The 275,000-nt window shown below is 41.5% G+C and overlaps 15 protein-coding genes and 3 long non-coding RNA genes across 38 annotated transcripts in view; 10 read left to right on the top strand and 8 right to left on the bottom strand.

Moving 5' to 3' along the window:
- Positions 1 to 19,220, bottom strand: part of ift57 (intraflagellar transport 57 homolog (Chlamydomonas)) — a 27,375-nt gene extending 8,155 nt beyond the window's left edge. Inside the window, exons 1-7 of one of the 4 annotated variants that reach the window (XM_061920691.1) lie at positions 19,030 to 19,220; positions 18,725 to 18,895; positions 1,493 to 1,667; positions 1,242 to 1,360; positions 827 to 914; positions 693 to 761; positions 489 to 614 (exon numbers count right to left, since the gene is read on the bottom strand). In XM_061920691.1, the coding sequence (XP_061776675.1) occupies positions 489 to 614; positions 693 to 761; positions 827 to 914; positions 1,242 to 1,360; positions 1,493 to 1,667; positions 18,725 to 18,879 (732 nt within the window). In that variant the 5' untranslated portion in view covers positions 18,880 to 18,895; positions 19,030 to 19,220. Of the gene's footprint in view, positions 1 to 488; positions 615 to 692; positions 762 to 826; positions 915 to 1,241; positions 1,361 to 1,492; positions 1,668 to 4,640; positions 5,237 to 18,724; positions 18,896 to 19,029 lie in introns of those variants that run through there. The other 3 variants (XM_061920692.1, XM_061920694.1, XM_061920693.1) reach the window with 3 other exon arrangements.
- An 8,238-nt stretch (positions 19,221 to 27,458) lies between these two features.
- LOC133568960 (uncharacterized) lies at positions 27,459 to 30,066 on the top strand. The gene is made up of 5 exons (XR_009809713.1): positions 27,459 to 27,561; positions 27,712 to 28,647; positions 28,968 to 29,039; positions 29,098 to 29,148; positions 29,225 to 30,066. It is a non-coding gene; the product is annotated as an uncharacterized LOC133568960 (long non-coding RNA).
- Positions 30,067 to 36,137: 6,071 nt separating this feature from the next.
- si:ch211-106e7.2 (uncharacterized) lies at positions 36,138 to 72,024 on the top strand. 4 transcript variants are annotated; one of them, XM_061920687.1, is made up of 3 exons: positions 36,138 to 36,254; positions 39,489 to 39,687; positions 66,068 to 72,024. In XM_061920687.1, exon 3 carries the CDS (start codon positions 66,093 to 66,095, stop codon positions 70,029 to 70,031), a length of 3,939 nt encoding a protein of 1,312 aa, XP_061776671.1. In that variant the 5' UTR covers positions 36,138 to 36,254; positions 39,489 to 39,687; positions 66,068 to 66,092; the 3' UTR covers positions 70,032 to 72,024. The 4 variants fall into 4 exon arrangements, with proteins under 4 accessions (XP_061776671.1, XP_061776672.1, XP_061776674.1 ...); XM_061920688.1 differs by having other exon boundaries at positions 36,139 to 36,254; positions 39,594 to 39,687; XM_061920689.1 differs by having other exon boundaries at positions 36,190 to 36,254; positions 39,598 to 39,687.
- Positions 72,025 to 82,417: 10,393 nt separating this feature from the next.
- LOC133568629 (uncharacterized) lies at positions 82,418 to 91,772 on the top strand. The gene is made up of 3 exons (XM_061920686.1): positions 82,418 to 83,663; positions 83,752 to 83,904; positions 83,992 to 91,772. The coding sequence occupies exon 3, from the start codon at positions 86,279 to 86,281 to the stop codon at positions 88,049 to 88,051; it is 1,773 nt and encodes a 590-aa protein (XP_061776670.1). The 5' UTR covers positions 82,418 to 83,663; positions 83,752 to 83,904; positions 83,992 to 86,278; the 3' UTR covers positions 88,052 to 91,772.
- Positions 91,773 to 97,302: 5,530 nt separating this feature from the next.
- Positions 97,303 to 104,668, bottom strand: cavin4a (caveolae associated protein 4a). The gene is made up of 2 exons (XM_061920709.1): positions 104,162 to 104,668; positions 97,303 to 98,030 (listed from the first exon to the last, which is right to left on the bottom strand). Exons 1-2 carry the CDS (start codon positions 104,558 to 104,560, stop codon positions 97,455 to 97,457), a joined length of 975 nt encoding a protein of 324 aa, XP_061776693.1. The 5' UTR covers positions 104,561 to 104,668; the 3' UTR covers positions 97,303 to 97,454.
- Positions 104,669 to 107,412: 2,744 nt separating this feature from the next.
- tmeff1a (transmembrane protein with EGF-like and two follistatin-like domains 1a) lies at positions 107,413 to 126,955 on the bottom strand. Its single transcript, XM_061920708.1, has 10 exons — positions 126,627 to 126,955; positions 116,245 to 116,354; positions 116,041 to 116,170; positions 113,900 to 113,929; positions 113,729 to 113,825; positions 113,514 to 113,662; positions 113,367 to 113,426; positions 113,177 to 113,300; positions 109,079 to 109,240; positions 107,413 to 108,997 (listed from the first exon to the last, which is right to left on the bottom strand). The coding sequence occupies exons 1-10, from the start codon at positions 126,748 to 126,750 to the stop codon at positions 108,904 to 108,906; spliced, it is 1,080 nt and encodes a 359-aa protein (XP_061776692.1). The 5' UTR covers positions 126,751 to 126,955; the 3' UTR covers positions 107,413 to 108,903.
- A 3,565-nt stretch (positions 126,956 to 130,520) lies between these two features.
- On the bottom strand, positions 130,521 to 132,471 carry LOC133568646 (uncharacterized). Its single transcript, XR_009809644.1, has 4 exons — positions 131,545 to 132,471; positions 131,231 to 131,471; positions 131,096 to 131,154; positions 130,521 to 130,838 (listed from the first exon to the last, which is right to left on the bottom strand). It is a non-coding gene; the product is annotated as an uncharacterized LOC133568646 (long non-coding RNA).
- An 8,312-nt stretch (positions 132,472 to 140,783) lies between these two features.
- slc39a6 (solute carrier family 39 member 6) lies at positions 140,784 to 149,415 on the top strand. 4 transcript variants are annotated; one of them, XM_061920681.1, is made up of 11 exons: positions 140,784 to 140,928; positions 143,872 to 144,077; positions 144,142 to 144,628; positions 144,704 to 144,938; positions 145,005 to 145,174; positions 145,240 to 145,413; positions 145,472 to 145,544; positions 145,618 to 145,989; positions 146,066 to 146,146; positions 148,382 to 148,572; positions 148,748 to 149,415. In XM_061920681.1, exons 2-11 carry the CDS (start codon positions 143,890 to 143,892, stop codon positions 148,898 to 148,900), a joined length of 2,124 nt encoding a protein of 707 aa, XP_061776665.1. In that variant the 5' UTR covers positions 140,784 to 140,928; positions 143,872 to 143,889; the 3' UTR covers positions 148,901 to 149,415. The 4 variants fall into 4 exon arrangements, with proteins under 4 accessions (XP_061776665.1, XP_061776664.1, XP_061776663.1 ...); XM_061920680.1 differs by having other exon boundaries at positions 140,785 to 140,943; XM_061920679.1 differs by lacking the exon at positions 140,784 to 140,928 and adding an exon at positions 141,010 to 141,400.
- Positions 149,200 to 165,838, bottom strand: crfb16 (cytokine receptor family member B16). Of its 4 annotated transcripts, none has more exons than XM_061920684.1 (7): positions 165,603 to 165,837; positions 162,330 to 162,456; positions 159,253 to 159,443; positions 157,925 to 158,049; positions 157,712 to 157,859; positions 154,367 to 154,553; positions 149,200 to 149,775 (listed from the first exon to the last, which is right to left on the bottom strand). In XM_061920684.1, the coding sequence occupies exons 1-7, from the start codon at positions 165,673 to 165,675 to the stop codon at positions 149,745 to 149,747; spliced, it is 882 nt and encodes a 293-aa protein (XP_061776668.1). In that variant the 5' UTR covers positions 165,676 to 165,837; the 3' UTR covers positions 149,200 to 149,744. The 4 variants fall into 4 exon arrangements, 3 of the variants coding, with proteins under 3 accessions (XP_061776668.1, XP_061776667.1, XP_061776669.1); XM_061920683.1 differs by having other exon boundaries at positions 154,402 to 154,553; positions 165,603 to 165,830; XM_061920685.1 differs by having other exon boundaries at positions 149,635 to 149,775; positions 154,402 to 154,553; positions 157,939 to 158,049; positions 165,603 to 165,834.
- Positions 165,839 to 166,507: 669 nt separating this feature from the next.
- On the top strand, positions 166,508 to 174,493 carry cldn15la (claudin 15-like a). Its single transcript, XM_061920678.1, has 5 exons — positions 166,508 to 166,844; positions 172,492 to 172,656; positions 172,727 to 172,808; positions 172,880 to 172,993; positions 173,060 to 174,493. Exons 1-5 carry the CDS (start codon positions 166,628 to 166,630, stop codon positions 173,142 to 173,144), a joined length of 663 nt encoding a protein of 220 aa, XP_061776662.1. The 5' UTR covers positions 166,508 to 166,627; the 3' UTR covers positions 173,145 to 174,493.
- A 4,041-nt stretch (positions 174,494 to 178,534) lies between these two features.
- saga (S-antigen; retina and pineal gland (arrestin) a) lies at positions 178,535 to 181,517 on the top strand. 2 transcript variants are annotated; one of them, XM_061920675.1, is made up of 16 exons: positions 178,535 to 178,691; positions 178,769 to 178,929; positions 178,993 to 179,053; positions 179,131 to 179,175; positions 179,243 to 179,442; positions 179,517 to 179,576; positions 179,642 to 179,709; positions 179,795 to 179,930; positions 180,001 to 180,085; positions 180,180 to 180,252; positions 180,322 to 180,459; positions 180,522 to 180,599; positions 180,670 to 180,684; positions 180,782 to 180,834; positions 180,959 to 180,968; positions 181,136 to 181,517. In XM_061920675.1, exons 2-16 carry the CDS (start codon positions 178,882 to 178,884, stop codon positions 181,260 to 181,262), a joined length of 1,197 nt encoding a protein of 398 aa, XP_061776659.1. In that variant the 5' UTR covers positions 178,535 to 178,691; positions 178,769 to 178,881; the 3' UTR covers positions 181,263 to 181,517. The 2 variants fall into 2 exon arrangements, with proteins under 2 accessions (XP_061776659.1, XP_061776658.1); XM_061920674.1 differs by having other exon boundaries at positions 180,767 to 180,834.
- Positions 181,518 to 181,658: 141 nt separating this feature from the next.
- Positions 181,659 to 186,670, top strand: proca (protein C (inactivator of coagulation factors Va and VIIIa), a). 2 transcript variants are annotated; one of them, XM_061920672.1, is made up of 9 exons: positions 181,659 to 184,522; positions 184,643 to 184,720; positions 184,873 to 185,030; positions 185,152 to 185,176; positions 185,254 to 185,364; positions 185,429 to 185,569; positions 185,642 to 185,760; positions 185,844 to 185,961; positions 186,031 to 186,670. In XM_061920672.1, exons 2-9 carry the CDS (start codon positions 184,651 to 184,653, stop codon positions 186,606 to 186,608), a joined length of 1,320 nt encoding a protein of 439 aa, XP_061776656.1. In that variant the 5' UTR covers positions 181,659 to 184,522; positions 184,643 to 184,650; the 3' UTR covers positions 186,609 to 186,670. The 2 variants fall into 2 exon arrangements, with proteins under 2 accessions (XP_061776656.1, XP_061776657.1); XM_061920673.1 differs by having other exon boundaries at positions 181,659 to 184,569.
- dusp28 (dual specificity phosphatase 28) lies at positions 186,649 to 197,019 on the bottom strand. 2 transcript variants are annotated; one of them, XM_061920677.1, is made up of 4 exons: positions 196,835 to 197,019; positions 189,306 to 189,363; positions 186,909 to 187,271; positions 186,649 to 186,827 (listed from the first exon to the last, which is right to left on the bottom strand). In XM_061920677.1, the coding sequence occupies exons 3-4, from the start codon at positions 187,251 to 187,253 to the stop codon at positions 186,726 to 186,728; spliced, it is 447 nt and encodes a 148-aa protein (XP_061776661.1). In that variant the 5' UTR covers positions 187,254 to 187,271; positions 189,306 to 189,363; positions 196,835 to 197,019; the 3' UTR covers positions 186,649 to 186,725. The 2 variants fall into 2 exon arrangements, with proteins under 2 accessions (XP_061776661.1, XP_061776660.1); XM_061920676.1 differs by lacking the exon at positions 189,306 to 189,363 and having other exon boundaries at positions 196,835 to 197,018.
- A 1,344-nt stretch (positions 197,020 to 198,363) lies between these two features.
- vcpip1 (valosin containing protein (p97)/p47 complex interacting protein 1) lies at positions 198,364 to 204,073 on the bottom strand. The gene is made up of 3 exons (XM_061920671.1): positions 200,729 to 204,073; positions 200,389 to 200,475; positions 198,364 to 200,278 (listed from the first exon to the last, which is right to left on the bottom strand). The coding sequence occupies exons 1-3, from the start codon at positions 203,358 to 203,360 to the stop codon at positions 199,563 to 199,565; spliced, it is 3,435 nt and encodes a 1,144-aa protein (XP_061776655.1). The 5' UTR covers positions 203,361 to 204,073; the 3' UTR covers positions 198,364 to 199,562.
- A 4,072-nt stretch (positions 204,074 to 208,145) lies between these two features.
- LOC133568959 (transcriptional regulator Myc-1-like) lies at positions 208,146 to 209,223 on the top strand. Of its 2 annotated transcripts, none has more exons than XM_061921133.1 (2): positions 208,146 to 208,665; positions 208,736 to 209,223. In XM_061921133.1, the coding sequence occupies exons 1-2, from the start codon at positions 208,200 to 208,202 to the stop codon at positions 209,143 to 209,145; spliced, it is 876 nt and encodes a 291-aa protein (XP_061777117.1). In that variant the 5' UTR covers positions 208,146 to 208,199; the 3' UTR covers positions 209,146 to 209,223. The 2 variants fall into 2 exon arrangements, with proteins under 2 accessions (XP_061777117.1, XP_061777116.1); XM_061921132.1 differs by having other exon boundaries at positions 208,733 to 209,223.
- A 5,520-nt stretch (positions 209,224 to 214,743) lies between these two features.
- On the bottom strand, positions 214,744 to 219,969 carry LOC133568619 (CYFIP-related Rac1 interactor B-like). The gene is made up of 11 exons (XM_061920670.1): positions 219,815 to 219,969; positions 218,705 to 218,778; positions 218,515 to 218,636; positions 218,311 to 218,416; positions 218,094 to 218,230; positions 217,936 to 218,013; positions 217,658 to 217,774; positions 215,706 to 215,785; positions 215,502 to 215,628; positions 215,360 to 215,430; positions 214,744 to 215,280 (listed from the first exon to the last, which is right to left on the bottom strand). Exons 2-11 carry the CDS (start codon positions 218,775 to 218,777, stop codon positions 215,202 to 215,204), a joined length of 990 nt encoding a protein of 329 aa, XP_061776654.1. The 5' UTR covers position 218,778; positions 219,815 to 219,969; the 3' UTR covers positions 214,744 to 215,201.
- Positions 219,970 to 225,734: 5,765 nt separating this feature from the next.
- On the top strand, positions 225,735 to 237,271 carry phb2a (prohibitin 2a). 4 transcript variants are annotated; one of them, XM_061920667.1, is made up of 11 exons: positions 225,756 to 225,837; positions 228,377 to 228,527; positions 228,682 to 228,811; positions 229,902 to 229,986; positions 230,561 to 230,640; positions 230,714 to 230,898; positions 235,449 to 235,578; positions 235,680 to 235,783; positions 235,867 to 235,944; positions 236,825 to 236,904; positions 236,983 to 237,271. In XM_061920667.1, exons 2-11 carry the CDS (start codon positions 228,525 to 228,527, stop codon positions 236,996 to 236,998), a joined length of 891 nt encoding a protein of 296 aa, XP_061776651.1. In that variant the 5' UTR covers positions 225,756 to 225,837; positions 228,377 to 228,524; the 3' UTR covers positions 236,999 to 237,271. The 4 variants fall into 4 exon arrangements, with proteins under 4 accessions (XP_061776650.1, XP_061776651.1, XP_061776652.1 ...); XM_061920668.1 differs by having other exon boundaries at positions 228,377 to 228,549; XM_061920669.1 differs by having other exon boundaries at positions 228,377 to 228,549; positions 228,666 to 228,811.
- A 6,402-nt stretch (positions 237,272 to 243,673) lies between these two features.
- On the top strand, positions 243,674 to 264,071 carry LOC133568645 (uncharacterized). Of its 2 annotated transcripts, none has more exons than XR_009809642.1 (3): positions 243,674 to 244,565; positions 263,216 to 263,485; positions 263,587 to 264,071. It is a non-coding gene; the product is annotated as an uncharacterized LOC133568645 (long non-coding RNA). The 2 variants fall into 2 exon arrangements; XR_009809643.1 differs by lacking the exon at positions 243,674 to 244,565 and adding an exon at positions 259,179 to 260,471.
- The last annotated feature ends 10,929 nt before the right edge of the window (positions 264,072 to 275,000 follow it).

Here is a 275,000-nt window from a genome sequence, read left to right as displayed (position 1 = left end):
CATGATTCAAAACCCTCAGCAGCACATATGTAGTGTTGAAGTGACACTAAAAAGCAGACCTTAAGTCTTTAAGGATGCCACGTTGACCTAAGAAAATTTTAAATTCCCTGAACAGAAGTTTTCCAGAATCTTTTGAGAGAACATAGAGCTTGGAGACGGGCTTAAAAAATGAGACAAGACAGTGGGATGAAAGATTGTTTTTTTAAACCGTAGTTGCACTGTTGCATGATTTAATAGTAATTTGTGTTTAAAAAAAAAAAAAAATCCTGGGAAAAGTGAAAAGTTGTGTTCAAAATGTCCTGCATGCACTGAATGTTTTCATTTTGGATTTAAGCACTTGAAAAATGTCCCAAATGTGGAACAAAAATTGTCCATTTATTTTCAATGGGAATGTTGTTTTGGAAAATACAGTATGTCAATTGATCAATATTGAGCTAAACATTTCTATTGTTTGATTGGTTTGAATGATTGGAACGTTGGATTATTACCTTGTTGTCGGTTCTGATGGTGACTTTAAGCAGGGGCAGGACTCGTTCCACTTCCAGATTCCACTCGGCCGCGTCCACCGTGGACTGCAGGATGTTGTCGGGTTTAGCCAGCGCAGCGGCCGCTTCCTGTAGTACAATCAGAGGCAACATTGTTGACTGTGATTGCTCACAATACAAGCTGTCAGGCAGTTCGCGTGAGCTCACAGTGCGACTGCTCTGAAGGGTCAGTGCCTCCAAGTCCACCAGGTTGACCTCGTCTTCATCAGGCTCCTCCTGAGAAGACAAGACAAGGTAACATGACTGGATGGATGGAAGGCGCCTACAAGGAGACCACACACCATCATCTCCTCCACTTTGTTAAAAGTCAGCTCTGTGTCATCCTCCATCATCGACTCTTCTTCTCCGATTTCAGTCGGGTAGATTGGCCTGAAATGAACGACACAAAGCAGGCACGTCACATTCTGCCATGTGCATAAACACACACACACACACACAATAATCACATAATAAGCATTCATACATATGCACTTACACATTTCACACACGCACATACACAATCATATTTACATGTTTGTATTTGTTGTAATATGAAGTCACATGTCTTTCGGTATTGCCCTAGATTAGGGTTGCATGGAAGTCAACATGGGGTTTTATGGTCATAAGTCCTTCATTTTTGAAAGACAATAACTTAAGGGCCATAAATGCCACACACACACGCACGCACACGAAGGACATATAGACACATCATGGCACCTTTTAAAAGAGAAGCCCCGCCTCCTGAGGGCCTCATCAGCGAGTCTGTCCAACACAAAGCAGACGTGCTCGCCCGAACCCGACTTCAGTTTAGAGGGCGGGAAGTCCACCTTCAGCTCCTGCTGAGACACAAACCTGTCAGCACAATTGTACTTCCACCAAGCAGAAAAATTGAAAAGTAAAGGAATTAGCAAATGTGATGGGCCCACTTAGAAAATGTTACATCAATGACTTTAAAGAAGAGACTTTACAAAAGAACGCAGCTCTGCCAAGATGTTGGACACAATGGCGATGGGCTCGTCATCTTCTTGGGGTATGGCGAAGGACCTCCCACACGCGTTGATGAGCCAGGCCGCCATGATGGTGAACATGTAGAACTGCTCGCCAGGATTGGATGCCAAGTACCGACTGGACACAAAGTAATGTCTGCAGTGTGAGGGGGAGAGGGGTGAGGGGCAACATAAACAAATCAAGACATGATTTCTCTTTATTTTCTAATATTCTATTCTGATATTGCTAGCTTGCTCAATATAGAGTCATTTCTATGTACAGTATCTGTGTAAAGAAAAATATTATATAAAGCAATTCATTACAATTAATTGAGAGAGAAGTCCATTCTGCTTAGATGGAAAGTATTCCTCTATCAGTAACATCATAATTTGAAAACTTGATTTAGCTTTTTAAAACGTCTTCATCATCCCCAATTGGGCAGTTTGTTTATATTGGGTCTTGCATTCCTGGAAAAACTTGAGACTGTAAAATAGTGCAGTGTACTATTTTATAATTTTCTACATTTGTTTTACTTTTGAGTAACAAAGTAACATATTTTCTATGTTAATCTTGTTGAATTTGCATAGTTACTGACTCAGTATTTCAATAAAATTTTAACTCATCTTTAGTCATCTTAGATGCTTTTCAAACTGGCAGAATTGTGATATTAACCAAGATCAGATGATATGAAAGTAATTGTGACAGCCGTAGCCTCCAGCGCCAAAAGATTTTTACAAATTCACCCAAAAAAACTCTCAAATGTCATTCACTGCAGCGCCTTTAGCTTCAAGTTGCCGAGGCAATATCGCAAAATATCAGAATCAGATTTATTGGGCAAGTATGTTTACCACACAAATAATTCAACTTGGTAGATTATGCCTATTTCTTCAATACAAGAAACAAAGACAAATGCACCAACTATCATTTTCAATATCCCGTGATGAAACCAGTTTCTGTTGAGGGCAAAGGAGATGTTTTTTTGTTTCTTTCCAACCTAATGTCTTTTGGCTGTAGTTTCAACATCAGCACGATACTGATCTACCTGTTGTCAAATTGTTGTCAAAATCTAAGCGATCTAAGATCAACTGTTGATCCAAATTGTAAAATTCTACTGCATTCTTTGGTTGAGCATTGAGGGATCGGGTCAACTTTAACATAAAATAAGGTTTATTTAACAATGGTCACATACAGATAGTACAGTATTGGTCTCACTCCCGCAAAAGCATTTACCGGCCGGTATTAATTTCGTTGACTAATCATTTTTGTGGTTATCATTAACAAACTATTTTCCCTTCATGAAAATTAACTAAGCAAACCAAATGCACGTTGACTAAGACTATTACAAAAAGTCAATTAATAAAAAAAAGACAAAAATAAATCCAATCTTATTTAATTTCGTCTTGTAGAAGGGTAGGACATGTTAGGAAAATATCCAATCACAGCTCCTTAACAGTGTACATATGAAAGAGGGGCCGGGAGATAGTTACAAACAATAGCCAATAAGATGCTTTTCCTTGTGGTATTATCCATCCATCCATCCATTTTCTACCGCTTATTCCCTTTCGGGGTGGCGGGGGGCGCTGGCGCCTATCTCAGCTACAATCGGGCGGAAGGCGGGGTACACCCTGGACAAGTCGCCACCTCATCGCAGGGCCAACACAGATAGACAGACAACATTCACACACTAGGGCCAATTTAGTGTTGCCAATCAACCTATCCCCAGGTGCATGTCTTTGGATGTGGGAGGAAGCCGGAGTACCCGGAGGGAACCCGCGCATTCACGGGGAGAACATGCAAACTCCACACAGAAAGATCCCGAGCTCGGGATTGAACCCAGGACTGCAGGACCTTCGTATTGTGAGGCAGACGCACTAACCCCTCTACCACCGTGAAGCCCTGTGGTATTATGATTTTGTATTTTTTTTAATTATTATTACTTTAACATGCTTCAAAACATATTATGTAATCACCTGGGAGAACGTGACAAGGACAGATTTTGTTTTGATATTATGATGCCATCAGCAGGTGAGTCATTGTGACATTTATACAATTGTAAAGTAAAGCTAATTTTACCGTATTATTATTTATTTATTTTTTTTACAAAAAAAGGACAAGTATTTTTCTGTACCTCAAGGAATCCGTTATTGGATGGTAAATCTAAAGGCAAGATAACTCAATGTGGTCCAACACGCTTACTAGGGCTGCGAATCTTTGGGTGTCCCACGATTCGATTCAATATCGATTCTTGGGGTCACGATTCGATAATATATCGATTTTTTCGATTCAATGTGATTCTCAATTCAAAAACGATATTTTTCCGATTCAAAACGATTCTGTATTCATTCATTACATAGGATTTCAGCAGGATCTACTCCAGTCTGCTGACATGCTAGCAGAGTAGTAGTTTTTAAAAAAAAAAAAGCTTTTATAATTGTAAAGGATAATGTTTTATCAACTGATTGCAATAATGTACATTTGTTTTACCTAAAATAAAATATGACTTATTTTATATTTTTGAAAACTTTGGACACAGTGTGTTGTCAAGCTTATGAGATGCGATGCAAGTGTAAGCCACTGTTATACTATTGTTCTTTTTTAAAATTTTTTTATAAATGTCTACTGATAATGTAAATTAGGGATTTTTAATCACTGCTATGCTGAAATTATAACTAATATTGCTACTGTTGTTGATAATATTCATTTTTGTTTCGCTCCTTTTGGTTTGTTCTGTGTCGTGTTTGTGTCTCCTCAATTGCTCTGTTTATTAAAGTTCTGAGTGTTGCTGGGTCAGGTTTGGTTTTGGAATTGGATTGCATTGTTATGGTATTGCTGTGTAGTGGTTTGTTGGATTGATTAAAAAAAAAAAAAAATTGATTAAAAAAAATATTAGAATCGATTCTGAATCGCACAACGTATTCGAATCGATTTTTTCCCACACCCCTAACGCTTACTGTCACAAACATGCATCGATGCAGTACACCGGTGGCAACATGCAGGTAAAAGTCTTAATGTGCACAAGGGAAGTGCACAAAAAGCATAAGCAGGCTTGACATAAGCAAAGCAAGCAAATGAAAAGCAGTACAACTAACACCTTGCCGGTTTGCATTGACAAACATAAACAATAATAACCTTTGTCTGTCAATCCTCCAGCTGTCATTGCAGAGCTGGCAGGCATAATATAGCTCTCTGATTAGTGATCACAAGCAGGTGCGTCTCCTGATCGCTAATCAGAGGCATGCTGGGGTGTCAATTAATCAAACGAGTTCAAAACCCGAAAAGTGTCCCTAAAAGGGAAGGAATCGAAGCGAGCTTTCCAAAAAGAGAAAAAGTCTAGAAGTGTCCAAAAATGTAATTTGGAGGAAGCCAGATGGATCGCCCGGCCCGGCGATCACATCCAGCTTTCGGCTGCGCGGCAGAAGTGGGGAGGCCAAAAAGGAGAAGTGGTGGTGGCCGAGAGCCAAAGCCCGAGCGGCCAACGCCCTGCGTCCTCGGCTGGACAGAGCGAAAGTCTTGTTCCCCTTTTAACTTCGTCGCAGGGGGAGATCGGAAATGGAGAAAAGTCTCTTCTTTGTCGAATTGAGTTCTGTTTGGAGAGCTGGGAATGTTCTTTTCAGTCCAAGCAGTTCAGAGGTCTTTCCTGTTGTCCATTCGATGCAACGTTGAAGAACGAAATCCCGTATAATAGCGAATTCAACATTGCTATATACCTTCGGTTTCGGGGTGGTTACCCCGTTGCTATAGCATTGCTATGGAGATACAACACATGACATTATTCTCAACAATACATTGGTTGTTACACATGTGACCCTTGCACCAACTCTTAATTGGCTCAGTATACTTGTTGCTATCCTAAAACTGGCTGCATCCGGAGTTTTTCGGATTCTTGCCCAACATCCCGTTATTCCCCCACATCAGCACGCGCTGTGTCAAGTCAACCTCCGCTACCGCGTGATCTTTATGGCTCCAAAAACATGTTCCTCATCAGTGTCCTGTCATAACAAGTTCCTCCCTAATGTCCTGTTGATGAACCCATTACACTTGTGCTGGGAAGGTTTTAACTAACACAGATGGTTGTCTAGAGTAGCCTTCCACTCTGCCATACCTGAATGTTGGTCAAAGGTCACTTATCCTTTCACATGTTGATTTACACATTTGATCATTTATACACCATCACCTTTTGTGAGTACTATCACAGATATGGTTTACATAAGCGATTACATTCCTGGCCTTCATTATACACCAGTTATACACGGGGCCCTACGGTCCAGCCTTGCTTCAAACCCCTAAAGCGGGGAAATACGCGGGTAAATAGGTCCTCTAAAGGGGAGGTTTCTACTTATTTTGACAAAGGGAAACAGCACTCAGGGAGCATGTCAGGAAGTGGAACAGAAAGTAAGAGCGCTGGAAAGGAAACAACAGTGACGTCACGCCTTTTTGCAGACTCGGCAGGATTTTGAACTTCAGCAGCACTGAGAGCAGACTCGGCCAAACTACCTCTGGGTCACGTGTCAAACTTAAGGCCAGGGGCTAGATCTGACCCGCCACATCAATTTATTTGGCCTGTGAAAGCTTGGAAAATATATGCATCAATAAAGTACTTTATCTTTTCTTACTAAATGTATTCGTTCTTTTCGTTTTGACAGAAAAAAATACATTAACTGCATGCAGTTGCATATATTTTTATTCAATATTATCTAATAATGTAACACATATATTTTCATACATTACATTTTTGAAAATAAAATATACTCAAACTTGATTTATGTATGAATCTGTACTAATAATTTATTGCATGTTAATAATGTAATACATTTTTATGAATTCGGGTTGACAAATATATTATCATACATGACAAAATTGTTAAAATAAAATAAATATCTGTTTAACTACAATTTAAAAGCAAGTTATCTATTAAAGGTGCCATATGTAATACTGTGGCCAAAATGGTACTGCAATCACAGTCAAAATGCTGTTGTCCCCTCCCTCTCTCCCTGACTGAGGTTGCCAGATACGCAGCCAAATCCAGCTCGTTCGACTGGGCTACTCTAAGGAATTTCAAACTTCCACTACCTCTTACTAAGAGTTGAGGTGCTCGGACCATAATAGCTGAATAGACAAGCGTTTTGTCAATATCAAATCTCTAACCAATACATTTTACACAGAATTAGGCTATTTTCAGAAAGAAGCCTGCATACAATCAAATCCAATCCAGTCCACGTTATTTGTATGGAACATTTAAACAAAAATGTTTCCAAAGTGCTGGACAAAAACATTAAAAACAAGAATCAAATATTATCCTTAGCCACACCAATGACTGAATAAAAACAAAAACAAATATAAAACCAATTGATAGAAAAATTGTATGTAAATTAGCAAAACATTTTCCACTCTCTGAGTTTCCAGTGAACAGATGAGAGCTGTCTTTGTTGCACGGAGCAAGGTCTTGGAAGATTTCGCTGTGTACGTTGGAATGAGACAGGAGGGGTTGTTTATTGTCGTCAAGACCTGGCGAAGCTGAATCCAGGACGAGCTCAAGCCCAAAGCATCTTCTTTTGTCTTCAATGTGACCGAAAACAATGACTGTTTACATACTCCCCATTCCTGTTGAGACATGTGTTGTTGTGTAAACATTGAATATCTAAATAAAAAAGGAGACGTAGGGCTGGGCAATATATCGATATACGCGATATATCTCGGGTTTGTCTGTGCGATATAGAAAATGACTATATCGTAATATTAGAGTATACGTTCTCACGCAGTTGCTTTTATCTGCGGGCATTACACTACATGCTCTTCCCACTCCTTCTTGTTTCTCCTTCTCACAGACAGCGAGCGCATATTCTTACACACATCACATACTGTCACGTCATACGTCACATATGTTTACGCCCTCGCTCAGCCGAGAGGCAGCAGCGTGGCTAACGTTAGCTGTGATGCTAGCGAAGTGTTGCGAGGTATAATACAAGAGAAAGAAGGTGGGAATATGGCAACGAAGAAAGAATTAATTCCCAAGAAAAACAGCACGGGGTCCATCGTCTGGCAGTGGTTCGGCTTCAAGCGGGAATATGTCGAATAGACAACTGTAATTTGTCAAGTACGGGGCACAAGCGTTGCTACCTGAATTAGCATTACTGCTAATATGTAGCATCGTTTCAAAACTCAACTGCTAATAACTTTAATAAATACAGTTTTGGTCAATTGACTTGGTTGTGATTTCCTTCTATGCATGAAAGTTTAAAATGAGCATATACTAATGCAGTATGAAGAAGAATGTTTTAATGTAGAGTGACACATAGAATCATCATACTGCTGTGAGTATATACATCAAGTGTTCATTCGAGGCTAAGGCGAAATACCGAGATATATATCGTACATCACGATACGGCCTAAAAATATCACGATATTAAAAAAAGGCAATATCACCCAGCCCTAAGGAGACGTAAACCTTCTTCGTCAGGTTCAAACACTGATGACATCTATTGGACAAAACAAGAATCAAAGAAATCAAACAGCAAGGATTCAATTTAGCTCATGAGGAAAAACGTCGGTGCAGCAACTCCGTACAGTCTCCCACCACACTCTGACGAGGGATTTCCACGTATCCTATTTTATTTGGGCCTTTTCTGATTACATAGTTGCAGCTGTTTCTAAAGGGAGGAGGGTCGTAAACAGCTGTTGCACTCGGTCATAAATGGTTCAAAGAAAAGGTGCCACCAGCTGCGTCAGGTATGCTTCCTCTCCGCTTTGTAGATCTCGGGTCAGGACAAGGTTTTGCTGTGGCTGTCAATAGATCACAGAAACCCACACGTCTATGTCGCATCCCATCGCACACAGTGGAGTTTTACAAGCCTTTTGCTTGATAAGATGAAAGACAGCTTTTGTCTTCTCGCAGGGGACCTGCGTTATGTTATTGTTAGCAACATAACTCAAAATATTATGGGTGGATTTTGAATAAATGTTCAGGAAATGTTCACAAAAAAACTATTCCTATTATCTACTGTGATCTAATGTTTCGTGCATGCTTCCTCTTTACTACCCCTTACTCAAACTGCACTCACTAAGTTTTCGTTTCATATCAAATTTTGCGTGGACGTGATCTGCCCTGTTAAGACTGTTCTGTGCTACTAACAATAACAAACCCTGGGTAACACCAAAGGTTAAAGCTGTCCTTAACAAGAAGAAAGCTGCCTTTGGGAGTGGAGACAGGGAGGCAATGAGAGCAGCACAGCAGGAGGGGAGACAACGCGTGAGGGAGGCTAAGGACAGCTACAGGAAGAAGCTGGAGCAGAAGCTGCAGCAAAACAACATGAGGGAGGTCTGAGAAGGTGTGAAAACCATCACAGGCCACAAGACAAAGACCAGAGCTGTTGCGGTGGGGACATTAGTGAGGGCCAATGAGATGAATAACTTCTTCAACCGGTTCAACCAGCCCGTGTCCTCTCCACCCCCCACTCCCCATCACAGCCACCCCCTCTTCTGCTCCCCTCAACACACCTCCCCCCCAGCCATGGCAGCACCCCACTCCACCACCTTTACGCAGACATTAGTCATTTCTGCGGACCAGGTCAGAGGTCAACTGAGGAAGCTACAGCCAAGGAAAGCAGCAGGCCCAGACAAGCTGTGTCCCCGACTCCTGAAGACCTTTGCTGCAGAACTGGGTGAACCACTCCAGTGGATCTTCAACCTCAGCCTGCAGCTGGGGAGAGTGCCTACCCTCTAAAAGACGTCACGCATCGTTCCAGTTCGCAAAAAGAACTACCCCAGTGAGCTGAACGACTACAGACCAGTGGCGCTCACCTCTCATATAATGAAGACAATGCTCTTTCTCAGCCTCCTCAGGACACAGGTTCAACATGCCCAGGACAGCCTGCAGTTTGCGTACCAGGCAGGCGTTGGTGTGGAGGATGCTATCCTTTACCTGCTGCACCGAGCCCACTCACACCTGGATAAGGGAAATGGCACTGTGAGGATCCTGTTCCTGGACTTCTCGAGTGCCTTTGATACCATCCAGCCCCGCCTCCTTCAGGACAAGCTGGACAGAATGCAAGTGGACCCCTGCCTGGTTGCCTGGATTTCGAACTACCTCACCGACAGGCCACAGTACGTCACACTGAAGGACATCACATCTGACACTGTGATCAGCAGCATCGGAGCACCGCAAGGAACGGTGCTGGACCCTCTTCTCTTCACCCTGTACACTGCTGACTTCTGCTCCAACTCAGAGCTGGGTCACACCCAGAAGTACGCGGATGACACAGCCACGGTCGGGTGCATCAGGGACGGCAGAGAGGAGGAGTTTCGGAGGCTGTTAAGGGACTTTGCTGTCTGGTGCCACACGAACCTCTTGCAACTCAACCCGTCAAAGACCAAGGAGTTGGTCTTTGAGTTTGGGCGGTCGAGTCCACGGTCACAACCTATTGTGATCAAGGGAGATGAGGTACAGACCGTGGACTCATTGAAATACCTCGGGGTTTGGGTAGACAATAAGCTGGACTGAACTGTTAACACGGACCACCTGTACAAGAAAGGACAGAGCAGGCTGTACTTCCTCAGGAGGCTGCGCTCCTTCAACATTTGTAGAAAACTCTTGTGGATGTACTCTCAGTCTGTGGTTGCCAGTGTTGTGTTCTACATGGTAGAGTGCTGGGGGGCAGTACATCTAAGAAGGACAGCTCCAGACTGGAGAAACTGATCAGGCGGGCCTGTTCTACAATCGGAATGAAACTGGACTCACTCGTGACAGTGGCAGAGAAGAGGACTGTGGGAAAACTAGTGAGCATCCTGGACGATGCCAGTCACCCTCTGCATACATTTATCAGTAGCCAGAGGAGCCTGTTCAGTGCTAGACTGCTTCATCCCAAGGGCAGGACTAATAGACTCAAAAACTCCTGTCCCACACGCCATTAGACTGTACAACTCCTCTCTGGGGAGGGGAGTGGGGGGTACTAGGATGACAGGGGATACGTTTTCATAACATGGTCACTACTGCCTAGTTTCTATTGTTATATTCTTATTTTACTGTTATATTTTTATTCACATTGTTGCTTTTTATATTTATTATTATTTTAATATTTTTCTATTTTGTTTCCATATAAACCCCCATTATTTACTTTTTAAATTGATCTCAACTCTGTACACTACTGTTGGATTTTAAATTTTCCTGAAGGAACTCTCCTGAAGGAATCAATAAAGTACTATCTATCTATCTATTAGACAAAACCGAAATACAACGGTATCTACAATTCCGTTACACCCTTAGTAATGAATGAGCCTCCTCATGGTAATGTTTATATCACAATTTTATCCTAACACAAATAGAGGATGACTCTCAAAAAGTTTGAGCCAATGCTATCAGTGGATCAAAATATCAAGGGATGCTGAAATTAACATGATAGTGTGAGGAGGTTCTCCAAGCCAGGCACATCACACCCATGAGAAAAGGCCAGAAAACCAGAAGCAAGCAATGGTGGGGAGATGACAAAGGACCCCTGCGAATCAAAGCTTCCTCTGAATGAGTTGGGCAGAGAAGGAGCCAGTGGCCATTCTTAATCGTAAGGCCCTTTTCCACCGCATTAACTTTTTCAGGAACTTTCCCACATGCCATAATAAAGTTCCCCTTGTGTTTCTACCAAAAACTACCTGGGTAGATTAGTTATTCAAGAACTTTTCAGAGTTCCTCCGAGCTAGGTGGGACTTTTGCAAGCGACCAGAAACCGTTTCGGGGGCTGGTTGTGCTGTCGAACGCTGATTGGTTGAACACAGTTGTGGGCGTTTCCAAAACCCAAAACATATCTATCAAACATACGACCGCCATTTCAATATACGCGGCGACTTGTTTATTTGTTATTTTTTGTGTTTTTGTATTACAACAAACTTGGCAACGGTGAGAAAGAAGGATAAAAGGAGCTCTCAAAATGCAGTAACTTTTGTGGGGCATCATTGTACTGAAGAACGCTAATCAGTATAACTATTTTGGAATATTTTTACTCAGCCGTAGTCTTTAAATATTATGCAGTTTATTGTTGTTTATTAATTTTGACAAACTTAATTTTGTCACGCGCAGCTACGAGAAGGGGACAGACTATTTTGAACGTACCGTATTTCCCTGAATTGCTGCCGGGGCGCTAATTAATTTAAATCCTCTTCTCACTCCTGCGCTTACCAAAGGCATGCGGTAAAAGTAAGCATGCGCTAATAATTTTAAAACCTCTTCTCACTCCGGCACTTACCAAAGGTATGCGGTAAAAATTTGAGTGTGATGTAAGCTTGGACCTTAAATCCTACTGAATAGCTCTTAATCTTCTTCCCTTTATGCGACTTCAAATTACCAGTATTGAAATCAGCCTCCTCCATTTTGAAAGTTATGACAGTGGAAGTGTCACTCGTGACGTCACAAGTTTGACCAGGAGGTAACACTAAGCATGCGCTAATTATTTTGGTAAGCGAGTTTGACCCAGCAGTAATTTAAGGCAGGCGCATACTATATGCCCTGCGGCAATTCAAGGGAATACGGTATTTACGGAGGAGTATGAAGCCGGACTCAGGGTAAACCTCATCTGCTCATCTGTAGGTGACACTCCATTTGTGTAGTTATTAGCCTCAACCTGAGTGAACAGAATGCTAGTGTTAACAAGCTAACGCTAGTGTGTTTGTATTGTCGGCGTGAGATAATCCCTGGCCTTTACCATTAATATATTGTTATTTACAGCTGAAATGTACCAAAAGGAATCGCCTGGCCCTCATGTATTCTGTTGGATCCAATATGGATTTAACTTTCACAGTATCATTTTAGACCCGCTCGACATCCATTGCTTTCCTCCTCTCCAAGGTTCTCATAGTCATCATTGTCACCGACGTCCCACTGGGTGTGAGTTTTCCTTGCCCTTATGTGGGCCTACTGAGAATGTCGTAGTGGTTTGTGCAGCCCTTTGAGACACTAGTGATTTAGGGCTATATAAGTAAACATTGATTGATTGATTGATTGATGTATTCATCATTTACCGAAAGGATGACTTTTTGACTGTTAGATATTGCGAACAAAAGCCTGACTTATTATGAACATTTAGGCACGCTTTCTTTTTTAAATCATATTGTTTTGGATATGATTGCTTTGTATTTCATTTGCTTACATATTAGTAAAATAACTGTGAACTAATATTGTGTGTTTATTTACATGGTATCAGTATAGAAATACAGTAAACCACTCCTCCATACATCATCAGCCTGATTTGTATAAACTGCCCTGAACTGTGAAATGTGGTGAAAACACAAACCACACACTTCAAGTTCCTGAACTTTTTGTGGAAAAGGGCCTAATTACTCAACTTAATTCAAAACTATGTTAGGCCTCCAAAGCAGCAAAAAGATTGTGCTCCAAAAAGTGTTATAAGTCATAAATTATGTTTTTAAACTTTCAGTGGTTTATATTTTTTAACAGCTTCACACCTATCCATAAATATAAATTTGTAATATATTTGTAATGTTTTTTTTGTTTTATGCTCTTTTGTAAAAAAAAACAATTTTTTTACAATGGGAAAAATACAAAACATGCATAATTTCCAAAAGCTAGTTGCAAAGTGGAACACTTTAGATGATGTAATTAGTCTTTAATAGGTTGATAATTATTTTCAAAAACTCACACTAACCCACCGAAGTGACAAAAAATGGTCGCGCTCAAAAATGTGTTTTTTGGCAAAGCACTTCAAGCTATAAAAAAAAATGATGCAGTTTCAAAAACACCAAGAACACAATGAACTTCGACTTTGTCGAAGTGTTTTTTTAAAACCATTAAAGTTTAACCATTTGCTGTTTTGAATTCTCATGTTGGCAGTTCATTAAAAACGTTTGGAAAAGCAATCAAGTGTTTCTTGAAACCGCCGCATTGGTGAAATTTGCAAACTGCCACAGTACATTCCATCCAACCATCCATTTCCTACCACTTGTCCCTTTTTGGGCTCACAGGGAGCGCTGAAGCCTATCTCAGCTACAATCGGGCGGAAGGCGGGTACATCCTGGAGAAGTCGCACCTCATCGCAGGGCCAACACAGATAGACAGACAACATTCTCACTTACATTAACACACTAGGGCCAATTTAGTGTTGCCAATCAACCTATCCCCAGGTGCATGTCTTTGGCAGTGGGAGGAAGCCGGAGTACCTGGAGGGAACCCACGCAGTCACGGGGAAAACATGCGAACTCCACACAGAAAGATCCCGAGCCCGGGATTGAACCCAGGACCTTTGTATTGTGAGGCAAATGCACTACCCCCTCTCTCACCATGCTGCCCGCTACAACACATTCATGTATCCTCATTCAAATATTACAATTATAATATAAACCAGACAGTTATCAAAATGACACCATAGCCGAAATCAAGGTAACATAACTACAAACTTAACCAATATGAACATGGTAAACTTAAATATGAAATAAAATAGAACAGACACAACAAATGCAGAAACACACATTTTTACAGTGGAGTTCTGGGCACGCGCATCATGCATTCAACCAATTGCAAGCACTGCATGGAACTCTAACTCCAAAGATTATGGTCAAGTTTAAGTCTTTGCATCTTACCATTTCCTTATTTTATGAGTGGATAATTTACAATGAAATTAAGTATTGTGCGTCGATACTGCCACCAGCTGCTACCAACCACAACAGGAGCAGCTGATTGCTTGCACTTGCACTGATTGGAGTAGCAGCAGCAAATCCAGAGGGCGTTTAGTGTCAGCTGACATGTCATCTTTAAAGGATGTCATGTGTGATGTAGGTAACACTTGAATTGCTATTGAGACATCATTAAAAATGTGTTGCTATTTTTTAATTTTTTTTTTAGTTTGTTCTCCCCATGACTGTGTGTGTTCCCTCCAGGTACTCCGGCTTCCTCCCACTGCCAAAGACATGCATCTGGGGATAGGTTGATTGGCAACACTAAATTGACCCTAGTGTGTGAATGTGAGTGTGAATGTTGTCTGTCTATCTGTGTTGGCCCTTCGATGAGGTGGCGACTTGTCCAGGGTGTACCCGCCTTCCGCCCAATTGCAGCTGAGATGGGCTCCAGCACCCTCCGCGACCCCAAAAAATGGAAAAGCGGTAGGAAACGCATGGATGGATGTTGCGGGTTGCTCCTGATTAAACTTGTTCGCAGCCCGTTTGACGCCCATGGTCTAGAGTGTTTCCAAGGCGACGCAGAGCGGGTCACGGTACACCGAGACGGAGGGAGACCGCCCGGTTGGAGCGCGGACTCTGCACACCGCGAAAAATATGAGAAGCTACTTGAAAAACCATCACCCGGAAAATATATTTGAAGACAGCAAAGCTGGACATTCATTTTTGAGATATTTAAATAATTAAGTCACATTTTCAGATATTTGCTTGAAACAGTGAATGTTTATGCACAATTATTTCCACTTAAAAATACATGTTTGTAGTAATAGATATGATTAGAACATTTGAGCATTATGATAGTCTTTAATTACAGTAAGTGTGTTTATCCTAAACATTCTTGCCACTTCATTTTACACAATATATAATTTTTACCAAGTCTTTTTAGGGTGGGGAACAATTCCACAATAATATCGTACCTTGGCCTTAATTCTGTGATAAGATCGTTCTGGGAGATTTTGAAAGTGTTGCATCTCTAAATAGACAGCATCAAGAAAAGATCTTAAGATTGTGCTACGAACATGATGCTACTACCAAGAATGTCTTGGAGCGGATGTAGGTCCGATACAAAGAAAGACAAGTGGCAGAGAGTTGTTTAGAATACATTTTCTAACGGTGAATCATGGAAACAAAACTTTTGAATATCGCGAAGTTCATTCATAAGGCTCTATAAATTAATGGAAGGAGTTTTAAGTACGAAGGAAAAGACTGTTCCAGATGAAGGTTGCTATTGTTCTGGACTATCTTGCCAGTTGTGTAGAATACAGAGTTAATTGCGACTTGTCCAGGGTGTACCCCGCCTTCTGTTCAAATGCAGCTAAGATAGGCTAGAGCGCCCCCCACGAACCCGAAAGGGATAAGCAGTAGAAAATGGATGGATGGATGGACAGTTTGGAGTGCACAAATGCAGCTTGAAGAAATTTGTGTATGGATTATTATTTGTCTTGTATAATAACTGCTTCATTCTCTTCCACCTCATCCGTATTTTATTCCAAATTCCGAATCTCCATTTCTTGTTTTATCTCCCATCAATGCACTTCCAAATGTTCCCATCTTTTAATTTGTGAAGTAAGTACTTGCTTCCGGGTAATATATTCCTCGCGTTAAGACTAGCGAATTCACGATAAAAAAGGGTCCATTCTGGCGGTCACACACCCATTACAGAGATCTAGTTTTTCCAACCCGCATAATCATATTGTGTTAGTCAGACTTTTCAAATACTGAACCGGGTCGCATTAAGGTGCTTTCATGGGTTGTAGGATGCTTATTTAGAGCATAACTATTTGAGAAATCTGGCTAATTTAGTGCATGGACACATACTGACTGCTATGTTGTCAATTTATCAAACACTAGGACAATCCAGAATACTAAAGAAAAGTCAACACTGGACTAAGGGTGTTGAAACTTTTTCCAGTGAAGGCTGCATACATAAAATGAAAAGATGGGGAACACTTCAATACATTTTGTACATTAAAGATGCCCAAAGGAATCCAAAATATGTCAACATATGCCAAAGTATCAAACGTGTTAGCCTGGGGTGAAGCAAAGTAGTGTAATATCTATCAGTGTATCTCAGAATCTCTGCCAGGAGGTTATATATTGGCTGACAAATGTTTTCCAGTAAATTCGTTAGTCAGTTGACATTATTGAAAACACGCTAAAACAGTATCGGTCAAGATATATATATCTATATTTTATTCAGTAATTATTATTGTTAGTGTTATATTTAGTAGGTATTTTATATATTTTTTTTTCCTCAATGTGGCCCTAACCCGTTTTGATTGATTGATTGAGAATTTTATTAGTAGATTGCACATTACAGTACATCCATCCATTTTCTACCGTTTGTCCCGTCCGTTCAGGGTCGCTGGAGCCTATCTCATATTCCATATAATTGACCACTAAATGGTAACACACAAATAGGTTTTTCAAATGTTTAAGTCGGGGTCCACTTTAATCAATTCATGGTATAAATATATACTATCAGCGTAATACAGTCATCATCATTTTCCCATGAATTGATTAACATGGACCCCGACTTAAACAAGTTGAAAAAGTTATTCGGGTGTTACCATATAGTGGTCAATTGTACGGAATATGTACTGTATTGTGCAATCTACTAATAAAAGTTTCAATCAATCAATCAATCAATCAATCAATCACACAAGCTAATCATCAGAGTATATACATTGAATTATTTACATTATTTACAATCTGGGGGTGGGATGTGGAGGGTTTAGTTTTGGTTGATATCAGCACTTCAGTCATCAACAATTATATCATCTGAGAAATGGACATTGAAACAGTGTAGGTTTGACTTCGTAGTATATGTACAGCATGCAGTGAACAAAACATAATCTTTCATTTTATGAATGAAATAATCCGTATACCTCTCTGTTAGCATCTTCTTTGAAAGGATGTTGGATGTCATTAGAAAACCTTTTTAATCTCACTCTCCACGATCATGAGTATGCATAAATGACATGTGTCGGGAATAGCTCTAAAACAGGCCTCGGCAATTATTTTGACTCGGGGGACAAATTTAGAGAAAAAAATATGTCCTGAAGGGCGGTATATCTGATTTTTAGGAACACTAATACAAAACCTCACAATAATGTCTAATTAAATGCTAAAAAACGTTATGACAGACCGTCCTAAAAAATGGAATGGAATTTTACATTTTTCTACGAACGATAAAACATTGAATATTGACAACAAATGACCGCTAACCCCCTTTCGATCGACATATTTTACAATCAAGTGAAACGCAACAAAAATGCAACAAACTGTGAAATATGAACGCGAAATGTACAAAATAAACCCACCTAAAATCTGATACATCTGATGTTTGCTGAATTTCCGCCAGGGATCAATAAAGCACTTTATATTCTATTCTATATATCACTAAGCTTTAGAACTTTGTTGTGAAAATCTCCTTCCGCGCCTGTGAAAACGCTTCCTGACCACACTGTTTGGTGCCTCGTCTGAGCTGCTGTGACATAGGTCAGTGGTTCTCAACCTTTTTTCATTGAACTACCCCCTGTGAACATTTTTTTAATTCAAAGTACCCCCTAATCAGAGCAAAACATTTTTGGTTGAAAAAAAGAGATAAAAAAGTAAAATACAGCACTATGTCATCAGTTTCTGATTTATTAAATTGTATAACAGTGCAAAATATTGCTCATTTGTAGTGGTCTTTCTTGAACTATTTGGAAAAAAAGATATAAAAATAACTAAAAACTTGTTTAAAAATAAACAAGTGATTCATAGAAGTAATCATCAACTTAAAGTGCCCTCTGTGGGGATTGTAATAGAGATCATTCTGGATTCATGAACTTAATTCTAAACATTTCTTCACAAAAAAAGTAATCTTTAACATCAATATTTACGGAACATGTCCACAAAAAATCTAGCTGTCAACACTGACTATTGTATTGTTGTATTTTTTTCCCCCACAGTTTATGAACTGACATTCATATTTTGTGGAAGTATTATTCCATAAATATATTTATAAAGGATTTTTGAATTGTTGCTATTTTTAGAATATTTAAAAAAAATCTCACGTGCCCCTTGGCATACCTTCAAGTACCCCCAGGGGTACGCATACCCACATTTGAGAACCACTGATGTAGATGACCATAGTAACTAATTAGATGACCATAATAACTAATTAAATGACCATAGCAACTAATTAGATGACCGTAGTAACTAATTAGATGACCATAGCAACTAGTTAGATGACCATAGCAACTAATTAGATGACCATTGCAACTAATTAGATGACCATTGCAACTAATTAGATTACCATAGTAACTAATATATCATCCATAAGGGCAAATTCCAAGCATTGAAATACTTTGAATAGTTGAAGACTTACATTAGAAAACATCACTGCATATCATAATGGCAGCTACGCTTTCCATCTTAAAGATCTAAAAAAATGATTTAGGAATGTCCTATGGGCCTGATTGAAAAGCTCAACGGGCCACATGTGGCCCCCGGGCCTTACTTTGCCCAGGTCTGCTGTAAAACATTCTTCGTCTCACCTGGACAGAGTCTTCATGTTGTGTTTGGACAGAAGCTCCTCTTCGTAGTCTAACACTTTTAGTTTCTCCAGCAACGCCTCCATGAGCACAAACACGCGGTGAGGCGCTCCGGGGCCGCGTTCGTCCTCCTCCCCGCGGCGACTGTCTTCCGCCATGACAACTAAAGATGAACTTTGCAAAGGACAAGAGGGATGGAATGGATAAGCTAGCGTTAGTGCGGTGGCTAAGCTAACACTTTGTTTGTCGCCGTTGCCTGACAACGGCGAGCTAACTCGCTAGCTGAGATGTTAACATTAGCCGCTCACCTCTAGTCAATATGCGTCAGCGACGTGGATCTATTCTGCCCAAGTGGATGTCCATAGCATAAATTCATAAACAGAAACTAATAAGGAATTAAAAAAAAAAAAAAGATACTCGACTTATTGTTTTTTATTTATATCTGGCAAGACCCTGAAGCTTTTCTTCTACGGCTTTTACTCACTCTGTATGCTCTACTGCCACCTAGCTGCCTTGTTTGTAACTTCAACTTTTTTTTTTTGATTGATTGAAACTTTTATTAGTAGATTGCACAGTTCAGTACATATTCCGTACAATTGACCACTAAATAAGCGGTAGAAATGGATGGATGGATAGAAAGGAGATTAAAGACAATGCGTCCCAGCTACAACAGGGTTCTATTAACACTGATACGACTGTATATACGGCGGACACTGCCCTCCAAAATAGTTTCTCTCGTTTTGATGAAATAACATTAGAAGAATTGTTACAACGTGTAAATGGAATAAAACAAACAACATGTTTACTTGACCCACATCCTGGGAAAATTATCAAGAAGCTCTTTGTATTATTAGGTCCATCAGTGCTGAATATTATAAACTTATCACTTTCCTCGGGCACTGTTTACCTAGCATTCAAAAAAGCGGTTATTCATCCTCTCCTTAAAAGAGCTAACCTCGATCCTGACCTCATGGTAAACTACCGACCGGTGTCTCACCTTCCCTTTATTTCAAAAATCCTCGAAAAAATTGTTGCAGAGCAGCTAAATTAACACTTAGCGTCTAACAATCTATGTGAAACCTTTCAATCCGGTTTCAGGGCAAATCACTCTACGGAGACAGCCCTCGCAAAAATGACTAATGATCTATTGCTAACGATGATTCTGATGCGTCATCTATGTTGCTACTCCTCGATCTTAGCGCTGCTTTCGATACCGTCGATCATAATATTTTATTAGAGCGTATCAAAACATGAATTGGTATGTCAGACTTAGCCCTGTCTTGGTTTAACTCTTATCTTACTGATAGGATGCAGTGCGTCTCCCATAACAATGTTACCTCGGACTACGTTAAGGTAACGTGTGGAGTTCCCCAGGGTTCGGTCCTTGGCCCTGCACTCTTCAGCATCTACATGCTGCCACTAGGTGACATCATACGCAAATACGGTGTTAGCTTTCACTGTTATGCTGATGACACCCAACTCTACATGCCCCTAAAGCTGACCAACACGCGGGATTGTAGTCAGCTGGAGGCGTGTCTTAATGAAATTAAACAATGGATGTCCGCTAACTTTTTGCAACTCAACGCCAAAAAAACGCAAATGCTGATTATCGGTCCTGCGAGATACCGACCTCTATTTAATAATACAACTTTAACATTTGACAGCCAAACAATTAAACAAGGCGACTCGGTAAAGAATCTGGGTATTATCTTCGACCCAACTCTCTCTTTTGAGTCACACATTAAAAGCGTTACTAAAACGGCCTTCTTTGATCTCCGTAACATCGCTAAAATTCGCTCCATTTTGTCCACTAACGACGCTGAGATCATTATCCATGCGTTTGATACGTCTCGCCTCGATTACTGTAACGTATTATTTTCGGGTCTCTCCATGTGTAGCATTAAAAGATTACAGTTGGTACAAAATTCGGCTGCTAGACTTTTGACAAGAACAAGAAAGTTTGATCATATTACGCCTATACTGGCTCACCTGCACTGGCTTCCTGTGCACTTAAGATGTGACTTTAAGGTTTTACTACTTACGTATAAAATACTACACGGTCTAGCTCCAGCCTATCTTGCCGATTGTATTGTACCATATGTCCCGGCAAGAAATCTGCGTACAAAGTACTCCAGCTTATTAGTGATTCCCAGAGCCCAAAAAAAGTCTGCGGGCGATAGAGCGTTTTCCGTTCGGGCTCCTGTACTCTGAAATGCCCTCCCGGTAACAGTTTGAGATGCTACCTCAGTAGAAACATTTAAGTCTCACCTTAAAACTAATTTGTATACTCTAGCCTTTAAATAGACTCACTTTTTAGACCAGTTGATCTGCCGTTTCTTTTCTTTTTCTCCTCTTTTCCACTCTCCCTTGTGGAGAGGGTCCTGTCCGGTGGCCATGGATGAACTACTAGCTGTCCAGAGTCGGGACCCAGGATAGACCGCTTGCCTGTGTATCGGCTAGGGACATCTCTGCGCTGCTGATCCGCCTCCGCTTAAGATGGTTTCCTGTTGGTTCCACTATGGACGGGACTCTCGCTACTGTGTTGGATCCACTTTGGACTGGACTCTCACGGTTGTGTTGGATCCACTATGGATTTAACTTTCACAGTATCATGTTAGGCCCGCTCGACATCCATTGCTTTCAGTCCCCTACAGGGGGGCGTGGGGGTTGCCCACATATGCGGTCCTCTCCAAGGTTTCTCATAGTCATCATTGTCACCGACGTCCCACTGGGTGTGATTTTTCCTTCCCCTTATGTGGGCTCTGCCGAGGATGTCATTGTGGTTTGTGTTGTGGTTTGTGCAGCCCTTTGAGACACTAGTGATTTAGGGCTATATAAATAATCATTGGTTGATATATTGATTGAAAAGTGGACGAAACGGCAGGTTGTAAAGGATGCTAAAGACAGTGCCATCACGGCACGCCCTTAATATTATTACCTGGGTGAAAACCGTGAAAATGATTGCCCCGGGAGATTGTCGGGAGGGGCACTGATATTCGGGTGTTTCCCGGAAAGATTGCGAGAGTTGGCAAGACTGTTGATAGGGCAGGAAAGCCATTGAAAGAAGGTGGCAGGTATCAGAGAAGGAGTTTGTGTAGAGATATTCAGGGGAGATGTGAGGACAGGAGTAGTGGGGGGTGGGCCAGTTAGGGGTGCATTGCTAAATCTATTGAAAAACAAATTCAGCTCGTTGGCTTTGTCTACACCCCCATTCAGCAGTTTGGCTGTGTTGTTGAAGCCTGTGATGGCTTTCACGCCTTTCCACACATCACGAGTGTTGTTTTGCTGGAGTTTAGGCTCTAGCTTCCTCCTGTAGGCATCTTTCCCTTCTCTCAGCTGGACTTTAAGCTGCCACTGTATCCTCCTCAACTCGTCCCGGTCTCCGCATCTGAAGGCTAGCTTCTTTTTGTTCAGCAGCACTTTTAGCTGGCTGGTGATCCAGGGCTTGTTATTTGGGTAACAATTGACAGTTTTTGTAGGGATGATGGAGTCCTCACAGAAATGTATGTAATCTGTGACGCAGTCTGTGATGCTGCCAATATCTGTCCCGTGGGGCTTACAGAGTACTTTTCCAGTCTGTGGTCTCAAAGCAGTCCTGCAAGGCAATATGCCTCCTGGTTCCTCCTCCGCACTGATTTTGTTGAGATGGGCTGTCTCCTCACAGCAAGAACATAATGAGGTGTTAAAAGCACCAAATTGTGATCAGATCGTCCTTGGGGGGGCAGGGCAGTGGCTCTGTATGCATCTTTTGAATTAGCATACAATCCAGAGTTTTATTTTCCCGTGTTTCACAGTGCACATATTGATGGAAAGTGAGTAAAATAGAGACCAAAGAAACATGATTAAAGTCACCCGAAATGAGAATGAGGGCATCGGGATGTTTGGTCTGTTGCTTAGCAACAGCGGCATGAATGGTGTGAAAGCAACAGCTTTGTCAGCAGAAGGAGGGACATAAACTCCGATGAAGACAACAGAAGTAAACTCCCTTGGCAAATAATATGGTCGAATTCCAACAGCTAGAAGTTTAATGTCCGGCAAACAAACACACTCCTTAACAGTAATATGTCCAGGATTACACCACCTCTCGTTCACCAAGATGGCAATCCCGCCGCCTTTTTTCTTAACGCACAGGAGTGTGTTTCTATCCACCGGTGAGGTTGTGAAGCCGGGTAGAGACGCGCTGTGGTCCGGGAAGTCCGCGTGTAGCCAAGTCTCCGTAAAGCACATAACGCTGCACACGGGGTACTCCTTTTGAGTTCGGACGAGCCCGAACAATTCATCCATTTTGTTCGCCAGAGACCGCACGTTCTCCATGAGGACGGAGGGAATTGCCGGTCTAAACTTCCTTCTCCGCTCCCTCATTTTTGTGCCGGCATGTCGTCCCCTGCGCTTTTTCTGTAGTTCCGCGGGAAGATCCGGCCGCGTTCCCCATAGCGCTGGTAAGGAGAGCGCAAACAGCTCCTCGCGTGTGTAAGCAAAAGGCCTGCTGCTCCATTGATCAAAACCAAACACAAAAACGGCCCTAAAAGAAAAAGAAAAGTAGTGAAAACACACAAAAGCGCCCAAGAACCATAATATATTAATGCAGTATGAAGAAGAATGTTTTAATGTAGACACATAGAATCATCATACTGCTGTGATTATATGCATCAAATGTTCATTCAAGGCTAGGGCATATCGAGATATATACCGTGTATCGCGATATGGCCTAAAAATATCGAGATATTAAAAAAAGGCCATATCGCCCAGCCCTACACCATATACATGTAAGGAAAAAAATATATATATTTAAAACATGTCCAGAAACCGTACAAAACAATGCCAGGGGGTTTTAAACTCTATAAAGCAACTAAAATAGAATGCAAAATATTTATTTGTAACAAAGTGTAAAGCCATAGGCTCACACAGGTTCCGTAAATGATCCAAATTTGGAGCACAGCATCGTAGTTTTCACAGCATTTTGGTTGTTAGAGGTAGAAAGTGTTTTAAAGTCAAGTTCTAATTCTTTTTAAAAAAAAATAAATGACAGTTCAGGTATTGAGAAACTTACATTTATGAATATAAAACTTAGCCAAAAGTATAATGAGGTTGCAAAGATAAAATGAATTTTCGAAAAAATTTTGATAGTGTGTAAATCCAAATAGGACGACTTTAAAACAAAGCACAAATTTGTCATGAATATTGTCCAGGATGAAACGACAGATGCCCTGCCATAGTGATCGAGTGCTATCACAAGAGATAGTATACATAAGAGTACACCTTATGTCAAAATGTGATGGATGGGGGAGGGGTCAAGGGTCAAGGGGAGGGGGAAGGGGGGATGCGCATGAATATTAACGAGTATGACCTTATGTCAAAACATTTGATGATGAGGAGGGGTCAAAGGTCAAGGGGAGGCAGTAAGGGGAGTGCTCATGAATATTAATGAGTATGACCTTCTGTCAAATTTGATGGATGAGGAACTGATGAATATTAATGAGTATGACCTGTCAAAATTTGATGGATGAGGGGTTGATGAATATTAATGCATATGACATCGTGGGAACTGCGATGAGGGGCCGACTTATCCAGGTTGTACGCCACCTTCCGCCCGACTGTTGCTGAGATAGGCACCAGGGCCCCCGGCGATCCCAAAGGGAATAATCGGTAGAAAATGGATGGATGGGATGGACATCATGGGAAAAATGTGGATGGGGTTGTGGGTTACCAAAAGGGGGTGCACGGCGTAGTTGGTTATAACAAAGTAAACTTTATCCTCTTGGGGGTTGCTTACAGGACCCTTGTTAGAATCCTTATACGCTTTCGTGTATAAGGTAAAAGAATGACAAACTTACGAGTTCTCCGTAATTTGGGGGTTCTTTTTCCATTCAAAAAATACCCCGTTACAAACATTATACCACGAGTGAGGGTATGAAATCTCTGTAAAGGCCACCTCCCATGACCCTTCTAAATCTATATGTTGAGTCAAATCTATCACGTAATGGGAACTTTTGTTTTTTTTAAACACGTTGAAGCTGGCATTGGAGGGTAGAGTGAGGTAAAAACCCTCGTTGTAGGAATGATCCATGACGCTCGTTGGTCTTTTGTCCTCGAGACTGGGAGGCTCATCACGGTATCAGATTGTTTTTTACATCTGTAAGCTAAATGTAGTAGTACCTGTTTTGTGGCTTTCAAGCAGAGTGAGGCAGTGGGTGCAGCAAGAAGAAGATCATCAACGTACTGGACAAGAGTAGCTTCCGGTGGCAGCTCGCAATCAGTCAAAACATCCTTTAATACCTGATTAAATAGGCCAGGGGATAGAGCAAATCCCTGAGGAAGACGAGAATAGGTCAGTTCGACCCCTCGGTAGGTGAAGGCAAAAATGTTTCTACATTCTTCGGCTAGTGGTAGGCAGAAAAATGCATTAGCGAGGTCGATACAGGTGAACCTTTGGTGGCGAGGATCAAGATTAGTCAACGCAACGTAAGGGTTGGGAACTGGGATGGTTTGCGTGCATAATGCAGAGTTAATGGCCCTAAGATCATGAACCATGCGATATTTACCAGTGCCCTTCTTTTCAATGGGCCATATGGTAGTGTTCCATTCGGAGGATGTTTCTACCAACACCCCCTTTTCAAATAGACCTTTAATGGTATCTGCAATGCCGATTTCGGCGTCTTTTTTACTTGGGTATTGGGGAACCCACACTGGGTTGTTATTTTTCAGCTTGAAAGTAACTGGGGGTCAGTCGACTAGGCCAACATCCGTGGGCCCAGTGGACCATAGTGAGTCAGGCAGTGAATCTAACAACAATGCTGCTTCGGGGTGATCTGTTTTCTCTCGGCCATGGTGGCGGGAGATTTGAGCGTGTTCAAGGAGAGCGTGGTCAGTGCAAGAAACCTGTATTTTGTAGATTTGAGTTGCGGGTGAATACCACAACGAAGAGCCAACCCTCTGCCAATCAGTTTGCAGTTGTGCTGTTTTAACTATAGAAGCCAGCTATTTGGCTTGGTGCTCTGGATGTAAGGCTAAAGACACATGGGGGGAAGCCTCGTCACTCATCATGTACCACTGTAGTTGTTCTGGGGTGAGAGAAACTTCTGCCGCTACACCTATGGGAGCCACATAAATGTTATTAGTGGAAAGAGCCCAATTACTTCCCTCTATGTCCCGGCTAAACTGTTCCTCATACCACTGTGTATCCTCTCTATCATAAAACAATGTCATATGAGGAGGGTCAGGAGGGGCCACATAGGGGTGTATTTGGGAGATCCAGGGTTTCCAAGTCAGGTAAGCCAACAGGATTCCACCTTTATCACTAGTTTCACTGTGTAGGAGACCCCAGTAGATGTCAGCCGATCTGTCTGCAACTGGCTGAATCATGTATTGGCTTGAATGTGAAGACTCAATACTGGCGCAGGGTAGAGATGTTCCATCAGGGAATGAGAGTGTTAGTCCGTCAGGCGAGCAGAGAATAGTAGCCCCCAATCGAGTCAGGAGGTCTCTCCCAAGCAGGTTGGAATGTACCTCAGGAGAGTAGATGAAAGGATGCAACACAGTCTGATTGCCAAGCCTTGTTGTGAGAGGCTTGGTGTAAGGCAGCGTAGTAGGAACCCCAGAGAAACCCATGACTGTTATGACGTCTGATGTAAGCAGCTTCTTTTCCACAGTCTTGATAGTGGAGACGGTAGCACCGGTATCCACTAAGAAAGGCAGCAAGTCCTGATTTACTGTCACTGACAGCACCAGTTCTGCCGTAAGGTGCTGTTCAGGGCTTCTCTGTGGGGCGTGTCACTCAGTGTCTTGCCACAAGGGGAACTGTGGTGCGGGTCCTCTCCCTTGAGACTGAGGAGGGTGTGTTCCTCCCCGGTTCTGAACTCCTCCTCTCTGTGGAAACCCTCCTTGTGACTGAGCAGGGTTATATGGGCACTCCCTCACCCAATGGGAGGAGTCCCCACACAGGAAACAGCCTTGGTTTCCTCCTTGAGGCCTTCCCCTGGAAAACCCTCTCCTTCCTCCAACCCGTGGGCCTCCCCTTCCCCTATTTTGTCCTCCCCCTCTTCTGAAATGTGGCGTCCCAGACTCCTGAACGTTATCGCCGTCCCACTGCTGTACAGTTTGAGACATAACCTTGGCCTGATCTTTCTTGCCCTTCTTTTTGTCGTTTAAGTCATCTCTAGCTTTGGCTAGTTGTAACTTCAGTAATTGTGCCTGCAAATCTGCTTTGTCTTTCTCATCTTGTTGTGTTTTGTCTTGAGCCGTGGTAAGGTGATGAACGAGATGCTTCTCCCATGTACAAAGTTGACATCCTAACATGTCAGGGTTACTTTTCATGGCTGTTTGCACTGACTCAGGCACTCCACTCAGAACTGCTTGTCGGAACCACTCGACCTGTGACCCAGTGTTACCGGGGTACTGGCCGGTTTGATTGGTCCAGGCCTCTTTGGCTTCACATAAAAACTTCCTGGGGTTTTGTTTGGGGTCCCATCTAATTTTAGGCATAACGGCTGAATTAGGCAGTGGGAAATGACTACGCATTGCAGCACCAAGAGCAGTGCATAGTTGGGTGAATCTGACCTCATCGGACAGTGTTAGAGTTTTTGCGTCCGTCTCTACATCTCTAAGATTAGTCTGGGTCATGCACCGAGCAGCAACAGCACGGAAATCTCCCAATGCCAGAGTGTTAAGGTGTCTAATTTATTCATCCACAGCCCTCCTCCATCGGTTACTGGAGGTAATTTATATACCATTGCTTGCACATCACCAAAAGAGAATGGTTTATACCTGGCTACTTGTCCCTGAGCTGTGGGCACAAGTGGGTACGCAGATGCAACATGCCGGCCAGACCTCTGGTTATATGGGTGCGTATCTGCAGTAGGGTCTTCTGCTCTTTTCTTTCTTAATAAGTCAGCCACCGGAGCAATTAGCTCTCGGCGTTGTCGACGTTCTTCCCGCTGCCTGTCTAACACACCCATCGCTTCCTCTACTGTTCCTTCATTTTGTTCAAGCAGGCTTGTCGGGATGTGTCGGGAGCCGCGCTGCGCGCGTCATCTGGCGCACCTCTGACCGCGTGCATGTCACTCAAGCCGCGGCAGGCAGCTGCGCTCCATCTGTAATCAACGCAGCCGGCACTAAGGAAAGAGAGGAGTACAAGAACCCCCGCCACCAGTGATCCTTTGCCAAAACGTAGCAACTGTACCCTCCCTGTGTGCGTTCCCGAGCCACGCTGTGTGTCGTGTGCTTTTTGGATTCCCCTTGTCTTCCTCTGGCTTCCTGGTTTTTCGATCCCTTGCTCGTCCCCGGACAAACGACGACTCTCTCCTGCCTCTCGACCACGCTTCCGCCTTGGACTTCCCTACCTGCCTTGCCCGCGCCTGACAGCTCAGCTCCTCTCAACACGCACCTCCAACACTTGCGGTAAATAACACCTCCCGTTAAATTCCACACATAGTCTTGCACCCATTTCATCTTTGTTACATACACATCAGATTTGACATACACATATATATATATAATATAGTATAATATTATATAATAATATATAATATAGTTTTGTATAATATATCATATCAAATAATATATTATATAAATTATATTGAAATATTATTGTATAGATATATATTATATTATATATATATATACATACAGCATTAGATATATCCTTGTTAAAATAAAGACGCCCCAGGCTATAAGCTTTTCCCAGTCTCTGTGCCGTCTCCTTCTCCCTGAAACCTTCACAAAAGGAGGGTTCAGGTTGAGGTCAGTTTTTAAGGAAGCTTGAGAATGTCATCTGATCAGCATCTGACCAGCCATTTGACAGTTTAAATGTTTACGATCGTCGCACACCGAAGCTTGAGAATGTCATCTGACCAGCCATTTGACAGTTTAAATGTTAACGATCGTTTGAAACAACAACCAGACTTCCCGAAAACATCTTTAAACGATTGGTAGGAACTAATTAGGTTAAGGTTAACCATATATTTGACCCTGCTTCGATGTATTGATGGCTGGGAATGTTACGTGGGAAGACGTGGACACGCACACACGCACACACACGCGCTCACACACACACACACACACACACGCACACACACACACACACACACACACACACACACACACACACACACACACACACACACACACACACACACCATTACCTCTGCTTTACCACGTTATTAGACAATGGTTTAACTCCATTTAAGCATTTAAACGTTAAAAGCATTGCACGTGTACGACGTTGTAATACTTTTTTTTTTTTTACCAGCCGATGACGACGAAGTGAAAGACGAAGAACTTTGTTTGATCGATCTTACAAAGTTGGAAGATGATTATCGAGGTGTGTTTAAACCTTCGAATTATTTTATATTATGTGTATTCATTATTTTGTTTCATAGAGGAATTGCCTTAAGATCCTAACGCGATCGTTTTAACACAATCGCAGTCTGGTGAGTCAAATGATTCTCATTTTACAAGAAAAAAACATGCGGTATACAATACATACATACATATATTTATTTACAGATTTTCCGTTTACATCTCCGGCTCGCTGGTCTCCCTTAACGCTGGCGGGTCCGTCAACGGCCGTCGAAGAGAGTCGGCCATTCCAGGCAGAGGAGAAGGCTTGATTCCGCCAAAGACTCCAGACATCGAAACCTTGGTCCGGGACAATATCATCGAAAACAACGGCGAATGTCCGACATGCCCCTGCCGTAAGTGTTACCTGCTTTCTGTAAGCTTTTTAAGATTCTCCGCGGTTTTAAAGAACTCCTCTCACTCCTCTGTCTTCCGGTCAAATGAATTTCGCTCCTAAGGGGAATGAGCAGGGACTGATTCCGGAGGTGGGCGGTTGTTTCCGGCAAGCAACCTTCTGGTGTGCATTAGCGCCACCTACTGAAATGGAGTGTGGACCAAGATGGATCCCTACTCTATATTCTTTTATTCAACCCAATGTTTTTTAAATACGTGTATAATGCTTTATATCCTATGTGTTGTGAATTCCATCCTACTATATCTTCCAAGGAACCCAAAGAAATGCTACCACACCTCCCCCTTTATTTATTCTGTAGATTGCCTGAACTATTTCATAAACTAAATCTTGTCTTGTTTCTGATGCTATGTTTTTTTATGCTCATCAATGCACTGTTGGAGTGCGAGCACACAACTACTTTCCTTGCTTTGTTTTCCTCTATCCAGTTAACTGCCGCATAAATTGCTACCAATTCCCCCGTAAACACAGATAGTTTATCACTGATTATTTTATTTTTCAAATCGCAAAGGATTCAGCAACACAGATGTCCAAAATACTGTGTATTTATGCCATTAAAGCAGACGACTTTTAGCCGTAACTGGTGCTGAGCTAATATTTCCTGACAGTCAGTGACGTCATGCGTACGCGTCATCATTCCGCGACGTTTTCAACAAGAAACTCACGGAAAATTTTAAATTGCAATTTAGTAAACTAAAAAGGCCGTATTGGCATGCATTGCAATGTTAATATTTCATCATTGATATATAAACTATCAGACTGCGTGGTCGGTAGTAGTGGGTTTCAGTAGGCCTTTCAAGTTTGTCAAAGTTAAAACTGATGATGTGTTAAAGAAACTCAGCTCGCTGCAGCCAATCAGAGCCACAAGACATAATAATTTTCCCACCAGATTTCTTAAAGACGCAGCTGTCACGATTGCCCCAATGGTTGCTCATATCACCAACTTCTCTATCAATCAGTGTCATGTCCCACAATAATTCAAGCTCTCGAGAATATAACCTCAGTATAAAAAGGGAAACAAATCAGACCCCGGCAACTACCGCCCTGTTTCCATCCTTTGCTCCGTTTCAAAGGTTATAGAGAGGTTGATATATGAGCAAATAGATCATTATCTATCAAATCGCAAGCTCCTATTCGAATGTCAATCAGGATTCAGAAAATCACATTCCACCGATACATGTCGACTGTACCTAACTGACTAAATCAGGCGAGAGACAGAGATGGGCCAGTACTGTGGAATGGTTATGCTGGACCTTCAAAAGGCATTCGACACAGTTAACCACTCAATACTGTTAGACAAGTTGATGGCAGGCATCACGGTGGCACAGGTGTTAGTGCATGTGCCTCACAATACGAAGGTCCTGAGTAATCCTGTGTTCAATCCCGACCTTTCTGTGTGGAATTTGCATGTTCTCCCCGTGACTGTGTGGGTTCTCTCTGGGTACTGCGGCGTCCTCCCACCTCCAATGACATGCACCTGGGGATAGGTTGATTGGCGACACTAAATTTGAGTGTGAAAGTTGTCTGTTTATCTGTGTTGGCCCTGTGATGAGGTGGAGACTTGTCCAGGGTGTACGACACCTTTCGCCCGAATGCAGCTGAGTTAGGCTCCAGCACCCCCCACGACCTCGAAAGGGACAATCAGTAGAAATTGGTGGGATGGATGGAAGTTCATGGCAATCGGTTTTGACAGCGCAGCCACAAACTGGATGAAATCTTACCTTGAGAATAGAGAACAGGTGGTCGAGGTGAACGGATCACTGTCCTCTCCTTTCAAGGTGAGTGGTGGTGTCCCATATGGGACCATTCCGGGATCATTGTTATTCTTGAATAACGACATGAAATCAGCATGTAACAGCAATTTGTTCCTGTTCGTGGACGATTCTGCGATGCTGGCCTCGGACAGGAAGAGAGCGAGAGGCACACGCAAAAGACGTGGACGGCTGAAAAGCTACACGGAGGCGCGATCAGTGAGAGCGCGGACGGCTGAAAAGCAAACCGCAAAAGACTTTTCTTATTTGGAAAATAAAGAAGTCTACACATGCTCGCAAATGTCTGTGCCTGGTGGTCCTGGGAACCCGCACGACGGCATGAGACCGTCACAAGCAACAATTCAAAAATCCTTTATAAATATATTTATTGAATAATACTTCAACAAAATATGAATTTAAGTTCATAAACTGTGAAAAGAAATGCAACAATGCAATATTCAGTGTTGACAGCTAGATTTATTGTGGACATGTTCCACAAATATTGATTTGTGAAGAAATGTTTAGAATTAAGTTCATGCATCCAGATGAATCTCTAATACAATACCTAAAGAGGGCACTTTAAGTTGATGATTACTTCTATGTGTAGAAATCTTTATTTATAATTGAATCACTTGTTTATTTCTCAACAAGTTTTTAGTTATTTTTATATCTTTTTTTCCAAATAGTTCAAGAAAGACCACTGCAAATGAGCAATATTTTGCACTGTTATACATCCATCCTTCCATTTTCTACCGCTTATTCCCTTTGGGTCGCGGGGGACGCTGGTGCCTATCTCAGCTACAATCGGGCGGAAAGCAGTTTACACGATGGACAAGTCGCCACCTCAGGGCCAACACAGATAGACAGACAACATTCACACTCACATTCACACACTAGGGCCAATTTAGTGTTGCCAATCAACCTATCCCCAGGTGCATGTCTTTGGAGGTGGGAGGAAGCCGTAGTACCCGGAGGGAACCCACGCAGTCACGGGGAGAACATGCAAACTCCACACAGAAAGATCCCGAGCTCGGGATTGAACCCAGGACTACTCAGGACCTTCGTATTGTGAGGCAGACGCACTCTTCAACACAGACACCCCTCTTCAACCGTGCTGCCCCACTGTCATACAATTTAAAAAATCAGAAACTGATGACATAGTGCTATATTTTACTTCGGTATCTCTTTTTTTCAACCAAAAATGCTTTGCTCTGATTAGGGGTACTTGAATTAAAAAAATGTTCACAGGGGGTACATCACTGAAAAAAGGTTGAGAACCACTGGCCTAGTGGTTAGAGTGTCCGCCCTGAGATGGGAAAGTTTTGAGTTCAAACTGTATATTTTTCTTTTACTTTTTATTCATTGCTGTATACAGAAGTGTCTGGTTGCATCAGCTCTGCTCTTTTAAAGGCCTACTGAAACCCACTACTACCCACCACGCAGTCTGATAGTTTATATATCAATGATGAAATATCAACATTGCAACACATGCCAAAACGGCCGGTTTAGTTTACTAAATTGCAATTTTAAATTTCCCGTGAGGTATCCTGTTGAAAACGTCGCGGAATGATGACGAGTGCGTGTGACGTCTCGGGTTGTAGCGGACCTTTTTTTCCAGCCTGATCCAAGCTATAGGTCGTCTGCTTTAATCGCATAATTACACATTATTCTGGACATCTGTGTTGCTGAATCTTTTGCAATGTGTTTAATTAATAATGGAGAAGTCAAAGTAGAAAGATGGAGGTGGAAAGCGGTGCACTGCAGCTGCCTTTAGCAACACAAAACAGCCGGTGTTTCCTTGTTTAAAACTCCCGAAGGTGAAGCATTACTATGGAACAGAGCGGTCAAGCGAACATGGATCCCGACCACATGTCAACCGGCAGGTTTCGGTGAGATCAAAGGAACCATAACTGATTTAATGAGCCATTTGCAGTTTCACTGTCAAACTCGTTTGAACTTGCACTTGCATGGCTTAATCTTTGAGACAAGCATATGCTACTGGCAGGATCAACCAGCTGCGTGGCTTCGCTTTAGAGACACTGGCGGTCACCACACCCGTGGCCACACCCCTCCGACTTTCAGGTACTATATAATCTTACCTAAACACTAGTAACACAATAGGCAGATAAGGGATTTTCCAGAATTATCCTAGTAAATGTGTCTAATAGGGACGGCGTGGCGCAGTGGGAGAGTTGCCGTGCGCAACCCGAGGGTCCCTGGTTCAAATCCCACCTAGTACCAACCTCGTCACGTCCGTTGTGTCCTGAGCAAGACACTTCACCCTTGCTCCTGATGGGTGCTGGTTGGCGCCTTGCATGGCAGCTCCCTCCATCAGTGTGTGAATGTGTGTGTGAATGGGTAAATGTGGAAGTAGTGTCAAAGCGCTTTGAGTACCTTGAAGGTAGAAAAGCGCTATACAAGTACAACCCATTTATCATTTATTTAATAACATCTGAATCGCTCTCGCTGCCCTCGCCTTTTTTTTTTTTTTTTTTTTTCAAGTCCTTCACTTTTATTATCCTCATCCACGAATCTTTCATCCATCCATCCACCCATTTTCTACCACTTATTCCCTTTTTGGGGTCGCGGGGAGCGCTGGCGCCTATCTCAGCTACAATCTGGCGGAAGGCGGGGTACACCCTGGACAAGTCGCTACCTCATCTAAGGGGCCAACACAGATAGACAGACAACATTCTCACTCACATTCACACACTAGGGCCAATTTAGTGTTGCCAATCAACCTATCCCCAGGTGCATGTCTTTGGAGGTGGGAGGAAGCCGGAGTACCCGGAGGGAACCCACGCATTCATCCTCGCTCAAATTAATGGGGAAATTGAATCAATGGAAACAGCCTTTTGGCTTTTTGTGGCATCCATTTGCCTTTTTAAAGCAATACATAGATTAAATTCTTGAAGATGTCAATACACTTCTCAATCAATCAATCAATCAATCAATCAAAACCATGAATTTGACCATGAATTGATTAACGTGGACCCCGACTTAAACAAGTTCAAAAACTTATTCGAGCGTTACCATTTAGTGGTCAATTGTACGGAATATGTACTGTACTGTGAAATTTACTAATAAAAGTTTCTATCAATCAATCAATTTATTGAGCAATTACCATTGCAGTACGGTCTTGATCAGTTTGCGGGAAAAAATTGACGAAACCAAATTTGTCAACTGTCTTGAAGATAAATTTGTGCTCGATCGGGTCAAACGCTTTGTAGAAGTCCAAGAAAAGAAGGAAGCCTTTATCATTAGTCACTTTTTTTCTCATCTTCTCTCGAACTACGCTGAGGCTCTCTACAAAAAGGAACAGAGCCGCCACTGCTTCCTCAGGAGGCTAGGATCCTTCAACGTCCGTACAAAAATGTTGAAGATGTTCTACGAGTCGGTGGTGGCGGGCGCCTTCTTGTAAGCCATGGCCTGCTGGGGCAGCGGGCTGAGAGTGAGGGACCCAAACAGACTGGGCAAGCTGGTAGAGAAGGCCAGTAACGTGGTGGGAGTGGAGCTAAACTCTCTGGCGGTGGTGTCAGAGAGAAGAAGTCTAGCAAAACTCCTAGCCATTATGGACAACACCTCCCACCCACTACACTCGGACCTTGCGGAGAGAATGGGCACGTTCAGTGGGAGGCTCAGACTCCCAAAATGCAACACGGAACGACACAGGAGGTCCTTGATACCGATAGCCATCAGACTGTATAATGCATATGTCCTTGTTGACTGCACTTAAATGTAGAGTATATGTCAGTGGTTCTCAACCTTTTTTCAGTGATGTACCCCCGGTGAACACTTTTTTTAATTCAAGTACCCCCTAATCAGAGCAAAGCATTTTGGGTTGAAAAAAAGAGATAAAGAAGTAAAATACAGCACTATATAATCAGTTTCTGATTTATTAAATTGTATAACATTGTAAGATATTGCTCATTTGTAGTAGTCTTTCTAGAACTATTTGGAAAAAAAGAAATAAAAATAACTAAAAACTTGTTGAGAAATAAACAAGTGATTCAATTATAAATAAAGATTTCTACACATAGAAGTAATCATCAACTTAAAGTGCCCTCTTTGGGGATTTTTATAGACATCCATCTGGATTCATCAACTTTATTCTACACATTTCTTCACAAAAAAATAAATCCTTAACATCAATATTTATGGGACATGTCCACAAAAAAAATCTAGCTGTCAACACTGAATATTGCATCGTTGCATTTCTTTTCACAGTTTATGAACTTAAAGTCATATTTTCTTGAAGTATTATTCAATAAATATATTTATAAAGGATTTTTGAATTGTTGCTATTTTTAAAAAATCTCACTTACCCCTTGGAATGCCTTCAAGTACCCCGAGGGGTATGCGTACCCCCATTTGAGAACCACTGATATAGATTGGATTAGATAGTACTTTATTTATTCTTTCAGGAGAGTTCCTTCAGGAAAATTAAAATTTTCAGCACAATCCCATTCAAGATCAGACAAACATTACAGGGAGATAGAAGAGGATCGCTGACTGGTCTGCCGGCTTCCAGCGCCCCTTACAAAAAAGATGAGATACAGATAAACAAGTTGGGGGGAATGGGAGAAAACAATTGAAGATTAAAAAAAAATAAAAACATCTGTCTAAGCCTAGGCCCCTGGAGAGGGTTCCAGACTGAGGCCAAGGGAAAAAAAACAACAACAACTAGTACAAGAAGTGGCTAGTACAACCAGCCACTTCTACATACAGCTATGAATAAAAACTAAAAGAAACATATACACTGTTACAATATATTTATATTTTTCATATATTATATATATGTTATAAATTATTTATTATCATTATTGTCTAATGTGAGCGAACTGTGGTGCTGAATTTCCCCCAGGGATCAATAAAGTACTTTTTATTCTATTCTATTCTATTCTAACTAGCCCCTCCCAGTGACGTCACAATGAGTTTGGGGACGCGGTTTCATTTTTAGTTCCCTGTGCAAAGAAGACGCGTGCGGACGTGAGGACTTTTTCTCTTCTTGGCTTCTTGTGTTGCTGCTCCAAAGGTAAGAAACAAGTTTAATAAGATGAAACAAACACGGCATCAACTCGATTTGACTTCAACGCATATTTTCGGATGGCCATGAAGTAGTTTCACGCCATGAATTGATAAACGTGGACCCCGACTTAAACAAGTTGAAAAACTTACTCGGGTGTTACCATTTAGTGGTCAATTGTACGGAATATGTACTGTTCTGTGCAATCTACTAATAAAAGTTTTAATCAATCAAACAAAGCCGAACTAACGGTCAAGAGCAGGAAGGTTTAAAAAATGGACTCGAACACTGTCTTTTCTCACATGTAGCTGAAGTGCGTGCAAACAATAAGTTACGTCCATTGATCTCCATTGCTTAAAATTACAAGTAGACACAAATACAGAAGTTAAATAACCCGATACTCGACTTGCTGTGCTTTTTATATACAAGCCCCGTTTCCATATGAGTTGGGAAATTGTGTTAGATGTAAATATAAACGGAACACAATGATTTGCAAATCCTTTTCAACCCACATTCAGATGAATGCACTACAAAGACAAGATATTTAATGTTCAAACTCATAAACTTTATTTTTTTTGCAAATAATAATTCACTTAGAATTTCATTGCTGCAACACGTGCCAAAGTAGTTGGGAAAGGGCATGTTCACCTCTGTGTTACATCACTTTTTCTTTTAACAACATTCAATAAACGTTTGGGAACTGAGGAAACTAATTGTTGAAGCTTTGAAAGTGGAATACTTTCCCATTCTTGTTTTATGTAGCGCTTCAGTCGTTCAACAGTCCGGGGTCTCCCCTGTCATAATTTACGTTCCATGCTGCTCCACACATTTTCGATGGGAGACAGGTCTGGACTGCAGGCGGGCCAGGAAAGTACCCGCACTCTTTTAATACGAAGCCACGCTGTTGTAACACGTGGCTTGGCATTGTCTTGCTGAAATAAGCAGGGGCGTCCATGATAACGTTGCTTGGATGACAACATATGTTGCTCCAAAACCTGTATGGTCCTTTCAGCATTAATAGTGCCTTCACAGATGTGTAAGTTACCCATGCCATGGGCATTAATACACCCCCATACTATCACAGATGCTGGCTGTTGAACTTTGCGCCTATAACAATCCGAATGGTTATTTTCCTCTTTGTTCTGGAGGACACCACGTCCCCTGTTTCAAAATATAATTGGAAATGTGGACTCGTCAGACTACAGAACACTTTTCCACTTTGCATCAGTCCATTTTTGGTGAGCTCGGGCCCAGCGAAGCCGGCGCCGTTTCAGGGTGTTGTTGGTAAATGGGTTTGGCTTTGCATAGTAGAGTTTTAACTTGCACTTACAGATGTAGCGACCAACTGTAGTTATTGACGGTGGTTTTATGAAGTGTTCCTAACCTCATGTGGTGATATCCTTTATACACTGATGTCGGTTTTTGATGCAGTACTGCCTGAGGGATCAAAGGTCTGTAATATCATCGCTTACGTGCAGTGATTTCTCCAGATTCTCGGAACCTTTTGATGATTTTACGGACCGTAGATGGTAAAATCCCTAAATTCCTTGCAATAGCTCGTTGAGAAATGTTGTTTTAAAACTGTGCAACAATTTGCTTACAAATTGGTGACCCTCACCCATCCTTGTTTGGGAGTTACTTAGCATTTCATGGAAGCTGCTTCTATACCCAATCATGGCACCCACCTCTTCTCAATTAGCCTGCACACCTGTGGGATGTTCCATATGAGTGTTTGATCAGCATTCCTCAACTTTGTCAGTATTTATTGCCACCTTTCCTAACTTCTTTGTCACGTGTTGCTGGCATCAAATTCTAAAGTTAATGATTATTTGCACAAAAAAAAAGTTTATCAGTTTGAATATGTTGTCTTTGTAGCATATTTAACTGAATATGGGTTGAAAAGGATTTGCAAATCCTTGTATTCCGTTTATATTTACATCTAACACAATTTCCCAACTCATATGGAAACGGGGTTTGTAGCAAAAACTGTCCATTTCTCACTCAGCGATGCTCTATTGCTATCTTTCTGCCGTTTGCATAACTTCGCTGCACTATTCAATTATGTTTATATTGCTTTGCAACCTTCAAATTCATGTTCCATAAGTAAGAAAAAAAACATCTAAGTGTAGTGAATTGATTAATGTGGACCCTGACTTAAACAAGTTCAAAATCTTATTCGGGTGATAACTTTTAGTGGTCAATTGTACGGAATATGTACTGTACTGAGAAATCTACTAATAAAAGTTTCAATCAATCAACTTTTCCTGACAGGAAACTGTACTTTAAAGACTTATCAGGCTCTTCTTTCCTATGTCTTTTTTTTTTTCGTTTATTTAATTGATAACATTTATAAAAGTAAATTTTAATCATCTCTCCGCCCAAAATGTTTGAAATTGCTGCACTGTTTTATGTTTTTGTCATTTTAAATAATGTTCATTTTTGTATTTTTTTCGAAAAATGTTTGTTTAGTGTTGCCTTTGGACCAGATGTTCCTCCAAGGGAATTTAAGTTACTGGTCAATCCCAAGTTCTTTCTAATGACATATATGCTGAGTATGAGTGATGACCCCAACAGAATTGGTATTTTGCAATGTATTCAAAGCTTTGGAGGGACCAACATAAAAACTACACATTCAAATCGCGTCGCCAAGTTGATCCAACACAATTACGGAAGCGCCCTCTTCTTCAATATGCCCATAGCCCACACCCTTCGGAAGCAATACACAATTTCATTGTTCAGCTCAGGATGAGACAGGATGAGATAAAAAAAAAAAGGAGTACTTCTCCTCCCTTCATTCCCAAGCTCAAGGTAACTCACAGTGCACTATCGGACATGAGATTAAGAAAAAATAGAAAGAGTACAAATGGAAAACACTAGTTATTTCAAATATGACTATAGAAAGAAATAACTCTTAAATATGTATATATATATTTCTCCGTCAGTAGCCTCAGCTACAGTAAATTTCAAAGACAGACCCAATTATCATTATTGAAATCAGGGGGATACATTACCAATAAGTTGTATACAAAAAGAAGTTTAAATTTATAATAATGATAAGATAATACATCAGTTTAGCCTATCATATACTGCAGTTTTAATATGGCGATTCCTAACCACAGTGCTTTGGGGAAATCATCTAAAATGTAGGAACTGCCTAAGAACTTACTGGTAATGTATTTTATTGACTCAAAATGTTGTCTGTCTATCTGTGTTGGCTCTGTGATGAGGTTGTGACTTTTCCAGGGTCTACTCTGCCTTCCGCCCGAAAGGGACAAGCGGTAAAAAATGGATGGATGGAATATTTTTTTTATGCCCACATTTCTTCTCTTTCTCCTCCATTCTCGCCAGCCAGCGCCTCAAAGTGACGTCACACGGGATGGGGACACCGTTTCATTTTTTGTGACTTTAGAACTTTTTGTGGTCTTGTGCTGCTGCTTCAAAGGTAAGAAACAATTTAATAAGAATAATCAAACACGCCATCAACTAAATGATGTCTACAGTCATACAGTAACACGCAATTACACCTCTATTAAGCTTAAATACCATAGATTAGACTGACCATACGTTGTCTTTTCCCCGGACATGTCCTCTTTTGCGGGACTGTCCGGGGTGTCTGGGCGGGGTTCCTTAAATGCCTCTAATGTCCGGCGTTTTGTGTCAAGGTTGCGTGTATTTTCTATGTACGTACAGGGTTAAGAAGGGTTTTAAACAAAACAAATTGTGAAGGTGTGTGCACGCAGCAACATTCGTGAGGGAGGGGCAGAGACTGAGAGAGCGAAATGGTAAATTGATTGTCAATCAATGCATATTTGATCAACAGCCATACAGGTCACACTGAGGGTGGCTGTATTAACAACTTTAACACTGTTACATATATACGCCACTCTGTGAACCCACACCAAACAAGAATGACAAACACATTTTGGGAGTACATCCGCACCATAACACAACATAAACACAACAGAACAAACACCCAAAACCCCTTGCAACACTGACTCCTCTGGGATGCTACAATATGCACCACCCCTCCCCCCGCTACCCCCCACCACCAACTCAACCCCGATTACGTCACATTAAATACTCCACTTGGAAAAATATTTTGTGTGTTTGCCATACAAAAAACATAGTTTTGTTTGACAAAAAAGGGCGGAAAACAAACAAAAAAACAACATAAAAAGACCTCACCATTATCATCATTTCATGACCGAAGCAAAACACTTTTTACACTTTTTATGCTGAAATAAATACACCTAGGGGACGGCGTGGCACGGTTGGTAAAGTGGCCGTGCCAGCAACCTGGGGGTTCCTGGTTCGATCCCCACCTTCTACCAACCAAGTCATGTCCGTTGCGTCCTTGAGCAAGACACTTCACCCTTGCTCCTGATGGGTCGTGGTTAGGGCCTTGCATGGCAGCTCCCGCCATCAGTGTGTGAATGTGTGTGTGAATGGGTGAAAGTGGAAATAGTGTCAAAGCGCTTTGAGTACCTTGAAGGTAGAAAAGCGCTATACAAGTACAACCCATTTACCATTTACCTACAACTTATTAAATAAAAACATGGAAAAAATACCTGCAGCCGTAAAGTTTAGATCCATGAAGGAAAGAAGGAAGTGAATAAATGTTTATAACTGAAAATATATACACATATGCATACAAATTTGTCTTCTTTTTATATTATTTCTTTTAATGAGTTAAGTAACATTTATGACAACCTTTTTCCAAAACACAATATATAATGTCAGATAGAACAGGACAATACGTACGTTCATCATTTGTTTTCAAAACGCTTACAAAAAAGTGGGACCCCAAAAATTTACTTTGGGACCCCATTTCTATGACTTGATGTGGTCCATGGGACCCCATTTTGAAAATTCCTAGCGCCAGCACTGCTGTCAACAAAGGAGAAAAATGCTTTATTTAAATAAATATATTATTTATAAAGCAAGTTCAAGTATCATTGGCAAATTTTCACCTAGTCCCGGCCTTGACGTGCTGCCTGCCTTGGCACGCATATGAGTCCTCTTTTTGGGATTTCACAATATGGTCAGCCTACCATAGATCAAATATATTTACCCCATCAAAACTTACCTGACTGGATGAAGTACTTGGGCTCAAATACTGGTGTGGCCTCAATAGCCCTGCTGTAGTGTGAGCATGCTGGGAATTATCTGTGCACGTGATGGAAAAATGCACTGCAAATGTGATGGAGGAATGCACAGTGCAGGGTTGAAATTCTACTAAATTTGCATTAAATCAGGTTGTACTCGCAAATAATCATGCTGCAAGATCTAGCATGTTGCATTCAATGTTATTCCAGTTAATTCCTGTATATCAGCACATATTTTCGAATGATCATGAAGTTGTTTAAAGGGGAACATTATCACAATTTCAAAAGAGTTAAAACCAATAAAAATCAGTTCCCACTGGCTTATTTTATTTTTCAAAGTTTTTTCCAAAATTTTACCCATCATGGAATATCCCGAAAAAAGGATTTAAAGTGCCTGATTTTCGCTATCTGTAAATCCACCCGTCCATTTTCCTGTGACGTCACATAATGATGCCAATACAAACAAACATGGCGGATAGAACAGCAAGATATAGCGACATTAGCTCGGATTCAGACTCAGATTTCAGCGGCTTTAGCGATTTAACAGATTATGCATGTATTGAAACGGATGGTTGGAGTGTGGAGGCAGATAGCGAAAACGAAATTGAAGAAGAAACTGAAGCTATTGAGCGAATAGCTATTGAAGCTATTCAGCGATCGCCTTCTTACCAACGATTGCATCTTTTGACCACTGGAGCAGCTTAAATCCGTCGATTGGTAATTGTTTCTTTGGCATAAAATGTGGTTGGAGGGAAAGGCTGGATGCAAATATAGCTACAAATGTACATACAGCGAGCCTAAATAGCATGTTAACATCGATTAGCTGGCAGTCATGCCGTGACCAAATATGTCTGATTAGCAGAGGTGTGGACTCGAGTCACATGACTTGGACTCGAGTCATGAATTTGATGACTTTAGACTCGACTTGACAAAATGTAAAAATACTTGCAACTCGACTTAGACTTTAACATCAATAACTTGTGACTTGACTTGGACTTGAGCCTTTTGACTTGACATGACTTGCTACTTTCCCCAAAACCCAACGATTAAAAAGTTATTCAGGAGCGCTCCGTATTGTGTACAGAAGTGAATCAGCGTGTGTGCGATGACAGCCTGTGCGCTACCTGTCAGTACAACAGCCAATCAAATTACATCCATGTTGTTTTCGTTACACAGCATTCACCCAATCAAATTGCAGGAAAACCAACGGAGAAGAACTTTCAAACAACAGAAGAATAAGTGAAGAAAATTATGCCATAAAGTGTTTCGTTCGGGTATTAAAACTACGACTTGGTCAACAAAACAGGAATTGCCGTATGCAAAACATGCGGTTGGAAGATTACAGACGGAGACGCATCAATTTACAACTTCGTTCGACATTTGAAGTTGCACAAAGAAGGGTACGTTTCGAATGTAAGCTAACGTTTATTGGCTGAGTAACGTGACTTTTATTTGCTGTGTAGTTAAACCAGTGAGGCTGTAAACTCACTGTTAACGTTATAACCATAGACATCTTATAAGGGTACGCAGCATCGAGCGCTACTGCCTATTGCCGCAAACGAGATGCTGGGCCGCCATCTTGGAGTGGTGATCCGCTCCACTCAGTGCAATTCATTTGGTAGGAACAATGAACTGTCAGCGCATTTCATTCATATTACCTCACTGAATACCACTTATATTCACGCGCTTTTTTCTCATTCGTGTAACTATGATAAAGGACACATGTCTTGGCGTGTTCATAATTTGCTTAACAGAAATAGAATATTCTTATATGCTATAAGTGACCAGACGTCCAAGATCAAAACTGGGAATATAATCCCAGAGAAGGGGAAAAAACAGTCAGCTATTTTGAAGTTGAAGAAACAATATGATTAGGTTATATATACATGCGTATATCCTACATAAACAATGTATGAATACATTAGATATCTATATATTTTACGGACCTATAGACCAGAGGTTCTCAAATGGGGGTACTTGAAGGTATCCCAAGGGGTACATGATATTTTTTTAAATATTCTAAAAATAGCAACAATTCAAAATCCTTTATAAATATATTTATTGAAAAATACTCCAACAATATATGAAAGTAAATTCATAAAGTGTGAAAAGAAATGCAACAATGCAATATTCAGTGTTGACAGCTCGATTTTTTGTGGACATGTTCCATTAATATTGATGCTAAAGATTTATTTTTTGTAAAGAAATGTTTAGAATGAAGTTGATGAATCCAGATGGATCTCTATTACAATCCCCAAAGAGGGCACTTTAAGTTGATGATTACTTCTATGTGTAGAAATCTGTATTTATAATTGAATCACTTGTTTATTTTTCAACAAGTTTTTAGTTATATTTACATCTTTTTTTTTTCAAATAGTTCAAGAAAGACCACTACAATTGTGCAGTATTTTGCACTGTTATACAGTTTAATAAATCAGAAACTGATGACATAGTGCTGTATTTTACTTCTTTATCTCTTTTTTCAACCAACAATGCTTTGCTCTGATTAGGGGGTACTTGAATTAAAAACATGTTCACAGGGGGTAGGTACATCACTGAAAAAAGGTTGAGAACCACTGATATAGACTTTATCTCTGTTGCTGCAACAGCAGAGAGTTTATTCTGTCTGGACACTTTGTATTGATATTTTCTATTACATTCGTCCTTTAAATGATCATTTTTACAGTGATTGAACATATATAAACACCTGAAAGTCTTTATTTCAGCTAAAACCACCAATCTGTTTCGCTGGATTCAGAATAAAACTCAATTCTGTTTTACTCAACAAAGTTAGTATTTGAATATTGTTACTTGAAGACTTATCTGTGGTTACAATAAAATGAGAATGCATCATAATCAATGACGGCTGGTGAATTTGGTTTTAGGTGGGCCTGAAAGTTTGTAAACCAAATACCTGTAGGGGTTGTCATCCTCCCCCAGAAGATTTCTTTGTGATTTTCACATACAAATATTGTAGTTCTTTGCTCCTGCTTAACTCTGTGGTAATATTCTTTTCACAAAATACAACCAATAGTATGTTAATGTTAAATCTTACTTGTGAAAAGTAATCCTCCAATTCCTATTTTCAACAGTCCGCTCAATTGAGCAGGAAAACGCTGAATACCAGCCCAGCATCTTTGTTTTCTACCTGTCAACTGTCAGTTTAGGCTGCTTGCCGGCTCCTCATCACCACTTCAAGATGGCGGCCAAATTGCTTGCGTCACAGCAGCCAATTATGCGTCTACTTATAAGATGTCTATGGTTATAACGTCATTGCAAACACGGCAATCTGTTGCGTCCACTGCAGTTTGCTACCTTATTCATACTTTTTGTCAAGTGATATTTTTTTTAAGCAGGGTTGCATGAGATACCTACACATAACGTACGTTAGTGCATGTATCACACACAGTAACGTAACGTTAGACGGCGGTCAGCAGCACCGCATATTTTAGCCACCTACAAAAAGACAAACATAGTCAAATAAAGGTCAGTTAAAATGTATACTATATTAAGAATATGTGTACATATTCCATAGAGCCCTGACATCTAACAAGTACAGCACCGTTCATTGTTATGTTCATGTATTTGTTGTTTTTCATGTGTACGCACACATAAACACACATACAGTATGAGATGAGATCAATGAGATAAGGTAACAACATGATATAAACTGCTGTGGAACTAGTTACAATGCAATATTCCATGGAAATACAATGTTAACACTTTTGTACAAGTAAGTACAGTTGCACTTGTTTTTTCAAATGTGTTTATACTGTAAAGGAATGAGGTAAATGTTTAGAATAACTGGTTAATAGTGCTATTATGAAGTGCAATGTCATTACTGTTTTTTGAAATAATAAATACAGCGTTTTAAAAGCATACATAATCTGTGTACATATATTAGGCTGTGGTTAAAAAGACTTGAAATGACTCGAAACCCAAAATGCAGGACTTGGGACTTGACTTGAGACTTTCCAGTATTGACTTTGGACTTGACTCGGACTTGCCTGTATTGACTCGGGACTTGAGGTCAAAGACTTGAGACTTACTTGTGACTTGCAAAACAATGAGTTGGTCCCACCTCTGCTGATTAGCACATAAGTCAATAACATCAACAAAACTCACCTTTGTGATTTCGTTGACTTTATCGTTGGAAATGCATCTGTTTTGAGTGTCGCAGGATCTCCACACATTCTTGAAATGTTAGCATCGATCAGCATGCCGTGCTAATCGAAGCACACTCCACGTAAGACAACTTGAATCCATCCCTGATCGTGTTGTTAAACCCTCCAACAACACACCGACGAGGCATGATGTCTCCAAGGTACGGAAAACAGTTGAAAAAAACAGAAAATAACAGAGCTGATTTGACTTGTGTGTGTAATGTGTTTCAGAAAATGGTGGATTGCTTCCCATTGTGAATTCACGGGTGAAAGGTCATCGCTCCGACAGCGAACAATTGAAAGGCGTTTAAATCGCCAAATTCACCCTTTTAGAGTTCGGAAATCGGTTAAAAAAACATATGGTATTTTTTCTGCAACATCAAGGTATATATTGACGCTTACATAGGTCTGGTGATAATGTTCCCCTTTAACGCTTGTGTGCTAATGTGTTCTTGTTTTAGTCTTGTCGGCTTACATGCATGTCGTCAAACAAATAGACAAGCGCAATAAGGTTTTTAAAAATGGACACACACTATATTTCCAGTGCGTACATACGAATAAACAGTCAAAATGTGTGTTTTGCTAAAGTTCTTCTAGTTCTTTTGAATGATTCTCACTTTTATTTTTTACCAATGTCGACTTCATTTAGACTTGAAATGCTAGTTACCAAGTACATTTTAAAATGTACTTGGTAACGGTTTCTTCATTCTGTGCTATAGAATTAAGAAAATGTTTGGAGGAATCCTGTGGACTAGGGCTACCCAATTTTAAATTGTACTATTGGGCAGCAAATATCATCCAATTGTAAATGGGTTATACTTGTGTGCTAATGTGTACCTTCAAGGTACTCAAAGCGCTTTGACACTATTTCCACATTCACCCATTCACACACACATTCACACGCTGATGGCGGTAACTGCCATGCAAGGCCCTGACAACGGCCCATCAGGATTAAGGGTGAAGTGTCTTGCTCAACGTGACAAGGTTGGTAGGAGGTGAGGATCAAACTCTCCCAAATGTGCCACGCCGTCCCCTTGTTCCAATTGTCACATTGAAAATATGCCTGTAAGACTGATGAATGGAAAAGTTGTCATCCAACCCAATACCTATGTTGACCAAATGACGAACGCAGTTTTAAAAACTTATCTTAGAATATAGCTGCAGCACGGAAAATATTTCTCTTTACAGAATCCACTTTTATACCTCATTCAAAATTTGGCATTTTGTGAGTCCGCTTTTCTAGAACGACTTGTTTAGTACTTTTGATGTTTTACTCAAGAGATTGCAGTTGGTAATTAATACCTACAACACACTTTGAGACACCTACGACTACAGTCGTCCCTTGTTTACTGCTGTGAATCATTCCGGACATGACCGGGACTGATTATTTTCAACAAATTTAAATATTTTCAAAGCTACATTACAAACTTAACAACCTTGTGAATACAATTTTCAACATGAGAGCCCTATAGACATAAAATAAGAACCTTTAGTAGGCCTAAGCGACATGGCCTAAAAGTCAAATCTCCCGTGTTTTTCACCAAACAATATGTATCTGAAATTTTCTGATCAAGTAGTCAAACAAAATTGTAGTGATGAAGCTTAAGCATCTCAAAATGCACAGTTCACATTCATAGCTTGTGTGAAAGGAAAAGCGGGCAAAGATAAGTTAACTTGAAGTGAGAGATGTGTCATTATTTTATACAGTACAAGCAGGGGGAACATAGTAGGCTGCTCAATAGATTTGTACAGAAGACTGTATGCAGAGGTGTGTGAACTTTTGACACTGAACAAATGACTTAGCAGACGTTGCTTACTATTGTATGAACCTTTGACACTGAACAAATGACTTAGCAGATGTCGGGAACTTTGAACAACCTTCATAGACTAAAGCATTGTACAAACCCCGTTTCCATATGAGTTGGGAAATTGTGTTAGATGTAAATATAAACGGAATACAATGATTTTTAAATAATTTTCAGCCCATATTCAATTGAATGCACTACAAAGACAATATATTTGATGTTCAAACTCATAAACTAATTATTTTTTTGCAAACAATAATTAACTTAGAATTTCATGGCTGCAAATTGTGCCAAAGTAGTTGGGAAAGGGCATGTTCACCACTGTGTTACATCACCTTTTCTTTTAACAACACTCAATAAACGTTTGGGAACTGAGGAAACTAATTGTTGAAGCTTTGAAAGTGGAATTTTTTCCCATTCTTGTTTTATGTAGAGCTTCAGTCGTTCAACAGTTCGGCGTCTCCGCTGTTGTATTTTACGCTTCATAATGCGCCACATGCCCTGCGATGAGGTGGCGACTTGTCCATGGTGTACCCTGCCTTCTGCCCGATTGGAGCTGAAATAGGCGCCACCGCCCCCCGCGACCCTAAAAGGGAATAAGCGGTAGCAAATTGGATGGATAATGTGCCACACATTTTAGATGGGAGACAGGTCTGGACTGCAGGCGGGTCAAGAAAGTACCCGCACTCTTTTTTTTACGAAGCCACGCTGTTGTAACACGTGCTGAATGTGGCTTGGCATTGTCTTGCTGAAATAAGCAGGGACGTTCATGAAAAAGACGGAGCTTAGATGGCAGCATATGTTGTTCCAAAACCTGTATGTACCTTTCAGCATTAATGGTGCTTTCAAGGATGTGTAAGTTACCCATGCCTTGGGCACTAATGCACCCCCATACCATCACAGATGCTGGCTTTTGAACTTTGCGTCGATAACAGTCTGGATGGTTCGCTTCCCCTTTGGTCCGGATGACACAATGTCGAATATTTCCAAAAACATTTTGAAATGTGGACTCGTCAGGCCACAGAACACTTTTCCACTTTGCATCAGTCCATCTTAGATGATCTCGAGCCCAGCAAAGCCGGCGGCATTTCTGGATGTTGTTGATAAATTGCTTTCCCTTTGCATAGTTGAGCTTTAACTTGCACTTACAGATGTAACGACCAACTGTATTTAGTGACAGCGGTTTCCTGAAGTGTTCCTGAACCCATGTGGTGATATCCTTTAGAGATTGATGTCGGTTTTTGAAACCATGCCATCTGAGGGATCGAACGTCACGGTCATTCAATGTTGGTTTCCAGCCATGCCGCTTACGTGGAGGGATTTCTCCAGATTCTCTGAACCTTTTGATGTTGAAATCCCTAAATTTCTGGCAATTGCACTTTGAGAAACATTGTTCTTAAACTGTTTGACTATTTGCTCACGCAGTTGTGGACAAAGGAGTGTACCTCGCACCATCCTTTCTTGTGAAAGACTGATCATTTTTTGGGAAGCTGTTTTTATACCCAATCATGGCACCCACCTGTTCCCAATTAGCCTGCACACCTGTGGGATGTACCAAATAAGTGTTTGGTGAGCATTCTTAAACTTTATCAGTATTTATTGCCACCTTTCCCAACTTCTTTGTCACGTGTTGCTGGCATCAACAACATATTTGATTAGAACATCAAATATGTTGTCTTTGTAACATATTCAACTGAATATGGGTTGAAAAGGATTTGCAAATCATTGTCCATCCCATCCATTTTCTGCCGCTTATTCCCGTTCGGGGTCGCGGGGGGCGCTGGCGCCTATCTCAGCTACAATCGGGCGGAAGGCGGGGTACACCCTGGACAAGTCGCTACCTCATCGCAGGGCCAACACAGATAGACAGACAACATTCACACTCACATTCACACACTAGGGCCAATTTAGTGTTGCCAATCAACCTATCCCCAGGTGCACATCCAACACAATTTGCCAACTCATATGGAAACGGGTTTTGTACATTTGTACATGAAGTTCTCTCAAGGCTAAAGCATCATATGTTAGGTTTGATTCAAAGTAGCTAAGGGGCGGGGCTAAATGTAAATGGGGCGTGGTCAAGGGGAACACAGGGGGGTAGGGTTGCTGCTCATGAATATTAATGAGGTTGACCTTCTGTCAAAATTTGATGGATGAGGCCAACCCTCTGTTTGAGCTGGGGGTCAACTTTGTTGAATGGTGTATTGTTGGATATGATTGACATCATGGGAAAAATGTGGAAGGGGTTGTGGTGACGGGGGGTGGGGGGGGGGGTGTTACAAAGGAGGGGTTGTTCACAGGTTAGTCGGTATTTGGAACATGGATGGGGTATTGAACTTTACGATGGCAGAGGGGTTAGTGCGTCTGCCTCACAATACGAAGGTCCTGAGTAGTCCTGGGTTCAATCCCGGGCTCGGGATCTTTCTGTGTGGAGTTTGCATGTTCTCCCCATGATTGCGTGGGTTCCCTCCGGGTACTCCGGCTTCCTCCCACTTCCAAAGACATGCACCTGGGGATAGGTTGATTGGCAACATTAAATTGGTCCTAGTGTGTGAATGTGAGTGTGAATGTTGTCTGTCTATCTATGTTGGCCCTGCGATGAGGTGGCGACTTGTCCAGGGTGTACACCGCCTTCTGCCCGATTGTAGCTGAGATAGGCACCAACGCCCCTTGCGACCCCAAAGGGAATAAGCAGTATAAAATGGATGGATGGATGGAATGGGGCGGGGCCAAATGACATCTGTCCGACATCTGTCCTTTGAGCACCCAACACATACACGCACGCACGCATGTGTGTTACCATGAATTGATTAACGTGGACCCCGACTTAAACAAGTTGAAAAACTTATTCGGGTGTTACCATTTAGTGGTCAATTGTACGGAATATGTACTGTACTGTGCAATCTACTAATAAAAGTATCAATCAGTCAATCAATCAATGCACACACACACACACGGGGGTTACAAAGGAGGGGGTGTGCACGGGCTAGTCGTTATTTGGAACTTTATAAGTTTGAGAACGTCTGGAAGAGCATCTTCCATCAGATTTACAAACCCCGTTTCCGTATGAGTTGGGAAATTGCGTTAGATGTCAATATAAACGGAATATAATGATTTGCAAATCCTTTTCAACCCATATTCAGTTGAATGCACTACAAAGACAAGATATTTGATGTTCAAACACATAAACTTAATTTTTTTTGCAAGTAATAATTAACTTAGAATTTCTTGGCTGCAACACGTGCCAAAGTAGTTGGGAAAGGGCATGTTCACCACTGTGTTACATCACCTTTTCTTTTAAAAACACTCAATAAACGTTTTGGGAACTGAGGAAACTAATAGTTGAAGCTTTGAAAGTGGAATTTTTTCCCATTCTTGTTTTATGTAGAGCTTTAGTCGTTCAACAGTCCGGGGTCTCCGCTGTCGTATTTTATGCTTCATAATGCGCCACACATTTTCGATGGGAGACAGACAGGTCTGGACAACAGGTGGGCCAGGAAAGTACCCGCACTCTTTTACTACGAAACCACGCTGTTGTAATACGTGGCTTGGCATTGTCTTGCTGAAATAAGCAGGGGCATCCATGATAATGTTGCTTGGATGACAACATATGTTGCTCCAAAACCTGTTTGGACCAGAGCCTGTAAGTATATGTTTCTGTGTTGGTTCAAATAAATGTTACAGATTGAATATTGAACTCCCTCTGATCAAACGAACATAAAAGTGACCTGCATATCAAATACAAACCCCGTTTCCATATGAGTTGGGAAATTGTGTTAGATGTAAATATAAACGAAATACAATGATTTGGAAATTCTTTTCAATCCATATTCAGTTGAATGCACTACAAAGACAACATATTTGATGTTCAAACTCATAAACTTTTTTTTTTTTGCAAGTAATAATTAACTTAGAATTTCATGGCTGCAACATGTGCCAAAGTAGTTGGAAGGGGGCATGTTCACCACTGTGTTACATCAAATTTTCTTTTAAAAACACTCAAACGTTTGGGAACTGAGGAAACTAATTGTTGAAGCTTTGAAAGTGGAATCCTTTCCCAGTCTTGTTTTATGTAGAGCTTCAGTCGTTCAACAGTCCGGGGTCTCCGCTGTCGTATTTTACGCTTCATAATGCGCCACACATTTTCCATGGGAGACAGGTCTGGACTGCAGGCGGACCAGGAAAGTACCCGCACTCTTTTACTACGAAGCCACGCTGTTGTAACACTTGTCTTGCTGAGATAAGCAGGGGCGTCCATGATAACGTTGCTTGGATGACAACATATGTTGCTCCAAAACCTGTATGGACCTTTCAGCATTAATAATACCTTCACAGATGTGTAAGTTAGTTAGCTGAGGCAGGTCGAGTTGCTTTTACCTGCAGGCATCACACAACAGGCGTTTCTCTCTCACCCCTCGTCTCTCATTCTCATAGATACGGAAAACAAGCCCGCCTTCTTACATACGTCACATACTCTCGCGAGTCTAGCGTCATAGCTGAGGCAGGTCGAGCGGAGCTGAGCTTGTGACAATACAAGAGAGAGATGGTGCGAAACTTATCACAAATGGAGGAAAAACAATAAACGCCCAAAATAAAGAGCAGGGGGTCCATCATCTGGCGGTGGTTTGGCTCCAAGTGGGAAGATATTCAGCAGACAACAGCAATATGCTGTTCAATGTACATACTATGATGATTAACCTGTGTGATGACTGTATTATGCTGATAGTATATATTTGTACCATGAATTGATTAACGCGGACCCCGACTTAAACAAGTTGAAAAACTTAATCTGGTGTTACCATTTAGTGGTCAACTGTACGGAATATGTACTTTACTGTGCAATCTACTAATAAAAGTATCAATCAATCAATGAAAAGTATGCAGCAGAAGTTTTACTACAAAAAGGTAGCAACACTATTAATTTGTTCTTTCATTTAAAAGTCAACCGTGAGAGAATGAAGAGTATTTAATAAATACAATTTTGGTCAATTGACTTAGTTGTGATTTCCCTCTCTGCATGAAAGTTTAAAGGTAGCATATATAAATGCAGTATGAAGAAGATTTTTTAAATGTAGACACATAGAATCATCATATTGCTGTGATTATATGCAGCAAGTGTTCATTCAAGGCCAAGGCAAAATATCGTAATATATATCGCAATATGGCATAAAAATATTGCGATATTAATAAAAGCCAATATCGCCCAGCGATATTGGCACTGAGCACTGAGACAAACCCGCGATATATCTAGTACATCGATATATCGCCCAGCCCTATTTGAAACTTTACAAGTATCTTTACACATGTTGCTCCTTGTAGCTTCTTAACCATTTCAAAACAACAATCTGATGCCATACTGTTAAATTATATTGTCAATTAGGATATTATGATTAATAGTGTCAATTTCAAATGCTTTAGTCTGATACATAAACAGTGCAGCTGCACACTGGTTACTGTCTATTGCATTTGTAATCGTTTCCGTCATTTAGATTAATGCCATCAATGTTGAGATGTTAGCTCTATATACGTATTGGTTGTCTGCCAGTGTTTGACTTTTATTTATGAATTTGTCCGATCTAATGTCAACAAAATTTTAAATAATTAAAGAATTTTTGGAAAATGAGGATAATTGATCAATCAAATGTTCAAAAAAAGAGAATAGCAAGAAAACCAAAGAGACAATGGCTATTTACAGGCAGATTACCAACTATTTAATGGTTGTCTAACAGCTATTTACTCACTATTTGCCCGCTGTGTTTAGACTCATATATGAATGTGGTATTGAAATTTGGGACACTAACATTTGTACATTTATTTTTGTAGCTTGATAAAATATCCATGTATCTTTCTGTCCGTGGGCCAACATGGTGTTGGATATTGTAGTTAACTCATTAACTTCCATCCATCCATTTTCTACTGCTTGTCCCGTTCGGGTTAGCTGGAGCCTATCTCTGCTGCATTCGAGCGGGAGGCGCTGTACACTCTGGACAAGTAGCCACCTCATCACAGGGCCAACACAGATAGACAACATTCACACTCACATTCACACACTAGGGCCAATTTAGTGTTGCCAATCAACCTATCCCCAGGTGCACGTTTTTTGGAGGTGGGAGGAACCCGGAGTACCTGGAGGGAACCCACGCCGTCACGGGGAGAACATGCAATCTCCACACAGAAAGATCCCGAGGCCTGAATTGAACCTAGGACAACTCAGGACCTTCGTATTGTGTGGCACATGCACTAACCCCTGTTCCACCGTGCTTATAAAATACAATTCATCCTTTGACACAATGATAAGCAATCAATAACAGTAACATGAAATGACACACAGTGACTATTAGAGGATAAAGTTAGTAAACTGTTGAGTGTGTGTGAGACACATGTTTTCAACAGAAAGGAATGTGTGGGAGCGATCCATCTTTCAAGGAGAGATCTGCAGATTGCCAAGTTGTACTTTGTATTTTGTCTGTTCAGAAATTTCCAAGTGCCCTAAGACACTGTTGAAACAATGAAACTTGTTGGTATGATAACATTGTATTGAATGAAAATAAAGATTGTGATAAAATTGACCGTATTTTTCGGTGTATAAGTCGCTTCGGAGTATAAGTCGCACCGGCCGAAAATGCATAATGAAGAAGGAAAAATACATATACAGTGGGGCAAAAAAGTATTTAGTCAGCCACCGATTGTGCAAGTTCTCCCACTTAAAATGATGACAGAGGTCTGTAATTTTCGTCATAGGTACACTTCAACTGAGAGAGACAGAATGTGGAAAAAAAAGTCTAGGAATTCATATTGTAGGAATTTTAAAGAATTTCTTTGTAAATTATGGTGGAAAATAAGTATTTGGTCAACCAATCAAAGCTCTCATTAAAGGAAGGAGGTTTTGGCTCAAAATCTCAAGATACATGGCCCCATTCTTTCTTTCCTTAACACGGATCAATCGTCCTGTCCCCTTAGCAGAAAAAAAGCCTCAAAGCATGATGTTTGAACCCCCATGCTTCACAGTAGGTATGGTGTTCTTGGGATGCAACTCAGTATTCTTCTTCCTCCAAACACGACCAGTTGAGTTTGTACCAAAAAGTTGTATTTTGGTTTCATCTGACCACATGACATTCTCCCAATCCTCTGCTGTATCATCCATATATCCATTTCGGTATAAACTCAACTCGTCGTGTTTAGAGGAAGAAGAATACTGAGTTGCATTCCAAGAACACCATAACTACTGTGAAGCATGGGGGTGGAAACATCATGCTTTGGGGCTGTTTTTCTGCTAAGGGACAGGATGATTGATCGGTGTTAAGGAAAGAATGAATGGGGCCATGTATCATGATATTTTGAGCCAAAACCTCCTTCCGTCAGTGAGAGATCTGAATGGTTGACCAAATACTTATTTTCCACCATAATTTACAAATAAATTCTTTAAAATTCCTACAATGTGAATTCCTGGATTTTTTTTTTTTTACATTCTGTCTCTCACAGTTGAAGTGTACCTATGATGAAAATTACAGACCTCTGTCATCATTTTAAGTGGGAGAACTTGCACAATCGGTGGCTGACTAAATACTTTTTTGCCCCACTGTACACGTCGCACTGGAGTATAAGTCGCATTTTTGGGGGAAATTTATTTGATCAAATCCAACACCAAGAATAGACGTTTGAAAGGCAATTTAAAATAAGTAAAGAATAGTGAACTACAGGCTGAATAAGTGTACGTTATATGACGCATAATTAAACAACTGAGAACGTTCCTGGTATGTTAAGGTAACATATTATGGTAAGAGTCATTCAAATAACTATAACATATAGAACATGCTATACGTTTACCAAACAATCTGTCACTCCTAATCGATAAATCAAATCAAATCTTCTTCTTAGATGTCGCTTCTAAACAACTCTGCCAACTCCAAAGGTATGCGCCGCTTCCTCTTGTCGTTTTCTGCTGCATATTTCACTACGTCCAGCTTGTAATCTGCAGTACATGATTTCCGTTTCGGTGCCATTTTTGTTCAGCCCTTCTCAGTTTTTATAAGTTACCGTCAACGATGAAATTATCCATTTTAATAGCTACGGCAGTAGCGTAGAGCATACAGCAGTTAGCATCCCATGACCCAAAATACACTTCTGCCATGACCCTCCCCCGCCAAATTCTTATTGGTTGACGTGTATGTGACGATTGCTGACATTTTCTTCGTCTCTTCCGCGAATGAGATAAATAATATTATTCAATATTTTACGGTAATGTGTTAATAATTTCACACATAAATCGCTCCGAAGTATTTGTCGCACCCCCGGCCAAAAAAACTGTGATCAATAATCCGAAAAATTCGGTAAGTCAAATGATCTAATCTCCAGTTGTTATCTTGTTGACCGCTTCCTTCTGTTCTTGCTACTTCACCCTTCAAGGTGTTCTTTGTCTGGTTAGTTATTTTGACTGTTTTGTTTTCATCATCTCTATGGCTCTTTGTGTTCTTTGATTCCTGAAGTGGACCTTTTGCCTCAGACGTTTGCAAATAATGTTACTTACAGTGAAATGTGGCGCGTTATTTTTGTACATGGTGGTGAAGAAAAGACACCGCTGTCGACGCAAGTTACTTTTGTTTACACGTTCAACAAGAGCTGTTGTCTGACAATTCACTCTAGTCTCAAAACGTTCACATGCAGGAGAGAAAACCAAATTATTGCATGAACTGGCTTGAAACGAGCTTTATAAAACATAAACACTAATTTGATAGTGTTTGGCTTTAAAAAAAATCTGAATTAAACCCTTTGATTATGAAAGTTAAAGTACCAATGATTGTCACACACACACTAGGTGTAGTGAAATTTGTCCTGTGCATTTGACCCATCCCCTTGATCACCCCCTGGGAAGTGAGGGGAGCAGTGGGCAGCTGCGTTGCCGCGCCCGGGAATCATTTATGGTGATATGGTGAATATGCAATTGGAAACCAGTTCTTTCTGGCATGTAGTGAACTATATGTGCCAGTTTCAATGGGGAAACAACTATCCATGCATCCATTTTCTAACGCTTGTCCCTTACGGTGTGGAACCTATCTCAGCTGGATTCGGGCGGAAGGCGAGGTACACCCTGGACAAGTTGCCACCTCATCGCAGGGCCAACACAGATAGACAGACAACATTCACACTCTTTCACACACTTGGGCCAATTTAGTGTTGCCAATCAACCTATAGAGGGTTGTAGCTTAAAGTCTGTGGTGACATGTATGCACTGCCACATTTGTGAAGTGAAGTGAAGTGAATTATATTTATATAGCGCTTTTTCTCAAGTGACTCAAAGCGCTTTACATAGTTTTGTCTGTTGTTGGTGGGGTTCTTGAAGGAGTCCTGCACTTCCTGACTGTGAGCACGCTTTGCAACCCAGTAAATGTTGGCTCTGGCTGTTTTAAGTGCCACCATGTTGTTAGATAAAAAAAAAGTGTTATTCCGAGCTTCGGCATTGCACGTACCTCACTCTCATCTAGGGTTTCTTATTGGCCTGTATGGAGATGTTCTTGATCACACTAGCATCCTCCATGCACTTTCGAATGTATGCAAACACAGACTTTGCAGCCTTAAATGTCTATTTGATGTTACTGTAGACCAAGGGTCAGCAACCCGCGGCTCCGGAGCCCCATGCGGCTCTTTGGCCACTCTGATGTGGCTCAGCTGCATAATCGTCGACCACCCCGATTGTTTCGGAGAGTTTCCGGATTTTGATGCCTCTCCCGGACTACAATATTAAGGGTGTGCCGTGATGTCTTTACTTTTAACGTCCTCTACAACATGTCATCGCGCCCGCCTTTAGGCCATGCTATCTGCGTGCCGGCCGGACGCTTGCATTTCGCTGCTTCTATCGTCACACGTACGAGATTGCAACGCATACTTGGTCAACAGCCATACAGGTTACACTGAAGGTTGTGATATAAACAACTTTAACACTCTTTGGTGCTAGCGGGGTGTATAATATAGCCTGAAAGAGTCATGGATGCATGGGATTCCGGATAATTGTTCTGTTGCGTTTACAATGTGTTACTGTGAGGATGTTCTCCCGAAATGTGTTTGTCATACTTGTTTGGTGTGGCTTCACAGTGTGGCGCATACTAGTAAGAGTGTTAAAGTTGTTTGTATCACAACCTTCAGTGTAACCTGTATGGCTGATGAACAACTCTGCCTTGCAGTCGTGTACGTGTATCTGCAGAAGCCACATACAACATGTTACTGGGCTGGCAAGCTGTTTGTACATGTTGTAGAAGGCATCAAAGGCAATGGCTACATATCACGCCCTTATTGTTGCTATCTGGGTGACCTTCAGCAGATATTCGCGAGAATGGTTGCGGCTCCCATTGTCATCTTTATTTTGTGAAACCGGTCAAAATGGCTCTTTGAGTGGTAAAGGTTGCCGACCCCTGCTGTAGACTTTATAAAGTGTTGGCCCGAGGGGCTCTCCCAGGGGGGCAGGGTGCAGCCTTGAATGCCTGTCTGATGTTGCTGTAGACCCTATAAAGTAAAGGCCTGTGGGGGGAGGCAGCCTTGAATGCCGCGAATGAACAATCTATAACCCGTGATGGTATTAAAATCGGCCCGCAGGCCACAGCCGCCAGCTGCTGTTTTGCACGCACCAATACTCCATTCCCCACAATGCAAGGTAGCCCGCGAACTCACTACAGCGCCGCAAGTGGGCCTCGGCCTCATTATTCATCAGCATTCAGGGAAGATGTCAACTTTCAGCAACCCCCCTCCCCAATAATGGCTAAATGGAATGTGGACGGTGAGAATAGGGGGTTTCAAGCCATGTGGGAGGCAGGGTACATGTTCATGGAGGTAAAAGGCAAACATGCGTGTCTTCTGTGTGGAGAAAGTGTGTCTGTAATGAAATAATCTAATGTAAGAACGCACTATGAAATGTCTAAGAAACACAAATACAAGAATATGGACACGGAACAAAGGCAACAGAAGGTGGAATAATTAAAACAAGATCTTAAGTCCCGACCAGCTCTGTTCACTAAAGCCACATCACAAAGCTGTGGTGTCGTTTTGATAACTGACACCACTTTTAATTATAATTGTAATATTTCAATGATTATAAATGATGTATGCTGATTTCACCAATGCGACAGTTTGTGGAAACAATCAGTAGCTTTTCCAAATATTAGAATTAGAACATAAAAATGCTAAACAGGAAGTACTTAAATTTTAATGGCTCTGTAAAAAGCACCATTTTTTTCCTCAGAGTTTTCAACTTACGTCAAGTGTTTTGCAAAGAAGATTATTTGTCGTATGTACATTTTCAGAATGTACTTTTCGTATTTTTGGCCAAAGTAAGAGAAAGAAAAGAATCTGAAGTTGTCTTTATTTTTGAAGTTATTAAGTTCTTATGCCATGATTTTCCTTCAAGCGGCCCTTGAGCTAAATTGAGTTTGACACCCCATGCTGTAGGTCAGGGGTCTCAAACTCAATTTACCTGGGGGCCACTGGACGCAGAGTCTGGGTGAGGCTGGGCCGCAAGAAAAGATTTCTTTAAAAAAATGTTCCATACTCCTCAGCACGTCTAGTTGTATAATGACGTTTCAAATTGTATTCCTTGTGCACCGCAACTTTCTCCGTGCAAATAAGACACGTCGGGGTGCCCCTGTGCTCAACAAAGAAATATTGCATCCCCACCTTTTCCTGGAATTGTCTTTGCTCATCACTAACCTTTCTCTTCACTGCAGGCTTTGAAAAAGACATGTTTGGGGTTGTGGAATATATTTGTAATTAGCCGATGCACGGAGATTTATGTTATTTCCGCAATGTGTGTCGTTCCGCTTTTCCTCCCTACAGCAACACGGCGGTCGGCGGATAATAGCCGATAATAGGATAATAGGAAAGTAGCGGGATAGCGAGCGCAAAAAAGTGACGGCTCCTGGAGTGTTATCTGGCGTCATATGGAAATATATGTAGTGTTCATTGTGTGAGGAAATGCAAATTAAACAATAAATAAATAAAAAAACTGTTTGATTTGGTCCAGGTTATCGGGGACTGTTATTACTGACGGACAGGTGTCGCGGTGTGACTGCAGACAGGCACGTAAGAAAACCCTCGTCTCCATGGCAACGTCTCCGTCGCTTTCACTTATTTGCCGCTTTTCCACCAACGCAGGGCTAGGCAACCCAGAACGTTGAAAGAGCCATTTTGGACCCAAATAACACAACGCTGTCAAGCGCCATTCATATAAAACTCGCAGGCCGCACTAACATTAAACTTTCATATTAAGGTGGGGGCCGCAAAATAATGTCTCGGGGGCTGCAATTGGCCCGCGGGCCGCGTGTCTGAGACCCCTGCTGCAGACCATGTCCAGCATGCTCCCACCCCTGGTTGCAAAAGCCACATATTGATGGAAATGAGGAAAAACTGTTTTCATATTAGCTTGATTGAAGTCCACTGCCATGATGAAAACTCCCCCTGGATGCGTAGATTGCAGTTCACTGATAGAGCTGTCTGCGATTGGGTGGCGACTTGTCCAGGGTGTAAACCGCCTTCCGCCCAATTGTAGCAGAGAGAGGCACCAGCGACCCCGCAACCGCAAAAGGGACAAGCGGTAGGAAATGGATGGATGGATGATAGAGCAGTATAAATCCTTCGGGGCTTTTCTGGTGTTTGCACTGGGAGGAATGTACTGTATACTGCGGTGTGGATCATAACACTGAGTTCACGGGGTATGGGTCATCAGGTTATTGTTTTTAACTCTAAAGCATTTTGCGTTGCATTTCTTTTATGTATGGAAAGCGCTTTATAAACTAGATCAGGCAATTCCTGATTGCTCCAATGCTGAAGTTGAACTGGAATCCTGGATTCTTTTTTAGAATTGTTGAAACAGTGCACACAATTCCAAAAGAGGCTGAATATTTTGAAGTTGGAGCAGTTTGAATCAGGTGAAACATGTGGGAACTTTGAAAAATGTCCCATTGATATCAATGGGAATTTCCCCCTAAAAATGAGGAAAAATGGGATTTTTTTTAAAAATGGTAAAAAACTTGAGTAATCTTAATCAATTGAAATGGTTGGTGTTGGAATTTTTCAAATCGGTTGAGAAATATTGAAGTAGTAACATGTTGAATTGAGAAATGGTATTACAAAATTCCTCGAATTTTGGAAAAAACGTGAATTTTTCCAGTTAAAAAAACAACTTAGTTTTTGTCATGATTAGGAAGAATGTTTTGACGATGGAATGGTTGAAATGGTCGCCAGAAAAAAGGGTGGGAACAGGGCTTTGGCAAGAAAGGAATTGTGGAAAATTCTGGAATTTTTTTGAATTTGGAAAAAAGTAGTTAAAATTTCCAGGATGGTGGAATGGTTTGAATTGGTTAAAAAACGTGGACATGGTGCAAGTTTGAAAAATGGCCAATTCATTTTGAATGGGAAAAATGTCCTGGAAAACCTTGAATTCTGGGAAATCTGGGAATTTTTGGAATTTGTCAAGGGAAAGCCCATCATTCCTGAATAGGCTGAACAGTTTGACGTTAAAACGGTGTGAATCGGGTGAAAAATGTATAAGGTATACAGCGCGCCAAAATCTGGAGGAGAAGAAGAAAAAAACATGTGTGAATGCTTTTGAGCATTCACACAATAACGTTTTATTGATTGATAGACTCTTGTAATGCACAGTAATTTTATTGAAAAGACCGTGTGCATGGTTTTTCTGGCGCACTCTGAGGGAGATAAAGATGTGAACAAAACCTAAAAGGAACAAACACAATAAATCTACCATGTTGGTATGTTTGTCCTCTATAAACCACACACATAGTTTACTCCCTCGATTATATGGCTATAGGGGGTGCCAGGTACAGACAGAGAGAAAACAGACCCAAAGCAACTCTGCTTGGAAGGAGTAAGTAAACAGGATGGACAAAAGCTAGTGGGAGTGAAACTATCTTCAGAGAATGTGCCTGACCTTGTAGAGCTCAGTCTTCTTTGCAGTGCTGGTATTGTTAATATTTATACTTACACCATTTGAAGAATATGTTGGTAAACTTTAATTCTAGTCTCCTCACTTTAACAAGACAGTTAAAAAGGAATAACCCGGTAGGACTATGCCCTTTTATAAAGGAAAGTGTAAACAATTGCAAATGCATCTGAGAAGCAGAAATGATCGTCGATAGGAAAGTCTTCATCCTCTTTAATGGACAAGGGCAGACAAGCAATCAATGTTTATTTATTTATCCCTAAACCAGAAGTGTCTCAAAGGGCTGCACAAGCCACAACAACATCCTCGGTTCAGATCTTACAAGCCTGGTGTGTTAAAAAGTTCAAGGATTGTGGGTGCCATTTCTGGGGCTGGAGTAATCCAGCTGCAGACTCTGGATTTTCAAGGTTTGTTATGGAAATGAGACTGTGTAGCCATAAACATTCCGGTCTTTGATGCCTAAAATCCTGTGTTTTTGTTTCTCCTATCAGGTATTTTCTAATTTTTTGGGGGGGCGTAGGTGAACTTTGTTATTCCAATAATGACAAACATAAACATGCGAGACTAAACAAAATCAACCGTCATTGATGTAGCATGGGAGGGAAAGAACACAATGACCTTTTAAATTAAAACAAGAAACTACTTCATCCGTCTATTCTTACATTCAGTCCAAGGATTTAATCTAGTGAATGAAATGAAATGAAATGTAAAGCAAAAGCGTAAAAACTGTATTTTTCAAAATATTCTAACCATACCTGCCAACGCTCCCTAATTTTCCGGGAGACTCCTGAAACTCAGTGCCTCTTCCGAAAATCTCCCGGGTTGAAAAAAAGAGATAAAGAAGTAAAATACAGCACTATGTCATCAGTTTCTGATTTATTCAATTGTATAACCGTGCAAAATATTGCTCATTTGTAGTGGTCTTTTTTAACTATTTGGAAAAAAGATATAAGAAACACAAAAAACTTGTTGAAAAATAAACAACTGATTCATTTATAAATAAAGATTTCTACACATAAAAGTAATCATCAACTTAAAGTGCCCTCTTTTGGGATTGTAAAAGAGATCCATCTGGATTCATGAACTTAATTCTAAACATTTCTTCACAAAAAAAGAAATCTTTAACATCAATATTTATGGAACATGTCCACAAAAAATCTAGCTGTCAACACTGAATATTGCATTGTTGCATTTCTTTTCACAGTTTATAAACTTACATTTACATTTTGTTGAAGTATTATTAAGTAAATATACTGTATTTATAAAGGATTTTTGAATTGTTGCTATTTTTACAATATTTTTTTAAAATCTCACGTACCCCTTGGCATATCTTCAAGTACCCCCAGGGGTACGCGTACCCCCATTTGAGAACCACTGTTCCAGAAGGCTATCATAACATTAAGGATCAACAATTAGAAGTTTGTAAACTAGATAAACTAGCTATGAAAATATTTGATTAATAAATATTGAGTCATATTTAGTGGAAAATCAAAACGAGGGTTTACCAGACATATACAGTACGGCCCAAAAGCTTGGACACACCTTCTCATTCAATATGTTTTCTTTATTTTCAAGACTATTTACATTTTAGAGTGTCACTGAAGGCATCAAAGCTATGAATGAACACAAGTGGAGTTATGTACTTAACAAAAAAAGGTAAAATAACTGAAAACACGTTTTATGTTCTAGTTTCTTCAAAATTGTCATGTTCAGGCACCAATGACATCTATTAGACAAGACAAGAAGCAAAGAAATCAAACAGAGACAGGATTCAATTTAGCTCATGAGGCTGCAACTTTTTACAGTCTCCCACCACGCTCTGAAGGCAGTCCCCACGCACTCCTCTATTATTTGGACATTTTCTGATTACGTATCCACAGCTGCTCCTAAGGGGAGGTGGTCATAAAGGCTGTTGCACTCGGTCATAAACAGTTCAAAGAAAAGGTGCCTGGAGCGTTGTCAGATCCTGCTCCCTCTCCGTTTTGTAGATCTCGGGTCAGGACAAGATCTTCCTGTGGCTGACAATAGATCAAAGAAACCAACCCCTCTATGTCGCATCCAATCACATACAGTGGAGTTTTACAAGCCTTTTGCTTGATAAGATGAAAGACAGCTTTTGTTTTCTCGCAGGGGACCTGAACTCAATGGAACACAGAGTTGTGTGATAACTTGTATACAATTATTCTGACAAAAATAGCCACCCTTTGCTCTGATTAATTTTTTGCACACTCTTGGCATTCTCTCGATGAGTTTCAAGAGGTAGTCAACTGAAGTGGTTTTCACCTTACAGGTGTGCTTGAAGCTCTTTGAGAGAATGCCAGGAGTGTGCAAAGCAGTAGTCAGAGTAATGGGTGGCTATTGTTGAGACGCACTTTCAGTGCCGTCTCACCCGGGCCGGGAGCAGGAACACAATTCGAGGAGGCAGGAGTTGAGTCAACTAGAAGTATTTTATTGAACGCAATCTGCAGAGAGCGGAGATCGTACAGTACACTTGAACAGTAGTACCAGTAAAACCCAAAGCGATCTCATGAGAGTTTGCTGTGCAGCAGCTTATATACACGGTGCCAGTAGTTATCTGATTGGTCAGTCTACTGACTGACGTCTGTTGCTATGTGTCTCGTGTCTAGGGATAATTATGCTGAACTACTCTTCGTTTCCTGTTATGTTCGTTATTGTTCAAACATCTGTTTCCTGTATGTGCAGTGTTTGGCACACTGAGTCAAATTGAGGTCAGGACGTTTCCTGTTTTGTTTGGTACACTTTGTACTCTGAGACATGAGGCCTTGTACACTCATTACTATTTTGGAGAAATTAGAATATAAAACATGTTTTCAGTTATTTAACCTTTTTTTTTTTTTGTCCCTAGCGTCCCTACCCCATTCTACGCCCTTGCTTGACTGACTCGCTTGGCTACATAGGCTCGGCTATGCTAACACTTCCGGCGGTTGGCGCTTCTTCGTTGGTGTTCAGCAGCTTCTTCTCCCGGGTCGGCGGACTTATTTTTTTCCGGTCGGCGGACTGGGTATCGAAACTAGGAATCGAAATTTAAACTTTTGAACGATTCCGGGAGAATCGGAAAGTTAGTCCCGGTTCCAATCGATACTCTATACCCAACCCTTGTATTTAGTGCCACCTTTCCCAACTTCTTTGTCACGTGTTGCTGGCATCAAATTCAAAGTTAATGATTATTCGCATTGAAAAATTGTTTATCAGTTTGAACATCAAATATGTTGTCTTTGTAGCATATTCAACTGAATATGAGTTGAAAATGATTTGCAAATCATTGTATTCCGTTTATATTTACATCTAACACAATTTCCCAACTCATGTGGAAAAAGGGTTTGTAAAAATAGTAACGATTCAAAAATACTTTATTAATATATATTTTTTTAATAATACTTCAACAAAATATGAATGTAAGTTCATAAACTCTGAAAAAATACAACAATACAAGATTCAGTGTTGACAGCTAGATTTTTTGTGGACATGTTCCATAAATATTGATGTTAAAGATTTCTTTTTTTGTGAAGAAATGTTTGGAATTAAGTTCATGAATCCAGATGGATCTCTATTACAATCCCTGAAGAGGGCACTTTAAGTTGATGATTACTTCCATGTGTAGAAATCTTTATTTTTTATAATTGAATCACTTGTTTATTTTTCAAAAAGTTTTTTTTTGTTATTTTTATATCTTTTTTTCGAAATAGTTAAAAAAAGACCACTACAAATGAGCAATATTTTGAACAGTTATACAATTTATTAAATCAGAAACTGATGACATAGTGCTGTATTTTACTTCTTTATCTCTTTTTTTCAGGGGGTACTTGAATAAAAAAAATGTTCACAGGGGGTACATCACTGAAAAAAGGTTGAGAACCACTGGTTTAAGGCGTTATCCGGCTTCATGTAGACAGGGCCTTAAAGGCCAAGCTGAAATCTGTGAATATAGCGCTCCTGCTGCTCCAAGTGTGTCAGGAACAGGGTTCACAAATAGAAAAATTTGTATATTGAAGCAAATTTGTCATTAAAAAACAACGTAAACATGGATAATGGGTTCCAACAAAAGTAATTTTTTAGTAAAGCTTTTTGAACACAATATACAGTAGTGCTTTATAACAAACATAGCTAGCGGTGATGGATCAACTTTCTATTTAACAAGTCAAAACAACAAGAAGAAATTTAACTGTCCACCTTTCCAGCCATCCTGCCATCACGTACGCACACTGTTACTAGCTCTGTGGTGCAATCAGTCTGAAATCACAAAACTCCTTAACTTTAACAGTCAGGTCGCTAAAATGATTAAGAACAAAAATAGCATCCACTTTACCTTGTTGGTAAATCTTCTTGGGCTGCAGTGGAATGGAGGGTGAGAGGGTTGTAAGGCAGTGTCGACAATGCTGTGGATACTTTCTGAATGTTTCAAACCACATATGGCTAGTCCATAGCTTTCTTGTGACTCATATTGAGCCAGCAAAACTATAAAAATATCGTTAAAAGGCCAAAAGCACTTGAAAGACACACAAAGTAGCACAGTAGCTAACAACAGCTCTACGCTCGATCAGCCTGCCTACAATGGCTGTGCTGCCAGGCACAAAATGGCTGAGCTGCAAAACACATTTGCCAATAAAACGTTCGTACATTGAAACAAGGTTCGTACACCAAACCTTGTTTTTCTTCACTGTTTAGTTGGATTGCTAAATCAAGGTTCTATTGTAAATGTCATGTAATGATTGGTGGTCAGAAGTTTAACAGCGGAAGGAAATCTTCACTGAGTGTGTTAATGTTTTCACGTTTGAACCTCTTTCAGGGACGTGCCTTGGTGAGAAGACGCGATGCAGACGTGTGCTCTGATGAACGAGGTCTCGTGGCAGCCATCCAACAGAAATAGGACCCACGCGAGCAACAACAATGGCTACCTTTACACCCATCACTCTATTGGTCTGTCGTCGCTTCCTAGTCAGGACGGCAGGGTCTACCACAATGTGTCACATGACCCCCAGTCTGGAAGCCATGGACACCAGCTTGTCCCCCCTAGAGAGTTTCAGCACAGTATGGGTCAGGACGGCAGGGTTTACCACAATCTGTCAAATAACCTCCAGTCTGGAAGCCTTGGACACCAGTTTGTCCCCCCGAGAGAGTTTCAGCAGAGTGTGGGTCAGAACTTGTCAGAGTGGAGCAGACGTGTCACTTCCTGTTCCCAGAGTGATGCTGTGGCTCACTCGAGGCAGCCAACAAGGCTCCATAGTGACTGTGTTGTCAGTGACGCCTCACAGCACAGGTTAGCTTTCTACCACAACATGGCCACGCCCTCACAATACCCTGATAATAGCATTGCAAACCCTCCATCATCTGGGCAGAGCCTATTGAACACCAACGCCCATCAGAAATCTGAACAATGCTCACTTTCGACCCCTGTGGTATCCAAGCAGGTGATGCATCCTGCAGCCCCATGCCACAATCTTATCACCAGCGTGCACGGCAGGACGCCACAAGCATGTCCTAGTTTGAGAAGACATCAGATTAACGTCTCTCAGCAGTCACCACCTCACCCCCCCCAACCTTTTCAGAACAACATTCCAGAAACAATACAGTTACAGACAAGTGAACTGGACTGGTCTCAGACCAAAAGACATCATCAGTATCAAATAGACCACAAGCTCCAAGCCCCTGAACCTCTCTCATCCCATTGCACTGATACTGAACTCGCTCCTGATACCGTGCAAACGGCCATGCAGCTACTGTCTCAGAAATATCCGCTGATCTTTAAGATGCTCTCACCAACGACAAGAGTACCTGAAAAGAACCAGGACAGAAGTTCCTTACCAGTTTGTGATCTGGCCACTAAAGGGTGCGCAAGTTCTGGTCAAGGTTCTACTGGGTTGTCCTTAGAGGTATCTCGGCACCAGAAAGACTCGTGTTCAGGTGATTCTTTAGGTCAGACCGATAAGAAGGTTCCAGAGACCCATCCAGAAAACACAGAGCAAAAGAAAAGGACACTCCAGAGTCTCGCATCAAGTGCATGGACTACAAGCAAATTAGTGGCTCTAGTCCAGAAATTCCAACAAGCTAAGATTATGTCTGACTCTTCTGCCTCATTCGATATCAATCATTTAACCGACTTGTTCTGGAACAAAGATGTACAAATGCTGTGCCACCAGATCAAGTCATCCTGGTACACAGATCTCATGACTGACATTTTAGCCTTCTTGACCCAACACTGGACCGCAGACTCCGCTGTTCTGACGCAAGCAAAATGCAACCTGAATGTTGAAGGGATTCGCGTGCTGCAAGACGGCGAGGAGTATGTGGAGCCGCATTACGTTTCATCATGGAGAAATGTCAACGAGCAACTGGACGACATCGATAAGGAGTTTGGCTGTGCCATGACCTTTGATAGCAGTCTTCCTGAACCACTTGTGCCAACAAGCGCCGCCCCAGAAACTGCAAACACTTCCAAAGTTGTGGAAGAACAGGAACATGGAGAACAAGAAGACGCACAGGAAGTGAAACGGATTGAAGATGAAGAACAAAGGACCTCATCTGTAACAGTTGCACATGCTAATGAAGATGACATCTACTCCTTTGCCATCCAGGTTCTTCCACAGGAAGAGGCTAAAGCCATCTATGAAAACTCTAAGCTTGTAAGAAATCCTCCTTCCATGCAGATTCTTCCCCCAAAAGAGACCAAAACCATCTATGAGAACTCCCAGCCGGCAGCAGAACATCTTATCATTCAAGTTGCTACCCCAGAGGAGGCCAAAACCATCTATGAGAACTGCCAGCCTGTAAGAGACCATCCTTTAATCCAAGATCCTCCCCAAGAGGAGGCTACACGCATCTACAAGAACTCCCAGCCTGCAGTAGAACATCCTGTCATTCACGTTCTTCCCCCTGAAGAAGCCAAAACCATATACGAGAACTCTCAGCCTGTAAGAGACCAATCTTTCATCCAGGTTCTTCCCCAAGAGGAAGCCAAAACCATCTACGAAAACTCCCAGCCTGCAGGAGACCATTTTGTCATCCAGGTTCTTCCCCAAGAGGAGGCCAAAAACATCTACGAGAACTCCCAGCCTGCAGGACAAAGGTCGTATATCCACGTTCTTCCTGAAAAGGACAAAATAATCTATGAGAACTCCCAGCCTGCAGGGCAAAAGTCTATTATCCATGTTCGACCCCAAGAGGAGGCCAAAACCACCTACGAGAAGCCCCAGTCTGTAAGAGACCAACATTTCATCCAGAATCTTCTTCAAGAGGAAGCCAAAACCATCTACGAAAACTCCCAGCCTGCAGAAGACCATTTTGTCATCCAGGTTCTTTCCCAAGAGGAGGCCAAAAACATCTATGAAAACTCTCAGCCTACAGGACAAAAGTCGTTTAACCATGTTCTTCCTGAAGAGGACAAAACAATCTACGAGAACTCCGAGTCTGCAGGACAACCGTCTTCCATCCATGTTCCACCCCAGGAGGAGGCCAAAACCATCTGCGAGAACTTCCAGCCTGCAGGACAAAAGTGTTTGATCCATGTTCTTCCTGAAGAGGACAAAACAATCTACGAGAACTCTCAGTCTGCAGGACAACCATCTTCCATCCATGTACCTCCCCAAGACGAGGCCCAAAGCATCTACGTAAACTTCCAGCCTGTAAGAGACCATCCTGTCATTCAGGTGGTTCCCCAAGAGGAGACCAAAACCAGCTATGAGAACTCCCAGTCTGTAAAAGGCCATCTTTTCAATAATGTTCTTCTTCAAGGGGATATGACGTGCATCAACAAGTACTCCCTGCCTGTGGGAGATCATCCTCCAAAGGAGCTCCTGAAAGGTTCAAAAGTGGCCCAAGTAGATTCCAGAGCAGACAAGGATCTTCCAGCTGAGTCAGAGGTGGAGGTGTTCTTTGCTCAGTGGAAAGAAGACTTTTTGAGCAGCACACCAACCAGGGAGAGCAAAGAGGATTTGAGCCGCACGGTGCTGGAAGACGAGGAGGCGGTGCTTGATTGCGCCTCCTGCACAAATGGAACAAATCAATCAATTAATCCAAATCATGCTAAAGAATCTTCTCTATTTCAAAATGATGATCAAGAGACAGGAAATGTCCCCAAGCGAAGAGCAGACATAACATCCAATGCTTTTTGTCGGGAAGAATTTTTGACATTGAAGCGATGTCAGTGGTGCACGGAGAAGAGGTCCAACAAGAGCGAGATGGTGCTATGCTTTGGTACCAAGCGGAAGAGAGCGAGACACTCTGCCATCAACGTTCCTGTCCTTAAGAAGCTGAAAACCTGCAAGCGTCGTAGTGATCTGCGTCCAGCCCGCAGGAAAGATTCAGCCAAAAGCGTCCAACCTGTCGAGCTGGTTTTATTTGGTACTGCTGGACGGAGGCCAAACTGGACCAGGCCTATGTCTGCTCCAGAGGTGCTCAGTGTGAGTCGCAGAGGTATAAGTGCGGTCAAACAACGCATTTACCAAGAGTGGAGTTTACCGCCAACCAGAATCGGGAGCAGAAGCAAACTGGGAAACCAGAAGAGACCTTTCACGGAGAGACGGAAAAGCGAGGACAGTCGGGACAAGGAGAAACTTTTGCCGGAAATTATGTTCAGGAAAGACAACAACAACCTGAGCCGGAAAAAGTGGAGGCCCCGCTCAGACGGCCAGGGCATCAGAGAGAAGGACTGGTGGAGGCGGTCCAAAGACGGACAGGTCAGGAAGTCTACTGAGGGTCATTCCAACAGGTTCTGGAATGCTTCAAAACCAGCCAATCCTTCTGGAAGAAAGTGACATCACTGTTTAGCTTTGTGGTGTTCTGCCATCCCCTGGTGGCTTGGAGACACTTTGCAATAAGTGGACAATGAAAAAATACCTTTTTTAAAGTGGTTCAGTCAAAACTTTGGAAGCTAAAATAAAGTTATATTGCCAAATAGTAACTAACACATGCTAAAGGCTATGTTGTCAAATGCTAGTCGCGAGCCTTGACGTGCTAATGGCAATCTTGTCTCTCACCAAATCCTTGTAGTTTTCTGAGCTCCACACAAGGATCTGAGATCGAGGGCAATGCAAACTCCTTCAAGATAGCATAAAATCATGAACCAATCAGGATCGTCGGGCGGGATTTCATAGATGTGACGTAGCGCCGAAGCAACTGTTTGATTCAAACAACAATGGCGGCACACAGCGAGGAGTCGTGTGCTGACATTGATTCCGCTATTGCAACTGTTTTGTTAAATCTATCGAATGTTAATTATTTAAAAGACGAACAGAGAACGGTTTTGAAGGCATTGATTAACTTTTTGCTCTGTCGTTATCCAATATGTCGGCTGTTCTGTTTCGGATTCCCCGGCGTCGCTCTCATCAGTTTTTTTACAAGGCGCCGCATTCTCAAATCCATATCCTAATCAGAAGTCTCAGATCCTTGTGTGGAGCTCGGCGAACTACAAGAACCTGGCGAGAGTCAGGTTAAATGGCCAGACTTCACATGCCAATGTCTATGTTGTCAAATGTTAGTGGTTAGCCTTGACGTGCTAATGGGTATCTTACCAAATGCTAAGGACCAGTTTTCACATGCGAATGTCTACGTTGTTAAAGGCCTACTGAAACCCACTACTACCGACCACGCAGTTTGATAGTTTATATATCAATGATGAAATATTAACATTGCAACACATGCCAATACGGCCTTTTTAGTTTACTAAATTACAATTTTTAAATTCTCGTGGAGTTTCCTGTTAAAAACGTTGCGGAATGATGACACGTGTTTGTGACGTTATTGATTGGAGGGGACATATTAGCCCAGCACCACTTGCAGCTAAAAGTCGTCTCTTTTTATCGCGCAATTAGACAGTATTTTGGACATCTTTGTTGCTGAATCTTTTGCCTTTTGTTCATTTAATAATGGAGAAGTCAAAGTAGAAAGATGGAGGTGGGAAGATTTAGCCTTTAGCCACACAAACACACGGTGTTTCCTTGTTTAAAATTCCCGGAGGTGAAGCTTTACTATGGATCAGAGCGGTCAAACGAACATGGATCCCGACCACTTGTCAACCGGCAGGTTTCGGTGAGAAAATTGTGGTAAAAAGTCGCCTCTTACCGGAGATCAGCGGAGCTTCTGTCCTGCTGCAGCTTCGTGACTTCTCTCAGAGACTGGCGTCAACACACCCGTGGACACACCCCTCCGACTATCAAGTACTATTTAATCTCACTAAAACACTAGCAACATAATAGAAAGATAAGGGATTTCCCAGAATTATCCTAGTAAATGTGTCTAAAAATATCTCAATCGCTCCCAATGCATTCGCCTTTTTTTTGTACTTTTTTTTTTTTTTTCTAGTCCTTCACTCTAAATTTCCTCGAGCACAAATCTTTCATCCTCGCTCAAATTAAAGGGGAAATTCTCGCTTTCTCGGTCGAATAGCTCTTGCTGCTGGATGCTCACATCATAAACAATGTGAGGATGTGAGGACCAAAAGCTGCGAACTTTATCGTCAATGTTCTCTACTAAATCTTTTCAGCCAAAAATGGCAATATCGCAAAATGATCAAGTATGATACATAGAATGGACCTGCTATCCCCGTTTGAATAAGAAAATCTCATTTCAGTAGGCCTTTAAATGCTTGTTACTTGCCTTGATGCGCTATTAATGTCTTTGTTGTCAAATGCCTGTTGCTAGCCTATAATCTTCATGTCCTTTTGTCTCCCATGACTGGATGTGTATATTCATGTACATAACAGGTTTATTTTCATCATTGGCTGAATAAAAGTAATTTTATACATTTGTTATATTTTCCTGTTAAGTCACTGTAACTGTTACCAATGTTCTACCTAAAGGAAATTATTAGTTAGATTAGCATGCTAATGTCAAATATAAATAGTAGAATGCAGTCATGCCTATATATAGTGGGTGCATATTAATAGCCACATACACTCATTTGTGAGTGTATATATTAGACTGACCATACATCCTCATTTCCCCGGACATGTCCTCTTTTGCGGGACTGTCCGGGGTGTCCGGGAGGGGTTTCTTAAATTCCTCAAATGTCCGGCGTTTTGAGTCAGGGGTTGCGTGTATTTTCAATGTACGTACATGGTTAAGAAGGGGTTGAAAACAAATCAAATTGTGAAGTTGTGCGCACGCAGCAGAATTTGTGAAGGACAGGCAGAGACAGAGAGAGAGCAAAAGCGCCAGACAGTGGATTGCTCGTTACTCAAGGCCTACTTGATCAACAGCCTTACAGGTCACACTGAGGGTGGCCGTATAAACAACTTTAACACTGTTACAAATATGCGCCACATTGTGAACCCACACCAAACAAGAATGACAAACACATTTCGGGAGAACATCCGCACCGTAACACAACATAAACACAAGAACAAATACCCGGAACCCCTTGTAGCATTAACTCTCCCGGGACGCTACAATATATACCCCCACTACTCCCTACCCCCCACCTCAACCCCGATTTCGTCACATCAAATATTCAACTTTGAAAAATAATTTTGGTGGACAATTTTGCATATTTTGTGTGTTTGCCATAAAAAAAACATTGTTTGTTTGACAAAAAAGGGCGTAAAACAAAAAAAACAACATAAAAAAAACCTAAAACATTTTGAAATGAGGAATAGATCTGAAGTTGATGTAGAACACCAAAGATTTAAGCGTTAAATATAAACTGTATGTATGCCCTGGCACACCATTGTCATCATTTCACGACTGAACCAAAACACTTTTTACACTTTTTTGCTGAAATAAATACACCTACAACTTACTAAATAAAACATAGAAAAAACTACCAGCAGCGGTAAAGTTTAGATCCGTGAAGTAAAGAAGATATTGAATGAATGTTTATAAGTGAATACATTTACATATGTATACAAATTTGTCTTTTTATTTATTTTTATTTTATTTTAATGAATTAAGTAACGTTTATGACAAACTTTTTCCAAAACACAATGTATAGAATGTGAGATATAACAGGACAATGCATACATTTATTCATTGGTTTTCAAAACGCTTACAAAAAAGTGGGAACCCAAAAATGTACCGTGGGAACCCATTTTTATGACTTGATGTGGTCCATGGGACCCCATTTTGAAAAATCCTAGCGCCAACACTGCTGTCAACAGAGGAGAAAAAATGCTTTATTTAAATAAATATAATTTTTATAAAGCAAGTTCAAGTATCATTGGCAAATTTTCACCTAGTCCCGGCCTTGGCGTGCTGCCTGCCTTGGCACGCATATATGTGTCCTCTTTTTGGGATTTCACAATATGGTCAGCCTAGTACAGGGGTCACCAACCTTTTTGAAACCAAGAGCTACTTCTTGGGTACTGATTAATGTGAAGGGCTACCAGTTTGATACACACTTAAATAAATTGCCAGAAATAGCCAATTTGCTCAATTTACCTTTAATAAATAAGTCCATCCATCCATTTTCTACCGCTTATTCCTTTTCGGGGTCGGGGGGGGCGCTGGTGCCTATCTCAGCTACAATCGGGCGGAAGGCGGGGTACATCCTGGACAAGTCGCCACCTCATTGCAGGGCCAACACAGATAGACAGACAACATTCACACTCACATTCACACACTAGGGCCAATTTTAGTGTTGCCAATCAACCTATCCCCAGGTGCATGTCTTTGGAAGTGGGAGGAAGCCGGAGTACCCGGAGGGAACCCACGCATTCACGGGGAGAACATGCAAACTCCACACAGAAAGATCCCGAGCCTGGATTTGAACCCAGGACTGCAGGACCTTCGTATTGTGAGGCAGACGCACTAACCCCTCTGCCACCGTGAAGCCCTAATAAATAAGTCTATATATATAAATTAAAAAATGGGTATTTCTGTCTGTCATTCTGTCGTACATTTTTTCCTTTTACAGAAGTTTTTTTTTTTCGAGAATAAATGATGGAAAAAAACCCTCTTAATTGAACGGTTTAAAAGAGGAGAAAACAGGAAAAAAATGAAAATTAAATTTTGAAACATAGTTTATCTTCGATTTTGACTCTTTAAAATTCCAAATTCATCCGAAAAAGGAAGAGAAAAACTAGCTAATTCGAATCTTTTTTTTTTACATTCAAAAAGAATTTATGGAACATCATTAGTAATTTTTCCTGATTAAGATTAATTTTAGAATTTTGATGACATCTGCATTTTGTTAGAATATATAACAAATTGGACCAAGCTATATTTCTAACAAAGACAAATCATTATTTCTTCTAGATTTTCCAGAACAGAAATTTTAAAAGAAATTCAAAAGACTTTGAAATAAGATTTAAATTTGATTCTAAAGATTTTCTAGATTTGCCAGAATATTTTTATTTTATTTTAATCATAATAAGTTTGAAAAATATTTCCCAAATATTTTTCATCAAAAAAGAGAAACTAAAATGAAGAATTAAATTAAAATGTATTTATTATTCTTTACAATAAAAAAATTAATGTACTTGAACATTGATTTAAATTGTCAGGAAAGAAGAGGAAGGAATTTAAAAGGTAAAAAGGTATATGTGTTTAAAAATCCTAAAATCATTTTTAAGGTTGTATTTTTTTCTCTAAAATTGTCTTTCTGAAAGTTTTAAGAAGCAAAGTAAAAAGATCCATCCATCCATCCATTTCTACCGCTTATTCCCTTTTGGGGTCGCGGGGGGCGCTGGCGCCTATCTCAGCTACAATCGGGCGGAAGGCGGGGTACACCCTGGACAAGTCGCCACCTCATCACAGGGCCAACACAGATAGACAGACAACATTCACACTCACGTTCACACACTAGGGACCATTTAGTGTTGCCAATCAACCTATCCCCAGGTGCATGTCTTTGGAGGTGGGAGGAAGCCGGAGTACCCGGAGGGAACCCACGCATTCACGGGGAGAACATGCAAACTCCACACAGAAAGATCCCGAGCCTGGATTTGAACCCAGGACTGCAGGAACTTCGTATTGTGAGGCAGACGCACTAACCCCTCTGCCACCGTGAAGCACCAAAGTAAAAAGATAAAAGAATTTATTTAAACAAGTGAAGACCAAGTCTTTAAAATATTTTCTTGGATTTTCAAATTCTATTTGAGTTTTGTCTCTGTTAGAATTAAAAATGTCGAGCAAAGCGAGACCAGCTTGCTAATAAATAAATAAAATTAAAAAAATAGAGGCAGCTCACTGGTAAGTGCTGCTATTTGAGCTATTTTTAGAACAGGCCAGCGGGCTACTCATCTGGTCCTTATAGGCTACCTGGTGCCCGCGGGCACTGCGTTGGGGACCCCTGGCCTAGTATATACTGTATGTATACAAACACATGCAATATAACAAGTGTGTGGGGATAGGTTGATTGGCAACACTAAATTGGCCCTAGTGTGTGAATGTGAGTGTGAATGTTGTCTGTCTATCTGTGTTGGCCCTGCGATGAGGTGGCGACTTGTCCCGAGTGTACCCCGCCTTCCGCCTAAATGCAGTGTGTATTGTGCATGTTACTGAGCTATCATAAAGGATTTGGGAATAATAGTGTTTCTGAAAGCCCTCATATGCATCAGCTAGCAAGGGACATGTAATTAGCCTCATGGTAAACTTTATGTCAAGCAGGCAGGAAGTTTGAACCAATGCTCAAACCAACCAGAACTTCCAAAGATCAATTATTACAGGAGATAACATGACAGCCTGAGGAATTTCTACATGACTAAGTTAAATGGTATGAAGAAATGGACCATCGAGGTTGGGCGATCACAAAGGACCCTTGGTGATCAAAGCTTGACATGAGCACTGCAGAGGAAGAGAGACCAGACTCCTCTTGCTGACCAACTGCTTGGTTTGTTTGCTTAGTGATGTACAGATCGATATTGAAATATAAATACAGCAGATACCAGATATTTGTTTTGTTCTCCCCGTGACTACGTGGGTTCCCTCCGGGTAATCCGACTTCCTTCCACATCGTAAGACATGTACCGGGGGATAGGTTGATTGGCAACACTAACTTGGCACTAAAATAGTATATGAATGTTGTCTATCTGTGTTAGCCTTGCGATGAGGTGGCGACTTGTCCAGGGTGTACGTCGCCTTCCGCCCGAATGCAGCTGAGATATGCTTCAGCGACCCCGAAAGGGACAAGCTTTAGGAAATAAATGGATTTTAAAATCAAGATATCAATACTTAAGTTATTTTATGTCCGTGTACCTTCCGTTCATAATATTTCCAATTCTTAAATGCAAATCAAAAATCCTAATTTCGTGCCACTTTTTCTATTTTAATTTCTGATACAAAAGTTGGACAACTATTGAATGACACTTAAAATGACATGGGCGGTTTAGCCCGGTTGGTAGAGTGGCCGTGCCAGCAACTTGAGGGTTCCAGGTTCGATTCCCGCTTCCGCCATCCTAGTCACCGCTGTTGTGTCCTTGGGCAAGACACTTTACCCACCTGCTCCCAGTGCCACCCACACTGGTTTGAATGTAACTTAGATATTGGGTTTCACTATGTAAAGCGCTTTGAGTCACTAGAGAAAAAGCGCTATATAAAAATAATTCACTTCACTTCACAATAGGACTCCTGCTGAACAAAGATGTTACCGTTATGCTAAAAACATGCTAAACGCAAAGGAAAAGCTCAAATAATGCTTCCGGTTCAATTTGTCATCACACAGATGAACATATATTTGATTTTTGTGTTTATCTGGAAAAATAAAAAAAATATAATGGGAAAATTGCACAAAATACATATTTATGGCAATATTTTAATGAAAATCAGCATGTTTTTGTTTGTTTCATAATCTGCCATATAAAATAAAAATCCCAAAACAGCCCTAATTTTAAATCCATCAATCCATTTCTACCGCTTATTCCCTTTTGGGGGCGCTGGCGACTATCTCAGCTACAATCGGGCGGAAGGCGGGGTACACCCTGGACAAGTCGCCATCTCATCGCAGGTCCAACACAGATATTGAGTCGTTTTTTTCAATTTGTATTTTATATGGCAGATTTTAAAACGAACAAAAAAGGGTATATAACTTCATTAAAATATTGCCATTAAATTGGATTTTGTGCTGTTATGCTTTTATAGATTTAAATTTTTCCAGATGAACGCCAAAAAATGTGCAAAAATTTGTGGTTGTCAGTGTGATGACAAATTGAAACGGAAGCAGTATTTTATTTTGCATTTAGAATGTTTTTAGCATAACAGTAACATTTTTGTTCAGCAGGAGTCCTATATATAAAAACATGTTATTAAATAGTTGTCCAACTTTTGTTTCAGAAATTAAAACAGAAACAATGGTCAGAATCTTGTTTTTTAGAACTGCTGCTGAACAAAGACGTTATTTGTGCTAAAAAAAAACCATCCATCCATCCATCTTCTTCCGCTTATCCAAGGTCGGGTTGCGGGGGCAGCAGCCTAAGCAGGAAAGCCCAGACTTCCCTCTCCCCAGCCACTTTGTCTAACTCTTCCCGGGGGATCCCGAGGCGTTCCCAGGCCAGCCGGGAGACATAGTCTTCCCAATGTGTCCTGGTTCTTCCCTGTGGCCTCCTACTGGTTGGAAGTGCCCTAAACACCTCCCTAGGGAGGCGTTCGGGTAGCATCCTGACCAGATGCCAGAACCACCTCATCTGGCTCCTCTCGATGTGGAGCAGCAGCGGCTTTACTTTGAGTCCCTCCCGGATGGCAGAGCTTCTCACCCTATCTCTAAGGGAGAGCCCCGCCACCCGGCGGAGGAAACTCATTTTGGCCGCTTGTACCCGTGATCTTATCCTTTCGGTCATAACCCAAAGTTCATGACCATAGGTGAGGATGGGAACGTAGATCGACCGTTAAATTTAGAGCTTTGCCTTCCGGCTCAGCTCCTTCTTCACCACAACGGATCGGTACAACGTCCGCATTACTGAAGACACCGCACCGATCCGCCTGTCGATCTCACGATCCACTCTTCCCCCACTCGTGAACAAGACTCCTAGGTACTTGAACTCCTCCACTTGGGGCAGGGTCTCCTCCCCAACCCGGAGATGGCACTCCACCTTTTTCCGTGCGAGAACTATGGACTCGGACTTGGAGGTGCTGATTCTCATTCCGGTCGCATCACACTCGGCTGCGAACCGATCCAGTGAGAGCTGAAGATCCCAGCCAGATGAAGCCATCAGGACCACATCACCTGCAAAAAGCAGAGACCTAATCGCGCGGCCACCAAACCGGAACGCCTTGACTGCGCCTAGAAATTCTGTCCAAAATAAAAAAACATGCTAAACGCAAAGGAAAGGCTAAAATACTGCTACCAGTTTAATTTGTCATCACACAGATAACCACGCATTTTTGCATATTTTTTTTTACGATTTTTGTGTTTATTTTGAAAAAGAAAACCCCGTAAAAGGAAAACAACACAAAATCCAATTTCATGGCAATATTATAATAAAAATCAATCCCTTTTTGTTTATTTTAAAATCTGGCATCCATCCATCCATTTCCTACCGCCTTTTGGGGTGGCAGGGGGTGCTGGAGCCTATCTCAGCTATAATAAAATCGAAAAACGGCCCTTTTTTTACTTTTTAATTTGCGTTTCAGAATTGGAAAAATAATGGGCATGCACCTACACGGAGAAAAGTGTCAAAAGTAACTAAACTTGTGAAAAGGGCAACATGTCAATGTTGAATACTTTTGTTTACATGTTCGGTATTTTTACATGAACATTTTCATGTCATCTTCACAATAAATTTGGAAGAACTATTTATTCTAATAATAGTGAGTTATAATGCTGGTTTTGTCATCCTCTTTTGGATATGAGGATCACATCGGTGTCAATGGTTCACTGATGACGCCGGCGAGGAATCAAACAAGTTTTATCTGGTCAATGGAGGCTCGAACTGGGAGCTGCAGGTCTAGATCAGAGGTGCCTAAGTCGTTTTCACTGAGGGCCACATCGCAATTATGTTTGGCCCTGTCACGCCAAATTTCTTCCCCCCTACAAAAATCCTCCCCCAGGAAGACATTTGGCGTGACAGCCCCTCTAATGCCTGAAGGACACCAATGAGGGTGGAAGGACCTTAAAGCAGCCCACACAGCTGCCTGTTATAAAAGCATTATAATTGGCTGATTGTCATTGGTGAAAAATAACGGTGAGGAAACAATATTAGCATTCCAGCATGCTAACCTTTCAAGCTATTATTGCGTCACTAATTTTGCAGCTGTAACCCTTAAGAGTCATATAACTTGGTATTATCACGCCCTCTTTGTTGTCCTTCAGCCATTAGAGGGGCTGTCACGTCAAATGTCTTCCGGGGGGAAGATTTTTGTAGGGGGGAAGAAATTTGGCGTGCCAGCCCCAAAGGGCCGTTTCTAACATTGAACACTATTATAACATAGTTTGTAATGCATTTCATTAGTATACTTTTTTTAAACTAAAATGTAAAAAAAAATATGGTAAGCTGCAATAATTTCACCTCAAAATGTAGTGTATATTACTGTAAATGGGAAAACGGTACTGCTGTTTTTATGGTAAAAAAAATGTGGCTCAATTTACAGAATTTTACAGTGAAATTTACGTGTTTTTTTAAACTGTAATGATTTGGTACCCTAGCTGCCATTGTTTTGTTTTTTACCACAAATAAACACCTGTAGATTTTTCTGTGTATTATTGAAAATGCCAAAATGACACCACAGTTTAATACGGTAAAAAAAAAAAAAAGGACTGTTTTTTTCAATTAAAGAAAAATTCTGTAAAAACCATATTGAATTTCACAATTTTACCATGAAATCTTTTGCTACTTTTGCATTGCATAATTTGATGGATAACTTGCTTTGAAATCATTATTATTAGTATTTATTTCTATTTGAAAAAATGGTATATATTTTTGCATTATTAGACAATATTTAAGTTAAAAACTTGCGATTACATAGAGTACAATTTTTTTTTCCCTCCCAAAATAGAAAGAATATATTTAGTAAAAAATAAGTTACGGTACTTTATTGATACATATTCTTTCCAGGCTTTCGAGGGCTAAGTAAAAGGAAGTGGCGAGCCACATCTGGCCCCCGGGCCTTGAGTTTGACACCTGTGGTCTAGAGTCTAACAATCCTCTCTCTACATACCTTTTACATGAAGACGCATACTCTTTTTTTTGTTGTTGTTCTAGACTCGGAGCTGGGCCGTCTGGACAAAGCCAGCCAATGTCAATAACATCTGTTTGTGGTCACTTTGTTCCCTGGAGTCGGGTGACCTCTGACTCCTATCGGCAAGGACTCCTATCACATGTCACTAATGTGGTCATGCTCTCATCCTAAGATCCAAACCCCACATTCCTTTAAGATCCCCTGCGGCCTTGGACACTATCCAGTCATCTCTTGGTGAACTCTGACATTTGGACCTGGAGCTATTGATTAATGGAATAATCCCCCTACGGAATTCTGGGACCTGGGTTAGACAAATGTAGGCCCAATCTCATAATAAATGTACACGCTGCAATTTGCAGATACTACAGTAGCTCTTATTAGTTAAGTTTTAATGTTATTTCCTTTTGTTGTGCTTTGAAACACCATTTTTGTATACTGATTTTGTCCTGTTTTTTATTTTGTATTAGCTTGGCTATATTGTTATACACACCACTATGTCAATATACTTCAGAGTTTAAAATAAATACATCTGTATTGTATTATTTATCCTGTCAGATATTGTATTATTGTGGTGGAAATAGAGAGTTTGTTACAACAGTTTTATTTACAAACCCCGTTGGGAAATTATGTTAAATGTAAATATAAACGTAATACAATGATTTGCAAATCCTTTTCAACCCATATTCAGTTGAATATGCTACAAAGACAACATATTTGATGTTCAAACTGATTAACATTTTTTGCAAATAATCATTAACTTTAGAATTTGATGCCAGCAACAAGTGACAAAGAAGTTGGGAACGGTGGCAATAAATACTGATAAAGTTGAGGAATGCGCATCAAACACTTATTCGGAACATCCCACAGGTGTGCAGGCTAATTGGGAACAGGTGGGTGCCATGATTGGGTATAAAAGCAGCTTCCATGAAATGCTAAGTATTTCACAAACAAGGATGGGGCGAGGGTCACCAATTTGTAAGCAAATTGTCGAACAGTTTTAGAACAACATTTCTCAACGATCTATTGCAAGGAATTTAGGGATTTTACCATCTAGGGTCTATAAAATGACCAAAAGGTTCAGAAAATCTGGAGAAATCACTGCTCGTAAGCGATGATATTACGGACTGTTGATCCCTTAGGAGGTACTGCATCAAAAACTGACATCGGTGTGTAAAGGATATCACCACATGGGCTCAGGAACACTTCATAAAACCACTGTCAGTAACTACAGTCGGTTGCTACATCTGTAAGTGCGAGTTAAAACTCTGCTATGCAAAGCAAAACCCATTTATCAACAACACCAATGAACGCCGCTGGCTTCGCTGGGCCCGAGCTCATCGAAGATGGACTGATGCAAAGTGGAAAAGTGCTTTGTGGTTTGACGAGTCCACATTTCAAATTATATTTGGAAACTGTGGACGTGTTGTCCTCCGGAACAAAGAGGAAAATAACCATCCGGATTGTTATAGGCGCGAAGTTCAACAGCCAGCATCTGTGATGGTATGAGGGTGTATTAGTGCCCAAGACATGGGTAATTTACACATCTGTGAAGGCACCATTAATGCTGAATGGTCTATACAGGTTTTGAAGCAACATATGTTGTCATCCAAGCAACGTTATCATGGATGCCCCTGCTTATTTCAGCAAGACAATGCCAAGCCACATGTTACAACAGCGTGGTTTCGTAGTAAAAGAGTGCGGGTACTTTCGTGGCCCGCTTGCAGTCCAGACCTGTCTCCCATCAAAAATGTGTGGCGCATTATGAAGCGTAAAATACGACAGCTGTTGAACGACTAAAGCTCTACATAAAACAAGAATGGGAAAGAATTCCACTTTCAAAGCTGCAACAATTAGTTTCCTCAGTTCTCAAACGTGTATTGAGTGTTGTTAAAGGAAAAGGTGATGTAACACAGTGGTGAACATGCCCTTTCCCAACTACTTTGGCACGTGTTGCAGCCATGAAATTCTAAGGTAATTATTATTTGCAATAAAAATATGTTTATGAGTTTGAACATCAAATATCTTCTCTTTGTAGTGCATTCAACTGAATATGGGTTGAAAAGGATTTGCAAGTCATTGTATTCCGTTTATATTTACATCTAACACAATTTTCCAACTCATATGGAAACAGGGTTTGTACTCATAATCAGATGGTGCAAAGTTGGATTGAGTCGATATGAATTCAGACAATGTCTCATGAGACGAAAGATGGTGCCTCTCGTGAAAGACTTAAGAAAGAGCGCACACCAGGCTTGGTCTTCCCTTCTTATTTATACGCTCCCTGATGGCCTGATTGTAGCATAACAACTTATGTAACTGTCCAATGTTCAACTATCACCCCACAACAGAACTAGCACTTGGTCAGGGTGACTTGACCTCTTCTGTCGTGTCCCTCGCTATGCGCACTTGGTCAGGGTGACTTGACCTCTTATGTCGTGTCCCTCCCGATGCATTCAGTTTAGAGGTAACCCTAAGACAGAAATTTTCCACTACATGATCTAAAATAGAGAACCATTCAAATTTCTGTAGACATATTAGGTATATTTGTGTAACAGGGTCAATTATGTCATGTAAATAATGTATTTTATCACTCGGCCATTCTAAAAAGAAATTACTGTGTTATAAACTGGGACAGCCTTCACACATTTGCAGACTTAAAAGTGGCCTATAAAGTACTGCATGAATTGGCTCCAAATCCACTGGCAGAGTTCATCAGCCAAAGAAACAGCAGTGACATGTCACTCGGGACTATGTCAGAGGTGACTGTTCTATTCCTCTGTGCAGGAGCACTTTCAGTAAGTCGGCCTGGTCAGTAAGAAGCGCAAATGTGTGCAACTCCGTACCTGAGGAGGTTAAACTGGTGACAACTAGGGTTGGGTATCGAGTATCGATTGGAACCGGGACTAACTTTCCGATTCTCCCGAAATCGTTCAAAAGTTTAAATTTCCATTCCTAGTTTTGATACCCAGTCCACCGACCGGAAGAAGAAGCCGCTGAACACCAACGAAGAAGCGCCCACCGGCGGAAGTGTTAGCATAGTTGTCTATGCAGCCGAGTGAGTCAGTCAGGCATGGATAGCGGGCGTCAGTGGTCGAAAGTGTGGCTTTATTTTACAAAAAAAAATGAAATATCGGCGAAATGTAACACGTGCGACAGGACTGTTTCGTGCTCAGGAGGGTGCATGTCGAACATGATGAAGCACCTCCGAGTTCATGGAGTACAAATAAATGCGTGTCCCGTCTTCGAGGCCCTGCGCCGACCGTCCTCCTCTACCTCTTCGTCTGGCTCTGGCTCCGGCTCCCAGCCTGGCACCTCGGTGACTGCACTGCAGTCCAAATCCGGTAAGTAAAACCATATATATGCAATAAATAATGTGTTTTGCGCCAACGTTGAGGCAGCTAACAAATTAGCCTGCGTATTTTTTCATAGACAGGCTCCGGGATGTGCTCAGCGTACTCCGTTCACCGTAGCGGCAATGGGGAAGATGTCGGTGCCACAGACGGAAGAGTGCCACAGAAAGGTCACTGCGCACATAGTCAAAAGACTGCATCCCTTTTCAGAGGTGGAATCGCCGACATTTGGGTTAGTTAAGCAATAACGTTAGAGCTAAGCTAATTGATACTGGGCAAAATAGTAACAGCAACATTACATGTGTGTTTATGTTTGCAGGGATATGGTGAAAACTCTCAACCCAAAATACATACCACCTTCCAGGGACTACGTGTCAAACACATTGATCCCGGCATGGTACGAGAAGAATCGAGAATCGTCAGGAATCGGAATCGAAACAAAGAATCGGAATCGTTCGAATTCAAACGATACCCAACCCTAGTGACAATTGTAGAATAATTATATATATTATCATCATAATTATATGCTTAAGGGCCGTTACTATAAAGTATTTTAATGAGTGTACAAAGCCTCATGTCAATTAATGAGTGTACAAAGCCTCATGTCTGAGAGTTCAGAGTTGTCTGAGAGTTCAGAGTGTACCAAACATACAGGAAACGTCCTGACCTCAATTTGGCTCAGTGTGCCAAACACTGCACCTACAGGAAACAGATGTTTGAACAATAACGAACATAACAGGAAACCAAGCAAACACTGCACATACAGGAAACAGATGCTTGAGCAACAACCAACATAACAGGAAACCAAGAGTAGTTCCTAGACACGAAACACATAGCAACAGACGTCAGTCCGTAGACTGACCAATCAGATAACTACTGGCACAGTGTATACAAGCTGCTGTACAACAAACTCTCAGACAGATCGCTTTGGGTTTTACTGGTACTGCTGTTCAAGTGTACTATACGATCTCCGCTCTCTGCAGACTGCGTTCAATAAAATACTTCTACTTGACTCAACTTCTGCCTCATCGAATTGTTTTCCTGCTCCCGGCCCGGGTGAGACGGCACTAAAAATGTGTCTCAACAGAGTTCAGAGTTGTCTGAGAGTTCAGAGTGTACCAAACATACAGGAAACGTCCTGACCTCAATTTGGCTCAGTGTGCCAAACACTGCACCTACAGGAAACAGATGTTTGAACAATAACGAACATAACAGGAAACCAAGCAAACACTGCACATACAGGAAACAGATGCTTGAGCAACAACCAACATAACAGGAAACCAAGAGTAGTTCCTAGACACGAGACACATAGCAACAGACGTCAGTCAGTAGACTGACCAATCAGATAACTACTGGCACAGTGTATATAAGCTGCTGTACAACAAACTCTCAGACAGATCGCTTTGGGTTTTACTGGTACTACTGTTCAAGTGTACTATACGATCTCCGCTCTCTGCAGACTGCGTTCAATAAAATACTTCTACTTGACTCAACTCCTGCCTCCTCGAATTGTTTTCCTGCTCCCGGCCCGGGTGAGACGGAAAGTGCGTCTCAACAATTTTGGGGCTCGTCCGGGATACAGGGAGTTGTGAGGAAAACATCGAGAGGACCATTCGGACCTAAACATTTTCTTCATGGACAAAGGACAAAGACACTAGCCGGCACTTACAAATAAGGTAAGCAGAAACCTGTTAAAACAAATTCTGCATATTGGAAACTACTAAAATAGTGTCCTGTCCTATGTACTTGTAAGAAAACATAAAAACTAAAAGAGTCAGTAGAAGTGTAAATCTAAAATAACTTCGATACAGGAGGAATACACAGTAACATCGAGAGTGGCGTAACTCCACCTGAGATCCGACGGGGTCCAGGAGCGGTTAGTACCGCGGGTGGGTTAGAGTCCCGGGGGTTGAGGTCCCTAAATTCTAGTTGTTGTTACGATATGAAAACTCCAAAAACGTTTGGGAAAATAGGTTTATAAACCTTGGAGGGATTGAAATATCGCTGTATAAAACTCCTCAAAACAACAAAATAGGTTGTTTTACGTGGGAAAAATGAGGGGAGTAGAAAAATACAGTCGAAGGAAACTGTAGTTGAAAACAGAGACTGAGTAGTCTTTCGATAACACAACTTTAAGCTAAAGAAAATACTGTGTGGGTATCGAATGTGTATGTGACACTAACTTTGTGTGTGTATTTTAAGTGTTGTTAAGGTAAGAAGGGAGGTGGAGAGAATAAGACTCTGAGTAAATCGTTGTGTGAATACTCGTGTGCTGGGTCTGCGGCTGATGAACTGACGGGATACCTAACGGTGTAAACGAACGTCGTTCATTCGCTACAGTTTAGGGCAGGGTGGGCGGTGAATACCGTCCATATCTGACCAACAGACACGCAGCGAGGGCTAAATCACCCAGTTGATAAGCGAGACATCTTATCTTTGGAGTAAACGCTGTGGTTTTTGTGATAGGACACCCAGTGGGAGACCGGACCGACCTTTAGGGCCGGCCTAGAAGCTTGTCTCTCAGAGAACCGCAGTGGGCTAACGCAGCTATCTCCGGGAAGATTGTTGTCGCAATAAAACTGTGGAGCTCAGAGTCTAGTTAAAAAATGGAAGGAGAGTTTGATAGAGAAATAGATGATGATGGATGGGGCCCGGTCAGCCCATATGTCACCCTATTGACCCAAATTGGATCCACAGCTAATGCCCTAGCTGCCACATCAAAGCCAACAGATAAAGAGAAGAAAGTAACAAAAGCAAAACAAAAATTAGAACAACTTATTCAGGACATGGGGAAAACATTGGAACATATAGGGCCCTTAGGACAATTGATACTTGATAAGATGAACACAGCCGCTGTAAAGAGAGATGAAGCGGAAGAGCAGGGAAAGATTGCAGGTTTGTTGCAGAACTCCAGTTGGAGGAAAAAGGAGCGCGACTGGAAGAGGGAGCGACGGGAGTGGGCTGAACTGTTGATCTGCTGGCAAAGCACCAAACATCTGCACCAAAAGGAGCTTCACTCCAAATCGGTAACTGCACCTCATGTCCCCACATATCCTCCACCCTATGCGCCTCCAACCCACGGCATGTATCCCACATTTTACATTGAAAAAGGCACACTGAACATTGATCCGCCTGGCGGTCACGTAACCGACAAAGAATGTAGCTCGGACAAAATCTCGCTGCGCTCCATTAAATCCTCTACACCTGCGATGGTCTCACTGCCATTTCCACCGGCTCCTCCCTTATCAGCTGTAGGTAAACCACCTCAAACTATTGTAGTAACTGAGTCCGAGGAGGCTGGGTACACTGAATTTATGGATGGACAACTCAGAGAGAGATTTAAAGAAAAACAAGAAAGGTTTTCACAAGAGGCAGAAAGACAAGCTGCAGAAATGAAAACTTTCCTCCAAGACCAGGTAGAAAGCGCTAAAAAACAGTTAAGTGGTATTGCTTCCCTTAGAGATATAGGACAGTGGGAAGCAGATAAAGAGCAAGATCTCTTGATACAATTAGATGTCGAATTGAACCAGTTGGATCAGGCTTCGAGGGAAGGTCATGATAGCCGACATCTGTTGACAAGCCTGCTTGAGCAAAATGAAGGAACAGTAGAGGAAGCGATGGGTGTGTTAGACAGGCAGCGGGAAGAACGTCGACAACGCCGAGAGCTAATTGCTCCGGTGGCTGACTTATTAAGAAAGAAAAGAGCAGAAGACCCTACTGCAGATACGCACCCATATAACCTGAGGTCTGGCTGGCATGTTGCATCTGCGTACCCACTTGTGCCCACAGCTCAGGGACAAGTAGCCAGGTATAAACCATTCTCTTTTGGTGATGTGCAAGCAATGGTAGATAAATTACCTCCTGTAACCGATGGAGGAGGGCTGTGGATGAATAAATTAGACACCTTAACAGCCGGTCACACTCTGGCATTGGGAGATTTCCGCGCTGTTGCTGCTCGGTGCATGACCCAGACTAATCTTAGAGATGTAGAGACGGACGCAAAAACTCTAACACTGTCCGATGAGGTCAGATTCATCCAACTATGCACTGCTCTTGGTGCTGCAATGCGTAGTCATTTCCCACTGCCTAATTCAGCCGTTATGCCTAAAATTAGATGGGACCCCAAACAAAACCCCAGGCAGTTTTTATGTGAAGCCAAAGAGGCCTGGACCAATCAAACCGGCCAGTACCCCGGTAACACTGGGTCACAGGCTGAGTGGTTCCGACAAGCAGTTCTGAGTGGAGTGCCTGAGTCAGTGCAAACAGCCATGAAAAGTAACCCTGACATGTTAGGATGTCAACTTTGTACATGGGAGAAGCATCTCGTTCATCACCTTACCACGGCTCAAGACAAAACACAACAAGATGAGAAAGACTAAGCAGATTTGCAGGCACAATTACTGAAATTACAACTAGCCAAAGCTAGTGATGACTTAAACGACAAAAAGAAGGGCAAGAAAGATCAGGTCAAGGTTATGTCTCAAACTGTACAGCAGTGGGACGGCGATAACGTTCAGGAGTCTGGGACGCCACATTTCAGAAGAGGGGGAGGACAAAATAGGGGAAGGGGAGGCCCACGGGTTGGAGGAAGGAGAGGGTTTTCAGGGGGAAGGCCTCAAGGAGGAAACCAAGGCTGGTTCCTGTGTGGGGACTCCTCCCATTGGGTGAGGGAGTGCCCATATAACCCTGCTCAGTCACAAAGAGGGTTTCCACAGAGAGGAGGAGTTCAGAACCGGGGAGGAACACACCCTCCTCAGTCTCAAGGGAGAGGACCCGCACCACAGTTCCCCTTGTGGCAAGACACTGAGTGACACGCCCCACGGAGAAGCCCTGGACAGCACCTTACGGCAGAACCGGTGCTGTCAGTGACAGTAAATCAGGACTTGCTGCCTTTCTTAGTGGATACCGGTGCTACCGTCTCCACTATCAAGACTGTGGAAAAGAAGCTGCTTACATCAGACGTCATAACAGTCATGGGTTTCTCTGGGGTTCCTACTACGCTGCCTTACACCAAGCCTCTCACAACAAGGCTTGGCAATCAGACTGTGTTGCATCCTTTCATCTACTCCCCTGAGGTACCTTCCAACCTGCTGGGGAGAGACCTCCTGACTCGATTGGGGGCTACTATTCTCTGCTCGCCTGACGGACTAACAGTCTCATTCCCTGATGGAACATCTCTACCCTGCGCCAGTATTGAGTCTTCACATTCAAGCCAATACATGATTCAGCCAGTTGCAGACAGATCGGCTGACATCTACTGGGGTCTCCTACACAGTGAAACTAGTGATAAAGGTGGAATCCTGTCGGCTTACCTGACTTGGAAACCCTGGATCTCCCAAATACACCCCTATGTGGCCCCTCCTGACCCTCCACATATGACATTGTTTTATGATAGAGAGGATACACAGTGGTATGAGGAACAGTTTAGCAGGGACATAGAGGGTACTAATTGGGCTCTTTCCACTAATAACATTTATGTGGCTCCCATAGGTGTAGCGGCAGAAGTTTCTCTCACCCCAGAACAACTACAGTGGTACATGATGAGTGACGAGGCTTCCCCCCATGTGTCTTTAGCCTTACATCCAGAGCACCAAGCCAAATAGCTGGCTTCTATAGTTAGAACAGCACAACTGCAAACTGATTGGCAGAGGGTTGGCTCTTCGTTGTGGTATTCACCCGCAACTCAAATCTACAAAATACAGGTTTCTTGCACTGACCACGCTCTCCTTGAACACGCTCAAATCTCCCGCCACCATGGCCGAGAGAAAACAGATCACCCCGAAGCACCATTGTTGTTAGATTCACTGCCTGACTCACTATGGTCCACTGGGCCCACGGATGTTGGCCTAGTCGACTGCCCCCCAGTTACTTTCAAGCTGAAAAATGACAACCCAGTGTGGGTGCCCCAATACCCAAGTAAAAAAAGACGCCAAAATCGGCATTGCAGATACCATTGAAGGTCTATTTGAAAAGGGGGTGTTGGTAGAAACATCCTCGGAATGGAACACTCCCATATGGCCCATTGAAAAGAAGGGCACTGGTAAATATCGCATGGTTCATGATCTGAGGGCCATTAACTCTGCGTTATGCACACAAACCATCCCTAGTTCCCAACCCTTACGTTGCGTTGACTAATCTTGATCCTAGCCACCAATGGTTCACCTGTATCGACCTCACTAATGCATTTTTCTGCCTACCACTAGCCGAAGAATGTAGAAACATTTTTGCCTTCACCTACCGAGGGGTCCAACTGACCTATTCTCGTCTTCCTCAGGGATTTGCCCTATCCCCTGGCCTATTTAATCAGGTATTAAAGGATGTTTTGACGGATTGTGCTACCACCTGGAATAAAAAACATTGCACTAACTGAGGCGCACGGAGTGGGACATGTCGGGGCTGCACAGATGCAGAGAAACCTCGAAAATTGGTGGCACCCATTTTTGAAAGATATGTGTAAATATCATGTACATACTTGCCCTGAATGCACCATGTATAATGCACGACCAACAGTCAGACCGCATCCTGGACGTTTCCCTCTCGAGACGAAAACAGGGAAAGAAATCATCATAGATTACACAGCTATGGTGAACTCAGTAAAAGGGTACAGGTAAATGTTGGTATGTGTGGATGCGTATTCAGGTTGGTCAGAGGTACTCCCTACAAAAAGGGAAGACAGTAAGACAGTGGTGAAGTTTTTGGTAAACCAGTACATCCCCAGACATGGTTTTCCTGAGAAAATCCGATCAGATAATGGTACACATTTCAAAAACCATGATCTGCAAAAGGTTGAAGAAATACTGGGGTTGAAACACTCAAATCTAAATTGGCAAAAATCTGTGCACAGACCAAAATGAATTGGCTAGATGCGCTACCCCTTGCCCTCATGTCTGTTCGAAGCTCAATAAACCAAAGCACGGCCTTTACTCCCTTTGAGCTGACCACAGGCAGGAGGTTTCCAGGGCCCCAGTCCAAGCTTATTAGAATCAAAGGTGATGATCAGTCATTAACCCACACGCAGTATTTCCATGCTTTACAAGCCCTTGTTGCAGAGTATGCCAAGCAGGTGGGGGAGAGAAACAAGGAAGACACAGCGGCCCCACCAAGCACAGAGTGGGTCCTACTGAAGGTGCTCAAGCGAAAGTGGACCGAACCCAGGTGGACGGGTCCATATCGAGTGACTGAACGCATCTCGCATGCTGTTCGGCTGAACGGCAAGGGAGACACGTGGTTCCACTGGAGCCAGTGTGCAGCGGCGGACGCCCCTGCACGCACGTTGAGAGAGACACGTACCGAGTTACGTGAACAACAACAACGGGAGAAGACCACCAATCAACAAGGGGCAGAATAATCCCCTGGTGGCAACAGGGTGAGGTAGTCTACCCAAAATCCCTGTGGGAGGAGGTGAAATAGCGCTCCTCTCCTACACGTGGTGTGCCAAACCACCAACCAGATTCGTCGAGGGACCAAGAAGATCGTGACAACCATCGACCTCCTTATTCTCTGTTGGTTTGGGGTACTCATGGTCTTTCTTTGAGCCCTGATACATCTGTCCATCACGGGTACAACTCAAGTTTAAGGTGCCACTAAGTATTAGTACTTAGTCGAATTTACATATTATACAATGTTTTGATTTGTGATCTCTTTAATAGAGATCAAAAGGGGGATTAATGAGTGTACAAAGCCTCATGTCTGAGAGTTTAGAGTTGTCTGAGAGTTCAGAGTGTACCAAACATACAGGAAACGTCCTGACCTCAATTTGGCTCAGTGTGCCAAACACTGCACCTACAGGAAACAGATGTTTGAACAATAACGAACATAACAGGAAACCAAGCAAACACTGCACATACAGGAAACAGATGCTTGAGCAACAACCAACATAACAGGAAACCAAGAGTAGTTCCTAGACACGAGACACATAGAAACAGACGTCAGTCAGTAGACTGACCAATCAGATAACTACTGGCACAGTGTATATAAGCTGCTGTACAACAAACTCTCAGACAGATCGCTTTGGGTTTTACTGGTACTACTGTTCAAGTGTACTATACGATCTCCGCTCTCTGCAGACTGCGTTCAATAAAATACTTCTACTTGACTCAACTTCTGCCTCCTCGAATTGTGTTCCTGCTCCCGGCCCGGGTGAGACGGCACTAAAAATGCGTCTCAACAGAGTTCAGAGTTGTCTGAGAGTTCAGAGTGTACCAAACATACAGGAAACGTCCTGACCTCAATTTGGCTCCTATCCGGGAGGGACTCAAATTAAAGCCGCTGCTCCTTCACATCGAGAGGAGCCAGATGAGGTGGTTCGGGCATCTGGTCAGGATGCCACCCGAACGCCTCCTTAGGGAAGTGTTTAGGGCACGTCCAACCGGTAGGAGGCCACGGGGAAGACCCAGGACACGTTGGGAAGACTATGTCTCCCGGCTGGCCTGGGAACGCCTCGGGATCCCCCGGGAAGAGCTAGACGAAGTGGCTGGGGAGAGGGAAGTCTGGGTTTCCCTGCTTAGGCTGTTGCCCCCGCGACCCGACCTCGGATAAGCGGAAGATGATGGATGGATGGGTGTCGAGTCCACTCCCCCCTTTTCCCTCAGTCACAATGATGTAATAGGGATTTCCCTAATAAATACAGGAGGCACGCGGGCTGTTCTTTAGAACGTTGTTTGGATCTGTAACTAGAGTGCAGCCCAAAACACGTGTCTCCTCATGAGCTCTATTTAACCCTGTGTCTGCTTGGTTCCTTGGTTCTTGTCTGATTAATAGATGTCACCAGTGTTTCAACCTGACACAACTCACAAGGCCTTCACAAAAAAATTGAAAATGTGTCTTATCAACGCCTACAGCTGCCAGCACTAAAAGATGAGCCTGTTTTGATGCGAAGATAAATGTTATGTTGTGATGTTGTATTTTATTTTTTAACATATTGTGTAAGTATTATGTGCTTTTTTTCTTTCTGTCTTTCTTTCTTTTCTTATTCTTTTTTATGGTAATTTTACTGCCTTTTTTACATCATGGCCAGGGGACTACAGATGAAAACTAGCCTTCTGGGCTAATTCCGGTTTATTTAACCATGTGTAGTAATGTGTTTTATGAAATTGCATTGTCCCCTTTGAAATATACTAATCGAATTGAATATTTTATAATGTTTTATTATTGTTACAACTACAGAAAATGTGTAAGTTACACATGTAAATACCTGAAGGGTTGTTCGATGTTTTGTCAATGTGGAACCATTGTTTCGTTGTCCCTCCTACTGCAATGATTGTTGTGACACCTGTCTCTTTATCTGCGTTGGCCACGCCTTACTACTTCCTCTTTGTCCACACTAAAGGGAGAGGTAGGCGTCAATGCGACGACAGAAAAGTGCATTTATTGTTTCGGTAAGAACTTAAGTCCACTATTTCTTGTTTTGTCCTATTATATTTGTGTAGGGGCTCGACGATGCCAGACACGTTTTGACAACAATTGTATTTCCTGTATTGTCAGACACTAAAGTGTAGCTGAGCAGCAACCCCTGTAGGTCCATCCAGCTATTCATTTTTTACCGCTTGTTTGTTTGATTGCTTAAAACTTTTATTAGTAGATTGCACAGTACAGTACATATCCCGTACAATTGACCACTAATCCAATCCAATCCACTTTATTTATATAGCACATTTAAACAACAATAAAGTTTCCAAAGTGCTGCACAGCCATGTTAAAAACAATGTTAAAAAAACAATATTATGCTCCACCAATGACTGAATAAAAACAAAAAATGAATAAATATCAAACCAATACGTAAAAAAAACAATATAAAAACAAATATGATTAAAAACAATTTTAAAAGGTAAAATCAATTAAAACAGTAAAGTAGAAATCAAAGTGTATAAACAACACAGAGGACAGAGGACCACACAACTCACGTAGTGTTAAAAGCCAAAGAATCAAAGTGGCTCTTAAGACGAGACTAAATGGTAACACCCGCATAAGTTTTTCAACCTTTTTAAGTCGGGGTCCACGTTAATCAATTCATGGTAAGGGGCAACAGGGGGTGCTGGAGCCTATATCTTAGTTGTGTTCATTAAATACACAACGCAGAGGAAGAGACACACATGTATCAGATTGTTATTGCCGAATTTTCCTTGATATACTGTAGGATAGGAAAGAAAATCTGTTATATCACACTTACTGTTGCTTAGACCAGTGGTTCTTAACCTTTTTTCAGTGATGTACCCCCAGTGAACATTTTTTTAATTCAAGTACCCCCTAATCAGAGCAAAGCTTTTTTTGTTTGAAAAAAAGAGGTTAAGAAGTAAAATACAGCACTATGTCATCAATTTCTGATTTATGAAATTTTATAACAGTGCAAAATATTGCTCATTTGTAGTGGTGCTTCTTGAACTATTTGGAAAAAATATATATAAAAATAACTAAAAACTTGTTGAAAAAGAAACAAATTATTCTAATATAAATAAAGATTTCTACACATAGATGTAATCATCAACTTAAAGTGCCCTCTTTGGGGATTGTAATAGAGATCCATCTGGATTCATGAACTTAATTCTAAACATTTCTTCACAAAAAAAAAAAGTTTTTAACATCAATATTTATGGAACATGTCCACAAAAAATCTAGCTATCAACACTGAATTTTGCATTGTTGCATTTCTTTTCACAGTTTATGAACTTACATTCATATTTTCTTGACATATTATTCAATAAATATATTTAGAAAGGATTTTTAAATTGTTGCTATTTTTAGAATATTTAAAAAAAAATCTCACGTACCCCTTGGCTTACCTTCAACTACCCCCAGGGGTACGGGTACCCCCATTTGAGAACCATTGGCTTAGACCGTCTTCATCCTGGAATGGACTATATTGTTCTTCAAACACATAATAAAATACATCTAAGACGCTTAATGTGAAAATCGGCACGGACTTGGTGAGCCTTATTATAGATTAAATGAGTATAGGAGGAAACAATTCTCCTCTTTTCCCTTCACCTTATTCTATTTATTTATTGATAAAAAAAAAAAATTAACATAAAAAAAACACAAGATACACTTACATTTAGTGCACCAACCCAGAAAACCTCCCTCCGCCATTACACTCATTCACAGAAAAGGGTTGTTTATTTCTGTTATTAATATTCTGGTTCCAACAATATATGTCATATTGTCTGCAAGTGAAACAGTCCGTAAGCACATATGATTGTGTGTGCTGCTGGTCCACTAATAGTACTAACCTTTAACAGTTAATTTTACTCATTCTCATTAATTTCTAGTTTCTATGTAACTGTTTTTATAGTCCATCCATCCATTTTCTACAGCTTATTCCCTTTGTGGTCGCTGGTGCCTATCTCAGCTACAATCGGGCGGAAGGCGTTTTTATATTGATGTACTTTATTTTTTATTCAAGAAAATGTTTATATTGTTTTACTTGATTTTTTATGCAAGAAAATGTTTTGTTTATTCTATTTGTTTGCAAACATTGACTATAAACCAAAGAGCATGTACTGTAATTCTCACTGATGTCAATAAAATGAAAGAAAATTTCCACTCAGACATTTTATTCACCTTCGTTGTCATGACCACCAGGGGGCAGTCAGAGCGCACTCTTAAAAGCACAGTATACTTTTGTACTTTGCCAAGTGTGTCAATATAGTACTGTCCCACATTAATTACTGTCATTGTACATTTGCCTGAAAGAATACTGTTATATTTACCCTCTTTCTTTTCCCTGTTAATGTTGAATTGCAACCTCTCAAATTAGTCCCCTTCCCTTCCATCGTGGAGCCAAGATGGCGACAATTGAGTGTGCTGAGTGTCCGTCGGTGCACACTCACCTTTGTGAATATTATCCAGGTATTGACAGTGTGCTGCGTTTGAACATACTTCCGAGCGTGACTTACAACACCAAGTGAGAGTATAAAAGTGACTTAAAGGGGAACATTATCACAATTTCTAAGGGTTAAAACCAATAAAAATCAGTTCCCAGCGGCTTATTTTATTTTTCAAATTTTTTTTCAAAATTTTACTCCATCCATCCATCCATCTTCTTCCGCTTATCAGAGGTCGGGTCGTGGGGGTAGCAGCCTAAGCAGGGAAACCCAGACTTCTCTCTCCCCAGCCACTTCATCTAGCTCTTCCCGGGGGATCCCGAGGCGTTTCCAGGCCAGCCGGGAGACAAAGTCTTCCTAACATGTCCTGGGTCTTCCCCGTGGCCTCATACCGGTTGGACATGCCCTAAACACCTCCCTCTGGAGGCGTTCGGGTGGCAATTTTAAAAATTTTTACTCATTGAATATCCCGAAAAAAAGGCTTTAAAGTGCCTGATTTTCACTATCTGTATTTCCACCCGTCCATTTTCCTGTGACGTCACTGTGTGACGCCAATACAAACAAACGTGGCAGATAGAACAGAAAGATATAGCGACATTAGCTCAGATTCAGACTCGGATTTCAGCAGCTTAAGCGATTCAACAGATTACGCATGTATTGAAACGGATGGTTGGAGTGTAGAGGCAGATAGCGAAAACAAAATTTAAGAAACTGAAGCAATTGAGCCATATCACAACAGACAAAGGCAACGAGGACGAATTCGGCCATCACCTTCTAAACAACATTTGCATCTTTTGACCACTGGAGCAACTTAAATCCGTCGATTGCTATGTGTTTGTTTGGCATTAAATGTGGGTGGAGGGAAAGGCTGGATGCAAATTTAGCTACAAATGAGGCATAATGACAGCTAGCCTAAATAGCATGTTAGCATCAATTAGCTGGCAGTCATGCCGTGACCATATATGTCTGATTAGCACATAAGTCAATAACATCAACAAAACTCACCTTTCTGATTTCGTTGACTTTATCATTGGAAATGCATCTGCTTTGAGTGTCGCAGGATATCCGCAAATTCTTGCCATCTCTGTCGTAGGATAGCTGTCGTCGGTAAAATGTGCAGAACAAACGAGCGACTTTCGCATCTTTTGACCACTGGTGTACTTGAAACCGTCATTGGTATGTGTTTGGCATTAAATGTGGGTGGAGGGAAAGGCTGGATGCAAATATAGCTACAAATGAGGCATAATGATGCAATATGTACATACAGCTAACCTAAATAGCATGTTAGCATCGATTAGCATGCCGTGACTATTGATATGTCTGATTAGCACACTCCACGTAACAACTTGAATCTGTACCTGATCGTGTTGTTGCACCCTCAGACAACACACCGACGAGGCATGATGTCTCCAAGGTACGGAAAACAGTTGAAAAAACGGAAAATAACAGAGCTGATTTGACTTGTGTGTGTAATGTGTTTGAGAAAATGGCGAATTGCTCCCCGTTGTAACGTCACGGGTGAAAGGTCATTGCTCCGACAGCGAACACTTGAAAGGCTTTTAAATCGCCAAATTCACCCTTTTAGAGTTAGGAAATCGGTTAAAAAAAACATATGGTCTTTTTTCTGCAACATCAAGGTATAAATTGACGCTTACATAGGTCTGGTGATAATGTTCCCCTTTAAGTGTTAAGTACACAGGTTTAGACACCCCCTTTATGTAAAAAGCCAATCTCTCGTCATCCGGGCACAGATGGGGCCCCAGACACGAAGCAAGCTGCACTCTAACTGTCAATCATGAGGTCACACCCCCCTGTCTTAATGTTTTTAATTACAATATTTTTCATGAATATTGTCCTGTCACGTCAATCCTAAAAGTAGCCAGCAGGTGGCGTGAGAACGTGGTGCTGTGTTTAGTCCCCATGACGACAAGGACACCAGCAGGCGTCAATCTTCTTTGGTCGATTACTCCTGGTCTACCGCGCCCTCCTTCACTGGCACCGCTTTCTTGGTGTCGGAGACCACTTCGCTGTAGGCCACTCCCTGGGCCTGGGCATCCTCCTGGGTACCATCCTGGGCACCCTCCTGGGCCTCCTCTTGGGCCACCTCCTGGCCCTCGGCGACGGCGCGCTCCTTCTTGGTCTTGATGCGGAAGGTGTCCTTAGCGGGGGCCTTCTTGGCGATGTTCTCTTTGAGGCGTTCTCCGCTCTGCTTGATGCGTTCTCCCGCCTGGTGCATCTTCTCGCGCCGCTCGGGTGGCATGACCTTCTCTCCCAGGTTGTGGAACTTGGTGCCCAGGTTGTCTTTGGTCTTGCTCATGTTCTCTTTGGAGAAGGCGGCTTTTAGGGTCTCAGAGCTCTTCACCATGGACTTCTTAAAGCGGGCCGCTCGCGAGGGGTCCGCCTCTTCCATGCTCAGATACTCCTCGTCCGAGGAGAGGTCGGCTGGAACGTCGTAGGCGTCGGCCTCCATCTCCAGAGCCTCCAGGCCCACCGCCTTTGGACCCTTGGTGATCGCTACTGATGGAACCTCAGCATCCCCCTGAAGACATCATCATCATCATCATCATCATCATCATAAGAGATCTTCTATAGCAGGTATTCTCAAACAGTTGCATGTATGTAACACGGGCGCCATCTAGTGGTACGCCAAAGAAATCACAATTTAATATTCCTGTATTTCTGTTCAAAATGTGTAATGTTACAGTGGCCAAAAATATTCAATATACTTTGAAAAAAAAAAAAAACCTTTATAATTAAAACTTGGACGCACTATGCTACTGTATTTTAATGTTAGTCATTACAGTGGTACTTATTTTCCTGATATCGTACTTGGTGAAAAAAGTTTGACAACCTATATGTATTATTTTATTTCACCTCTAAACTGCCATCTACAGGCCACATTGGACAATACACCAAAATCTTGCCTCAGAGGAAGTGATCGCTATGACGACCACAGCCGTCCCTCGCCACATCGCCTTTCCAATATTGAGGCTTCACCACATCATATTTGTTTTTTGGCATATTGTACAACATTTTGAAGTGAATTAATTAACGCATATGTTTTGTTTAGGGTGAAGATTTACATCCAACTTGGAGAAGGCAAACCTCCAAGTTTAATTAAATAGTGGTATTTCAGTTTGAGCATATAATAAAATAAGGCCCCTTAGTTTGATATCCGCAGGTGGATTGGATCACTTCTTGTAGGAAAAGAGGCTCTAATAGGGACTTTGTAATGCAAAAGTGATAGCCTTATCCTTGAGAAAAGACTACCTGTCTTGCTTAATGCCAACATTTAAGTTAAGTGGTATTTCAGTTTGAGCACATAAGATAAGGCCCCTTAGTTTGATATCTGCAGGTGGATTGGATCACTTCTCGTAGGAAAAGAGGCTCTAATAGGGACTTTGGAATGCAAAAGTGATAGCCCTATCCTTGAGAAAAAAACTACCTGTCTTGCTTAATGCCAACATTTAAGTTAAAGTTAAAGTACCACTGATAGTCACACACACTAGTTGTGGTGAAATTACTCTCTGCATTTGACCCATCTCCTCGTTCCATCCCCTGGGAGGTGAGGGGAGCAGTGAGCAGCAGCGGTGGCCGTGCTCGAGAATCATTTGTGGTGATTTAACCCCAATTTCAACCTTTGATGCTGAGTGCCAAGCAGTTATGACTTAACGCAGTTGTTTTCCAGACACTTACAAACATCTCCTTTTATGGTCAGGATGTGCTCTCCTGACTTAGCACACACTCACACAGAGACATGAAGGAGGAATTTAAAGTTAAAGTACCAATGATTGTCTCACACACACACTAGGTGTGGTTAAATGTGTCCTCTGTATTTGACCCATCCCCTTGTTCACCCCCTGGGAGGTGATGGGAGCAGTGAGCAGCAGCGGTGGCCGCGCCCAGGAATCATTTTTGATGATGTAACCCCCAATTGCAATCTTTGATGCCGCGTGTCAAGCAGGGAGGTAATGGGTCCCATTTTTATAGTCTTTGGTATGACTCGGCCAGGGTTTGAACTCACAACCTACCGATCTCGGGGCGGACACTCTAACCACTGAGCCACTGGCTCCTCCAGGTCAGGGGAGACCTAGCTTTTTGACTTTCTCCCCCAGGCGCTGCAGCCCTGAATAATGACGCTCGCTTGTAATAAAGCAACTTTTTGTTCAGTAAAGCGTCCCCGATGTCTCTTTAGATCCCGCCGAACTGCCGTGTCGCCCTTCTGTCCGGATGAAGACGACAAGACCAGAAATAAACTTCAATTTCTACTCTAAATTAAGAATTTTGAAGCATAAAAATGGCTTAATAAACTAAAAATATCACTACGGCAACAAACCTATCAGAGCACGCTGTTTTAGTATGGAGGCCACTGATTGGCTCAGACAGGTGGGGCGCTTTAGCTCGGTTGGTAGAGTGGCCGTGCCAGCAACTTGAGGGTTGCAGGTTCGATTCCCGCTTCCGCCATCCTAGTCACTGCCGTTGTGTCCTTGGGCAAGACACTTTACCCACCTGCTCCCAGTGCCACCCACACTGGTTTGAATGTAACTTAGATATTGGGTTTCACTATGTAAAGTGCTTTGAGTCACTAGAGAAAAAGCGCTATATAAATATTCACTTCACAGCATTAGTATGTTGAATTAAAATGTAAAGGTGACAAAAGGGTTTCCTTTCATGTCTAAGGAGATCTTATAATGTTGGAAAACATAAGAAGGTCGTAACCGTTTTTTATGCTCTAGCTAGGAAAATAGTTTATGTATAATTAATGATACCTATTTCAGGGAAATTGATTGATGGCGATCATGTCTGGAACCAATTAAAAGCGATAAACGAGGGATTAATGTACAGCTTTGTTTCAGGAGTAAATTATAAACAGGCAGCATCTTTATGAGAGACCTTGTGTGACAGTTTGACCCCACACTGTCACCGTTTGACCTTTGGCTTCCTCTCAAACCATGCACATTGTTTTTTTAGTCAGTGGAAAGCATGCTCAACAAACAAATTGTAACCTCTTACTCACCATGGCGCTGAATGTTTGGCTGAAAGAGTCAGGGTGGGGCTGAGGGCGTTATGTAAGTGAGCACACCTGCCTTGACTAATTAGGCCTAATTTGGGGCAAACCATGATTGTTAGGAGCTGGGTGTTGAAGAGGGACACTGGACATTTGAAAGTTGTGTTGTCTAAGCCTGAATACACTGTGTACAAAAATGACTGCTTTAAAAATGCAAGAGTACTATGTGAATACTTTTTAGACATGTGATGGTTATTTATGGTGTAATTTACAAAAGATGTGTTTTTTCTTAATTTCCCCTGTCAAATTGGTCCCAGCTAGTGGGTGGAGCTATGGGCTATTTTAGTGGGGAAAATGCCATTTTTCTGTCCTGAGCAAGAATTTCGCTCTGCATCAAACATCTACTGAGGTGATTATTTTTGATGAGATTATGTTGTGTGGTAACCGGTTAACTGAGTTTTGGTGATTGCTAATTTATTTTGCTAAATCTGTTTTATTTAATTCTTTACTTTGATATATTTGATGTTTGACCTTTGATTGTGAATATATGTATTTTGATATAATGGATAATTTACATTTTGATTATTTTTAATATGTTATATCCCACTTCCAAAGACATGCACCTGGGGATAGGTTGATTGGCAACACTAAATTGGCCCTAGTGTGTGAATGTGAATGTTGTCTGTCTATCTGTGTTGGCCCTGCGATGAGGTGGCGACTTGTCCAGGGTGTACCCTGCCTTCCGCCCGATTGTAGCTGAGATAGGCGCCAGCGCCCCCCGCGACCCCACAAGGGAATAAGCGGTAGAAAATGGATGGATGGATGGGTGTGAATGTGAGTGTGAATGTTGTCTGTCTATCTGTGTTGGCCCTGCGATGAGGTGGCGACTTGTCCAGGGTGTACCCCGCCTTCCGCCCGATTGGATATATGAAATGTATATATATATATATATATATATATATATCTCCATCCATTTTCTACCGCTTATTCCCTTTTGGGGTCGCGGGGGGCGCTGGCGCCTATCTCAGCTACAATCAGGTGGAAGGCGGGGTACACCCTGGACAAGTTGCCACCTCATCGCAGGGCCAACACAGATAGACAGACAACATTCACACTCACATATATATTTCGAATATAAATGTAGTATATATCAGTGGTCCCCAACCTGTTTGTATCCGCGGACCGGTCAACGCTTAATAATTTGTCCAGCGGCCCGGGGGGGGGGGGGGGGGGGGCTCCTTTTTTTTTTTCTTTCTTTGTCATGAAAAAGGGACATTTTTGTCATGAAAAAGGAAGGTTTTTGTGGTTGGTGCACTAATTGTAATTGTATATTGTTTTTTATGTTGATTTATAAAAAAATAATATATAATATTATTATTATTTATTTTTTTTTAAATAAAAATTAATAAATTCTTCTGCGGCGCGATACTAATCGGGCCGCAGCCCAGTGGTTGGGGACCACTGCTATATATAATGTACGATACTAATATTGTCTTTATTACTGTTACATATTGTGGGTGCTTTGTCTTCCTGTTGTTCACCTTGACACTTTTCTGGATTTTCCATAAATGTTTGTAAAATGTTACCACAGCGTGCCTTGCTATCCTTGATTTGAAGTCCGGTTTGCAAAGGTTACATTACCTTCACCCGAGGCGGGGTGTGACACCTTGACATGTTATCAGTTAGCATTGACAAGCTACCCAGCAGGCACAAGACATTGATCCAACTTTGATAATACATACATGTCCTTTTTTAAAAGTTTAAAACAATGTTGCAAAATAGTTGTATTTGTTAATGGGTATTTTTTTAATTCAGACCGCATGGATGTCCAATTTTGGATCCACGTTGTTGGTTGGGAAATGACCAAACGTCAATGGTCAAATCAACGTCAGAACCCAACATTGATTTAACTTTGTCAAAAAGCATATTGTTTCAATGTCAGGACCTAAACAAGTTCTTAACGTCGTTTTAATCTCCTGTGTGCTGGCTCATGGTAGATTTCGAGTGCAATACGTCCGACACTGTTATTACTCCGGTACTCTTGTCTTGTTCTGTACAGTGTTTGTATGTTTATAGTGTTTTCTATATTGTACAGCAGGGGTCGGGAACCTTTTTGGCTGAGAGAGCCACTAAGCCAAATATTTTAAAATGTATTTCCGTAAGAGCCATATAATTATTTTTTTTTTACACAGAACAAAACTAAATGTGTGCATTTTTAAGTAAGACCAACATTTCTAGAGTATAATAGGTCTCTTATTCTTTGTATTAACATTGTTATTCTCGAGCTAACTGTGGAGGAGGCGTGGCCTGCGGGCCTGCAGCGAACTGGGGTGTGCCAGGACCAGCCTCGAAATCAGCGACAGGTGCGTAGATGGCCCACCTGGGCCTTGTTGTCTAATCACCTGCCGCTCTGTTATAAGCAGCAGCCAGGAGGAGAGACGGGGTTGGGGATGGAGCCAGAGCGTGAGCGAAAACTAAAGAGAAAAATACAATTGCTGGAAAGCAACTGAGAGACTTATTGAAAAATAAAACAATATTGTGACCCTGAAACAGGCTCTCTTGTTGGTCCATGGTAGTCTGACAAACCCCACGAGGGCAAGCCCCACACTAACCAAGAATAAATAAATTTCTTACCATTAACGCAAATTCTTGAACGGGTGCGGTAGAAAACAAATGGATGGATTAAAAATGCATGAGAATGTTTTATATTTTGAACATTATTTTTAACACTGTGATTACAAGTGGAATCATTCATTACTTATCATATTAAGCAATGTCAGCTAAGATTTATCTGAGAGCCAAATGCAGTCATCAAAAGAGCCACATCTGGCTCCGGAGCCATAGGTTCCCTACCCCTGTTGTACAGGATTGCTTATTTTTATTGAATAGTAGTCTATTTCAATTGTTAGTTTTTCCTTTGTTACCTCGTGTTATTTATTGTTAGCCCGTATTTGTTCCCACTACTGCACCTTAAACTGAAGTCTTTAATCTCTAATGCAAATATAATGACAAAGTCCATTTTATTCTATTTGACATGCTAATGGCGGTAAAGCTAGCTGACCGCTGGCCAGCTGAATTGTTTACTTTAGTTTTGTGAATAAAGTTGTTGCTAATTCGAGCTAAATGTCCCGATCTGTGATTGGCTGCGGTGATGCTGGCAGACAGGTGACGGGGGCCGGGAGTGAGGTGGGGGGGTGTCTGTCATAGTGATCTGCGAATAGAACTTGATGTCAAAAATACACAGCAGCTGTCAACTTTACTCTTGTTGGTTGTTTCCATGTCAACCACATTTAAGTAGAAAAACATCTAACTAGAATTCGCTTAGGGGATTTAAGTCCTCATCCAAGGTCTAAACGTTCTCATTTCAATGCTTTTCAGGAACCCTTTTTATGACAGGTCACCAAACTAAGTAATGACGTCATTTTTGAAGAGCAGGCGAACTTTGACCTATGGAAAACAATGTTTTTAACGAGCTAACGAACATTGGAGAGACGCTTCTCCGATCTCTAATGTAAGAAGAATGAGAACTTCGAGAAACTTCTTTCTAGGCGACGCCATCACTTCCTGTCTTTTATAATATGACACCGGGTTCTCCTGGACTTGGACATGGAAGAAACCTCGGTTAGCCGGGCTTTTGTTTAGGAAAGGACAAAGGGAGCTACCTGGTAGATGACCACCCTGAACTTGTTCCTGGTGAGCAGCTGGTCCTGGGCGCTCTCCACCTTCTTGACGCGCACGTTCTGCTTGTCCACACGCGCTCGGACTTCCTTGACGTTGGCGCTGACCTTGCGCGTCTTCTGCAGGAGTTTGTCCACGCAGGCGCTGGCGTCGGCGTGGTCCTTGGCCAGCTTCAGGACGTCCCCCTGGACGCTCCTGATGCTGTCATCCAGCTCCAGCTGCCGCTCCTCCATGCGGCGCTGGCCTGCCTGCACGTTGTCGATGATGCCGGCCACGCGCTCCAGCAGAGACAGGATGCTGAGGGCACTGATGGGGTTCCCGTCCTCGTCCTCCATCCCCGCGATCTCCAGCTTCTCCTGAACCCCGTATTTCACCTGATCCATCCTGCTTGCTGCTCGAGGCTCGCCTGCTTTTAGGAATGAGCGGCCAGGAGAGTCCGCCGCAAGGACCTGCCTGGACGGGCCGCGAGGAACGGGGAGGACTCCGCCCCAGCGCCCCAACCCTTGTTAAAAAAGGGAACGCGATGCAGGCTTGGCTAAAAATACAAATCTGTAAGGAGACACTTTGGGAATGATGGACATCCAAACCCGCGTCCTACTAAGCAGCTGACTAAATGAATGTCAACTATTTCACTTAAGACTCCCCAAGAGACCAGCTCGTTTATTCTGGAATATTTGTCTTCTAAAAGGACGTCTTGTTCTCCTTTCAGCATGCTTAGACTTGGACTGTACAGCAAGCTGTGGCCAAAGGTCATGTGACCAACACATGTCACCTAGCAACAACACACACACTCACACAAGTAGACGCCCAGATTTAGCAGGATGCGCCCCCCAGAGGAATAAAAGCATTTGGGGACCTCTTCTTTACACGCTCAGCAGAGGGCGGAGTCCACTCGCGTCTAACAGGTAGACCAGTGGTGTCAAACTCATTTTAGATCAGGGGCCACATGGAGAAAAATCGACTCCCAAAAATCACGGCAAGATAACTTAAAAATAAAGACAACTTCATGTTTGCTTTGTTTAAAAATAGAAGCACATTCTCAAAATGTACAAATCATAATTACATACATATACACATCTTTTAAAAGCCTACTGAAATGAGATTTTCTTATTCAAACGGGGATAGCAGGTTCATTCTATGTGTCGTACTTGATCATTTCGCGATATTGCCATATTTTTGAAAGGATTTAGTAGAGAACATCGCCGATAAAGTTCGCAACTTTTGGTCGCTAATAAAAAAGCCTTGCCTTTACCGGAAGAAGCAGACAATGTGCGCGTGACGTCACTGGTTGTAGAGGTCCTCACATCCTCACATTGTTTACAATCAGCCACCAGCAGCTAGAGCGATTCGGACCGAGGAAGCGACAATTTCCCCATTAATTTGAGCGAGGATGAAAGATTCATGGGTGAGGATAGTGAGAGTGAAGGACTAGAAGAAAAAAAAAAGACAAGGGCAGTGGGAGCGATTCAGATGTTATTAGACACATTTACTAGGATAATTCTGGAAAATCCCTTATTTGTTATTGTGTTACTAGTGTTTTAGATTAGATTAGATAGTACTTTTTTAGTGAGATTATATAGTCAAACCTGAAAGTCGGAGGGGTGTGGTGACCGCCAGTGTCTCTGAGGGAAGCCATGGAGGAGCCAAGAAAGTCGCAGCTGCCTCTTTGACAGCTGCAGGAAGAACGACACAAGCTCCACTCATGTTTACGGTAAGAGACGACTTATTACCACAATTTTCTCACCGAAACCTGCCGGTAGAGAACCATGTTTGCTTGACCGCTCTGTTCCATATTAAAGCTTCACAACAAACAAAGAAACACCGGCTGTGTTTGTGCTGCTACAGCCGGCTGCAACACACAGCTTTCCACCAACATCGTTCTTTTTTGGAGTCTCCATTATTAATTGAACAAATTGCAAAAGATTCAGCAACACAGATGTCCAGAATACTGTGTAATTATGCGATAAAAACAGACTACTTTTAGCCGTGAGTGGTGCTGGGAGAACATGTCCGCTACCACCGGTGACGTCATGCATCACCATCATCATTCCGCAACGTTTTCAACTGGATACCTCGCGGGAAATTTAAAACTGTAATTTAGTAAACTAAAAAGGCCGTATTGGCATGTGTTGAAATGTTAATATTTCCTCATTGATATATAAACTGTCAGACTGCGTGGTCGGTAGTAATGGGTTTCAGTAGGCCTTTAATAGTATTCTATCTTTATTTGTCGTTATTTATACTTTAACCTAGTCAGTGGCCTAGTGGTTAGTGTCTGCCCTGAGATCGGTAGGTTGTGAGTTCAAACCCCGGCCGAGTCATACCAAAGACTATGAAAATGGGACCCTTTACCTCCCTTCTTGGCACTCATCATCAAAGGTTGGAATTGGGGGTTAAATCACCAAAAATGATTCCTGGGCGCGGCCACCGCTGCTGCTCACTGCTCCCCTCACCTCCCAGGGGGTGATCAAGTGTGATGGGTCAAACGCAGAGAATAATTTCGCCAGACGTAGTGTGTGTGTGTGACAATCATTGGTAGTTTAACTTTTAACTTTATGAATAAACTATACGATAATGTTCAGTCAACTCATTGGTGTTAATTTTCAATCTATCAAGATAAAAAAATTATATCAAAATCAAATTACAAGATGTTATTCATGTAGTTTGCTCATTTTCCTCAACTGGTGCACTAACTCAGTGGCCTACACGGTGGCCTAGTGGTTAGAGTGTTGGAAGGCTGAGTTCAAACCCTGGCCTATAAAAATGGGACCTATTACCTCCCTGATTGGCACTCAGCATCAAGGGTTGGAATTGGGGGTTGAACACCGCTGCCAGGTGGTGAACAAGGGGATGGGTCAAAATGCAGAGGACAAATTTCACCACACCTTGTGGGTGTGTGACAATTATTGGTACTTTAACTCTTTTTTTTTTTTTTTTACACATTTTGCATAATCTACAAAGATACAAAGAATTGTTCTCGCGACATGTAGTGGACATATTTACGACAGCGGTTTCTTTCATTCAAAAAATATTGGTACATTTTTATACGAAGCAAACTCATCCCGTGGGCCGAAAAAAAACCCTGTGGGCCGTACGTTTGACAAGCCTGAGGTAGATAAAGTTTTGTGATGTTGACCACACCCCTATTTCCAAATTAGCTTGTATAAGCTCCTCCCCCACCAGCGTGAAGACATTCCAGATGACCACATGAGCGACCGACTCATAATAGAGCAGATTTGTTTGTTTATAAAGAAAAGGGATTTTATTAATTCCAAAAGTATCCATGCAACAACTTCAAGACTTTCTAGTAACGTTAAGACACGCCCACGAGACAAGACAAGGGGAAGGTAGGGGCAGACGGGGGTTGCTGGTGCTAATAAAACGCAGAAAGAAAAAAAAAAAGATACCATTTTAATGTCCACGTAGTACGACATGAAAAGACGTGGTGGACAACTCTAGAACGTCCTTTGAGATACAACGAACATACGTGATTGTCCCTGGAATTCACTTCTTTAACATTTGTGCTTTTCATCGGCTGCAAATGACCACATACAGTGGGGCAAACAAGTATTTAGTCAGCCACCGATTGTGCAAGTTCTCCTACTTAAAATGATGACAGAGGTCTGTAATTTTCATCATAGGTACACTTCAACTGTGAGACAGAATGGGGGAAAAAAAAAACAGGAATTCACATTGTAGGATATTAAAGACAATATTTGAAAATTATGGTGGAAAATAAGTATTTGGTCAACTATTCAAAGCTCTCACTGATGGAAGGTTTTGGCTCAATATCTCACGATACATGGCCCCATTCATTCTTTCCTTAACATGGATCAATCGTCCTGTCCCCTTAGCAGAAAAAAAGCCCCAAAGCATGATGTTTCCATGTTATGCTTCACAGTAGGTATGGTGTTCTTGGGATGCAACTCAGTATTCTTCTTCCTCCAAACACGACGAGTTGAGTTTATACCAAAATGGATACATGGATGATACAGCAGAGGATTGGGAGAATGTGGTCAGATGAAACCAAACTAGAACATTTTGTCTCTCACAGTTGAAGTGTACCTATGATGAAAATTACAGACCTCTGTCATCATTTTAAGTGGGAGAACTTGGACAATCGGTGGCTGACTAAATACTTTTTTGCCCCACTGTAGCTAGCTAAGGAATTGCATCGGTGTGGACCAGCCAGGACCGCTTCAAATGACTCGAGCACACAAGCCAGCTGTCTTTTGAGAGAGTCAAGCTAAAATGAGTTAGCATCACCGCTAACCCAAAGTGGAACTTATTTGTTTTATCATCTTAATTATCTTTGGATGAGTCATTTTTAAAGTAAGCACAACAAAAAGGTTGATTGATGCAAACAATGTAAATCAATGCTTTAGATTTGGCTTAAATACTGTAGGTGGAAACGTCAGGTATGAAGGAGACTTTAGCACCCCTTGGTGGACAGTTTGCTTGCAGCACATAAGTATTGGGTCACGTTCCCCAGCAGGGTGAAAGAAAAGCTGCGTTTGGGGACGGTCTGGGACACACGGGACACTTGACAGCAGTCATCATGCCAACAAAGTCACAGCGATAATAAGAAAGCATGATGATTGATGATTTTTACAATGTCTTCAGCGCTGAGCACATTCAATGAGGTCCAAACATTCCTGATCACATTCCACAAAGTGTCCCACAGAAGTTCCAGGACAAAAAGGTTCTTGTACAAAAAAGATGGCGGTTAAATCATCCCAGAGTTTGTGTCCGAGGATGAAAAGTGTCCGCCCACGTTGTGTTTGTGCCGGCGTGCTCCCCGCTTGTTTTTGGGACATTTCCTGGAGGGACGCAGACACACGTCGTCTTTTCAAACAGACAATCCACTGCCTGTCCAGCGTCACTTGACTGTCCCAACTCACCTGCTGATGCACATCACCACAGCGACGATGATGGCGATCTGCACGGCGCCGATGACGGAAGCGATGAGGACGTAGTGCAGCTTCTGTCCACTAGGAACCACGTAAAGGACATTGAAGTGCTGAAGCTCATCGCAGCGAACGCCTTTGTAGCCCGACTCACATCTACAAACATTGAAACACATAAATTATCCTATATTGACTGTAACAATATTCCATCAATTTTCTACCGCTTATTCCCTTTGGACGTTACTATTCCCATAGTAACGTCAACGTGGGGCGCCGGTGCCTATCTCAGCTGCAATCGTGCGGAAGGCCGTGTACACCCTGGACAAGTCGCCAACTCAACGCAGGGGCAACACATAGACAACATTCACACTCACACACTAAGGCCAATTTAGTGTTGCCAATCAACCTATCCCCAGGTGCATGTCTTTGGAAGTGGGAGGAAGCCGGAGTACCCGGAGGGAACCCACGCATTCACGGGGAGAACATGCTAACTCCACACAGAAAGATCCCTCTGCCACCGTGAAGCCCTGAAACAATATTATACTATGTATTTATATACACACACACACACACACACACACACACACATATATATATATATATACACACATATACACACATATATATATATATATACACATATATATACACACACACACATATATATATATATATATATATATATATATATATATATATATATATATATATATATATATATATATATATATATATATATATATATATATATATATATATATATATATATATATATATATATAGGTGTGGGAAAAATCACAAGACTACTTCATCTCTACAGAACTGTTTCATGAGGGGTTCCCTCAATCATCAGGAGATTTTAATGGAAGCATTCACATACAATGGTTTATATAGAGCACAGAGTGGGTGGGTACAGGCAGGCGTAGGGTGTGGTGATTGGCTCATGTGTTACCTAGGAGGTGTTTCCGTCTGTGGCGGCATGTTGAAATGATTTCACTGCGCTTGTTGAGGGATGATAGATCTGGATGATATATAATAAACAGTTTCTCTTTTAAGCATAGGTTGCATCTTTTATTACCACTGTTGTAAGGTGTGCTGGATGCAAGAATTTGCCATGTTATTGAATATTCAACATTATTGTCTTTGAGGTTCAAAATGTGTTTGCTGAGTTCTGTAGAATTCCGCAAAGTCTGGTTTCTAAAGGAGGCGTTGTGATTATTCCATCTTGTTTTGAACGCTCTTTCGGTTAATCCTACGTACGTGTCGGATGTGTTAATGTCCTTGCGTGTTACCTTTGCTTGGTAAACGACTGATGTCTGTAAGCACCCTCCGTTGAGAGGGCAATCAGGTTTCTTGCAACAGTTACATTCCTTATTGGTTTCAGAGTCGTTTAGTCTGGGGGTGGGCAGTCCTTTTGCAATTGCTTTGTTGTTGTTTAAAATGATTTGTTGTATGTTATTCATACAGCTGTAGCTCAATTTAATGTTGTTCTTGTTGAATATTTTTCTTAGGGTGTTGCCTTTGGGGAAGTGTTTGTCGATCAGAGTGAGGAACTTGTGGCTGATATTGGTTGAGACGTTTTTGCTGAATGGCGGATTGTACCAGATGCTGTTGTTTCGTTTTCTGCTCTTTTTTGGTTGGTTTCCTGGAGTGGGTTCATAGGTGAGGGTGAAGTTGTATCCGCTTTCATCAAGTGCTTTCTGGTACGGGGGGGTTGCTTGGTCGAATTCAGCTTTGCTAGATGACAGCATCGATAGCCTTTTATTAATTCCGGTAGGTATTCTTTTCGTGGTGGTGGGCGGGTGGTTGCTGTCATGCTGCACGTATTGGAGTGTTGTGTTGGGTTTCGTGAATGGTTGGTAGCTGTTATTTCTCAGGTTGAAAGCGACGTCAAGGAAGTTGACGGTTTGCTTGTTGGCTTCAATCGTGATCCGTAGGCCGTTTTCTTTGAAGATTTGGCATATGCGCTTCTTGGTGTTCTCGCTGCTCCTTGGCGAGGCGCGGCACACTGCCAGTCCGTCATCACGGTAAATACCAAGGTTCAGGTTGAGGCTAGCGAGCTGGGAGAGGAGGAAACTCCCAACGAGTTCACACGTTTCTGCTATGTCAAAACTCCCCATAGTAACGTCAAATGTAATATATATATATATATATATATATATATATATATATATTACATATAATATATATATATTATATATACATTACAGGCCACAATTTTTGACACTCCTTAACTTAATTCAATGCATTTTCTTGACTATTTGCATTGTAGATTGTCACTGAAGGCATCAAAACTATGAATGAACACGTGTAGACTTATGTACTTAACAAAAAAAAGGTGAAATAACTGAAAATATGTTTTAGATTCTAGTTTCTTCAAAATAGCCACCCTTTACTCTGATTACTGCTTTGTATACTCTTGACATTCTCCCAATGAGCTTCAAGCACTTCCTCTTGAAGCCCATGTTTATATAAAATATATATGTATATATATATATATATATAAATATATATATAGTATGTATACATACACATGTATACACAGATATATATATATATATATATATATATATATATATATATATATATATATATATATATATATATATATATGTACACACACACACATATATATACACACACACATACAGTGTATATATATATATATATATATATATATATATATATATATATATATATATATATATATATATATATATACGCACAATAACAACAGCAGGGTTTCCATCGTCTGGCGGTAGTTCGGCTTCAAGTGGGAATATGTCGAACAGACAACCATAATTTGTCAAGAGTGGGTCAAAAGCGTTGCTATAAAAAGTAGCATTACTGCTAATATGTAGCATCATTTGAAAAGTCACTCGCTAGAGTATGAAGAGAATTTCATAACCTTAGTAACATACCACATAGTGAAGGACAAATACTATTTGATTTCCTATTATGCAGCTCATTTTTATTTGACACTTAAAATGTCTCTGACAATCTTGCACTTTATGTTTTGGAAATGACTAGAATGTTTGTGCCATTGCTTAATAACTTTAATAAATACACTTTTGGTCAATTGACTTAGTTGTGATTTCCCTCTGCATGAAAGTTTAAAAGTAGCATATATTAATGCAGTATGAAGAAGAATGTTTTAATGTAGACATATAGAATCATCATACTGCTGTGATTTTATATATATAAATATTTTTTTTATTTTTATTCATTTACTTTTTTACTACCATTCCCCCCCTCCCCTTGTTTACCTGTGTCTCATCTTTTTTGTAAGGGGCGCTGGAAGCCAGCAGACCCGTCAGCGATCCTGTTCTGTCTCCCTGTAATGTTTGTCTGATCTTGAATGGGATTGTGCTGAAAATTGTAATTTTCCTGAAGGAACTCTCCTGACGGAATAAATAAAGTACTATCTAATCTAATCTAATCTAATCTAATATGCATCAAGTGTTCATTCAAAGCCAAGGCAAAATATCGTAATATATATCGTATATCGCGATATTAAAAAAAGACAATATCGCCCAGCCCTAATACATAATAATTTTTTTTACAGCAACATGACTTTTATTCTTAAATTTAAGACTTAATATTACAGCTTGGTTCTTGCAACGTCTCTATTGAAATTAAAATTAAAAAATTAGCCCAACTTTTTTGGTTAGAACGTCAATGAATATATCTATGGTCAAAATAAATGGTATGGCTTGGTTGGTAGAGTGGCCATGCCAGCAACCTGAGGGTTCCAGGTTCGATCCCCCCTTCGGCCATCCTAGTCACTGCCGTTGTGTCCTTGGGCAAGACACTTTACCCACCTGCTCCCAGTGCCACCCACACTGGTTTAAATGTAACTTAGATATTGGGTTTCACTATGTAAAAGCGCTTTGAGTCACTAGAGAAAAAGCGCTATATAAATATAATTCACCAGACACTCACAATTCACACATTAATCATTAAGGCATTTAAAAAAACAAAAAATGATTCACCTTGTTATTTTTGCCAGCCCTAATACTAATATAAAAACTACGGTAATCTATATAAATATTATAGCATAAAAGCGGTAGTTGTACTGTGTGACGTTGGTACCTGCAGGTGGCAGTGTTGTAGTGTAGTTCACAGCGACCATGGAGACAAAACCCAGCGTAGGAGTCACCACAAGCCATGGCGGCGCCCCCATAGAAGCTGTCTCCGTGCTCCAAACCGGTGGTCTCTGCAAGATTGATGTGTGTCACGTGACAGCACAGGAAGTCACGTCAAAAGGTCAGCGTGGACTCACCTAGGACATTTACTTTGAAAGGGCCACTGTCATCTATCCTGCCCACTTTGTCTTTGTCAGCTGACAACACACACACACACACACACACACACACACAATCAGCGACAAATAGAAGGAGTGAGAGTAGTAAAAGTTGAGAGGTCAGACCACGACAGCGTCCCAGGTGTTCCACGTCGATCTGCTCCTGCTTCATGCAGGACGCCTCCCGCACCAAACATGGACTGTTGTAGGAGTTGCCGTCGGTGGCGCACACAGGGTTCTGGTTGTGACCGCTGCAGTCGATGTTGCAGATGCACCTGGCGTCACAGGTCACACAGTTCAGTTATGTGGCCACCGGGGCGGCGATAAAGACAAACACTCACCAGACATCTTCCGAGTCTTCGTCGCATTCTGCTCCATATTTACACGTGCTGCACTTGGAGAACTTCCTGCTCACGTCAGAAGCAGAACCTTCCTGGTCTGACAGGCGGATTAATAAACACTCACGTTGAAGGAGACCCAGACGAGAAAAAGAAAAAAGAAGAAGAACTTACCATCTGGATCCCCTGAACCTGAGCCTGCATCTGTGAAGACATGGAAAGCAGGAAGTCACCTTTCACTGCATCAGGTATGAAGATACAAAACCCAAAACCAGTGAAGTGGGCACGCTGTGTAAATGGTAAATAAAAACAAAATACATCCATCCATCCATGTTCTACCGCTTGTCCTGTTTGGGGTCGCTGGAGCGTGTCTCAGCTGCATTCAGGCGGAAGGCGGGGTAACAAAATACAATGATTTGCAAATGCTTTTCAACCTATATTCAATTGAATGCACTGCAAAGACAAGATACTTAACGTTCGAACTGAGAAACGTTGTTATTTTTTGCAAATATTAGCTCATTTGGAATTTGATGCCTGCAACATGTTTTAAAAAAGCTGGCACAAGTGGCAAGAAAGACTGAGAAAGTTGAGGAATGCTCATCATACACTTTTTTGGAACATCCCACAGGGGAACAGGCTAATTGGGAAAGTTAAAGTGCTAATTGGGAAAGTTAAAGATAAAATACCAATGATTGTCACACTCTTGGTGTGGTGAAATTGTTCTCTGCATTTGACCCATAACCCTTGATCACCCCCTGGGAGGTGAGGGGAGCAGTGGGCAGCAGCGATGCCGCGCCCGGGAATCATTTTTGGTGATTTAACCCCCAATTCCAACCCTTGATGCTGAGTGCCAAGCAGGGAGGCAATGAGTCACATTTTTTTAAAAGTCTTTGGTATGATTCCGCCGGGGTTTGAACTCACAACCTACCGATCTCAGGGCGGACCCTATAACCACTAGGCCACTGAGTAGGAACAGGTGGGTGCCATGATTCGGTATAAAAGCAGCTTCCAATAAATGCTCAGTCATTCACAAACAAGGATGGGGCGAGGGTCAACGTTTTGTGAGCAAATGCGCGAGCAAATCGTCGAACAGTTTAAGAACAACATTCCTCAAAGTGTTATTGCAAGGAATTTATGGATTTCACCATCTACGGTCAGTAATATCATCAAAAGGTTCAGAGAATCTGGAGAAATCACTGCACGTAAGCAAACCAACATTGAATGCCCATGACCTTCAATCCCTCAGGCGGTACAGCATCAAAAACCGACATCAGTGAGTAAAGGATATCACCACGTGGGCTCAGGAACACCTCAGAAAACCACTGTCAGTAACTACAGTCGGTCAATCCATCTGTAAGTGCAAGTTAAAACTCTACTATTTATCAAAAACACCCAGAAACGCCACTGGCTTCGCTGGGCCCGAGCTCATCTAAGATGGACTGATGCAAAGTGGAAAAGTGTTCTGTGGTCTGACGAGTCCACATTTCAAATTGTTTTTGGAAACTGTGGATGTCGTGTCCTATGGACCAAAGAGGAAAAGAACCGTCCGGATTGTTATAGGCACAAAGTTGAAAAGCCAACATATGTGATGGTATGGGGGTGTAATAGTGCCCAAGGCATGGGTAACTTACACATCTGTGAAGGCACCATTAATGCTGAAAGGTACATACAGGTTTTGGAGCAACATATGTTGCCATCCAAGCAACGTCTTTTTCATGGACGCCCCTGCTTATTTCAGCAAGACAATGCCAAGCCATGTTCTGCACGTGTTATAACAGCGTGTCTTCGTAGTAAAAGAGTGCGGGTACTAGACTGGCCTGCCTGTAATCCAGACCTGTCTCCCATTGAACATGTGTGGCGCAATATGAAGCGTAAAATACGACAACGGAGACCCCAAACTGTTGAACAACTTAAGCTGTATATCAAGCAAGAATGGGAAATAATTCCATCTGAAAAGCTTCAACAATTGGTTTTCTCAGTTCCAAAACGTTTACTGAGTGTTGTTAAAAGGAAAGGCCATGTAACACAGTGGTAAAAATGCCCTGCGCCAACTTTTTTTGCAATGTGTTGCTGCCATTAAATTTCAAATTTAATGATAATTTGCAAAAAAAAAAAAAGTTTGTCAGTTCAAACATTACATGTCTTGTTTTGTCTTTGCAGTCTATTCAATTGAATATAAGTTAAAATGATGTGCAAATAATCGTATTCTGTTTTTATTTATGAATTACACAAGTGCCAACTTCACTGGTTTTGGGTTTTGTACTTCATTTGTTATGGACTTCCAGAAGAACAGGTAGGAGCTCAGAAAGACTCACCAGGAGAACACGGGCCGTCCGCCACCCTGGAGATGAGCCTCTGCTGCTTGCAGGAGGCCTGGCGCCGATAGCACTCGTTCTGGTACGTGTCTCCGTTGGAGCCGCACACGGGCACGTAGTTCTTGTGGCACTGCAAAGTACACATCGGCTCACGGAAACACGCCTCAAACGGAGCGCTGCCATCACATACTTTGTACCACCAACCTGGAACTGACACGCACACTTCAGCTGAGAGCCGTCGTCTCTGCAGACGCCTCCGAACTTACACGACGACTCGTCACACACCCTCAGGTCGCTCTTCTTCTCAGATGCCCCTAAACCAAGAAGAAGAACACACCGGCGATGTGTCTTAAATGAAACAGAGTACTCTTCAAAAAATATACTGCATACACTGTTGTTATGAGTTGTCATTGTACACACTGAAAATGATGATCACAAAATATTTACATACTACTACATCTCTCCTTTGTAATGATGAATAGCAACCACTACTTGTACCTGTAGGTGTGTGTGTATATGCGTATGTGTTTGTGGAAGCTTGGCAGGCAGTGAACACAGCCCGAAGGAGAGTTTGCAACCAATTAGACAAAAGCTCTCAGCATGAAGAGCCGAAAGGATCAAGCGAACATTTGGAATCAATGTGAGGATTAAAGCTTCTCCTTCCTAAAAGCTTCTTAAAATAATAATACCTATGTGTTCTTTGTGGCGGCCTGCAGGGGACTAATACACTACTGTCACTCAAACACAGTGATTGAATGGCAACAGGTGAGAAAACAACACGAACACCGCCGATATAAAAAATTGCAACATCCTGGCGATGGGATAATGTCCTCTTTTGTAGTAGTACTACTGTTAGCACGTTAGCATTGTCAGGCTTTCCCCTGACAGTTTGTCTATGTTTTAGTTTTTTCCTCTGCATTTGTCTGTTTCCTCTGTGTTTAGTATCTCCTGTCTTTGGTTCCTGTCTAGTGCTCTTATTTTGTCAGCTTCCTGTCTTGTTCCCTGAGTGCTGTGTTCCTCCTCAGCTGCAGCTGATTAGCACCTAGCCACACCCGTTGCCAATCAGCCCGCTCCTATTTGTACCTGCTTTGTCTTGTGTCAGCTGCTGGATCATTGTATTGTCGTTGCCACATGTCACTCTTGTCGTGCTACCTGTCATGTCGTTTTGTTACAGCTACTACCTGTCGTGCTACATTTTGTCCTGGTTGTCGTAGCGGTAAGCTGTTTCTGTTAGCATTAATTATTTCCAGTTTTTCTGTTTGCTATCCACTAACTTCCATGCTAAAGTTCCTTTTTGTTTTCTAGCTTCCAGTGCTAGCTCCCTTGGTTTGTTATTCCGCCCACGTGCGTGCTTTTTGTTTGCTCTTGTTCAGTTTTAATTCATGTTTTCATATTCTATGCCTGCCTCCGTCTCTGCATCTTGGGGTTCATCAACAAATAACCCTGACAAGCATGTTGAATTCAAAAAAGTGTTTTCCTTCAGTTTTTTGGAGAAAACGTTTTAATAATTGCTGTGTTTCATTCTGTTATCTCAGATAGTAGCATGCAGTCGTGGGTATGCTGACTGTCATCAGCATGCAATCAACAGCATGCACAGGATCAATGAGGAGGAGACTGCCGTGAAATAATAGATGGCGACTGCAGCGAGGACAAAAACAGCATATTTAACCATGAACCGGTCCTGGAGTCAGAAAAGTAAGGCAAGTGGTTCTGCTGGAGTTAAACTGTAGACTGGGAAAACCAGATGGAGGGGGCTTTTGAGAGGAAGAGGGCATGAAAAGCTGGCAGGTCAATGCCAAAGCAGGGGACGGAGGACCCGATTCAACCGAATCGAGGTTGGGTGCAGAGGATTCGTTGGCCAGTCTCTCATCAGAGCACTTAAGATGTTGGAAGTGAAAGGACTGCGCAACAAGAGAGCAATCCAAAAAATAAAATAAAAATAAATAATCAGTGACGCGGCAAAAAAGGCATCCAGATGGCTGTGGATCAAGCAGGGCTATCCGTGGACAATAAAATCTAATTTAGACACAAGCCAGGACTTGATCACACTGGCTGGGACGCCTGGGCGAGGGTGTCCGATGTTGTGACACCCTTGCAACCCCCTGTGAACCCAAGACACATCACTGAGGATGTATGGAAGTTAATAATAATAATAATAATGGATTAGATTTATATCGCGCTTTTCTATTGTTAGATACTCAAAGCGCTCACAGTGAATATGCCAAAAGTGTATATTAGAACTCAAGAATGAATACATGACTAATTCATCAATCATAAAGTCATCTTGCTGGAAAACTGTGTAGTGTTCATTCATACATGTGTACACACACATGTATGAATGTGGACCCCGACTTAAACAAGTTGAAAAACTTATTGGGGTGTTTGCATTCAGTGGTCAATTGTACAGAATATGTACTGTAGTGTGCAATCTACTTATAAAAGTCTCAATCAATCAATCATAAAAAGCACTTTATATGTAGAAAGGTTTTGTTAAGAAACCATTCTGAGCCTTACCTTATTTATTTTTTATTTTATATATGTTGACCACATTAACCTTGGCAATGGACCATGTGTGTGTACATGTATGTTATGCCATTGTTTACAAATTTGGTAAATAAATAACCAAAACATTTATATTTTGTTGTTTTCTTACTGTATCGAAAATGAACCGAACTGTGACCTCTAAACCGAGGTATGTACCGAACGGAAATTTTTGTGTACTGTTACACCCCTAATTATTTGTATATATATATATATATATACACATATATATATATATATATATATATATATATATATATATATATATATATATATATATATATATACATACACACACACACATATATATCTACATAAATACATATACACATACATATATACACACACATATATGTACGTACTGAACAAAAATATACACACAACACTTGTTTTTGCTCCTATTTTTCATGAGTTGAACATAAAGATCTAAAACTTTTACGACCTATTCCTCTCAAATATTGTTAACAAATCTGTCTAAATCTGTGTTAGTGAGCACTTCTTTGACGCCAAGACCATCCATCCCACACTCACAGGCATATCATGAGGCTGATTTAACAGCATGATTATTGCACAAGTGTGCCTTTGGCTGCCCACAATAAAAGGCCACTCTGGAATGTGCAGTTTTGGCCTACTGCCCTCTGTATTGGCACCATTGCAAAAATTATGTGGGCTCCATCGGTGACTTCACTAACAACTTTAGCTATGTCCTGCGCAACATCGTTGATAGTATAGCACCACAAAAGCTAAAAATAAAAATGTCCCTAAAAGGCATACCCCCTGGTTAACAGATAAAAACAGACCTCTTAAACTATCAGGTAGAAAACTGACAAAAAGGTGGCCACAACAGATAAAACAATGTTTGTCAACACTGTTGAATTAGTGTAATATCTGTCGAGACGCTTTAAGGAGGACAGGAATTCCATTGATCCCTTTTTAATTAGAGAAATTGTCTGTCGGTCATAACCACACTAAATAAAATTGTAAAATACTTCTAGCAAAACTGGTCATTGTCTACCGTATAAACCGAGCCAAACGCAAGTCTTTGTCATCTGTTATATCACCAGCAGCCGCTAGCTCTCTCTATCACCTACAACAGTGGTTCCCTACCTTTTTGTAGCTGCAGACCAGTCAACGCTTGATAATTTGTCCCGCGGCCCGGCGGGGGGTGGGATTCTTTTATTTATTTATTTTTTCATGAAAAAGGGAGGTTTTTTGGGTTGGTGCACTAATTGTAAGTGTATCTTGTGTTTTTTATGTTGATTTAATTTAAAAAAAAAAAAAAGAATTTTTTTAAAAAAACTAATAAAAAAATATTCTGCGGCCCGGTGGTTGGGGACCCTTGACCTACACTAACACACACACACACACACACACACACACACACACAGATGCGTTTATGGCCACACAAAAAGTTGGACAACTCCAACACTACTCATAAAGTGTAAATTCCAGGTTTTTACACAATGACTCCTCAATCAGATGTGTGCTTATACAGTCATTTATCAAGAATGTAAACTTTGGGATATTAATCATGAAATTATGTTGCTAGATAGCAGAAAAGCTAATAGAAATACTTATTTTACAGACAGAAAGTTACAGGAATGTACACTTCATCTCATGCAACATATGAATGTTTTAAAGGGAACTAAATGTGATCTCTGAAAAGGGTACACAATCTTTCCAAAGCAGGCATAAAATATTATAGTACATAGCTGATAAAAAAAATATACATATATATATTTAAGTGGGCGGAATCACTTATATTAGAAAATCTCATGAAAATGACTACTGCTACTTGAATATAATAAGACATTTAAATTGCTATGCACTGCAAAAAGTCAGTGTTTAAAAACAAGAAAAAAAATACAAAAATGAGGGGTATTTTATTTAAACTCAGCAAAATGATCTGCCAATAGAACAAGAAAATTTGGCTTGTCAAGACTTTCCAAAACAACTAAAATTAGCTAACATCAATGAACCCCATAATACCTTAAAATAAGTATATTCTCACTAATAACAACTGCACTTTTCTTAGTAGAAAAAAAGAGACCTCAATATGCTCAATATGTTGAAATATATTCTTAAATTAAGTAAATGCTAGTGCCATTATCTTGACGTAATGATATGTGCTCGGCATTACATTTCTTGAAACCAGCAAACTTATACTAAAAACTAATTAATTGTTCTCAAGGGAAAGGCAACAAGGCAAACGCTTGTTACTTTCGAGGTCTCCTAACCCTTCAGGCAAATCATAAAGTCTAAAAATGCATTTTTCCATCGATTATATGACATCATCGCGCCAAGTGCGTGTTCTTTCAGTCTATTAGTGGGCATAAATACATATATAATTATTTTTATTGTCATTTTGAAGAATGCATCTGAATGTGCATGAAATATTTCTGTTCAAAATTGTTTGAAATGTTACATGTTAAATGTTTAAATAAATAATAAAAGTCCATTTGGCTGTCATCTGTTTTAATTATAAGACACAATTGTGTCAAAGTCATGATTTTTTTTTTCATGCTTGAAATAAGAAATTATTACTTAAAAAAGTAGTTTTATACTTGCGAGTGTTGATGACACAGCTTTGCAACACTTGATATTCTAGTTCCAAGCATGTTTTACTCAATATAGGTCATAAAATCTCAGCAACAAGCTATGATATCTTACTGAGATCATTTAGGACCGTGTAGGGTTTGCGTGACGACCGTTGAAAATAAAGTGTAACATTACGTAGCAGTGACATGGCAAAGACTGTAATTGGTTGGCTTTTAGTACTTGTCCTGTGTTGATGCGAGCAAATCATGAGGCACACTGCCCGCCTTTGCAAAAATGCTTTCTTTGTTAGCAATTAAAGTATTGTAATACAGCACAAGTCCCAAAAACTCCCAATCACTCTCTAATTACCATTGTTTATTAGCAACTAAGAAACCTAACAAGATAAATCACGTTAAGTGGCATGGTTTCTCGCCGGAAAACACCGCCCCGAGAATTGAATGGCTGATGCGGAACTTTGAAAGAGTTACGACGGTGCCTCAAGGGACAGCGTAGTGACTACAGTACAAAGTAGCATAAGCTAGCTGGAGCCACAACAGCGGGATTAAAGAGCTGCAGGTTTCAGACCCCTGGCCGAGCCATAACCCTACCGCCACAAGTATATTAGCAAACTGGGGTTAAACCTGAGAGTAAAGTGGTATTTTAAGTGTACGTGTAAATAAGTATTTGCTATAAGGTATAGTGGTAGTTGCTGTGGTATAGGTGTACTGTATACCCTAACATTTACATTGGTACACTTGCACAGTAGTATTAACAGTAGTGCAGTGTCCATCCATCCATTTTCTGCCGCTTGTCCCTCACAGCAGTGTTTTTCCAACCACTGAGATATTGTCTGTTGTGCCATGGGAAATTATGTAATTTCACCATATTGGGTAAAAATGGCTTCACGGTGGCAGAGGGGTTAGTGCGTCTGCCTCACAATACGAAGTTCCTGCAGTCCTGGGTTCAAATCCAGGCTCGGGATCTTCCTGTGTGGAGTTTGCATGTTCTCCCCGTGAATGCGTGGGTTCCCTCCGGGTACTCCGGCTTCCTCCCACTTCCAAAGACATGCACCTGGGGATAGGTTGATTGGCTACACTAAATTGGCCCTAGTGTTTGAATGTGAGTGTGAATGTTGTCTGTCTATCTGTGTTGGCCCTGCGATGAGCTGGCGACTTGTCCAGGGTGTACCCCGCCTTCCGCCCGATTGTAGCTGAGATAGGCGCCAGCGCCCCCCGCGACCCCAAAAGGGAATAAGCGGTAGAAAATGGATGGATGGATGGGTTAAAAAAATATTTTTTGCAAACCAGTAATTAAAAAAACGCAAATGTGCCGTTGTTGAGTATCTTTATTGTCTAGAGATCTGCAGAGTAACCGTGTAGTACCCTTCCATATCAGTAGGTGGCAACAGGTAGCTAATTGCTTTCTAGATTTAAGGAACATGGTTTGTCGTGATCACAAATATGCAGATGACAGTGGGAGGCAGTGTGCAGGTAAAAAGGTATTTAACGCTTAAACCAAAAATTAACAAAAGGCAAAGAAGCTTAGGGATGGCTATGCAAAACAAAACTACAACTGAACTGGCTGCAACGTAAACAAAATCAGAATGCTGGACGACAGCAAAGACTTACAGTGTGTGGCACAGATGGCGTCCACAAAGTACATCCGTACATGACAATCAACAACAAATTAGGAGCGCAAGACAAGAACTAAAACACTACACACAGGAAAACACCAAAAAACTCAAAATAAGTCAGTGTGATGTGACAGGTCGTGACAGTACCCCTACTTTGAGACAATGGTTATAGTGATGCATGGTTGGTTATGGTTTGAATTCATATCCAATAATAGCGAGAACAACTTTTTATTGTCAATATCAGCTACTGAGTTTCCTTTTTTTATGGTTTTCTGCCAGTGGTGTGTCTCCGCAATTTTTCAATGAAAAAAATGTGCCTTGGCTCAGAAAAGGTAGAAAAAGCAGGGGACATCGGGGGAATGGTACACTCTGGATAAGTCAATATTATAACATTAATATTATTTGTGTAGCAGGGCTAGGCTCCAGCCCCCACACGACCCCAAGAGTCGGTATTGCGTAGTGTGGAGAGCGTCCATACCAGAAACCTGAGGGTTGCAGGTTCCCTCCCCGCCTCTTGACATCCTAATTGCTGCCGTTGTGTCCTTAGGCAGGACACTTCACCCTTGCCCCTGGTGCCGCCCATACTGGTGAATGAATGATGAATGAATGATGAGGTGGTGGTCGGAGGGGCCGGAGGTGCAAACTGGCAGCCTCGCTTCCGTCAGTCTACCCCAGGGCAGATGTGGCTACAAATGTAGCTTACCACCACCAGGTGTGGATGAATGATGGGTTCTCACTTCTCTGTGAGTGCTTTGAGTATTTAATAATAGAAAGGGGTAATATAAAATCTAATCCATTATTATTATTATTATTAGGTTGATTGGCAACACTAAATTGGCCCTAGTGTGAGAATGTTGTCTATCTGTGTTGGCCCTGTGATGAGGGGGCGACTTGTCCAGAGTGTACCTCGCCTCCGCCCGATTGTAGCTGAGATAGGTACCAGCGCCCCCCGCGACGCCAAAGGGAATAAGCAGTAGAAAATGGATGGATTATTATTATTATTATTACTATTATAGGGCAGCACGGTGGTACAGGGGTTAGTGCATGTGCTTCACAATACAAAGGTCCTGAGCAGACCTGGGCTCAATCCCGGGCTCGGGATCTTTCTGTGTGGAGTTTGCATGTTCTCCCCGTGACTGCGTGGGTTCCCTCCGGGTACTCCGGCTTCCTCCCACTTCCAAAGACATGCACCTGGGGATAGGTTGACTGGCAACACTAAATTGGCCCTAGTGTGTGAATGTGAGTGTCAATGTTGTCTGTCTATCTATGTTGGCCCTGTGATTAGGTGGCGACTTGTCCAGGGTGTACCTGCCTTCCGTCCGATTGCAGTTGAGATGCAGCTGCGACCCCAAAAAGGTACAAGCGGTAGAAAATGGATGGATTATTATTATATGTGCTGAGAAAAGGATGGCTGGATTTTTTACAGTTTCACACATGTATAGTAATATTTACAACAACTGTAAAATCCCTTCACTGGCCTCCTGTTCCACTCAGTATTGAATTCAAAATCTCCCTACTAACTCACCAGTGCCTCGATGGAAAAGCCCCCCTCTACCTCAGAGAACTGCTCACCCCTAAATCCTCCACACGACACATCCGCTACATACAGGATAACCTCCTCCAACCTCTACGGACAAAGCTACGAACAATGGGAGACCGGGCTTTCTGCTCCGCTGCTCCCAGTCTGTGGAACGCTCTCCCTGACCACCTGAGGGCACCGCAGACTGTGGATGCTTTTAAAAAAGGCTTAAAAATCCATCTTTAAAAAAAGCCTTTGTATAGACATGCATGCTGGTTCTAGCTATCGGGCGGTTTCTAGTTTTATATTTTATTTATTTTTATTATCTTTTTACTATTATTATTATTATTATTACTATTTTTACACTGTGGCACTTTGAGGTTGTTTGCTCAATGTAAAGTGCTTTTTTTACAAATAAAATCTATTATTATTATTATTATTTATGTACATCATAATAGTAGTAGGGCCCTGCGAGAAGGTGGCGACTTTTCCAGGGTGTACGCCGCCTTCCGCCCAATTGTAGCTGAGATAGGCACCAGCGCCCCCCGTGACCCCTAAAGAAATAAGCTGTAGAAAATGGATGGATGTATAGTAATAGTAGAAGCTGAAAGTGATAATGAAGGCTTTTGTTAAAAGTCATCCTGACCTTTTGACCTGTCAGCAGCACACATGAAGTTGGCCCCTTCCCCCTCCAAACTTTGACAGCAAAGTCTTAAAAGCCTACTGAAACCCACTACTACCCACCACACGGTCTGATAGTTTATATATCAATGATGAAATATTAACATTGCAACACATGTCAATACGGCCTTTTTAGTTTACTAAATTACAAGTTTAAATTTCCCGAGAGTTTCTTCTTGAAAACGTCGCATAATGATGACGTGTACGCGTGACGTCACGGACTGTTAGGAAGTATGAGCGCTGCACGCACACGCACACACACACACACACACAGCTAAAAGTCGTCTGCTTTAACCGCATAATTACACAGTATTTTGGACATCTGTGTTGCTGAATCTTTTGCAATTTGTTCAATTAATATTGGAGAAGTCAAAGTGGAAAGATGGAGTTGGGAAGCTTTAGCCTTTAGCCACACAAACACACAGTGATTCCTTGTTTAAAATTCCCGGAGGTGAAACCTTACTATGGATCACAGCGGTCATGCGAACACGGATCCCGACCGAATGTCAACCAGCTGGTTTCGGTGAGAAAATTGTGGTAAAAAGTCGCTTCTTACCGGAGATCAGCTGAGCTTGTGCCGTCCATAAAGCTGCCGTCGACTTCCCTGAGACACTGGCGTCAAGACACCCGTGGACACACACCCTTCCGACTATCAGGTACTGTTAAACTCACTAAAACACTAGCAACACAATAAAAAGATAAGGGATTTCCTAGAGTTATTCTAGTAAATGTGTCTAAAAATCTGTCCCAATGCAATCGCGTTTTTTTTTTTAACTTTTTTTTTTTCCTAGTCCGTCGCTATCAATATCCTCAAACACGAAACTTTCATCCTCGCTCAATTTAATGGGGAAATTGTCGTTTTCTCGGTCCGAATAGTTCTTTTTGTTGGAGGCTCCCAATAAAAACATGGTGAGGATGTGAGGAGCCATCAACGGGTGACGTCATCGTCTGCGACTTCCGGTAAAGGCAGGGCTTTTCTGTTAGCGACCAAAAGTTGCTAACTTTATCGTGGATGTTCTCTGCTAAATCCTTTCAGCAAAAATATGGCAATATCGCGAAATGATCAAGTACGACACAAAAAATGGACCTGCTATCCCCGTTTAAATAAGAAAATCTCATTTCAGTAGGCCTTTAAAAGATGAAACAACAGCGTTGGGGCGTCGCCCTCGCTTACCTGAACCACTGCACAAAGTCCAGGTTACATGACCTGAGCTTCCTCCGACGGGAAGTCAGAAGACAAACCTTCAAAATAAAAGCTGACCTCAGCCAGATATTGGCTGAAAACTAAACCCCCACGGTCCCACTCACCTCGCAGGGTCAAGTAGAACCACATTAAAAAAAAGGTCAGTGGAGGGTTCCTGGGATGCTGAGACAAGTGACCGTTTAAACATTTCCTGTCAGACCAGCACAAATCACGTGACATCAAAAAGATGGCGGCGTGTGTAATGAAGATCAATGTGTAAGTAATCAATGATTGTCTCCATATCGATGCGAACACTTGAATATATTATGTCTTACCTCATGCAATATCCATGTTTCAAGATTAAATATGCTCATTATTAAACCTTATCACCTTCTTAAAAATGTACCTAATGAAGTGGGCCAGCCTTATCCACGCGCGTGCCGTAGGCTGCGTCACCTTGCTATGCATCATCATCATCATCATCCTCTTACCTGCAGCACAGTCTTTGTTTTTACATTCCGGCTGGTAGGACGCGCGCGCCTCGGGCACGTCGAGCAGCAGCGACAACACGCACGCGAACACGAGGCACCGGAGCGCCGTGCCCGACGCCATCATGGAGGAAGAGGGGGTAAAGAGAGCTCGGAAAAGCTTCAAGGAGCGCAGCGGACGCGACGTGGAAGCATCCTTGCCGTTCTTCTTCCGGCCGGAGGAAGAGTGGGGAAAGGAGGAAGAGGAGGAGGCGTCTGCCACCACAACAAAGACCAGGAGGAGCGGAGACGCTGCTCACGTGACTGGAAGACTAATTTTCCCCCAGCCACGCCCACCAGGTCCACATCTCCTATTGTTGGTATGTTACTGACGTCACGTCCGGCTCACGCCCCGCCCCATAAATACACGTGGTGGTCAAGGTAGCTCGGTTTTCAATAGGTACCAGGCGCCATTTAGTCCAATCTAGAATAATAAAAGGCCTACTGAAATGAGATTTTCTTACTTAAACGCGGATAGCAGGTCCATTCTATGTGTCATACTTGATCATTTCGAGATATTGCCATATTTTTGCTGAAAGGATTTAGTAGAGAACATCGACGATAAAGTTTGCAACTTTTGGTCGCTAGTAAAAAGCATTGCCTGTACCGGAAGTAGCAGACGATGTGCGCGTGACGTCACGGGTTGTAGGGCTCCTCACATCCTCACATTGTTTACAATCATAGCTTCCAGCAGCAAGAGCTATTCGGATCAAGAAAGTGACGATTTCCCCATTAATTTGAGCGAGGATGAAAGATTCGAGGATGAGGAAAGTTAGAGTGAAGCACTAAAAAAAAGAAAGAAAAGAAAAGGCGACGGCTCCAAGCGGCGGCAGTGGGAGCGTTTCAGATATTAGACACATTTACTAGGATAATTCTGAAAAATCCCTTATCTGCTTATTGTGTTAGTATTTTAGTGAGATTACAAAGTCATACCTGAATGTCGGATGGCTGCGGTGAACGACAGTGTCTCTGAGAGAAGCCGAGGAGCCAAGATCACAGCTGACTTTTTGAGCTGCAGGATGAGGTCCCATAATCCACTCAAGTCTCCGGTAAGAGCCGACTTAATATCACAATTTTCCCATCCAAAAACTTGCTGGTTGACATAGAGAAACATGTTCCCTTGACCGCTCTGTGTTAAAGCTTTACAACAAACAAAGAAACACCGGCTTTGTTTCAGTTGCTAAAGGAAGCTGCAACACACCGCTTTCCACCAACAGCATTCCTTTTTGACATCTCCATTATTAATTGAACAAATTGCAAAAGATTCAGCAACACAGATGTCCAAAATACTGTGTAATTATGCGATGAAATGAGACGACTTTTAGCCGTGTGTGGTGCTGGGAGAACATGTCCGCTCCAACCAATAACGTCACAAGCACACGTCATCATTACGCAACGTTTTCAACAGGAAACGGCGTGGCGCAGTGGGAGAGTGGCCGTGCGCAACCCGAGGGGCCCTGGTTCAAATCCCACCTAATACCAACCTCGTCACGTCCGTCGTGTCCTGAGCAAGACACTTCACCCTTGCTCCTGATGGGTGCTGGTTAGCGCCTTGCATGGCAGCTCCCTCCATCAGTGTGTGAATGTGTGTGTGAATGGGTAAATGTGGAAGTAGTGTCAAAGCGCTTTGAGTACCTTGAAGGTAGAAAAGCGCTATACAAGTACAACCCATTTATCATTTATCATTGATATATAAACTATCAGACTGCGTGGTCGGTAGTAGTGGGTTTCAGTAGGCCTGTAAATGCCCTATGCTTGTGTTGTTTTTCGGCTCTACGAATCGTACAAATCGCGAAAAAGATAAGCGTTTTTTAAGAGTTCCTCCAGAGGTAATTAAAAAGGTAAGGAGAGTACAAGATATCACTAAAACTACGAGAAAAGCGTCACTCCAGTCTTCGAATGCATACATTTTTTGGTGGTCACTTTTTTAAAGGTTTGTTTGATACGCTTTTAAAGGCCTACTGAAACGAGATTTTCTTATTCAAACAGGGATAGCAGGTCCATTCTATGTGTCATACTTGATCATTTCGAGGTATTGTCGTATTTTTGCTGAAAGGATTTAGTAGAGAACATCGACGATAAAGTTTGCAACTTTTGGTCGCTAATAAAAAAGCCTTGCCTGTACCGGAAGTTGCAGACGATGACGTCACTCGTGTGAAGGCTCCTCACATTGTTTATAATGGGAGCCTCCAACAAAAAGAGCTATTCGGACCAAGAAAACGACAATTTCCCCATTAATTTGAGCGAAGATGAAAGATTTGTGGCTGAGAATATTGATAGCGAAGGACTAGAAAAAAAAAAGAATAAATAAAGTTAAAAATTAAAAAAAAGGCGATTGCATTGTGAGCGATTCAGATGTTTTTAGACACATTTACTAGGATAATTCTGGAAGATACCTTATCTGCTTATTGTTTTAATAGTGTTTTAGTGTGATTTTAAAGATTGTAAAGACATACCTCGAGGTCGGATGGCTGCGGTGAACACGCAGTGTCTCAGAGAGAAGCTGACAGCTGCCTTTTTTGACATGACAGCTGCTGCAGGACGACGAATAATCCAGTGATGTCCCAGGTAAGGTATATATCACAATTTCCCCATCCAAAAACATGCTGGTTGATGTAGAGAAAACATGTTCGCTTGACCGCTCTGTGTTAAAGCTTCACAACAAACAAACAAACACCGGCTGTGTCTCGGTGCTAAAGACAGCTGCAATCCACCGCTTTCCACCAACAGCATTTTTCTTTATAGTCTCCATTATTAAATGAACAAGTTGCAAAAGATTCAGCAACACAGATGTCCAAATTACTGTGTAATTACGCCATGAACATAGACGACTTTTAGCCGTGTTTGGTTCAGCGCTAATATTTCCTTAGTCTGTGACGTCACGCGTACGCCTCATCATTCCGCGACGTTTTCAACAACAAAACTCGTAGAAAATGTAAAATTGCAATTTAGTAAACTAAAAAGGCTGTATTGGCATGTGTTGCAATGTGAATATTTCATCATTGATATATAAACTATCAGACTGCGTGGTCGGTAGTAGTGGGTTTCAGTAGCCCTTTAATGTTTATTATTTCCCCCATTTAAATATTATTTCGATATTTTTTTATTTGTTTAACCCCCTTGTGTAATGTTCATATTGTTGTTACTCAGCCAGCGTCTGATAGACCCGTTGCATTTTGTGGCTTTTAATGCCTCACAATCAAACACTTTTATGTAAAAATACTGAAACAAACGCTGGCTGAGTAACAATACGAATGTTGCACGGAAAATTTCTCTGCCAGTTTCTGCATCCCAAAGGGTTTCTTCTTTTGTGTTTCTGCACCAGCGGTTCCCACACAAGGTTGCCACATTGTTTGTCAACACTGTCTGCTCTCATTTTCTCGCACATTTGACCCTCTGATGTTCTGTGTACCTACACTCTGTCCTCCTCCTGTCAAGGCCTGCTGTGTGTGTGTGTGTGTGTGTGTGTGTGTGTGTGTGTGTGTGTGTGTGTGTGTGTGTGTGTGTGTGTGTGTGTGTGTGTGTGTGTGTGTGTGTGTGTGTTACACAGAACATCAATTTCCATACTTCTATTAGCCCCAGGTCCAGTGGACCCGGACATCTTATATGTAATAGAAAAGTGTTGGGGGGTGAATGGTGTGTGGTCATTAAATATGTATTCTGATACACGTTCTTCACAGAAAATGACCCAAAGTCAGTGAGTCTCAGTTTGAAAAATTGATTAATGCTATTATTTTTATTTTAATAAAAAATTAAAACGGGTCCCAAAGACCCGAACACCACACAAGGGTTAATACAAGTGTTTGAAAAAGCAACCAACTTGGAAAGTCTAAATAAAATAAAAATGAAATGTGAGAAAACACGAAAGAGTTAAGCTTTTACCAAAAGCAGCAATCTTAAATGAAACTTTCAGCACATACACAATGTTGACATCTATAGTTATATTTTGATAAAGACGGTGAAAAACACGTTACTAATAAACGGCATGCGCAACAACAACAAACATCCCTAGACATGAAGTTAAATCCTAAAATGCAACCTTACCCGAGCAAAAACAATGCAGAATTTATCCCGTAGAGTCTTGATACCAATTTCCTTGATGCAGCCACACACAAAGAAGTTGTAGACCTCCATGCTATTCCAAGTTTCCATTTGTTTTGTCGTGTAGAATAGTGTCTGGAGCACAATGGTTCGATATGTCTAAGAACGCGACCAAGGCATAATCCTTGATATCACTTGACAAATATTTTTATTTTTTTAAAGAAGTGATCTATTCCATTGCATATAATTTTTTTTGCTCGTATCTGCTTTTTGCAGGAAGATTTAAGCCTGTTTTGAACTCTAATAGTTCTTGCACTGCTTGCTATATCAATCAATCAATCAAAGTGTATTTATTATAGCCCAAAAAGTGCAAAAAAGGTTAAAAATCATACCCAGAATAGAGTTCCACAAGTCCCGCCACGAGCTGCACAATGAATGACCAAAAGGCACCCTGGAGAGAACCAGCGAAAGTGGGAGAGAAATTGAGGAAAAGTCAGAAAAATTGCAAAAAAGGTTAAAAATCATACCCAGAATGGGGTTCCACAAGTCCCGCCGCAGGCCCGAGGCTTCACAAGTGTCTCAAAGGGCTGCAAAAGCCACAACGACATCCTCGGCTCAGATCCCACATCAGGGCAAGAAAAAAAACGGGCAACCGGTGCAATGGATGTCAAGTGGATCTAGTTAATAGTGTGAGAGTCCAGTCCATAGTGGGGCCAGCAGGGGATCATTTTTAATGGAGACAAGTCAGCAGCGCAGAGAGGTCCCCAACTGATATACAGATGAGTGGTCCAAACTGAAAACAAAGTTTCATTGTACTTGTGCAATGACAATAAAGACTTACCTACAACCTGGGTCCCGACCTTGAATTTGTGGTCACCTAATAACCTCTCCACGCAGGAGAGGAGGGAAGAGCAGAAAAAAGACGTCAGATCAACTTGTCTAAAAGGGGGGTCCATTTAAAGTCTAGAGTATGTTGACCACCACTGGTTTTTACTTCCGGGAAGAAGTCACCTGTCGGAATATCAGCTATGAACGCTATGGCAAACACCCGATGGAGCCCAATATGACTCCACAGAAAGTGTTGACAAGTTCACACATAATCTATTTCCACTTATTTTACGGTCACACTTGCTGCTGCATCTAGCATCTTGGCATACATGACCAAGAAGACTCCATCAGGTCACAGCCACTTTTGGACTGCATGTCCAGTCATCTTTGAGAATCTTCTCTTCACTAGGAAGGAATACTGACTGTTCATCATCACAGTTGATCATAGCAATCCCCAGATGCACCTCCTTGTGCAGGGGTGTCAAACTCATTTAAGCTCTGGGGCCACATGGAGGAAAACCTATTCCCAAGTGGGCCGGACTGCTAAAATGATGTCATGATAACTTAAAAGTAAAGACAACTTCGGATTGTTTTCTTTGTTTAAAAATAGAACAAGCACAATCTGAAAACAAAGAAGTCATAATGTTGTTGTTTTTTTACACTTACATGTTGCTGTTCATAGCCGTCTATCTTTATTTGTCGTGATTTATCATTTCTGAATAAATGATGTCCATCAGTCCAATAGGTGTGAGTCTGGCAGAGTTTTAAAATGCTCTCATTGGTGTAACATTTTAATCTATCAGAAGATGTAATAAATAGAACATCAAAATCCAATTACAGCATGTTATTGATGTCATTTAGGGATTTTCCTCAACTGATGTACTAACATGTCGTTTTTTCTGCACATATGTAGCATCACCTACAACAAAACCTGTGAATTTGGACTCATTTCATGAATTCCACATGAAGTTATATATATATATATATATATATATATATATATATATATATATATATATATATATATATACATATATATAAATAATCCGTTAATGAATGAGTATATCTGTTCGGCCACGGTGTTCAATGGAGAAGTCTGATCTACAAAATTTGCAGGCAGCATACCCCTTACCCTTTGAGCTGTCCTGGATGAACTGAAATTATTTTTTTCCAATCATTTTGGAATTTGCAAGTGTACTTCTTCTTCTTACTCGTCATCGCCATGTCTCTTCTTCGTTCTTTTGCTTTGTCTCTGTTATGTTTTTGGACATTACTACTTGCTGTAGTTTTGAAGCAATGCATGAGGGGAATCCGGATGTTGTGTGTCAGTGTATTAACGTGCCGGCTGGAATAAACACACGCTGAAAATAGCTCCGTGCCTGCCTACTTTATGGGTTATAGATAGACCTATGGATAACGGAGACATATAAAATAGTCTCCTTTTCAGGTGAGAGATGACGCTGAAGGCAGTGCCTTTAAGGCACGCCCCCAATATTGTTGTCCGGGTGGAAATCGGGAGAAATTCGTGAGAATGGTTGCCCCGGGAGATTTTCGCGAGGGGCACTGAAATTCGGGAGTCTTCCGAGAAAATCGGGAGGGTTGGCAAGTATGCCTCTATCTCGACCGGGCACATAGCTCCGCCCCCTCTGAAGACATGCGCACTCTTGCATAGGGGATACAACTAATTGGTATTACGACATCCAGCGGACACATTTAGAAGAGCAGTTTCTTACATCCAAAAATTTCCGCTTATTTTTATACTTACCAAAATCATCTCGTGGGCCGGATAAAAGGGCCCGCGGGCCATATGTTTGACACCACTGCCCTAGTGACTGCCTTCCAGACTCATGAAGTAGACAAACTAGTATTTTTACTACATTCAACATGGCCGCAGCATTCCACTTATGCTCCTGTTCTAATGGCCTCTCGATTCAGTGGAACCATCAGAACCAGAAACACTGACTAAACTAGAACCTTCCAGAACGTCATTTTCTGAAGTTTCGTCTTCTTGTTGACCACATTGAAACTTTAAACCAAATCTCTGATTAATTTGTCGCCATATGTCCTGCTCGTCCTGCTGACTCGACACCAGCCAGGCCTATTATGCCATCACTGGGGGTTGGTGATGGTGGCGTGCATTCCGCCATCTGTAGATTCTCCACCTCCTCCGCTGCCCCCAGCAGAGACGAGGATGGATAATCCCAGACGTCCTGCGGGGGACGAAGCAGGGGGTTGAAGTTCATCTTCCGCTAATCGCCACACCATAAACCCCCCTACCCGCCCTCGCTCTGGGTGATATATCAATGGCCTTCTTCACCAGCAACATAGTCCATCCCGTGACTCACAGCTGCAGGTCAGAGGTCAAATCATTAGATGAGCCGAAGCACTTTGGTCCAAAGAGTTAGGAACCAGCTACACCATGTGACCATCAACTGGACCGTGTGACCATCAACTGGACCGTGTGACCATCAACTGTGCCAAGTAAGTGTCAGCTGGACCTTGTGACCATTAGCTGAGCCTTCCACATGTAGTACATATAGTACATGGATTCAAGTCCATCTTAAAGGAGTGAGGCTGAACAGGACCAGAAGAATTGAATTGGCTCAGACGGGACAAGTGAGACATACTAAGACTGAAACATAGAACAGAAGGTGGATTTTCTCTCAATCCACTTAGGAGAATCTGTCTTGTTTAAGCAATCTATTATCCACCCTGTCTTTTACACAGTAAACAACTAGAATACAGGTATTGTCCTCATTAAGGTCATTAGTAAGCCAAGGCCTATGCCAGATAACTTCAGATAAGAGGTGGTGTACAGCAGGCTCTTGCCAAATTTTAAAATCCAAATTCCAATTGAATTCCACAAATTTGAATGGCGATTCCAATTCCACTTGAAAGCAACATAATTGAGATTCAATTGAATTGTAATTAAAAATTTTGGTGAGCAGTATTTCAGAATCATGCTTCACAATATATTCCATACATTTACATAATTCAATTATTGCTATTACTCATACTTAGGTACACTTTAATATTTTAATCACAGCAAAAGTTTTCACAGATTTTATAAAACACTATATCATTGTGTAAATGCTAAAAGCAAAAAATATACACACTTCATTTATTATGTATTCATCGTGTGTATTGTACATTAACACAGCTTTTAAACGTGCATGAGAGGGAAAGAGAGAGATACACGCACCACTTGAACACATCCATCTTTCAAGGAAAATGCTACAAACAATAAAAATAAAAGGATGAAATTACCTGACAAGAGCACATTTTCCTCTTCAGTAGTGCTGTATGCTGACCACAGTGACACCCAGTGTTCTTCTTTTTCTTCTTTGTTGTCTAACGGTGGCTGCAAAGTATATATATATATATATATATATATATATATATATATATATATATATATATATACACATACATACATATATATATATATATAGTATATATACATATATGTATACATGTATATATACATATAAATATATATATACATATACACATATATGTATATAGATATAAAGAAATATATATATATACACATATATATATATACATATGTAAATGGTCATGAAAATAAAGAAAGCGAGATATATATATATATATATATATATATATATATATATATATATATATATATATATATATATATACACACACACACACACACTGCAGGCCAAAAGTTTGGACACACATTGTCATTCAATGTGTTTTTATTTTCATGACTATTTACTTTGTCAATTGTCCCTGAAGGCATCAAAACTATGAATGAACATATGTGGAGTTATGTACTTAACAAAAAAAGGTGAAATAACTGAAACATGTTTTATATTCTAGTTTCTTCAAAATAGCAATCCTTTGCTCCGATTACTTTTTCCCACACTGTTGGCATTCTCTCGATGAGCTTCAAAAGGTAGTCACCTGAAAGGGTTTTCACTTCACAGGTGTCATAGTTTTGATGCCTCCCGTGACAATCTACAATGTAAATAGTCATGAAAATAAAGAAAACGCATTGAAATGAGAAGGTGTGTCCTAACTTTTGGCCTGTACTGTATATTTTTATATATAGATATACTGCATATCTTTGGTCACATTTAGATTTAAGATTTGATTTAGATTTAACATTTGGGTTTAGGAGCAGCACGGTAAGAAGGTCCTGGGTTCAATCCCGGGGCTCAGGTCTTTCTGTGTGGAGTTTGCATGTTCTCCCCATGACTGCGTGGGTTCTCTCCGGGTACTCCGGCTTCCTCCCACCTCCAAAGACATGCACCTGGGGATAGGTTGATTGGCAACACTAAAAACTGGCCCCAGTGTGTGAATGTCAGTCTGAATGTTGTCTGTCTATCTGTATTTAATTCATATTTAGCTCATTTAATCGCATTTAAGTTTAAATTATTTTTTTTCAAATATCTTTTGTAATTTACTCTAAATAGTATATCTAAATGTTAAATCTAAAAGCTCAATCTTGAATCTAATTCTGAATCCAAAATCTAAATGTTAAATCTACACCCAAATTAAATACAAATGTTAAATAATAATCCGAGCGCTAAATGTTAAATCTTAAATTTATATCTTAAATCTAAATCTTGAATCTAAATCCATCCATCCATCCATCCATTTCCTACCGCTTGTCCCTCTTGAGGTCCCAGCTGCATTCAGACGGAAGGCTGGTGACTTGTACAGGGTGTACCCCGCCTTCCGTCCGAATGCAGCTGGGACCTTAAGAGGGACAAGCGGTAGAAAATGGATGGATGGATGGATTTAGATTCAAGATTTAGATTTAAGGTTTAAATTTAAGATTTAACATTTAGCGCTCACATTATTATTTAACATTTGTATTTAATTTGGGTGTAGATTTACTATTTAGATTTTGGATTTAGAATTAGATTTAAGACTTAGTGTTTAGATTTAACATTTAGATATACTATTTAGAATAAATTACAAAAGATATTTAAAAAAATATTTTAAACTTAAATGCGATTAAATGAGCTAAATGTGAGAAAAGTGAGTTAAATATGAGATATATGTCTAGAAAAGTGTGACTGGACATTTTACACCCCAGAATTAACACGTCACATCACAAAACACATAGTTCATTCAGTGGCTGTCCAAAAACTTGAGAGTTCTTGGTTTGATTCCAGCATATGCTATCAGTCGCTGCTATTGTGTCCTTGAGCAAGATACCCACCTTTCTCCCAGTGCCACCCACACTGGTAGAAATCTATCTTGCCACCACCCGGCTTGAATGTATGGGTTTCCCAATGCAAGGCACTTAGGGACAATTGTGAAAAAGCGCTATATAAAAATCATTCTACCGCTTGTCCCTTTTGGGGTCGGGGGGTGCTGGAGCCAATCTCAGCTGCATTCATCCATTCATTCACAGCAACACATGAACAATTAATACCAACAATACCCTTTAGGATCATACAGTCCACATAATCTGATGGTCTTTTGCTGTAAATGAGTGACAGCTCATTGAATATTTTACAATTATCCACAATGTCACATGTTTTCTTTTTTGTGTTTGTTGATCTAAACATGTTTATCCTTGAGAATAAGTTAAGTCTAGTTAGATATTAACTTTGCGTTCCAGCAGGTGGGAAACTACAAGATGTGACTATAAACATGGTGTGATCGAAACTTGATGGTTTTACTTCTGAGACTAACATGATGTTTGCTAAACTGCTAATTGTCAGAGTAAACGTACAACTAGTCAACTAAAACAAAACTATTAATGACAACTGGCAACAACACTCCTGTGTCCCACGCAGTGAACAAGGCGCAGGTGATCACTTTAATAACATATGTTTTTGACGGAATCATGTGAGTATTATCAGGTAATACAAAGTTTAGTTTTACTTTAAAGGCCTACTGAAACCCACTACTACCGACCACGCAGTCTGATAGTTTATAAATCAATGATGAAATATTAACATTGCAACACATGCCAATACAGCCAATTTAGTTTACTAAATTATAATTTTAAATTTCCCGCAGAGTTTCTTGTTGAAAACGTCGCGGAATGATGACGCGTATGATGACGCGTGTTTGTGACGTCTCGGGTTGTAGCGGACATATAAGCCCAGCACCACTTACGGCTAAAAGTCGTCTCTTTTCATCGCATAATTACGCAGTACTTTGGACATCTATGTTGCTGAATCTTTTGCAATTTGTTCAATTAATAATGGAGACGTCATATAAGAATGCTGTTGGTGGAAAGCGGTGGATTGCAGCTGCCTGTAGCACCTAAACACAGCAGGTGTTTCTTTGTTTTTGTGAAACTTTAACACACAGCGGACAAGCAAACATGTTTCCTTACGTCAAGCAGCAAGTTTTTGGATGGGAAAATTGTGATATTAAGTCGGCTCTTACCGGAGACTTCAGTGGATTATGGGACCTCTTCCCGTAGCGGTCAAAAAGGCAGCTGTGATCTTGGCTCCTCGGCTTCTCTCAGAGACACTGGCGTTCATCGCAGCCATCCGACTTTCAGGTATGACAGTAGATAGATAGATAGATAGATAGTACTTTATTGATTCCTTCAGAAGAGTTCCTTCAGGAAAATTAAAATTCCAGCAGCAGTGTACAGAGTTGAGATCAATTTAAAAAAAAAAAAAAAAGTAAAAAGTAAATAATGGGGGTTTAAAAGGAAACAAAATGGAGAAATATTACACAAAAGAATAAAAACAATGGGAATAACAATATAACAGTAAAATAAGAATATAACAAGACAAAGTAGGCAGTAGTGACCATGTTATGAAAACGTATTGCACTGTTAATGTTTTGCATCCTAATACCCCCCGTCCCCCGTCCCAGAGAGGAGTTGTACAATCTCACTAAAATACTATTAACACAATAAGCAGATAAGGGATTTTCCAGAATTATCCTAGTCCATCCATCCATCTTCTTCCGCTTATCCGAGGTCGGGTCACGGGGGCAGCAACCTAAGCAGGGAAGCCACTTCGTCTAGCTCTTCCCGGAGGATCCCGAGGCGTTCCCAGGCCAGATGGGAGACATAGTCTTTCCAACGTGTTCTGGGTCTTCCTCGTGGCCTCCTACCCGTCGGGAGGTGTTTGGGTGGCATCCTGACCAGATGCCCGAATCACCTCATTTGGCTCCTCTCGATGTAGAGGAGCAGCGGCTTTACTTTGAGTTCCTCTCGGATGACAGAGCTTCTCACCCTATCTCCAAGGGAGAGCCCCGCCACCCGGCTGAGGAAACTCATTTCGGCCGCTTGTACCCGTGATCTTATCCTTTCGGTCATGACCCAAAGCTCATGACCATAGGTGAGGATGGGAACGTAGATCGACCGGTAAATTGAGACCTATGCCTTCCAGCTCAGCTCCTTCTTCACCACAACGGATCGATACAGCGTCCGCATTACTGAAGACGCCGCACCGATCCACCTGTCGATGTCACGATCCACTCTTCCCCCACTAGTGAACAAGACTCCTAGGTACTTGAACTCCTCCACTTAGGACAGGGTATCCTCCACAACCTGGAGATGGCACTCCACCCTTTTCCGGGAGAGAACCATGGACTCAGACTTGGAGGTGCTGATTCTCATTACGGTCGCTTCACACTCGGCTGCGAACCGATCCAGTGAGAATTATCCTAGTAAATGTGTCTAATGACATCTGAAACGCACCCACTGCGGCCGCCCGGAGCCGTCGCTTTTTCTTTCTTTTTTTTTTCTTTTTTTTTAGTGCCTCACTCTAACTTTCCTCATCCACGAATCTTTCATCCTCGCTCAAATTAATGGGGAAATCGTCGCTTTTTTCGGTCCGAATCGCTCTCGCTGCTGGAGGCTATGATTATAATCAATGTGAGGATGTGAGGAAACCTACAACCCGTGACGTCACGCGCACATCGTTTGCTACTTCCTGTAAAGGCAAGGCTTTTTTATTAACGGCCAAAAGTTGTGAACTTTGTTGATGTTCTCTACTAAATCCTTTCAGCAAAAATCTGGCAATATCGCGAAATGATCAAGTATTTGATTTTCTTATTTAAACGGGGATAGCAGGTCCATTCTGTATGTCATACTTGATCATTTCGCAATATTGCCATATTTTTGCTGAAAGGATTTAGTAGAGAACATCCACGATAAAGTTTGCAACTTTCGGTGTTAAGAGAAATTCCCTGCCTCTACCGGAAGTCGCAGACGATGACGTCACACGTGTGGGGGCTCCTCACATATTCACATTGTTTTTAATGGGAGCCTCCAACAAAAAGTGCTATTCGGACCGAGAAAACGACGATTTCCCCATTAATTTGAGCGAGGATGAAAGATTCGTGTTTGAGGAAATTGATAGCGACGAACTAGAAAAAAAAAAAAGGTAAAAAAAATTCAGATGTTTTTAGAGATATTTACTAGGATAATTCTGGGAAATCCCTTATCTTACTATTGTGTTGCTAGTGTTTTAGTGAGTTAAATAGTACCTGATAGTCGGAAGGGTGTCTCCACGGGTGTCTTGACACGCAGTGTCTCAGGGAAGTCGACGGCAGCTATGGACGGCACAAGTTCAGCTTTTCTCCGGTAAAAACTGACTTTTTAACCACAATTTTCTCACTGAAACCTGCTGGCTGACATTTGGTAGGGATCCATGTTGGCTTGACCGCGGTCTGATCCATAGGAAAGTTTCACCTCCAGGAATTTTAAACAAGGAATCACCGTGTGTTTGTGTGGCTAAAGGCTAAAGCTTCCCAACTCCATCTTTCTACTTTGACTTCTCCAATATTAACTGAACAAATTGCAAAAGATTCAGCAACACAGATCTCCAAAATACTGTGTAATTATGCCGTTAAAGCAGACGACTTTTAGCTGTCGGTGAGGTGGCGACTTGTCCAGGGTGTACCCTGCCTTCCGCCCGATTGTAGCTGAGATAGGCGCCAGCGCCCCCCGCGACCCCGAAAGGGAATAAGCGGTAGAAAATGGATGGATGGATGGATGGACTTTTAGCTGTGTGTGTGTGAAGCGCTCATATTCCCTTAAAACCCATGACTTCTTGACGTTTTCAAGACGAAACTCCCGGGAAATTTTAAATTGTAATTAAGTAAACTAAAAAGGTCGTATTGGCATGTGTTGCAATGTTAATATTTCATCATTGATATAGAAACTATCAGACTGCGTGGTGGGTAGTAGTGAGTTTCAGTAGGCCTTTAGATTGCTGGTGTATGAGCAGAAAGTCACATACTCGACTAGTGTGGTTCTTTAGACAGCCAATCACAACGCGGCCGCGGTATTTGCCGCGCCCTTTCCCCCCCCCCTCTGTGTCGTCGCTCTGATTTCCCGCAGTCATTGAAGGCACCACAGACCTGAGCCGTTATCGAGTAATTTTGGACTGGGATACGCCAAAGAAGAGCCACAGCGGAGAAGAGACGTCCAAACGTTGTGCGTACACCGCATGTAAGCTGCTTCCGTCCGTCGAAATGTTCGTTTAGGACCGCTTTACCAGCCGCAGACGAAACATGGCGCCGATGGCGGCTTGTTTCCGGGTTGAGCGCCTTTGTGCACACGGCACTGGGCTGGTGCCGAGCGCATACAACAACGTGCTTGTGTTTATATGCGCACGGCGGGAGTGAGTTGGACGTCTGGCACTCAATGTTGTCCCCCTGATGTACATTTAGTATGCGTTTGTTGACATTTACCGGCAAATGTGATACAGGCCGGCGAGGGCCTGCGGGCACCCGGCTGCGACATGCAATGGAAGTTTAACCGGCGCTAGCACTATATGCTAACGGAGCTAGCTCACAGAGGACTTAAGTCATAATTACATTTGTAAGTGTCCCATTCGTTAAAGGCGAGCAGCTTCTGTCAGTCCATTATGTGCCAGACTCCACGCAGAAAGTGTCAGTTTTTTTTGGTACGTTTAATATCACAATATCTTTTTAAATACAGGACGGAATTATTCTTGGCAACCTTTTACACCACTGAACAATTGGCATTCCTTCTGTCGCTGTTCCTTGGTCACCAGAGGACGTGAGGCAGGGGTGTCCAAACTTTTTCCTCTGAGGGCCACACACGGAAAAATTAAACGATGCGGGGGCCGTTTTGATATTTTTCATTTTCAAACCACTGCAAAAAATATGGATTCTTTTTTTTAAATTTTTTTTTACCTTTAGGATAGGCGCCAGCGCCCCCCGCGACCCCGAAAGGGAATAAGCGGTTGGAAATGGATGGACTCCCAGGGACCATAGAGGGTCTCCGTCATTAACATGTTAAAAATAGGTCAAATTATTTTTTTTATTTTTCATGTAACACTTACAGTAAATCTCCATATCAATTTTAAGTTGATATAAAGTTAAAAAAAAACAAAACAAAAAAAACGTTTTATGCCTTTTCAGTCAAAGACAACTTAGTTTTTTTATTGTAAAACAGAAATATGCAGTATTTCCCCTATTGCCCAAAACATTCAGAAAGCAATGTTTGATCTGAATTAATTGGAGCCCTAAAAGATCAATAATGCAGGACACCATTGATTTAAAGGCCTACTGAAATTAGATTGTCTTATTTAAACGGGGATAGCAGGTCCATTCTATGTGTCATACTTGATCATTTAGCGATATTGCCATATTTTTGCTGAAAGGATTTAGTAAAGAACATCCATGATAAAGTTCGCAACTGGAGAAAAGCCCTGCCTCTACCGGAAGTCGCAGAAGATGATGTCACATGTTGAGGGCTCCTCATAAATTCACATTGATTTTAATGAAGCCTCCCACAAAAACAGCTATTCGGACCGAGAAAATGACAATTTCCCCATTAATTTGAGCGAGGATGAAAGATTTGTGTTTGAGAGTATTGATAGCGACGGACTAAAAAAAAAAAAAAAAAAACGCGATTGCGTTGCATTGAGACGGATTCATATGTTTTTAGAGACATTTACTAGGATATTTCTGGGAAATCCCTTATCTTTCTATTGTGTTGCGAGTGTTTTAGTGAGTTTAACAGTACCTGATAGTCGGAAGTGTACGTCCACGGCCAGGTGTTGACGCGCAGTGTCTCGGGGAAGTCGACGGCAGCTGTACAGGAGGCACAAGCTCAGCTGATATCCGGTAAGTGGCGACTTTTTAACCACAATTTTCTCACCGAAACCTGCTGGTTGACAAGTGGTCGGGATCCTTGTCCGCTCTGATCCATAGTAAAGTTTCAACTCTGTGAATTTTAAACAAGGAATCACCGTGTGTTTGTGTGGCTAAAGGCCAAAGCTTCCCAACTCCATCGTTCTTTGACTTCTCCAATATTAATTGAACAAATTGCAAAAGATTCAGCAACACAGATCTCCAAAATACTGTGTAATTATGCCGTTAAAGCAGACGACTTTTAGCTTTGTGTGTACGCAGCGCTCATATTCATAAGTCAGTGACATCACGCGTACACATCATCATTACGCGTCGTTTTCAAGAAAAAAGTCCCGGGAATATTTAAAATTGCAATTTAGTAAACTAAAAAGGCCGTATTGGCATGTGTTGCAATGTTAATATTTCATCATTGATATATAAACTATCAGACTGTGTGGTGGGTAGTAGTGGGTTTCAGTAGGCCTTTAAATGTATAATTATTTCTGAGTAATCACAGTGAAAAAATAAATAAAATCCCCCTAAATATCTTTGGGATCCAAAAGGACCCCCACTCATAAAGTGATACATCCCATCCATCCATTTTCTACCGCTTATTCCCCTTTGTGATGCGGGGGGCGCTGGTGCCTATCTCAGCTACAATTGGGCGGAAAGCGTCGTACACCTTGGACAAGTCGCCACCTCATCGCAGTCAAGTGATATATTTTTATTATTATTTGTTTTACTTTCAACACTTAAGTTACGAGATCAAATTCAGATATATCCGTCGATTTTACGTTTGAACTATTATTTTGTTTGTTATATGCTCTTTTGTCAAAGAAAACACTGTTTTTTATTTGGCAACCACATAATATTTTCCACATAAAACATTATAAAGTGAAGTATTTGAAGTAATTGGAGCCTTGAATAGGTCAATAATTCATTAAAATTATTTTTTTTTTTAACTTTTTTTTTTTTTTTAGCATTGGCAATAAGAGCATACAAAAGAAAAACAAACAGCCTGCATGGCAGCTTTGTGTCAATAGCATTTCCAGAATGTGTGGTGGGCCACTAATGGCACTTTGGGCACCCCGAACACACCTTTATTTTGAAAGTATGTTCATTTTAAGGAGCTTGAGTTCTAGACAGCCGCAATCATATATCACTTAAAATTTTGCAGGATGATGTCGCAGATTAAGTACAGAAAGCCAAACTAAATATTAAGACAATCTAAACATGATTGCAAGCTCTTAATGTGAAATATTCTGATCTCCTGCAGAGTGAATTGTATTTTGAGATGATCTTTGAGGAATGGAGGGGGGCCGTTGCGCTCCTAATGTTCCTCCTCACCGTGTCCTTGGTTGCTGGAGACGACTCGGGCATCTCAGACTGCGGCACGTCCACTGCGCACGTTCTGTCAGCTGTTGTTGACCTGCAAAGAGCTGAGCAGAACCAGAAACGACAACTGGAGGCTCTGTTCAACAGGTGAGCACGTTAAACAGAGGGCCGAAACAAAGCCCGACTTTACATCTGTCAAACGATGTTGTAGGTATGGACAAAATGGAACCATCTCCCTGGCGGGCCTGAAGCGCCTTCTCCACAGCGTGGGTTTGGAACGTGTCAGGAGCGTGACCGTACAACACCACCATCATCACCACCAACATGACGACGGTACATCGCATGAACCCTCTGACAGACCCAGAGAGCATCAGAAGCGGAGCATGGACGCCGGCTCGCAATTATTTAGCAACGGCTCTGAAGTTCGACTGCTCGCCGGAGGTCCGATGCACGCTGTGGGAAACGGTTCGGATGACCATCATGAACATCGTATTCTTGATGACCACGCCCATGACCATCATGATCATGATGACCACGCTCATGATCATAATGACCATGCTCATGAACACCATAATCATGATGACCACGCCCATGAGCATCATGATCATGATGACCACGCCCATGAACATCATGATCATGATGACCACGCCCATGACCATCGTGACATAACAAGAGAGCAGGTGGACCGTGATGTTGAGGTGCGTCTACAAGTTACATTAAATTGGCAGCTGTGAGTCACCATAGCAACAAGTTTGTGTCTTCTCTGGTCTCAGTGTCTGAACGCCTCTAGCATCCTCTCCTTACACGGGATGACAAAAGAAGGGGGCGTGACCCTAGCTGACTTCCGGTACCTGTGCCCCACCCTCCTCTACCAGATAGACACCGGCGCCTGCCTCCTGCATGAAGGCAAGGGTGAGTTTAAGCACGTGCATGGTGAGGTCAGCACCACCATTTCTTCAGACCCAACGCACCATGGACAAGATCAAAGCATCAAGGACATCACAACAGGTGAGCTTGTGAGTGCAAAAGTGGCGTTGGCGTGTGCGGCTGACTCAAGTGTTTTGTGTGCGGCAGCGTGGCTCGGCGGCTTTGTGTCCATCACCATCATCAGCCTCCTGTCGCTGCTGGGCGTGGTCCTCATCCCCCTCATGGGCAGAGTCTTCTTCAAGTTCCTCCTTAGCTTCCTTGTGGCGCTGGCCGTCGGCACGCTCAGCGGCGACGCCTTTCTGCACCTCATCCCCCACGTGAGTGTTGGCGGTGCGCTATGTTGTTTTTCGTTTCATGCGTTCCACCCCGCGCTTTCCTCCAGTCCCAGGGCGGACACCATCACCAACATTCCGGGCTGGAGCACGCACACGGCGAGCACGAAGAAAACCTGGACGCCGTGTGGAAAGGTCTGACCGCGCTGAGTGGCGTCTACTTCATGTTTCTCATCGAACACTTCCTCACCCTGGGAAAAATGTACAAGGACAAGAAACAGAAGGTTAGAGGGCTTTTGCGGTTGTCATGGTGATGTGCTGACACGTGTCGGCTGTGTGCAGAAGAAGCAGAACCACAAGTCGGACCCAGAGAAGCGTTTAGCTCTGGAGGATGACGACGTGAAGACGAGCCAAGGTGAAGTCACTTGACAACTTATTTCTTATTATTCAGGAAGTAATCTGAGCCCGTCCGTCTTGTCCTTACACAGACCCGGAGACCAACGGAGGCGGAGTGTTCGCCGACCATCCGAACGCGGAGGAAGACGGCGTGGCGGAAGAGGAGCAGGTGATGCTGCAGACCTCGGCGGCGGCGGCGGCGGCGCAGGGTTACACGGACGAGGACTGCGAAAACAAATGCCACTCCCACTTCCACGACACGGTGGGACAGGCGGACAGCTTGCACCATCATCACCACGACTACCACCACATCCTGCACCACCACCACTCCCAGAACCACCACCCCCACAGCCACGCCCACTCCTACCCTGAGCACCATTTCCAGCAGGCGGGCGTGGCCGCATTGGCCTGGATGGTCATCATGGGCGACGGCCTGCACAACTTTAGCGATGGCCTAGCCATTGGTGAGCCTCTAAATTCCTGTTTGTTACTCACTTCCTGCTCAGGAGGTGATTGATGGATATGTCATTTGATTGGCAGGAGCTGCATTTAGCGAGGGGTTGTCCAGCGGCCTAAGCACGTCTGTGGCAGTTTTCTGTCACGAGCTGCCTCACGAGTTGGGTAAGTTTTATCGGCTCCAATGTGGATATGAGGGTCAGAAGTCTGGCAAGAAAAAATTGCCAGCTTTAGAGATATGGCCTAAGACAGTGGTTCTCAATTGGGGGTACTTGAAGGTATGCCGATGGGTACGTGAGATTTTTTTTAAATATTCTAAAAATAGCAATAATTCTAAAATTCATGATATATATATTTATTGAATAATACTTCAACAACATATGAATGTAAGTTCATAAACTGTGAAAAGAAATGCAACAATGCAATATTCAGTGTTGACAGCTAGATTTTTTGAGGACATGTTCCATAAATATTGATGTTAAAGATTTATTTTTTTGTGAAGAAATGTTTAGAATTAAGTTCATGAATCCAGATGGATCTCTAATACAATCCCCAAAGAGGGCACTTTAAGTTGATGATTACTTCTATGTGTAGAAATATTTATTTATAATTGAAGCGGAAACCTAATCAGATTTTTTCTTAAAGGTAGTTTAGTTTGAGGTAGTTGTGTAGGTGAATAGAAACAACCTTTTCTAGGATTTTGGAAATGAATGAGAGATTTGAAATGGGTCGGTAATTTGAGGTTTGGGGTTTAAGGTTGTTTCTTTAAGCAGGGGTTTTATTAGAGCTGTTTTAAAAAAGGGTGGAACGTTGGCTGTTTGGAGAGAAAGATTATATATTTTTGTTATAGGAGGGGTAATGGAAAGGTTGTGTGTTTTGAGCAAAGGAGAAAGGAGGGGATCGTGGGAGCATATGGATGGTTTTGATCTGCAGACCTCCTGCTGCGATGTAGGGATGAAGTGTGAAGCAATGTGTGCTGAAAGTTGCCGGGATGTCTTGAATGGGACTATGCTATGTTTGTATGACAAATAAGCGGATATTGTAAATTTTGGAGGTAAAAAATTTAAGGAACTTGTTGCAGTTGTCTGTATGAGTGTGGTACCTAATTTTTTCTCCAAGTTTATACAGCAAATCTTTAAACTATAAAGATTGTCTGCTTACTCTCAGTTAATGGGTTGGGTGGGGACAGCAAGTAGGATATGTTGTCATCGTCAGGCCTAAATAATAACTAGTCCTTGTTTAGTTGCAAGATATTTTCCCAAAAATCACAAAAAAACGGTGAAAATATTTTCAACATTAAATGTATAACAGATAGAAAATGAGGTAAATTCATTTGATTTTGAATTTGTGGCTCTGATGATAGAGTGACTGTCCAGAAACTTAAGGGTTCCCGGTACGCCATCCTACTAACTTTAGCTGTGTCCTTGGGCAAGACACTTTAACCACCTTGGTCCCAGTGTCACTTACGCTGGTGTATGAATGTGAAATGAGTCGCCGTTGGCAGATGTGACTACAAAATGTAGCTTATCACCCTCAATGTGTGAATGTGGAGTAAATCTCAGTGTCACTATAAAAAGTGCTATAAGCTAAATCTTATCCATTATAATTATTATTGTTAATAAAGAGCAGTGAATTAATTGATATGCTAACTTACAATTCATTTTGGGTTTCTAGTTATCCTTCATGTCTTTGTACTTTTTTGTCAGTATGGATGTGAAATGGTCCTAAATTTGGTTCAATATCGTCTTAAAGTGTTACATTTGACTTGTTGAAACCTGCAGAGACTTTGTTTACATCTCTTTTGGATGATACTACACATTTTGTTACTGATTTAAGTGATACCAAGTAGTTACAGGGCATACCAACGTTCATTTTCAGGATCAACATAAGAATATCAATGATTTAATTTTTTTGTGATTGTTATAGTGCAAAATAACTAAACTACTATTGACTTTTTATTTCTTGAGTTTGAAAACAACAAGAAAAAGGATAAAATACAATTTTGTGATGATAAAGATATGGTTTAATCACTGCAGAATTGACCAGATACAGCTACTTTACTTGGTTTCATTATTGTTAATATTTATATTGAGCCGCCTACCTTTTGTTTACATTCAAGAGCTCTGGTTTAGTGGTGCATTGTAGCTCGTTTAGCAAGCTATTTCTCATTCTTTAGTCCTCCAGTGATAATATACATTTAAATAACGTAGTTTATATGCTGCCAGGTACGTGAAAATCAGTGATTTAAAAAAAAAAGTTGCACTGTGAAGGGACGTTCGCCGCTAGCGAGGACACTACTTGTGTTGCATGTGCACTATTGTCGCTCAAATTTGTATCATTTATATGGTCAATGTTGCGCAACCATTGTCAGTTTGATTGACAGCTTGACCGGTCCGCCAGGTGACTTTGCGGTGCTGCTGAAGGCAGGAATGACTGTGCGCCAGGCCATCCTGTACAACGTGCTGTCGGCCATGATGGCGTACTTTGGGATGGTGGTGGGCATCTTGATCGGACACTACGCGGAGAACATCTCCATGTGGATCTTTGCCCTGACAGCGGGACTCTTTATGTACGTGGCGCTTGTGGACATGGTGAGTGGATGATTGACAGCCGGTCAACAACAGGTGACTCTTCGCCATGGCCAGCTGGCCTCTTCACAGGCACCGTCACTGCCAGCTGCTATGTGAGGGGGCGAGGCGTACAGCGTCGCCCCCTGGTGGTGTGATGTTGTCTCACACTAGGGTTTCCTGTACCCTGTCCCTTTAGGTGCCGGAGATGTTACATAACGACGCGGGCGATCACGGCTTCAGCCACTGCGGCTTCTTCCTGCTGCAGAACGCCGGCATCCTGTTGGGCTTCGGCATCATGCTCCTCATCGCAGTCTTCGAGCACAAGATCCGGCTGGAGCTGCAGATTTAATGGCGAGCAGCTACATTCCAGTGTTTGTATTTATCCTCCATGATGATGTCATTTCCTGTTGATTGACGCGAGAACCTGTCTGTTACACCTGAAAGCGTCGTCGCTCCGCCCACTTTCCGAAGCGGATTGATAGATGCCGACAGCCGGGTTTTTGTAGGCCTTCCTCCCTAAAATGTGATTAGACTGTTACACTCTCTATTGTTCTTTGTCCTCTCCCAGCACAGTTCTGGTTCACATTAGGTCAAAACATTATTTTTTAAGTTAATTTATTTTGATGATTGAGTGACCAAACTAACATCTTGATTTTTGCCTTTATTGGGTCAAGAAGTACAAAAGAAGGTTTTTTAAAGTGCGTACTGTCCATGTGAATGCTGCTACTGGTTTGAAGTCTAAATGGACCGGTCTTGATACCACCCACCATTTAATGTTTACTTTGACTGCGGCCATTTAAACGGGGTCGGATCCACATTCCTCCACACAAATAAACATTGGCTCTCTGTCAGAGCTCCCATTGAGTCTTCAGTTGCTTTCATGGATCCAGACAGCTCTGCAGTTTCTGGTTCAACATGTCGCGTGAAAGTCCTGCGATGGTTCACATCAAGGACATTCTGGTTCAGCTGCATGCGAGGCCAAAGACATGTCTTTCAGGTTCTGGACGGGATCCTGATAACATCCCATGTAGGTTGAGGTTTTGAGTGGCGTGTCTGAACTAACGGTGAAGGTCCAGCTTGGTTTCTTCAGATGGTGTCGTGCACCGGTGAAAGGCCGGGTCTGAGGTGGTCCCGCTCACCACTGTCGTGCGATTCCACACGCGCAATATCGCACTCCTCGACCTGGTGCGTGCTCAGTGCAGTTTGCACAAAGTCGTTGCTTCTCTGTGGGCGAGATGAACACAGGCAGCTGTCAATCATGTCATGTGACCACTTGGTGGACACTTCATTAGGTACCCCTTTTGCCAACGGTTCACTGAAAGACTGCGTCTACTTTGGGTCGACTGAGCATGTTTTCAATGTCATCCACTGGCACCAGAACCTTTATCTGAGTCCAGAAGAAGTTGTTGTATAGCACTTACGCACGGTGGTCAAAGTCAAGGCCCGCTAAAGAATGATCTATGACTCCCGGGATGATATTTAATTAGTATTACAAAACCAGTTTCCATATGAGTTGGGAAATTGTGTTAGATGTAAATATAAACGGAATACAAAGATTTGCAAATAATTTTCAACCCATATTCAGTTGAATATGCTACAAAGACAAGATATTTGATGTTCAAACTGATAAACTTTTTTTTTTTTTTGCAAATAATCATTAACTTTAGAATTTGATGCCAGCAACACTTGACAAAGAAGTTGGGAAAGGTGGCAAATACTGATAAAATTTAGGAACGCTCATCAAACACTTATTTGGAACAGCAAAGCGCGGAAGCAAAAACATTTTTAGCACTTATTTATCATAAAAAAATACATAAATAGTGCTTTAAACTATGAAATCATATCAGATTATGTTGTATGGATCTTTGATTAACCACCTGAAATTAACTAATGCATTTGACCAACTTGTGCACTTTTTTACTCCAGACTTCTAAACTGCTACTGGTAAAAGCAAAAACGAAGAGCAATGAATCTTTTTGAAATATATATTGCAGTAATCATCTGCAAAATTATAATCTACCAAAGTAAAACAAAAAATAAAGCACCCCTACATCTTTGGGTTCTTTTATATTATTTAATTTCCATTTATGGCAATGTGGCTAATCCTATTTCAGATACACAAAACTACAAAATATACACAAAACAACAAAGCCACAGTAGTAGAATAAATGAACAACTGTTGTGTGTCTGTTCAGGGAATCATTTTCTGAGAAGTAAACGTCTCGTTTTCCATCCATTTCCTACCGCTTATTCCCTTTCGGGGTCGCGGGGGGCACTGGCGCCTATCTCAGCTACAATCGGGCAGAAGGCGCGGTACACCCTGGACAAGTCGCCACCTCATCGCAGGGCCAACACAGACAACATTCACACACTAGGGCCAATTTAGTGTTGCCAATCAACCTATCCCCAGGTGCATGTCTTTGGAAGTGGGAGGAAGCCGGAGTACCTGGACGGAACCCACGCATTCACGGGGAGAACATGCAAACTCCACACAGAAAGATCCTGAGCCTGGATTTGAACCCAGGACTGCAGGACCTTCGTATTGTGAGGCAGACGCACAAACCCCTCTGCCACCGTGAAGCCCCACGTCTTGTTTTAATTTTTGCAAAGTGGTCAATCACTCTGGACAGACATGGAAATATTACAGTAACTGTTATACAGTTGACCAGTGGTTCCCAACTGGTGGGTGGTGACATAAAAGTGGATTGTGTGTCATTTTCAGTGAGTCGCAGTCAGATGTGTGCGTGGGAAAAAAAAAGTTTAGGGAGAAAAAAATCAAATTGTGCCAACAAAACCAGATATTTTTAGCCATTTTTCTAGTGATTATTAGTGAGTATTTTAGCAAAAGGCAAACCGACTAACAAGTTGGAGGAGGACTCAGGACAGACATGGAAATATATTATTTAAAAATCTAAACGAGGCAACAAAACCCGATATTTTCAGCCATCTTTCTGAAAACAAATACAGAAATGTTACTACTTTTTCTGGAAACAAAACCAGATGCTTTAGCTGTAGCCATTTTTCTGGTGACAAAACAAGATTATTTTAGTCAAAGTCACACCGATTAACAAGACAAGTCTACTGTGCTATTTTTCTGTGAAATAAACTTGAATGATTTAAAAATTTGGCTCACGACTTGATATGGAAAAATGTTTTTCTTCCTGAAGATAAACCATTTGAGAAGCACTCAACTCACACATGCTTACTCCAAATCATCATTGATGCAGAACCAGCAGACAATAACCAACATTATGTTTCATGTTTATTGGAAATTCCCCCGACAGCTCGTACAGTAAATGAATATGTTTGTCTTGACACAAGGAATAACGTTAGCTGACTTAGCATCAACTTAAGACAATGATGTTGCCTAGCTAGCTAGGACTTCACTTACATCTCTCATTCCTGCTGATTCTTCTCTGCTGCGGGCGAATAACTTTCTTAAATCCATCTAGGAGTTACAGTTTGAGTCAAATCAAAATCAAAATAATGTAATTGACAAATTGTTGTTGGCTAACGTTACCTACCTCAGCAGTGATTCTCATCCTCTCTCTCTCTCTCTCTCTCTATCTCTCTCTCTCTCTCTCAACCAAGTCTCGATCCACACGTGAATAAATTACCATATTAATTAGCCATGTGCTCATTGTTACTTGGAGTGAATACAGTAGCAATCAATTACCATACTAAGTAGTATGTGCGCTGTTGTCTATGTTATGTAGACTTAAAACTCTGAAGCGTTTTTTTTTAATTGGTGAAATTTTTACTGGGGCACTGCAGATCAATCCTGGGGCACGTGCCCCAGTGAAATCTGTCTGGCACCCACCATGGCAAGGTGCCATGATTGAGTATAAAAACCGGTTCCCAAAAAATGCTCAGTCTTTCACAAGAAAGGATGGGGTGAGGTACACCCCTTTGTCCACAACTTCGTGAGCAAATAGTAAAACATTTTAAGAACAACGTTTCTCAAAGTGCAATTGCAAGAAATGTAGGGATTTCCACATCTACGGTCCACAAGATCATCAAAAGGTTCAGAGAATCTGGAGAAATCACTCCATGTAAGTGGCATGGCTGGAAACCAACATTGAATGACCGTGACTTTCGATCCCTCAGACCCACACTTTATCAAAAACAGACATCAATCTCTAAAGGATATCACCACATGGCCTCAGGAACACTTCAGAAAACCACTGTCACTAAATACAGTTTGTCGCTACATCTGTAAGTGCAAGTTAAAGCTCTACTATGCAAAGCGAAAGCCATTTATCAATAACATCCAGAAATGCCGCCGGCTTCTCTGGACCCGAGATCATCTAAGATGGACTGATACAAAGTGGAAAAGTGTTCTGTCGTCTGACGAGTCCACATTTCAAATTGTTTTTGGAAATAATCGACATTGTGTCATCCGGAAAAAAGGGGAAGTGAACCATCCAAACTGTTATCGACGCAAAGTTCAAAAGCCAGCATCTGTGATGGTATGGGGGTGCATTAGTGCCCAAGGCATGGGTAACTTACACATCTGTGAAGGCACCATTAATGCTGAAAGGTAAGTACAGGTTTTGGAACAACATATTCTGCCATCTAAGCGCCGTCTTTTTGATGGACGCCCCTGCTTATTACAAGACAATGCCAAGCCACATTCAGCACAAGTTACAACAGCGTGGCTTCGTAAAAAAAAGAGTGCGGGTACTTTCCTGGCCTGGCTGCAGTCCAGACCTGTCTCCCATCGAAAATGTGTGGCGCGTTATGAAGCGTACAGTAAATACGACAGCGGAGACCCCGGACTGTTGAAAGACTGAAGCTCTACATAAAACTAGAATGGGAAATAATTCCACTTTCAAAGCTTCAACAATTAGTTTCCTGAGTTCCCAAACGTTTATTGAGTCTTGTGAAAAGAAAAGGTGATGTAACACAGTGGTGAACATGCCCTTTCCCAACTACTTTGGCACGTGTTGCAGCCATGAAATTGTAAGTTGCAAAAAAAAAAAAAAAAAATAGTTTATGAGTTTGAATTTGAAATATCTTGTCTTTGTAGCGCATTCAATTGATTTGAAAAGGATTTTCAAATCCTTTTATTCCGTTTATATTTACATCTAACACAATTTCCCAACTCATATGGAAACGGGGTTTGTAGCAAAAACTGTCCATTTCTCACTCAGCGATGCTCTATTGCCATCTTTCTGCCGTTTGCATAACTTCACTGCACTATTCAATTATGTTTATATTGCTTTGCAACCTTCAAATTCATGTTCCATAAGTAAGAAAAAAAACATCTAACAGCCGACTGCTGCGGTTTTGCACGCACCAATACTCCCTTCTGTGTTGGTGCTAAGAACTTTCCAAATGGGTTCCCACGGTACATTTTGGGGTCCACTTTTTTGTAACCGTTTTGAAAACAAATGATAAATGTATGCATTATCCTGTTATAGCTCACATTCTATATTGTGTTTAGGAAAAAGGTTGTCATAAATCTTACTTCTTAATCTTAATACATTGAAAAAATAATACAAAAGAAAACTATTTTTTATGCATATGTAAATGTATTCAGTTATTAACATTCATTCACTTTCTTCTTTCCTTCATGGATCTAAACTTTACCACTGACGCTGCCGGTATTTATTGCTATATTTTTATTGTAATACTTTCAGAATGTGTTTGTTCTATTTTTGGCCAAAGTAAGATAAAAAAACAACCTGAAGTTGTCTTTATTTTGTAGTTGTAATGCCATGATTTTAATAGTCCGGCCCGTCGGTGTGCACAGATTTTCCTCAATGTGGCACCTGAGCTAAAATGTGTTTGACACACCTGAACTAAGGTGTACCTAATCAAGAGCTTCATCGTCATCATCAAACTAACCAGGGAGCTTGGCAGCGGCTCCTTGTCAAAACACTGGTGGGAGCCGTGTGCCCGGCAGTGGACCGCGGTCCAGAAGGTGGCAAGGAGGACACCCGCCATGAGGACCAGAGTGACCACCACAGTCGTGGTGCTCTTCCAGGGAGCATGTGCACCTGCAGACAGCGGACTATCAAGTCGTGGACACACTGAACAGTGGTCACTTCATTAGGTGCTGACTTTGACAACATATGAGGAACACTTTTATGTCTTTAGGAGGTGTACCTAATGAAGTGTCCAAGAAGTAGATATCTGTGACCTTTAGAGAGTATTACAGTTTTTTCCAATTGCTTACACACTAAATTTAAAATTTTCAGACAGTTAAAGTCTACACACAGTAAGCAAAATATCTGAGCAGATTTGCCTAATATTAGGCAGAGGCTATGCTTCACAGTTTTTGCCAATATATTTTGTCAGGTTACAGTAATCATCACATACGGTAGCGATCAAAAGTTTGCATACACTTGTAAAGAACATAATGTCATGGCTGTCTTGGGTTGCCAATAATTTCTACAACTCTCATATTTTTTCTGAGAGTGATTGGAGAACATACTTGTTGGTCACAATAAACATTCATGAAGTTTGTTTCTTTTATGAATTTATTACGGGTCTATGAAAAATGTGACCAAATCTGCTAGGTGAAAAGTATACATACAGCAATGTTAATATTTGCTTACATGTCCCTTGGCAAGTTTCACTGCAATAAGGTGCTTTTGGTAGCCATCCACAAGCTTCTGGTTGAATTTTTGACCACTCCTCTTGACAAAATTGGTGCAGTTCAGCTAAATTTGTTGGTTTTCTGACATGGACTTGTTTCTTCAGCATTGTCTACATGTTTAAATCAATCAATCAATGTTTACTTATATAGCCCTAAATCACTAGTGTCTCAAAGGGCTGCACAAACCACTACGACATCCTCGGTAGGCCCACATAAGGGCAAGGAAAACTCACAAAGGCCATTCTAAAACCTTCATTCTAGCCTGATTTAGCCATTCCTTTACCACTTTAGACGTGTGTTTGGGGTCTTTGTCCTGTTAGAAAACCCAACTGTGCCCAAGACCCATTGAAAAGAATTTGGAGGTAATCCTCCTTTTTCATTGTCCTATTTAAAGCACCAGTTCTATTGGCAGCAAAACAGGCCCAGAGCATAATACTACCACAACCATGCTTGACGGTAGGGGTGGTGTTCCTGGGATTAAAGGCCTCACCTTTTTGTCCTCTAAACATATTGCTGGGTAGTGTGGCCAAACAGCTCAGAGGGGAAAGGGGGGGCGGGGTTTACTGGTAAAGGGGTGTGTATATTGTAGCGCCCCGGAAAAGTTAGTGCCACAAGGGATTCTGGGTATTTGTTCTGTTGTGTTAATGTTGTGTTACGGTGCGGATGTTCTCCCGAAATGTGTTTGCCATTCTTGTTTGGTGTGGGTTCACAGTGTGGCGCATATTTGTAACAGTGTTAAAGTTGTTTCTACGACCACCCTCAGTGTGACCTATATGGCAGTTGATCAAGTAGGCCTTGCATTCACTTGTGTGCGTGTTTAGGCCACATATATGAAGTGGCTGGGCCGGCACGCTGCTTGCATATAGGAAAAGCGAACGTGACGACAGATTGTAGAGGACGATAAGGGCAGTGCCTTCAAGGCACCCCCCCAGTATTGTTGTCCGGGTGGAAATCGGGAGAAGTCGGGAGAATGGTTGCCCCGGGAGATTTTCGGGAGGATCATTGAAATTCGCGAGTCTCCCGGAAAATCGGGAGGGTTGGCAAGTGTGTTGTATGTATACTTTTGACCCAGCAGATTTGGTCACATTCTCAGTAGACCCATAATAAATTCATAAAAGAACCAAACCTCATGAATATTTTTTGTAACCAACAAGTGTGTGCTCCAATCATTCTATCACAAAAAAATAATAAGAGTTGTAGAAAGTATTAGAAACTCAAGACAGCCATGACATTAAGTTCTTTACAAGTGTACGATCGCAACTGTATGCTAAAAAGGTTGGGCACAATACACCAAACGTGATTTCTTATAGTAAAACAGGGGTTTTTACAAATGTGTTTTGTATTTATCACTGATCTGGGTAACTGACTCCAATTGTGAGTGAGATGACGATAAAACTGCATTTTTACAAATGCTTGCTTTATTTTTGACAAACGGGCACATGTTTAGACCGACGTGTGTCATTTTGCAAAATCCATCCATCCATCCATTTTCTACCGCTTATTCCCTTTAGGGTTTGCGGGGGGCGCTGGCGCCTATCTCAGCTACAATCGGGCGGAAGGCGGGGTACACTCTGGACAAGTCGCCACCTCAATGTAGGAATTAAAAACATTTTAATTTGTGTTTGGAAAAGTATGTACCCTATTTTTCCGATTATAAGTCGCAGTTTTTTTCATAGTTTGGCCGGGGGTGCGACATATACTCCGGAGCGACTTATGTGTGAAATTATTAACACATTACCGTAAAATATCAAATAAAATTATTTATCTAATTCGCGGAAGAGACAAAGAAAATGTCAGCAATCGTCACACACACGTCAACCAATAAGAATTCGGCGGGGGAGGGTCATGGCAGAAGTGCATTGTGGGTCATGGGATGCTAACTGCTATATGCTACTGCCATAGCTATTAAAATGGATCATTTCAACGTTGGCGGTAACTTATAAAAACTGAGAAGGGCTGAACAAAAATGGCACCAAAAAGGAAATCATGTACTGCAGATTACAAGCTGGACGTAGTGAAATATGCATCAGAAAACGACAAGAGGAAGCAACGCATACCTTTGGAGTTGGCAGAGTTTTTTAGAAGCGACTTCGAGGAAGAAGATTTCATGGTGTTTATCGATTGGGAGTGACAGATTGTTTGGTAAACAAATAGCATGTTCTATATGTTATAGTTATCTGAATGACTCTTACCATAATATGTTACGTCAACATACCAGGCACCTTCTCAGTTGGTTATTTATGCGTCATATAACGTACACTTATTCAGCCTGTTGTTCACTATTCTTTAAGTATTTTAAATTGCCTTTCAAATGTCTATTCTTGGTGTTGGATTTTATCAAATAAATTTCCCCCCAAAATGCGACTTATACTCCAGTGCGACGTGTATATGTTTTTTTCCTTCTTCATTATGCATTTTCGCCCGGTGCAACGTATACTCCGGAGCGATTTATAATCTGAAAAATACGGTTCATCCTTTTAAAAAAGACACACAGTTCGTAAAATAGTGTGTAAGCGAATGGGGAAAAAACTGTAATTGACAAAAGTGCTAATGAACCTTTGATAAGCACACAGTGGATTTCGGTGCTGCCCGTTTGGTTCAGCTGCTCCAGGGTCATGTGCGCTTTGAGGCAGTACACCGCTCCCTCCTGCAGGGCGGCGACACGGAGCACCTTCTCCTCCGCCAAGATGGTGTAGACGTCCGCCTGAGGACACAAGGACGACATGGTCAGGCGGGGTCTGTTTTCCGGGTGGACTGGCCATCTGATACCTGGGCCATGTCACCTCGCTTCCACACCGCCACGTTGATGGAGGCTGTGGGCGGGGCCTGGTCAAAAGTCACTAGCAGGGTGTAGCCCACCGCAGAGACCGCCATTTGGGGCACTGTCAGCAAAGCTGAACACAGAACATGTAATCATGGAGCACAGTCTTGACTTAAATGATTAAAGGCCTACTGAAATGAGATTTTCTTATTGAAACGGGGATAGCAGGTCCATTCTATGTGTCATACTTGATCATTTCGCGATATTGCCATATTTTTGCTGAAAGGATTTAGTGGAGAACATCGAGGATAGAGTTCGCAACTTTTGGTCGCCAATAAAAAAGCCTTGCCTGTACCGGAAGTAGCAGACGATGTGCGTGTGACGTCACGGGTTGTAGGGCTCCTCACATTGTTTATAATTATGGCCACCAGCAGCGAGAGCGATTCGGACAGAGAAAGCTACGATTTCCCAATTAATTTGAGCGAGGAGGAAAGATTTGTGGTTAAAGATAGTGAGAGTGAAGGACTAAAAAAAAAAAAAAAAAGACAGGGCAGTGGGAGCGATTCCGATATTAGACACATTTACTAGGATAATTCTGGAAAATCCCTTATCTGCTTATTGTGTTACTAGTGTTGTAGTGAGATTATACTGTCGTACCTGAAAGTCGGAGGGGTGTGGCCACGGGTGTGGTGACCGCCAGTGTCTCTGAGAGAAGCTACGCAGCTGCCTCTTTGACAGGTGCACGATGAACGACGCAAGCTCCGCTCATGTCTACGGTAAAAGCCGACTTATTACCACAATTTTCTCACCGAAAACTGACAGTTAACATGTGGTCGGGAACCATGTTCGCTTGACCGCTCTGTTCCATAGTAAAGCTTCACCTTCGGGAATGTAAAAAAGGAAACACCGGCTGTGTTTGTGTTGCTAAAGGCAGCTGCAATACACCACTTCCCACCTACATCTTTCTTCTTTGACGTCTCCATTATTAATTGAACAAATTTCAAAAGATTCAGCATCACAGATGTCCAGAATACTGTGTAATTATGCGATTAAAGCAGACTACTTATAGCTGGGATCGGGCTGGAAAAAAATGTCCGCTACAATCCGAGACGTCACGCGCACGCGTCATCATACGCGTCTTCATACTGATGTTTTCAACAGGATACTTTGCGCAAAATTTAAAATTGCAATTTAGTAAACTAAAAAGGCCGTATTGGCATGTGTTGCAATGTTAATATTTCATCATTGATATATAAACTATCAGACTGCGTGGTGGGTAGTAGTGGGTTTCAGTAGGTCTTTGAGTCTGCATGGCGCGCGTTGTGGTCTCACTTACTGTCCTTTCTGTTGAAAGGCGGGCTGAGGTAGTTCCACTGCGAGATCTGCGACTCGCACTGCGCTCTCACGCGGATGTTGTAGTCGGAGTCTGAGACCAGGTCCAAGGTCACGTCGCAGTGGGTAGACGTAGTGTTCTGGCACTCGGAGACGTCCAGCCAGGTTATGTACGGGGCCGTCCGCTCGAATTCGCTGGAGGATGACAGACATAGACATTGTTCCAGAAGCTTTTAGGGGATTTTGTTTTACAATAGAACACAATAAGGGCTTGGAAAACTAATTAGCATTGCTCATGCTAATGACACGTTCGGAATGTTGGTGAGACTTCTTCCACTTCCTGCTTCCACGTCCAAGTTGAACACCCAACCCAATAAACATAGATAAATAGATAGACAGATGGATAGATAGATAGATAGATAGATAGATAGATAGATAGATAGATAAATAGATAGTACTTTATTGATTCCTTCAGGAGAGTTCCCTCAGGAAAATTAAAAATAAATAAAATAATAAATAACAACATATTTGTCTCTGTGCTTTGTCTTAAAAAACACGAGTGTAAAAACTAAAATATTTCAACTATTATACTGAATGAAAAATATACATTTCCTTTTTTATATTATTAATATGAATATATTTGCACATTATACGTACATACTGTACACATTGTATTTGTTTTTTACTTTAATGTAATTATTTTTATTTACATAAAAGGGAATAAGCGGTAGGAAATGGATGGATGGGATGGATTTTTTTCTAATAAATTGTCTTATTTTTCATTAGATGTTTTTCGTTTTAAAATAATTATTTTCATTTATGTATGTACTTATATTCTTTATTTATTTATTTAAAGACATACATCATTTTGTATTATATTATTGTTTTCTTTTGTTGATATCAGAGTCCGTTCTGCAAAAATGTAATCCCTAGAACACGGGTGTCAAACTCAAGGGCCCGGGGGCCAGATGTGCCCTGCCACTTAATTTTATTTGGCCTTCGAAAGCCTGAAAGTAATATGTATCATTTAACTACTGTAACTTTTCTTACTAAATGTATTATTTCTTTCTATTTTGGGGGAAAAAATACATGTACTCCATGTAATCATGTTAACTTAAATATTGTCTAATTATGCAAAAATATATTATCAAACATTCAAACCATTTTTTAAATACAAATATATACTAATAATAATAATGTCGAAGCAAGTTATCCATCAAATTGTGCAATGTAAAAGAAGCAATAGATTTCATGGTAAAATTGTGAAATTTACTGTGTTTTTTACAGCATTTTTCTCTAATTAAAAAAAGTCTCAATACCCTATTATTCAAATGTGATTAAAAGGTTTCATCTTTAAGATTTGCGATAATCTCATCATACATACAAAGGTGTAGATCAAAATTATGCGACTGATTTGAAAGGCTGTGGGTTCCCTCCGGGTACTCCGGCTTCCTCCCACCTCCAAAAACATGCACCTGGGGATAGGTTGATTGGCAACACTAAATTGGCCCTAGTGTGTGAATGTGAGTGTGAATGTTGTCTGTCTATCTGTGTTGGCCCTGCGATGAGGTGGCGACTTGTCCAGGGTGTACCCCGCCTTCCGCCCGATTGTAGCTGAGATAGGCGCTAGCGCCCCTCGCGACCCCGAAAGGGATTAAGCGGTAGAAAATGGATGGGATGGATGGATGGATGGAAATAATATTTATTGATGAAGTACTGTAACTTTTCTTACTGAATGTATTATTTATTTTTATTTTGGGAGAAAAAAAATACATGTACTCGCAAATGATGTTACCTTAAATATTGTCTAATTACGCAAAACTATATTATCAAATATTCAAACCATTTTTTTAAAAATATATGTAAATACTAATAATAATGATGTCAAAGCAAGTTATCCATCAAATTGTGCTATGTAAAAGTAGCAATAGATTTCGTGGTAAAATTGGGAAATTTACTGTGGGTTTTACAGCATTTTTCTCTCAATGAAAACATTTTTTTTGTTGTTTTTTTTACTGTAACAAACTGTGGTGTCATTTTGGCATTTACAGTAATACACCAAAAAATCTACAATTGGTGATTTGTGGTAAAAAAATAAAACAAACAAACTGGCAGCTCGGGTGCTAAAATTTTACTGAAAAAAAGTATTTATTTTTTTTATTTACAGTAAAAAAAAAAAAACGGATGCAACTGAGCTACCTTTTCCTCCCATAAAAACAGCAGATGTGTGTTTCCATTTACATAAATATACACTACATTTTAAAGTCAAATTATTTCAACTTACCATATTTTTTTTTAGAAAAAATCTACTAATAAAATGCATTAAACAATGGTGTAATAATAGTATTCACTGTTGGAAACGGCCCTTTGGGGCCAAACATAACTGCGATGTGGCCCTCAGTGAAGACAACTTTGACACCTCTGATCTGACCTTATGGACAGGGAGCCACAGATAAATGATACATCATCATATCATATACAAAATACAGTTACATACAATACAATTCCTTTCAAAATCTGCCCACCAAATACCCATTTACAATTTCATACAAACAGGTTGACATTTATTTAAAAAAAAAAAGAATCTTTAAATCCACCAAATCAGTCCCAATATCCTAGGATTCAAATATGATTAAAAGGTTGCATCTTGAAGATCTGCAATAATCTCATCATACATAGAGGTCAAGACCAAAATTATGCAACTAATGTGAATTCCTCAACCATAAAGGGAGGTGCTAAGTATACTAATCAAAACGTCACAATAAATTTTGTTTAAAGCGCTTTTTAAAATTTTTTATAATATAATATCAAATTATGTATCTTGTTTATTTACAATAATAGTTGTGAATTAAATGTATTAATTGATCATAATTTTCTGACATAAAATTATTTTTGACTTGGACGGTCTGCCCTACGTTCATATTTTGCAGTATATCCCAGAATGTGACATACAGTGTCAAAAATACATCAACAAATTAACCTAAGCAGCTGCTAGGGTACTTCAGTGTACTTTCATAATTTTACAACACAAAAAAACTACTCATAAAAATATATTTTAATGCAGTTTTTTCTTCAACTTACCCTTGGTACTGTACAGAGTAGAGCACCGCAGTACTGCAAGGAGTCTGCAGGGGGCGCCACCTGAGTGTGTGTCTCATGTTGATGGACTCCATGGTCAGACGACCGGGTGGCTGTAGCATCAAAATACCTGATGACGACACAACCAAATATTCATTTCATAAACTGTCAGGTTCAAACAGTGATGACATCTTTTAAACAGGACAAGAAGCAAAGAATCAAACAGAGACAGAATTCAAATTGTTTCAGTGAGGAGAAACGTGGACACCTGCACCCTTGTACAGTGTCATCACGCTCTGCCAAAAGATTGCACGCCTCCTTCTTTTATTTGGACTTTCCCTGACCACATGGCAACTGCTGCTTCCAAAGGAATGGGGTCGTAAACAACCATCGCCGTTGACTACAAAACAGTTCAAAGAAAAGGTTGGTTCAAAAAAAGAGGTCACAGAAGAGTTCAAAAAGAGGTTCGTAAAACAGTTCAAAAAAGCGGTGCCTGGAGGGGAGCCTGGTCCTGCTTCCTCTTGGCTTTTGTAGTTCTTGGGTCAGACAATATCTTTCGGTTGATTACAATACATGAAAGAAACCCTTCATGTTGCTTAACCCCCTACACCAGGGGTAGGGAACCTATGGCTCTAAAGCCAGATGTGGCACTTTTGATGACTGCATCTGGCTCTCGGATAAATCTGAGCTGACATTGCTTAACACGATTAGTAATGAATAATTCCACTTGTAATCATAGTGTTAAAAATAACATTCAAAATATAAAACATTCTCATGCATTTTTATGTTCAAGAAGTTGCGTTAATGGTAAGAAGTAATTTATTTATTATTGGTTAGTGTTGGGCTTGCCCTCCTGGGGGTTCTTCAGACCACCAAGCACCGACATGAGACCCTGTTTTAGGGTTTAAATATTGTTTTGTTTTTTTCAATTAGTCTCTCAATTGCTTCCCAGCAATTGTCTTTTTCTCTTTTGTCCTCATTCGCCCTCTGCCTCCAGCCCCAACCCTGTCTCTCCTCCTGGCTGCTGCTTATAACAGAGCGACAGGTGCTTAGATAACAAGGCCCAGGTGGGCCATCTACGCACCTGTCGCTGATTTCGAGGCCAGTCCTGGCAACATCCTGCTTTGCTGCAGGCCACGCCCCCTCCACAGTTAGCTTCAGAATAACAATGTTATTACAAAGAATAAGAGACCTATTATACTCTGGAAATGTTGGTCTTACTTAAAAATGCACGCGTTTAATTGTGTTCAGTGTTAAAAAAAAATATTATATGGCTCTTAGGGAAATACATTTTAAAATATTTGGCTTCTTGGCTCCCTCAGCCAAAAAGGTTCCCGACCCCTGCCCTACACAGTGGAATTTTACAAGCCTTCTTGGTAAGTTCAAAGACATGTTTTTTGCTTCTCGCTGGTAACTCATTTCAACACAAAGTTTTTGTGATAACTTATATAAAATTATTCTAACATAAACACATTTTGCAATCATTCTATTTTTACCCAAACAACAGAACCCTGTTCGCATGTGGCTAACATCTGCATGGATAAACCTGCGGTAATAGGTGGCTGAACTTATCGCACAGTGATGCTTGAACTGTGGTACATGTACCACTTGTGGTATGCGGGCTCCATCTAGTGCAGGGGTGTCAAACTCATTTCAGCTCAGGGGCCACATGAAGAAAAATCTATTCCCACGTGGGCCGGATGGGAAAAATCATGTCATAATAACTTAAAAATACAACTACGACAACTTCAGACTGTTTTTTGTTTTAGTTAGGCCCAAGCACATTCTGAAAATATACACGTCACAAATAATCCTCTTGGCAAAACACTTCAAGTGAGTTGAAAATTCAGAGGAAAAAAATGGGTGCAGTTTCAAAAACACCATGAAGAACGCAATGAACTTAGACTTCATGTCAGTGTATTTACTAAGCAATCAAACTTTAAGGCACAGCCCATCTAGGGTTGAACAAAAAACTAAATAAAGCATAAATAACTATCAACTACTTCATTTGTCATTTTCACTCACTTTTTTTTTAATTTGCACAGAAGACAATCGTTTTATTTTTTAATATATTCAGTTATATTCAGTTTATTTTACTCCTGTTTGTTTTGCGTCACGGTGGAAGAGGGTTTAGTGCGTCTGCCTCACAATACGAAGTTCCTGCAGTCCTGGGTTCAAATCCAGGCTCGGGATCTTTCTGTGTGGAGTTTGCATGTTCTCCCCGTGAATGCGTGGGTTCCCTCCGGGTACTCCGGCCTCCTCCCACTTCCAAAGACATGCACCTGGGGATAGGTTGATTGGCAACACTAAATAGGCCCTAGTGTGTGAATGTGAGTGTTAATGTTGTCTGTCTATCTGTGTTGGCCCTGCGATGAGGTGGCGACTTGTCCAGGGTGTACCCTGCCTTTCGCCCGATTGTAGCTGAGATAGGCGCCAGCGCCCCCCGTGACCCCGAAAGGGAATAAGCGGTAGAAAATGGATGGATGGATGGATGTTTTGCGTTGGGTCGATGGGAGGAGTTGCAGCCTCGCTTTACTGTGTACCTCTTGCTTTGGACACTTGCTCGCCCCGGTTCAAACTATTTGCTTGCCTAACATAATTGCTATTGGGACATCCAGTGGACACATTTAGAACAGTAGTTTCTTTAATTAAAAAATGTAGCTCAATTTTACACTCAGCAAACTCACCTGTTTGCGGGCTTGATCCGGCCCACATGTTTGAAATTCCTGATACAGTGGTACGCCAAATAATCACTTAAATTCAATATTCAAACACAATGTTACTGTTCAAACTGTGTGTAATGTTACAGTGGCCAAAATATTAAACATACCTGTTAAACAAAACTTCTGTTTTGTTTTTAATGAATACTTGGGCCTACGACGCTACTGTTTTTTAATGTGTCAGTACGGTGGTACTTGGAGAGCCAAGTTTTTTTTAGTTGATAATTGGTGTTATAGGATAAATAACATTGGTTCTGACTGAACTTCAGATAAACTTGAATACTTGTAAAACTTTAAAAAAAAACTTTAAAAATGTGATTTAAAAACTTTAAAAATGTGTTTTGTTGCTATTGTTATTTGCTATACTAACTGTATTTGTTTATTTCACTTGTAAATAAAGTAAGAAAAAAGGTAAGCGGTCATGTATGTTGTTACATTTTCCATAGAACTGAAAGCGTACCATAGCTATATCGTGGAATATTGTTATCGTGATATAAAATGATCCGTATCGTGATATTCATTTTTTTCCATATCGCCCAGCACTAATTGTACTCACAGTGTATGAGGTCCAAGTAGAGCAAAAATAGCATGAAGATCCTCATGAAGATCCTCAGAAGCCAGGGGGCCATATGGTCACATCAGACCATGTCCACCATGCTTACACCATGAGAATGAAATGTAAAGTGGGATTTGTACCGTGTTCAAGCTGGTGTGTCCAGAAGCTGAGGATGGATTGCGGTCTGCCGAACAGGTTGCACCGGTCTGTGCATCCCTTGAGGCATCGAACTGCTTCCGCCACCTCATTGCTTTCTCAATTATGATGTCAGCTGCTGAAGGCGAGGCGTCCCACAATGTCTCTTTGTGTTGTTCTCCAGGCAGCAGGGGGCGCCCTTCTTGTGGTTGACTCTTCTTGCCACAGACATAAATGACTTACAACTTTGAACTTTGGCCGTGATCAATCATTGACTGTGGCCCATCATAAAATCATAAAAACACACACACACACACACACACACACACACACACACACACACACACACACACACACACACACACACACACACACACACACACACACACACACACACACACACACACACACACACACACTCAAAGAGCTTGTGTTGTTCTTCTTGGTGATGATGACGGTTATGGCGATGTTCTACATCAAATTATGTTGACCTTTATGGCAGAAGGGGACGCCCTTATATAGACTTCCTTACATCAACATGCTTGCTCACTTTTGTTCCACCTTCCTCATAATAGGTCAGAAAAACAATTAGTCGATCTCCATGACAACGCTGATGGAGCAGTTTTTATTCTGGAGGGTCCAGCCTTGGTGGTTCTCAGGTGAGCCACCTTAACTTCCTGTCAGGCCCATATATGGACTTAGAGGTTATTAGGGGTGTGGCTGTTGGTATGATGAACGAAAATAATGACATTTTATGGCCCTCTATTCCCCGTCAGAGGACAAAGTCTTCCTCTACCAACAGACGGCAACCGCATTCACTGCAGTTTGCCTTCAGTAGAGTTCCTCGAGTCTTTCGTCTCTTCTTGACTCGCCCGAGTTTGGTTAAAATCATGTCGACCGCCATAGAGTCCACCGGCTTCGTCATGTGCATCATCAGCTGGCTGGTTACCGGGGCGTCGCTGGCCAACGACTACTGGAAGATCTCCACCGTGTCGGGCAGCGTCATCATCTCCCAGAGGCAGTTTGAGAACCTGTGGCATTCGTGCGCTGAGAACAGCGCTGGCATCGCAGAGTGTCGAGACTTCGAGTCGCTGCTCTCTCTGCCTGGTAAGTCGACTCCCCATGGACGATGAAGATGTTCTTCAATGAGATGGCACGCATACAGGAAGTGGAGGAGCAGCAACCTGGATGGTGATCACATCTGAAGATAATCACCTTCAAGTTATCGAGAAGTTTCCTCCTTTCTATCTATGATTTTCTAAAAAGCTTCATTATTTTACACAACAAAGGTTCTTTTTTTCTGAGCGCCAACTGCTCAAACGTTGCATAGCCATAAAAAGGTGCAGCCCACCATTCTTATCATTGCTGTCAACTATTAACTGACCTCGTTACCAACATCACTTCGTCTTTCGCCTTAACTACTAACCTAGTTGGTTCTCATCAATAGAGAAGTCTCCAGGTTTCACATAATGGTCTACAAGTTCAGTCTCCAGGTTCTCATCATGTCTTAGCAGTTGGTTCTCATCATGTTCTAATAGTTGAGTTTCCAGGTTCTCATCATGTTTTAGTAGTTGAGTCTCCAGATCTTCATTATGTTCGAGTGGTTGAGTCTTCAGGTCTTCATTATATTTGAGTGGTTGAGTCTTCAGGTTCTCATCATGTTTTACCAGTTGGTTCTCATTACGTCCTTATAGTTGAGTCTCCAGGTTCTCATGTTTTAGTAGTGGAGTCTTTTTGCCCTCATTATGTTCTAGTCTAGTGGTTGAGTCTACAGGTTTTCATCATGTCTTACCAGTTGGTTCCCATCACGTTTAAAGAGTTGAGTCTCCAGGTTCTCATATTTTAGTAGTTGAGTCTCATTGTCCTCATTATTTTCTAGTGGTTGAGTCTCCAGGTTCGCATCATGTGTTAACAGTTGGTTCCCATCATGTTCTAAGAGTTGAGTCTCCAGGTTCTCATGTTTTAGTAGTTAAGTCTCCTTGTCCTCATTGTGTTCAAGTGGTTGAGTCTCTAGGTTCACATCATGTTTTACCAGTTGGTTGTCATCATGTCCTAGTACCTGAGTCACCAAGTTCTCATCATGTCTTACATGTTGATTCACATCATGTTCTAAGAGTTGTGTCTCCTGGTTCTCATGTTTTAGTAGTAGAGTCTTTGTCCTCATTATGTTCTGGTGGTTGAGTCTCCAGGTTCTCATCATGTCCTAGTAGCTGAGTCTACATGTTCTCATCATATCTTACCAGTTGGTTCCCATTATGTTCTAATAGTTGAGTCTCAGTGGGGCGGCATAGCTCGGTTGGTAGAGTGGCCGTGCCAGCAACTCAAAGGGTTGCAGGTTCGATTCCCGCTTCCGCCATCCTAGTCACTGCCGTTGTGTCCTTGGGCAAGACACTTTACCCACCTACTCCCAGTGCCACCCACACTGGTTTAAATGTAACTTAGATATTGGGTTTCACTATGTAAAGCGCTTTGAGTCACTAGAGAAAAGCGCTATATAAATATAAAAGAGAAGTCTCCAGATTCTAATGTTTAAATAGTTGAGTCTCCTTGTCGTCGTTATGTTCTAGTGTTTCTCATCAAGTTCTAGTAGCTGAGTCTACATGTTCTCATCATATCTTACCAGTTGGTTCCCATCATATCTTACCAGTTGGTTCCCATCATATCTTACCAGTTGGTTCCAATCATGTTCTAATAGTTGAGTCTCCAGATTCTAATGTTTGAATAGTTGAGTCTCCTTGTCGTCATTATGTTCTAGTGTTTGATGTTCCAGGTTCTCTTCATGTCTTAGCAGTTGCTTCTCATCATGTTCCAATAGTTGAGTCTCCAGGGTCTCATCACTTTTTAGAAGTTGAGTCTCCATTATGTTCTAGCAGTTGAGTCTCTAGATTCTCAACATATCTTACTTGTTGAGTCTCCAGGTCCTCATTATGTTCTAGCGGTTGAGTCTCTAAGTTATCATGTTCTCATGTGTTATCAGTTGGTTTGCAGCATGTCCTAATAGCTGATTCTCTATGTTCTCATCATGTCTTACCAGTTGGTTCTCATCATGTTCTAATAGTTGAGTTTCCAGAGCCTCATTGTGTTCTTGTAGTTGAGTCTCCATGTTCTCATAATGTTCTACTAGTTGGGTCTCCAAGCTGTCATCATGTCTTACCAGTTGGTTATTCAGGTTGTCCGTGTCTTACTAGTTAAATCTCCAGGTCCTCATTATGGTCTAGTAGTTGAGTCTTCAGGTTCTCATAATGTTCTACGAGTTGAGTCTGCAGGTTCGCATCATGTCTTACTAGTTGGTTCTCCAGGTTGTCATTATGTCCTAATAGTTGGGTCTCCATGTTCTATACAGTATTTGTAGTTGAGTGCCCACAGGTTCTCAAACTGTCTTTGTAATTAAGTTTCCAGTTTTTCATTGTGTCCTCCTATTTGAGTCTCCAGGTTCTCATCGTGTCCTACTAGGTCAGTCTACAGGCTCTAATTGTGTGTTACTAGTTGATTCTCAGGGTTCTCAACCTGTCCTATTAGTTAAGTCTCAATGCTGTCGCTGTGCCCCACTAGTTAAGTCTCCATGTTCTCATTGTGTCTTACAACTAGTTAAGTCTCTATGTTCTCATTGTGTTCTTACAATCAATCAATCAATCAATTAATCAATGTTTATTTATATAACCCTAAATCACAAGTGTCTCAAAGGGCTGCACAAACCACTATGACATCCTCGGAAGAACCCACATAGTTGAGTCTTCAGGTTCTCAAAGTGTTCTACTAGTTGAGTCTCCAGGCTCTTATCTCATACAAACGTAACTGACATTACAATATTAACATGAAAAACTGTTGCGATCTGTGGCTCAGATCTTCACGTGTTTGTTTTTTCATTCTGTCTGCCCCGTTTATTTCCTGTTTTTATCCATCACTATGGTTACACATCAGTCCACCTGCTAGTCTCGCCCCGCACACCTGCTAATAATTATCACCCTCCTATTTAAGCTCACCTTTTCTGTTCACTCATTCTCGGATCCTAATTTGCCCACGCGCATCAGTGACGACTCTCATCATTCGTATGTATTTTCTCGCTAGCTCTCACGCCAAGCCACTTTATTGTCTAGCTTTCATGCTAAATGTTGTGTTTACTCTTTTGTGTCCTCGTACCAAGTTTTAGTTTTCCTTGTTTTATCCTAGCTTTCACGCTAGCGTCTTTTGTTTACTTTTTCTCTTTACACCAGTATTTTTGTTCATAGACTTTTGTTATTAAATACCCTTTATCTTACCTATGCTGTGTTCTGCTTCGACGCATCCACGGGAAAACCACACCGGCATTACCATGCCGAAGAAGAGTCTTCACAGTAGTATTATTACGGATTCATACATAAGTCAAGTAAATATTTGAGTATTTATTTTAATAAAAAAAAAAAGATGTATGATGATATATTATTAGATAATATTGCATAGAAAAATAAATGCAATTTTTTTTTTTGTCTGTTAAAACAACAAATACATTTAGTGAGAAAAGATAAAGTACTTTGGTGATGCATATTATTTCCAAGCTTTCGTGGGTTACAAAAAATGATGTGGCGGGACAGATCTGACCCCCGGGCCTCAAACTAGACACCTGCGGACTAGATACATTCACAGATATGAATATGAATATACAGTAAAGCTTTAAAGGCATTGGCGAAAAAGTGAATTTTATGTACTTGCATCCATAATTTTACATTGTTGAAATCAAATGTTAGCGAAGCTCAAAAGACCACCTCTCTGTGTGTCGCCAAAGTATCTACAGAAATGTGTGTATGTGAAGCATGAAGTTGGCATGAGGCACCGCAAATTTCCATGTTGATTCATCTCATCAGATTTTTGTGCTTACGCAAGCTCAATACATGAGGCCCCAGGTTGTCATCGTGTCCCACCAGTTGAGTCTCCTGGGTCTCATCATGTTCTACAAGTTGACAGTGTGTTTGCGTGTTGTTGTAAATCAGGGGTGTCAAACTCATTTTAGATCGGGGGCCACATGCAGAAAAATGTACTCCCACGGCACGATAACTTAAAGGCCTACTGAAACCCACTACTATCGACCACGCAGTCTGATAGTTTAAATATCAATGATGAAATATTAACATTGCAACACATGCCAATACGGCCGGTATAGTTTACTAAATTACAATTTTAATTTTCCCGCGGAGTTTCTTGTTGAAAACGTAGCGGAATGATGACGCGTATGATGACGCGTGCGCGTGATGTCTCAAGTTGGAGGGGACATATTAGCGCAGCACCAATAGCGGCTAAAAGTCGTCTCTTTTCATCGCGCAATTACACAGTATTCTGGACAACTGTGTTCTGAATCTTTTGCAATTTGTCAATTAATAATGGAGGAGTCAAAGTAGAAAGATGGAGGTGGAAAGCTTTAGCCTTTAGCCACACAAACACACGGTGTTTCCTTGTTTCAAATTCCCGGAGGGGAAGCTTTACTATGGATCAAAGCGGTCAAGCGAACATGGATCCCGACCATTTGTCAACCGGCAGGTTTCGGTGAGAAAATTGTGGTAAAAAGTCGCCTCTTACTGGAGATCAGCGGAGCTTCTGTCGTGCTGCTGCTGCTGTGACTAATTCCCTCACAGACTGGCATCGAGACACCCGTGGACACACCCCTCTGACTATCAGGTACTATTTAACTCACTAAAACACTAGCAACACAATAGAAAGATAAGGGATGTCCCAGAATTATCCTAGTAAATGTGTCTAAAAACATCTGAATCGCTCACAATGCAATCGCCTTTTTTTTTTTACTTAATTTTTTATTTTTTTTTTCTAGTCCTTTGCTATCAATATCCTCAGCCACAAATCTTTCATCTTCGCTCAAATCAACGGGGAAATTGTCGTTTTCTCGGTCCGAATAGCTCTTTTTGTTGGATGCTCCCATTATAAACAATTTGAGGATGTGAGGAGCCATCACCCCGGTGACGTCATCGTCTGTGACTTCCGGTAAAGGCAAGGCTTTTTTATCAGCACCAAAAGTTGCGAACTTTATCGTGGATGTTCTCTACTAAATCCTTTCAGCAAAAATATGGCAATATTGCAAAATGATCAAGTATGACACATAGAATGGACCTGCTATCCCCGTTTAATTAAGAAAATCTCATTTCAGTAGGCCTTTAAAATTAAAGACATCAGATTTTTGTTTAAAAATACAACAAGCACATTCTGAAAATGTACAAATCATAATGTTGTTGGGCTTTTTTTTACACTTGCGTGTTGCGGTTAATAGTATTCTATCTTTATTTGTCGTTATTTATATTTTCTGAATATATTATGCGATAATGTTCATCGACTCAACTCATTGGTGTGAATTTTCAATCTATCAAGATAAACTACAGAATGTTATTTATGTAGTTTGATCATTTTCCTCGACTGATGTACTAACATCACATGGTTTATTTTGTACATATGTAGCATCATCTACAAAGATACAAAGAATTGCTATTGCGACATGCTGTGGCCACATTTAGAAGAGCTGTTTCTTTCCTTAAAAAAATTCAGGTTAATTTTTATACTTGGAAAACTTATCTCGCGGGCCAGAATAAAACCTGTTCGCGGGCCTGATCCGGCCCTCGGGTCGTACGTTTGACGCCCCTGTTGTAAATGGTGCGAGTGCGTTCAGCGGCTCGTTTGTGCATCTTTTAAAACGTGTGGTGTGATGTGTGTAGGTGTTATAGGAAATGTTTACTTACCTGCTTCTGGCGTGACGCAACGTGTCCTCGCTGCCTAGGGCATGTGCAGGCGTGTCGGGCGCTGATGATTGTGTCCTTACTGATGGGCCTGGCATCCATGATTGTCTCCCTGCTGGGACTCAAGTGCATCAGGATTGGGTCAACCAGCGACGCCTCAAAGGCCAAGATTGCAGGCACTGGAGGCATCCTGAGCATTCTTGCTGGTGAGAAAGCAAAAACTATTTCACCGAATGAAGTGAGCATACCAAGTCACGTTATGTCACATGTTTGCAGGCTTTTGCTGCATGGTCGCGTGCTCCTGGTACGCAAGCAGGGTGGTGGAGGACTTCTACAACCCGCTATTCGCCGGCGTCAAGTCAGTCCTCGCCAACAACAACATTGACCACACATCTGCATGCGGTTTTATTCTGACCTATGTGTCGGCAGGTTTGAAATGGGCGTGGGACTCTACCTGGGATGGGGAGGCTCCTGTTTGGCCATACTAGGAGGCGGCATGCTTTGCTGCGCCTTCAAGAGAGCGTCGGCTGGCAAGAAGAAAAGGTTACCAGTCATACACACTTTGATGTGACAAGGCAACTTTTCTGTAATGCCTTCTTTTGTTTGCAGCGGTATCTATGGAAACAGTCCACCACAGAAGGTGTACAAGCCTACAGCAAAGTCAGAGGCAGAGTCGGCCAGAGCTTACGTCTGAAAACCCACGTACACACAGACACACACACGCACACACAGACACACACGCACTCACACACACACACAAACACACACTCACAGACTCTTCTATTTGTTACCTTCTTGAGACCTCCAAAAAATGCCTACCTCTTTAGGACCACCCTGTCCAGATATATAAAGATTTGTATTGACAACAGTAATAATATATACATACTATGCAAATATAAAAAAGCCTGTTTTGAAAATTTAGTTTGAATTTCACAAGAAAAACGTAGAATTTTGGCAGTATTTTAACAAAAGTCTTAATGTTACTCAACGCAAGTCAAAATTTTACAACAAAAAACTGGACATTTGCGCAATATGATGATAAAAAATTGGAATTTTACTCAATTACCGTCGCAATTTTGCAAGAAAAGCTTAACGTTTTGGCAATTTTATGCAAAGATTTGTAAATTTACTTGAAAAAAGTCACAATTCGATTAGAAAACTTTAACATTTCGGGCGATATTATTATAACAATCGGAATTTTACTTGGCAAAATGTTCTCCCAAAAACGTCAATATTTTACATGAACAACAAAAAACTTGGCAATATTGCGATAAAAGTCAGAATTTTGTATGACAAATGTCACCATTTTGCATTAGAAAGTAATACTTTTACATAAAAAAGTAATACTTTTACGAGAAAATATTGTAATATTACAGAAGCAGAAAGAATATAAGAAATGGTTCCTAATTTTATAAAAAGGAAGTCGACACACTGTGAGAAAAAGACTGCTTTTAGTTAATTTTTGTTTTTGTTTTGTTTGTTTGTAATTGGTTTTTAATCTCCATTATTTACCTCAAGTTATTACAATATGTGTCAAGTTATTACAATATGTGTCTGTCTACATGTTTATTTTATGTTTTTAAATACATTTCTTACACACTTGTGATTACATATGTTGGCCAGAGGGGGAGCACTCAAAATTTTTAAACACACTTGTTATTCCATATGTTAACCCGAGGGGGAGCACTTTTAAAACCAACACAGTCAATTTGAAAAATCCCTCCTTTTTGGGACCACCCTCATTTTGATAGATTTCACCACCAGGGGTGCAAATGAGACATTCTCTAATGGATGCAATAGTTTTCTGTATTGAGACCATAATATCGGTCTTAACTTTTTCACCGGTCCTCATATGGAAGGTACTCTCTGTTGATGTCTCAAGAAGATTAGAAATACAAGAACACACACTCACACACGCGCGCACTCTGCCGTGGAATGTGAATTTATGGTTGAATAGTTTGTAAGACTCTGTATTTTCTGAAAAGTCATTTTTTATGTCAACTTAATCATGTTTGTATGACGAGAATAAATGAAGTGTTGTCATTGTGTGTGATTTTTTTAAACGGACAACAAATCTAAGATGACCTTTTTGTGTGTGTGTGTGTGTGTGTGTGTGTAATCACACTGATGATGATGATGCAGGACATAATCCATGTAACGTGTGCTGAGCTGCTGACGGCGGCAGAAGACTGGATTAAACGTTATGTCTGTCATTCACGGTGTCTTTCTATGTAGACGTGCGACATCACGTATTTCATTGTGTTGTTGCAATAATTCAGGGTCAAAGGTGACTCTGCACATCCTGCAATGTGAGCCTGTCAATCACATAAAACTATACACTATGTGTCAACTAGTTGTCAAAAAAATATACGGTAATGTGTGAAAAAATTAAAAGTCTCCTAAATGATGCAACGACACAATTGTCATCCTTTCCCGTAAATTAGACCTATACTTGCTGTTACTCTGCTAAGCCTTCTGGGTAACATTGTATATAAACATTTGGTAACACAGGCGGATCCTGTTTTCTTAATCTTATATATTAATTTAAAAATGTATTTATCCAGGTAAGGCAATTGAGCACGGATTTTCATTTGCAATGCTGACCTAACAAAGAGGCAGCATTTACATGACCGAGATGTTGAAGTGTGATGAAAACAGTTCAACAGACATTATCAACAAAAAAATACCACCATAGATTTATATTAACTGTTCACAAATGCTTTTACTGTGCAGGGGTAAACGTGTTGGAACATACATGAATATTTGAGAGAGGCAAACTAACACAGAGAATGTCTGCAATTTGTGGACGACAGACCAGACAATGGGCAATAAGGAAGCCTGTGATGGTGTTTCTTTCTGTAATTCACATGAATGATTACTATTATTCGCTATAGTTAATTAAAACAGTTAAGTAATTTGACAATAAGCGCTGAGTACCCAGCAGGCACAAGACATTGATAGAACGTTAATCACCTACTCAGTGGCCTAGTGGTTAGAGCAGGGGCGCTCACACTTTTTTTGCAGGTGAGCTACTTTTCAATTGACCAAGCCGAAGAGATCTACCTCATTCCTATTTATAATTTATATTTATTTATTTATGAAAGAGACATTTTTGTTAACAAGTTAATGGTGTTTAATGATAATACAAGCATGTTTAACACACATAGATTCCTTTCTTTCATGAAAACAAGAATATAAGTTGGTGTATTTGATTCTGATGACTTGCATTGATTGGAATTAGACAGTGGTGCTGATAACGTCCGCATTTTCAAATGGAGGAAAAAAAAAGTCCTCCTTTCTGTCCAATACCACATGAAAGTGGTTGGATTTGGCATCTCATTTGTCCAACTTGCATACTCGTTTTTAAACACTTTGTTATGAGAGTAGCATATGTGTGTGGCCCTTTAATGTCTGGCAGCAGGTGAGTGACGTCAGTGAGAGTGCGGGTGGGCAAGCAAGTGAGAAAGCGGTCGCTGAGGGCGGGGGAGAAATACATTGGCATCAAACTCCGTAGCTTGCTAGCTTGTGCACGCTAGCTTTCTGAGACTCTTATTTTGTTAGCACAGGCAGGATGAAACAGGTCTTTTATGGTGAAGACAGGAACTGTGCAGTCGGTCTTTAGAGTTTTGACAGTAGGTACGGAGTCTCTAGAAATAAAATGTGTTTCTCTGCGTCTGCCCTGTTAGTGATTTTTTTTCTTAAATATGAGCTCGCAGCAGCCAGCGTCATCTCACAAGATCCTCGGGTGCCGAGAATGTCAAACAACTGACGAAAGTGAAGTCTTGGTATGATTGATGATTGCTCATTTTTATGTATATTTTTTAATGCCTTGCTTGAGATCGAGTGACACACCCTCCGAGATCGACCAGTCGATCGCGATCGACGTAATGCCCACCCCTGGGTTAGAATGTCCGCCATGAGATCGGTAGGTTGGGATTTCAAACCCCGGCCGAGTCATACCAAAGACTATAAAAAATGGGACCCATTGCCTCCCTGCTTGGCACTCAGCATCAAGGGTTGGAATTAGGGGTTAAATCACCAAAAATGATTCCCGGGTGCGGCCCTGCTGCTGCCCACTGCTCCCCTCACTTCACCAGGGGGTGAACAAGGGGATGGGTCAAATGCAGAGGACAAATTTCACCACACCTAGTGTGAGTGACAATCATTGGTACTTTAACTTTAACTTTAATTATACATACATGTCCTTTGAAACGTTGCAAAATAGTTGTATTTGTAAACTGATATAACGTTGATGTCCAACGTTGGATTCACCTCGTTGGTTGGGAAATGACTAAATTTCAATGGTCAAATCAACGTCACAACCTGACCTTGAATAAACGTTGTCAAAAGGCATGTTGGTTCAACGTCATGTTCGAGTGGTAAAATATTGATTGAGAAATGACCAAATTTCTATGGTCAAATCAACCTCAGAATCTAACATTGATTAAAAAAGCATGTTGTTTCAACGTTACGTTTGATTTGCTCAATGTCAGGACCTAATTCAAAAACTTCCCAATGTTGTTTTAATGTCTTGTATCTGCTGTATTTGTGCTTTTACTGCAATCTAGTTTTGATATTAATGCCGTTTTTTTCCCAATTTTCGTTGAAATCCTGTGATGCCGCAAATTCAGTCCTTTTAGGCCACAACAATCACACAAAAAAAAGCCCGCAAAATCCTGGAGAGACTAATGAGACAATGTGCTGTCAGTGCTAGTGGTGGGGGATACAATCGAATTTTAGATGGATCGCAATTCCAATACAGACAATTATAAAATGAATTAGTAAACATCAATAATTAATAATAATTGTATTTATTGTAAATAAAGTAATGGTCGGGGTGGGGCGTGGGCGTGGTTGGGGCGTGGTTAAGAGGGGAGGAGTATATTTACGGCTACAATTCACCAAGTCAAGTATTTCATATATACATATATAAGAAATACTATATATATTCTAGCAATATATATATATATATATATATATATATATATATATACATAAAGAAGAGAAATACTTGAATTTCGATGTTCATTTATTTATACATATACACACACATAACACTCATCTACTCATTGTTAAGGGTTGAATTGTCCTTCCTAGTTCTATTCTCTGTCACTATTTTTCTAACCATGCTGAACATGCTATATCTTCCTCATTCTTCTGCTTCGTCTCCTTGTTGTGTGCGCAGTTGTGCACTGCACTCTCTAAAAGCCGGAGATGTTATTGTCACATATGCATGTATAGAAGATGGCAGTATTGTCCTGTTTAAGAGTGTCAAAACATTGCTGTTTACGGCAGACGAACTGCTTTACGGTAGACGAAAACGTGACTGCTGTTGTTGTGTGTTGTTACCCCGCTGGGAGGACGATAATGAAACTGCATAACAATAAACCAACACAAGAAACCAAGAAATCGCCCTCGATCATTCTACAGTTATAACGTCATTGGCCAGGCACGCCTGGCATGCTGTTTGTATTGTGGGAAAGCGGAAGTGAAAAAAGGCTGTCGACACGTCACTCAGGTCCCAATGGAACTGGAGGGGGCGTGGCCTCTGGCTCCGCCTGAATTTCGGAAGATTTTCAGGAGAAAATTTGTCCCGGGGGGTCTTCGGGAGAGGCGCGGAAAATCCGGGAGGGTTGGCAAGTATGCATTATTGGTAAATGTACAACGACAGTAGTGGATAAGGGACAGTACTACACTCTCAACATTCACACACCCAGCAACTACTTTGTATACTCTTTGAAGTGTACTGACACACGCTAAAAATTTTCGTCCAGCATTGTTTTCATGCTGCACACTTCATTCTGTGTGTTTACATCTACACACATACACACGCACGTTCGCTCGCACACACACACACACACACACACATACACACACACACAAACACACATACACACACACATACACACACACACACACACACACACACACACACACACACACACACACGCACACACACACACACACACACACACACACACACACACACACACACACACACACACAGACAGGGTTTAATCTAAGTTTGTTGTGCTGACAGAAGAGGAATCTGCTTCAATCCTCTCAGCGATCTCATTCACGGGAAACCACCGCAGGGGCGGGGTCACAGCCTGGTCACACCATTGGCTGCCGTAAAGAAGGGAGACATTGATGGACAGCCGATTTTTTGCATATAGAGCCAAACGCTCACATCCAACGTCACCAAACTCCTCTTGCTACATCGTCATCGTCATCCTTCCAGGTGAGTCTCAGCACATCATTTTTGTCTCTGTTGGGGATGTCAACCTGGTAAATATGTTGGAATTGTGTGTTACAAAGACAATCTAGTGAACTTTTGCCACACACACGCAAAAGGATACTGCAAGTGTGTTTGAGTCGTCACGGCAACAGCCACTTCCTGTCCATCGCTTGCAGACACCACCTGAGGCAGAATGAGCCCCAAAAATGTGGTCTTTAAGAAAATCTGCAAGGACAAATCGGTAAAGACACATAAAGACTTTAACATTGGGCGAAAGACAAAACAGTCTTTTCCCCGTCTCCAGGTGGGCGTCTACATGGGGAAGCGAGACTTTGTCGACCGTGTGGACTCCGTGGAACCAGTAGGCAAGGAACATTACATGACCTAAGACAGTCAGCGATATCTAGACGCGGGAATGTTAACCTGTCCTCCTAACCATTAGATGGCATCGTCCTCATTGACCCGGAGGCACTACAGGGGAGAAAAGGTCAGACAAGTTCCTCAGCGCTTCCTGGGGTCCATGACGGTGACATGGTGTCTCTTGCCACCCCTAGTGTTCGTCACTCTGTCCTGCATTTTTCGCTACGGCCGCGACGACATGGACGTGATGGGCATCGCGTTCCACAGGGAGCTCTACCTGTCCACTCGCCAGGTGTACCCGCCCCTGCAAGACCGCGAGCAGGGCATCCACACCAGGACTCAAGCCAAGCTGCTGCATAAGCTGGGGGACAATGCCTACCCATTTTTCTTTGAGGTGCCGCCGCTCTCCGTTTGACAAAAAATGTGTCCGCTCTCTTTCTTTGAAAAATAACGCCCGTTCCGTTGCAGTTTCCCGACAACCTGCCTTGCTCGGTGGCACTCCAGCCGGCCCCACATGACGTGGGCAAGGTGAGCGTCAGCACCGTCCCGGACTTTGACCGCATCCCAGAATTCAACATGCCTTCTCTCTGCAGCAATGTGCCGTGGAGTTTGAGATCAAAGCGTTCAGTGCCGAGAGCCAGGACACCAAAGTACGCAAACGGTAATGGCGGCATGAAGTCCATGCATCGAAGCCTCTCCTACAGCGCCACGGTTAAGGTCTGCTACATCTTGGGCTTGTCCTTTAGGAGCTCTGTGAAGCTGATGATCAGGAAAGTCCAGTACGGTCCAGACAGCGAGGGACCGGCGCCATCTGTAGAAATCACGCAGGACTTTGTCATGTCGGACAAGCCGCTGCATGTGAGGGCCAGCCTGGACAAGGAGGTGGGCTTCGCGTCTCGCGACCACAAACACTACAGTGCGTTCATGTGATCTGCTGCCGCTCTGTGTGCAGATTTATTACCACGGCGAGACCGTCAAAGTGCATGTCAATATCACCAACAGCTCCACCAAAAACATAAAGAACATCATCCTTTCTGGTACACTTAAGCTACTCTCCTTTTCCCTTTGGTGGAGATAGTCTCCACAGTGAATCCCTTCATGGTTTATAAGTTGATGGGTACGTGTCTCCAGTGGATCAGGTTGCCACGGTGGTGTTGTACTCCAACGACAGCTACGTCAAATGTGTCGCCATCGATGAATCGGGGTGAGTTTCACAATAATGACCGGCAAAATGCTCAAGATGTCAGCCAAGGCTATACTTTGTTGTATTTAGGGACGCCGTGTCTGCGGGTGGGACGCTCCAAAAGGTCTACAAACTCCTCCCCCTGCTGGCCAACAACAGAGAGAGGCGGGGCATCGCTTTGGACGGAAAACTCAAGCACGAAGACACCAACTTGGCGTCGTCCAGCGTGTAAGCCAACATGGAAAGGGACGCCAAGCCTGTCCTCATGTGACGCCAACATGTCGTTTCAGCATCAAGCCGGGCGTCTTAAAGGAAGTTCTGGGAATGATGGTGTCCTATAGAGTCATGGTCAAACTCATCATTGGAGGGTCAGTACCTATACATTTACAATGAGATCCATGTTGCTTCCAACTCTATCGCTCTTCTTATTGTTTTCAGCTTGATGGGGTCAAGGTATGTAGCCTCACATAACCTGTAAGATAGCGAAACTAACAGGGAGCTACCATGAACGTAGCATAAAGATAAGCTTCATCAGTGGTTTATGTTGCAGTGAGGTGGAACTGGAGCTTCCCTTCAAACTCATGCACCCAAAACCTGACACAGGTGAGCAAGGTGCTCCTCGTCAGAGAAAACATAACTGTTACACGTTAACAATTAAAAATATTCACATAAAACAGGATCGCAAATTAATTGCCCTCTTCTTTTTATACCGTACTCTTGTCACCAGTCAAGGAGAGGTGAGTATTTTCCACGTTATTGATTAAGTAGCTGTATCACTCAACCAGATAACACACATAGCCACAGATGATTGAATAGATAACTGGGTATTGTAATGCTATAGGTTTACGTTTAGGCTAGCGAGCTAATACAAAAGTGCTAATAGTTTGTGTGTGTGTGTGTGTAGTGAAATGGAGGAAGAGATGGTGTTCCAGGAGTTCAAGCGTTCTTACCTAAAAGGCATGATCTGTGACGACGATGACGAGGAAGGCAATGTGTCGGGCGGCGACGACATGGCGCCTAAAGAGAAGTGAGCGGCGGCTAGCGAAATAAAAGCGATAGCTAATTTGATCAACATGAGGTTGTATCTGTAAGTAAGAAGTCTTCATGTAGACATGCTACTTTAACTGCAAACTACCGCATATGAGACTTGATTCTATACATTTATTTGATCAAACAAAGCAAAAACTAGATGACTTTCGACATATTTGTAAGGTTGACGATCCGTGTTTCAGTTTGTATTTTATATGACGGAAAGAAGCATTTAAATAAAGCACTTCTTTAACACATACAGCATTTAATGTGAACTTTATTATTTATTAGTATGTGGGGAATACAGCCTTCCACCCGAGTGCAGCTGGGATAGTCTTTAGCTCCCCCGGGACCTCGACAGGGACAAGCGGTAGAAAAAGGATGGCTGGATCGAATATTTGGGTGGATCGGCATGCAGCAGAAAGCTGAAAAAGATGCTGCTGCTGTCAGCTGCGGTGTGCATTCCATTAGCGAGGACATACTTCACCTGAAGCCACACCCTGTCACTGGCCTGCAGCTTCCTTCAGTTGTTTTGCTAACCGGTCGGAAGTTTCGAAAAGACAAACCTCAAGTGGCTCTTGTGCAACCACCAGGTGGGTAGATGAAGATATAGGTGCCGTTGCTGGCAGCCGCAAAATCCCTTTCGAGGGGATCAAAGTGACTATGCTGGTTACAGAGGACATATGTCAAAGAAAAAGGCTAGTCATTAGGAGAATAAGGTGCACACTGATGCATGGCGGGGATGCAGTGCCTATGAGGGCCCATGTGGACCACTTCACCACAGTCACCCTTCAACTTTACTTAGACTTGTGCACTCTGAGCCCCCCTTATCTCGGTTAACTCCTCTTTTACCTACTGCCCCATCAGTGACATCTGCCCCATTGGAGCACTAGATCAACCCTTCCTGGCTCGGGCCCCCTTTTTGGCCCCACATACCATGGTCACCAGGTCTGCCTAACTCCCATTATCACCCCTTAAGCTTTTGGATCCCTGACTTCCCTGACTCCAGGAAGTTTCCATTCTCCAACTGGTCCTGGGAGACATGATAGAATCTGGACATTCTTATAAGAGGCCCGCTCAGTCCTTGGCCCTCATTTTCCCCTGAAAACAATGGCAGCGTGCTTGGGGTTATGGTGTCTTCTTCTGGACTCCCAAACACAGTGCAATGTCAGCTGACCGTTGTTAACTTGATTACCCTTGGTCCCCGTGACACCAGAACCACCAAGTGGCTCCTTCCTTTGGGCTGAGCCAGTAGTAAGTGGTAGGGTCTGAGGCAGGACCCAGCTCATCCAGAGTGGTGTTGTTTGGGGCGAGCATGGCCGGCCGAGCACACCACACCACAAGCAGGGCAAGCAGCCCCTGAAAATCTTGGAGGGGAACACAAGTTCATCTTTCTTAATTTAAAAAATGAAATTGTATTTCATTCAGAGGAGCCACTTACAAATCTCGGGCAAAATGCAGGCAGGGGCTGGACCAGGCACATTACATTGGTGCCGTGACCCTGATCAGAAGGATGTTTAGGAGAAAACAGACTTGTGTTTTCCTGCCAATTGGCCGTTGTTATGAATTCATTTGGTGTATGTTTGTGTGCGTGAACCAGTATTCTTCTGTAGAGAGTATTTGTGATGACCCGCTGCCCGGATCATTTTTGTTTAGTTTTTGACTTCGTCAGTAACTGTTTTGAGCCCCCCTGGGGTTGTGTTTAGTTGTCATGATTGCAGATTGTTTTCACCTGCCTCTGATTAGTGTTCGGGACGCTCACCAGCTAATCCACTAATCAGAGAGCTACTTCTTCCCTGCTTTTTGTCACACTCAGTCTGGCTTTCTTGTTTGCTTTCATGCAACACGTTACGTTTGATGATTCCCTGTTTCTATAATTCTGGATTCCTGTTTATACGCTAAGCTTTTGCACTATCCCCATGTGATCGACACACGTCTCTTTCGTTTATATCTTGTATTTTTGTATTTTTTGTGATTTATGGACAACAAAATCATATTCTTACCTGCACCTTGCCTCTGGAGTTCCTCCAGCATCTCTGGAGAACAAACATGCGTCCCAAGCGTGATAGTATTGCTTCGTACTGTTTAGAATATTTGGACCAGCTTGTTTTGTTACATGACATGAGTCCAAGTATACATACAGATGGAAAGTGAGCATCATGACGAAGTAGCCAAAGAAAGGTATCACTGGACCCACTGCTGCCTTGGACAGCTTGTGCATGTTGAGAAGAATAAAAATTCAAGTAGCGCAGCAGCCACTGGCTTTGATTAAGTCATACAGTAAACCCTGGCCACAACGGCCTCCATCTCACCTGCTGCTATGAGGGAGGCATTCACATGCCACATGACCTAATTCCACAACAGTTGTCTTCTTTAGTACCCACTAAAAATGGACTAGAACTGATTCTTTTTTACGCCGTTGAAGTGCTTTGGGGTACATGTTTTCTCCCCTTGGATTCTGCACACCAGTGGGGTTGTCTGCCCACCTTTTCTCCTGCAAACACATGATGACTTGTGGTTGAGCTTAAGTGTTTGAAAAGCCGACCCCGAGCCAAACCCTAAATTGCTGGTGTCCACTAACCAACTTTTATATTGATGAGTCCAAACACAAAGGTAAAGCCAGCCAAGGAGAATGGGAAAATTATAAAAAAGATGAAAAGTTGACTTGCTTTCCACAGCCCTGACATCCTGGGGCGGTATAGCTCGGTTGGTAGAGTGGCCGTGCCAGCAACTTGAGGGTTGCAGGTTCGATCCCCGCTTCCCCTATCCTAGTCCCTGCCGTTATGTCTTCGGGCAAGACACTTTACCCACCTGCTCCCAGTGCCACCCACACTGGTTTAAATGTAACTTAGATATTGGGTTTCACTATGTAAAGCGCTTTGAGTCACTAGAGAAAAAGCGCTATATAAATATAATTCACTTCACTTCACTGTTTGCTCCAAACAAGGTGGGTCACAAGACACCTGAAAGGTTCCCTTTGTCTTCAATTCTCTCCACATTTAAAACGTAGCGCCGCCTGCTGCGTCGCCCTCGGTGACACATTTGGCCGTTTTGGCGGGGGCCGGAGGGCCGGGCCGGGAGGTGGTTTGTGTTGACAGTTCGGGGCTGCAGACTGTGGACTTTCAGTAAACACTAGTTAGTCATTGACGCAGGAAACACAACCAAGCATCTTCATCAACGCCATCAAGCAAGTCATTCGTTGTCTTGTACGTCTCGCAACCTACGGGCTCCATCGAGGTCTCTTTCTGAAGGGGTGAAAAAGGTAATAAAGCCCTTGTAGCTTCTTGCTGCCGTTAAGAAACAAAAAAGGTAACATGTCGCAGCAGCTGTTTATTGACTGTAACTCATCCGCCATCTTTCCAAACCATGTCATTGGCTGCAGGCATCGACATGTGTCGCCTCGCCTTCTGCGTGTGCGTCGCGGTCGCTTTGTGGGCGGAGTCTACACTAAGTCAGTCAGGTGAGTTTGCATTTATTAGTAACGTCACTCAAAGGTCATGATGACGTCACAACAATCATGTGACAAACTGTAGCAATCAGAGGTTTAACAAACAATCAGTCCACGTCACAGTCCTCTGGAGGTCAAAGGTGTTTGTTCTGGGCCCCACTCAGTCTTTTCCGAACCTGTGGAGGCGCATATGTTGCTGCGGTCCCGCCGCGCCAACTCCTTCTTGGAGGAGCTGAAGCCTCCTTCAATGGAGCGCGAGTGTGTTGAGGAGACCTGTAACTTTGAGGAGGCCATCGAGATCTTCAAGACCAGAGAGGCCACAGTAAGAAGCTAACTGGCTAACAGCCAATAAAAGATGACATCATGGTCCAAAAGGATCCTGGGTTAATCGCCATGTCAACTTGATAAATGACTGATAATAATTGTTTCTCGTCTTTCTCCAGCTGGAGTTCTGGACCAAGTACTCAGGTAATCCAGCCTGACGACCATGTGGATGTTTTTCTGATAGTGACCCAGCAGACAGTTGATGGTCTTTTGTTTTCCAGACGGGAACCAGTGTGAAACCCACAAGTGTGAGTACGGAACATGCGTGGACATGTTCAAAGACTATGCCTGCCGCTGTAACCCCGGATACGAGGGGAAATACTGTGACTACCGTGAGTTAAAGGGGTTGGGGTACGAACACAATGTCACGTCTTCACGATGATGTCACTGTCTTAGTTCAAACGGCAACAAACTGCAGTGTGAACAATGGCGACTGTGACCACGAGTGTTCCGAGAGCGAGGACGGCACAAAGAGGATGTGCAGCTGCGTGATTGGCTACACGCTGCACGACGACGACAGGAAGTGCGTCCCTAAAGGTCAGAAGATGGCATCGATCTCAAAAATTGAAAGAAATAGCCTTGAAATGTCTTCCAATCACTCACGAGCAGGGGCGAGGTCTTGCGGTCAGCTCCTGATAGGCCGCTCATCCTACTCCAAGCCCGTAGATGGCCTCATGCCCTGGATGGTAGGTGGCGACGTGGGCAAGAAGGGTGAGAGTCCTTGGCAGGTGAGTTTGCCCCCTGCCCCCTTGCTACATTGTAGGTCGCCATGCTAATGGCACGTAATAGCACTTGCGCTTCACTCGGTCAGGTGCTAGTCCAGAACGCCAAAGGACGCTTTCATTGCGGTGGCGTGCTCATAGATGAGAGTTGGGTCCTGACGGCGGCGCACTGCCTTGAAAACAATCTGCGCCTGCGAGTGCGACTCGGTGAGTTGACTAGCCGGCATCTAGATGGGGGCGGTCCCGATTTCTGATGATGGTGGCGCGTGTTCTCAGGCGACTACGAGCGTTTTCGCAATGAGGGCACTGAGGTGACTTTGCCAGTCGTCGGGGCCTTCAAGCACCCCGACTATGACGGAACGACAGGGGACAACGACATCGCCCTACTGCGCCTGGATAGCCCCGCCCCTTTCTCAGAGTACGTCCTGCCAGCGTGTTTGCCGAGTCGTCGGCTGGCCGAGAATGTGCTTCACCGCAACGGGACGCCCACTGTGGTGACGGGTTGGGGCAAGGATAGCATTGACAGCGCCCGCTTCAGCTCAGCGCTCAACGTCATCCGAGTGCCGCTGGTCAGCCGCGACGTGTGCGCCGGTCTCATGTCGCACAACATTACCAACAACATGCTGTGCGGCGGCATTCTAGGCCAGCGCATCGACGCCTGCGAGGGCGACAGCGGCGGTCCCATGGTGACGCTCCACGCTGACACTTGGTTCCTGGTGGGCTTGGTATCGTGGGGTGAGGGCTGTGGCCGCGAGGACAAGCTGGGCATCTACACTAAAGTGTCCAACTACAATGAGTGGATCGACACCGTGCGTGAAAACTGGGACAAAAGGGGACCCCCTCCAGAACCCTGATGTGCACGTGTGCACGCTCCTTCAATAAACGGATAATTAACCTGTTTGCTTGCTTTATTTTTTTGTCACGTTCTTGGAAATCTTCATTGATGCATTTGGAAGAACGCTTCCCCGGGCTTACTTGGATTCTCGTCTTCTCCTCAGCTCCTCTTCGTACCGCTGCAGCTGAGCCAGAAAGCCGAGATTTGGCTCAATCACGTGACGGGCTGCTTTCACTTCCTGGAGATGGTAAACGAAGAAAGATTTGTGAACAGAGTCAGGTGTCAAGCGTAAAAAGCCCCGCCCACCCACACTAGTCACCTGCAGCGCGTCCGTCAGCGCTGCCCGCCGATGCTTCATCAGATATGCGATGCAGACAGCGGCTGAGCGGCTGCGTCCGTTCTTGCAGTAGACCACGCTGCATCCCCCACGTTGAGCCTCCTTCTGGATGGCGTCCGCACATGCGTCAAAGTGAACATAGAGGTTCTCGCTGGGCTCGTCCAAGACCGGAATACGCATGATGGCGACGCTGCAGTTGGGGAACGGCTGCTGCCTGGTGACGTTTATGCAAAGCGTCACCGCTTTTTGCCGGATGAGCTCGGCGCTACAGGCTGAGCGGGCGTTACTGATGAAGAGTGCGCTTGTCACCTGACACAGCTGCAGCATCCTCTCAGAGAAACATGACTGACAAAAAGAGGAGGTGTATTTAGTAAGATGACGTCATGTGTATTAATCAGTGCACTTGTGTACTTATGCTTTAGTCTTTTGAGTACATACCGTGCAGGCCAAAAGTTTGGACACACCTTCTCACTTCAATGCATTTTCTTTATTTTCATGACTTTTTACTTTGTAGATTGTCACTTAAGGCATCAAAACTATGACACTTCTGAAGTGAAAACACTTTCACGTGACTACCTCTTGAAGCTCATCGAGAGAATGCCAAGAAGAGCAAAACAGTAATCAGAGCAAATGGTGGCTATTTTGAAGAAACTAGAATATGAAACATGTTGTCAGTTATTTCACCTTTTTCTGTTAGGTACATAACTCCACATGTGTTCATTCATAGTTTTGATGCCTTCAGTGACAATCTACAATGTAAATAGTCATGAAAATTAAAAAAAAACCCATTGAAAGAGAAGGTGTTTCCAAACTTTTGGCCTGTACTGTATGTGTGCTCAGACTGAGAAGTACGTTAAAGGCCTACTGAAACCCACTACCGACCACGCAGTCTGATAGTTTATATATCAATGATAAAATGTTAACATTGCTACACATGCCAATACGGCCTTTTTAGTATAGTAAACTGCAATTTTAAATTTCCCGCGAAGTGTCGTGTTGAAAACGTCGCGGTATGATGATGCGTATGATGACGCGTGCGTTTGACGTCTCGGGTTGTAGCGGACATTATTTTCCAGTCCGATCCAAGCTATAAGTAGTCTGTTTTGATCGCATAATTACACAGTATTCAGGACTTCTGTGTTGCTGAATCTTTTGCAATTTGTTCAATTAATAATGGAGAAGTTCAAGTAGAAAGATGGAGGTGGGAAGCTTTAGCCTTTAGCCACACAAACAAAGCCGCTGTTTCCTTGTTTAAAATTCCCGGAGGTGAAGCTTTACTATGGATCAGAGCGGTCAAGCGAACATGGATCCCGACTACATATCTACCGGCAGTTTTCGGTGAGAAAATTGTGGTATAAAGTTGTCTCTTACCGGGGATCAGCGAAGATCAGCGGAGCTTGCGCAGTCCATGCAGCTGCGTGACTTCCCTCAGAGACTCTGGCGTCAAGACACTTGTGGCCACACCCCTCCGACTTTAGGTACTATTTATTCTCACTAAAACACTACCAACACAATAGCAGATAAGGGATTTTCCAGAATTATCCTAGTAAATGTGTCTAAAAACATCTGAATCGCTCTCACTTGCCCTCGCCTTTTTTTTTTTCTAGTCCTTCACTATCAATATCCTCATCCACAAATCTTTCATCCTCGCTCAAATTAATGGGGAAATTGTCGCTTTCTCGGTCCGCATTGCTCTTAATGCTGGTGGCTCACATTGTAAACAATGTGAGGTTGTGAGGAGCCCTACAACCAGTGATGTCACGCACACATCGTCTGCAATTTCCAGTAAAGGCAAGGCTTTTTTATTAGTGACCAAAAGTTGCAAACTTTATCGTTGATGTTCTCTACTAACTCCTTTCAGCAAAAATATGGCAATATCGCGAAATGATCAAGTATGACACATAGAATGGACCTTCTATCCCCGTTTGAATAAGAAAATCTCATTTCAGTAGGCCTTTAAGATGCAGTGCACTGCCAGTACCTGGATGTTGTCGTCAAAACAGTTAGTATTACTTACTTGAAACAATAGTGGCAGAAAAAAAAAACACATTCCGCAGTAAAAACCAAGCTAAACACACAGGCTGTGTCTCAAATGGGATAATCAGTACATTTCAACAAGTAGGGGGCGGAGTACCTTTCACATTTGACCCAATACGGTACCAAACCCTGGCATTAGGAAATCAATACGGGTACTCAGCGGTACCTATTTTCAGTGCTATTTGTGCGTTAATAAATATTAATTGTTATTAATAATAAAATCTTATTTTTATTGAAACATTTAAAAAAATGAATGATACGTTGTGTTCACTTGTTACATCTTGTTTTATTATTAACTTTCTGAGTCAATTTCTTTGTAGGCATTAACAATTGCAACATTACCAAGAGGCAGTTTGGTTGAGTCCGCTCTCAGTGCTGCTGGTGTGATGGCCGATTGTTACTGTTAGGGAACAATAAGAAAATGTTATGTCACGGTTATTGTGGCCAAAATTAGCACCTTTATTACAATCGCAATATTGTTGAAAAAAGTACTTATACACACACTGAAGTCCTTGGATTTATTTCAGACAATCAATCAATCAATGTTTATTTATATAGCCCTAAATCACAAGTGTCTCAAAGGGCTGCACAAGCCACAATGACATCCGCGGTACAGAGCCCACATAAGGGCAAGGAAAAATAAAAAATAAAGTAAAATAAATAGACACACTGTTAAAAAACCCACTATTTTGTGCATGTTTTGTGTGTATTATGCTTCACTGATATTGTTTTAGTCTTCGTATTAGTCCTAGTATTTTATATGTTTTAATGGCTAAACCTTTGTAGTTTTGAACATTGGTTTGACTTTAAGATTTATTCAAATGAAATCTGTTTATTATTTCTGGTGGGCGTTCTACTCTTTGGTTGTCCTAGTCTTTTCAACACTCTTTGAACGCACTGTGCAGCCCCTTCTGTCTTGTGATTCTCGGCTCGATCGTTCCGTGCCATGACAGCACAACTTGTAGGTTCAGTGTGCACAATGGAATCACTCAGTTGTTCAAACGGTAACGTGTTTATACAAGTTCAGATTTAGATATGTCATTTCTCAATGGGAAAAACGTGAATGTCTCTTGTTTTCATGTTAGCATTTAAGCTAGCAAGCCAGTCAGTCCGTGAGTTAATGTGAAGTTATCAATTAGGTTTTTACAATCATTTTAATTTAAAAGGGTAATACTAACCGTCGGGAGTTTTACTTCGCTTAAAGTGGGGAAAAAAATGGATAGCAACCAGTACCGTAACATGGCAACGTTGAATTTTACAAGAATCGGTGTCCGGTACGTCCCGGTTCTAATGAGCTTTTTATTTTCCGAGAAGGGGTGTCCCGATACAACTTTTTATCTTCGGATACCAATATTGGAGCCTTGATTATTGGCTGATACCACTATTGATCCAAAATTAAATCCGCACAAATCATACATACTTTATCATTTTGTAGTGTGGAATGTTAAAAAAGACCTGATCTTGTTAATTTACTCAGAGAACAATGGAAGGTACGAAAAACACTAACCTATCAACTAGGGCTGGGCGATATTGCCTTTTTTTGATATCGCAATATTTTTAGGCCATATCGCGATATATATTACGATATTTTGCTTTGGCCTTGACTGATCACTTGATACATATAATCACAGGAGTATGATGATTCTATGTGTCTACATTAAAACATTCTACTTCATACTGCATTAATATATGCTACTTTTAAACTTTCATCCAGAGAGGGAAATCACAACTAAGTCAATTGACCAAAAGTGTATTTATTAAAGTTATTAAGCAATGGCACAAACATTCAAGTCATTTCCAAAACCTAAATTGCAAGATTGTCAGAGACATTTTAAGTGTCAAATAAAAATGAGCTGCATAATAGGAAATCAAATAGTATTTGTCCTTCACTATGTGGTATGTTACTAAGGTTATGAAATTCTCTTCATTTTCTAGCGAGTGACTTTACAAATGATGCTACATATTAGCAGTAATGCTACGTTTTATAGCAACGCTTTTCCCCCCACACTTGACAAATTACGGTTGTCTGTTCTACATATTCCCACTTGAAGCCGAACCACCGGCAGACGATGGAAAGCCTGCTGTTTTTATTGGGAATTAAGTCTTCCTTCATTTGTTACCAGATCCGCACCATCGTTCTCTCGTACGGCTACGTTAGCAGCTAACGTTAGCCACGCCGCCACCTCTCTGCTCTGCGAGGCCGTATATGTGAAGTGTGACGTGACAGTTTGTGATGAATGTAATAATGTGCGCCTGCTTGTCTGCGAGAAGGAGACACAAGAAAGAGCGAGGAGAGCCTGAAGGGTACGCCCGCAGCTAAAAGTCTTGCATGCAAAGTATACTCGAATATTACGATATAGTCATTTTCTATATCGCACAGAGACAAACCCGCGATATATCGTATATATATATATCGCCCAGTCCTACTACCAACTGTTATTAAATGTCCTGAATTGATTTATCCTATCTTTAAGTTGAAGTGGAGTACAAGTATTTTTTTTTTTTGGAGACACCGAGTGGCCACAGTAATTCATGATGTTAAGCACACGATGCAGTAAGTTGAATGATGCGGACATGTTTGTTACTGAATATTTTCTAACGTGACACTGATTGGAAACTTTGTATCTGCAAGTAAAATGCAACTAAAAGTGTTCGCAATATATCATCACCTATATGTGTAGTATCTGTCATTGTACCCGTGACTCGCAACTCATTTGGTCAAAGTCCCTCGGAGAATTTTAAAGTATGTACCCTTTTTGTTGCAGAAAAATGGCCGACGGAAACCAAGATGGCCGACTTCCTGTTTATTTTCAGATATGAGTTTTTGAGACTTTTATGCGCGTCCCGTCGTCATGTACAACTCCTGCAATTTCGATACATGAATCTGTTAGGAGGGGCCATGTTTTTCTAATTTTAAGGGTTCCGCTAGAGCAGAGGTTCTTAACCTTGTTGGAGGTACTGAACCCCACTAGTTTCATATGCGCATCCACCGAACCCTTCTTTAGTGAAAAATAAAATGTTTCTCAAATTCAAGACAAAGTTATATGATCTTTTACTGCTGCACAACCCTGCATGAACATCACATTGTTCAAAAAACAAAACCAACACAGTGCATGAACTCGTAACAAATTACACACCTGCAAATCAGTTTGGGTTCTGCAGTTGCCGTATCCCTAATATGCCGATAGGGAGAAGTTTTTATGTACACGATGAGTCGGGTGTGGCTTGAATGGAGGCTCCACCGAACCCCTGAGGCCGACTCACCGAACCCCTAGGGTTCGATCGAACCCATGTTGAGAAGCACTGCGCTAGAGAGACAATTTTAAAAGTTTGCTTTCAAGGCCCTCACAGTATAACATTTTTCTGCATACCTGACACGCTTGCAAAATTTGGGTTTGAATAATAATAATTATAATAATAATAATAATAATAAACAGAGCAATTTCCACTTGGACCCTTGCGGTGGTCTACAATACATCACACCTGCGGTGCTTGCTCTGCTACTCGGGTCTTAATTATTTAATACTTGATTATTTTGACAGGTGTGGTGTTTTAGACTGCAGTATTGTTGAATTACCTATGTCTAAGTTATGTGATATTGTGGGCTAAGCTACTAGCCTATAACGTACCATGTTTACCTTTTGTAAATGACTTCACCAAAACTCAGGAAATGTCCAACTAGGGCTGGGCGATATATCAATATACTCGATATATCAATATACTCGATATATCGCGGGTTTGTCTCTGTGCGATATAGAAAATGACTATATCGTGATATTCGAGTACACATTGTCACGCAGTTCCTTTTAGCTGCGGACATTACACCGCATGCGTTTCCCACTCTTTCTTGTCTCTCCTTCTCACATAGACGTAAACCAAGCGCACCTTCTTACGCAACGTCACACACTCTCCCCGAGTATAGAGGTAGCTACATGGGTAACTTTAGCTGTGATGCTAACGGTGAGGTGTGGCTGGTAATACGAGAGAGAGAAGGTGCAAATCTGGTAACAAATGAAGGAAGAATTAATTCCCAAGAAAAACAGCACGGGATCCATCGTCCGGCGGTGGGTTGGCTTCAAGCGGGAATATGTTCAACATTTATGCGGCAAAAGCGTTGCTACAAAAAGTAGCAGCATTGCTAATTTGTAGCATCATTTGAAAAGTCACCTGCTTGAGAATGAAGAGTGCGTGAAACTACGCATTTCAACATTTCCCGCCGGTGCCACACCAACAAAATGCCGAAGCAACTATTTCCGAATCAACACCGTATAAAAAAAAAGTCAACAACAGAAGGAGATAACGTCCGCAGTAACCTATTATGCATCTAATTTTTATTTGACAGTTATTGAAATATATTGTACGACATCATGCACTAAAGTGCAATTTATTTGTTTTTAACTATTGTAGTGGTGTTCTGTACAAAAAGTACACTGCAATTTAGTGTTGTTTTGATATGTCACCTTGGTGACATCATTCACAAAAGTGCACTTATGGCTTGTTTTAAAAAGTCTCTGACAATCTTGCACTTTCTGTTTTGAAATGACATGAATGTTTGTGTCACTGCTTAATAACTGTTTAACAAAATACAGTTTTGTTAAATTGACTTAGTTGTGATTTCCCTCTCTGCATGAAAGTTTAAAAAATGAGCATATATATTTATGCGGTATGAACAAGAATGTTTCAATGTACACACATAGAATCATCATACTGGTGTGATTATATGCATCAAGTGTTCATTCAAGGCTAAGGAAAAATATCAAGATATATTGTGCATCGTGACATGGCCTAAAAATATCAAGATATTAAAAAAAAGACCATATTGCCCAGCCTTATGTCCAACTATGTGAGGACATTTAAATGTTAACTGGCTGTCCAGCTCTGCACAAGTAAAGTGCAGGACTGCTTGTATCACAGCGCTAAATTTAGACATTTTAAATCAAAGTCTATATAAACCCATACTAATTATTTTTTTACGGACAAATATCTATATTAGATTGGGTAACCTCTAGTTTTAGGCAACAAAATAAAAATAGATCTGGGTTTTAGTAGACACAAATTAACGTGCTAATAGTTCAGTCCAAGTCAACTGGAGCCTGAGAGTCTGTGTTTTCAGAATATCATTAAACGCACCACATTGCTATAGTCTGTTGAGCTCACGGTCGGCAAGCTTTACTATCAAAAGAGCCAATCCCCCCCCCCCTCCTCCAGCAAATAAAATAATCTGGAGTCGCAAAGCATGACGCAGTGTATAGCATTTAAAGAATTGTAATTTTTTTTATTGGACATGTTGCGTTAAAAGACAATAAAACTAACAGAAGCATGTTGTGTAAACTTCACTTTAGATTTTTGCAATGAACTGGCTTTACCTTTTAGCTCACTAGCTAGCACTACTCCACTCCACTCTCATAGTCAGTGGGGATACGTGGTCGCATTGAGTTCGGCGTAAGTGACGCTGGACTGTGCAGTGTTATTTCTTTTCACATGTGTAGGCCTACATTGAAGTACATTACTTTCAAAAAAATGCTTAGTGATTATTTTGGTCATTTCTATCAAATATTACATTTGTATTTGCTCAATTTTCACCACATATCAAATACAAAATTATGCTGGCGCCACAGGCGCTGATGGAAAAAAACTTGTCTTGGCATTATTAAACTCTATAAAGTTGTCATTTTTGGGACACATTCATTGTTTAAGTTACCACAGGGGTACTACATCTCAAGAATGATCAGTTTAAACAGCATGCCCCTGAGCTCATGTTTGAGCTTCAAGGCAAAGGTTGTGAATACTTATGTACACGTGATTTCCTTTTTTTTTTCATTTTCAATACACAAAAAAAAAAAAATCACATTGTCATTATGGGGAATTTTGTGTAGAATTTTGAGGACAAAAATTAATTCATTCCATTTCGGAAAAAGACTGAAACAAAACGAAATATGGAAAAAGTGCTGTGAATACTTTCCGGATGCACATTGATTGATTGATTGAAATTTTTATTAATACTTAGTTCAAGTTAAAGTACCAATGATTGTCACACACATACTAGATGTGGTGAAATTATTCTCTGCATTTGACCCATCACCCTTCATCACCCCCTGGGAGGTGAGGGGAGCAGTGGGCAGCAGCGGTGCCGCGCCCAGGAATCATTTATGGTGATTTAACCCCCAATTCCAACCCTTAAGATAGATAGATAGTACTTTATTGATTCCTTCAGGAGAGTTCCTTCAGGAAAATTAAAATTCCAGCAGCAGTGTACAGAGTTGAGATCAATTTAAATAAAAGTAAAAAGTAAATAATGGGGGTTTAAATGGAAACAAAATAGAGAAATATTACAATAAGAATAAAAACTAAAAAGCAACAATGGGAATAAAAATATAACAGTAAAATAAGAATATAAAAAGAGAAAGTAGGCAGTAGTGACCATGTTATGAAAAAGTATTGCACTGTTATTGTTTTGCATCCCCTGTCATCCTAGTACCCCCCGCCCTCTGCCCCAGAGAGGAGTTGTACAGTCTAATGGCGTGTGGGACAAAGGAGTTTTTGAGTCTTTTAGTCCTGCACTTGGGATGAAGCAGTCTAGCACTGAACTGGCTCCTCTGGCTACTGATAACGCTATTCAGAGGGTGACTGGCATCATCCAGGATGCTCACTAGTTTGTCAACAGTCCTCTTCTCTGCCACCGTCACCATTGTGTCCAGTTTCATTCCCATTGTAGAACCTTAATGCTGAGTGGGGGAGTTAACGGGTCCCATTTTTATAGTCTTTGGTATGGAATTCCTTTTATATGTATTTCACATTGTTTTCGGCATGTACTGTAAAATGATCAAAAGGGATGAAAAATATTTACCTTTTTCTCTCCCTTTTAATGTTGAATTGCAACCACATGTGTTGATCCCATTAAAAAAAAATAATAATTCACACTGTCATTATGGGGAATTGTGTGTAGAATTTTGAGCACAAAAATGTATTCATTCCATTTCGGAATAAGACTGTAACTTAACGAAATATGGAAAAAGTGCTGTGAATACTTTCCGGATGCACTGTATACATTGATTGATTGATTGAAACGTTTATTAGTAGATTGCACAGTACAGTACATATTCCGTACAATTGACCACTAAACAGAAAAAGTTTTTCAACTTGTTTAAGTCGAGGTCCATGTTAATCAATCGATGGTTCAAAACTATTTTCATAAATGCATATATGTCCTAAATGCACAATGTTTAAAAAAAAGTTAAAAGGTAAGTCATGTCAAATGTTAATTTATCCACTCAATTCCTCATTTATATGTATTTCGCCTTGTTTTCGGCATGTACTGTAAAATTGTCAAAAGGGATGAAAAATATTTACCTTTTTTTCTCTCCTTTAATGGGATGGTAGGTGTCCATCACTGAACACTCGCCATTGTGAGTGTACTGACACTGCACTGCACACACTTTGTAAATGTGAATGCATTTAAAAGACTAACTTTTAGTGTGTAAGTGTGTGAATGAGACAGCCAGAGAAGACGTCATTTAGACAACGTCTTGTCTTTTGATGGTTGATTGAGACTTATTAGTAGATTCCACAGTACAGTACATATCCCGTACAAATGACCATTAAATGGTAACACCCGAATAAGTTTTTCAACTTGTTTTTAAGTCGGGGACCACGTTAAGCAATTCACGGTCGTCGTGTATAAACTTGATGTCATTAAGCGTAGAATATCAAAAAATAAGTCAACAAGCTCTTACTCCATTTTAGAAAACATGTCAGGTAGTTTACTAACATGTTAAAGTTTTCGACTGTAATTGGACGTAAAACATGTCAAAATGTCTGAGAAGAGACTTGAAAAAAGTTCTGTAGTCGTTGTAAATAATGTAAACACTCACACGTTCACTCAGCTGATCTTCTTCCCTAAATAACCAAACATGTGTCCGCCATCTTTGTTTTACTACCTTGACATAGTTTATGTCCTCCAGGTCCTAAAGTGCGACCCAAAGAAGAGTGTCCTTATCATGTTGGCCACAAAAATCAAAATGCATACTAATAATACTGTGGATTATATTTTTATTTATAAATACACACATATATACAATATATGTGTCTATGAATACACACACGTATATATATATATATATATATATATACATTTTTTTTTTTTTTGGTTACAAATACACACACACACACATATATATAATGTATACATACATGCATATACATGTATATACATGTATACATATGTGTATACATATATACATATACATGTATATATATCTACATATATGTATACTGTATATATAAACACATATATATCATATATACATGCATATACAAATACATATATATATATGCATACATATATACAGAAATAAATACATATATACATATATATACTTATATCTATTTTAGTTTACAAATACACACATACAAATACACACACACATATATATATAATGTATATATGAATATACATGTATACATATACATGTATATATATATTTATACATGTATACATATATACATATACATGTATATATACATATAAATGTATATATCTACATATATATATATGTACGTATACTGGATATATAAACACATATATATCATATATACATGCATATAAAAATACATATATATATATGCATACATATATACATAAATACATATATACATACATATATATGCACATGTATACACGTGTGTATATATACATATATAATATCTAGATATTATATATATTTATATTTTATATATAGAATATACATATACGCATACATACACACATATATATACACATATTTGTATGTATATATATATACATATATATTATATAGTTTATTTATAATATACATATAATATATATACATATATATGTATACATACATATATAAATGTATGTATATACGCGCGTATAAATGTTTGTATGTATATATATATACACACTATATATATATGTATGTACATATATACACATGTATATATACATAAATACAATTGTATATATATACATACATACATATAATATAAACATATAGTTTATATATTTATAATATACATATTATATATATACATATATACATGTGTATATATGTGTATGTATATATAAATATACACGTGTATGTTTGTATGTACGTATAAATGTATGTATATATACACACTCTATATATACATATATATATATATACATATATATATATATATATATACACACACATACGTCTGTATTTGTGTATAGCATGTGCATTATTTACTGCTATATCAAATGGTCGTGTTTAGTTTTGCGTAGAACCGCTATGGAAATGTTTACTAATTGTTCTTTTAGAATGCATGTGTGGCAATGTGCTACAGAGTTTAATAATGTTGAATTGGATGAGTGTTTATTGATGACGACACACCTGTTAACGGTGACCAAAATAAGTAGATTTTAGTCGTTTTATTGTAAATTCACCGCACGCACAAGCAGCAAAAGCAGGTTAAAGCTGCAGTGAACAATGTTTGTGTACAAATGATTTGTTGACTCATCAAAAAAGAGAAAGCCTTAGAACATAAAACAGCAAATTATGTTTTAAATAATAGGTTTGTATTGTCCTGAAGCTGTTCTGTTTCATGGAAGCGACAAAACAAAGTATTTGAATTCCACAGATTTTTGCTTACGATTCAACTTTTCCATTTTCAAATTAATGTTGCTGTTGACGTTCACTTGCGTTTAGCTTGCCAGCACTCCCTGGCGGTGGTTATATGATACTACATGCATAGATTTGCATAGGAATTGAATATAGTTTAAACCAGTTAGCTGTGTCTTTGTCAAGACTTACCCACAAAAAGACCTCTGAAAAACCTTCTAATCTTTAACTAGTCCTTGACTTGTCTTTGACATGTCTTTAGTAAGTTCTTCCCCAGCTTTCCTTTTAAACAACTCAAACAGAAAACTTGGTGACACAGGCTTAAATCAGTCTTTTTCATGACTGATTAATTAATTTAATCTAATGTGCCGCTGTCTTGCCGCTCATCGTCTCCATGTCAACATATAGAAACCAAATGAAAATAGGCTGCAGTCAACAGAGTGAACAAGCTGAGCTCATAAAAGAAAGGTGTGTGCGGATAATGATGGCAAGATTACATTTGACCATGTAGTCCAGCACTCGGCACGCTTCATAAAGCTAATGCTACATCTCCTGGCCTGCATTTGGCGCAGTTTCCCCGCTCTACCACAGATAACAAAACTGCATTTGTTAAACCTTCATCAAAATGGAGGCGTTGTTTCCTTTGCAAAAAAGGCAAATATATCTTTCAAAAGCAGAAATCAAGTGCTGAACTGAACTTTTATACAGCTGAGGCCAGCCACCGTGCGCACACGCACGCACACACACGCGCACACACACACACTCTCACACCCACGCACACACAGACAGTGCGATGTCAGTGTCAGTACTTTGGCGAGCATCAACGACCGTCACATAGAGGTCACAGGCTGCGCCCCCAGTCGGCCATGTGTCGTGATGGTGGGGACATGCATATAAATCAAGGAAAGGCAGAGGATCAAAGCTAAGCTGACCTGCTGCCTTTTCACCTGCGGGTGGCAGCGTGGCGCGGAGGAGGCGTGGAGTGATGAGGAGATCAGGAGTGGTCCATAGGTTCACCCTCATGTCCATCCTGGCTCTCCATCTCCTCCTCTTCCGGTTTGCGCGACACCGGAGCGGTTGCAGCTTCCTCCTCCTCCCTGTCGCCAACCGTCCGCTGGAGGCTGGCCCCGCCCCTCTGCTGCTGGCGCAGGTGACGTTCCATGGACGCCTGGATGGAGGAGACCATCTCCTGCAGCTTCCTGCGCTGCTGCTCCATGAGGGCAGGGTCCAGGCTGCGGCCGTCTTTCATCGTCACAAAGCCCGGCGCCATGCGCACCAGCTCCCTGGTGGCGTCCTCGGGGATGTCCGATAAGTTGGGCGGGCCGCGAGAGACGCTGGCACTGAGATCCACACCACTGCTGTGCTGGCGAGTGATTGGCCGGTGCTCAGGAGGGGAGGAGCCTCGGCTGCCAAGCGAGTGACCTTTGCCCTGGAACGCTGTGACGGCATGCAGCGGCTCCTTTTTACGCACCACGCCACCGCTGCCCAACCGCAGCACACCATGTGACGGGCTGCCCTCTCTGCTGCCCCTGGAGGCCACCTCCGAACGCAACTGCATCAGCGCTTCCTTCACGCGCTCCTCCACGTCGGCGGCCACCGCAAAGTGACCAGCGCTGTCCACGCACAGCTCCACGCGCTCTTCTGTCGCGTTGTACACAAAGGTCCGGCCCGTCAGATGAGGCAGCATGCAGTGCTTCCCGTCCATCAATCCTGCGCACACATCATCATTACAGCCACTTTATTAGGAAATGCCTAATACAGTGTTACATACACTCAGCGGGCTTCATTGCCTAATACCTAAAAAAGTGGCATTCACGTACCCATGTCCTTCTTGACGATGTTGTAGAAGACGCCGCCCTTCTGGAACAAGTGAGGCAGCTTCTTAGCGTACGACCAAACGTCCTCACCTGCAACACCACACTCATTAGCAAACTGCTCCTCAGTTAGCACAACATGCCAGCCACCATTTGACCCTTTTGGCAGGCCAGATTAGACGCATCCAGATGGCTGAGTCAGCACACAGGCACAAAGACACACACAAACATGGACACACTCACACACAAATACACATAATTTTCCTGTGATAAGTAGTGATCAAAGTCAGTGAAATCAAAAATGGATTACTCAATCTTTTAAAGATTATTGATCTCCAGTTCTTACCCATCAAGGTCGCTAGGAGACAGAGCGATGACATCTCAAGGTCGATGCTGTCCTGAAGATCGCGGCCGCTCGTCTTCGCCACAGTGTCCTGGCTCTTTGCCAAGTGCGAGCCAGATGCCCCAGGTCCGGGTGGCTGGGGTTTCTTGTCGCCGGGGCTCCTCAATATCTCCAACGTCACTCGGTCGCCGTGCTGCAGCGCGACCGGCTCGTTCTCTTCGCTGGTGCCGGGCGGAAGCAGCTCTTTGGGAGGGAAGCCGTAGCGGATGCACTGCCGGGTGGGCGGCACGCCAAAGTGCTCTGCGATGCTGCCCCGGAGTTCTGCGAAAGATGTGCGGGCTTGCAGGGTCAACGTGGCCGTTCTGCCGTCGCTGGTGTTCACGCGGATCTTCTTCTCACTGGAGGATGAGGCAGGGGCGGCGGACGACTTGGCTGGCGTGGTCGGCGCCGGGGACGAGGCGGAGGCTTCTGGAGAGCCGCCGGGAGACGTGGGCTGGCCGCGGTCCTTCTGATCCTGCTTGATCCGCTCTGTCCTGCGGCGTTGTGTGACCGAGGCCTGCTCGCTGATGCTCTGCTGAAGGTTGCGCTCAGCCCGGCTCATGGTCAGCTCCTCTTTGTGGAGCGTCTTGGCCTTCTGACCTGTCAGAATGATCTTGGTGGGAAGGTCCGGCGCTGACTGGCTTTCTGCAGTGTCGGTTAGGCGCTGGACGTGGGCGCCGTTGATGGCCACCGGGTTGTATTCATCCGGGTTCTTCTTGGCGGTGTGATGCAGGATGGTGTTGACCACTTTCTGCACCAGGATCTCACTGCCAAACTCGCCGGGGAAGTGCTTGGTGACCAGCTTCATGGCCACGTCATACACATTGCTGTTCAACGTGGGGTCATTCTCGTACTGGAACCAGTGCACAGTCTCCCGGACTACCCTACCGCCCCACTCCAGCGTGATGGGGAAGGCTTCTGGGAGGTTATCGTACTCCTTCCCTTCCCAGAAGTGCTTAAAGCCGCAGCCGCATTTTCCACCTTGGGAGCGGGTGTTGGTTCTGTCACCGTCCAGGTAGACAACAAGGCCATCCCCGCTGACGTGGCGGACCGACGTTCCGTGGCACCAATTGCAGGTGTTAAGGGAACTCAGTTTGTAGTCAGGGATGAGGGCGTCGCTTTGGGGGTCGTAAGAGCACACAATGTTGTTAAGCGGAAAGCTGTAGTTCTTGTCGGGTCGCAGCTGGCCATGCGTGGACTTGGCCAAATTGTAGAGTTTCCCGCCGGGCCCCAGCCAGTCGGCCGGCACATGCAGCTCGGCGAGTGCGCCACAGATCAGGCAGCGGTGCAAGCGGTTCTCCACCACCGACTTCCTGGCCGCCTCAGTCACCTCCTCAGGCTGAATGCCGATGACGCCGGTGCGCCGGTAGACCCACTGGTGCATGTCGGCCACCAGTGCTGGGTGGATGCTGTGCTTCTCCATAAACACCTCTTCCATGGCACCCACCAAACGCATCAAATATTTGTCTTGCAGGCTCCGGTCGCCGCCGATCACGCAGCTCCCGTCCGCCTCCAGCTTGATGTACTTCCTGATGAGCTGCTGGGGGATGCCCCAGGCCTTGGGAAGCAGATGGGCCGGCAGCCTGGGAAGCACTGTGTTTTTGATTCCCACCAGCGGGATGTAGTGATTCCGGCCAGAGCTGCTCCAAGCGATGCAGATGGGTTTGTTGAGCTTCCCGTCTTTGGCCCTGCACTGCTCCTCTACAACCAGGCCGGGCAGGAAGGTGGCTGAATAATCTCCGGAGCTCCTCATACCACTCAGAGAATCCAGCAAGATGATGGGCCTGTGTAGGACATTGGCCAGTCCAAAAATATGGATGTTGCGAAGTCCCAGGGGGACTCCTTCAGGCGGGATAAAAAGAGGGTCGCACTCATTGATGATGTCCTCCCACTCGGCAGCATCAATGAAATCCTGAAACAGGGCTTTGTAGCGGTCCAGGTTTTGCTTGAAATTCTGCTTCAGGTTCTCGCGCAAGGCATGCCAGAATAGCTCTCGACCCACCAGCGCCCTGGACACGGCGTGGACCAGACAGTGGCCGTCTCCATCTACATGGACGGGAATGAGACATTCCCTGTTGCCGTTGGCTCTCTTGACCTCTTCCAGGGTGTCGTGGAGGTAAATGAGGCTACCTGAGCGGTCTTTGCCATAGCCCATTGTGGAGACCTTGTCTGGTTCGATCAGAAAGGCCCGGTCCCCCAGCAGGGAGCAATCAAACATCTCTCCTTGGTTCATGTCCTTCAGCAGCTTGGCTCTGCCGGTTTGTTTATCCATGCCGTAGCGCGTTAGAACCGGAGACAGTAGCTTGCAGTGGTAGTTGGACAGCCCCATCACCTTCACCAGCTCGGTGCCTTTCTTCGGAGCGCCCGTGACGCCCAACAGGGCGTTTCTGAGCAGGTTGTGGAGCACCACATCTGGATCTGTCACCTCCTGGACATTAAGGAGATTCTTCTGTTCGTGCCTCTGACCACACTCGGTGCACTCGATGCTAACTGAGCCGTGAGCGGGGAAGAAGAGGCTAGCCCGACATTTGGGGTCCGGACAGGTGGCGGACAAAATACGTTTGTCTTTCTTCTTGGAGCTCTGCGGCAGCGACATTTCGGAACTGGGAAAAAATGGTGGAAGTGTCAGCTTCACAGAGGCATGCCAGTCGTGAAGCTGTCAGACGTTGCTAGCAAACAAGAACAACACGGAAGCGGCTGTTTTCTTTAGCCACCAACGCTTGCGAAACGCGTGACGTCACAGTGTTGCATGGAGGGAGTTGTAGTTCTGTTCAGACTTTATGTCGACCATACAGCGACACATCGAACTCTGAGCGCTGACATTGTGGCTATAATAACATATAATACTACTAACGAGATGTACTGCTCCTTAAAACACATAGTCCATGTTCGCTCTCTAAGATAAGTGACAACATTCACTATCAGTATACATTGACCACAATGCAACGCGATGCTTTGACGTTGAGGTGTCAGGAAGTCCAAACTGGCACAAACCAGTGGTGTAGAGTCATGATTTGCACATTAAATAATTAAGTTAACATTTTGTAGTCAACATTGCTTACTCAGTTGACCAGTGCATTCGAGCAAAGCCGGCGTTAGTACGTTTAAGTAATCAAGCTTCTTCTCACACGCACCTTTTGCTTTGTTGCATCATTCAAAGAGCGCGATAGCAAGAGCTAATAGGCTAATTTAGCGTTAAATTCTTACAGATATTTTTTTTCGGAGTAAAAGTCAACGTGTTCCTCGCAGATCACGTCCTGCAAAATGGACACATTTGTTGTGAACGGTCTGCTGTCAGTATAAGCAACACACAATCACAGCAATGACGTCACGACACTCGTGGCCTATCATGTCTTTGTTGCGTTGTTTTGGACTTCAAATCCAACGTTTAACCCACATAATTAGCATTCGATCATTCTGTAGGACAGTCGGTATGCACAGTGTGTTATTAGCTGTCATCGTGTGTTGGCAATAATTGTTCGCTAGATGTCGCGGCATTGGGACCGAAAAGCACCGTATTGCCATGACAACCGGGAACCGCATCGTCCGCGTTTTTTCCATATTCGTTTAGGAAAAAGGCTCAATAACAATTGTGAATTTGATTTATGCTTAATCACGGGTTATTGGTTGCATTAACTTTCAAAGAAGACCTAATTTAGACACAAATGCCATTTTATTGTCAGCATGTCATATAACAATAACATCCATCCATCAAATTTACCTCCGCTTAATTGTTCCTTTTGGGGTTGTTTTACTTATGTGCACGTCATTTATTTTCTCAAAACGTAATAATACTTGTATGTTATATGGAGTGAAACCTGCCAAGTAGTCCACCATAATCTGTGTGTTTAAATTATGAATGCAATATATTTTGCGATCAATCACATGAGTTGATTCGTTATTTTTCACAGCCCTTATAATAATATATAATTGTTGTTCATGACTGATGCATTTGTTGTCTTGTGCATTTGTTTGTGTAATTTCAACAAACTAGAAAAAAATGATTGCACTATTCTAAATATCGCTCCCACCCTGCAGTAAAGCCCTCAAAATACATCTCGTCTAAACTCCGGTCTTCTGCACCTTTCCTCGTAACTTTTTTCTATACTTGAAAAAAATCAGCAGTTCACTCGATCAAAACATTTCAAATTTCCACAAATTCTTTTGAGATGCTTTATATGTTTTACATTGCCGCTGTTTTACTCGTGCAAGATCTCGCAACACTGCATGCACATCCGCGAGGATAAAAAGTGCCCTGCGCTCTACAAAATGTCGATGGATGTTCGTCAATATGTCTTATAGGAAAAAAAAGGTTAAACTTTTTGGAAGTTAGTGCTAAAGTCTTGATTTGGTCTTTACACTTTTTTGCGTTGAAAGTTAGCGCCCGTGCGGATGAATACAAGGTGGCTACGAGACTATAGGAAGGTCTCGCGAGGCCGCTGGTGGCGGTTGCTGGATTTTAAGTTCAAAGGGTTAAACTCCCTAAAGAGTTTTTGGACAAAGTAACTCATAGAACTGTTCCACACTCACACATAGTTCAATCTTGTCATCATGGTGAGTTAAAATCACAGTGTTTCTTTGGAATTAGCACAAATCTTCTTAGTTTTAGAATCAGAAGTGTATTGAAATAACTAAATGAATGTTTATTTAGAATTTTGACAATTTTTTTTTAAATGTATGTTACTTCTGTTTTTGGTATATTGATTCCCGGTGATGGTGATGATATATTGTCCTAAAGAATGCTGGAATGGTGTTCATGAGAAATTGTGATGTAGAGCAGTGGTTCTCAAATGGGTGTACGCGTACCCTTGGGGGTACTTAAAGGTATGCCAAGGGGTACCAGAGATTTTTTAAACATATTCTAAAAATAGCAACAATTCAAAAATCCTTTATATATTCATTTATTGTTGGCCCTGCGATGAGGTGACGACTTGTCCAGGGTGTAGCTGAGATAGGCACCAGCTCCCCCCGCCACCCCAAAGGGTATAAGCGGTAAAAAATGGATGGATGGATGGATGAATAATGCGTCAACAAAATATGAATGTAAGTCCATAAACTGTGAAAAGAAATGCAACAATGCAATATTCAGTGTTGACAGCTGGAATTTTTGTAGACATGTTCCATAAATATTGATGTTAAAGATTTCTTTTTTTGTGAAGAAATGTTTAGAATGAAGTTCATGATCCAGATGGATCTCTATTACAATCCCCAAAGAGGGCACTTTAAGTTGATGATTACTTCTATGTGTAGAAATCTTTATTTATAATTGAATGACTTGTTTATTTTTCAACAAGTTTTTAGTTAATTTTACATCTTTTTTTCCAAATAGTTCAAGGAAGACCACTACAAATGAGCAATATTTTGCACTGTTATACAATTTAATACAAACCCCGTTTCCATATGAGTTGGGAAATGGTGTTAGATGTAAATATAAGTGGAATACAATGATTTGCAAATCCTTTTCAACCCATATTCAATTGAATGCACTACAAAGACAAGATATTTCATGTTCAAACTCATAAACTTTGATTTTTTTTGCAAACAATAGTTAACATAGAATTTCATGGCTGCAACACGTGCCAAAGTAGTTTGGAAAGGACATGTTCACCACTGTGTTACATCACCTTTTCTTTTAACAATACTCAATAAACGTTTGGGAACCGAGGAAACTAATTGTTGAAGCTTTAAAAATTGAATTCTTTCCCATTCTTGTTTTATGTAGAGCTTCAGTCGTTCAACAGTCCGTGGTCTCCGCAGTCGTATTTTATGCTTCACACATTTTCGATGGGAGACAGGTCTGGACTGCAGGTGGGCCAGGAAAGTACCCGCACTCTTTTTTTACAAAGCCACGCTGTTGTAACACTTGTCTTGCTGAAATAAGCAGGGGCGTCCATGATAACGTTGCTTGGATGACAACATATGTTGCTCCAAAACCTGTATGGACGTTTCAGCATTAATGGTGCCTTCACAGATGTGTACGTTACCCATGCCTTGGGCACTAATACACCCCCATACCATCACAGATGCTGGCTTTTGAACTCTGCGCCTATAACAATCCGAATGGTTATTTTCCTCTTTGTTTTGGAGGACACCACGTCCTCTGTTTCCAAATATAATTTGAAATGTGGACTCGTCAGACCGAACACCTTTCCACTTTCCATCAGTCCATCTTAGGTGAGCTCGGGCCCAGCCAAGCCGGCGGCATTTCAGGATATTGTTGATAAATGGGTTTGGCTTTGCATAGTAGAGTTTTAACTTGCAGTAATAGATGTAGCAACCAACTGTAGTTACTGACAGTGGTTTTATGAAGTGTTCCTGAGCCCATTTGGTGATATCCTTTATACACTGATGTCGGTTTTTGATTCAGTACCGCCTGAGGGATCAAAGGTCCGTAATATCATCACTTACGTGCAGTGATTTCTCCAGATTCTCTGAACTTTTTGATGATTTTACCGACCGTAGATGGTAAAATCCCTAAATTCCTTGCAATAGCTAGTTGAGAAATGTTGTTCTAAAACTGTTCAACAATTTGCTTACAAAGTGGTGACCCGCACTCCATCCTTCTTTGTGAATTACTTAGCATTTCATGTAAGCTGCTATTATACCCAATCATGGCACCCAACTGTTCCCAATTAGCCTGCAAACCGGTGGGATGTTCCATATAAGTGTTTGATGACCATTCCTCAACTTTATCAGTATTTATTTCCACCTTTCCCAACTTCTTTGTCACGTGTTGATGGCATGATATTCCAAAGTTAATGAGTATTTGCAAAAAAAAATGTTTATCAGTTTGAACATCAAATATGTTGTCTTTGTAACATATTCAACTGAATATAGGTTGAAAATGATTTGCAAATCATTGTATTCCGTTTATATTTACATCTAACACAATTTCCCAAGGGCTTCACGGTGGCAGAGGGGTTAGTGCGTCTGCCTCACAATACGAAGGTCCTGCAGTCCTGGGTTCAAATCCAGGCTCGGGATCTTTCTGTGTGGAGTTTGCATGTTCTCCCCGTGAATGCGTGGGTTCCCTCCGGGTACTCCGGCTTCCTCCCACTTCCAAAGACATGCACCTGGGGATAGGTTGATTGGCAACACTAAATTGGCCCTAGTGTGTGAACGTGAGTGTGAATGTGTTGGCCCTGCGATGAGGTGGTGACTTGTCCAGGGTGTACCCCGCCTTCCGCCAGATTGTAGCTGAGATAGGCGCCAGCGACCCAAAAAGGGAATAAGCGGTAGAAAATGGATGGATGGATGGACAATTTCCCAACTCATATCGAAACGGGGTTTGTAAATCAGAAACTGATGATATAGTGTTGTATTTTACTTCTTTATCTCTTTTTTTTTCAACCAAAAATGCTTTGCTTGAATTCAAAAAAATTTCACAGAGGGTACATCACTGAAAAAAGGTTGAGAACCACTCATGTAGACTACAATGTTATTACAGCCTTACTATTCCCTGGATGACGAGGAAGACCTGCTGCTGGGCCCTGATAAGGAAATCTGGAATACGTTTGAGCCTTTGTCATCTAGCCATTCATCATCGGCGACGGCATGGGACCTGCTGGACCAGAAAAGTCCGTCTTCCGTCTACCTTCAGTCCTTCGTCATCCACGACTGCATGTGGAGCAGCAGCTTTGCCGCCGCCGATAAGTTGAAGAAGGCGGTGTCTCATTGGCAGGGGGATCTGCAAGCGCGTCATGACTCCACCTCGTCTACTGGTGACAGTGCGAGCAAATGTCAGAGCCAGGTCCCCCAGATGAAGACGAGCCACACACTGGACTTTCTGAAAACCACGAGGACCTGCATCAACCCCTCAGAGGTTCTTCCGTACTCAACGCTCCACAGGAGACAGGATGTGACCAAAGGAGCGGGGGCAGGAGCCAACATCTGCCCATCAGGTAGGAGGACTTTTGATTATTTGAGGGTCGGTATCAGGCTAATTTGTTCATGTGTTTCCTCTATCAGCAGAACCTGTGGAGGAAGAAAAGGGGATGCCGCTTTCCAATGTCAACATCCAACAGCACTACAACGCCCCCCCGCAGCCCAACCGCAAGCAGACTCAAATTAGGGCTTCCGACGCCCATTTGGCGTCGAGTCAGAGCATATTAACACCTTATTGCGGCAAGGAAAGACGGAAGAATGCCAAAGTTATTGAGCGCCAACGCAGAAAGGAGCTGAATAGGAGCTTCTTGGCACTGAAGGCACACGTCCCGGACTTAGTCCCAGGCCGCAGAAACCCAAAGGCAGCTATCCTAAAAAGAGCAACAGAGGTGATCACGGTGGTCCAAGCGGACGAGAAGATGTTTTTGGCCAGGAAGGAGGCGCTTATGGCAAGGATGTGGGAGTTGAAGCACAGACTGAAACAACTCGCCTCTTAATCTCTCACTTCCCGTTGGCTCACCTCATCGTCATCATCGTGACATGTTGGCGCCCATTGCTCGCTTTTATTCTTTCAAATAGGGGTGTAACAAACATGAAACGACTTAATTTTAATGATTTTTAAATAAAACATTGAAAAACTGCAAACTACTGGCTGGTAATTCCTAAATTAATAATATTCTGGAACAAAAAAGTCATACTGTACTATAACGTAATTGACAGTGTTTGTTTTTTAGGAAGGAATGATTGTTGTATTGCTAGTACGTTCCTTAGTGGCTGAAGTCCAACATTAATAGCAGCAGCATGTATCTGAACAATAATAATAATAATAGATTACTACTTTTTGTCAAAACAAGGCTTGGACGTGGATTGTTTCTTGGACGCAGATGAGAATCAACACGAGCGAGGCGTGGACGTGAGTACATGATATTTATTAAATAGACAAACAAACTACAAAAAGGCAAACTAAGGACGCGCTCTGTGGCGGATAATAATCTATACTAAACTTAAAACAAAACAGCACAATGGCATGACTATATACAAATAAACAAAATGTACTATCTATGGCATAAACAACAAAACTTACTCGGCGTGGACCAAAACAAACAACAAGGCATGAAAAAGAGTATCGAGGTCGTGAAGGAGGTGCAGCATGGGTAGGGTGCGTGAGAGTGTGAAGATCCCTGAATGAAGACAAGAAAAAGAGTGACTCAAGTAGCCGTGATCATTAGTGAAAACAGGTGTGAGGCTGAGAACAAGGACGTGACATGACAGGTGAAAACTAATGAGTTGGCATGGAGACGAAAACAAACCAGGGAGTGCCAAGACAGAACTTAAATGTCCAAAAAACTAAACATAACCTGACCAAAACTAAAACATAAACTTACAGGCGTGACGCTTTTGTTGTTGTTTGTAGTTTTGTTGTCTTGGGAAGGTCAAAAGTTACCAAATAGCGGAACAGCGTCAACATACTTCTTCTTAGTGCAATTGCAAGTCATGACTCTCACTAGTCAAAGGCTGCATGCTTCCATATTACAAACCCCGTTTCCATATGAGTTGGGAAATTGTGTTAGATGTAAATATAAACGGAATACAATAATTTGCTAATTATTTTCAACCCATATTAAGTTGAATATGCTACAAAGACAACATATTTGATGTTCAAACTATCCATCCATCCATTTTCTACCGCTTATTCCCTTTCGGGGTCGCGGGGGGGCGCTGGCGCCTATGTCAGCTACAATCGGGCGGAAGGCGGGGTACACCCTGGACAAGTCGCCACCTCATCGCAGGGCCAACACAGATAGACAGACAACATTCACACTCACATTCACACACTAGGGCCAATTTTAGTGTTGCCAATCAACCTATCCCCAGGTGCATGTCTTTGGAGGTGGGAGGAAGCCGGAGTACCCGGAGGGAACCCACGCATTCACGGGGAGAACATGCAAACTCCACACAGAAAGATCCCGAGCCTGGATTTGAACCCAGGACTGCAGGACCTTCGTATTGTGAGGCAGACACACTAACCCCTCTGCCACCGTGAAGCCATGTTCAAACTAATGAACATTTTTTTTTGTTGCAAATAATCATTAACTTTAGAATTTGATGCCAGCAACACATGACAAAGAAGTCAGGAAAGGTGGCAATAAATACTGATAAAGTTGAGGAATGCTCATCAAACACTTATTTGGAACATCCCACAGGTGTGCAGGCTAATTGGGAACAGGTTGGTGCCATGATTGGGTATAAAAACAGCTTCCCAAAAAACGCTCAGTCTTTCACAAGAAAGGATGGGGCGAGGTACACCCCTTTGTCCACATCTGCGTGAGCAAATAGTCAAACAGTTTAAGAACAACGTTTCTCAAAGCGCAAATGCAAGAAATTTAGGGATTTCAACATCTACGGTCCATAATATCATCAAAAGGTTCAGAGAATCTGGAGAAATCACTCAATGTAAGCGGCATGGCCGGAAACCCACATTGAATGACCGTGACCTTCGATCCCTCAGATGGCACTGTATAAAAGACCAACATCAATCTCTAAAGGAAATCAGTACATGGGCTCAGGAACACTTCTGAAAACCACTGTCACTAAATACAGTTTGTCGCTACATCTGTAAGTGCAAGTTAAAGCTCTACTATGCAAAGCGAAAGCCATTTATCAACAACATCCAGAAACGCCGCCGGCTTCTCTGGGCCCGAGATCATCTAAGATGGACTGATGCAAAGTGGAAAAGTGTTCTGTGGTCTGACGAGTCCACATTTCAAATTGTTTTTGGAATTATTCAACATCGTGTCATCCGGACCAAAGGGAAAGCGAACCATCCAGACTGTTATCAACGCCAAGTTCAAAAGCCAGCATCTGTGATGGTATGGGGGTGCATTAGTGCCCAAGGCATGGGTAACTTACACATCTGTGAAGGCACCATTAATGCTGAAAGGTACATACAGGTTTTGGAACAACATGTGCTGCCACCTGAGTGCCGTCTTTTTCATGGACGCCCCTGCTTATTTCAGCAAGACAATGCCAAGCCACATTCAGCACTTGTTACAACAGCGTGGCTTCATAAAAAAAGAGTGTGGGTACTTTCCCGGCCCGCCTGCAGTCCAGACAAGTCTCCCATCGAAAATGTGTGGCGCATTTTGAAGCGTAAAATACGACAGCGGAGAGGGGGTGAAGCTGTCAGTTAGCAAGAAAAAACCCAGTTCAGGTGTGCAGATAAAATCATATAGAATAAAAGTCACTTTTGAGCACTATCTGCAATATCGGGCTTTTTGTAATTAGAGTAATTGAATAATCATTACATCCATCCCATGTATGTAATGGTGGTCCTTCAGGTAAAACTGTGCATCGATTGTTTTACAGCCTGTCTTAAAGCCGCTTTCTGACCGTCTCTTCAAGCCGCGCCATTTTGTGGGCGGTCTTATTTACACGCCTTCACTTCAACTGCGTCATTTACCCGTCATCCATGTTGTAGTTTTATTGCTTCCATAGCGAGTCTACTGACAGACATAAATTACAACAGGGGACGGTATGGCGCGGTTGTGAGAGTGGCCGTGCCAGCAACCTGAGGGTTCCTGGTTCAATTCCCACCTTCTACCAACCTCGTCACGTCCGTTGTGTCTTTGAGCAAGACACTTCATCATTGTTTACAGCCTGTCTTAAAGCCGCTTTCTGACCGTCTCTTCAAGCTGCGCCGTTTTGTGGGCGGTCTTATTTTCACGCCTTCACTTCAACTGCGTCTTTTACCCGTCATCCATGTTGTAGTTTTATCGTTTCCATAGCGAGTCTACTGACAGACATAAACTATAACAGGGGATGGTATGGCGCGGTCGGGAGAGTGGCCGTGCCAGCAACCTAAGGGTTCCTGGTTCAATACCCACCTTCTACCAAACTCGTCACGTCCGTTGTGTCCTTGAGCAAGACGCTTCACCCTTGCTCCTGATGGGTGGTGGTTAGGGCCTTGCATGGCAGCTCCCTCCATCAGTGTGTGAATGGATGAATGTGGAAATAGTGTCAAAGCGCTTTGAGTACCTTGAAGGCAGAAAAGCGCTACACAAGTATAACCCATTTACAATTTACATTTATAATTACATGCTACTTTGGATTAGAAATGGCAACAGCGTAGGATGCATAAACGACCCAGTCTGCCCCACAACAAGAGTCAAAAAGAAGCCTATTCACTACAACGTCGGACTACAAAGGTGAACTCGCGCAAAGCTCTTCAGGTAAATCTCTACCATATATGGAGATAGCCGCTGATGTACACAGTTGGAAAAACGTCACAAAACGGACACATTTCAAAGGGTTTGTTTGGAGGAAGAATGAAGCAAGGCAAGATTGTTTTATAAATATCTCAGCTGTGCCGCCATGGTTTGATTTTAGATTTTTGGGAGTTATGCAGACCCCAAATACTCCAAAAAAGTACCATTTGGTAAAAATAGTTGGTTTTGCATAATAGGTCCTCTTTAATACATGAGGCTCCTGGGGCCTCATGTAACAAGAATGGTATGGATTTTCTTTTAAAAATAGACATTCAAATCCATAAAACGGCAGAAGTAAAAATTCAGATGTTTGAAAGCACATTTCTTTGTTACATTGTAATTTACTTGGAATTGATTCCAGATGGGCAGCACAGTGGCACAGGAGTTAGTGCATGTGCCTCCCAAAACGTAGGTCCTGAGTAGTCCTGGGTTCAATCCCGGGTTTGGGATCTTTCTGTGTGGAGTTTGCATGTTCTCCCCGTGACTGTGTGGGTTCCCTCTCCAGGTACTCCGGCTTCCTCCCACGTCCAAAAACATGCACCTGAGGATAGGTTGAGTGGCAACGCTAAATTGGCCCTAGTGTGTGAATGTGAGTGTGAATGTTGTCTGTCTATCTGTGTTGGCCCTGTGATGAGGTGGCGACTTGTCCAGGGTATATACCGCTTTCCGCCCGAATGTAGTTGAGATAGGCTTCAGCTCCCCCCGCGACCCCAAAAGGGACAGGCGGTATAGGCAATGGATGGATGGATGATTCCAGATGAAGTGTGGCTTGCCACGCCCGTCCACGCCCCCTTATTATTATGCAAATCATATTAAAAGTAACCCTGTGTGACTGAGAACTGCACGCACTATCAAATCAGGACTCCATAGGAAGTGCCTGTTTCTCCTGCTTGGAGCGATCAAAAGAGGGTTGAAACATGTGCGCAACAGAAACAGCGGACTCAGGCTAAAAAAAAACAGAATTGGTCAGGCATCAGGAAGTTGGATGTACATCCCCAAAACAGACCAGCCTTGGAAAAGATGGTAGCCTCAACTGTCCCCTTGTATGGGGTGCCAAATGGAAAAATTCAGTCACACATTTTGTAGAAGGTATATTTCACATTTAGGTCACCTTTTCACGTTTAGACAACTTTCATCACATTGAAGTTTAAATTAAATGTTGACTGTAAATGTTATATCTATATGTAAACCCCTCCATCAATTTTCTACCGCTTGTCCCTTTTTTTGGGAGGTTGCTGGATCTGCTGGAGCCTATCTCAGCTGCATTCCGGCGGAAGGCGGGCATCTATATGTACATGTTAAATTTAAATATTAAATCTAAACCTGAAAGTTGAATCTAAATCTTAAATATAAATGTTTAATCTAAATGTTAAATTTAAGATGAAATTGACATCTAAATGTATATGTTAAATATAAATCCTAAATCTAGTTGATTTGAAATATGAATCCTCAATCTTGAATTTCAAATCTAAACCTAAATGCTAAATCTAACTCTAAATGTGAGCACTAAATCTCTTGCCAAGTATAAAGATTAATATTTGTAGAAATTACAATTTTCCACTAATCCAAGGCCTCCCAGCCACAAAGCCGCACCCACATCCCTCCCTCTCATGCAGTGCAAGACACACCTACATATTTCTTACTGCAGAAGAAGAAAACGTGACAGATGTTTGACATATTAATGCCAAGAAAGATGTATATTGTCAAAAATGTTAAATTACGGAGATGTCCTGCACATCTGGGTGTATGCTCCTGTGGTGAATGCAGCTTGTAATTGATATACCCCTACTTACTGACAATTGATATGAATATGGCAGAGTTCACAAAGGCTGAGAGGTATGGCGATGCATGGCCCACATCTTTCTTTATTATTTATATACGTCTGACCATTTGACTTTCCCATTGGTCTGCTGTTTAGACCCCGGTTATTAATAATTTATGGCATCAACATGACAACCACAAGGTCGAGAGAGAGATGTCACATGACCTTCACTCTGCTCAGTGACAATCATCTATCTCTGCTCGTTTCCATGACGACATCATCAAATTTGACTCAACAGAAAGATTGCATGTTTAAACCAACAGGTGGCTACAAAGATGTTATCACAATGTGATTTTATTCCTTAGTTATAAAAAAAAAAGTATAAAAAAAGCATGGCCGACTCATTCGTTAGCATGAGTGCAAGCTCATTTGTCCAAAGTTACTTAGCGGCCACGTTTGTTTGTGTCCAGCTGAGCTCATCTCTCATGGTTTCCTGTTTACATAATGAGATCACCAATATACACCTTCAAAACCTTTGTTCAGTTTGCAACATGTTCCTTATGTGCTTGGGAGTGGTGTCCTCGTTCAGGTGTTTGGTTGTGTACCTGCGGGGGTGAAAGGTCACAGCGTTGGCCAGTGACGGTAAACAACACAAAGCATGTGACGGCGAGCGCCAAGTCTGACCTGAGAGCGTTCAGTAAACCCTCTACGCTGCTTGCCGGCTGCTCCTGCAGCAGCCGAATGCATCCTTTCATCTGTGCACATTTAAACATCTTTAACACGCCACACACTCATTCCTTTTAAACCTTTGTGCGTGTGAGCGTACATCAATGTTGGATGTCTTGACAAAGGCGCCGGCTGGGTGCACGTGGTCATAGAGGATGATGACACCAACCATCACACGCAGACAGAACAAGACCGTCTCATCGCTTGTAAAACGACTTCTGTACTCTCTGTGCACGCACACACACACACACACACTCAGGATGTGAGGAGGCAATTTGAGGTGGGGATGCATTCAGGGACTTACGGTGTTTCCAGCATGACTTTACAAACACAGGCCATGGTGCTTAGACAGTCTGTGGTGTTCTCAAGAGGAACTTTAGGGTTCTGCAACACAATTACATTATTCAGTATGTAGGGACTACGCAAAAATTACAACTGCAATAAAGCATCCTGAAGTCGTACTCATTTGCTTTTTAACAAACAAAAACATACTCAATCCATCTATCTATCCATTTTCTACCGCTTGTCCCTTTTGGGGTCACTTGTGGTGCTGGAGCCTATCTCAACTGATTTCGGACAACAATCACACTCACATTCCCGCACTAGGGCCAATTTAGCGTTAGCAATTACCTCTCCCCAGGAGAATGTTTTAGGTGGTGGGAGGAAGCCGGAGTACCTGGAGAGGGAATCCACGCAGTCACAGGGAAAACATGCAAACTCCACACAGAAGTGAAGTGAAGTGAAGGGAATTATATTTATATATTGCGATTTTTCTCTAGTGACTCAAGGTGCTTTACATAGTGAAACCCAATATATAAGTTACATTTAAAGGCCTACTGAAACCCACTACTACCGACCACGCAGTCTGATAGTTTATATATCAATGATGAAATATTAACATTGCAACACATGCCAATACGGCCGGTTTAGTTTACCAATATACAATTTTAAATTTCCCGCGGAGTTTCTTGTTGAAAACGTCGCGAAATGATGACACGTATGATGACGTGTGTTTGTGACGTTTCGGGTTGGAGGGGACATACTAGCTCAGCACCAGTTACGGCTAAAAGTCGTCTCTTTTCATCGCATGATTACACAGTAATTTAGACATCTGTGTTGCTGAATCTTTTACAATTTGTTCAATTAATAATGGAGACTATAAAGAACAATGCTGTTGGTGGAAAGCGGTGTATTGCAGCTGTCTTTAGCACCGAGACACAGCCGATGTTTCTTTGTTTGTAGTAAAGCTTTAACACAGAGCGGTCAAGTGAACATGTTTGTCTACGTCAACCAGCATGTTTTTGGATGGGGAAATTGTGATATACATCTTACCGGAGACATCAGTGGATTATTCGTTCTCCTGCAGTAGCTGTCAAAAAAGGCAGCTGTGAGCTTGGCTCCTCGGCTTCTCTCTGAGACACTGGCGTGTTCACCGCAGCCATCCGACCTCTAGGTATGTCTTTACAATCTTACTAAAACACTATTAAAACAATAAGCAGATAAGGGATCTTCCAGAATTATCCTAGTAAATGTGTCTAATTACATCTGAAACGCTCACACTGCCGCCGCCCGGAGCCGTCGCTTTTTATTTTATTTTTATTTTTTCTAGTCCTTCACTATCAATATCCTCAGCCACGAATCTTTCATCCTCGCTCAAATTAATGGGGAAATTGTCGTTTTCTCGGTCTGAATAACTCTTTTTGTTGGAGGCTCCCATTATAAACAATGTCAGGATGTGAGGAGCCCTCACACGGGTGACGTCATCGTCTGCGACTTCCAGTACAGGCAAGGCTTTTTTATTAGCGACCAAAAGTTGCGTACTTTATCGTCAATGTTCTCTACTAAATCCTTTCAGCAAAAATATGGCAATATCGCAAAATGATCAAGTATGACACATACAATGGACCTGCTATCCCTGTTTAAATAAGAAAATCTCATTTCAGTAGGCCTTTAAACCAGTATGGGTGGCACTGGGAGCAGGTGGGTAAAGTGTCTTGCCCAAGGACACAACGGCAGTGACTAGGATGGCGGAAGCGGGGATCCAACCTGCAACCCTCAAGTTGCTGGCACGGCCACTCTACCAACCGAGCTATACCGAAAGATCCCGAGCTCGGGATTGAACTCAGGACAACTCAGGACCTTCGTATTGTGAGGCACATGCACTAACCCCTCTCCCACCGTGCTGGCCAAACATTCTCAATAAGACGTATAAATAAACAACAGTGACATCATGAGGACACGGTGTGGTGCACTGACATCAGAGACAAACTTTGAGGTGCCGTCGCTCAGGGTCTTCAACATGGGTGTGGCACTGGCGTAGAACAAAGACATTCGATTGGCCAGCTCGTTGTTGACCTCGTTATCTGCATCCGCCTGGAGGTCATTGGTAGAAAAATGCTTTGACATAACACTATTCCTCATCTAACAAATATGTGTGTGTGTGTGTGCATGTGTGTGTGTGTGTGTGTATGTGTGTGTGTGTGTGTGTGTATGTGCGTGCGTGCGTGCGTGCGTGTGTGTGTGTGTTTGCTCACCCACACATTGTTGATACGCATGCGACTGATTGTACGCCTGTAGTAGCTGAAGTCATTCTGGATGGCGGGAATAGTCATCTGCAAAAAACATTATGAGGAAACAGGTGAGGAAAGGAAGTGGAGGAGGAGGAAGGACATTGAATGATGAAGGTGAGGACCTTGAGCTCGTCGAAGCGTAGCGTGAAATGAAGGATGAGGGCAAACTGACGAGCCAGAGCCTGTTTGCTCTCCAGCTGCTGAGTGGGGAGGGCATCAGAACTGGTGAGGACGTCCAGTAGACACCTCAGACTGCCCTCTGATTGGACAAAACACAAACGCACACATTGTTATTATTACGCACTGAATGACTAGTGAATGAGTGAGTGAGTTAATTACCAAGCTTGTGAGAAAACTCATAGAAATTTTTCAGTTTGGTGACCAGAGGAAGAACAGCAGACCACGCCTTCTCCTGTACCCCCTCCTCATTGGGGCTCTGAATGGCCTGTGCACATACACATACACACACGGCATAAATTTTGACACACACACACGCACACACGCACACGCACGCACACATATGATGTTTCCCCTAATCCTCACCTGTCTGATTTCCTCCCCTGCACCAGTGTAGCCCTGCAACCCGTCCAGGATGACCTGAGACTCCGTCAACACCCGGTTCACCTTCTCCCACACCGTCTTTTCTGTGGATGATGGCTGAGCATCTGCACAGAGGTCAAAGATTAGCATCTCAGGCCCTGCTATGGTGTTTGTGAGTGTGCGTGTGTCTTACTCTCAAAGTCTAAAAAGAAGTTTCCTCCACTGTTGTCGATGTCTCTGCTCAGCACTTTGATCAAGTTCCCCATTCTGCAGAAAAGTTACCATGACAGCGCCAAAAAGCTGGCAATACTAGATTGACAAGCCTTAAAAAAGGGGTTTAGTGAAAAGAACAGTGAAAGAGGAAGCAGTGACATTTGTCCTATAGAGAGGAAGTAAGGCCTACTGAGCTCGCGCTCAGCTCAGACGACATGATGGAGTCACTTCAACAAAAACGTCAACAAAAGTCCCTTTGTTCACATCAAGAGATCAGCTACATGGGCAAAAATGCATTATCATGTATTTCCGGTCTTATAATTACACTTTTTCTTATTTATTTATTTATTTTTATTTAATTATATTTATATTACTATACATATTTGTATTTATTTATTTTAAATTTATTTATTTGTCATTATTCATCGTTCATTATTTAAGAATGAATATGTTTTGATTATATATTAAACCTTTTGGTATAATAGATCAGTATAATACTGCTATAATATCAGTACTGTTATGACACACAAGTGGCGTCATCACCTTTCAGTTCTACTCACTTTTCCTCATATATACACACACGGCGTTTGTTTTACACTCGCATTAATAGTAAAAACAAGTAGAGAAGTTTAATATGCATCCATTGACTTTTCCCTCGAGTACGTCCATCTTTTTATTTCAAAATGTATCTCAAATTCGACCCCAAAAGCAGTTCCTAATCATTTGACCCAGTGATGTAGTTGTTAAGGTGGTCCCAATATGACAAACATATATAAACAAATCGTTCTAATTAGTAATCTTAAGCGATTACAGTGGTTTAGGTCCAGCGGGTCGCTATAGCTCAAGAGGAAATCGTAATTGTGGACTTGACAGGACCTGAACCAAGAGGTCAGAAATCAGAACCAGTTGCTGGTTGAACTTTGGAGCAGAATTCTGAGTAATAACTTCCTGATCGAACAGGAGCTGACATGTCTCACCAGGACCCACCCAGGCCGAGACCCAGACTGAGACCAAGACCCCTCCCTTCCTCCTCCTGCCCAATACCAGATAGTCCCCCCCACCCTTCCAAAAAAAAATGTCCAGTGCTCACCTTGGCTGAGAGCCGATAGATGCTTGATCGAGATGGCGGGTCCAGGTGACTCTACATGCCGACACTGTCTACCCGGAAGTAGCCCCCTCGGCGCTCCGTTAACTATAAAAGGAAACGTTTCCTGAGCACAGAGCCAATCAGCGTGCGCAGAGGCCGTGCAACTTAAAAGCGACTTTAACTTAAAAACCTGAACGCAACTTCTAGTTCTGTGTATCGCGGCTCCAAATTAATCCCCCAAAAAATTACAAAAACGCATTTAGTCTTTTTTTTATTGCATTTGTGTAATATTAATTCCAGGATTGATTTTGACCACAGAAAAATGTGTGGAATTAATTTTAAAAAATAATAATATAATTTGATATCAACAGTCATTCGTGAGCAAAAATGTGTAATATTCAAAAACACTCGCTTTGTCTCCTGTCTCCTGCGCTTTACTGCTGACACCTTCTGGACGGAAGAGACATTACATCGACTCGGTGAGGGAGGAGACATAAACGACACTTTATAACATAAAATATACTGAATTACATACACGTATGAAATATGTCAGATGTATGATAAAATGGATTTATTTAAAAAAAAAGGTGAAAGTCCAGTAGAGCAGGGGTTTTCAACCTTTTCTGAGCCAAGGCACATTTTTTTTTATTGAAAAAAAAAAAAAAAAAAAAACCCGAGACACACCACCGGCAGAAAACGTAAAAAATGAAACTCAGCAGCCGATATTGAAAGTAAAAAGTCGTTTCCGCAATTGTTGGATATGAATTCAAACCATAACCAACCACGCATCACTATAACTCTTGTCTCTAAGTAGGAGTACTGTCATGAACTGTCACATCCCGCCGTGACTTATTTTGAGTTTTTTTGGGGGTGTTTTCCTGTGTGCAGTGTTTTAGTTCTTGTCTTGCGCTCCTATTTTTTGTGTTGATTGACATGGCTCGTCCAGCATTCTGTTTTTGTTTACTTTGCAGCCAGTTCAGTTTTAGCTTCGTTTTGTATAGCCATCCCCAAGCTTCAATGCCTTTTCTTAGCGGCACTCGCCTTTTGTTTATTTTTGGTTTAAGCGTTAGACACCCTTTTACCTGCAAACCATCGTCTTGTGGGGGGCCTTTAGGGAGATTTTAGGTTGTTTTCGTTCACTTTTGTCTAAAAGAGCCAAATTTGGCAAAGGTGTAGCTCGGGGCATACTTAAATGATTTGGCTACAGCGCCCGCGCCGGTGACCTTTGTCTCTGCCAATTACATATTGGCTGATCCAATATGGCCACCACCTGAACACGCTTTTGCCTCTACATTTGAACCAGATGAGCTACAAATTCAAACTTGGTGTCTATTTCATGTTTTTTGACAATTAGAAATATGATGGAAAAATCATCTTTATGATTGGGTGTGTCTGGAAACCTAATTGGCATATTTCCAAGATGGCGGCTATGTAAAAATTAGGTGTACCTTAACCTTTGATTCTTGTGGTTAACTATTTTAGGTTTTTTGAGCATCAGAAACATACTGGCATGATCAGATTTATGATCATTTATTTATTAGAGCACTTTAATTTCCATATTAACAACATAGACATTATCAACCAAAATGTATTGCACATATATTTCAACACAGATAGAATGTAAAGCTACTGATATATTTCACTGTAACAAAGGGCAGCGTGGCGCAGTGGAAGAGTGGCCCTGCGCAACCCGAGTGTCCCTGGTTCAATCCCCACCTAGTACCAACCTCATCACGTCTGTTGTGTCCTGAACAAGACACTTCACCCTTGCTCCTGATGGGTGCTGGTTAGCGCCTTGCATGGCAGCTCCCTCCATCAGTGTGTGAATGTGTGTGTGAATGGGTAAATGTGGAAATAGTGTCAAAGCGCTTTGAGTACCTTGAAGGTAGAAAAGCGCTATACAAGTACAACCCATAACATTAGTAAAAGGAGAAGGCTAAGACAGTTATCCACACAGCGTGATAATAGTTTGGTCCTTCAACAGTCTACCGTTGTGTCTCCTGACCTCTCCTAATGTGATAATCATACAGAAGAACTTATCTAAGTACAGTCATTCTACTGCCTAATCTAACACTGTGAAAATCATCAACTTTATTTTCATGAAATGCATTTTTCAGTGTAGCTATTATCAAACAGTATGGCCTCCACATAGTCTGTTATAGCAGCATCAATTGGGACTCATGTTGTCTCTGCCAATTACAGTCTAATGACATTTCTTGGCCATGGGAAAAAGAGTGCATGGGCAGCTTGGGAGGCAACACCAGATCTCACAGACACCTTGGTTGCCCTCAGCTTGGAGCCTGAGATTATCAACTCTGATCCTATTCACATGCAACATCTGGAGCGCATGGTTGTCATCATATACAGTGAGAGCTGTGGCTGCAGTAGTTTAGATGAGGCCAGACAGCAGCATTTCTCAAATGGTACAAAGTCCCATGAGAACCTTCCTCCCACCCAAGCTGCACTGACTCAGCATGTAAAAAGGGGACTGCTGCAGGCCAGTTTTCATTGGAGTCAGGCAACCTCCGTCAAACTGAATATTCCCAATTTTGGAATGTAGGGATGGAACAGCCCAATCTACATGTGCTTTGTGGACTTGGAGAAGGCATTAGACCGTGTACCCCGGGAAGTCCTGTGGGGAGTGCTCAGAGAGTATGGGGTATCGGACTGTCTGATTGTGGCGGTCCGCTCCCTGTATGATCAGTGTCAGAGCTTGGTCCGCATTGCCGGCAGTAAGTTGGACATGTTTCCAGTGAGGGTTGGACTCCGCCAAGGCTGCCCTTTGTCACAGATTCTGTTTACAACTTTTATGGACAGAATTTCTCGGCGCAGTCAGGGCGTTGAGGGGATCCGGTTTGGTGACTGCAGGGTTAGGTCTCTGCTTTTTGCAGATGATTTGGTCCTGATGGCTTCATCTGGCCAGGATCTTCAGCTCTCATTGGATCAGTTCGCAGCCGAGTGTGAAGCGACTGGGATGAGATTCAGCACCTCCAAGTCCGACTCCATGGTTCTCGCCCGGATAAGGGTGCAGTGCCATCTCCGGGTTGGGGAGGAGACCCTACTTTAAGTAGAAGGAGTTCAAATACCTCAGAGTCTTGTTCACAAGTGAGGGAAGAGTGGATCGTGAGATCGACAGGCGGATCGGTGCAACATCTTCAGTAATGCAGACGCTGTATCGATCCGTTGTGGTGAAGAAATGAGCTGAGTCAGAATGCAAAGCTCTCAATTTACCGGTCGATCTACGTTCCCATCCTCACCTATGGTCATGAGCTTTGGGTTATGACCGAAAGGATAAGATCACGGGTACAAGTGGCCGAAATGAGTTTCCTTCGCCGGGTGGAGGGGCTCTCCCTTAGAGATAGGGTGAGAAGCTCTGTCATCCGGGAGAAGTTCAAAGTAAATCCGCTGCTCCTCCACATGGAGTGGAGCCAGATGAGGTGGATTGGGCATCTGGTTAGGATGCCACCCGAATGCCTCCCTGGGGAGGTGTTTCGGGTACATCCGACCCATTGCCTCCCTGCTTGGCAATCAGCATCAAGGGTTGGAATTGGGGGTTAAATCACTATAAATGATTCCCGGGCACAGCACCACTGCTGCCCACTGCTCCCCTCACTTTCCAGGGGGTGATTATGGGGATGGGTCAAATGCAGAGGGAAAATTTCACCACACCTAGTGTGTGTGTGACAATCATTGGTACATACTGGACCCATCTGCCAGATGCCAGTACAGCTTGTGCCATCCTTCTTCGCTGCGGGTGCAAGACGTCTTGTAGCGGGCGCTGCATGTGATTTAAATCTGGGGTATGTTGCACCTCATTGTGTGGATGTGAGGCTGCATGCACCAACAATGAGGGTCCAGCACACTAACCTGGATGCACACTTGGTGCAGCTTTTGTCAAGTAATTGGGGAGCAAAAACAACCCCCCCCCCCCCAAAAAAAATATAATAATAATAATTTAAAAAAATAAAAAAGGGAGAGAAGAAGACAGCCTCCACAGGACCTCCCCCGCAAGTAGCCAAAGAGTAGTTGCCCTTTAAGCGAAACCAATGTCTTCAAAATGCCCAAACAATGCCCAAGTTACGTCCAATGTCTTCAGAATAGCAAAACGCCAATTGGAAATATGCAAATTAGGGGTCTAGACACTCCCAAAAATAAAAATGAGCATTTCAACACATTTCTAATTGTCAAAACACATGAAATAGACACCAAGTTTACATTTGTAGCTCATCTATTTCAAATGTTAGAGACAAAAGCTATTGCAAGTGGCGGCCGTATTTGATTGGCCGCTGTGGCGATCCCATCAGTCAACGGCGCGGGCGCCCTAGCTAAATCATTTAAGTATGCCCTGAGCTACACCTGTGCCAAATTTGGCGCTTCTAGACAAAAGTGAACGAAAATATCCATAAGGGCCTCCACTAAGTTGTCGTTCCCGACACCTACACAGCAATTAGCTCCCTTCTGTCACCTACTGATATGTAATAGTATTACACGGTTACTCTGCCGAACTCGAGACACTCAATAACGGCACATTCGCAGATTTTTGATTGATTCCCTCGGGAAGTCCTGTGGGGAGTGCTCAGAGAGTATGGGGTATCGGACTGTCTTATTGTTGCGGTCCGTTCCCTGTGTGATCAGTGCCAGAGCCTGGTCCGCATTGCCGGCAGTAAGTCGAACACATTTCCAGTGAGGGTTGGACTCCGCCAAGGCGGTCCTTTGTCACCGATTCTGTTCATAACTTTTATCGACAGAATTTCTAGGCGCAGTCAAGGCGTTGAGGGGTTCCAGTTTGGTAACCGCAGGATTAGGTCTCTGCTTTTTGCAGATGATGTGGTCCTGATGGTTTCATCTGACCGGGATCTTCAGCTCTCGCTGGATCGGTTCGCAGCCGAGTGTGAAGCGACCGGAATGAGAATCAGCACCTCCAAGTCCGAGTCCATGGTTCTCGCCCGGAAAAGGGTGGAGTGCCATCTCCGGGTTGGGGAGGAGACCCTGCCCCAAGTGGAGGAGTTCAAATACCTAGGAGTCTTGTTCACGAGTGAGGGAAGAGTGGATCGTGAGATCGACAGGCGGATCGGTGCGGCATCATCAGTAATGCGGACGTTGTACCGATCCGTTGTGGTGAAGAAGGAGCTGAGCCGGAAGGCAAGGCTCTCAATTTACCGGTCGATCTACGTTCCCATCCTCACCTATGGTCATGAGCTTTGGGTCATGACCGAAAGGATAAGATCACGGGTACAAGCGGCCGAAATGAGTTTCCTCCGCCGTGTGGCGGGGCTCTCCCTTAGAGATAGGGTGAGAAGCTCTGCCATCCGGGAGGGACTCAAAGTAAAGCCGCTGCTCCTTCACATCGAGAGGAGCCAGATGAGGTGGTTCGGGCATCTGGTTAGGATGCCACCCGAACGCCTCCCTAGGGAGGTGTTTAGGGCACGTCCAACCGGTAGGAGGCCACGGGGAAGACCCAGGACACGTTGGGAAGACTATGTCTCCCGGCTGGCCTGGGAACGCCTCGGGATCCCCCGGGAAGAGCTAGACGAAGTGGCTGGGGAGAGGGAAGTCTGGGTTTCCCTGCTTAGGCTGTTGCCCCCGCGACCCGACCTCGGATAAGCGGAAGATGATGGATGGATGGATGATTGAGACTTTTATTAGTATATTGCACAATACAGTACATATTCCGTACAATTGACTACTAAATGGTAACACCCGAATACGTTTTTCAACTTGTTTAAGTCTGGGTTCACATTAATCAATTCATGGTAGTTGATTATAATTTCTGATTCGCAAAAAAATATTTTCAACCCAATTTGGTTAAATTAAATAATCTCCCACGGCACACCAAACAATATCTCACGGTACACTAGTGTGCCGCGGCACAGTGGTTGAAAAACACTGCAGTAGACAATAAAGGTAACTGTTCAGGAAATACTACATTTCCCATACTGCCCCGCGAACCCGGACGTGTATCGCCGCCAGACCTTGGCTTGTTTTGCTACCGCGGAGTAAGAAGCATGGCGAGTAAAGACCCTGGCGTGAGTGCGACAGTTACTTATTGTTTTTAAACAACATAACCCTTAACACTAACATACTTTGTCAAATGTCTGCCTTCTAATTAATTTACCCTGCTCTTCCTGCGACGGAACTTCAAATGTAAACTTTGGCTAGCTAGCAAACAGCAGATCCATGCGAACTTCTCGCGTCCCTTTTTTACAGTTTACATTTTATTAAAGTCGTTTTTATTACAACACTTAAGTACTCACTGTACACATTTTGACTCGTAATATTGCATTCAGCTCAGAATTAGAAGATTCCCTGTATTAAGTGTTTTCTTCAAATTTTTTGTCAATGTTCTAACATTGTTAGTGTTGTATATTTTGTCCAAATTTGCTAATTATGTGCCTTAATTAGTGCACTTGTGTACTTACATTTTTGACTACGACTAATTAACACAATGTATCCATAATAAGAAGTATGTTAAAACGCAATACGGTAGTAGCTTACACTGTCAGTACCCGGATGTTGTACTCGAAATGGTATATTTGCAGCAAATAACAGTTGACAGGGACAAGCGGTATGAAATGGATGGATGGGCACTTACCAACCCAGGCGGTCCTGGCTAGATTTACACCCTTGGCGAAACCATCTCTTTGACCCCCCAAAAAGACTTGCCCCTAAACCCCACCACCAAAACAACAATATATTATATGATATTATATTGTATTATTTTGTTATAAAATCTTGAATGCATAAAGGTAACAAGAACAGAAATAGACAAGATAAATACATGAAATCTAAATGAAAAACAGTTTATAAACATCAATGCCCAAATCCTTCATCACAGGATTGAAAAGCTGTGCTTGAAAAATCTATGAAGAACGCTAACATAAAAAACTTACTTTATGGAGCATAAAAAAGATTCCTGCAGTAAACTATTTTATATTTTATTACAAGTTTTGTTTTACATCATCCTGATAACATCTGAACAGAGGGGCGAATAATCGATTTTTAGATGCATCGCAATTCGGACATGTACGATTATAGAATTGATTAGTTTTGTCAATAATCGATAATAAATTTATTTATTGTAAATTAATTAATGCCGAAAGTTCTAAAAGTTGGTTGACTGCAGCGAGTCACCTCACCGAGAGATCCAAGCAGCTCCTTTATTATTGGGCACTTATGGTCCAGTTTTTCATACATTTTCATTAATTTAAAAAAATGTGGGAATTAATTCAACGGTTTCTTATTCCAAATTAATAGTTTTTTTTAGTTGCAGGTGATAAAGGATCATTCAGTGAAACAAAAAGAAATGTAAAACTGCATCTGCATCAATTTACATAAATTAAAGATGCATCAATAATCGATTTTTAATCAAATCGTAGCTCCTGAATTGTAATCAAAATCGAATCGGGAGGTGCCCAAAGATTGCCACCTCCAGTTACAGTTATGATAACACACCAGTTTTGTACATAGAGAAACAGCAAATAATTAACATAGTATTCGCTCAAACTGTAGCAGATCTTTCATCCTGTGTTTTTCACCCTGTTTACTACTGGCACTACCATGAACAACAGGTGTGAAGTGCAATCTAAAACTTTACTTTTTTGCCTTCTTTGCTGCAAAATCATCAATCACATCATCATACAAATTCTGTTGTGCAATTGAATGATTGATGCTGTCTGTTTATGGCAAGTCAAGAGAGACGTTCCAGTGACATCGAGGAGCTCAAGTACGTTTTCGCCCGTCCATCAGCTGAAGTTCTGTTGATTACTGCGCAGATTCCGTAACAGGAAATCAAATAGTGTATGTCCTTTGCTCTGTGGTACGTTACTACGGACTTTATTAAATTCTGTTGTTGACTATTTTTTTCATACGATTGGGAAATGGTTGCTTCGGCATTTTGTGGTTATAGCACCAAATGGAGATGTTGGCATGCAGTTTCAAGCACTCTTCATTCTCTAGTGGGTAACTGTTCAAATGATGCTTCAAATTAGCCGAAGGTGCTCCTTTTTGTAGCAACACTTTTGCCGCATACTTGTTCCACATATTCTCGTTTGAAGCCATACCACGGCCAGACGATGCACCCCGTGCTGTTTTTCTTAGGAATTAATTCTTCCTTCATTTGTTACCAGATTGGCACCTTTTTTCTCTCATATTACCACTCGAACTACTCCGCTAGCATCCCAACTAATGTTAACCATGCTTCTACCTCTCATGCGAGGGCGTATGACGCGACAATATGTGAGGTATGTAAGAAGGTGCACTTTTCTGTGAGAAGGAGAGACAGGAAAGAGTGGGAAGAGCCTGCAGTGTAATCCCTACAGCTAACGATATAGTCATTTTGTATACCGCACAGAGACAAACCCACGATATATAGAGTACATAGATATATCGCCCAGCCCTAGCGGGAAATGATTTGCAGTCTGGACTTTTATTGTGCTGTACTTTTATATTGCGTTCCATTTGTACTGGTAACATTTTATGAAAAGGGTTGTTAATGAAAATGAGCGGTGGTAGTCTATAAAACTGGCAAATTTAGTTGTATTTTTCTCTTTTTTTTGTTGTGCGTAGATTGCGCCCTGGACGGTCGCCCACATTGCCCACATCAAAAACTGGCCCTGCTTGCCACCCTTTTAGTCGGCATGTTAACTACAAAGCGGAAGGAGAGGAACTAATTTGAATTAATAGCAGCAGAAGAGCAACCCGTAATGATCAGAAGATGAGGCGAATAAAGATAGTGATTGGTAAGTGCATGGCATCAGTGATGGATTTGCGACAGCAATACACTGTCTAAATTCACACACTTAGGACCTAAATCTGAGACAAAGACCAATGCTGAATTTGAGTTGCAATATTGTAGCGGTTGTGTTTTGCAGGCGTTCCTTCAGCAGTTGCGGCAAATAGCACTCAGGATGGCTATGGGGCCCAAGGGAATGGGAGGTGGCGCCAAGCTGCTTGTTGTTGCTGGTGCTCTGGCATATGGTGTGAAGGAAGCCATGTATACAGGTGTGTGTGTGTGCATGCGCGTGTGTGTGTATGTGTGTTACAGGGCTGCACGATTATAGCCAAAATAATAATCCAGATTATTATTATCAATATTAAAATAACGATTATTCATTGTTAGGTAAAACACTGTTGGAGAGCACGCAACACCATCATGTAAATTATATTCTATTTAAGGACACGCATTGACCTGTTTCCCACTTTTTTTGTAAGGGGTGCCGGAAGTCGGCAGACCCGTCAGCGATCCTGTTTTGTCTCCCTGTAATGTTTGTCTGCTTTTGAATGGGATCGTGCTGAAAATCTTAATTTCCCTTTGGGAATTATTAACGTAATTCTTATTGTGATTCTGATTTAGCTCTACTTTTCCTTTTTTCATGCTTTTTTTTGCCCATGTTTCATGCGTCATCAATTAGACAATCCAGTTTGACCTAACCGTACATTTGATGTTTGTAGTGTGAAAATGACAAAATATGGTTATTTAGTGTAAAAATTTAATTTATGTGAAAGAGTCCTCCAATGCGCAATTACATTACCATATTCCCATGATTCATACGCATGCGTGAATGCAGGGGATGCATGAATTCCAATGGGGAGCTCTTTTCGCCAGAACACCGGCAATAAATGTTGGCACTGGATGGAAAAGTGTCTCCGGACTATATTTTTTTCGCAATGGTTAGCTTTTAGTCGTGTTATTGCAACTCCCAGGAGACAAGCAAAATGGCTTGTTGTGCAAAGGTCCAAGAGCATAAGAATGAGTTTTTAACACTTGGGGGACACATACTATGTAGGTAACCAAACAGATCTATAAAGAGATGGAGCAGAAATATGTCATACAGAGATTATTTATACACCGCAAAGCATTCACCAAACGCTATGTCACATGGACTGTTTTTAAAGTAATAACTTTCTGAGATGATGAGGGTAGTGGAGTGTTGTGCTCATACACAATGGCCTCTGGCATGGTCATCCTCATTTAACTGTGGCAGCAAAAATTGTGATCATGATTCAAATTTGATTAATTGTGCAACCCTACTGCGCGTGTGTGCGTGTCAATTAAGAAGGTGCTCCAAATAGAAAAGTGTGTGTTGTGTAGTTGAAGGTGGTCAGCGAGCGATCATCTTCAGTCGTCTTGGAGGAATGCAGATGGACACAGTTCTCACTGAAGGTCTTCACCTGAGGTCAGTTCCACATCATGTACACCGTATTTTTCAGAGTATAAGTTGCTCCGGAGTATAAGTCGCACCTGCCCAAAATGTATAATAAAGAAGGAAAAAAACACTGGAGTATAAATCGCATTTTTGGGGGATTTTTTTTTTTTTATAAAATCCAACACCAAGAATAGACATTTAAAAGGCAATTCAAAATAAATAAAGAATAGTGAACAACAGGCTGAATAATTGTACGTTATATGACGCATAAATAACCAACTGACAATGTGCCTAGTATGTTGACGTAACATATTATGGTAAGAGTCATTCAAATAACTATAACATATAGAACATGCTATACGTTCACCAAACAATCTGTCACTCATTGCTAAATCCAATGAAATCTTATACGTCTAGTCTCTTACGTGAATGAGCTAAATAATATTATTTGATATTTTACGGTAATGTGTTAATAATTTCACACATAAGTCGCTCCTGAGTGTAAGTCGCAACCCCAGCCAAACTATGAAAAAAACTGCGACTTATAGTCCAAAAAATACGGTAGTATTTTGATGATGATGATGATAATGATTGTGGTGCACAGGGTTCCATGGTTCCAGTATCCCATCATCTATGACATCAGAGCCACGCCCAGGAAAATATCCTCCCTTACAGGCAGCAAAGGTCAGACAGGAGAGCCCTATGTCCAAAGTGAGTTTGCGTTAACCAGATGTCGTGATGTTTTTGCCAATATCAGACTTGCAGATGGTGAACATTGGGCTGCGTGTGTTGTCGCGGCCGGAAGCGTCCTGCCTGCCTGCGCTCTACCAGCGACTGGGCAAAGACTACAATGAACGTGTTCTGCCCTCCATTGTCAATGAGGTGCTCAAGAGCGTTGTGGCCAAATTTAACGCCTCGCAGCTCATCACGCAGCGAGCGCAGGTGAGACACTTCAATACTGACTTCACCAACTTTAAAGAAAATTACTTTGTGATTTGAGATTTTCCGTGACAAAATTCCTATTCAAAAGTAGGGATGTTTATCGTTAGCATTTTATACAATACTCTAATTGATATTCCTTATTGATAGTGGTATTTATCTGTAATCCGTACTATATGCAGTTTGTTGCAAGTAAAGATGTTAAAAAATTAATTTTTATTACAATGTTTATTGGCACAAGAGTTTAACATTGTGTAACATCTTCCAGTTGGGAAGTCTTTTTTCAACACCTGCTTTTTATGTCTTGAACAAGTCAAATATGTTTGCCGTGCAATGCAGTTACAGTATGTCCTCATCCTGTAAACACCACACAGATCTATCACTCTGTTTCTATTCAGTACAATTACACTAAACTGGAAATATTTATGTAGACAAAGCACAAATCTTTTACATGGAAATGTATATCTATCTTTCCATATCAAATATCTCACATAAATCAGTATAATGAATTGGCATGTTTTGGTGGGTGTGCATTTAAGTAAGGTGTGTTTTGATGCCCCTCAAACGCGGCGCGATGGGGTGAGGTTAGACAGCGACTAGGGACCTGTCAGCGGACGCTGTCTTGCTTCCAAGCAACTTTATACATTTTTATATTACTTAAATTTTTACATTTTGAGTGGATTAATATTCGCCTGTGGATTACTGGATCGCTAGAATTTTGTGGAGGAATTATTGTTGTGTTACAAATTTGTGTGTCGTGTTGCTTCTATATTTGGGATTACTCCAAGCTGATTATCACATCCTATAGGACTAGGTGATATGGCAAAAAAAAATCATCCAATCTCCATTGATATCACAATTTTATACAATGTTATTAGCCCGCCAGTTTTATAGCATCCGTACTAAAAGAACAAATAATACAGGAGCTATGTTTTAATAATACTCTAAGTGAATAAAGTTAGGAAATTAAATATGAAAAAGCACAAAAACATCCATCCATCCATCCATTTTCTACCGCTTATTCCCTTTTTGGGGTCGCGGGGGGCGCTAGCGCCTATCTCAGCTACAATCGGGCGGAAGGCGGGGTACACCCTGGACAAGTCGCCACCTCATCGCAGGGCCAACACAGATAGACAGACAACATTCACACTCACATTCACACACTAGGGACAATTTAGTGTTGCCAATCAACCTATCCCCAGGTGCATGTCTTTGGAAGTGGGAGGAAGCCGGAGTACCCGGAGGGAACCCACGCATTCACGGGGAGAACATGCAAACTCCACACAGAAAGATCCCGAGCCTGGATTTGAACCCAGGCCTGCAGGAACTTCGTATTGTGAGGCAGACGCACTAACCCCTCTGCCACCGTGAAGCCTAGCACAAAAACAATGTATCAATAAATTTGAGTTGACATGTTTTCAAGTAAAAGAAAGCACGTGCAAAGATGCATCAGTTATTATTTCAACACTGGTGCTCTCACTAAAGTATTAGAAGATGCCAAGTTATCAGGAACGTATGAATTAAGATGTTTATTTGGTAGTTGCGTGCACAACTGGTTTTAGAAATTTACAAACTTGAGCAGCCGACAAGTCTCATTGCAATATCTGTGTTTCGAGGGCGGGGGCACATGTAGGATGTTTCAATACAAGTAACTTAGTGAAGCACTTGATAACACGCCATCCAAACGCATACAATACAGTTACCGCGGCTAAAATCTAACAAGGCGGGACAAAAACAACAACAACCCTAACAGATTAATCCCAATGTGGAGTTGTCATTTTCGGTAAATGCATTGAAATAATAGTATTGGATGATCAACCGCTCTCTATGGTGAAAAATGTAGGATTTCGCAGCTTGCCTAGCCATAAATACATAACTGAAACAGCCATTACCAACCTGTATAAGACTATTAGGAACTGATCTCCTCAAAATTACAAGACGCTGACTCTTGTCAGCTTTTTTACAATATATTTGGAGCAGTGATATCACATCTTTATTAGTGATTATCTTAACAGCACATTGGTTCAGCCAAGGGGGTTATAGCATCTAATTTATAGAAACCTTTGGTAATTTTTCTTGCATTTTTATATAATTTTTATGTACTAAATGCCTTCTAAAGCATTTTAAAAATGGTAAGGTCCAGTGACAAGCCGTGCGTTTCCCACTTAGCCTTCAGTGATGTCCGACTTCAATAATTACCTCTCAAAATACCATAATTTATGTCACTACATGACCATTGGTGGAGAAATACTATACAGAAACACATTTACGCTCTATTGGGCGTTAGACCACATCAACAGAGTACAAAACGGGTTCTTTTATTCAAAAAATAATTAAAACACATCAGTAATTAAATCATATCTTATGTGGTACTGTCAAAATTACGTAAACTCATAATTTATAGCACCTATTCAACGCGATATAAACCAGTGGTACTCCTCGTCGTTGGCTTATTCGAGTGGAAATGGCGAACATTTCCCCATTTCATCGCCAGAACAGCTGGGCTAGCTTCCGGGGTTGGCCGACATCATCTCACAAAATGTAGTTTCTCTATACATATTCTTCTTGAAAATGGCCTTGCAAATATATATCTGCCACCAAATTAACGTTTTGTTTTCCTTCTCTGCTATACCGGTCTGGCTACGGCGCAACACTTCCCGCTTCCTGCTAAATTGAAACTTGTGATGGATACTCACTTTGGAATGACTCGTGAGTATCCAATCACAGTCTTGTTAGCATTAGGCTACTTAGATAGACTACTGTCAAACACTTGTGATCTGATTGGCCATTGCAACTGTCTCTCAACTCTGTGTTCTCAAATTCATCGGCTAATGGTCCCGATGAGTATTCAATCACAGGACGTGTAAATGTGATGTTCAACATGAGGCCATCTAAAAGTAACCTGACTCTCGCCAGATTCTTGTAGTTCGCTGAGCTCCACACATGGATTTGGGACTTCTCAATAGGAGATTTATTTCAGAAGGCAGGGCCTTGTAAAAAAAAATCAATGTAAGTGATTGTATAAACCACTGTTCTGTTATCTTGAATGACGTACTACTTCAATACTTCAACCACTCACATCAAAATCAACTTGTGACGTTGATGAGAGCGACGCTGGGAAATCCAAAACAGAACAGCCGACATATTGGATAATGACAGAGCGAAAAGTTAGAGAACTTTTACTGAAACAACTCATCGATGTCAGTAGACAATCGGTATTGTTTGTGCAGAGTAAATGTCAGCACATGACTCCTCGCTGCGTGCCGCCATTGTTGTTTGAATCAAACAGTCGCTTCGGCGCTACATCACAAATCTATGATATCCCACTCGGCGATCCTGATTGGTTCATTCTTTTTTGCTATCTTGAAGGGGTTTGCAATGCCCTCGAGCCCAGATCCTTGTGTGGAGCTCAGCAAACTACGAGGATCTAGCGAGTCAGGTTATTCTAAAACGCCTTACTGACAACAACTCATGATCTGATTGGCTATTGCAATCGTCTATCAACTGTATGTCCCTGTTCGCTTATAGTGCACGGACGCTCTCATTGTTGATTCCGAAGGCCTTGTCAGATTTCGTACAGCATGGGCAACATAAGCTAATTGAGTTCTGATTGGATATAAACTAAAACTAAAAACAACAGCACTGGAATGAGCATAATATGACATGAAGAGAATATGATTTTTTTTTATATTTAGGAAAAGTAAATTAAAAATAATTTTATCTTTAATTATGATCATGATTTCTGGTTATGTTAGGCCAGTAGAGAAGGCCTTTGCTGGCCCTGACGGCACCCCACTGGTAAAATCTCTTCAGTTTTACTCCGGAAATGGCCCCTTGAACCCCAGCTGATGGTTTTCAATTCCTCTAATTTATTTTTGCTTCGCTTGGATTCCTTGATTATAAAAGAAAAACTAATTTGGAGCATCAGCGGAACTGAGATATGCTTGTGATGGAGTTGAATGGTCTTGTCCATAGATGATGACAGTCACTGTTGGCTCATCCTGTGGTTGTATTGAGAGTGCAGATGCAATAATTCCAGAGGCTTCTGTTGCTCTCCCTATCACCAATTTCTGATCGGTCCTGTCCATCGGTTGTGCGTAGTCTTTGCGCTGGTGTCACTGCTGACCAAACCGCCAACACACTTTTTAGGTATTCTGTCCATATGGTATTTGAGGGGAGGCTTCAATTGTATGTGTCACAAGTTTGTCTCTCTTTTTTGAGCAAAAATCTGCACGTTTTGGTGGTGGCAAATGTTCATTTGCAAATCTAATATCAACATCCAATGAAATTCCCTGGTTTCCTGCAATTTTCCATTTTCAGGTACAAAATGAATCCCATGTTTTATTCGAACCCATAATCTACCACACTCTAGACATCCAAACTTTTTCCAATTGTTGTACATCATTTCAGTTCAACTTCAGCTTTTCAACATTCACACGTAATTCCTACACAAATTATGGTGTAGTTGTACTTGTTACATGAATTCCTGCAGTCAACTTGAATATATTTATCACTGCATCAAGTGTTTTCAAAGACGGCCTGCCTCTCCTCAGGTGTCCCTGCTGATCCGCAGAGAGCTGGTGCAGCGAGCCAAGGACTTTAACATCATCCTGGACGACGTGGCTATCACAGAGCTCAGCTTCAGTCGGGAATACACAGCGGCCGTGGAGGCCAAACAAGTCGGTGAGGAGGCACAGGAAGTTTAAAAGACCACTAACTGGTTTTGAAGAGAAAACACTTTTCATTTTCATCACCCTCATTAAATGTTATGTGCTTGCGTGCAGCCCAGCAGGAGGCGCAGAGAGCTCAGTTTTATGTTGAAAAGGCCAAACAGGAACAGAGACAGAAAATTATTCAGGCCGAAGGAGAAGCTGAGGCTGCCAAGATGGTAAGACTATCACCTGTCTTATTATCGTGTGATCGCGCAACATCTCCTCACTTCTTTTGTTCGCATGTGTTTGTGTGAGTCAGCTAGGCGTAGCGGTCACAAAGAATCCAGGCTACCTGAAGCTGAGGAAGATTCGGGCGGCGCAGAACATCGCCATTACGGTACTGGGACACCTTTTAATCTGATTCATGTAGAACAGCATCTCAACCATGGCAGGAAGTCATGATGATTGAATGAATGACTGATGGATGAAGTGTTGGCGAGATGGACACATGAAGTTGTAATTGGTGGATAAATGAAGTGTTGGATAGATAGATGATGATGATGGATGAATGTGTGAGTGAAGAATAAATAAAGTGGTAGATAAATGTATAAATGACTGACGATAGAATGTTGGATAAAATGAATGATGATAACTAAATGAATGAGTGATAGATTGATGAATAAGTGATACAGATGTATGGATGGTACTGGATGGATGAGTAATAATGGATAAAGTGATAATAGATGGATAATGTATGACTGATAGATGAATGAGTGCTGGATGAAGTGTTGGCGAGATGGACACATGAAGTTATAATTGGTGGATAGATGAAATGTTGGCTAGATAGATGATGATGGATGGATGTATGAGTAAGTGAAGAATAAATAAAGTGGTTGATTAATGGATGAATGACTGACGATAGAATCTTAGATAAAATGAATGATGGATAACTAAATGAATGCGTGATAGATGGATGAATAAGTGATATAGATGTATGGATGGTAGTGGATGGATGAGTAATAATGGATAAAGTGATAATAGATGGATAATGTATGACAGATGGATGAATGAGCGATGGATTGACAGATAGATGGTTAAATTAATGAAAGGAAGAATGAGTGATAGATGGTGGTTGACAAAAAGATGGATGAATATTAAAAAAAGCATGTAAAATAAAACATTGTGGAATCAAAGGCACAGAACCTTTCACACATGCACACACAAGCACGGACACACATTCACGCACGCTAAACACTTGAACTAACTCTGACCTGCAGGTATCGCAGTCTAGCAATAAAGTTTACCTGAGCGCTGACGGTTTGTTGCTCAACCTGCAGGACGCCGGTGGCAACTTCAAGTGAGTCTCCATCATGGGCGCTCTACTGATGGTGATAATGACGATGATGATTTTTACCTTACTTTGTTGGTCTTTCAGTTTGTTGCAGAAGTAAAATGTCTACTTCCTGTCTTCATGCGTTTGGTCGCTCTGGCAGATGGTTGAGGATTTCATGCATACGTACATGATGAAGACTTGATTATAACCTAAAGACCCTTTTTTACATTTAAATGCTCTACTTCACAGGAAATGTAGGCTAAGTTCTATACGCGAAAGTCTGTTTCATCAGGTTGGCGGGAAAATATCTAGGGACCAAATTATCTGTGTAATAAATTTTCTTTGTAGAATAATGTTGTCATACTGTCAAAAAATATACTTTCATTAAAAAGTCCCGTGTGCTCACTGCCAAGCTCCAGCAGAGGGTGCTGCTGCTGCCTATTTGGTCATAATGCGCACGGCTGTACACGTGACGTTCTCCTCATGTAACCTAAACGTATATATTTTTGGAGTGGCAATGCAGAGGATGTACTTCCTGCACCGGGTCAGGAAGGTCAACCTTCCCCAGAAACTGCTGTTCATGTTTTACACCTCCATCATTCAGTCTGTTCTGTACACCTCCATCAGTGTCTGATTTGGAGCTGCATCCAAGCTGGACACACTGCAACGGACAATCAGGACTGACGAAAAGCTCATCCTCCCATCCATCCATTTTTTACTGCTTGTCCCTTTTCGTCATGGGGGACGGGAGCCTATCCCAGCTGCACTCGGGCGGAAAGCAGGGTACACCCTGGACAAGTCACCATCTCATGAAATCAACGTGGACCCCGACTTATTTAAGTTGAAAAACTTATTCGGGTGTTACCATTTAGTGGTCAATTGTATGGAATATGTACTGTATTTTGCAATCTACTAATAGAAGTGTCAATCTATCAATCAAACTCACCGCAGGGCCAACACAGATACAAACATTCATGCACTAGGGCCACTTTCATGTTACTGACGCTCCCTGACACAAGGCTGAAGCTTAGAGGTGACAAGTTCTGGAACGACCTACCTCTGAGTGTTAGACAAGCCTCCTCTCTTCCTGTTTTTAAATCTCTCTTAAAAACATACTTTTATTCCTTGGCTTTTAACACTGATATCCATCCTGCAATGGCGCCCCAATATACACCTGTGAACCAGTTTTTGGTTTTTGTTTTTTAATCATGTTCTGTTTGTGTTGTGCTGTTTGCTCGGTTCTTGTATTATCTTTTAACATGCCCATTGTACAGCACTTTGGCTACCCCTATGGTAAATTTTAAATGTGCTTTATAAATAAAGTTGATTTGATTTAATTTGATTTACCAATCAGCCCCCGGGTGCATATACAACAGAAAAACAAAACATTAAAAAAGGAAATAAGTAAAATAACAAAAAAAAAACGATTACACTAACTTAGGAAATAGTCATTATGAGAAATTACAATAATGTGTAACATTAATATTTTTGTACAGGCAGAATTTTTAACATACTAGATTATACAATCATTTTATTTTACGGAGGGGGTGAGAGTAAACATTTAAGAAAAAAAAGGTATACAGTGAGAAAAAGACACGTTCTATTAATGCTATGCTTAGTCAAAATATCTGTTTTTAACATTATTTTTTTTATTAAAAAAATATCAATCCGACCCCTGCATACTTTTAACGTTTCTGCATGCAGCCTGGACTAAAGTATCGATATTTTGATTTGAGAGTCGTCGATATCACAGTGTAAAAGGCTCCCCCAACTGCACTCGTACACAAGTCACCGACTCATCAACTCACATTCACACACTCGGGCCAACTCGGTGTTGCCAATCAGCCTATGCCCAGGTGCGTGTCTACTGTATCCAAATTCCCTGTGTGGCCGATTAAAACTGATCCTGGGTCTGATTAAGATAAATGTGTCCACATCGTCCTTCTTCTCAGCCCCGCCCCTTTGCCTGTGACGCTAAAAGTAACAAAGATGGCTGTTGAGCTATTAATAGCTGCGGGGCGGAGGGCGGGCTCTGCTGAGCGTGTGTGTGAGAGAGAAGCACAAAGATGGCCGGTCAATATAAGAAAGTACCTCCCTCACACAGGCAGGGGTTGTGGTTATGGAATAGATGGGGGTGTCATCATGTTGTGGGGCATGCAGAACACGATTGGCTGTCACTCACCGCCCACACCCCCTAGCCAGCCAATCAGAACCCCTGCTGACATTTGAAAGATGGGGGGGGGGGGGGGGTGAAATCATACAAAGTGAGGGACTCCATGTAATGTCACACACGCACACACTTGTGTGTCACATCGTGGCAGATGTCAGGACCGCGGCTGACCCCATGACCTTGGCGCTGCGTCCACACACCGTGACGGTGATGAAGTTTGATGCTCGCTGTCCTTTCCTGCACCCACACCCGCAGCCCCCCACCCCCTTGCCTGGCCCCGCCCCCCCCCTTGCCTGGCCCCGCCCCCCCTTGCCTGGCCCCGCCCCCTCTTCTTGCCGCATCCCTGACCTGCTTTTTGCTCCAGTTCATCAGCACCTTTGATCTCCGCAACCCCCCTCTTGCCCGCCATGAGCCAAAACAAGGACAGATTAGCGTCTCCATGGTAACAGTGACGTCACTGCTCAACCAAATCTGGGGCGCCTGCCCGGGAGGGGGGAGGGAGGGGGGTTTGCGGGGTCTACGCCGTGCAGCGTGGCAACCAGCAGAGGGCGACAAGGAGTCACATTATTGTTATAACTATTCTACAATGGCTATTACTACTGTTACTACTACTCCATCTTGACATTGGTTCCGTAATTGACTTCATAAGTCGTACTCACATCTTAAACATACAGCAATAGATGATATCTGTCTGTTAGCTGCCTCTCTTTGTTTATAATGTACAAACCCCGTTTCCGTATGAGTTGGGAAATTGTGTTGGATGTAAATATAAACGGAATACAAGGATTTGAAAATCCTTTTCAACCCATATTCAGTTGAATGCACTACAAACACAAGATATTTAATGTATAAACTCATAAACTTTTTTTTTTTGTAAATAATAATTTACTTACAATTTCATGGCTGTAACATGTGCCAAAGTAGTTGGGACATGGCACGTTAACCACCGTATTACATCACCTTTTCTTTTAACAACACTCAATAAACGTTTGGAAACTGAGGAAACTATATATTGTTGAAGCTTTGAAAGTGGAATTCTTTACCATTCTTGCTTAAAGTTAAAGTTAAAGTACCAACGATTGTCACACAAACACTAGGTGTGGCGAAATTATTCTCTGCATTTGACCCATCACCTTTGATCACCCCTTGGGAGGTGAGGGGAGCAGTGGCAAGCAGCGGTGCCGCGCCCGGGAATCATTTTTGATGATTTACCCCCAATTCCAACCCTTAATGCTGAGTGCCAAACAGGGAGGCAATGGGTCCCATTTTTATAGTCTTTGGTATGACTCGGCCAGGGTTTAAACTCACGACCTAACGATCTCAGGGGGGACACTTTAACCACTAGGCCACTGAGTAGGTAATGATGTACAGCTTAAGATGTTTAACAGTCCGGGGTCTTGTTGTCGTATTTTACGCTTCATAATGCGCCACACATTTTCGATGGGAGACATGTCTGGACTGCAGGCGGGCCAGGAAAGTACCCGCACTCTTTTACTACGAAGCCACGCTGTTGTAACATGTGGCTTTGCATTGTCTTGCTGAAATAAGCAGGGGCATCCATGATAACGTTGCTTGGATGACAACATATGTTGCTCCAAAACCTGTAAGGATCATTCAGCATTAATGGTGCCTTCACAGATGTGTAAGTTCATGTACCCATGCCTTGGGCACCAATACACCCCCATACAGCTGGCTTTTAAAATTTGCGCCGATAACAATCCGGATAGTTATTTTCCTCTTTGTTCCGGAGGACACCACAGTTTCCAAATATAATTTCAAATGTGGACTCGTCAGACCACAGAACACTATTCCACTTTGCATCAGTCCATCTTAGAGGAGCTTGGGCCCAGCGAAGCCGCCGGCATTCCTGGGTGTTGTTGATAAATGGCTTTCGCTTTGCATAGTAGAGTTTTAACTTGCACTTACAGATGTATCGACACACTGCAGTTACTGACAGTGGTTTTATGAAGTGTTCCTGAGCCCATGTGGTGATATCCTTTACAAAATGATGTTGGTTTTTGATGCAGTACCGCCTGAGGGATCAAAGGTCCGTAATATCACAACAGATGGAAGCATGTACACAGCTGCATTGACTCTGGACTTGATGAAACACAGTGGACCAAAACCAGCAGCTGACATGGCTCCCCAAACCATTGCTGACTGAGGGAACTTTCTTTGTCTAGAGTTCAGGAGTGGCTTGACCATGGGAATACGGCTATTGAAGCTGTATCTGTTGAAAAGCTCTATGGAGATGATGATTTCATTTTCCAGCATGATCTGGCACCTGTCCACAGTGCCAAAACCAGCAGTAACTGGTGTACTGACCATGGCATTACTGTCCTCGATTGGCCTGCCAACTCTCCTGAACTAAACCCCATTAGGAATTTGTGGGTTATTGTGAAGAAGAAGCTGAAAAACACCAGACCCAACAATGCAAATGAGCTGAAGGCCGCTATTGAAGCATCCTGGGCATCCATAACACCTCAGCAATACCACAGGCCGATTGCCTCCATGCCACGCCGTATTGATGCAGTAATCCGTGCAAAAGGATTCCCAACCAAGTATTGAGTGCATTAATTGACATTTTCAAATGTTTGATTTTGTTTTGCTGTTATAAATCTTTTTTTTTACTTGGTCTGAGGAAATATTCAAATTTTTTGAGATAAGATTTTTGAGTTTTCTTAAACTGTATGCCATAATCAATATTAAAATAATAAAAGGTTTGCAATATTTCTGTTGATGTGTAATGAATCCAGAATGTATATGTATATATATATACATATACATATAAATAAATAAATATATATATATATACATAAACATATATATATATATATGTACATACACATATATATATATATATATATATATATATATATATATATATATATATATATATATATTATATATATATATATATATATATATATATATATATATATATATATATATATATATATATATATATATATATATATATATATATATATACATCATAGAGAGCTCCTAAGCCCCCTTGTGGTCTGTGCCGTCTACTCCTCCTGTACATAACATACATATTCCATCCATCCATCCATTTTCTACCGCTTATTCCCTTTTTTGGGGTCGCGGGGGGCGCTGGCGCCTATCTCAGCTACATATTATATACTGTATATGTAAATATTACATATATACATATACATTTTTTGATTAATTAATACATGCATTGTTATTTGCATCCTTACCCTTTCCATCTTTTGTAACTTAGCTACTGTGTGGAACAATTTCCCTTATGGATCAACAAAGTTTGTCTGAGTTTAAGTCTAAGTCTCAGTCTACTCCTCCTGTACATAACATACATATTATATACTGTATATGTAATATGTAAATATTACATATATATATACATTTTTAGTTTACTTAATACCTGCATTATTATTTCCATCCTTACCCTTTCCATCCTTTGTAACTGAGCTACTGTGTGGAACAATTTTCCTTATGGATCAATAAAGTTTGTCTGAGTTTAAGTCTAAGTGTAAATCAATATTTCCTTTTTCAAATCAACTCAAAGCTGTGCTGGGACCCCAAAAACACCAGTACTTAATAAGAAACATGAATATTTAAATAATGAGTATTGAATAAAAAATTGTTAAGATTGTTAAGTGTTATGCCACCTATGGTGGCATAACCCAAACTGTTGCTCACAACTTAATAAAAATCGCAGAGAGACGACTCCTATGTAAAAAGCTTCATTAAGTGGGGACTCGTAAATCAAGGTACCACTGTGCAGAGAAATCCTATAGTATAGTGTTCGGATTTAGCATGAAGAGGTGGGGGCATACCTGATCGAGTAGGTGCAGAGTTGTGTAGAAAGATATATGGACGACTTACCCAGGACGTGTGCGGACTTGTGCATGGAATTTCTGTCTTTCTGATGGTAGTTTTTCCCAGAAAATGAACCAAAGTGATATGTCTAAATACAGTTCTAAACATACTTCAGCTCATGAACTTACACTCAAACATCCTTTTATTTTGTCAAACTATTATTTCGGGGAAAATTTGTGGCCGAATTAGATGCACTAATCTACACTAAAGGCATGGGCTGAGCCAGGACGGGTGGTGCACTTTCATACCCACTTCCGACTCCAACTTAAGTCTCTTAAAAAAATAGCTTTATTTGCAAAAAGGTCTTCTTTCCAACAAACAAAGTGAACAAAAAAAACTTTAACTACATACAAAGCTTATAAAACAAAAAGTAAGCCTCAAGTGTTGCGTAAGAAGTGGTCAAAAATGGTTTTCACCGCCAGTCTCTCAACCCGACATTTGTCCCAATCAATTTCACATGTGCACCCCTACATGCTCTCATCACAGGTGCTGTAAATGACAGAATGTAAATCAATCAACAATTATTTATATAGCCCTAAATCACTAGTGTCTCAAAGGGCTTCACAAACCACAACACAAACCACAACGACATCCTCGGTAGAGCCCACATAAGGGTAAGGAAAACTCACACCCAGTGGGTTGTCGGTGACAATGATGACTATGAGAAACCTTGGAGACGACCGCATATGTGGGGTGTACCGCTCGCCTGTGCATCGGTTGGGGACATCTCTGCGCTGCTGACCCGTCTCCGCTTGGACTGGACTCTCACTATTATGTTAGATCCACTATGACTGGACTTTCACAACATTATGTTGGACCCACTCGACGTCCATAGCATCCGGTCTCCTCTAGAGGGGTGAGGCTCACTCACATCTGCAGTCCTCTCCAAGGTTTCTCATAGTCATTCACATTGACATCCCACTGGGTTGTGAGTTTTTCCTTCCCCTTATGTGGGCTCTGAACCGAGGATGTCGTTGTGGCTTGGGCAGCCCTTTGAGACACTTGTGATTTAGGGCTATATAAATAAACATTGATTGATTGATTGATTGATTGATTGATTGATTGATTGATTGATTGATTGATTGATTGATTGATTGATTGATTGATTGATTGATTGATTGATGAAAGCTTTAAAAACATTTCAATAATTTATTTGCAATATTAGTAGCAGCGTTATGAAAACAGGTTCTGCCTCAAACATAGGTCAATCATGTCCAGAGTCAAGAAGGTCAGAAATTCTGTTATCTAACCTAATGTCATCATTGGCACTCCAGCCTTCCCGATAAACCTTCACTTCCAATATTTTTCTCCTTTCTGGGTTTCGGTGAAAATGATGTAAATGCTTCCCGCAGCCCCGTGTTGCACAACAGGGCATGTTTACGCGGCAAAAAAAAAAACTCTTGAGAGATGAGTTGTCCAATGAGGAAGTGCAGTGAACGCCAGCGCGTGGAGCTCCAGCTCAAAGTTGGCCCCCAACATGGCGCTTTGAAGTCACACGAGGGCATTTAGGAGATGTTCTGAAACCGAGTTGTCCATGCGGTCTATACACGGCTCTGAGAAGGTGCTTGTCGCTGCCAATTATCTACAACAAAGGACATCTATACAGGAAGTGTAAAACTCACTAAGTGGATGAAAGCTCATTCAAATAAAGGTGAGACAAATGTTTTTTTCTTAAATAAAATGGGATTTTAAAGTATTTGAAAACTACATTTTACCTGAATTATTGTAATATTCTGTATAGCCTCCAATGACAAACATGCATCCACATTGAGTAGAACACAATAATTTAAATCACATGTCCATAAAGTGACTATTATTAGTACTAGTATTTAGCTATTTCTACTAAAATACCTATTTAACTTTTACTACTACTGTTTACATTTTCCATTTACCACTGTTACTACTACAAATACTATTTAACTACTAGTACAATTGAACTATTACTACTACTGTTACTACAACTACAGTAGTACTATGCGACTACCTTTACTACTACTACTATTTTACTACTGGTACTATTTAACTGCAAGTACTTTTTAAGTACTACTATTACCAATGCTACTGTTACTACAACTACAATTGTTCTTATGACTACCATTACTAGACCTTGCGATGAGGTGGCGTCTTGTCCAGGGTGAACCCCGCCTTCCGCCCGAATGCGGCTGAGATAGGCTCCAACACTCCCCACAACCCCAAAAGGGACAAGCGGTAGGAAATGGATGGATGGACTACCATTACTATTATTAATTATAATTACCAACAGCTATTTCTAGTACTCCTCCTATTTAACTAGTGACACTACTGTTACTGTTACTACTACTACTATTTAACTACTAGTACTATTCAACTATGTTGAATTACCACTATTACTGTTACTACTAATAATAATTAACTACAGCTATTGCTACTACTACTATTATTACCACTACTACTGTTATTACTACTACTATCTAACTACAAGTACTATCTAATACAACTACTACTGCTTCTACTATTTAACTACTAGTACTATCTAATTGCCATCATTACTACTATTACTACTTCTAATTGTGTTAGTACTACTCTACTACTATTTAACTACAAATTATATTTAACTATTGCTACTATTCCTACTACTACTACTACTACTACTGTTAGTACTACTATACTACTATTTAACTACTAATCATATTCAACTATTCCTACTATTACTACTACTATTATTTAACTATTACTATTACTACAATTGCTATCATTTAGCTAGTACCATTACTACTTCTACCATTTAGCTACTAATACTACAATTTAACTAATATTATTACCACTACTACATTCAACTACGATTAATATTTAACTACTACTGTTACTACTACTACTACTTCTTCTATTTACTGACTGGGACTATTTAACTGGCACTTTTACTACTACTACTGTTACTACTACTAATACTAGTTAACTGCTATTATTACTACTACTACTATTACTACTATTACTACTACTACTATTTACCGACTGGGACTATTTAACTGCCACTATTACTACTACTACTGTTACTACTACTAATACTATTTAACTGCTATTATTACTACTACTACAGGGACGGCGTGGCGCAGTGATAGAGTGGCCGTGCGCAACCCGAGCATCCCTGGTTCAATCCCCACCTAGTACCAACCTTGTCACGTCCGTTGTGTCCTGAGCAAGTCACTTCACCCTTGCTCCTGATGGGTGCTGGTTAGCGCCTTGCATGGCAGCTCCTTCCATCACTGTGTGAATGTGTGTGTGAATGGGTAAATGTGGAAGTAGTGTCAAAGCGCTTTGAGTACCTTGAAGGTAGAAAAGCGCTATACAAATACAATCCATTTATTTACTAATACTAGTAGTACTACTACTATTTAGCAACTGGTACTATTTAGTTGCCACTATTACTACTACTACGACAACTATTACTATTTGACTGCTACTATTACTACTACTTCTGTTACTTCTACTATTACTGTTACTACTACTATTCCTGTTACAACTACTACCATTTAACTACTAATACTTTTGCCGAAAACAATTACTATTGCTACTTATTACTACTGTGACTACCATTACTACTGTGACTACTATTACTACAACTACTACTGTTTAGCTACTTGTACTATTAAACCACTACTACCTTTACTACTACTGTTGAACTACTACTACTATTAAACTACAGCTATTACTACTAAATATTAGTATGATTGATCTACTATTACTAAAGATACGCTAAAAGTACAGTACTGCTATTACTACTACTACTGTTATCCTACAATTACTATAACCACTACTATTATATTGTATTACTACTTGCACTATCAACATTCATAGGTCACCTTGGTGGATAAAGTTGTTCAGAAATATAAAATGTGAATCTTTAATAATGCTCAACATTGCAATAAAGACAGTGATCATCTTTTATCTCTCACTTACTGTCAATTCAAGCCACGCCCCTTCTGTGTCAACATGCTTCAATGTAAGACCAAAGGTCAGAGTTCACTGCAGGTGATTGACAGCGTTGAAAAAAAAAAAGCTTTTTGGTACGTGTATGTCTGCGTGAAATAGGAAGCGATGAGATCATTTGATTCCCTGCCTTCAACTTTACATGAGGACACGAAGACCTGTGGACATTAGCTGTCGAGGCTTCTGTGTGCTCCTGTGTTACCTCCTCTTCTGGGAAATTCCCAGCTCTCTCACACACACACACACAAACACACACACACACACACACACACATACTGGTTATCATTCGGAATGGGGACCAAATTTTTGATCATCACTTGTGGAGATCACCCTTTCTACAAGTTGTGGAGGCATAATAAAGATTAAGTAAAATGTACACTGCCCAGTTAGTTCATACATGTCTTTAAATCTGTGGATTGATGAAGTAATGTGCTGATCAGTCTTACTGGGGACCCTGGGGAAAAAGAGTTAATATGGTTCATTGGGACCAAATTTAAATAATTTTGCATAATTCACACACATTTGTACTTGACTACTGAGGAACATTTAAAAACAAAAGTGCCAATTAAACATGACATGATAATCAGAATTATTTAAAAAGGTGTCCCTTTAGGGGACCTGTTTTTTTTGTCCCCATACCGTCAGAGCTCCCCTAAAGGTGACTGTGTAAACAGAGCGATATCCCCATTAAGTAAGCATTGGCAGAACACACACAAACATATACACACACACATCATGATGTAAAGCAGAGGTCTCAGACACGCGTTATTTTGCGGCCCCCACCTTAATATGAAAGTTTATTGTTAGTGCGGCTCGCAAGTTTTATATGAATGGCGCTTGACAGCGTTGTGTTATTTGGGTCCAAAATGGCTCTTTCAACGTTCTGGGTTGCATACCCCTGCATTAGTGGAAAAGCGGCAAATGAGTGAAAGCGACGTGCCTGGCTGCAGTCACACTGCGACACCTGTCCGTCAGTAATAACAGTCCCTGATAACCTGGACCAATTTAAAAAAAAAATATTTATTTATTTATTGTTTAATTTGCATTGACTCACACGATGAACACTACATGTATTTCTATACAACACTCCGGGAGCCATCACTTTTTTTCGGTCGCTATCCTTGTACTTTCCCGGCTATTATCCGCTGACCGCCGTGTTGCTGTAGAGAGGAAAAGCAGAACGACACGCATTGCGGAAATAACATTTTTCTCTGTGCGTCGGCTAAATACAAATATATTCCACAACCCCAAACATGTCTTTTTCAAAACCTGCAGTGAAGAGAAAGGTTAGTGATGAGCAAAGACAATTCCAGGAAAAGTGGGAGATGCAATATTTCTTTGTTGAGCACAGGGGCACCCCGACGTGTCTTATTTGCACAGAGAAAGTTGCGGTACAATTTGAAACGTCATTTTACAACTAGACATGCTGAGGAGTATGCAACATTTTTTTTTAAGAAATCTTTTCTAGCGGCGCAGCCTCACCCAGACTCTGCGTCCAGTGGCCCCCAGGGAAATTGAGTGTGAGACCCCTGATGTAAAGTAACAACAATAGACCCAAAACCAAGACAAAAAGAAGGTTTGGATGGATGACAAAAGTAATTAATGTTTGCTTCAAATATACGGTAAACAAACTTTTTAGTTAGCTGGTAAGGTAGTGAACTAACTCCAGTTAGAACTAACTAGTAGTCAGTGACCAAGACAAGGAAATGATGAAGTCCTCACAAATGTCAAATATATATAATGCATACGTCTGATATGAACCCTTTTTCAAGTGAGCATTGTTATATTGCATGAATACATGAATAATAGAACATTAATCAATACATGAATACATGTTGACGTGAAAATTGAGTCCAGTCCAAGTTGGTGAAAATCCACTCCTGATCTTCACTTTCACCTTCAGCCGCCATTTCACGATGCACACACACACACACACACACACACACACACACACACACACACACACACACACACACACATGCGCGCGCACACGCACGCACACGCACACGCGCACACACGCAGGCAGAACACAAGCTGCTCTGTCTTTGTCTGACGTGCACGCGCGCACGCACACACTCACACGCACTCACACAATAATGTTATGCTGACACTTGCTTATTCATCATTAGGGTCAACAGGCAAATGTCGTGCACGTGCGCGTGGTACAAGTCGAAATGGACATTTCTTGTGGGGGAAAAAAACTAAAGGCGCTCGTTTTTGAATTGCATTCTTTATGCGTGACAATCTATCGCGCTTTCAAGCCTACATCTTGTTGCAGCGCGTCATACAACAGATGGCCGTGCGTGTGCGCGCCAGCGCGCGGAAGAGAAAAACGTTGCACTGTCGCCCACGCGCACACGCTCAGAATGAACCGTGGGACGTGTGTCGCCATCCAGTGGCTGTATGATGCATTCCACCCCAATAATAATAATCATTTTGAAATACCTTTTTTCATTTATCTATCCGTCATTAAAGGCCTACTGAAATGAGATTTTCTTAATTAAACGGGGATAGCAGGTCCATTCTATGTGTCATACTTGATCATTTCGCGATAATGCCATATTTTTGCTGAAAGGATTTAGTACAGAACATTGACGATAAAGTTCGTAACTTTTGGTGCTGATAAAAAAGCCTTGCCTTTACCGGAAGTCGCAGACGATGACGTCACAAGGGTGAGGGCTCCTCACGTCCTCACATTGTTTATGATGGGAGCCTCCAGCAGCAAGAGCTATTCTGACCGAGAAAACGACAATTTCCCCATTAATTTGAGCGAGGATGAAAGATTTGTGGATGATGATATTGGTAGCGAAGGACTAGGAAAAAAAAAGAGGGGGATTGCATTGGGACGGATTCCGATGTTTTTAGACACATTTACTAGGATAATTCTGGGAAATCCCTTAATTATCTTTCTATTGTGTTGCTGGTGTTTTACTGAGTTTAATAGTACCTGATAGTCGGGGGGTGTGTCCACGGGTGTCTTGAGGCCAGTGTCTGAGGGAAGTCACAGCAGATACAAGGACGGCGCAAACCCCACAGATCTCCGGTAAGAGACAACTTTTTAACACAATTTTCTCACCGAAACCTGCCGGTTGACAAGTGTTAGGGAACCATGTTCGCTTGACCGCTCTGATCCATAGTAAAGCTTCACCTCCGGGAATTTTAAACAAGGAATCACCGTGTGTTTGTGTGGCTAAAAGTTAAAGCTTCCCAACTCCATCTTTCTACTTTGACTTCTCCATTATTAATTGAACAAATTGCAAAAGATTCAGCAACACAGATGTCCAGAATACTGTGTAATTCTGCAATGAAAAGAGACGACTTTTAGCCGCAAATGGTGCTGTGTTAATATTTCCTGACAGTCCGTGACGTTTTCAACAAGAAACTCAACGGGAAATTTAAGATTGCAATTTAGTAAACTAAAAAGGCCGTATTGGCATGTGTTGCAATGTTAATATTTCATCATTGATATATAAACTATCAGACTGCGTGGTCGGTAGTAGTGGGTTTCAGTAGGCCTTTAAGTGTTTGACAAATCAATCAATGAAAATGTATTTATGTAGCCCTTAATCACAAATGTCTCAAAGGGCTGCACAAGCCACAACGACTTCCTCAGCTCAGATCCCACATCAGGGCTAGAGAAAACTCAACTCAATGGGATACAATGGAAAACCTTGGAGGGGACCGGTGCAATGAATGTCGAGTGGATCTAGTTAACAGTGTGAGAGTCCAGTCCATAGTGGGGCCAGCAGGGGATCATCTTGAGTGGAGACAAGTCAGCAGCGCAGAAACATCCCCAACTGATGTACAGCTGAGTGGTCCGCCCCGGGTTGAACAGCTAGCGCCTGACAACCTCTCCATGCAGGAGAGCAGAAAAGATACGGCAGATCAACTAGTCTAAAAGGGGGGGTCTACAAATTAGTTTTAAGATGGGACTTAAATGATTCGACTGAGGTAGCATCTCTAACTGTTACTGGTACACTGCAAAAACTGAATATCTCAAATAAGAATGATATTTGCTTATTTTCTGTTTGATAAGATAATTCTTCTCACTAAGCAGATTTTACGTTAGTCTTTTACTTGGGTTTTGGTCCTAAATGATCTCAGTAATATATTACAGCTTGTTGCTGAGATATTATGACCTATATTGAGTGAAACATGCTTGGAACTAGAATATCAACTGTTGCAAAGCTCTGTCATCAACACTCACAAGTATAAAACTACTTTTTTAAAGTAATAATTTTTTATTTCAAGCATGAAAAAAAAGAGGATTTTGACCAAATTGTGTCTCACAAGTAAAACAGATGACAGCCAAATGGACTTTGCTGTTTTATTTTCAATGAAACAATGGAAAATACGTACTCGTACAGTTGGCACAGTACAGTAAACTGACAGTTAATATTTAAACATTTAACATGTCAAACCATTTTGAACAGAGATAGTTCATGCACATTCAGATAAATTCTTCAAAATTACAATTTAAAAAAAATTGGCTGGGGGCAGGGCTGTATATATGTGCACTGATTGACTGAAAGAGCACGCACTTGGCACGATGATGTCATGTTGTCGATGGAAAAATGCATTTTTAAATGATAAATGGGTTGTACTTGTATAGCGCTTTTCTACCTTCAAGGTACTCAAAGCGCTTTGACACTACTTCCACATTTACACACTGATGGAGGGAGCTGCCATGCAAGGCGTTAACCAGCACCCATCAGGAGCAAGGGCGAAGTGTCTTCCTCAGGACACAACGGACGTGACGAAGTTGGTACTAGGTGGGATTTGAACCAGGGACCCTCGGGTTGCGCATGGCCACTCTCCCACTGCGCCACGCCGTCCATATGATTTAGACCATATGATTTAGACCATATGATTTGCCTGAGCGACGAGGAAACCCCGAGAGTAATAAGCGGTTGCCTTGTTGCCTTTCCAATAAGAACAATAAATTAGTTTTTAGAATAAGTTTGCTGGTTTCAAGAATTGAAATGCCGAATGCATATCATTATGTCAAGATAATGGCACTAGCATTTACATAATTTAAGAATATTTTTCAACATATTGAGCAAAAAGGTCTCTTTTTTTCTACCAATAAAAGTGCACTTGTAATTAGTGAGAATATACTTATTTTTAGGTATTTTTGGGTCCATTGAGGTATGCTAATTTTACTTGTTTTGGAAAGTCTTGACAAGCCAAATTTGCTTAGTTCAAATAAAATACCCCTAATTTTTGTATTTTTTTTTCTTGTTTTTGAAAACTTTTTGCAGTGTAGGGCATTCCAGAGTAGTGGAGCCTGAATAGAAAACGCTCTATAGCCCGCAGACTGTTTTTGGCCGCTTGGGATCACTAATAAGCCGGAGTTCTTAGAACACAGATTTCTGGTCAATATGGTACAATGCAATCAGACCAAAATACAAAATTATTGTCATTATAGGCATGTACATGGAGATTATAAGCAGCTCCTTCACTGGTACAGACATGCAATAAAAAAAGGGAATAAATAAATAAATATGTATTAACAGGTGCATTGTTCTGACGATGTGCGAAAAAGTTATATGGCAGTGTGGGTTATTGCACGTTCAGTATTATGTATAAATATTGCACACAACACACACACATTACATAACATTGCACATTCAATACACTTCATGCATTTTTATTTCTATCTTTACGAAATGAAAAATGAAGTTCTAACTAGAACAAAGGAACGTTGTGAAAGACCATCAACCGATTATGTGAAAATCCTCCTGAGAACTGAGGGAAACATTTTAAACACATTTTTTTTGTGTGATTTACTGCCTATTTGGAATTAAAACAGCAACTCATATTAAATATGAAAATATGTTTACATGAAGTTTTTACAGCATGTTCACATTAGTTACAGTATGCTAGATAACATGTGTGTTTTGGTTTGGTACCTTGGTTCTTGGCTGTAATTTATACAATTTCTGGGATGTGCCCCATCTTTTCCTATTTACATTTGATATGTTTTCAGCACAGTGGGGAAGGGGTTATTGCATGTGCCTCACAACACCAAGGTCCTGAGTTTGATCCCGTTTGATTCTGTGTGGAGTTCACACGTTGTCCCCATGACTGTGTAGGTTCCCACCTCCAAAGATATGCACCTGGGGATAAGTTGATTGTGAAGTGAAGTGAATTATATTTATATAGCGCTTTTTCTCTAGTAACTCAAAGCGCTTTTACATAGCGAAACGCAATGTCTAAGTTAGATTTAAACCAGTGTAGGTGGCACTGGGAGCAAGTGGGTAAAGTGTCTTGCCCAAGGACACAACGGCAGTGACTAGGTTGGCAGAAGTGGGGATCAAACCTGGAACCCTCAAGTTGCTGGCACGGCCACTCTACCAACCGAGCTATACCGTGTTGGCAACACTAAATTGGCCCTAGTGTGTGAACGTGAGTGTGAATGTTGTCTGTCTATCTGTGTTGGCCCTGCGATGAGGTGGCGACTTGTCCAGGGTGTACGCCGCCTTCCGCCCGAATGCAGCTGGGATAGGCAGCTGCAAAATGGATGGATGGATATTTTCATTAGGGTCATTATCCAGATGCAGTTACAAGTCCAGAAAGTGTCATGTGATTTTTGTTTATCCAGGAATTTACTTTGGAAACATTAAAAAAATAAGGAATCAAACGCTTGTAAGCACTGAGGTCTACAACAGTGTCCATTGTCTGGGTCCTCTAAACATGGACCCGGACTTTGTCTTTCTTCCACCATATGGTGCAGATATTCTCCGTATCTTTCCTATGTTCAGTTAAAGACACTATACCTGTCTTGTTGTGTAACAGTGGTGTGCCGTCATGGCCAGCAAGGTCTTTTCATGCTGGCCTAACATAACCAGAAATCCATCCATCCATCCATCTTCTTCCGCATATCCGAGGTCGGGGCAGCAGCCTAAGCAGGGAAGCCCAGACTTCCCTCTCCCCAGCCACTTCATCCAGCTCCTCCCGGGGGATCCCGAGGCGTTCCCAGGCCAGCCAGGAGACATAGTCTTCCCAACCGATGTTGGGTCTTCCCCGTGGTCTCGGACGTGCCCGAAACCCCTCCCTCAAGAGGCGTTCGTGTGTCATCCTGACATAACCAGAAATCATGATCATAATTAAAGATACAATTATTTTTTATTTACCTTCCTTAAATATCTAAAATTATTCAGTTGCGTCCATAAATGCTTTTCCTGAGCCCATTGGAGCCTTATTTTTTTGTTGTTTCAGTGTGAATGACGGTTTCTGTTTAGCTTTTCTGTATTTAAAATGTTCCTTTAGGCGGTTTTTCTTACTGTTTTTTCACAGACAGTTCCTTAATTTGTTTTGCTGTGAATTTTCTGTTTTGAAAACATATTGCTTTAAGTTAAGTTGTCATGATGCTTTGATGTTTTCCTAGGTCTGCTTACTAGTGCTTGCCTTTTACAACCTTCCTGTGTTGTTTGTACTTATTCCAGATTTTAGACACAGCTGACTGTGAGCAATCAACATCTTTTGCAACATTGTGTGATGATTTACATTCTTGAAGAAGTTGGATAATCCCTCCTTTTGTTTCAAATTACGTCTCTCGTTTTGGAGCCAAAGACATGCACCTGGGAATAGGTTGATTGGCAACACTAAATTGGTCTTAGTGTGTGAATGTGAATGTTAAATAATAAATGATAAATGGGTTGTACTTGTATAGCGCTTTTCTACCTTCAAGGTACTCAAAGCGCTTTGACACTACTTCCACATTTACCCATTCACACACACACTGATGGAGGGAGCTGCCATGCAAGGCGCCAACCAGCACCCATCAGGAGCAAGGGTGAAGTGTCTTGCTCAGGACACAACGGACGTGACGAGGTTGGTTCTAGGTGGGATTTGAACCAGTGACCCTCGGGTTGCGAACGGCCACTCTCCCACTGCGCCACACCGTCTGTCTGTCTATCTGTGCTGGCCTTACGATGAGGTGGCGACTTGTCCAGGGTGTACGCCGCCTTCCGTCCGATTGTAGCTGAGATAGGAGCCAGCGCCTCCCGCGACCCCAAAAGGGAATAAGCGGTAGGAAATGGATGGATGGATGTTTTGGAGCCATGATTCATGTCAATCCACATGGCGCAGCAGCACTCCGTGGTATGAACACTCCTTCTTAACTGCAGACTAAGGGACAGATGCAAGTGTAAGCTTTGGAAATGAAAATTGACAGGGTGGTTCCATAATATTTTCCCTCTGCTTGATCTAAAATAAAACTAATACTTTTAAAGTCTGGAGGTCCTGCATTTCACACTTCTGTACCTCCCGCGTGTGAAGTGTGTGAACAGTCCGTGTTGGGTGTAGGAGGGGAGTTGGGAGGAGGAAGGCAGCTCCCCACTGGTGTCTGCAGAGAGTGTCCTGGTGATTTTCTCAGAAGTCTTTAGCACTCTGGGCAGGCATTTGCAGTATCTTACGGTCGTGCTGCCATACCACACGGTGATGTAAACATTAAAGATGCTCTCAATAGTGCGGATCTAGAAGTTGCTGAGAGTTTTCAGTGCATGTCAAACGTCTTCAGCCTACATTGCCCACCCCCTCATTACAATTTTTTTTATTTACATGAAAAAATGTTTATCATTTTTACATTAATTCATGTTTTGTACTATAAAAAATGTATGGTTTCATTTTTGTAAATAAATGAAACACATCTTCCTTATCTTCCCAGTAAAATTGATTAGCAGCTCGCCACCAAGGCTACACGCCAACCAAAGAAAATATGATTATTTGGGGAAATCGGCCATTATAATCCTGTCAGTAATGCAAATTCAGGACAACCATTAAACGAGACAATCCCACTTTTTCAAACAGTTTTTTGGAAACAAGCCATATTATTATTATTATTATTATTATTACTGAAATATAGTTAGGGTTAGTACATGATATATTTGTACACCAACCCCTCTATACACACACACACACACACACATTCTTCTATGTGTTACCTTCTTGAGACCTCAAAAAATGCCTACCTCTTTAGGACCACCCTCTCTAGATTTGTATAAAGATGTATATTTACACCATTAATAATATTTAAATACTATGCAAATATACAAAATCTTGTTTTGAAAAATGAGTTGGAATCTCACAAGAAAAAGGTCACAATTTCACAAGAAAACTTCAAATTTTGGCAGTATTATTATAAAAGTCATAATTTTACTCAACGCAAGTCGAAATTTTAGAAGAAAAACTGAACATCTGTGCAATATTATGATAAAAGTTGGAATTTTACTCAATAACAGTCGCAATTTTACAAGAAAAGCTTAAAAATTGAGGCAATTTTTTGAAAAGAGTCGTAATTTTACTCGGCAAAATTATGACAAAAGTCACAATATTACTCCAAAAATGTAACTATTGTACAAGAACAACAAAACAATTGGCAATATTGTAATAAAAGTCAGAATTTTATTTGAAAAATGTCGCCATTTTGCATTAAAAAAATAATAATTTTAGGAGGAAATATTGCAATATAACAGAAACAGAACAAATATGAGAAATTGCTCCCAATTTTATATGAAAAAAGTCAGCACATTTTGACACAAAGGCTGCTTTTTTTTATTTATTCATTTTTTTAATTTTTTGTTTGTAATTGGTTTTTATTCTTCATTATTTATTTCAAGTTATTACAATATGTCTTAATAAACATATTTTATTTTTTTCAATTAATTTTAGCCAAAGGGGGCACATTTCAATTTCTTACACACACTTGCTATTACATATCATATCCAATCCACTTTATTTATATAGCACATTTAAACAACAATAATGCTTCCAAAGTGCTGCACAGCCGTGTTAAAAACAATTGTAAAAAAAAATAAATAAATAAATAAATAAAACAAAATAAAAAAAAGTATATATATATTATGCTCCACTAATGACTGAATAAAAACAAAAAATAAATAAATATAAAACCAATAAAAACAATATAAAAACAAATATGATTAAAAACTATTTTACAGGGCAAAATCATTTAAAACAGTAAAATAGAAATCAAAGTGTATAAAAAACACAGAGGACAACAGAGGACCACACAACTCACATAGTGTTAAAAGCCAAAGAATAAAAGTGGGTCTTAAGACGAGACTTAAAACACTCCACTGTGGAAGCAGTTTGAACATGGAGCGGCAGAGTGTTCCAGAGCTTAAGGCCGACCACAGAGAAGGCCCTGTCTCCCCTGGTCTTAAGTCTGGTCAGGGACGGCGTGGCGCAGTGGGAGAGTGGCCGTGCGCAACCCGAGGGTCACTGGTTCAAATCCCACCTAGAACCAACCTCGTCACGTCCGTTGTGTCCTGAGCAAGACACTTCACCCTTGCTCCTGATGGGTGCTGGTTGGCGCCTTGCATGGCAGCTCCCTCCATCAGTGTGTGAATGTGTGTGTGTGAATGGGTAAATGTGGAAGTAGTGTCAAAGCGCTTTGAGTACCTTGAAGGTAGAAAAGCGCTATACAAGTACAACCCATTTATTATTTATTTATCAGAACTTAGGTTCTAAAATGTACCGACACCCAAAAAGCCCATCCCATCCATCCATCCATTTTCTGCCGCTTGTCAATTTTGAGGTCCCATCTTGCTTTAATGCTTTCAGACCGGTTGCCCTGACATCTCACTTCATGAAAGTCCTCAAGAGATTTATGATAGCTCAGCTGAGACCTCTGGTGGCTACAGTTTGCGTATCAGCCTCATGTTGGGGTGGATGACGCTGTCACCTACCTGCTGTATCGTGCTAAGTCTTGAAGAAGTGAGAAGTATTCAAATAGAGTGGCCTGCCTGTAGTCTAAACCTTTTTCCCATTAAAAATGTGTGGCGCATTATGAAGCATAAAATATGACAACGGAGACCCCGGACTGATGAACAACTTAAGCTGTACATCAAGCAAGAATGGGAAAGAATTCCACCTGAAAAGCTTCGAAAATTGGTCTCCTCAGTTTCCAAACATTTACTGAGTGCTGTTCAAAGGAAATGCCATGTAACACAGTGGTAAAAATGCCCCCGTGCCAACTTTTTTGCAATGTGTTGCTGCCATTAAATTCTAAATTAATCATTATTTGCAAAAAAGGAAGTTTCTCAGTTCAAACATTAAATATCTTGTCTTTGCAGTCTATTCAATTAAATATAAGTTGAAAAGGATTTGCAAATCATTGTATTCTGTTTTCATTTAGGATTTACACAACGTGCCAGCTTCACTGGTTTTGTACATAATTCTCAAGTCAAATACTTTTTTGAGTTTGTAAACTGTTTTGCAGTATGTTGTCACTATGTGTATCAATTCAGTTTTGCAATGAGGTTTATTCATATAATAATCACTCTCTGAGTATGTTGACAAAGATATTTGATAGTAACCTTACACGCGAGTAGTGTACTTATTTGCCATAGTTGTTTTTTCTGCAAGCCGTGTCATCAAATGTGTTCTTATAGCCAATAATCATGCAATACCACACATTTTTTTTAAAAACCTAAGCTTCATTGAGCTGATGAAACAAAAATTTTTTTTAATTGTATTGATTTATTTTTTAATACACTGTAGCACTTTGAGGTTGTTTGTCCAATATAAAGTGCTTTTTACAAATAAAATCTGTTATTATCATTATTTCTATTATTATTATTATTTCTTGAATAATTCCAAATATTAAAACACATTATGCAATTACTGCGATGAGGTGGCAACTTGTCCAGGGTGTACGCCGCCTTCCGCCCAATTGTAGCTGAGATAGACACCAGCGCCCCCCGCAGACCCAAAAGGAATAAACGGTAAAAAAAGGATGGATGGATTATGCAATTATTTTTGGGCTGAAAGTCGTGCAGCGCTTCCTTGATTACTAGAACCTCACTTGTGTCTGATGTGGGAAACGTGCAGCGACAAAAGATCCATTGCATTCTACTTGCTGAAGGATGTCTTTGTCGAATGGCACTGACAACACACGACTGCAAAGGTGTGCGATGCCCTCTAAGCAATTTTTCTTTCATTAGCGTCATGGCCCTCTTGGCCCCTGTCTGCTCCAACGTTCCACAATGTCTTCATGCCTGCTCACCTTCTGTAACAAGCAATTCATCTTCTGTATATTTAGGTTAAAAAAGATAAAGTTTTACTGCTATTGTCCAAAAGAAGTGTAGGTTGGCTATTAAAAAGTCAGCCATGATTATTGTTTGCAAACACTCACGTTTGTTGACAGAGGTCGCTTTGTGCTCTGATAAAAACAATGCGTCCAGGAAAGAACTTCCGGTAATGCTTAAAATGACCAAAATACGGTAAATATTACATGTTGTCATAAATGTGTCTGTTTTTACATTGCATACATACAGCATGTACATAAAACGTTGATGGACGTTTTTGAATGTTTTTTTAGAGTCCTTTTAGAGGCTATATGAAATGCATCCAAAAAATATTTACGGGGCTAAAATGTTTCCACATTTTGTTATGTTACAGTCTTATTCCAAATTTAAATACATTCATTTTTTTCCTCAAAATTCTACACACATACTGATGCTATGATTTTTTATTTTTTTTGGAAATGTTGAAAACTAAGAAATCACACAAACCGTATTTTTCAGACAATAAGCCGCAGTTTTTTTCACAGTTTGGCCGGGGGTGCGACATATACTCCGCAGCGACTTATGTGTCAAATTATTAACACATTACCGTAAAGTAGCATATTTCGTAAAATCTGCTGTTCACAAGGCGAGTTTTTTCAGGGATGGATAGGGAAGTCCTTTAACTACTGTTTTGTTTTATCATATATTGCTGCCTTTGCACCTGTCAATGTTTACTTTTGGGTGCACATTAAATCAACAAAAAAATCCTGACTTTGGAGCAATGTTCACAGACTCTAATATTTGGCTCTCCAATAGATGCAATGGTTTTTCTGTATCCTGCGATGAGGTGGCGACTTGTCCAGGGTGTACACCGCCTTCCGCTCGATTGTAGCTGAGATAGGCGCCAGCGCCCCCCGCAACCCCAAAAGGGAATAAGCGGTAGAAAATGGATGAATGGATGGATTATTTATGTAATTCGCGGAAGAGACGTAGAAAATGTCAGCAATCGTCACATACACGGCAACCAATAAGAATTCGGCAGAAGTGCGTTGTGGGTCATGGAATGCTAACTGCTATATGCCAAATGCTACTGCCGTAGCTATTAAAATGATTCCTTTCATCTAAGCGGTAACTTGTAAAAACTGAGAAGGGCTGAACAAAAATGGCACCGAAAAGGAAATCATGTACTGCAGATTACAAGCTGGACATAGTGAAATATGCAGCAGAAAACGACAAGAGGAAGCGGCGCATACCTATGGAGTTGGCAGAGTTGTTTAGAAGTGACATCGAGGAAAAAGATTTCATCAGATTTATCGATTAGGAGTGACAGATTGTTTGGTAAACGTATAACATGTTCTATATGTTATAGTTATTTGAATGACTCTTACCATAATATGTTACCTTAACATACCAGGCATGTTCTCAGTTGGTTATTTATGCGTCATATAACGTACACTTCTGCGATGAGATAGCGACATGTCCAGGGTGTACCATGCCTTCTGCCCGATTGTAGCTGAGATAGGCACCAGCGCCCCCTGCGACGCCAAAGGGAATAAGCGGTAGGAAATGGATGGATGGATAACGTACACATATTCAGCCTATTGTTCACTATTCTTTATTTATTTTAAATTGCCTTTCAAATGTCTATTCTTGGTGTTGGATTTTATCAAATAAATTTCCCCCAAAAATGCGACTTATACTCCAGTGCGACATATACCGTATTTCCTTGAATTGCCGCTGGGGCGCTAATTATTTAAAACCTCTTCTCACTCCTACGCTTACCAAAGGCATGCGGTAAAAGTAAGCATGCGCCAATTATTTTAAAACCTCTTTTCACGCCGGCACTTACCAAAGGCATGCAGTAAAAATTTGAGTGTAAGGATACGTCATGAAAAGCACATTTAATTAAAACGTCATTATGGTCTTACCTTTACCTTTAATATAGTCCATGCCAGGTCCTTCTAAGCAAAAGCATCGATAACTTGTTTATAAAAGTCTTCCTTATTTTTCTTCAGTTTCAAAAGTCTCTCTGTCTCGATGGAGATCTTCCTTTATTACTTCCTCCAGCACACATCACGTCACTCATTTCACTTCTTCTGCAGCCGAGTAGTCGCAAGAAGGATCACTAGCGCCCTCTACCACCAGGAGGCTATCGTCTAGCGGGTTCCCAGGACCACCAAGGGAGTACATGGCTTGAGCAGTTTGACTTTGTTTATTTTTCAATAAAACCTCAGTCCAGGTCGCTCTTCCGCTCCTCCTCTCCGCTCGCTCGCCGTCTCCTCGCCGCCTGTCTGTCGGACAGTCGGTTCCACAGGTATATAAATAAATCATAGCTGCTTACTGTTCTTTTTAGCCAACCGGTATTCAATAGCTTGGACCTTAAATCCTACTGAATAGCTCTTAATCTTCTTCCCTTTATGCTATTTCAAATTACCGGTATTGAAATCGGCCTCCTCCATTTTGAAAATGATGACAGGGGAAGTGTCACTCGTGACGTCACGAGTTTGACCCGGCAGTAATTCAAGGCAGGCGCATACTATATGCCCGGCAGCAATTCAAGGAAATACGGTATCTGTTTTTTACCTTCTTTATTATGCATTTTCGGTTGGTGCGACGTATACTCCGGAGCGATTTATAATACGAAAAATACGGTACATAAGTATTCACAGCCATTGCCATGAAACTCAAAAGTGAGACCAGGGGCATTTTTATAAAAATTATCATCCTTACGACGTTCCTAAAGCTTAACTGGAATCCACTGGTGGTAAATTCAGTTGTTTGGACATGATTTGGAAAGGCATACACCTGTCTGTATATAAAGTCCCACATTTGGCAGTGCATGGCAGAGCACAAACCATTAATGAAGTCGAAGGAATTGTCTGTAGACCTCCGAAGCAGGATTGTCTTGAGGCACAAATCTGGGGAAGGGTACAGAAAAATACCTGCTGGCTTGACGGTCCCAGTGAGCAAAGTGGCCTCCATCACCCGTAAGTGGAAGAAGTTTAGAAACATCAAGAGTCTTCCTAAAGCTGGCCGGCAGTCCATACTGAGCGATCAGTGGAGAAGGGCCCTAAACAGGGATGTGACCAAGAACCTGAAGGTCATTCTGTTAGAGCTAAATTATTCCTTTGTGGAGAAAGGAGAACCTTCCAGAAAGCCAACCATCTCTGCAGCAATCCACCAATCAGGCCTGCATGGTAGAGTGGCCAGACAACAGCCATTCTTTAGTAAATGTTTGCCAAAATGCACCCGAAAGACTTTCAGACCATGAGAAACATAATTTTCTGGTCTGATGAGACAAAGATATGTTAGGCTTCATGTTTAGAGAAAACCAGGCACCGCTCATCACCAGCCCAATACCATCCAAACAGTGAAGCATGGTGGTGGCAGCATCATGATGTGGGGGTGTTTTTCACCGACAGGAACTGGCAGACTAGTCAGGGTGGAGAGAAAGATGAATGCACCAATGTCCAGAGACATTTTGGATAAAAACCTGCTGCAGAGGGCTTTTGAACTCAGACTGGGGCAATGGTTCATCTTTCAGATGAACAACGAACCTAAGCACACAGCCAAGATATCAAAGGAACGGCTTCAGGACAACTCCATGAGTGGCCCAGTCCGAGCCCAGACTTGAATCCGACTGAAAATCTCTGGAGAGATCTGAAAATGGCTGTGCACCGATGCGTCCTATCCAACCTGATGGAGCTTGAGAGGTGCTGTAAAGAGAAATGGGCAAAACTGCCCAAAGATAGGTGTGCCAAGCTTGTGGCATCATTCATATATAAAAAATACTTGATGTTGTAATTGCTGCCAAAAGTGCATTAACAGAGTATTGAGCAAAAGCTGTGAATACTTATGTATATATGATTTCTTAGATGTTGTTTTTTTAATACATTTGCAAAAAATAAAAATAAAAAAAATAAAAAAAACATTTTCACATTGTCATAATGGGGTATAGTGTATAGAGTTTTGAGGATAAAAATGAATGTATTCCATTTTGGAATAAATCTGTATCATAACAAAATGTGGGAAAATTAAGAGCTGTGAATACTTTCCGGATGCACTTTAGGTGAATCCCATTAGCTACAATGCTAATGTATTTTTTTTATATATATATATGTTTATAATGTACACACAAAGAATAGGACATCCGTGTTATTGTCCCACATTAGCATTGTGGATGAGAGGCACAATTCCCAAAAAGTTGTATTTTAAAGATTTAAAAGGAAGTGAAAAATTGTGTTGGAATTTATTCCTTGACGGAAAAGGGGTTATGGCTCTGCTTCTCTTTGTTCCTTTTCAGACATTTCCAACAGTTATAATGTAAAACCAGAAAAATGTGATGTAAGCTGTTGTGTCACACACACACTCCGTGCTTCCCTCTGCTGCGGGAGCTCGCAGAAGCTCCGCTGGGAACACCAGACACGCCCCCGCACTCTTTAGGCAGACCGCGCCCACTCTCCGCCGCAGCCGGCGGCAATCGACACCTGACACACCTGGCATTGATGAAGGATGGCAGTATAAGTACGGTTGACGCTGACTCATCGACGCCGGAACGTAAAATCTACTACCCGTAAGCTGCACGTCTCTGACAAACCTCCTGATCTCGCTTGTTGCCTGTTTCCTTGTTGCCTTTTGTTCCCCTGATCCCTGTTTCTCTCGCTCTTCCCACAGCGCTCGTGTCACCACTGCTGTTTCCCTCCTGGACCCGTTTTGCCTTCCCGGATCCTTGACCTAGCTTTGGACTTTCGGACCCTCTCTCCTGCCTTTGACCCCCGCTTGGACCTTGAACTTCCCCTGGCTTGATCCCACTCGGATTTGGACGCTGAAACATCCAACACGCACCTCAACAAACCTCACGATATTCACATATGGTAATTCCTCACATAGTCATTCCTTCAGACACATAGTAGCATACACACTCCACGTATTCATCAAGTATTCAATAAATCTATTGAACTTGACATCCCGTTGCTGTGCCGTCTCCTTCCCCAGTAGAAACATAAAAAAAAGCATTGTAATTGTATACATTTCCAAACACGTAACTATATTGTTGTTTTTCTTCTCAATCCTATTTTTGTTGTTCTTGTTGTTTTCTCCTCTTTTTTTTTTAGTTATCAAACATGTCTGAAATAAATAGCTACAATATATACTGTAAATTTGCATATTTCCTTGACACATCGCCAGTCAGAATTCAAACCCTTTGCAACCTTTTTCCAAGGCCACCACTAATGCTGCTAGGGGTGTGGGAAAAAATCGATTCGAATTTGAATCGCGATTCTCACGTCGTGCGATTCAGAATCGATTCTCTTTTTTTTTTTTTAAATCGATTTTTTAAATGTTTTTATTTTTTTTGATCAATCCAACAAAACAATACACAGCAATACCATAACAATACAGTGCAATTCCAAAACCAAACCGGACCCAGCAAGACTCAGAACTGCAATAAACAGAGCAATTTAGAGGAGACACAAACACGACACAGAACAAACCAAAAGTAGTTACACAAAAATGAATATTATCAACAGTATCAATATTAGTTATAATTTCAGCATAGCAGTGGTTAAAAAACCCCTCATCGACATTATCATTTGACATTTATAAAAAATAAAAATAAAAGAACATTAGTGTCACAGTGGCTTACACTTGCATCGCATCTCATAAGCTTGACAACACACTGTGTCCAATGTTTTCACAAAAATAAAATAAGTCATATTTTTGGTTCGTTTAACAGTTAAAACAAATGTACATTAATTCAGTTGATAAAACATTGTCTTTTACAATTATAAAAGCTTTTTACAAAAATCTACTACTCTGCTTGCATGTCAGCAGACTGGGGTAGATCCTGCTGAAATCCTACGTATTGAATGAATACAGAATCGTTTTGAATCGGAAAATATCGTTTTTGAATCGAGTATCGAATCGAATCGAAAAAAATCGATATATTATCGAATCCTGACCCCAAGAATCGATATTGAATCGAATTGTGGGACACCCAAAGATTCGCAGCCCTAAATGCTGCATATACTTTTCATCACTGACAGAGCAGGAAGATGCTGGTAATACATATACAGTAAATTAGTCATTCATTAAGTGATACTTTACATGAGCTTATCTACACTAAACGGGGTCCTCGGTAGATCACCCGGACCTATGCAGAGGTTGGAATCAAAGATTCGCAGCCCTAAATGCTGCATATACTTTTTATCAGTGACAGAGCAGTAAGATGCTGGTAATACATATACAGTAAAATAGTCATTCATTAAGTGATACTTTACATGAGCTTATCTACACTAAACGGGGTCCTCGGTAGATCACCCGGACCTATGCAGAGGTTGGAATCAATGATGTGAAGTGAAGTGAAGTGAATTATATTTATATAGCGCTTTTCTCTAATGACTCAAAGCGCTTTACATAGTGAAACCCAATATCTAAATTACATTTAAACCAGTGTGGGTGGCACTGGGAGCAGGTGGGTAAAGTGCCTTGCCCAAGGACACAACGGCAGTGACTAGAATGGCGGAAGCGGGAATCGAACCTGCAACCCTCAAGTTGCTGGCACGGCCACTCTACCAACCGAGCTATGCCGCTATGATTAGTTGATTGAAACTTGTATTAGTAGATTGCACAGTATTCCGTACAATTGACCACTAAATGGTAACACCCGAATAAGTGTTTCAACTTGTTTCAGTCGGGGTCCACATTGATCAATTTCATGGTACAAATATATACTATCAGCATAATACAGTCATCACACAAGTTAATCATCAGCGTGTATACATTGAATTATTTAATCCAATCCAATCCAATCCAATCAACTTTATTTATATAGCACATTTAAACAACAATAACGTTTCCAAAGTGCTGCACAGCCATGTTGAAAACAATATAAAAAAAAACAATATTATGCTCCACCAATGACTGAATAAAAACAAAAAAATAAATAAATATAAAACCAATAAAAACAATATAAAAACAAATATGATTAAAAACTATTTTAAAGGGTAAAATCAATTAAAACAGTAAAATAGAAATCAAAGTGTATAAAAAACACTAGGGACAACAGAGGACAGAGGACCACACAACTCACGTAGTGTTAAAAGCCAAAGAATAAAAATGGGTCTTAAGACGAAACTTAAAACACTCCACTGTGGAAGCAGTTTGAACATGGAGGGGCAGAGTGTTCCAGAGCTTAGGGCCGACCACAGAGAAGGCCCTGTCTCCCCTGGTCTTAAGTCTGGTCTTGGGCACCACGAGCTGGAGCTGGCTCTCGGACCTCAGAGCGCGCGCAGGAATGTAAATTTGGATGAGGTCCGAGATATATTGAAGTGCCATTTACATTACTTACAATCCGGGGGGTGGGACGTGGAGGGGGTTGGGGCAGGGGGGCAGGGGGGGCAGGAGGTTTAGGTTGGTTGATATCAGCACTTCAGTCATCAACAATTATATCTTCTGAACACACAATCTTATCAATCAATTATGTGCTGGAAAACAAATCTGCCTTTATTTTTTTACAGCAAAGCAATAAACAACTGTATTACAAAATGATTTATCAATTGCAATATGTAAAGGTATTTAATACAAATATATATTTTTATATATAAAAAAACACTTTCATTACACCCCACGAATAAAATAGTTTTCGGTGCAGAAATGTAAATGTAAACCACAAACTTGCATGCTATATGGGCTGGCTAACTATTACCTAACTTCATCCATCCACCCATCCATTTTCTACCGCTTGTCCCTTTTAAGGTCGCGGGCGGAAGGCGGAGTACACCCTGGACAAGTTTCCACCTCATCGCAGGGCCAACACAGATAGACAGACAACATTCACACTAACATTCACACACTAGGGCCAATTTAGTGTTGACAATCAACCTATCCCCAGGTGCATGTCTTTGGAAGTGGGAGGAAGCCGGAGTACGGGGAGAACATGCAAACTCCACACAGAAAGATCCCGAGCCCGGGATTGAACTCAGGACTACTCAGGACCTTCGTATTGTGAGGCACATGCACTAACCCCTCTTCCACCGTGCTTTGATTGATTGATTGAAACTTTTATTAGTAGATTGTACAGTACAGTACATATTCCGTACAATTGACCACTAAATGGTAACACCCGAAGCTGCTAGCTAACTTCAGTTCAACCTCATTATAACTATAATTGGTGTACATAAAATAAATATGATATTTACTACAGAGGACTCAAATGAGTAACCGACTTTTAAATGGGATATATCTTATATAAATTGTATCATTCGATATAATTAAATGAATTAGTTGAACTGAGCCACTAGAGGGCAGCATAGCTCCTCACAAGTAAATACAATCATGCACCATGACTGTGAATGTGTGTCAACTGTGAAAGCATCTGATTAGGTTTTTTAACTTGTCATTGTAAGAACCAGCCAGCAGGGGGCGACAAAAGTCTCAAGCATGCTAGGACACGTACATTATTGCAGGTACCATATACATACTAGTGTGTAGAAAAGCAGTACCACATACAGAAGAGATCTCACTTCTGGTACACGAGAACAACTTCTGGCTTTTCTGCCACACCGGAGTCCAAGTTAAGCTTTTTTTTAAATCAGTTTTCACTGTACAAACATGTCAACAGACTGTGTATGAAGATAAAAGTGTGTGTTCTTTACCTGAGGGTAGTGCAGTGAGCCCATCCCCCACCTGACAACCCCCCAAGTGAGGACTTGTATGGAGCAACACTTTCTAGTGTCCTTTCTTTTCTTATGCTAACATTTGTGCATGCGTGCGTGTGTGTGCGTACGCGTCTGCGCGCGTGCGCGTGTGTGAGCTTGTGTGGCCGTGCATTTGTGTGCGTGTGTGTATGCGCGCGCGTGTGTGTGCGTGCGTGCGTGTGCGTGTGTGTGCGTGCATGTGTGTGTGAGTGTGTGTCTGCGCGTGTGCGCGTGTGTTCCAGTAGGAGTCTACAGCCTGGGGCCAGATCTGAATGAAAGATCTATGGCTCCCGGAATGATATTTCATTACTATTAGAATCGGCCCACAGACCCCCATCAAGTCATAAAAATGGGGTCCCACAGTAAATTTTGGGGGTCCCACTTGTTTGTAACTGTTTTGAAAACAAATGATAAATGATAAATGGGTTGTACTTGTATAGCGCTTTTCTACCTTCAAGGTACTCAAAGCGCTTTGACACTACTTCCACATTTACCCATTCACACACACATTCACACACTGATGGAGGGAGCTGCCATGCAAGGCGCCAACCAGCACCCATCAGGAGCAAGGGTGAAGTGTCTTGCTCAGGACACAACGGACATGACGAGGTTGGTACTAGGTGGGATTTGAACCAGGGACCCTCGGGTTGCGCACGGCAACTCTCCCACTGCGCCAGATGTATGCATTATCCTCTTATATCACACATTCTTTATTATGTTTTGGAAAAGGGTTGTCATAAATGTTACTTAATTCATAAAAAAAAAAGAAAACACATTTTTATGCATATTTAAATATATTCAGTTATATACATTAATTTAATTTCTTTTTTCCTTCACTTTACCGCTGCAGGTATTTTTTGTTCTATTTTTATTGTAATATTTGCAGAATGTGTTTGTTCTATTTTTTGGCCGAAGCAAGACAACAACAAAAAAATCTGAAGTTGTCTGTATTTTTTTGGTTTCAATGCCATGATTTTCGTAGTCCGGCCAGAGTTTCCTCCATGCGGCCCCTGAGTTAAAATAATTTTGACACCCTTGGTCTGCAACATTGTTTGCTTTTCTTTCCTAGTTTACATATTCGTACATTCTACATCAAGAAACTTCTGAGGCTTTCCATGACTGACCTATCGGTTTTTTGTTGTTGTTTTTTTTTACAGCAAATTGATCAAGTGAATTATATTTAGATAGCAATTTTCTCTAGTGACTCAAGGCGCTTTTACATAGTAAAACCCACAATCTAAGTTACATTTTGATGGGGTCCCTGGGTCCCACAGTAAATTGTTGGGGTCCCAAGCACTTTTTTGTAACTGCTTTGAAAGCAAATGATAAATGTATGTATTATCCTTTTATATCTCATATTCTATATTGTGTTTTGGAAAGGGGTTGTCATAAACGTTAATTAATTCATAAAAAAATAATAATACAAAAGAAAACACATTTTTTGGCTATGTAAATGTTATAAACATTAATTCGCTTTCTTTTTTCCTTCATGGATCTAAACTGTACCGCTGCGGGTATTTTTTGCTCTATTTGTATTATAATATTTTCACAATGTGTTTGTTCTATTTTTGGCCAAAGCAAGACAAAATAATAATAATCTGAAGTTGTCTTTATTTTTTTGGTTTTAATGCCATTATTTTGCACAGATTTTCCTCCATACGGCCCCACATCGAGAAACTTCTGAGACTTTCCATGACTGCTTTATAGTTTGTTTGTTTTTTTACAGCAAGTTGATAAGTGATAAGTGAAGTGAATTATACTTATATAGCGCTTTTCTAAAGTGATTCAAAGCGCTTTTCTAAAGTGACTCAAAGCGCTTTTACATAGTGAAGCAGGTTAGTAAAGTGTCTTCTTGCCCAAGGACACAACGGCAGTGACTAGAATGGCGGAAGCGGAGATCGAACCTGGAACCCTCAAGTTGCTGGCACGGCCACTCTATCAACCGTGCTATACCGCCCCCTGATAATGATGTAATAAATAAGCAGCACCATGACCCTTGGAAAAAATTATGAAATCACTACTCTATGAGGATGTTCTTTCAGTTGTTTAAAAAAAGAGCAGATAACAAACATGACATTAAATAACATTATTCCAAAAGAGAGCTTTCTGGCTTTTAGAAAAACTAAAATAAATCAATAATATAAACTGTGGTGGTCAGTTACCGTTTCACTTTTAGATCAATTAGAGTAATGGAATTATTAAAATCAGACAAAACAATTATGGAATCAATTTGGAGATTTTATTTCCCAAGCTAACACCTGCATTAAATTAAGTATGTTCATTAATCTGTAGTTAAAAAGGAGTGCTCACACCTTGCTGTTGCACCAAGTGGATTGACATGAATCATGGCTATAACACGAGAGATGTCAATTGAAACAAAGTAGATAATTACCAAACTTCTTTAAAAGGGTAAATCATCACGAAATGTTGCAAAGGATGGTGATTTTTCAGTTAGCTGTGTCTAAAATCTAGACCAAGTACAAACAACACAGGAACGTTGTTAAAGGAAAGAATACTGGAAGACCAAGAAAAACATCAAAGCAAGACAGAAAACTTCAAAGCACTACATCCTGAAAACAGAAACTGCACAGCAAAAGAAATGAAAAACAATTAAGAAGAACTGGAGTCACAAAACTATAGATAGATAGATAGATAGATAGATAGATAGATAGATAGATAGATAGATAGATAGATAGATAGATAGATAGATAGATAGATAGATAGATGGATGGATGGATGGATGGATGGATGGATGGATGGATGGATGGATAGATAGATAGATAGATAGATAGATAGATAGATAGATAGATAGATAGATAGATAGATAGATAGATAGATAGATAGATAGATAGATAGATAGATAGATAGTACTTTATTGATTCCTTCAGGAGAGTTCCTTCAGGAAAATTAAAATTCCAGCAGCAGTGTACAGAGTTGAGATCAATTAAAAAAATAATAATAATAATAATAAAAAAGTAAAAAGTAAATAATGGGGGTTTAAATGGAAACAAACTAGAGAAATATTACAATAAGAATAAAAAATAAAAAAGCAACAATGGGAATAAAATTATAACAGTAAAATAAGAATATAACAAGACAAAGTAGGCAGTAGTGACCATGTTATGAAAACGTATTGCACTGTTATTGTTTTGCATCCCCTGTCATCCTAGTACCCCCCGCCCCCCTCCCCAGAGAGGAGTTGTACAGTCTAATGGCGTGTGGGACAAAGGAGTTTTTGAGTCTATTAGTCCTGCACTTGGGATGAAGCAGTCTAGCACTGAACAGGCTCCTCTGGCTACTGATAACTGTATGCAGAGGGTGACTGGCATCATCCAGGATGCTCACTAGTTTAGACAGAAATGTGAGAAACTGCCTATAGGAAATGTGATTTAAATACAGAAAAGCTCAACAAAAAACGTTGTTGACACCTAAACAAAAAAAACAAACAAAGGTCCGAGATTCCTAAAGACATGCAGCTGGGGATAGGTTGATTGGCAACACTAAATTGGCCCTAGTGTGTGAATGTGAGTGTGAATGTTGTCTGTCTATCTGTGTTGGCCCTGCGATGAGGTGGCGACTTGTCCAGTGTGTAAACCGCCTTCTGCCCGATTGTAGCTGATATAGGCGCCAGCGCCCCCCGCGACCCCAAAAGGGAATAAGCGGTAGAAAATAGATGGATGGATGTATGAATGAAAGTAATATGCAGTGATGAATCGCAAAGCTGCATTGGGGAATGTGATGATGCTGGAACTTTTGTTTGGTGATGTTCCAATGAGATTTATGAAGCAGCTGCCTGAAGAAAACATGGACATTTCCATAGTCCTTGATGATATGAGTCTGCATGTCATGTAATGACACTGGGAAGATGGCTTACAGTACATCTTCAATAAGTGCACAAGTTTACATTTACATTTTGGACACTTTTCTAATTCCATCAATCAAAAAGATGTTTGGCGATGATGTCATCATTTTTCAAGATGATAATCCATCTTTTACCATTAATTGATTAACGTGGACCCCGACTTAAACAAGTTGAAAAACTTATTCGGGTGTTACCATTTAGTGGTCAATTGTACGGAATATGTACTGTACTGTGCAATCTACTAATAAAAGTATCAATCAAAGCCATAGAGCAGCAAAAACTACATATACAGTTTCGATCAAAAGGTGACATACGCTTGTAAAGAACATAATGTCATGGCTGTCTTGAGTTCTCCATATCGATCCATTTTCTACCGCATATTCCCAAATAGGGTCAGGGGGCGCTGGCGCCTATCTCAGTTACAATCGGGCGGAAGGCCGGGTACACCCTGGACAAGTCGCCACCTCATCGCAGGAGTTCCCAATAATTTCTCCAATTTTAGTGATAAAGTGATTGGGGCACATACAGAGCATAATCCTACCACCACCATACTTGACAGTAGGTTGGTGTTCCTGGGATTAAAGGCCTCAACTTTTCTCCTCCAAACATATTGCTGGGTATTGTGGCCAAACAGCTCAATTTTTGTTTCATCTGACCACAGAACTTTCCTCCAGAAGGTCTTATTTTTGTTCGTGTGGTGTCAGATGAAACAAAAATTGATCTGTTTGGCCACACGACCCAGCAATATTTTTGGAGGAAAAAAAGGTGAGGTCTTTAATCCCACTTTAATCCCAAGAACACCATTCCTACCTGTGGTAGTATTATGCTCTGGGCCTGTTTTGCTGCCAATGGAACTGGTGCTTTACAGAGAGTAAATGGGACAATGAAAAATGAGGATTACCTCCAAATTCTTCAGGAAAACCTAAAATCATCAGCCCGAAGGTTGGGTCTTGGGTGCAGTTTGGTGTTCCAACAGGACAATGACCCCAAACACACGTCAAAAGTGGTGAAGATATGGCTAAATCAGACTAGAATTAAGATTTTAGAATGGCCTTCTCAAAGTCCTGACTTAAACGTAGTCCTGACTTAAACAAATCCATGTCAGACGCCAACACATTTAGCTGAACTGCACCAATTTTGTCAAGAGGAGTGGTCAAAATTTCAACCAGAAGATTAATTGCTAGAAGCTTGTGGATGGCTACAAAAAGCACCTTATTGCAGTAAAACTTGCCAAGGGACATGTAACCAAATATTAACATTGCTGTATGTATACTTTTGACCCAGCAGATTTGGTCACATTTTCAGTAGACCCATAATAAATTCATAAATGAACCAAACTTCATGAATGTTTTTTGTGACCAACAAGTATGTGCTCCAATCACTCTATCACAAAAAAATAAGAGTTGTACAAATTATTGGAAACTCAAGACATATATATATGTGTATATATATATATATATATATATATATATATATATATATATATATATATATATATATATATATATGTGTATATATATATATATATATAGATATATATAGATATATCAATATATATATGTATATACACACACTTGCGATCAAAAGTTGACATACACTTGTAAATAACATAATATCATGGCTGTCTTGAGTTTCCAATCATTTCTACAACTCTTAGGGTTGTCCCGATACCAATATGTTGGTACCAGTACCAAAATGTATTTTGATATTTTATATTTTCAAATAAAAGGGACCACAAACAAATGCCCGTATTGGTTTATTTAAGCAGGAAATCTTACAACACATTAAAAATATGTTTCTTATTACACTCAAAGAACAATTTTAGAAGATTAAAATAACAATTAAAAGGAATTAAACACAACTGGCTTTTCTTATTGCACTCAAAGAACAATTTACAATTTTGTATATTAAATATAGTCTGCCATAATGTATGATTGAGATAGAAAAGAATAGAAAGCTTTATTGACGTTGTATTAAATTATTCATGATTTATGGTTGCCACTCTTAGTCTGTGCTTTAAAGTACCAGTAGAGTGGAAAAACACGTTGACTTTATATGCTTATCTGTGTATCATCGTATCCAATAAACCATATCCAATTGTATTTACAACCCCAAAAGTATGTGAAAACACTGTATAAACATCACAAAATGCCATAATTTCAGTCAGACATTTTGAATATTCCGCTGAAGGACTAGAATTTTTTTTAATATAATTAAATAAATAAATAAAAAAGGCGAGGGCAGTGGGAGCGATCCAGATGTTATTAGACACATTTACTAGGATAATTCTGAAAAATCTCTTATCTGCTTATTGTGTTACTAGTGTTTTAGTGAGATTATATGGTACCTGAAAGTCAGAGGGGTGTGGCCACGTTTATGGTGACCACCAGTGTCTCCGGTTGGAGGAGGTAAGAGAGTCCGCAGCTGCAGGAGGACGCAAGCTTCGCTCATGTCTACGGTAAGAGCCTACTTGTTACCACAATTTTCTCACCGTAACCTGCCGGTTCGCTTGACCGCTCTGTTCCATAGTAAAGCTTCACCTTCGGGAATGTAAACAAGGAAACACCGGCTGTGTTTGTGTTGCTAAAGGCAGCTGCAATACACCGCTTCCCACCTACATCTTTCCTCTTTGACTTCTCCATTATTAGTTGAACAAATTGCAAAAGATCCAGCAACACAGATGTCCAGAATACTGTGTAATTATGCGATTAAAGCAGACTACTTATAGTTTGGCTCGGGCTGTAAAAAAATGTCCGCTACAATCCGAGACGTCACGCGCACGCGTCATCATACGCGTCACCATGCCGACGTTTTCAACAGGATACTTTGCGCGAAATTTAAAATTGCAATTTAGTAAACTAAAAAGGCTGTATTGGCATGTGTTGCAATGTTAATATTTCATCATTGATATATAAACTATCAGACTGTGTGGTCGGTAGTAATGGGTTTCAGTAGGCCTTTAAACTCTATAAGCAATTTGCCGTTCTTAAATCAATTGTTTTCCTTTGAGTAGTATTGATAAAATCCCCCAATTTCCTTTTAAAACAATCTTGGAATGATACCTGTCTTCAGGAAGACAAACTTGCCGAGCATGGATCGATATACTTGAAATTTAGAAACAAATTGATCTATTGATACATCATCAATCGTTACCCTCCATCCATCCATCCATTTTCTACCGTTTATTCCCTTTTGGGGTCGCGGGGGGCGCTGGCGTCTATCTCAGCTACAATCGGGCGGAAGGCGGGGTACACCCTGGACAAGTCGCCACCTCATCGCAGGTCCAACACAGATAGACAGACAACATTCACACTCACATTCACACACTAGGGCCAATTTAGTGTTTCCAATCAACCAATCCCCAGGTGCATGTCTTTGGAAGTGGGAGGAAGCCGGAGTACCCGGAGGGAACCCACGCATTCACGGGGAGGACATGCAAACTCCACACAGAAAGATCCCGAGGCTGGATTTGAACCCAGGACTGCAGGACCTTCGTATTGTGAGGCAGACGCACTAACCCCTCTTCCACC

Source organism: Nerophis ophidion, linkage group LG14 (assembly GCF_033978795.1).
Source record: "Nerophis ophidion isolate RoL-2023_Sa linkage group LG14, RoL_Noph_v1.0, whole genome shotgun sequence".
Classification (NCBI taxonomy): Eukaryota; Metazoa; Chordata; class Actinopteri; order Syngnathiformes; family Syngnathidae; genus Nerophis; species Nerophis ophidion.
This window is presented reverse-complemented; position numbering and strand designations above follow the sequence as displayed.

Bases quoted from the DNA above. Each gene is read 5' to 3' on its own strand.
- si:ch211-106e7.2 (XM_061920687.1), top strand. From the start codon at position 66,093: ATGCAGACGTGTGCTCTGATGAACGAGGTCTCGTGGCAGCCATCCAAC.
- LOC133568629 (XM_061920686.1), top strand. From the start codon at position 86,279: ATGGAAGGAGAGTTTGATAGAGAAATAGATGATGATGGATGGGGCCCG.
- phb2a (XM_061920666.1), top strand. From the start codon at position 225,817: ATGGCGAGTAAAGACCCTGGC. The intron at 225,838-228,681 runs GTGAGTGCGACA...TGTGTTTTGCAG, and splicing joins TGGCGAGTAAAGACCCTGGC to GCGTTCCTTCAGCAGTTGCG. The intron at 228,812-229,901 runs GTGTGTGTGTGT...TGTGTTGTGTAG, and splicing joins GAAGGAAGCCATGTATACAG to TTGAAGGTGGTCAGCGAGCG.
- tmeff1a (XM_061920708.1), bottom strand. From the start codon at position 126,750: ATGATGGCGTCGGGCACGGCGCTCCGGTGCCTCGTGTTCGCGTGCGTG. The intron at 113,663-113,728 runs GTGAGTGTTTGT...CTGTGACGCCAG, and splicing joins GAAGACTCGGAAGATGTCTG to GTGCATCTGCAACATCGACT. The intron at 109,241-113,176 runs GTACCAACGTCA...CAATGTTTGTAG, and splicing joins TACAACACTGCCACCTGCAG to ATGTGAGTCGGGCTACAAAG.
- cavin4a (XM_061920709.1), bottom strand. From the start codon at position 104,560: ATGGATCAGGTGAAATACGGGGTTCAGGAGAAGCTGGAGATCGCGGGG. The intron at 98,031-104,161 runs GTAGCTCCCTTT...TGATGTCTTCAG, and splicing joins TCAGGGTGGTCATCTACCAG to GGGGATGCTGAGGTTCCATC.
- crfb16 (XM_061920683.1), bottom strand. From the start codon at position 165,675: ATGGCCCCCTGGCTTCTGAGGATCTTCATGAGGATCTTCATGCTATTT. The intron at 159,444-162,329 runs GTAAGTTGAAGA...GTCATCCTCCAG, and splicing joins TACTCTGTACAGTACCAAGG to CGAATTCGAGCGGACGGCCC. The intron at 157,860-157,924 runs GTATCAGATGGC...TTGTGTCCTCAG, and splicing joins AGCGAGGTGACATGGCCCAG to GCGGACGTCTACACCATCTT.
- proca (XM_061920672.1), top strand. From the start codon at position 184,651: ATGTGTCGCCTCGCCTTCTGCGTGTGCGTCGCGGTCGCTTTGTGGGCG. The intron at 185,177-185,253 runs GTAATCCAGCCT...TTTGTTTTCCAG, and splicing joins GTTCTGGACCAAGTACTCAG to ACGGGAACCAGTGTGAAACC. The intron at 185,570-185,641 runs GTCAGAAGATGG...ACTCACGAGCAG, and splicing joins CAGGAAGTGCGTCCCTAAAG to GGGCGAGGTCTTGCGGTCAG.
- saga (XM_061920674.1), top strand. From the start codon at position 178,882: ATGAGCCCCAAAAATGTGGTCTTTAAGAAAATCTGCAAGGACAAATCG. The intron at 180,086-180,179 runs GTACACTTAAGC...ACGTGTCTCCAG, and splicing joins AAAGAACATCATCCTTTCTG to TGGATCAGGTTGCCACGGTG. The intron at 180,253-180,321 runs GTGAGTTTCACA...TGTTGTATTTAG, and splicing joins GTCGCCATCGATGAATCGGG to GGACGCCGTGTCTGCGGGTG.
- LOC133568959 (XM_061921132.1), top strand. From the start codon at position 208,200: ATGTTATTACAGCCTTACTATTCCCTGGATGACGAGGAAGACCTGCTG. The intron at 208,666-208,732 runs GTAGGAGGACTT...TTCCTCTATCAG, and splicing joins AGCCAACATCTGCCCATCAG to CAGAACCTGTGGAGGAAGAA.
- vcpip1 (XM_061920671.1), bottom strand. From the start codon at position 203,360: ATGTCGCTGCCGCAGAGCTCCAAGAAGAAAGACAAACGTATTTTGTCC. The intron at 200,476-200,728 runs GTAAGAACTGGA...GTGGTGTTGCAG, and splicing joins TCTCCTAGCGACCTTGATGG to GTGAGGACGTTTGGTCGTAC. The intron at 200,279-200,388 runs GTACGTGAATGC...ATGTGTGCGCAG, and splicing joins CATCGTCAAGAAGGACATGG to GATTGATGGACGGGAAGCAC.
- LOC133568619 (XM_061920670.1), bottom strand. From the start codon at position 218,777: ATGGGGAACTTGATCAAAGTGCTGAGCAGAGACATCGACAACAGTGGA. The intron at 218,637-218,704 runs GTAAGACACACG...ACCTCTGTGCAG, and splicing joins CTTCTTTTTAGACTTTGAGA to ATGCTCAGCCATCATCCACA. The intron at 215,786-217,657 runs GTCAGTGCACCA...ATTGTGTTGCAG, and splicing joins CCTCAAAGTTTGTCTCTGAT to AACCCTAAAGTTCCTCTTGA.
- slc39a6 (XM_061920679.1), top strand. From the start codon at position 141,362: ATGTGCCAGACTCCACGCAGAAAGTGTCAGTTTTTTTTG. The intron at 144,629-144,703 runs GTGCGTCTACAA...CTCTGGTCTCAG, and splicing joins AGGTGGACCGTGATGTTGAG to TGTCTGAACGCCTCTAGCAT. The intron at 145,545-145,617 runs GTGAAGTCACTT...GTCCTTACACAG, and splicing joins CGACGTGAAGACGAGCCAAG to ACCCGGAGACCAACGGAGGC.
- cldn15la (XM_061920678.1), top strand. From the start codon at position 166,628: ATGTCGACCGCCATAGAGTCCACCGGCTTCGTCATGTGCATCATCAGC. The intron at 166,845-172,491 runs GTAAGTCGACTC...CTCGCTGCCTAG, and splicing joins GTCGCTGCTCTCTCTGCCTG to GGCATGTGCAGGCGTGTCGG. The intron at 172,994-173,059 runs GTTACCAGTCAT...TTTTGTTTGCAG, and splicing joins TCGGCTGGCAAGAAGAAAAG to CGGTATCTATGGAAACAGTC.
- dusp28 (XM_061920677.1), bottom strand. From the start codon at position 187,253: ATGCTGCAGCTGTGTCAGGTGACAAGCGCACTCTTCATCAGTAACGCC. The intron at 186,828-186,908 runs GTGACTAGTGTG...TACCATCTCCAG, and splicing joins CGCTGACGGACGCGCTGCAG to GAAGTGAAAGCAGCCCGTCA.